The 281626-nt window shown below is 46.2% G+C and overlaps 26 protein-coding genes and 1 non-coding gene across 33 annotated transcripts; 13 read left to right on the top strand and 14 right to left on the bottom strand.

The window, feature by feature from the left end:
* Positions 1-54295: 54295 nt before the first annotated feature.
* LOC128310314 (bumetanide-sensitive sodium-(potassium)-chloride cotransporter) lies at positions 54296-77370 on the bottom strand. 2 transcript variants are annotated; one of them, XM_053046921.1, is made up of 9 exons: positions 77271-77370; positions 60581-61129; positions 59891-60005; positions 57108-58424; positions 56221-57022; positions 55790-55834; positions 55518-55594; positions 55014-55443; positions 54296-54623 (listed from the first exon to the last, which is right to left on the bottom strand). In XM_053046921.1, the coding sequence occupies exons 2-9, from the start codon at positions 60943-60945 to the stop codon at positions 54370-54372; spliced, it is 3405 nt and encodes a 1134-aa protein (XP_052902881.1). In that variant the 5' UTR covers positions 60946-61129; positions 77271-77370; the 3' UTR covers positions 54296-54369. The 2 variants fall into 2 exon arrangements, with proteins under 2 accessions (XP_052902881.1, XP_052902882.1); XM_053046922.1 differs by lacking the exon at positions 55790-55834.
* An 8305-nt stretch (positions 77371-85675) lies between these two features.
* Positions 85676-94533, bottom strand: LOC128299320 (RNA polymerase II-associated protein 1). Its single transcript, XM_053035242.1, has 7 exons — positions 92617-94533; positions 92460-92542; positions 87682-87919; positions 87423-87574; positions 86685-87330; positions 86037-86597; positions 85676-85945 (listed from the first exon to the last, which is right to left on the bottom strand). Exons 1-7 carry the CDS (start codon positions 94480-94482, stop codon positions 85739-85741), a joined length of 3753 nt encoding a protein of 1250 aa, XP_052891202.1. The 5' UTR covers positions 94483-94533; the 3' UTR covers positions 85676-85738.
* Positions 89817-91762, top strand: LOC128299321 (general odorant-binding protein 69a). The gene is made up of 3 exons (XM_053035243.1): positions 89817-89885; positions 91316-91592; positions 91662-91762. Exons 1-3 carry the CDS (start codon positions 89817-89819, stop codon positions 91760-91762), a joined length of 447 nt encoding a protein of 148 aa, XP_052891203.1.
* Positions 94534-94913: 380 nt separating the features above from the next.
* On the top strand, positions 94914-97737 carry LOC128309598 (zinc finger protein 418-like). Its single transcript, XM_053046032.1, has 4 exons — positions 94914-95376; positions 95441-96017; positions 96077-97017; positions 97084-97737. Exons 1-4 carry the CDS (start codon positions 95211-95213, stop codon positions 97317-97319), a joined length of 1920 nt encoding a protein of 639 aa, XP_052901992.1. The 5' UTR covers positions 94914-95210; the 3' UTR covers positions 97320-97737.
* Positions 97738-102844: 5107 nt separating this feature from the next.
* LOC128297852 (uncharacterized) lies at positions 102845-114551 on the bottom strand. Its single transcript, XM_053033562.1, has 3 exons — positions 114140-114551; positions 107600-107728; positions 102845-104175 (listed from the first exon to the last, which is right to left on the bottom strand). Exons 1-3 carry the CDS (start codon positions 114513-114515, stop codon positions 104063-104065), a joined length of 618 nt encoding a protein of 205 aa, XP_052889522.1. The 5' UTR covers positions 114516-114551; the 3' UTR covers positions 102845-104062.
* Positions 114552-116255: 1704 nt separating this feature from the next.
* LOC128298532 (angiopoietin-2-like) lies at positions 116256-119051 on the top strand. Its single transcript, XM_053034285.1, has 5 exons — positions 116256-116267; positions 116938-117266; positions 117334-118434; positions 118496-118759; positions 118824-119051. Exons 1-5 carry the CDS (start codon positions 116256-116258, stop codon positions 119011-119013), a joined length of 1896 nt encoding a protein of 631 aa, XP_052890245.1. The 3' UTR covers positions 119014-119051.
* A 737-nt stretch (positions 119052-119788) lies between these two features.
* Positions 119789-136133, top strand: LOC128299167 (G-patch domain and KOW motifs-containing protein). Its single transcript, XM_053035040.1, has 4 exons — positions 119789-120062; positions 120126-120699; positions 135368-135500; positions 135572-136133. The coding sequence occupies exons 1-4, from the start codon at positions 119908-119910 to the stop codon at positions 135958-135960; spliced, it is 1251 nt and encodes a 416-aa protein (XP_052891000.1). The 5' UTR covers positions 119789-119907; the 3' UTR covers positions 135961-136133.
* Positions 120734-122453, bottom strand: LOC128299168 (uncharacterized). The gene has a single exon (XM_053035041.1). The coding sequence runs from the start codon at positions 121974-121976 to the stop codon at positions 120750-120752; it is 1227 nt and encodes a 408-aa protein (XP_052891001.1). The 5' UTR covers positions 121977-122453; the 3' UTR covers positions 120734-120749.
* Positions 122854-124389, bottom strand: LOC128299164 (uncharacterized). The gene is made up of 2 exons (XM_053035037.1): positions 123574-124389; positions 122854-123502 (listed from the first exon to the last, which is right to left on the bottom strand). The coding sequence occupies exons 1-2, from the start codon at positions 124387-124389 to the stop codon at positions 123041-123043; spliced, it is 1278 nt and encodes a 425-aa protein (XP_052890997.1). The 3' UTR covers positions 122854-123040.
* Positions 125080-126429, bottom strand: LOC128299165 (uncharacterized oxidoreductase dhs-27-like). Its single transcript, XM_053035038.1, has 2 exons — positions 125614-126429; positions 125080-125541 (listed from the first exon to the last, which is right to left on the bottom strand). The coding sequence occupies exons 1-2, from the start codon at positions 126427-126429 to the stop codon at positions 125080-125082; spliced, it is 1278 nt and encodes a 425-aa protein (XP_052890998.1).
* LOC128299163 (uncharacterized) lies at positions 127186-128762 on the bottom strand. 2 transcript variants are annotated; one of them, XM_053035033.1, is made up of 2 exons: positions 127797-128762; positions 127186-127707 (listed from the first exon to the last, which is right to left on the bottom strand). In XM_053035033.1, the coding sequence occupies exons 1-2, from the start codon at positions 128671-128673 to the stop codon at positions 127262-127264; spliced, it is 1323 nt and encodes a 440-aa protein (XP_052890993.1). In that variant the 5' UTR covers positions 128674-128762; the 3' UTR covers positions 127186-127261. The 2 variants fall into 2 exon arrangements, with proteins under 2 accessions (XP_052890993.1, XP_052890996.1); XM_053035036.1 differs by having other exon boundaries at positions 127186-127711; positions 127801-128762.
* Positions 133857-135182, top strand: LOC128299166 (uncharacterized). Its single transcript, XM_053035039.1, has 2 exons — positions 133857-134669; positions 134742-135182. Exons 1-2 carry the CDS (start codon positions 133857-133859, stop codon positions 135180-135182), a joined length of 1254 nt encoding a protein of 417 aa, XP_052890999.1.
* A 209-nt stretch (positions 136134-136342) lies between the features above and the next one.
* On the bottom strand, positions 136343-140412 carry LOC128309991 (sodium-coupled monocarboxylate transporter 1). Its single transcript, XM_053046517.1, has 10 exons — positions 139989-140412; positions 139762-139921; positions 138371-138436; positions 138253-138304; positions 138071-138138; positions 137837-137991; positions 137513-137762; positions 137069-137449; positions 136819-137000; positions 136343-136744 (listed from the first exon to the last, which is right to left on the bottom strand). Exons 1-10 carry the CDS (start codon positions 140192-140194, stop codon positions 136495-136497), a joined length of 1770 nt encoding a protein of 589 aa, XP_052902477.1. The 5' UTR covers positions 140195-140412; the 3' UTR covers positions 136343-136494.
* Positions 140413-141877: 1465 nt separating this feature from the next.
* LOC128298764 (exonuclease 3'-5' domain-containing protein 2) lies at positions 141878-145008 on the bottom strand. Its single transcript, XM_053034546.1, has 6 exons — positions 144518-145008; positions 143954-144430; positions 143747-143884; positions 143351-143673; positions 142730-143279; positions 141878-142666 (listed from the first exon to the last, which is right to left on the bottom strand). Exons 1-6 carry the CDS (start codon positions 144721-144723, stop codon positions 141964-141966), a joined length of 2397 nt encoding a protein of 798 aa, XP_052890506.1. The 5' UTR covers positions 144724-145008; the 3' UTR covers positions 141878-141963.
* A 331-nt stretch (positions 145009-145339) lies between these two features.
* Positions 145340-146007, top strand: LOC128298766 (40S ribosomal protein S23). Its single transcript, XM_053034548.1, has one exon. The coding sequence runs from the start codon at positions 145398-145400 to the stop codon at positions 145827-145829; it is 432 nt and encodes a 143-aa protein (XP_052890508.1). The 5' UTR covers positions 145340-145397; the 3' UTR covers positions 145830-146007.
* Positions 146008-147079: 1072 nt separating this feature from the next.
* LOC128298768 (stress-associated endoplasmic reticulum protein 2) lies at positions 147080-149186 on the top strand. 2 transcript variants are annotated; one of them, XM_053034549.1, is made up of 3 exons: positions 147080-147240; positions 147697-147764; positions 147837-149186. In XM_053034549.1, the coding sequence occupies exon 3, from the start codon at positions 147876-147878 to the stop codon at positions 148068-148070; it is 195 nt and encodes a 64-aa protein (XP_052890509.1). In that variant the 5' UTR covers positions 147080-147240; positions 147697-147764; positions 147837-147875; the 3' UTR covers positions 148071-149186. The 2 variants fall into 2 exon arrangements, with proteins under 2 accessions (XP_052890509.1, XP_052890510.1); XM_053034550.1 differs by lacking the exon at positions 147080-147240 and adding an exon at positions 147265-147566.
* A 660-nt stretch (positions 149187-149846) lies between these two features.
* On the top strand, positions 149847-149918 carry Trnad-guc (transfer RNA aspartic acid (anticodon GUC)). Its single transcript has one exon. It is a non-coding gene; the product is annotated as a tRNA-Asp (tRNA).
* An 80-nt stretch (positions 149919-149998) lies between these two features.
* LOC128298765 (neither inactivation nor afterpotential protein G) lies at positions 149999-152196 on the bottom strand. Its single transcript, XM_053034547.1, has 5 exons — positions 152037-152196; positions 151774-151976; positions 151469-151711; positions 150212-151410; positions 149999-150139 (listed from the first exon to the last, which is right to left on the bottom strand). Exons 1-5 carry the CDS (start codon positions 152194-152196, stop codon positions 150007-150009), a joined length of 1938 nt encoding a protein of 645 aa, XP_052890507.1. The 3' UTR covers positions 149999-150006.
* Positions 152197-152346: 150 nt separating this feature from the next.
* LOC128310741 (probable ribosome biogenesis protein RLP24) lies at positions 152347-153259 on the bottom strand. The gene is made up of 2 exons (XM_053047456.1): positions 153082-153259; positions 152347-153001 (listed from the first exon to the last, which is right to left on the bottom strand). Exons 1-2 carry the CDS (start codon positions 153160-153162, stop codon positions 152498-152500), a joined length of 585 nt encoding a protein of 194 aa, XP_052903416.1. The 5' UTR covers positions 153163-153259; the 3' UTR covers positions 152347-152497.
* Positions 153260-155542: 2283 nt separating this feature from the next.
* Positions 155543-157660, top strand: LOC128297137 (E3 ubiquitin-protein ligase TRIM37-like). Of its 2 annotated transcripts, none has more exons than XM_053032708.1 (4): positions 155543-155660; positions 155741-156817; positions 156883-157071; positions 157140-157660. In XM_053032708.1, the coding sequence occupies exons 2-4, from the start codon at positions 155760-155762 to the stop codon at positions 157387-157389; spliced, it is 1497 nt and encodes a 498-aa protein (XP_052888668.1). In that variant the 5' UTR covers positions 155543-155660; positions 155741-155759; the 3' UTR covers positions 157390-157660. The 2 variants fall into 2 exon arrangements, with proteins under 2 accessions (XP_052888668.1, XP_052888667.1); XM_053032707.1 differs by having other exon boundaries at positions 155547-155665.
* Positions 157661-166996: 9336 nt separating this feature from the next.
* Positions 166997-167775, top strand: LOC128310595 (uncharacterized). Its single transcript, XM_053047276.1, has 2 exons — positions 166997-167166; positions 167372-167775. Exons 1-2 carry the CDS (start codon positions 167043-167045, stop codon positions 167773-167775), a joined length of 528 nt encoding a protein of 175 aa, XP_052903236.1. The 5' UTR covers positions 166997-167042.
* A 2522-nt stretch (positions 167776-170297) lies between these two features.
* On the bottom strand, positions 170298-171713 carry LOC128310594 (LIM domain-containing protein A-like). The gene has a single exon (XM_053047275.1). The coding sequence runs from the start codon at positions 171711-171713 to the stop codon at positions 170298-170300; it is 1416 nt and encodes a 471-aa protein (XP_052903235.1).
* An 11540-nt stretch (positions 171714-183253) lies between these two features.
* LOC128310791 (uncharacterized) lies at positions 183254-194108 on the top strand. The gene is made up of 9 exons (XM_053047508.1): positions 183254-184845; positions 184919-185104; positions 185180-185434; positions 190935-191120; positions 191191-191454; positions 191531-191800; positions 191865-192128; positions 192206-192412; positions 192635-194108. The coding sequence occupies exons 1-9, from the start codon at positions 183254-183256 to the stop codon at positions 192894-192896; spliced, it is 3486 nt and encodes a 1161-aa protein (XP_052903468.1). The 3' UTR covers positions 192897-194108.
* A 973-nt stretch (positions 194109-195081) lies between these two features.
* LOC128301114 (histone acetyltransferase Tip60) lies at positions 195082-197676 on the top strand. The gene is made up of 5 exons (XM_053037444.1): positions 195082-195203; positions 195505-195634; positions 195712-196533; positions 196609-196771; positions 196838-197676. The coding sequence occupies exons 1-5, from the start codon at positions 195162-195164 to the stop codon at positions 197052-197054; spliced, it is 1374 nt and encodes a 457-aa protein (XP_052893404.1). The 5' UTR covers positions 195082-195161; the 3' UTR covers positions 197055-197676.
* On the bottom strand, positions 197408-198993 carry LOC128301123 (splicing factor 3B subunit 4). Its single transcript, XM_053037456.1, has 2 exons — positions 198946-198993; positions 197408-198753 (listed from the first exon to the last, which is right to left on the bottom strand). Exons 1-2 carry the CDS (start codon positions 198977-198979, stop codon positions 197546-197548), a joined length of 1242 nt encoding a protein of 413 aa, XP_052893416.1. The 5' UTR covers positions 198980-198993; the 3' UTR covers positions 197408-197545.
* A 356-nt stretch (positions 198994-199349) lies between these two features.
* Positions 199350-280438, top strand: LOC128299676 (ATP-dependent DNA helicase DDX11). Of its 2 annotated transcripts, XM_053035700.1 has the most exons (5): positions 199350-201221; positions 201287-201484; positions 201559-202207; positions 241577-241798; positions 280303-280438. In XM_053035700.1, exons 1-4 carry the CDS (start codon positions 199350-199352, stop codon positions 241585-241587), a joined length of 2730 nt encoding a protein of 909 aa, XP_052891660.1. In that variant the 3' UTR covers positions 241588-241798; positions 280303-280438. The 2 variants fall into 2 exon arrangements, with proteins under 2 accessions (XP_052891660.1, XP_052891659.1); XM_053035699.1 differs by lacking the exons at positions 241577-241798; positions 280303-280438 and adding an exon at positions 206233-206321.
* Positions 203935-260035, bottom strand: LOC128299677 (activating transcription factor 3). 2 transcript variants are annotated; one of them, XM_053035701.1, is made up of 6 exons: positions 259808-260035; positions 258318-258402; positions 220899-221402; positions 212678-212803; positions 209469-209672; positions 203935-209364 (listed from the first exon to the last, which is right to left on the bottom strand). In XM_053035701.1, exons 3-6 carry the CDS (start codon positions 221037-221039, stop codon positions 207640-207642), a joined length of 2196 nt encoding a protein of 731 aa, XP_052891661.1. In that variant the 5' UTR covers positions 221040-221402; positions 258318-258402; positions 259808-260035; the 3' UTR covers positions 203935-207639. The 2 variants fall into 2 exon arrangements, 1 of the variants encoding a protein (XP_052891661.1); XR_008287308.1 differs by lacking the exons at positions 203935-209364; positions 209469-209672; positions 212678-212803; positions 220899-221402 and adding an exon at positions 221853-222345 and having other exon boundaries at positions 257912-258402.
* Positions 280439-281626: the final 1188 nt, after the last annotated feature.

Genomic DNA, 281626 nt, shown 5'->3' with positions numbered 1-281626 from the left:
CTAATTGGACTTCATTCTCAGTTGAATCCAGCGTAAAATGAACATTTCCAAATCAATTGTTAGCCCACACATTTCAACGCATTCCAACCATCCGAGAAATGAATTTCCATCGTTGGTGCAAAGATTTCCCAGCTCCCTTCGGACAGCTTCGGATTCAAATAGCGCATCCGATGGAACGCAAATTTGACAATTTAGAGCAAGCAAAACAACAGGACGGCGGTGAAAAATGCTAAACATTCCAACAGCACGCGGGTGATACTGTGAGGATTCTCCAAAGAAATAAATTGTTACTGCTACCAGACATAACTTGACCCCAGGGTGTTATTCCGGCGCAGTTTCAACCGTTCGGTATTTTATCCGGTACCGTAAATACCAGAACCACAGCATCGAATAAATGAGAATGAAAAGTAAATTACAAGTATGTGACTGCGGACCGATGGAATTGGCTACATTTCATAATACAAAGCTTTGAAAATTATGTTACGATGGCACATAATGTCCCACAGTCATCAAGGATTTTGTTTTTGCACATGGTCAGCTCAAAAAACAAAACTTCCGGTACTTTTGTGTTGGTATTTGTTTAACATTCGAGCTTAGTAATAAAAAAACAACATCTTCAGCGTTGTCCGGGGAAGAAAATCGGGATTTTTCATGAGTCTCCAGGGAGATGTTAAAACTCGAGTTGGGATTTGAAAAATACCAGCATCAAATCTTCCACAGCGGGGTTGGACTGCACAGACACACACGAGCCAATCTCGATCATCCAACATGCTCTCGACATGATCACCGACCACCGACGTCCAACTTTAAGTCAAAACATACATTTTTCATTTTATGTTGCAACGTGCCCGTTGTAGATCGACTCGACGCTGTTACTGTCGCTGTATTCTTGCGATGTGTAGCCGACTATAGCACACAAGCCGTTCGAAGTGGTCAACGTGCCACGGTAAACACCATAAAGATCCATAATGCTCTCGCGGTGATAAACAACGTGCTTCTTCAATAAATTAGTACACCCTGTGGAACGTTTATCATGTTGGCGCTTTTTGCGGTCGACTGTGTGGCCTTGTGTGGCGTTAGAGAATGGTGCGATCTTGCGGGATGGCAGACGAGTGGGAAATGCATGGAAAAGTCAGGAAAACCTTTTTTCCCGCTGGTTCGCATCGAACAATCCAAGGGTTGGGCTTGTGTGGTCCGATGTTAGAACTTACGACTCCATCCATCCACCATAATGTGTGCCCCACCTCCGTGGGTGTTTGCGGGGTGAAAAGTTTTTCTCTGATACAGAAAGTTTTTCCGATTTCGAATCTAGCATAACTAATTTTGACAGTTCACCGCCAATGTTTAGTTTGGGTGGTGAAACTTTCCTCATCGGGATATGTTTGTCTTTCGCGAGTGTGGAAGCATAAAACATAATGTGATAATTTTTCTGCATTACGGGCGACATACTTCCTAAAGCACAGCGCAGCGCAGTTATCCGGTCGACACGCCCGTGAGAGAGCACTTTTTTCCAAGAATCCAACATATTCTCTGCCGTACGTGATTACTCCCAATGGCACGCAAAGTTATTTGTAGCAACCATTTTTCCAACACATCACGCACACTAACAGTGGGCAGTGTGAAGGTACACTTTGTTGCGCCAAAGTTCCCGAGGTCTCGCGGTGCCCGGCGTGTTGAAACATGAAACGAATCAGTCGATGCTGACCTACCGTTTACTGCCGACCCGAAGTACAACAATTTTTCTCCTCGATGGACGGTAGTACGGATCACTGGACGCTGGAAATGAAATAAGCATTTCGGTGTAATTCAATTACACCTGCTCGGACCTGACGGTTGGCCTTGTGGACGATGAGTTCGTGGTGACTTACGAGTTCATTGGATTAGATCCGTAAACGATGAAAGGCGCTGTCCGGTGTCGGCTAGCTTGTCTGGACGCAATGTCTCTGCAGAACAATACACATGGGACATCCGACATACGACACCGAGCAGCCACAGCCTGAAGAGCATTGTGTCTATCTTCAAGACAGCGTTCATAACTGGATAATGTTGCGCTGGACCTCGCTCAAATTCGTCTCCTTTAGATATTTCTTTATGAATCAAACATTGGGGCAAGTGTCAGATTTTGGTGGAAAAGTAATCTTCACGCCGATGATTGGAAAAGCCTTAGACGAAAGGAAATAGACAAATAAACTGATGAGATTGATCGAATTATTCAAATTCTTCCAAATCTTGTTACGAACTCCAATAGAGAAAAATGTCACAAAAACATTGTTATCGCAACAAAAACGAACACTGTTCTCACCAGAACAAGGCAAAATCTTGATACCGTCAGAAAAACCCTTCGCCCATAATCATGAAAACCTTTTCATGCCCAAACTTTCTGCCCGGCTCGTAGGCTCGTAGACCCGTGGAGTTTATCGCAAATCTTAATCAAAAAACCTGTCATAGCCTCATTTTGGGCTAAGGCTCCAACAATATACTACGGATAGCGGACCAGCGACCATGAAATGCCTTCGGGGCGAAACCCTGGTGGTACAGCATTGTCATGTCACAGCGATTAATTGATTCTCCGAACACTCCACTTTGTCCACAAATAATGCGCATGACTTCAGGGAAGCCTGCTGGAATAAGCACCGTTACTGGGAGCAGTTACATATGTAGGTAACGATCGCTTTTCTTCATTTGCTAACAAAACAGAACAACGCGCATCACAAGTAATACTCGGGGGACCTGGGGGACTTGTTTATGCTCTGTGCCAGAGACCTACCAAACACGACGCTTCAGCTCAAATGCCACTGCCACGTTGCGATGTGAAGCATAAATGGTAAGAGGAGAATGGTTAGCCACGTAGCTGCGGTGCAGCTTTAATGGTCCATTTGAATGTCGTGCCATGGGGTCTTTTGTGTTTGTGTTTCGCAATGGAAAAAGATAAGAGTAGCCAAGTTTTAGTACTGTTCATTACACTACACACCGCGATTGCAGTACTGGCGGTTTAGTTAAAAGCATTGCTTGAGGAGAGACTTCTTCAGGTGTGTATAATTTGCTTAATGTGCTCTTCCAAACGACATCATTGCCGAAAATAGTTTTGCATGAAGAAGACGCAAGAAAAAGTCACAAGAAACCTTAGCCGTGATTTAATTTCAACCATATTCCCACCGGGAAATGCGGCAAAGGGAACGAATTCTTTGCCGTATTTTCTAACGTTCCATTTGAGGTCAATGTTTTGATTCTAGCCTTCTAACCGTTGAAGCGTGTAAAGCGTACAACGGAAGACAGGTTGTTAAAGGTTGTTTTTTTTTCTGGTCGTACAAATGGACAAAAAAATTGCTAAAAAAAGACTGAAAAATCAAACGCATTTACTGGGATGAAAAGAGAAAAGTGAAGCAAACAGCCAAAACAAAAAGGGCAATTAACGAAATCTCTTCATCTTGCAGACACCCGTCCAGGCCGGTACGATGGGAAGCCATTAGCAGGTTGTGGGTTTTGTGTATGAAAATAGTGGATGTAAACAGGTCAGATAAAAAGCTCAGGTCCAGTCGCGTAGGTTGCTACTTTATAATTTAATAATGACCGCATAGATGGTGTCCGCCGTGTTGATGCTTCGAGAACATTAGCGCGAACGAAGTGCTTCCTCCCTCCCCCCGAACGCGGTTCATTACGCTTGACAGTTCCATTTACTGCAAATGAACGTTCGCTTAAGTTCATAGACTTCGCACAAGTAAAACAAAAAACAGTGTAAATTTGGGAAAATCCCTACAGAGCTTGGTGGCAATATCAGAACAATTTCAAACAACAACCCCGCACCGAAGGTTCTAAAAGGTCGACTTCAACTACGTATCTGTATGTTCACTACAAAACTAACCCTTAAAAAAGGGATGCCAATAACATTCCACTCACATGGATGCACCGATTCACACCGATGAAAAGCTGCCTTTCAATAGAAAAGCCATTTTCCCAACTTGGAAAAGGGACACATGCGAAGCCATCCCTTGCACGCACGGGTAATCTTTGGCCCATACCTGATTAGCATTTCAATTAACAGAACGAACTCGCACGCTTTTCCGTAAAAGTGACCCAGCAATCATATTGTGTTCCTCAGTTTACGCGTACATCCTTGTGGGTTTTTTTTATTTCTTCGTGTAATTTCAGCCCTTAATTACATTCACATCGACGACCGAAATCATCGGAATGGAAGTTTTTGTCACACATCCTCACTGGCGTCTACTCACCGAAAGCATCTACAGAAACACATAAAAACCAGCAATAACCTCAAGGAACGATTTGGGTGCGTCTTGTTCTGCTGTGTTTATTTGATAATGTTTCCAGTGAATTGCCTTGCTAAAGGTAGAAAAAAGAAGATCCTGAATATTTTAGAATTTCGGTGTGGATGATTGAGTTCGTTTTATTAGATTTTATTACATTTCCCTGACATTGCGTTCGGTATCTCTCGGAGGAAACACTCTCAACGTCGGTTACGAGATTTGATTCCACCAAACTCTTCATGATTTGGATGTTGGAATGTTCGCTACTCAACGCGAGATACCTGATAGAAATCTTCGTTGATCGTGGATTGCCAAAACGAATGTAAATTTATTTCCCTGCGCAAATTATTCTTCGCGTTCACAGGCTTTTAAAATCACCAGGAAATCGAGAACTGTTGGTGGTGGTTTTATTTTTACAATTACTACCTCTACGCCCATCCGAATTCGATCGCATCTTTTGTGAGCACTGCTACTGCTTCTCTCTGCCAAACGTTACGTATATGCGTGTACCTTATCTACCAGCCGCCACGCATGACTGCTGCGACTTTAGCCGATTCCGAATGCAACAGCTCCAAACCACAAAAAGAGAATCAGAAAATCCTCCTTCCCCAACAACACGCTGATGCGGGTGGGTGGTTAAATTCAATATTTTCGATAGCTTCGTTTGGCAATTTAGCCTCTAGTACAACGCCTGTCACGATCGATTGCGCTTCAGCAGGGTCATGTTGATGTGCCGGGGTGGAATGTACACGCATTTATTCGTACTAGAACACAATTGGGCCACTTCTCGCCCCACCGTGCCGACCCATCTCGCACGGGAAGAGTTCGATTGCTTGCAGCTATGGACAATCTTCCGTACCTGTTTCCGCACGTGCACGTGGTGTGGGCTTTGCGTATTGTCTGGTTAAATTGAGCATACAAACAAACTCGAGCATACGAGGCCCGTGCCGTTGGTACTGATCGTTCCGTATCGCCCACGTAAACCGCACGCACGCACCCTGGTTGTTATCAATATTTGCTCACACAAGCTGGCAAAACGTGCAAACTGGTTCGAGCAATGGGCTTGCATGGTGCCGGGCGCTCAATCAAGGCCTATCGGTTTTGTGATGAGTGGCATTGATGATAGATGATCTGTCACATGTGTGTCAGATTTGGGGGGTATAGCGGTTTCGGTATAGCGAAGCACTCGGATCTGTTAGGGCACGTCCGAAGTGGCGGTGGAAAGCTAGACTTTTTGTTATCCCCAACTGTGATGGCTTTTTGTGGTTCCTGGCACGTCGGCAATTTTCTGTCCGGCACCGTCTGCAGCGGAATAGCGTCTCGCATCTAAGATTTTGTCGGATCATGCTAGTGCAGCGCAATGTTGAACAGTGAAAGTGAAATGGCCGTGCAGATGGCCCAGGCGAGACAATCTGTTCCGGGTAAGCTTGAAAACGGTTATGTTGAAAGCTTTTTTTTTCAATCGGCTACAAATTGATATTCTTATAATGAAAGCTTTGTAATAGAAAACTCGCACATTTCTGCCCCCACGTGACCCCCACTGCTGGGGTGGAGTGGAAAATAAAGTAATACCATAAATAACGCCTATTCAAACCGTGCGTAATTCGAGGGCATGTGCAGAAAAACCCGGCACATTTCTGTCAATAAATCATGCCCATAACTGTCAAACGTTGCTCGCCCGACGCAAGCAGGCAACATTGTTTCAGACGTAAGGAATTGAAAAACTGTATCGAAAGCTGCGTTGATAAATTATAGCGAAAAAATGTCTGCAAAATGAAACGGAAAACTGACGTCAGCGAACTTACGCAGAAATGGTGGCTGGGGAGCCATGTCTGGAACGTCAAAAAAGCTCATTTAAATGATTTTCTCAGATAGCTCCAGCTCCAAAGAATGGAAATAATACACTTATATGGGATCCATACTGTTTCGTTTGATAAGGGCCATTAAAAGTCCAAAGAAGACAGTGAGGAACATTAGTAATGATAATTATCCCTTTGTCATTTATAGTACATCCTTAAGCTTAAACTACATTCATTTTAGGTGTAAACCTTCAGTTTAGACAGTTGAAAGATCGAAGGTACCAAATAAAAAATCGAGTGAAACTACAACTTCATGGCATGCTTGTGGGCCGGAATCACAATAACAGTAATGCGGCTTTTACACGAGCTAAATTTAGACAATGAAAACCCACAAACATGATGGAGATTTTATGCAAAACCCTATCGTCTATTTTCTGCGAACCGCATTCTGACCTCCATACCGAACGGAACGAGAGGTACACGCAGACAACTTCTCAACATGCAGAATTGGCCATGCCAAACGGGCCAATTGATACTGTTGAATATTTACACGTATTACGAATCGGTAGACAGTAAACAAGGCAGAACCTGACCACCACCAGACAGAACCTGGAGTTCCTGGGTGACATAAAGGATGGGCCGCTTTTTACTGTTAGCGACGGTTTTTCTTGGTTCTTTTGTGCCCATCATCAACGAACAACATCGTAATAGTGAGGAGGTTCTGTGATTTCAAGAGTTGACGCGAGTCCAGCATTAAGAAAAGCTAAAGTTGAATGATTCAACACCGTGCTGGAAATGCCTAAAGGAACTCCAACTTTTCGCTATCCACCAGTACACGAGGCACGGCATGTAAAACGAAGCTTGTCGAATCAACAATTATAATCGGCTGTGTGTGTGAGCGTTGTGTTTTTTTTTGTATCCCAATCCCCGAACATCACATTATGGATTCAGTGTCCTGTCTTCGCGGACGTGCCATGTAACGGTACATGGGATGGAAAAACTCGCCGGGAAAGCAAACAACACCCACCGCGGGTTAATTCCGCGTTCAACGGACAAGCAGAACAATGAACGTGCCAAAGCATGGGCTTTGGGTGGATTAAATAACGTTTAAAATTTTTGTTCGATTTTCGAACGGGATAATGCAGCCGGCAGCAAACATAATCGTCAATCAGACCGTGGCTGTCGTGAACACTGCGCCTGATGATGATGATGATGACGGACGACACGGATAGGCGTGACCGTTGAAGAGCGACCGAAGCGGAATTTTAAATATCCGCGCACAGAGCTCCGCTAGTCAGCACGGCACGGAGGCGATGAATTAGGAACGTATTTGTATAGAACACAGCGGTGGATTTGCCGGCTTCATACCAAATGGCTCAGTAGAACTAGAGCATCCTGATGAACGATGTGTCAAGTGGCAATTTCGAAGGAGCAGTGTTGACGAGCAGCATTACACTCATCACGGACAGAAATGCTATTTGTTTTCCGTTTTCTGCTCAATTTAAGCTAATCCCTTAGAAGGTTTACGCTTAATGCATTCTTAATTTGTGAAATGTTGTTTACTTCTGATCGTTGGATTATCCTTATCCCGAGATCCAAAGCACCGAACGCCGGGAAACGCTCCAGATGTGGTAAACGCGAAATAGATCGACGGCAATGAAAGTAATGTCCAACTGTCAGTTGGTACTGGAGTACTTTAGTACACATTTACTACCGGCAGAGGGGAATGTGAATAATCGGATCTCATATCGAAAAACGTGCCATGCGAATGGATTTCCTTATCACCGAGCCAGACATCGCAAACATCGTCGAATAATATTCATCACCCAAGCAAATGGGATTTCGGTTCTTTTGCTTTTTTTGGTGTTTGTTCTCCCGACTTTAGTTAAACAGCCAACCGAAGGAACAATTTATGGATGTACGTACATTGGATTCATGCTTTAAATTATCATCTTATTGGTTATTGATGATGATGATCGCAGCGGCATACCGAAGCAGCTCTACTATCTTTGCGACTATTGTAACCGGCGTGTACAAATCGACATCAGAAGTTGGCCTTTTCTCCCTCCCCAATAATTCACTCTCTCTCTCTCTCTCTCTCTCTCTCTCTCTCTCTCTCTCTCTGAGCTTACCATTTCTGAAGAGGATTGTGTGAGGACACGTGTTTGCTTTCCAAAACTCAATGTAATAATGCTGTCAAACGGGGAGTAGAACGAAGCAACCCGTGACAAATCTGGCAGCACCATGGTACTGTTTGCGGAACGGTATGTAGTGTTTGGCGATGAGCTTTCGAGAATTCGAGAGCAGAATTCAAACATTGCAGGTGACATCACGTTCCGAAGATCGTGTCACTAGCACTAGATTGACAGTCGAATTATTTGGTCTAGCCTGGTTCGAATTGCACGTCTTGGGTAGTTGTACGGCGTTTGATATGTGGCTTGAGATTGTAAGATTTAAAATACATCACTACTCAATTTGGACATCTTCCTCAATGTCCTGTCGAAGAACAAGAGTCCTCCCCAATGGTATTATGTCTTGTGTTACAAGCTTTCGAAATCATGTTTGCTTGAAAATTTGAAGTAATCTTTGTGCGAAGCTAACCACCAGTTTTAAAGCTCAACATAACCTGTGAAAAAACGAAGTGAACAAGCAGAACGTAACATCAGAGAAGCAGTGCAAATTATTCGCTCGTTGCTTTCGAGGTAATTTTATCTTCGCTTTTCTTTTTTTTGGCCATAATTCTTCGCTTCATTGGATTAGATGATCTGGGATTATTACTCAGAGCGAAGTTATTAATTTCTGATGCACATCATTGGATATTTTTCAACCTTCTCTTCTATTGGGTATGCGAGAAGCAGCGCCAAGCGATCAATCCATATACGGGAGTCTCAGATGCTCAAAAAAGATGATTAGATAATTCTTTGTTAATTCGAGACGAAAGTGTGAATGAACAGCAAGGTGAATGAAATGTAGCTTATTTGACCTCACCGTCAACTACAGCTGTTGGTAGCTCGTCGGACAAGGAGTAATAAGGGAGTTGGATTGGAGTTTGGAGTCTTTCCGTGTACATTTGCGAATCAACTTCTACGAAGTACGTATCAAACAACGAGTGTCAAAATACATTTACTCATTGTGCCACATCCCAGGTACCAGGTTGGATCAATTTCCAGGCACAAAAATAAAAACAACACAACTGATGGGATTAGCCCGTTAACGATAAACATTGAAAATCATTTCCATGCATGATTGAATTCTCGCGCGGGAATCGTTGGAGCTACGGGAATTGTGGAACAATAATGAAAGGCTGGCCAGTGGGCCATTTACCCGCACGTGGAAATGCTATGTGCTATGTGAAGGATGGACATTTTTGTCACGTAACGAGACTATCCGGGGAAAAAACTGGGACGCGCTACGTAATTGGTGCTAATTTTCCATCCTGCTTGTTACTGGCTATGAGCGTGAGGGCTACTACATTTCGACCTGCTAGACAGGAAGCTGAGGATGAAAAGGACAACCGGAATGAGATACTGTCATGCAGGGACAGATGGCTGTAGGAAGCATGTAGGAAGATGAAAACAACCTGTTGATAATGTACGGTGTTCCAGCGTATCGTTTACATCGGGACCGGCGTGCCTACTGGATGGATGGAGGCCTTCTCAGAGGCGAAACGAGCTACCTTATTTACGCTATCTAGCCAAGATAATTAGCATTACAATAAACTTGTTTTCAACCGTACTTTATGGGAGTTTGTTTGTTTTTGTTTTGCACGAATAAACTTTGTTCGCAACCTGAGCATGAACGGCAGAAGTGTGAAATTAATTGCCCGTTTTGGAAAATACAAACACCGTCCGGGACACACGAATTTTATAACAGTATCGCTAGGTCCTTTAGACATTTTCCAAGAACCCGGACCACTCAGCGCCAAGAAATGGTCATTTTCCCGGTTTTCATGGCGAGCGTTTCCTTGCCGTTTTCAACGTTATGCTGCTAGTTTTAATTGGGAATCCAATATCTTGAACCTATTTGTGCATCATGAGTTTCTTCGAAGATGCCCGTTATCTTTCGATAGCGAACTGAACAGTACTGGCGTATCCTTTTCCAAGCGCACCCACCGAAAGAATTGGGACATCAAGAGTGATTTTCCTGGAAGGCTAGCCGTGTAGGTATGCCAAACGATTGTTTACACAGTGAAGCAGGTGTCGTTGCGAATAGTGAACCGTGTCCGATTCATGGGCGAGATGCTTGCGATAGGATTTGATAAGGAAAACAATTTCCCCAGAACGATACCGAATCGTTTCCACCGAGCTGTTGAACTGTCTCGCAAGGTCAACAAAGCCGCCCTTCAACTCGAAAGGGGTGTGGACTGCCCGTGGGGGCTTGCGTTCCCAACGTACAATGCAACTCTCGTCAGGGCAATTGCACTGTCCCAAGTGCATACCGTGCCTTGCATTATTTGTCGAGGGGTTTAGACTGCATACTATTGGCAGGTCGCAAGGGTTAATTATTCATCATAATTACAGGTCGGTCAGCTTTGAATCGGGTTTGGTGTGATAATTTTCCCTTTTAGCTCACCCCATTTCGTTCGAATAGACCCTTCGCCGATAAGCTCGGAGCAGTATCGGGCCGGTGCGCGGTGGGAACATGCTGTTAGTGAAAACAAAACAAACACGGCACAATGGAACGGTCGTAGCAATAGAAGCAAATCGCGGTAGTAGCTGCACCCAGAGTCATTAGCATGGACCGCACGGCATTTAGTACACTTCGCATGAACTTATTTGCTCGTCCAAATGCTTGGTCAATTGTTTGTATTTTCGAATGGTGAATTGTTTGTATATTTTCGTGTGTACTTTTTATTCATAAAAAAAGATTTGGTGTGCGGTGTTAACGCGGAGACAAAACCGATACCGAAGGAAATTGTTTAGTGAATAAATACTTGACACTTAGTTTCGCACTTCATAGTAACGTGGTTTTATGAGGTGATATTAATTGGATGGGCTTTTTAATCATATTTATGATGTAAACGGTACAATTCAAATCGGTTTCATTGTTCGTCTCTATGTCGTGTGAAAAGGTTAAGAGAGTGAATTTGAAAGATGACAATCTGATCGTGAAGGCACTTTATTCTCATCTGATAAACGAGGAACGATGCACTTCGTGGGATAACTATTGTGGCGATCGCAGCTACAACTATTGATAACTGCTTTGTATAGTTGTCTTTCAATGCAACCGTAATGTGACATAGTGTAATAGTAACTAAATTAGATTCATTTAATGTTTGATTAGCAGCCTAAGCATCTAAAACAAGACAATTCAATATTAGATTACAAACAATGCAACGATATTACGTTTACATACTACCATTTCCATATTTTCCATTTGAGAGCCTTTCTCCGGTATTATTCTCATGACATGCCTAGAACACCGGGGTCTAATGCTCTTGATTCAACCCAATCTTCAAACTCATCAGGTATGATATTAAGTGATGCGTTTAATAACTGTATCAGCAGTCCAGTCTCATAACGGTTACATTTCGCCTTTTCATGCACTTCTGAAGGACTTAATTACTCCTTCTTCCCCAAGAAGCCTTTCCAAACATCGAGACAACCATATTCACTGCCGCATCATCATTAATTATCTGAAATCTGGGGTAGGCGTCCTTTCATCAGAAGCGACCGCTGTCAACACTGTCGATTGAACTGTGAAGGGGGAATCTCTCGTAACGCTGAACACTGGAGGCGCTTGTGATAATTATACAGTTTCCCTTCACGCATCACATCACACACACACACGATGGTAACGAAAATCATCGCATTCATCATTTTTGCGCCATAGATAATAATGGGACGATCAGTTTGTGTCGTTGTTTACGTATTATTTCCTTTATTCTTTTAGCTGCTTCCCCCGAATGTATCTGGTTGCTCAAGAATGTATAAGGGAACAAAAAATAAATAAAAAAACAAGAAACACGTGTCCCAATTCATGTCGGCTTCTTTGAATGTTAATACTCTTTTAACAAGCTACCCACTAATGCCCATCAACGTAGCCCCCATCATCAAATCTGTCCACACTTCGGGGGGTCTCACAAACAGTTCGAGAATTCAAAGGGAAACTGTTGCAATTGACTTGTTGCTCGCATTTGCAAAGTGTTTTATACCATTAAGATTTATGCGCTTTTTTTCTTCTCTTCGTTTTTTCTTATGGCTTCTAAAGAAGTTCATTATTAAACATGAACTTTGTTCTCGGGATTTTCCGACTGCACTGTGGGTGGTTTTAAAACATGATAGTTTGGTTTATATCATCCATCTACATAAATGCGCTATTAAGAATTCAACTGGATCTTTTTCTGTGCTTGCTTTTGTCAGGCGATGATAAAAAATTTAAAGCACTGATGTCACGATTATGGAGAGAACTTATTTTTACCGAAAAAGTCGAAGTTCTTCTATTTTGAAGCAAGTTCCAAAAATACTTTCCACCGAAATTTTCCAACACGCACGTAACAGCCCCACCCTTCAACACTTACCGGTTAACCAACAATCCTTCGGACGAACTGTTTGTGTTTCTTTCTCTTGTTTGCGTATCTTGGCAGCACAATGTTCGAAGCGGGTGAACGAATAGCGCCTCAAGACTACTTCCACGATGCTGTGTCGCTTCCGCTGGACAAACTTCCGCAATTACTAACCAAACAATCGAAAGTGAAGCACATCACGCACTGGTCAATAAATACGATACCGGTTGATTCGATGCTATCGCACGGAATCGAGCAATTTTGTTTAACTAATTTTCCACTACACAAACTCGCATACGCACACACATACACACACACACACTCAGCCCATCGGTTGTAAGGTAGTAACTAAGTGTTTAGAGAGCCGGGCGCGATCATCGTTCGGCCCCAAAACGGCATCGCCCGGCGTGAGTGTAATTTATGCTTTTGCGACCAACATTTCGCCACCCGGGTTTTCTTCGGCTCCTCAACGCTCTTCCCTTTTTTAGCCACCACACTGGCTCGCTCTCACTATCACTTGCGAGCAGTTGCGGAATATCTTGGCCCTGGAAGCGCGACCCGAATTACCATAATTCCCCCTTACCCACCTCTCCGCAACGCACAAGCACACACACGATACACTTGGCCACCCAAGAAATGCACACACCTTCACGTGCGCAAAGAAGAAACAACGAACTGACCAACCATCGCCACTCGACACCGGGAGACGACTATCAATTTGGGAAATATCCGGGACGCACAAGACACGACCGCACTAAGAATTGCCCTTAATCAAAGCGGCTGTCAGCTAAACGTACCCAGGTGCACTGATTTACAGCAGCAATGATGCTTGCTACGATTTTTCGTTTCACTGACTGAAGTACCGCCGTGTCGCTCACGACGCGTTAAAAATATTTCTGGCCACAAATAGTAACACTCCAGAAACGCTTTTATTTCAGACCACCCTCCAATCAATGCCCTTTACTCCTTGATTAGGAACTAAATCTGCTCCGGAAAAATGGCGTGTGACAGCATCCGAAGACAGGTTACAAGCTTAACGGCACCACTCTCGCACCAACTTCTTCCGATTGGTTTAACACACCGTAACGATGCTAATCCGAGGCCACTCTTAACACTGCACAATCCGTCGACAAAATGATCCCGTGTCGGTGAATCATTTGGGATTAGTATTACTCTTCTTTGCTCTTACTTTGCTGTTCCTGGGCAATCCTTCTGCAGTCTTTCCTTCTCGCTTGGGATGCAATTTAAATTTTGATTTCGAAGTAGGCAGGACGATTCATTTCCCACCGGCGACTGCTGCGTACACCGGAACGATGCACGGAACGAAACCGTGAAGCATGCTTCTTTCCGTCACGGTACACGATGCGAAGGTGCCGTAGTTTAAATGTTTACTAACGTACGGCTCGCACATCTCGCGGTCTGCAACGTCCAACGGGCGTCAAACGTGCGACGAGCAGCGAAATCGCGCCAACTTGTAACCACTATGGGATTGTCGTGAGGAATTTATGGACAAACTGGTCTTGTTTGTTTGTACAAGAGAACGTTCAGTGTGCAGTAAGTTACGAATAAATTATTTTAAAAATCAATAAACAACAGATAACATAATTATTTCTCTAGCAGAAAAATATGCTTTATTTATCTGAACTGCTATTAAAGTGATAAACAGGTGTTTATAAAAACAATTGCATTTGTCGCAGCTTTCCAATCATCTTAGTGACATTTTTCTAATTTTATGTCGTTTTTGGAAATCCTGGAAGTTATTAGTAAAATGTTTATGTTAAACATTCTCGCATAATACACTCACTGTGTCGGTTCGCGCTCGGTGTTCGGTTCGTGCAAAGCTCGTGGCAAAAGCTTTCGCCTTCGGATGGCGTACCGATGTTACACGAATGTCGACGAAGAATTGGCCACTTTTTTGTAAATCCATAACCGCTCGGTTGGTTTTTGATTTCCGTCGAACCGGATTTGGGAGATTTTTACCGTGCGGAAGTGCGGCTGAATAAATGCAACACTTTAAGCTGAAGGTTAGAAAGGGAAATTTTGCGCAAAATTTGATGTTCGTTCCGATACAAATCAGTGAAACAGCATTTGCATGCATGATCAATATTTATGCAAGTTTTGGTGTTTACCGCACGGAGAAAGCTGCGGTATGATATACTTACGCCGTTTCGGTATTCGTTTTGGCCATGAAAGTAAGGAATAGATACAAATACAGATACAGATAATACAAATTGCGGATTTATTCATTTCGCTAGTCATGGCTAATAACTTTTCTGATAAGGGAAAGGACTAGACATTTAAATTTATTTCCATGTGCCTTTTCCCTAATTTAATCTCTACAAAGTACGGTTCGCAAACATGATAACCAAACTTCGGCAAACGGCATGACGAATATCGTGGAAGAAAATAAAAATCCTTATTATCCAACTAATTACTTTCGAAATGTAGCTGATCGGAAATAGCTGCGGCTGTAAGGAATCGCTTTCACTCTGCTCCAATGCACCAACACTCGTATCCCGTACAGTATTAATCCGATTTACGTTGCACGGTTGAAGGAACTTTTCAAATACTTGCCATGCAAAACTTTTAGTTTTTTCATTGCTAGTCCATGATCAATGTTCCGCAGTAACGAACTGAACGCGAAGAACAAAGAAAAACATGCTTCTCTTTTGAACCATGTTGGACGAAATTTGCTTCGTTTAAGGCAGAAAAAAATTGAAAGCAGCTTATTGCGGGTGTTATCACAATGTCCCACCAATGTGCCGTGTGATGCAGTGGAAAGTTGCTAGATACTGTTGAACCTGATTCGCCGTCTAGTTTAATCATATGCGATACGCTTTACGCCGCGGAAGCACATGCTTAGAAAGCCGTTTTTGAAGCAAGAGATTTGAATTTGAACAGCATATCAAATGGTAAGAGACAGACATCTCCAACTGGTTCCATCTTGTCCTAACTAGATCAATTGTACTCCCACTTAATTTTATAGAATAAACACAATAATACTGTTTAATTTTATGACACGACTGTGAAACACATTACACGTGATTGATTTCATAATGCAACTCTAACTAGTTCCACCCAACTCCTCCCATCAATGTCCGGGTATAAGGATCGTCCTGTAATGCACATGACGGTAATTACAGGTTCCTATCTTCCCGGTGTACCCTCACCTCTCAGGAGAAACCTTCATCATGACGCAAAAGGTCAGCCACTCGGTGAACAATGTGGTTCCAAAGTAAATGATGAACTTTACTAAATCAATCAAAGCAAACGAGGTAGAAGCTCCTGCAAATATACCGGAAGGACCAACGGTGTAAGTGTTCGAAGAAAAGGTACCGGCTGCATGCGGGCTGGTCCATTCGGTAAGGGTGTACGGTTAAGAAGCAAGGTTTTTGTGCAACAATGGAAACGGTTATGCTTCCTGCTATATCTTCGTGACATGAAACCGATAGTATGATTTATGATTATAAGGGCACTGCCTTCACGCTACCAACCAAACGCATGGAACAGCGGCTGATCAAACGGTAGGCGTAGTAGGCGGTTTTTGCCCCGAAAGTTGACAAAATGCTGACAAATTCGTCAAGTGACAAAATCAGCTGGTCAACTGCAAAAACCACTATACCGTAGCTGCAATTATTTCAGATGCAGCACACAATTGTTTTCAGATTTCCATGGAATAAATATGCCCGTCACTATTGCATTGCATTCCATCAAACCCGTGAGAGCATCCTTCATCTCGCTCAAACTTTCCGTCGGCTGGTACGAAATTCCATACAAACCAGCTGTATTCAAATTGGCGATACCAGGAGAGCATCCACGGAAGAGGTAGCACCTAGTACAGCAATTTTGTTCGAAAACCGCCGAATCGAAACACGAATTTTCCCGTTGGTCGAGAAAAATTTCTTCGAAAACTACCAGTTTCCGAATGTATAGTACCAGAAGAGCATCCACGGAACACAGCATCCGTCTACCGTTTGATCCGCCGCTGGGCCGTCCCTAACCATGTTCTTCAATGGCCAGGGCCATCACCATCTTCGAATACAATAACGGAACCGGTTATATCACCACCAACATCAGTTACCACTGTATCTGTACTCTTCTAAATGGAGCTACAATCATACGTGCGCCAATTTCGAGAAACAGCACGTGGTGGAATTTACAACTACAGCATCTAAGGAGCACTTTGCCATCGAATTGGAGCCGAATGCAGAGGAAAATTCATCCAATCAAACTACTCCACGTAAATATGCAGCGTATATATTGCATATCCTGGCGGGAGATCGCTCATTCTCTGATGCATTGTGAGGGGTAGTCACCTGTCATACATTTTGCATTACAGAATGAGTGAGTTACTAAGTTGTGACCTTCGATTTTTTTGTTTATTTATTATTTAGTGGAATGTTTAACATTGGGTATCCCATTAAACAAACAACGAAAATTTTATATAATAATAATAATTTGTGTTATGCACAGTCGGTTAGATTTGCATAGCTTTTAGCAGTTGAAAACTAAAATGCTAGGTCAAGTTTTTGTGTTGAAAGACTACCTCCATGATCATTCGCTCACGTCGATGTTTTAGGCGATGAACAAAAATTAACGGTTGATTTCTGCGGTGAGCTTCTACTTACTGAACTACTTCAACAATTAATTATGTTTTATAGCATCAAAGAGATCCATTAGGTGCAGGGCCACGAGAGTTGACAAAATGCTGACAAATTTGTCCAATGACTAAATCAGCTGGTCAACTGCAAAAACCACTATACCATAGCCGAGCACACAATTGTTTTCAGATTTCCGGTACCAGGAGAGCATGTTTCTCAAGTGGTGACATCTGCAGCTTGGGACAAATTTGCCCATCACTATTGCTATTAACACGTGAGATCGCCAATGCAAATGATATGGATGAAATGGGAAGTATCTCTCATCTCTTTCGCTCAAACTTTCCATCGACTGGTACGAAATTCCATACAAACCCAGCTGTTTTCAGATTTCCGATACCAGGAGAGCATTTTTTCAAGAGGTGACATCTTCTTTCCCTCTCTCCCTCCTTTTCCCTTCATCGCTCACTTCCCAGCGCTTCCCGATAGTTGCAAAATCCAAGTGCCAGTGAGATGGATGAAATGGCAAGTATCCCACATCTCTCTCGCTCAAACTTTCCATCGACTGGTACGAAATTCCATACAAACCCAGCTGTTTTCGGATTTCCGATGCCAGAAGAGCATGTTTTTCAAAAGGTGACATCTTCGTTACCCCTCTCCCCCCCTTCCCCCGTCATCGCTCACCACTCACCTCCCACCAGTCACCACCCACCTCTCACGGGTAACCACCCACCTCCCATGGGTCACCACCCACCTCCCACGGGTTACCACCCACCTCTCACGGGTCACCACCCACCTCCCACCAGTCACCTCCCACCTCCCACCTCCCACGGGTCACCTCCCACCTCCCACGGGTCACCACTCACCACCCAACAGTCACCACCCATCTCCCACGGGTCACCACCCACCTCCCACGGGTCACCACCCACCTCCCACGGGTCACCACTCACCTCACACGGGTCACCACTCACCTCCCATGGGTCAACATCCACCTCCCACGGGTCACCAAACACCTTCCGCCCACCTTTTCCGCCATCTTGTCCGCCATCTTGTCCGCCATCTTGTGTCCGCCATCTTGTCCGCCATCTTGTCCGCCATCTTGTCCACCATGTTGGCCGCTATCTTGGCCACCATCTTGGCCGCCATCTTGTCCGCCATCTTGTCCGCCATCTTGTCCGCTATCTTGTCCGCCATCTTGTTCGCCATCTTGTCCGCCATCTTGTCCGCCATCCTGTGTCCGCCATCTTGTCCGCCATCTTATCCGCCATCTTGGCCACCATCTTGTCCGCCATCTTGGCCGCCATCTTGTCCGCCATCTTGTCCGCCATCTTGGCCGCCATCTTGTGTCCGCCATCTTGGCCGTCATCTTGCCCGCCATCTTGTCCGCCATTTTGTCCGCCATCTTGTCCGCCATCTTGTCCGCCATCTTGTGTCCGCCATCTTGGCCGCCTTTTTGTGTCCGCCATCTTGTGTCCGCCATCTTGTCCGCCATCTTGTCCGCCATCTTGGCCGCCATCTTGGCCGCCATCTTGTCTGCCATCTTGTCCGCCATCTTGTCCGCCATCTTGTCCGCCATCTTGTCCGCCATCTTGGCCGCCATCTTGTCCGCCATCTTGTCCGCCATCTTGTCCGCCATCTTGGCCGCCATCTTGGCCGCCATCTTGTCCGCCATCTTGTGTCGGCCATGTTGGCCGCCATCTTGTCCGCCATCTTGTGTCCGCCATCTTGGCCGCCATCTTGTTCGCCATCTTGGCCGCCATCTTGTCCGCCATCTTGTCCGCCATCTTGGCCGCCATCTTGTTCGCCATCTTAGCCGCCATCTTGTCCGCCATCTTGTCCGCCATCTTGTCCGCCATCTTGTCCGCCATCTTGTCCGCCATCTTGTCCGCCATCTTGTCCGCCATCTTGTCCGCCATCTTGGCCGCCATCTTGTGTCCGCCATCTTGTGTCAGCCATCTTGGCCGCCATCTTGGCCGCCATCTTGTCCGCCATCTTGTCCGCCATCTTGTGTCCGCCATCTTAGCCGCCATCTTGTCCGCCATCTTGTCCGCCATCTTGTCCGCCATCTTGTCCGCCATCTTGTCCGCCATCTTGTCCGACATCTTGTCCGACATCTTGTCCACAATCTTGTGTCCGCCATCTTGGCCGCCATCTTGTGTCCGCCATCTTGTGTCCGCCATCTTGTCCGCCATCTTGTGTCCGCCATCTTGTCCGCCATCTTGTCCGCCATCTTGTGTCGGCCATGTTGGCCGCCATCTTGTCCGCCATCTTGTGTCCACCATCTTGTCCGCCATCTTGTCCGCCATCTTGTCCGCCATCTTGTCCGCCATCTTGTGTTCGCCATCTTGTCCGCCATCTTGTCCGCCATCTTGTCCGCCATCTTGGCCGCCATCTTGTCCGCCATCTTGTCCGCAAACTTGTGTCCGCCATCTTGTCCGCCATCTTGTCCGCCATCTTGTCCGCCATCTTGTCCGCCATCTTGTGTCCGCCATCTTGTCCGCCATCTTGTTCGCCATCTTGTCCGCCATCTTGTGTCCGCCATCTTGTGTCCGCCATCTTGTGTCCGCCATCTTGTCCGCCATCTTGTCCGCCATCTTGTCCGCCATATTGTGTCCGCCATCTTGTCCGCCATGTTGTCCGCCATGTTGTCCGCCATCTTGTCCGCCATCTTGTCCGCCATCTTGTCCGCCATCTTGTGTCCGCCATCTTGTCCGCCATCTTGGCCGCCATCTTGTCCGCCTACTTGTCCGCCATCTTGGCCGCCATCTTGTCCGCCATTTTGTGTCCGCCATCTTGTCCGCCATCTTGTCCGCCATCTTGTGTCCGCCATCTTGGCCGCCATCTTGTCCGCCATCTTGTCCGCCATCTTGTCCGCCATCTTGTGTCCGCCATCTTGTCCGCCATCTCGTCCGCCATCTTGTCCGCCATCTTGTGTCCGCCATCTTGTCCGCCAACTTGGCCGCCATTTTGCACCACATCTTGTCCGCCATCTTGGCCACCATCTTGTCCGCCATCTTGTGTCCGCCATCTTGTCCGCCATCTTGGCCGCCATCTTGGCCGCCATCTTGTCCGCCATCTTGTCCGCCATCTTGGCCGCCATCTTGTCCGCCATCTTGTGTCCACCATCTTGTCCGCCATCTTGTCCGCCATCTTGTCCGCCATCTTGTCCGCCATCTTGTGTTCGCCATCTTGTCCGCCATCTTGTCCGCCATCTTGTCCGCCATCTTGTCCGCCATCTTGGCCGCCATCTTGTTCGCCATCTTGTCCGCCATCTTGTCCGCCAACTTGGTCGCCATCTTGGCCGCCATCTTGTGTCCGCCATCTTGTGTCCGCCATCTTGTCCGCCATCTTTTCCACCATCTTGTGTTCGCCATCTTGTCCGCCATCTTGTCCGCCATCTTGTCCGCCATCTTGTGTCCACCATCTTGGCCGCCATCTTGTCCGCCATCTTGTCCGCCATCTTGGCCGCCATTTTGTGTCCGCCATCTTGTGGCCGCCATCTTGTGGCCGCCATCTTGTGTCCGCCATCTTGTGTCCGCCATCTTGTGTCCGCCATCTTGTCCGCCATCTTGTCCGCCATCTTGTCCGCCATCTTGTGTACGCCATCTTGTCCGCCATCTTGTCCGCCATCTTGTCCGCCATCTTGTGTCCGCCATCTTGTCCGCCATCTTGTGTCCGCCATCTTGTCCGCCATCTTGGGCCATCTTGTCCGCCTACTTGTCCGCCATCTTGGCCGCCATCTTGTCCGCCATTTTGTGTCCGCCATCTTGTCCGCCATCTTGTCCGCCATCTTGTGTCCGCCATCTTGTCCGCCATCTCGTCCGCCATCTTGTCCGCCATCTTGTGTCCGCCATCTTGTCCGCCAACTTGGCCGCCATTTTGTACGCCATCTTGTCCGCCATCTTGTCCGCCATCTTGGCCGCCATCTTGGCCGCCATCTTGTCCGCCATCTTGTCCGCCATCTTGGCCGCCATCTTGTCCGCCATCTTGTCCGCCATCTTGTGTCCGCCATCTTGTCCGCCATCTTGTTCGCCATCTTGTCCGCCATCTTGTGTTCGCCATCTTGTCCGCCATCTTGTCCGCCATCTTGTCCGCCATCTTGTCCGCCATCTTGGCCGCCATCTTGTCCGCCATCTTGTCCGCCATCTTGTCCGCCATCTTGTCCGCCAACTTGGCCGCCATCTTGGCCGCCATCTTGTGTCCGCCATCTTGTGTCCGCCATCTTGTCCGCCATCTTGTCCACCATCTTGTGTTCGCCATCTTGTCCGCCATCTTGTCCGCCATCTTGTCCGCCATCTTGTCCGCCATCTTGTCCGCCATCTTGTGTCCACCATCTTGGCCGCCATCTTGTCCGCCATCTTGTCCGCCATCTTGGCCGCCATTTTGTGTCCGCCATCTTGTCCGCCATCTTGTCCGCCATCTTGTCCGCAAACTTGTGTCCGCCATCTTGGCCGCCATCTTGTATCCGCCATCTTGGCCGTCATCTTGGCCACCATCTTGTCTGCCATCTTGTCCGCCATCTTGTCCGCCATCTTGTGTCCGCCATCTTGTCCGCCATCTTGTCCGCCATCTTGTCCGCCATCTTGTCCGCCATCTTGTGTCCGCCATCTTGTCCGCCATCTTGGCCGCCTTTTTGTGTCCGCCATCTTGTCCGCCATCTTGTCCGCCATCTTGTGTCCGCCATCTTGGCCGCCATCTTGTCCGCCATCTTGGCCGCCATCTTGGCCGCCATCTTGTCCGCCATCTTGTCCGCCATCTTGTCCGCCATCTTGGCCGCCATTTTGTGTCCGTCATCTTGTCTGCCATTTTGTCCGCCATCTTGTCCGCCATCTTGTCCGCCATCTTGTCCGCCATCTTGTCCGCCATCTTGTGTCCACCATCTTGGCCGCCATCTTGTCCGCCATCTTGTCCGCCATGTTGTCCGCCATGTTGTCCGCCATCTTGGCCGTCATCTTGTTCGCCATCTTAGCCGCCATCTTGTCCGCCATCTTGTCCGCCATCTTGTCCGCCATCTTGTCCGCCATCTTGTGTCCGCCATCTTGTCCGCCATCTTGTCCGCCATCTTGTCCGCCATCTTGTCCGCCATCTTGTCCGCCATCTAGGCCGCCATCTTGTCCGCCATCTTTTCCGCCATCTTGTGTCCGCCATCTTGTCCGCCATCTTGTCCGCCATCTCGTCCGCCATCTTGTGTCCGCCATCTTGTCCGCCATCTTGTCCGGCATCTTGTGTCCGCCATCTTGTCCGCCATCTTGGCCGCCATCTTGTCCGCCTACTTGTCCGCCATCTTGGCCGCCATCTTGGCCGCCATCTTGTCCGCCATTTTGTGTCCGCCATCTTGTCCGCCATCTTGTCCGGCATCTTGTGTCCGCCATCTTGTCCGCCATCTTGGCCGCCTTTTTGTGTCCGCCATCTTGTCCGCCATCTTGTCCGCCATCTTGTGTCCGCCATCTTGGCCGCCATCTTGTCCGCCATCTTGTCCGCCATCTTGGCCGCCATCTTGGCCGCCATCTTGTCCGCCATCTTGTCCGCCATCTTGTCCGCCATCTTGGCCGCCATTTTGTGTCCGCCATCTTGTCTGCCATTTTGTCCGCCATCTTGTCCGCCATCTTGTCCGACATCTTGTCCGCCATCTTGTCCGCCATCTTGTCCGCCATCTTGTCCGCCATCTTGTCCGCCATCTTGTGTCCACCATCTTGGCCGCCATCTTGTCCGCCATCTTGTCCGCCATCTTGTCCGCCATCTTGTCCGCCATCTTGGCCGCCATCTTGTTCGCTATCTTAGCCGCCATCTTGTCCGCCATCTTGTCCGCCATCTTGTCCGCCATGTTGTCCGCCATCTTGTCCGCCATCTTCTCCGCCATCTTGGCCGCCATCTTGTGTCCGCCATCTTGGCCGTCATCTTGTCCGCCATCTTGTCCGCCATCTTGTCCGCCATCTTGTGTCCGCCATCTTGTCCGCCATCTTGTCCGCCATCTTGTCCGCCATCTTGTGTCCGCCATCTTGTGTCCGCCATCTTGTGTCCGCCATCTTGTCCGCCATCTTTTCCGCCATCTTGTGTCCGCCATCTTGTCCGCCATCTTGTCCGCCATCTCGTCCGCCATCTTGTGTCCGCCATCTTGTCCGCCATCTTGTCCGGCATCTTGTGTCCGCCATCTTGTCCGCCATCTTGGCCGCCATCTTGTCCGCCTACTTGTCCGCCATCTTGGCCGCCATCTTGTCCGCCATTTTGTGTCCGCCATCTTGTCCGCCATTTTGTGTCCGCCATCTTGTCCGCCATCTTGTCCGCCATCTTGGCCGCCATCTTGTCCGCCATCTTGTCCGCCATCTTGTGTCCGCCATCTTGTCCGCCATCTTGTCCGCCATCTTGTCCGCCATCTTGTCCGCCATCTTGTCCGCCATCTTGTCCGCCATCTTGTGTCCACCATCTTGTCCGCCATCTTGGCCGCCATCTTGTGTTCGCCATCTTGTCCACCATCTTGGCCGCCATTTTGTCCGCCATCTTGTCCGCCATCTTGGCCGCCATCTTGTCCGCCATCTTGTCCGCCATCTTGTGTCCGCCATCTTGTCCGCCATCTTGTCCGCCATCTTGTCCACCATCTTGTCCGCCATCTTGTCCGCCATCTTGGCCGCCATCTTGTCCGCCATCTTGTCCGCCATCTTGTCCGCCATCTTGGCCGCCTTCTTGGCCGCCATCTTGTCCGCCATCTTGTCCGCCATCTTGTGTCCACCATCTTGGCCGCCATCTTGTCCGCCATCTTGTCCGCAAACTTGTGTCCGCCATCTTGTCCGCCATCTTGTCCGCCATCTTGTCCGCCATCTTGTCCGCCATCTTGTCCGCCATCTTGGTCCGCCATCTTGTCCGCCATCTTGTTCGCCATCTTGTCCGCCATCTTGTGTCTGCCATCTTGTGTCCGCCATCTTGTGTCCGCCATCTTGTCCGCCATCTTGTCCGCCATCTTGTCCGCCATCTTGTGTCCGCCATCTTGTCCGCCATGTTGTCCGCCATGTTGTCCGCCATCTTGTCCGCCATCTTGTCCGCCATCTTGTCCGCCATCTTGTGTCCGCCATCTTGTCCGCCATCTTGGCCGCCATCTTGTCCGCCTACTTGTCCGCCATCTTGGCCGCCATCTTGTCCGCCATTTTGTGTCCGCCATCTTGTCCGCCATCTTGGCCGCCATCTTGTCCGCCATCTTGTCCGCCATCTTGTCCGCCATCTTGGCCGCCATCTTGGCCGCCATCTTGTGTCCGCCATCTTGTCCGCCATCTTGTCCGCCATCTTGTCCGCCATCTTGTCCACCATTTTGTCCGCCATCTTGTCTGCCATCTTGTCCGCCATCTTGTGTCCGCCATCTTGTCCGCCATCTTGTCCGCCATCTTGTCCGCCATCTTGTCCGCCATCTTGTCCGCCATCTTGTCCGCCATCTTGTCCGCCATCTTGTCCGCCATCTTGTCCGCCATCTTGTCCGCCATCTTGTCCGCCATCTTGGCCGCCATCTTGTCCGCCATCTTGTCCGCCATCTTGTCCGCCATCTCGTCCGCCATCTTGTCCGCCATCTTGGCCGCCATCTTGTCCGCCATCTTGTCCGCCATCTTGTGTCCGCCATCTTGGCCGCCATCTTGGCCGCCATCTTGTCCGCCATCTTGTCCGCCATCTTGTCCGCCATCTTGTCCGCCATCTTGTCCGCCATGTTGTCCGCCATCTTGTGTTCGCCATCTTGTCCGCCATGTTGTCCGCCATGTTGTCCGCCATCTTTTCCGCCATCTTGGCCGCCATCTTGTCCGCCATCTTGTCCGCCATCTTGTCCGCCATCTTGTCCGCCATCTCGTCCGCCATCTTGTCCGCCATCTTGGCCGCCATCTTGTTCGCCATCTTGGCCGCCATCTTGTGTCCGCCATCTTGTCCGCCATCTTGTCCGCCATCTTGGCCGCCATCTTGTCCGCCATCTTGTCCGCAAACTTGTGTCCGCCATCTTGTCCGCCATCTTGTCCGCCATCTTGTCCGCCATCTTGTCCGCCATCTTGTCCGCCATCTTGTGTCCGCCATCTTGTCCGCCATCTTGTTCGCCATCTTGTCCGCCATCTTGTGTCCGCCATCTTGTGTCCGCCATCTTGTCCGCCATCTTGTCCGCCATCTTGTCCGCCATCTTGTGTCCGCCATGTTGTCCGCCATGTTGTCCGCCATGTTGTCCGCCATCTTGTCCGCCATCTTGTCCGCCATCTTGTCCGCCATCTTGTGTCCGCCATCTTGTCCGCCATCTTGGCCGCCATCTTGTCCGCCATCTTGTCCGCCATCTTGGCCGCCATCTTGTCCGCCATTTTGTGTCCGCCATCTTGTCCGCCATCTTGTTCGCCATCTTGTGTCCGCCATCTTGGCCGCCATCTTGTCCGACATCTTGTCCGCCATCTTGTCCGCCATCTTGTGTCCGCCATCTTGTCCGCCATCTCGTCCGCCATCTTGTCCGCCATCTTGTGTCCGCCATCTTGTCTGCCAACTTGGCCGCCATTTTGCACCACATCTTGTCCGCCATCTTGGCCACCATCTTGTCCGCCATCTTGTGTCCGCCATCTTGTCCGCCATCTTGGCCGCCATCTTGGCCGCCATCTTGTCCGCCATCTTGTCCGCCATCTTGTCCGCCATCTTGTCCGCCATCTTGTGTCCACCATCTTGTCCGCCATCTTGTCCGCCATCTTGTCCGCCATCTTGTCCGCCATCTTGTGTTCGCCATCTTGTCCGCCATCTTGTCCGCCATCTTGTCCGCCATCTTGTCCGCCATCTTGTCCGCCATCTTGGCCGCCATCTTGTTCGCCATCTTGTCCGCCATCTTGTCCGCCAACTTGGCCGCCATCTTGGCCGCCATCTTGTGTCCGCCATCTTGTGTCCGCCATCTTGTCCGCCATCTTTTCCACCATCTTGTGTTCGCCATCTTGTCCGCCATCTTGTCCGCCATCTTGTCCGCCATGTTGTCCGCCATCTTGTGTCCACCATCTTGGCCGCCATCTTGTCCGCCATCTTGTCCGCCATCTTGGCCGCCATTTTGTGTCCGCCATCTTGTCCGCCATCTTGTCCGCCATCTTGTCCGCCATCTTGTGTCCGCCATCTTGTGTCCGCCATCTTGTCCGCCATCTTTTCCGCCATCTTGTGTCCGCCATCTTGTCCGCCATCTTGTCCGCCATCTCGTCCGCCATCTTGTGTCCGCCATCTTGTCCGCCATCTTGTCCGGCATCTTGTGTCCGCCATCTTGTCCGCCATCTTGGCCGCCATCTTGTCCGCCTACTTGTCCGCCATCTTGGCCGCCATCTTGTCCGCCATTTTGTGTCCGCCATCTTGTCCGCCATTTTGTGTCCGCCATCTTGTCCGCCATCTTGTCCGCCATCTTGGCCGCCATCTTGTCCGCCATCTTGTCCGCCATCTTGTGTCCGCCATCTTGTCCGCCATCTTGTCCGCCATCTTGTCCGCCATCTTGTCCGCCATCTTGTCCGCCATCTTGTCCGCCATCTTGTGTCCACCATCTTGTCCGCCATCTTGGCCGCCATCTTGTGTTCGCCATCTTGTCCACCATCTTGGCCGCCATTTTGTCCGCCATCTTGTCCGCCATCTTGGCCGCCATCTTGTCCGCCATCTTGTCCGCCATCTTGTGTCCGCCATCTTGTCCGCCATCTTGTCCGCCATCTTGTCCACCATCTTGTCCGCCATCTTGTCCGCCATCTTGGCCGCCATCTTGTCCGCCATCTTGTCCGCCATCTTGTCCGCCATCTTGGCCGCCATCTTGGCCGCCATCTTGTCCGCCATCTTGTCCGCCATCTTGTGTCCACCATCTTGGCCGCCATCTTGTCCGCCATCTTGTCCGCAAACTTGTGTCCGCCATCTTGTCCGCCATCTTGTCCGCCATCTTGTCCGCCATCTTGTCCGCCATCTTGTCCGCCATCTTGGTCCGCCATCTTGTCCGCCATCTTGTTCGCCATCTTGTCCGCCATCTTGTGTCTGCCATCTTGTGTCCGCCATCTTGTGTCCGCCATCTTGTCCGCCATCTTGTCCGCCATCTTGTCCGCCATCTTGTGTCCGCCATCTTGTCCGCCATGTTGTCCGCCATGTTGTCCGCCATCTTGTCCGCCATCTTGTCCGCCATCTTGTCCGCCATCTTGTGTTTGCCATCTTGTCCGCCATCTTGGCCGCCATCTTGTCCGCCTACTTGTCCGCCATCTTGGCCGCCATCTTGTCCGCCATTTTGTGTCCGCCATCTTGTCCGCCATCTTGTCCGCCATCTTGTCCGCCATCTTGTCCGCCATCTTGTCCGCCATCTTGGCCGCCATCTTGGCCGCCATCTTGTGTCCGCCATCTTGTCCGCCATCTTGTCCGCCATCTTGTCCGCCATCTTGTCCACCATTTTGTCCGCCATCTTGTCTGCCATCTTGTCCGCCATCTTGTGTCCGCCATCTTGTCCGCCATCTTGTCCGCCATCTTGTCCGCCATCTTGTCCGCCATCTTGTCCGCCATCTTGTCCGCCATCTTGTCCGCCATCTTGTCCGCCATCTTGTCCGCCATCTTGTCCGCCATCTTGGCCGCCATCTTGTCCGCCATCTTGTCCGCCATCTTGTCCGCCATCTCGTCCGCCATCTTGTCCGCCATCTTGGCCGCCATCTTGTCCGCCATCTTGTCCGCCATCTTGTGTCCGCCATCTTGGCCGCCATCTTGGCCGCCATCTTGTCCGCCATCTTGTCCGCCATCTTGTCCGCCATCTTGTCCGCCATCTTGTCCGCCATGTTGTCCGCCATCTTGTGTTCGCCATCTTGTCCGCCATGTTGTCCGCCATGTTGTCCGCCATCTTTTCCGCCATCTTGGCCGCCATCTTGTCCGCCATCTTGTCTGCCATCTTGTCCGCCATCTTGTCCGCCATCTCGTCCGCCATCTTGTCCGCCATCTTGGCCGCCATCTTGTTCGCCATCTTGGCCGCCATCTTGTGTCCGCCATCTTGTCCGCCATCTTGTCCGCCATCTTGGCCGCCATCTTGTCCGCCATCTTGTCCGCAAACTTGTGTCCGCCATCTTGTCCGCCATCTTGTCCGCCATCTTGTCCGCCATCTTGTCCGCCATCTTGTCCGCCATCTTGTGTCCGCCATCTTGTCCGCCATCTTGTTCGCCATCTTGTCCGCCATCTTGTGTCCGCCATCTTGTGTCCGCCATCTTGTCCGCCATCTTGTCCGCCATCTTGTCCGCCATCTTGTGTCCGCCATCTTGTCCGCCATGTTGTCCGCCATGTTGTCCGCCATCTTGTCCGCCATCTTGTCCGCCATCTTGTCCGCCATCTTGTGTCCGCCATCTTGTCCGCCATCTTGGCCGCCATCTTGTCCGCCATCTTGTCCGCCATCTTGGCCGCCATCTTGTCCGCCATTTTGTGTCCGCCATCTTGTCCGCCATCTTGTTCGCCATCTTGTGTCCGCCATCTTGGCCGCCATCTTGTCCGCCATCTTGTCCGCCATCTTGTCCGCCATCTTGTGTCCGCCATCTTGTCCGCCATCTCGTCCGCCATCTTGTCCGCCATCTTGTGTCCGCCATCTTGTCTGCCAACTTCGCCGCCATTTTGCACCACATCTTGTCCGCCATCTTGGCCACCATCTTGTCCGCCATCTTGTGTCCGCCATCTTGTCCGCCATCTTGGCCGCCATCTTGTCCGCCATCTTGTCCGCCATCTTGTCCGCCATCTTGTCCGCCATCTTGTCCGCCATCTTGTGTCCACCATCTTGTCCGCCATCTTGTCCGCCATCTTGTCCGCCATCTTGTCCGCCATCTTGTGTTCGCCATCTTGTCCGCCATCTTGTCCGCCATCTTGTCCGCCATCTTGTCCGCCATCTTGTCCGCCATCTTGGCCGCCATCTTGTTCGCCATCTTGTCCGCCATCTTGTCCGCCAACTTGGCCGCCATCTTGTGTCCGCCATCTTGTGTCCGCCATCTTGTCCGCCATCTTTTCCACCATCTTGTGTCCGCCATCTTGTCCGCCATCTTGTCCGCCATCTTGTCCGCCATGTTGTCCGCCATCTTGTGTCCACCATCTTGGCCGCCATCTTGTCCGCCATCTTGTCCGCCATCTTGGCCGCCATTTTGTGTCCGCCATCTTGTGGCCGCCATCTTGTGGCCGCCATCTTGTGTCCGCCATCTTGTGTCCGCCATCTTTTGTCCGCCATCTTGTCCGCCATCTTGTCCGCCATCTTGTCCGCCATCTTGTGTACGCCATCTTGTCCGCCATCTTGTCCGCCATCTTGTCCGCCATCTTGTGTCCGCCATCTTGTCCGCCATCTTGTGTCCGCCATCTTGTCCGCCATCTTGGGCCATCTTGTCCGCCTACTTGTCCGCCATCTTGGCCGCCATCTTGTCCGCCATTTTGTGTCCGCCATCTTGTCCGCCATCTTGTCCGCCATCTTGTGTCCGCCATCTTGGCCGCCATCTTGTCCGCCATCTTGTCCGCCATCTTGTGTCCGCCATCTTGTCCGCCATCTCGTCCGCCATCTTGTCCGCCATCTTGTGTCCGCCATCTTGTCCGCCAACTTGGCCGCCATTTTGTACGCCATCTTGTCCGCCATCTTGTCCGCCATTTTGTCCGCCATCTTGGCCGCCATCTTGTCCGCCATCTTGTCCGCCATCTTGGCCGCCATCTTGTCCGCCATCTTGTCCGCCATCTTGTGTCCGCCATCTTGTCCGCCATCTTGTCCGCCATCTTGTCCGCCATCTTGTGTTCGCCATCTTGTCCGCCATCTTGTCCGCCATCTTGTCCGCCATCTTGTCCGCCATCTTGTCCGCCATCTTGGCCGCCATCTTGTCCGCCATCTTGTCCGCCATCTTGTCCGCCAACTTGGCCGCCATCTTGGCCGCCATCTTGTGTCCGCCATCTTGTGTCCGCCATCTTGTCCGCCATCTTGTCCACCATCTTGTGTTCGCCATCTTGTCCGCCATCTTGTCCGCCATCTTGTCCGCCATCTTGTCCGCCATCTTGTCCGCCATCTTGTGTCCACCATCGTGGCCGCCATCTTGTCCGCCATCTTGGCCGCCATTTTGTGTCCGCCATCTTGTCCGCCATCTTGTGGCCGCCATCTTGTCCGCCATCTTGTCCGCCATCTTGTCCGCCATCTTGTCCGCCATCTTGTCCGCCATCTTGTCCGCCATCTTGGCCGCCATCTTGTATCCGCCATCTTGGCCGTCATCTTGGCCACCATCTTGTCTGCCATCTTGTCCGCCATCTTGTCCGCCATCTTGTGTCCGCCATCTTGTCCGCCATCTTGTCCGCCATCTTGTCCGCCATCTTGTCCGCCATCTTGTGTCCGCCATCTTGTCCGCCATCTTGGCCGCCTTTTTGTGTCCGCCATCTTGTCCGCCATCTTGTCCGCCATCTTGTGTCCGCCATCTTGGCCGCCATCTTGTCCGCCATCTTGTCCGCCATCTTGTCCGCCATCTTGTCCGCCATCTTGGCCGCCATTTTGTGTCCGTCATCTTGTCTGCCATTTTGTCCGCCATCTTGTCCGCCATCTTGTCCGCCATCTTGTCCGCCATCTTGTCCGCCATCTTGTCCGCCATCTTGTGTCCGCCATCTTGTCCGCCATCTTGTCCGCCATCTTGTCCGCCATCTTGTGTCCACCATCTTGGCCGCCATCTTGTCCGCCATCTTGTCCGCCATGTTGTCCGCCATGTTGTCCGCCATCTTGGCCGTCATCTTGTTCGCCATCTTAGCCGCCATCTTGTCCGCCATCTTGTCCGCCATCTTGTCCGCCATCTTGTCCGCCATCTTGTCCGCCATCTTGTGTCCGCCATCTTGTCCGCCATCTTGTCCGCCATCTTGTCCGCCATCTTGTGTCCGCCATCTTGTGTCCGCCATCTTGTGTCCGCCATCTTGTCCGCCATCTTTTCCGCCATCTTGTGTCCGCCTACTTGTCCGCCATCTTGTCCGCCATCTCGTCCGCCATCTTGTGTCCGCCATCTTGTCCGCCATCTTGTCCGGCATCTTGTGTCCGCCATCTTGTCCGCCATCTTGGCCGCCATCCTTTCCGCCTACTTGTCCGCCATCTTGGCCGCCATCTTGTCCGCCATTTTGTGTCCGCCATCTTGTCCGCCATCTTGTCCGGCATCTTGTGTCCGCCATCTTGTCCGCCATCTTGGCCGCCTTTTTGTGTCCGCCATCTTGTCCGCCATCTTGTCCGCCATCTTGTGTCCGCCATCTTGGCCGCCATCTTGTCCGCCATCTTGTCCGCCATCTTGGCCGCCATCTTGGCCGCCATCTTGTCCGCCATCTTGTCCGCCATCTTGTCCGCCATCTTGGCCGCCATTTTGTGTCCGCCATCTTGTCTGCCATTTTGTCCGCCATCTTGTCCGCCATCTTGTCCGCCATCTTGTCCGCCATCTTGTCCGCCATCTTGTCCGCCATCTTGTCCGCCATCTTGTCCGCCATCTTGTGTCCACCATCTTGGCCGCCATCTTGTCCGCCATCTTGTCCGCCATCTTGTCCGCCATCTTGTCCGCCATCTTGTCCGCCATCTTGGCCGCCATCTTGTTCGCTATCTTAGCCGCCATCTTGTCCGCCATCTTGTCCGAAATCTTGTCCGCCATGTTGTCCGCCATCTTGTCCGCCATCTTGTCCGCCATCTTGTCCGCCATCTTGTCCGCCATGTTGTCCGCCATCTTGTCCGCCATCTTGTCCGCCATCTTGGCCGCCATCTTGTGTCCGCCATCTTGGCCGTCATCTTGTCCGCCATCTTGTCCGCCATCTTGTCCGCCATCTTGTCCGTCATCTTGTCCGCCATCTTGTGTCCGCCATCTTGTCCGCCATCTTGTCCGCCATCTTGTCCGCCATCTTGTCCGCCATCTTGTGTCCACCATCTTGTCCGCCATCTTGTCCGCCATCTTGTCCGCCATCTTGTCCGCCATCTTGGCCGCCATTTTGTGTCCGCCATCTTGTCTGCCATTTTGTCCGCCATCTTGTCCGCCATCTTGTCCGTCATCTTGGCCGCCATCTTGTCCGCCATCTTGTCCGTCATCTTGGCCGCCATCTTGTCCGCCATCTTGGCCGCCATCTTGTCCGCCATTTTGTGTCCGCCATCTTGTCCGCCATCTTGTCCGCCACCTTGGCCGCCATCTTGTCCGCCATCTTGTCCGCCATCTTGTGTCCGCCATCTTGTCCGCCATCTTGTCCGCCATCTTGTCCGCCATCTTGTCCGCCATCTTGTCCGCCATCTTGTGTCCACCATCTTGTCCGCCATCTTGGCCGCCATCTTGTGTTCGCCATCTTGTCCACCATCTTGGCCGCAATTTTGTCCGCCATCTTGTCCGCCATCTTGGCCGCCATCTTGTCCGCCATCTTGTCCGCCATCTTGTGTCCGCCATCTTGTCCGCCATCTTGTCCGCCATCTTGTCCACCATCTTGTCCGCCATCTTGGCCGCCATCTTGGCCGCCATCTTGTCCGCCATCTTGTCCACCATCTTGTCCGCCATCTTGGCCGCCATCTTGGCCGCCATCTTGTCCGCCATCTTGTCCACCATCTTGTGTCCACCATCTTGGCCGCCATCTTGTCCGCCATCTTGTCCGCAAACTTGTGTCCGCCATCTTGTCCGCCATCTTGTCCGCCATCTTGTCCGCCATCTTGTCCGCCATCTTGTCCGCCATCTTGTGTCCGCCATCTTGTGTCCGCCATCTTGTGTCCGCCATCTTGTCCGCCATCTTGTCCGCCATCTTGTCCGCCATCTTGTGTCCGCCATCTTGTCCGCCATGTTGTCCGCCATGTTGTCCGCCATCTTGTCCGCCATCTTGTCCGCCATCTTGTCCGCCATCTTGTGTCCGCCATCTTGTCCGCCATCTTGGCCGCCATCTTGTCCGCCTACTTGTCCGCCATCTTGTCCGCCATTTTGTGTCCGCCATCTTGTCCGCCATCTTGGCCGCCATCTTGTCCGCCATCTTGTCCGCCATCTTGGCCGCCATCTTGTTCGCCATCTTGGCCGCCATCTTGTGTCCGCCATCTTGTCCGCCATCTTGTCCGCCATCTTGTCCGCCATCTTGTCCACCATTTTGTCCGCCATCTTGTCTGCCATCTTGGCCGCCATCTTGTCCGCCATCTTGTGTCCGCCATCTTGTCCGCCATCTTGTCCGCCATCTTGTCCGCCATCTTGTCCGCCATCTTGTCCGCCATCTTGTCCGCCATCTTGTCCGCCATCTTGTCCGCCATCTTGTCCGCCATCTTGTCCGCCATCTTGTCCGCCATCTTGGCCGCCATCTTGTCCGCCATCTTGTCCGCCATCTTGTCCGCCATCTCGTCCGCCATCTTGTCCGCCATCTTGGCCGCCATCTTGTCCGCCATCTTGTCCGCCATCTTGTATCCGCCATCTTGGCCGCCATCTTGTCCGCCATCTTGTCCGCCATCTTGTCCGCCATCTTGTCCGCCATCTTGTCCGCCATCTTGTCCGCCATCTTGTCCGGCATCTTGTGTCCGCCATCTTGTCCGCCATGTTGTCCGCCATGTTGTCCGCCATCTTTTCCGCCATCTTGGCCGCCATCTTGTCCGCCATCTTGTCCGCCATCTTGTCCGCCATCTTGGCCGCCATCTTGTCCGCCATCTTGTCCGCCATCTTGTCCGCCATCTTGGCCGCCATCTTGGCCGCCATCTTGTGTCCGCCTTCTTGTGTCCGCCATCTTGTCCGCCATCTTGTCCGCCATCTTGTCCGCCATCTTGTCCGCCATCTTGTCCGCCATCTTGTCCGCTATCTTGTCCGTCATCTTGTCCGCCATCTTGTCCGCCATCTTGGCCGCCATTTTGTGTTCGCCATCTTGTCCGACATCTTGTCCGCCATCTTGTCCGCCATCTTGTGTCCACCATCTTGTCCGCCATCTTGGCCGCCATCTTGTCCGCCATCTTGTCCGCCATCTTGGCCGCCATCTTGTCCGCCATCTTGTCCGCCATCTTGTGTCCGCCATCTTGTCCGCCATCTTGTCCGCCATCTTGTCCACCATCTTGTCCGCCATCTTGGCCGCCATCTTGGCCGCCATCTTGTCCGCCATCTTGTCCACCATCTTGTCCGCCATCTTGGCCGCCATCTTGGCCGCCATCTTGTCCGCCATCTTGTCCACCATCTTGTGTCCACCATCTTGGCCGCCATCTTGTCCGCCATCTTGTCCGCAAACTTGTGTCCGCCATCTTGTCCGCCATCTTGTCCGCCATCTTGTCCGCCATCTTGTCCGCCATCTTGTCCGCCATCTTGTCCGCCATCTTGTCCGCCATCTTGTGTCCACCATCTTGTCCGCCATCTTGTCCGCCATCTTGTCCGCCATCTTGTCCGCCATCTTGGCCGCCATTTTGTGTCCGCCATCTTGTCTGCCATTTTGTCCGCCATCTTGTCCGCCATCTTGTCCGTCATCTTGGCCGCCATCTTGTCCGCCATCTTGTCCGTCATCTTGGCCGCCATCTTGTCCGCCATCTTGGCCGCCATCTTGTCCGCCATTTTGTCCGCCATCTTGTCCGCCATCTTGTCCGCCACCTTGGCCGCCATCTTGTCCGCCATCTTGTCCGCCATCTTGTGTCCGCCATCTTGTCCGCCATCTTGTCCGCCATCTTGTCCGCCATCTTGTCCGCCATCTTGTGTCCACCATCTTGTCCGCCATCTTGGCCGCCATCTTGTGTTCGCCATCTTGTCCACCATCTTGGCCGCAATTTTGTCCGCCATCTTGTCCGCCATCTTGGCCGCCATCTTGTCCGCCATCTTGTCCGCCATCTTGTGTCCGCCATCTTGTCCGCCATCTTGTCCGCCATCTTGTCCACCATCTTGTCCGCCATCTTGGCCGCCATCTTGGCCGCCATCTTGTCCGCCATCTTGTCCACCATCTTGTCCGCCATCTTGGCCGCCATCTTGGCCGCCATCTTGTCCGCCATCTTGTCCACCATCTTGTGTCCACCATCTTGGCCGCCATCTTGTCCGCCATCTTGTCCGCAAACTTGTGTCCGCCATCTTGTCCGCCATCTTGTCCGCCATCTTGTCCGCCATCTTGTCCGCCATCTTGTCCGCCATCTTGTGTCCGCCATCTTGTGTCCGCCATCTTGTGTCCGCCATCTTGTCCGCCATCTTGTCCGCCATCTTGTCCGCCATCTTGTGTCCGCCATCTTGTCCGCCATGTTGTCCGCCATGTTGTCCGCCATCTTGTCCGCCATCTTGTCCGCCATCTTGTCCGCCATCTTGTGTCCGCCATCTTGTCCGCCATCTTGGCCGCCATCTTGTCCGCCATCTTGTCCGCCATCTTGGCCGCCATCTTGTTCGCCATCTTGGCCGCCATCTTGTGTCCGCCATCTTGTCCGCCATCTTGTCCGCCATCTTGTCCGCCATCTTGTCCACCATTTTGTCCGCCATCTTGTCTGCCATCTTGGCCGCCATCTTGTCCGCCATCTTGTGTCCGCCATCTTGTCCGCCATCTTGTCCGCCATCTTGTCCGCCATCTTGTCCGCCATCTTGTCCGCCATCTTGTCCGCCATGTTGTCCGCCATCTTGTCCGCCATCTTGTCCGCCATCTTGTCCGCCATCTTGTCCGCCATCTTGGCCGCCATCTTGTCCGCCATCTTGTCCGCCATCTTGTCCGCCATCTCGTCCGCCATCTTGTCCGCCATCTTGGCCGCCATCTTGTCCGCCATCTTGTCCGCCATCTTGTATCCGCCATCTTGGCCGCCATCTTGTCCGCCATCTTGTCCGCCATCTTGTCCGCCATCTTGTCCGCCATCTTGTCCGCCATCTTGTCCGCCATCTTGTCCGGCATCTTGTGTCCGCCATCTTGTCCGCCATGTTGTCCGCCATGTTGTCCGCCATCTTTTCCGCCATCTTGGCCGCCATCTTGTCCGCCATCTTGTCCGCCATCTTGTCCGCCATCTTGGCCGCCATCTTGTCCGCCATCTTGTCCGCCATCTTGTCCGCCATCTTGGCCGCCATCTTGGCCGCCATCTTGTGTCCGCCTTCTTGTGTCCGCCATCTTGTCCGCCATCTTGTCCGCCATCTTGTCCGCCATCTTGTCCGCTATCTTGTCCGTCATCTTGTCCGCCATCTTGTCCGCCATCTTGTGTCCACCATCTTGGCCGCCATCTTGTCCGCCATCTTGTCCGCCATCTTGGCCGCCATTTTGTGTCCGCCATCTTGTCCGCCATCTTGTCCGCCATCTTGTGTCCGCCATCTTGCCCGCCATCTTGTCCGCCATCTTGTCCGCCATCTTGGCCGCCATCTTGGCCGCAATCTTGTCCGCCATCTTGTCCGCCATCTTGTCCGCCATCTTGTCCGCCATCTTGTCCGCCATCTTGTCCGCCATCTTGTCCGCCATCTTGTGTCCGCCATCTTGTCCGCCATCTTGGCCGCCTTTTTGTGTCCGCCATCTTGTCCGCCATCTTGTCCGCCATCTTGTCCGCCATCTTGTCCGCCATCTTGTCCGCCATCTTGTCCGCCATCTTGTCCGCCATCTTGTCCGCCATCTTGTCCGCCATCTTGTCTGCCATTTTGTCCGCCATCTTGTCCGCCATCTTGTCCGCCATCTTGTCCGCCATCTTGTCCGCCATCTTGTCCGCCATCTTGTCCGCCATCTTGTCCGCCATCTTGTCCGCCATCTTGGCCGCCATTTTGTGTCCGCCATCTTGTCCGACATCTTGTCCGCCATCTTGTCCGCCATCTTGTGTCCACCATCTTGTCCGCCATCTTGGCCGCCATCTTGTGTTCGCCATCTTGTCCGCCATCTTGTCCGCCATCTTGTCCGCCATCTTGGCCGCCATCTTGTGTCCGCCATCTTGGCCGTCATCTTGCCCGCCATCTTGTCCGCCATCTTGTGTCCGCCATCTTGGCCGCCATCTTGTCCGCCATCTTGTCCACCATCTTGTCCGCCATCTTGTCCGCCATCTTGTCCGCCATCTTGTCCGCCATCTTGTCCGCCATCTTGTCCGCCATCTTGTCCGCCATCTTGGCCGCCATCTTGTCCGCCATCTTGTCCACCATCTTGTCCGCCATCTTGTCCGCCATCTTGTCCGCCATCTTGTCCGCCATCTTGTCCACCATCTTGTCCGCTATCTTGTCCGCCATCTTGTCCGCCATCTTGTCCGCCATCTTGTCCGCCATCTTGTCCGCCATCTTGTGTCCACCATCTTGTCCGCCATCTTGGCCGCCATCTTGTGTCCGCCATCTTGTCCGCCATCTTGTCCGCCATCTTGTCCGCCATCTTGTCCACCATCTTGTCCGCCATCTTGGCCGCCATCTTGTCCGCCATCTTGTCCGCCATCTTGTCCGCCATCTTGTCCGCCATCTTGGCCGCCATTTTGTGTCCGCGATCTTGTCCGACATCTTGTCCGCCATCTTGTGTCCGCCATCTTGTCCGCCATCTTGTCCGCCATGTTGTCCGCCATCTTGTCCGCCATCTTGTCCGCCATCTTGTCCGCCATCTTGGCCGCCATCTTGTGTCCGCCATCTTGGCCGTCATCTTGCCCGCCATCTTGTCCGCCATCTTGTGTCCGCCATCTTGGCCGCCATCTTGGCCGCCATCTTGTCCGCCATCTTGTCCGCCATCTTGTCCGCCATCTTGTCCGCCATCTTGTCCGCCATCTTGTCCGCCATCTTGGCCGCCATCTTGTCTGCCATCTTGTCCGCCATCTTGTCCACCATCTTGTCCGCCATCTTGGCCGCCATTTTGTGTCCGCCATCTTGTCCGCCATCTTGTCCGCCATCTTGTCCGCCATCTTGTCCACCATCTTGTCCGCCATCTTGTCCGCCATCTTGTCCGCCATCTTGTCCGCCATCTTGTCCGCCATCTTGTCCGCCATCTTGTGTCCACCATCTTGTCCGCCATCTTGGCCGCCATCTTGTGTTCGCCATCTTGTCCGCCATCTCGACCGCCATTTTGTCCGCCATCTTGTTCGCCATCTTGGCCGCCATCTTGTGTCCGCCATCTTGTCCGCCATCTTGTCCGCCATCTTGTCCGCCATCTTGTCCACCATCTTGTCCGCCATCTTGTCCGCCATCTTTTCCGCCATCTTGTCCGCCATCTTGTGTCCGCCATCTTGTCCGCCATCTTGTGTCCGCCATCTTGTCCGCCATCTTGTCCGCCATCTTGTCCGCCATCTTGTCCGCCATCTTGGCCGCCATCTTGTGTCCGCCATCTTGTCCGCCATCTTGTCCGCCATCTTGTCCGCCATGTTGTCCGCCATCTTGTCCGCCATCTTGTCCGCCATCTTGGCCGCCATCTTGTGTCCGCCATGTTGTCCGTCATCTTGTCCGCCATCTTGGCCACCATCTTGTCCGCCATCTTGTCCGCCATCTTGTCCGCCATCTTGTCCACCATCTTGTGTTCGCCATCTTGTCCGCCATCTTGTCCGCCATCTTGTGTCCGCCATGTTGTCCGCCATGTTGTCCGCCATGTTGTCCGCCATCTTGTCCGCCATCTTGTCCGCCATCTTGTCCGCCATCTTGGCCGCCATCTTGTCCGCCATCTTGGCCACCATCTTGTCCGCCATCTTGTCCGCCATCTTGGCCGCCATTTTAAGTACGCCATCTTGTCCGCCATCTTGTCCGCCATCTTGTCCGCCATCTTGTCCGCCATGTTGTCCGCCATTTTGTGTTCGCCATCTTGTCCGCCATGTTGTCCGCCATGTTGTCCGCCATCTTTTCCGCCATCTTGGCCGCCATCTTGTCCGCCATCTTGTCCGCCATCTTGTCCGCCATCTTGGCCGCCATCTTGTCCGCCATCTTGTCCGCCATCTTGTCCGCCATCTTGGCCGCCATCTTGGCCGCCATCTTGTGTCCGCCTTCTTGTGTCCGCCATCTTGTCCGCCATCTTGTGTCCGCCATCTTGTCCGCCATCTTGTCCGCCATCTTGTCCGCCATCTTGTCCGCCATCTTGTCCGCCATGTTGTCCGCCATCTTGTCCGCCATCTTGTCCGCCATCTTGGCCGCCATCTTGTCCGCCATCTTGTCCGCCATCTTGGCCGCCATTTTGTGTCCGCCATCTTGTCCGCCATCTTGTCCGCCATCTTGTGTCCGCCATCTTGTCCGCCATCTTGTCCGCCATCTTGTCCGCCATCTTGGCCGCCATCTTGGCCGCCATCTTGTGTCCGCCATCTTGTCCGCCATCTTGTCCGCCATCTTGTCCGCCATCTTGGCCGTCATCTTGGCCGCCATCTTGTCCGCCATCTTGTCCGCCATCTTGTGTCCGCCATCTTGTCCGCCATCTTGGCCGCCTTTTTGTGTCCGCCATCTTGTCCGCCATCTTGTCCGCCATCTTGTCCGCCATCTTGGCCGCCATCTTGTCCGCCATCTTGTCCGCCATCTTGTCCGCCATCTTGTCCGCCATCTTGTCTGCCATTTTGTCCGCCATCTTGTTCGCCATCTTGTCCGCCATCTTGTCCGCCATCTTGTCCGCCATCTTGTCCGCCATCTTGGCCGCCATTTTGTGTCCGCCATCTTGTCCGACATCTTGTCCGCCATCTTGTGTCCGCCATCTTGTCCGCCATCTTGTCCGCCATCTTGTCCGCCATGTTGTCCGCCATCTTGTCCGCCATCTTGTCCGCCATCTTGGCCGCCATCTTGTGTCCGCCATCTTGGCCGTCATCTTGCCCGCCATCTTGTCCGCCATCTTGTGTCCGCCATCTTGGCCGCCATCTTGTCCGCCATCTTGTCCACCATCTTGTCCGCCATCTTGTCCGCCATCTTGTCCGCCATCTTGTCCGCCATCTTGGCCGCCATCTTGTCCGCCATCTTGTCCACCATCTTGTCCGCCATCTTGGCCGCCATTTTGTGTCCGCCATCTTGTCCGCCATCTTGTCCACCATCTTGTCCGCCATCTTGTCCGCCATCTTGTCCGCCATCTTGTCCGCCATCTTGTCCGCCATCTTGTCCGCCATCTTGTGTCCACCATCTTGTCCGCCATCTTGGCCGCCATCTTGTGTCCGCCATCTTGTCCGCCATCTTGTCCGCCATCTTGTCCGCCATCTTGTCCACCATCTTGTCCGCCATCTTGTCCGCCATCTTGTCCGCCATCTTGTCCGCCATCTTGTCCGCCATCTTGTCCGCCATGTTGGCCGCCATTTTGTGTCCGCGATCTTGTCCGACATCTTGTCCGCCATCTTGTGTCCGCCATCTTGTCCGCCATCTTGTCCGCCATGTTGTCCGCCATCTTGTCCGCCATCTTGTCCGCCATCTTGTCCGCCATCTTGGCCGCCATCTTGTGTCCGCCATCTTGGCCGTCATCTTGCCCGCCATCTTGTCCGCCATCTTGTGTCCGCCATCTTGGCCGCCATCTTGGCCGCCATCTTGTCCGCCATCTTGTCCGCCATCTTGTCCGCCATCTTGTCCGCCATCTTGTCCGCCATCTTGTCCGCCATCTTGGCCGCCATCTTGTCTGCCATCTTGTCCGCCATCTTGTCCACCATCTTGTCCGCCATCTTGTCCGCCATCTTGGCCGTCATTTTGTGTCCGCCATCTTGTCCGCCATCTTGTCCGCCATCTTGTGTCCGCCATGTTGTCCGCCATGTTGTCCGCCATCTTGTCCGCCATCTTGTCCGCCATCTTGTCCGCCATCTTGGCCGCCATCTTGTCCGCCATCTTGGCCTTCATCTTGTCCGCCATCTTGTCCGCCATCTTGGCCGCCATTTTAAGTACGCCATCTTGTCCGCCATCTTGTCCGCCATCTTGTGTCCGCCATCTTGTCCGCCATCTTGTGTCCGCCATCTTGTCCGCCATCTTGTCCGCCATCTTGTCCGCCATCTTTTCCGCCATCTTGTCCGCCATCTTGTGTCCGCCATCTTGTCCGCCATCTTGTCCGCCATCTTGTCCGCCATCTCGTCCGCCATCTTGTGTCCGCCATCTTGTCCGCCATCTTGTCCGGCATCTTGTGTCCGCCATCTTGTCCGCCATCTTGGCCGCCATCTTGTCCGCCTACTTGTCCGCCATCTTGTCCGCCATCTTGTCCGCCATCTTGTCTGCCATTTTGTCCGCCATCTTGTCCGCCATCTTGTCCGCCATCTTGTCCGCCATCTTGTCCGCCATCTTGTCCGCCATCTTGTCCGCCATCTTGTCCGCCATCTTGGCCGCCATCTTGTCCGCCATCTTGTCCGCCATCTTGTCCGCCATCTTGTCCGCCATCTTGTCCGCCATCTTGTCTGCCATTTTGTCCGCCATCTTGTCCGCCATCTTGTCCGCCATCTTGTCCGCCATCTTGTCCGCCATCTTGTCCGCCATCTTGGCCGCCATTTTGTGTCCGCCATCTTGTCCGACATCTTGTCCGCCATCTTGTGTCCGCCATCTTGTCCGCCATCTTGTCCGCCATCTTGTCCGCCATGTTGTCCGCCATCTTGTCCGCCATCTTGTCCGCCATCTTGTCCGCCATCTTGGCCGCCATCTTGTGTCCGCCATCTTGGCCGTCATCTTGCCCGCCATCTTGTCCGCCATCTTGTGTCCGCCATCTTGGCCGCCATCTTGTCCGCCATCTTGTCCACCATCTTGTCCGCCATCTTGTCCGCCATCTTGTCCGCCATCTTGTCCGCCATCTTGGCCGCCATCTTGTCCGCCATCTTGTCCACCATCTTGTCCGCCATCTTGGCCGCCATTTTGTGTCCGCCATCTTGTCCGCCATCTTGTCCACCATCTTGTCCGCCATTTTGTCCGCCATCTTGTCCGCCATCTTGTCCGCCATCTTGTCCGCCATCTTGGCCGCCATTTTGTCCGCCATGTTGTCCGCCATCTTGTCCGCCATCTTGTCCGCCATCTTGTCCGCCATCTTGGCCGCCATCTTGTGTCCGCCATCTTGGCCGTCATCTTGCCCGCCATCTTGTCCGCCATCTTGTGTCCGCCATCTTGGCCGCCATCTTGTCCGCCATCTTGTCCGCCATCTTGTCCGCCATCTTGTCCGCCATCTTGTCCGCCATCTTGTCCGCCATCTTGGCCGCCATCTTGTCTGCCATCTTGTCCGCCATCTTGTCCACCATCTTGTCCGCCATCTTGTCCGCCATCTTGGCCGTCATTTTGTGTCCGCCATCTTGTCCGCCATCTTGTCCGCCATCTTGTGTCCGCCATGTTGTCCGCCATGTTGTCCGCCATCTTGTCCGCCATCTTGTCCGCCATCTTGTCCGCCATCTTGGCCGCCATCTTGTCCGCCATCTTGGCCACCATCTTGTCCGCCATCTTGTCCGCCATCTTGGCCGCCATTTTAAGTACGCCATCTTGTCCGCCATCTTGTCCGCCATCTTGTGTCCGCCATCTTGTCCGCCATCTTGTGTCCGCCATCTTGTCCGCCATCTTGTCCGCCATCTTGTCCGCCATCTTTTCCGCCATCTTGTCCGCCATCTTGTGTCCGCCATCTTGTCCGCCATCTTGTCCGCCATCTTGTCCGCCATCTCGTCCGCCATCTTGTGTCCGCCATCTTGTCCGCCATCTTGTCCGGCATCTTGTGTCCGCCATCTTGTCCGCCATCTTGGCCGCCATCTTGTCCGCCTACTTGTCCGCCATCTTGGCCGCCATCTTGTCCGCCATTTTGTGTCCGCCATCTTGTCCGCCATCTTGTCCGGCATCTTGTGTCCGCCATCTTGTCCGCCATCTTGGCCGCCTTTTTGTGTCCGCCATCTTGTCCGCCATCTTGTCCGCCATCTTGTCCGCCATCTTGTGTCCGCCATCTTGGCCGCCATCTTGTCCGCCATCTTGTCCGCCATCTTGGCCGCCATCTTGGCCGCCATCTTGTCCGCCATCTTGTCCGCCATCTTGGCCGCCATTTTGTGTCCGCCATCTTGTCTGCCATTTTGTCCGCCATCTTGTCCGCCATCTTGTCCGCCATCTTGTCCGCCATCTTGTGTCCGCCTTCTTGTGTCCGCCATCTTGTCCGCCATCTTGTCCGCCATCTTGTCCGCCATCTTGTCCGCCATCTTGTCCGCCATCTTGTCCGCCATCTTGTCCGCCATCTTGTGTCCACCATCTTGGCCGCCATCTTGTCCGCCATCTTGTCCGCCATCTTGGCCGCCATTTTGTGTCCGCCATCTTGTCCGCCATCTTGTCCGCCATCTTGTGTCCGCCATCTTGTCCGCCATCTTGGCCGCCATCTTGTCCGCCATCTTGGCCGCCATCTTGGCCGCCATCTTGTGTCCGCCATCTTGTCCGCCATCTTGTCCGCCATCTTGTCCGCCATCTTGGCCGTCATCTTGCCCGCCATCTTGTCCGCCATCTTGTCCGCCATCTTGTGTCCGCCATCTTGTCCGCCATCTTGGCCGCCTTTTTGTGTCCGCCATCTTGTCCGCCATCTTGTCCGCCATCTTGTCCGCCATCTTGGCCGCCATCTTGTCCGCCATCTTGTCCGCCATCTTGTCCGCCATCTTGTCCGCCATCTTGTCTGCCATTTTGTCCGCCATCTTGTCCGCCATCTTGTCCGCCATCTTGTCCGCCATCTTGTCCGCCATCTTGTCCGCCATCTTGGCCGCCATTTTGTGTCCGACATCTTGTCCGCCATCTTGTGTCCGCCATCTTGTCCGCCATCTTGTCCGCCATCTTGTCCGCCATCTTGTCCGCCATGTTGTCCGCCATCTTGTCCGCCATCTTGTCCGCCATCTTGGCCGCCATCTTGTGTCCGCCATCTTGGCCGTCATCTTGCCCGCCATCTTGTCCGCCATCTTGGCCGCCATCTTGTGTCCGCCATCTTGTCCGCCATCTTGTCCGCCATCTTGTCCGCCATCTTGTCCACCATTTTGTCCGCCATCTTGTCCGCCATCTTGTCCGCCATCTTGTGTCCACCATCTTGTCCGCCATCTTGTCCGCCATCTTGTCCGCCATCTCGTCCGCCATCTTGTGTCCGCCTTCTTGTGTCCGCCATCTTGTGTCCGCCATCTTGTCCGCCATCTTGGCCGCCATCTTGTTCGCCATCTTGGCCGCCATCTTGTGTCCGCCATCTTGTCCGCCATCTTGTCCGCCATCTTGTGTCCGCCATCTTGTCCGCCATCTTGGCCGCCATCTTGTTCGCCATCTTGGCCGCCATCTTGTGTCCGCCATCTTGTCCGCCATCTTGTCCGCCATCTTGTCCGCCATCTTGTCCACCATTTTGTCCGCCATCTTGTCTGCCATCTTGGCCGCCATCTTGTCCGCCATCTTGTGTCCGCCATCTTGTCCGCCATCTTGTCCGCCATCTTGTCCGCCATCTTGTGTCCGCCATGTTGTCCGCCATGTTGTCCGCCATCTTGTGTCCGCCTTCTTGTGTCCGCCATCTTGTCCGCCATCTTGTCCGCCATCTTGTGTCCGCCATCTTGTCCGCCATCTTGGCCGCCATCTTGTTCGCCATCTTGGCCGCCATCTTGTGTCCGCCATCTTGTCCACCATCTTGTCCGCCATCTAGTCCGCCATCTTGTCCACCATTTTGTCCGCCATCTTGTCCGCCATCTTGTCCGCCATCTTGTCCGCCATCTTGTCCGCCATCTTGTCCACCATCTTGTCCGCCATCTTGTCCGCCATCTTGTGTCCGCCATCTTGGCCGCCATCTTGTCCGCCATCTTGTCCGCCATCTTGTGTCCGCCATCTTGTCCGCCATCTTGTCCGCCATCTTGTCCGCCATCTTGTCCGCCATCTTGGCCGCCATCTTGTGTCCGCCTTCTTGTGTCCGCCATCTTGTCCGCCATCTTGTCCGCCATCTTGTGTCCGCCATCTTGTCCGCCATCTTGTCCGCCATCTTGTCCGCCATCTTGTCCGCCATCTTGTCCGCCATCTTGTCCGCCATCTTGTCCGCCATCTTGTCCGCCATCTTGTGTCCGCCATCTTGGCCGCCATCTTGGCCGCCATCTTGTTCGCCATCTTGTCCGCCATCTTGTGTCCGCCATCTTGTCCGCCATCTTGGCCGCCATCTTGTTCGCCATCTTGGCCGCCATCTTGTCCGCCATCTTGTCCGCCATCTTGTCCGCCATCTTGTCCGCCATCTTGTCCGCCATCTCGTCCGCCATCTTGTGTCCGCCTTCTTGTGTCCGCCATCTTGTGTCCGCCATCTTGTCCGCCATCTTGGCCGCCATCTTGGCCGCCATCTTGTGTCCGCCATCTTGTCCGCCATCTTGTCCGCCATCTTGTGTCCGCCATCTTGTCCGCCATCTTGGCCGCCATCTTGTCCGCCATCTTGTGTCCGCCTTCTTGTGTCCGCCATCTTGTCCGCCATCTTGTCCGCCATCTTGTGTCCGCCATCTTGTCCGCCATCTTGTCCGCCATCTTGTCCGCCATCTTGTCCGCCATGTTGTCCGCCATCTTGTCCGCCATCTTGTCCGCCATCTTGTCCGCCATCTCGTCCGCCATCTTGTGTCCGCCTTCTTGTGTCCGCCATCTTGTCCGCCATCTTGTCCGCCATCTTGTGTCCGCCATCTTGTCCGCCATCTTGGCCGCCATCTTGTTCGCCATCTTGTCCGCCATCTTGTGTCCGCCATCTTGTCCGCCATCTTGGCCGCCATCTTGTTCGCCATCTTGGCCGCCATCTTGTCCGCCATCTTGTCCGCCATCTTGTCCGCCATCTTGTGTCCGCCTTCTTGTGTCCGCCATCTTGGCCGCCATCTTGTGTCCGCCATCTTGTCCGCCATCTTGTCCGCCATCTTGTGTCCGCCATCTTGTCCGCCATCTTGGCCGCCATCTTGTCCGCCATCTTGTGTCCGCCTTCTTGTGTCCGCCATCTTGTCCGCCATCTTGTCCGCCATCTTGTCCGCCATCTTGTCCGCCATCTTGTCCGCCATCTTGTCCGCCATCTTGTGTCCACCATCTTGGCCGCCATCTTGTCCGCCATCTTGTCCGCCATCTTGGCCGCCATTTTGTGTCCGCCATCTTGTCCGCCATCTTGTCCGCCATCTTGTGTCCGCCATCTTGTCCGCCATCTTGTCCGCCATCTTGTCCGCCATCTTGGCCGCCATCTTGGCCGCCATCTTGTGTCCGCCATCTTGTCCGCCATCTTGTCCGCCATCTTGTCCGCCATCTTGGCCGTCATCTTGCCCGCCATCTTGTCCGCCATCTTGTCCGCCATCTTGTGTCCGCCATCTTGTCCGCCATCTTGGCCGCCTTTTTGTGTCCGCCATCTTGTCCGCCATCTTGTCCGCCATCTTGTCCGCCATCTTGGCCGCCATCTTGTCCGCCATCTTGTCCGCCATCTTGTCCGCCATCTTGTCCGCCATCTTGTCTGCCATTTTGTCCGCCATCTTGTCCGCCATCTTGTCCGCCATCTTGTCCGCCATCTTGTCCGCCATCTTGTCCGCCATCTTGTCCGCCATCTTGGCCGCCATTTTGTGTCCGACATCTTGTCCGCCATCTTGTGTCCGCCATCTTGTCCGCCATCTTGTCCGCCATCTTGTCCGCCATCTTGTCCGCCATGTTGTCCGCCATCTTGTCCGCCATCTTGTCCGCCATCTTGGCCGCCATCTTGTGTCCGCCATCTTGGCCGTCATCTTGCCCGCCATCTTGTCCGCCATCTTGGCCGCCATCTTGTGTCCGCCATCTTGTCCGCCATCTTGTCCGCCATCTTGTCCGCCATCTTGTCCACCATCTTGTCCGCCATCTTGTCCGCCATCTTGTCCGCCATCTTGTCCGCCATCTTGTCCGCCATCTTGTCCGCCATCTTGTCCGCCATCTTGGCCGCCATTTTGTGTCCGCGATCTTGTCCGACATCTTGTCCGCCATCTTGTGTCCGCCATCTTGTCCGCCATCTTGTCCGCCATGTTGTCCGCCATCTTGTCCGCCATCTTGTCCGCCATCTTGTCCGCCATCTTGGCCGCCATCTTGTGTCCGCCATCTTGGCCGTCATCTTGCCCGCCATCTTGTCCGCCATCTTGTGTCCGCCATCTTGGCCGCCATCTTGGCCGCCATCTTGTCCGCCATCTTGTCCGCCATCTTGTCCGCCATCTTGTCCGCCATCTTGTCCGCCATCTTGGCCGCCATCTTGTCTGCCATCTTGTCCGCCATCTTGTCCACCATCTTGTCCGCCATCTAGTCCGCCATCTTGGCCATCATTTTGTGTCCGCCATCTTGTCCGCCATCTTGTCCGCCATCTTGTGTCCGCCATGTTGTCCGCCATGTTGTCCGCCATCTTGTCCGCCATCTTGTTCGCCATCTTGTCCGCCATCTTGTCCGCCATCTTGGCCGCCATCTTGTCCGCCATCTTGGCCACCATCTTGTCCGCCATCTTGTCCGCCATCTTGGCCGCCATTTTAAGTACGCCATCTTGTCCGCCATCTTGTCCGCCATCTTGTGTCCGCCATCTTGTCCGCCATCTTGTCCGCCATCTTGTCCGCCATCTTTTCCGCCATCTTGTCCGCTATCTTGTGTCCGCCATCTTGTCCGCCATCTTGTCCGCCATCTTGTCCGCCATCTTGTCCGCCATCTTGTCCGCCATCTTGTCCGCCATCTTGTCCGCCATCTTGGCCACCATCTTGTCCGCCATCTTGTCCGCCATCTTGGCCGCCATTTTAAGTACGCCATCTTGTCCGCCATCTTGTGTCCGCCATCTTGTCTGCCATCTTGTCCGCCATCTTGTCCGCCATCTTGTCCGCCATCTTGGCCGCCATCTTGTCCGCCATCTTGTCCGCCATCTTGTCCGCCATCTTGTCCGCCATCTTGTGTCGGCCATGTTGGCCGCCATCTTGTCCGCCATCTTGTCCGCCATCTTGTGTCGGCCATGTTGGCCGCCATCTTGTCCGCCATCTTGTCCGCCATCTTGGCCGCCATCTTGTCCGCCATCTTGGTCGACCTTTTTGAGGGGAAGGGGGAGGGGGATGGAAGATGTTACCTCTTGAACAACATGCTCTCCTGGTATCGGAAATCTGAAAACAGCTGGTTTGTATGAAAAGTTAGTGTATAAACATTGCATACCTTCCGGCGGAAATTTTTTTGCAAAGCTAGTCCGCCATCTTGTCCGCCATCTTGTCCGCCATCTTGTCCGCCATCTTGTCCGCCATCTTGTGTCCACCATCTTGGCCGCCATCTTGTCCGCCATCTTGTCCGCCATCTTGGCCGTCATTTTGTGTCCGCCATCTTGTCCGCCATCTTGTCCGCCATCTTGTGTCCGCCATGTTGTCCGCCATGTTGTCCGCCATCTTGTGTCCGCCATCTTGGCCGCCATCTTGGCCGCCATCTTGTCCGCCATCTTGTCCGCCATCTTGTCCGCCATCTTGTCCGCCATCTTGTCCGCCATCTTGGCCGCCATCTTGTCTGCCATCTTGTCCGCCATCTTGTCCACCATCTTGTCCGCCATCTAGTCCGCCATCTTGGCCATCATTTTGTGTCCGCCATCTTGTCCGCCATCTTGTCCGCCATCTTGTGTCCGCCATGTTGTCCGCCATGTTGTCCGCCATCTTGTCCGCCATCTTGTTCGCCATCTTGTCCGCCATCTTGTCCGCCATCTTGGCCGCCATCTTGTCCGCCATCTTGGCCACCATCTTGTCCGCCATCTTGTCCGCCATCTTGGCCGCCATTTTAAGTACGCCATCTTGTCCGCCATCTTGTCCGCCATCTTGTGTCCGCCATCTTGTCCGCCATCTTGTCCGCCATCTTGTCCGCCATCTTTTCCGCCATCTTGTCCGCTATCTTGTGTCCGCCATCTTGTCCGCCATCTTGTCCGCCATCTTGTCCGCCATCTTGTCCGCCATCTTGTCCGCCATCTTGTCCGCCATCTTGTCCGCCATCTTGGCCACCATCTTGTCCGCCATCTTGTCCGCCATCTTGGCCGCCATTTTAAGTACGCCATCTTGTCCGCCATCTTGTGTCCGCCATCTTGTCTGCCATCTTGTCCGCCATCTTGTCCGCCATCTTGTCCGCCATCTTGGCCGCCATCTTGTCCGCCATCTTGTCCGCCATCTTGTCCGCCATCTTGTCCGCCATCTTGTCCGCCATCTTGTCCGCCATCTTGGCCGCCATCTTGTCCGCCATCTTGTCCGCCATCTTGGCCGCCATCTTGGCCGCCATCTTGTCCGCCATCTTGTCCGCCATCTTGTCCGCCATCTTGTCCGCCATCTTGTCCGCCATCTTGTCCGCCATCTTGTCCGCCATCTTGTGTCGGCCATGTTGGCCGCCATCTTGTCCGCCATTTTGTCCGCCATCTTGGCCGCCATCTTGTCCGCCATCTTGGCCGCCATCTTGTCCGCCATCTTGGCCGCCATCTTGTCCGCCATCTTGTCCGCCATCTTGTCCGCCATCTTGGCCGCCATCTTGTCCGCCATCTTGTCCGCCATCTTGTCCGCCATCTTGTGTCGGCCATGTTGGCCGCCATCTTGTCCGCCATTTTGTCCGCCATCTTGGCCGCCATCTTGTCCGCCATCTTGTGTCCGCCATCTTGTCCGCCATCTTGGCCGCCATCTTGGTCGCCATCTTGGCCGCCATCTTGGCCGCCATCTTTCAGGGGAAGGGGGGAGGGGGATGGAAGATGTTACCTCTTGTACAACATGCTCTCCTGGTATCGGAAATTTGAAAACAGCTGGTTTGTAGAAAAGTTAGTGTATAAACATTGCATACCTTCCGGCGGAAAATTGGTTGCAAAGCTAGTGTATAAACATTGCATACCATACGGCGGAAAATCGGTTGCAAAGATAGTGTATAAACATTGCATACCTTACGGCGCAGTACCAGGAGCTACCTCTTCCGTGGATGCTCTCCTGGTACTATACATTCAAAAACTGGTACTTTTCGAAGAAATTTTTCAGGACAAACGGTAAAGTTAGTGTTTAAACATTGCATAACTTTCGGCGGTTTTTGAGTAAAATTGCTGCAAAATTTTACTCGACCCCCGGGAAAGTTAGTGTTTTAATATTGCATACCTTTCGGCGGTTTTCGACCAAAATTGCTGTACAAGGTGCTACCTCTTCTTTGGATGCTTTCCTGGTATCGGAAATCGGAAAACAGCTGGTTTAGAATGGAATTTCGTACCAACCGACGGAAAGTTTGAGCGAGATGAAGGATGCTTTCCGTTTTATTGATCTTCCTTAAATTAGCGATCGTTCTCACGTGTTTGATAGTATGCAATAGCAATTGTGATGGGCAAATTTGTCCCAAGCTGCAGATGTCACCTCTGGAAAAACATGCTCTCCTGGTATCGGAAATCTGAAAACAATTGTGTGCGCGGCAACGCTATAGTGGTTTTCACAGTTCACCAGTTGATTTGGTCATTGGACAAATTTGTCAACTCTCGTGGCCCTGTACATATTAATGTGAATTCCGATCGTTCGATTAAATTTCGCGTATTAACTTTGATGCTCCAATTTTAGGTCGGTTGTCCGTGCGTCAAGAAATCCAAGAGTTTCTGGGCTGATCCCTTCGGTCATTGTGAAGACACTTGCGATCATTTTGTCACATTTACACTTGCACATTTACATCAATATGAAACACACTGTGTGCTCCTCAGGCTCAATTTGATAGTCAGTAGCAAATATAGGGATTAGGGATTATAGATTATAGGGATAGAACACCACGCAATTATAGGGATAGAACACCACGAAGCACTCACTAATTTTCTCAAACAAACTGAGTTTTTAATGCAAAAAAACGAGACCGCTTTCAGCACGCATTACAATGTTTGAGCAAGACTACTATGATAGGTTCTTTACTGAATATGTCGTTTTTATATCAATACCTGATTTCTTCAAGTATCTTTTTTCGTGTTCTTTTTTTAATATAGATCAACGATTTCGCGATGATCTAAAAGCGTATGGATTTAGAATTGGAAATTTTAGAACAATTTTCGTCTAACAACGATGCAAATGTTACCGAGATTACAACAATGTAGTTTGAACAGTATTCTACAAGGGGATATGATGAAGTGTTTGGACAGTTTGGAATGGGTGGACATAAGCTGGACCTACAATCCAGCTTCGATTAAGTAATAATCAAGAAAGCCAGAAATGGTATTCCAAGAACCATGAGATATGAAATGGCGAATATTACGCAAGTGAAAACAAGCATGGTTTCTATTCTAGCAACTAACGGTAGGATCATTTACGAACAGATGAAAAAATCCCGTTCAAGAAATAGAATACATGAATAGGTTGAAGTAAAAGGGCATATAAGGGTTCACGGGGCGGCCAGATGGTGTATTGTTAGCGCAGTTGGTCTGTACAAGACAGGACCACGGAAAAATTTCATTTGGACCACCAAACCTCCGTACGCAGCTCTGACTATCCTACGGGTAAATATAGTAAAAATAAAAATAGAAATGGTAGGCTTAAACATCCTGAAGATGACGTGCCGATAAAGAAGAAGGAGTTTGAATACACTGCATACTTCTCTTGCGTAGCAGTGTAACCGGGCCGATATAGCAAATCAAATAAAAAAAAAATTATCTAAAAAAGGATATATAAAATCTAAGGAAATATTCGATCAATTTTCTACCTTTTTAATAAGATTTTGTGCAATAAATTAACTCTGCTGCTAAATTTCCAAAAATCGCACAATCGGCACAAGTTGTTTGGGGCCCCCAACACGGCGAGACCCTAGGCGACCGCCTACTCCGCCTACCGTTTGATCCGCCGCTGTTCCTTACACTAGCGATCGCCATACCATGCTTGTATGTAGTGTCATTTAACACGATTATTGAAACTTTGATTGCATCGGTGCAATCGTTGGTTTATGCTTCACAATTCCATCAACTCCCAAACATTGTCATATAGATAATTGGTTCGGTTCGGTTTTGTGGTTGCACGATTCACCCGGTGTTACACTCGTTCCCAAGTTCACTCATGCAACAGAAACATAACGTATTGAAGTGAAAAGGTGGAAAAGTTGAAAATTTGCAAAACCAATTTCCACCCAAGAAATTCCGTCCGAGCGCAAAACAAAAACCTCCAACCGCCAAGGCTGTACTCCTGAAGTTCAATTTTGCGTTAGGATGAGTGGTTTCTGAAACCTCGTGAAAAATCACCTATAGTTGCTCTTAAGAAAAGTTCACCACATAGAAAAGCTCTACAAACGGCCGACGCGCAATAGTTAGTTGTGCTTGTATCTTTTACTCTTAGTTTCGCATTGGCCGCATTCTCACAACTTTAAAAAGTATTATGTACGACAATGACAAGAGGAATGGAATATATTTTTTCAAGCGTTTATAATAAGCTATCACCTTCGGACAATGTGTTTGTGGTGTCCCTGGACCGGTAGAGTGATATTTTCTCTATTTCGTTGGGTGAGTTCAATTCCATCTGCGCTGATTGTTCGCGGAAGCGGTATTGCGGATATGATTTTCATCGTAGTTCGCGTATCGAAGGTTTCCGCGAAATACATGAAATTAGAATAATTTAATGTGCAATATTTTGGAAAAACTCAATAAGGTATAAGCGGTACAGTGAACTAATTACAACAGGGCACCGGAGGAAATTCATAAATAGGTGTAAATATACATTTACTAGAATCAGTTTTATTGTAACAAAGTTGTCCGGAGCTTAAATATATTTTTCGGGGCACAATGTGCATTTAATTTTCATACAATACCCCACTCTCTTGCCGTGGTTCTTATTTCCATGTACAACTATTATGCACTCCGTTCGCTGCAACTTTTACCCAAATACACTCTACTGTTTTGCACGAGTTTGCGTCGAAACAAAAACAAAAGGCACTCCTATTAGTTAATCCTACCTTAAGCCGGTTGTCACCCGCCATTCCGTCTAACTTTTCGCCGACCATCGTCTACCCTAATGCCCTGAAGTTGCATTACAAACTCCATGCTGCCTAATCCTATCGTCAATGAAATAATACTATAAATAACAAAACATCCCGGCACAGCGCGAGCACGTCGTTAAAAAGGGGTTTCCCGTGTCAGATTTCTGGCATGCAGCGGTACACACATCACCGCCTTCAGAAGACGCATACGGATGGAGAAAATTAATACTTATATATCGCACCCAGTTCCGTGCTGCGAACTGTCCAACGAACATGACAGTAGCGACGGGATCCTGAGGAGTGTTTGTCGGTATGGAATGTGTGCAGAAGTGGTAGCGGTGGTAGTGGTGTGTTCTGGTGGTCCTAAGCTTTGCACAGACACTTTAGTCCGTTATAGGTCAAGTATAAACAATTGGGAAATGGGACTGGGAATGCCGAGTGTTGAGGATTGGGTTTTGTGCATGACTACTTCGCTACAATTCGTCCCTCCAATTCCACCCCAAGGCGTGCGGATCCAGAACCAGTACGGTATCCTGTTTGCGATGCCATGCAATGTAATAAAAGATGCATTTTTCACTTCTCAACATTCTACTGCTGCTGCTCTGCCACACAAACAGTGTCAGTTGAAGCAACAGCAACAGGAATTCTGTATAGTGCAATGCATGGAAAAGAGCAACAAAAAAACGCAAATGGCAACTGAAACTGCAAGCATACTCACATACACACGGTCGTACAATTAAATTAGAACGACAGTATAGTAGAAACGATAGAGAGCAGCCGACGACGATAAAACATGAAAATACAATCTCACAATCAAAACATCCAAACCCGCAAACCGAACAGCTGCCCGATGACCCTTTCGCGGCATCGAACGGCGTTGGGATATCGGTGGCATTCTTGCTTTTTGCTGTCCTTTCCCCACGAGTGCATTGTCACCGGGACATCCCAATGGAAACCAGATATCATTCTCGTCCTTTTCTTTTTGAGGTTGAGGTTTTGGTATCAGATATTCGTTCCGGTTTTTTTTCTTCTCTCCAGCTACAGTAAAAAAGCAACTGCCCAGTGACCATCATGCTCTACCAGAAGCAGCCAGAAGATATAGAAATGTAATAAAATTTATGAAACTGGAAACTCAAAACCTTGAGCGATAACGTTCAAAACTGCTGACTTAACACGACCAAAGCTCACAATTCTGACCCATTAGTAAGGATTCTTTCAAAGTCCGAAGACTAGCATTCGTTGGGTAAAAGTTTTCACCGCACTGCTCCTTTCGTGGTGAGAGTTACTAAAATAGATTTTGCTAATGCGTTTTCCTCTTGGTTTGGTCGCTGTAGAGCTGGTGGACCTGTTTGACTGGAGAGCTCGGGAGGTTAAAGACGCCCTGCGTCGGGAAGCAATAAATTAATGCGAAAACTATAAGCAAGCTTTAGGATACCGATCTACGAGCGAACAAAGGGCTAATAATAAGGTTCATCCGTTCACACAAAAGCATACAGTGAAAGAAAACGAAAAAAAAAACATAACAACGGTCGTTAGCCAAATGCAGAGCACAAATGCATAAAATGAATGAGTTGGTTTTGTTGTAGCAGGTCCGCGTGTGCATTGGGGTTAAGAGTAGAACGTCAGCACAGACGTTTGATTGCCTCGGACAAACAGGAAAGGTGGAAGATCACGGCTCAACGCTTCCAGCCACGCCATATAGAGTGGGGCCGAGACGACACCCTTCCGCGGCATCGGTAATGTCATGACGACGAGGTCGGATTTCCTGGAATTTTGTAGCAGATATTCGCGCAGGTTCAGATGCCGGTTCGTTTTGTCCTGTACGGCTAATAGTTCCGCCTTCGAGATGTGTGAAGCTCCAACTGGGAAGGAAAGAAAATGGGGACAGGATATTAGATTCAGAGTTTGGGGCCACACACACGAGTGGGTTGCGTTTGGAATGGAAGTCATAATAAGTGTCTTTAGTCGCTATTCTACGCGACACAACTTCATTTTGGTTTTTTTGCTTCCAAGCTGGATGTGAAAAATATTCGTTCAAGATTGACTACATTCGGTTAGGGTAATGACGGTAAATTAAAAAGTTTTAATTGCCAGCACTTATTCAAAGAAAGCACAGACCAAATAGTTGGCCTTCTACAGTAGTTGGCAAAATTCTACATTCACAGAGCGTGTGTTTGCAGGGGTTGATCCGAATGCAAGCTATTCAAATGCAAATGACCACAAAACAAAAAAACAAGCCTCCTCCCGCTCACCTGTGCTGGCATCCGAGTTTTCATCCTTCACGGTGAACTCCTTAATTAGCGCTTTGAAGAAGTCGGCCATCTCCTGGTTCGGTTTCTTCGTGACGTCCGGCAACAGCTGCAGATCGGAATAGTCGATGCGGAACTTCGCCAACAGGCTAGCCATATTGCGCTGTTCAAACTCCAGCTCCGTTTTGCGGTTGGCCAACGCGAACACGCGCAACTTGCACGAGCTCCAGTTCCGCCGCGTGCTGATGATGTACGGCAACAGCAACGTCAGGCCACCGTCATCGTACAGCCAGTAAACGTCAATGATACCCGTCTTCTTCTTCGAGGTGAACTGTGTCAGCTCGTCGAGCACCTCCTTCGGCAGCTCGGATCCACCCGGTCCGCGATACAGGAGCGATGGATCGCCACGCTTCAGCGAACGTTGGCCCGTTTCCTGGAATACAAAATGGTCGTTTCAGAGCGGTGGTATGAGGACAAAGCAACAGGTCCCTCCGGAAAAAGCCTTACTGTTATGAGTTTTGCACTGATGTCAATCGGATCTGGAGCCACTGAAATGGTTTTACTTAAATCACTGGTACTGCTTGCTACAAAGATAAAAACACAAACGAATTACCAACCATTCACGAGTAATGTCGAGAGGTATTTCAATAACAATTTCAATATAAAGCTCGTATTTAGAATGAAATTTAGCCTTCCAGCATGCTACATTGCATCTCTATCTACATAGCTAAGCTAACTCATCTCATTTTATTGTATGCATTTTCATTCGACATACTTACTCTTCAGGTTTTTCGAGTTCTTCTCGTTAACGTCAATCGTTTGGTCTAGCGATGGTCCGAAGATTCATCCGTGCGTGCGCGTTCCAAGTGCATTGCGTTTACATTCCACATTCCATTACAGTCATTCCATTACAGTCATCATCATCATCATCATTCGGTACCGGCATCAGCAAATTGTGCACATCGGCATCGCCATGTCGTTCGTACGGGCAAGTGCGGTGTGTGGGAAGGCAACGTTCACGGGAGGTGCACATTGTTATTAAATCAGGCAAGATGGTATAAGAGGTTGGGTGTGTTTTGATTTGGTTGGTTGAGTATTTGGTGCGTGGCATGCAAAAAGGCGCAGGATAGGAAATAATTTAAAATAGAAATATCAACGGTAAGCTCAACGGTTTCGGGAACTGAATCGTCACACGACGATCGTAACTTACCTTGCGAGACGTTGCGACTGAGCGAATCACAGCTGCCGTGCAGAGAGCTAACCTTGTTATGGCCGAGCAAATCGTTGGTGCTATCGTTTGCGACCAGTGTACGGGGGTACTCCGAAATAAACTTCACCGTATCCTCACCGAGCACCTGCGAGTAATCGAAACCCTTACCAACGCGCAGTATAGCCACGGATAAGTACATGTCGAGCGCTTTATGAACCACGTCGAAGTACTGCTCCAGCTCGACCGATTCACACCGATCCCAGTCACTCTTGAAGCCCATCAGCAGCACGTTCGGGCGCAGTTTACCGATACCAGATGCCTGCATGATTGCCCGCGATCCTGTTTCGAAATCGTTGTCATCAATAAGCGAGTAGAAGCCCTTAACCTTGTGGCGCCTGAACCATTCGGCTGCCTTCTTCTGCAGATGGTTGCGATACTTTTGCGAAACGTGTGTCTTGGTTACGTGACCACAGACAAGCAGCGACAGCTTCTTCGTGAGGAGATAGGCGAAGTTCACCAGGAGCGGTCGCGAACTGGGATGTCCGCAGAGGACCAATATTTGAGGCCGGTAATTCTTGACGTGTTCCTCAACATTGTTCAGCTGCTGCACCGAAAGCAGTGCGTTCTTGTACGTTTGGGCCTGCGTGGTTGAGCCCCAGTTAACGTCCGGCTTGCGATACGACACGATCAAATACAGTGACAGCACGGCCGCAAATGTTATCAGTGCCGTTGGCCAAGATATCAGGAACATAACCGCTATGCAGAAAATAGCACCAAGCAGACTGAGCCACATATTGTAATACTGTAGGATGGAGAAAAAAAAACAGTGTTAACAGAGAATGGTGCGTTAAATTATTGTAGCTCAAATTGAGTGATTTACACCTTACCTTGAAGGTTGGCCGCCAACCGACTGGCTTTGCCAAGCTGGCATGGAATGTACTGAAGTTTACCAAACAGTATGCCGCCAGGAAGAAATTGGAAATTAATGGTGCAATCATGTTTAGATCACCTACCAGAATGACTGCCACGGAGATGACGAATGTCAGAATGTACCCACGCACTGGTTCATTGTTTTTACCGAAACCTTTACCGAACCAGCTTATTTTTGGGTAGAGTTTGTCCTTGCACAACGCTTGGAATACTTTCGGGGCCGATACAAGGCTGGCCAGTGCGGATGATAGCGTAGCGGCGAAACAACCCGCGTAGATCAACGGTCCAAACAGTGACACCAACTCCATTACCTGGAAGGAGTTGTGCAGACCGTAACTGCAACTTTGCACCAGACAATCGGAGAAGTCCCAGGTTCCGTTGCCGACGTCCGTGACATTACCGGTAGCATCACGCAGCACCGTTGCACCAGCAATGATCGCCATACCGATGTAAGACGCGGAAGTAAGCACAATGGCCAGTATTGTGCCCTTTGGGATGGAAGACGATGGATCCTTCAGATCACCGCTGATGTTTGCCCCGGCCAGAATACCCGTAGCAGCGGGAAAGAAGATCGAAAACACCGAGAAGAAATCGTGCTGCGTTCCCTTCGCCATGCGGTAGGAAGAATGCATGTTTTCAACCATCACCGTCGCATTGAAGCCAACGAATCCACGTGCTACATCCAGATCTGACTTTGGGCCCCACACAGAACCAACGCAAAAGTCCACAATCGCCACCAGCAGGATGATGAGGAGCACGATCTGAGCTTTCGCTTCCCATTCCATGCCGACGACTACGATGCATAGTAGAAGAATGATTGTAATGCAGCCGATAATACGCACATCGTTTACGGCACCATCCACGATCGAAACACCGAACGAGGCTAGCAGATCTATCATGGACTCGCAGAAGCCAACCACGTACATGGCACACGCGACTGCATTCGCCAACGAGAAGATCAACCCGATCGACCCGCCAAACTCGGGCCCTAACGAGCGCGATATCATGTAATATGTCCCGCCACCCTTTATCACGCCATTCGTACTAATGGCGGACATCGATAGAGCCGTGATTGTAGTCACCACGGTGGTCATTACGATCAGTATGACACCTTGCACGATACCAGCCTGTCCAACGACCCAGCTCAGTCGCAGGAACAACATAACGCCCCAGATGTTTAGTAGGCAACGCATCAGCACGCCCTTTATCCAGCCGAACTTTATAGCGCCATCCATCTCGGCCGGCTCGTGCACGGTTCCACGGCGCATCGTTTCCTGTGTGAGATGGATAAAAGGGGAAACATTAGAACAAAATTTAACAAGAATACTTGTTGCAAGAAGCGTGCAGCCAAGCTCTTGAGCAGCTTCGGGTGCCATCTTGAAGTTTAATTTAAACGAGATAGCTCAAGTGTCAAGTGTGCTCATTCGTTTCCACTAAAATCACCAGTTCACCTCGCGCAGTTGAAGTGACACGGTATCCACAAATGTCCAATTTGAAGAGCAGATAGATGCTGGGAAACATCACTAACCCAAACTCAATAAGGACTATTGATCTGGTCCAGTAATTGACCGTTCTATAACTACAACCGGGTACGGGTTCTAGCATTTCGAGAGCTATCCGATACCGTATACAGTCGATTCAATTTTACGATGAAGGGAAATTGAAAAGGAAAGCTTATCCAAGCAATAGCAAGACGATATCGGAACTAAACCGGAACTCGAAGACGAAAGAAAGCATCCCTTCGTTACTGTACCGGTGTAAAGCGCTGACGTACACGTTTGCCGTAAAAGTGTAAATGCTGCAGGTTATACCACCCTTACCGTTCAAGAGAACCCACCCCCGACGAGGTGGTTCAAAAAGTTCAATTAAAAACGATACTGGCAATGTGCGAAATTAAATTCCGCGCGCGGATTGCATACCTTGCAGGCGTCAGAAGCATAGCTGGTGCATTTTTTCGCATCAGTCCTGATAGTTTCCCATATCGTTTTATCTCAACGCGAGCTCTGGGGCAAAATTAACGTTTGCAATCGATTAAAAATTTTGTCTTTGTGCCATGGCATCAAATTTATTACTCTTCTAGTTGTTCATTACATACATCACCATTAAATACTTTAGCTGTGACATAAGCCAGCTTTCGACGTCTCGTCGAAAGTTTCTCTTTTTCTCGAAAGTGTAGGAGTGTGTATTATTCATTGGTGTGCCAAAATGAACATTTCATTGCAAACCAGCACACGACATCGCTATTCCCAATCAAATACTTCCATTTGATTGGTATTAATTGGAAACCTCGCCCATATCCACAGGAACTGGCGCGCGCGTCGTCGTGCGGACATGTAATGCTTGCGTAAAAATGTGCAGTAGAGTCTGTATTAATTAACCTTCAGCATCCACTCTTCTAGTTGTCCACCGATGCACGAAAAGGCGTACTAAAATACCATTTCATCCTATTTTTTCCCAACAACTGCATCGCGGGATGCGGAAATGGGACATAGGCAGGCTGTTGGGCCACGGAAGAGACGGAATAATGGCACTAAACGAATCCATTTGATCAATTAACCAGAGAGTTTGACCCTTGGGTTGGGCAGATTAAATAAATTAATCAACTCTATTACACTTGCTTGGGTGCGCTCAATTTCTGCTAGGAAACGATGTTGGATGTTTCCAGTTGCTAACGCACCACACAATACTACTGTTTTCGATAAAAATAACGTTATCTGGATTGTTAAAAAAATTGAATTACCTTATTTGTGATGGACGCATCATGTAGCTCATCTAGCGTGGGTCTCTGGTTTCCTTGAAACGATAGAATGTTCCGATAATTGTCCATCCGCGGCAGGGCTTCTCGTGTGAAGTGCCTGGAAAATGTAAACACACAACAAGTTAGATACCAGCCTTTATTACAAAACTCGTAATTTGTTCAACGTAAATGTAAACAACACAGATGTCTGCCATGAAAAGCACCTTCCTTTAGTTGCTTCTACTTCTACGAACGCAACCCGTACTGAAATATGCGTACACAAACTGTATAACTTCAATTTCGTCTATATCACGAATATGGCCGATGAAACCGTACGTCTATTTTTCTTGGAATATAATCAATCTTCTCAAACTTCTCTCCTGCCCTTTCCGTCCACGAACAGCTTTCAACGTACATAACACTGGCAAATGCTTAACCTACGTTACACGGGGTTCAAATTGCTTTATCCTTAGGTGCGTTAGTCCGTATTGCATTACAAAATACGTGGAATGATTTCACACCGTACAGGATTGAAGGATGGATGGCCTTGATCCTTGAAAATGTAGTAGAACCTTTAACGCTTCAGTTTTGAGGATGATTAAAGCGCTTTATATGTTTACAGCCATATGTTTCTCCTTAGAGTCGAACCAGGGAGTACGATGCTATGAGAATACACCCCAAAAGCAAACTTACCGGAAGCTTCGGGCGTATCGATTCTCGTCTATCAAATTGTCTTCCTCGTCGTCGTTCGAGTCCGATTCTTCACCTTCGACGTTGAAGCGCGTCGAGGGCTTCCGCTGCCGTGGCTGTTCCGGATCCCGGTCGCGGTCTGTGCGGAAGCTGCTGCGAAGCGACTGCAGACGGGAGGTGCGTCGTTTGACCATCTCCTCCGGGAAGACGTCGTCCTCGGTGACCGGTTCCGTAGCCGTACCGTTGCCGTTTCCATGGGTGGCCGGGTCGTCATGATTGACAAGGTTAACCTGGAACCGGTTCGCTGACTGATTGCGCGGTAGGGCATTCATTTCCACGTCGTTTGCACCACCCTTCGGATCTGTCATTTTTTATGTGAGGGTATCTCTGTGTTGGGCTGGACGTTGGGCACGGTTACCGCAAAGCAGACTGCGGCCAGTCGAAGGTTGTCGATGATGCGATGGTTCCTCTTGTTGTTACGCACTGGAGGCGTGTTCCTTGTGTCCAGGATTATTTATCACTGGCTGTCTGAAGAGCTCCGGACCCACCGCACTAAACAAGGGCGAGAATCGACAAAAGGTAAAGGAATTGTAGGTGTCTTCAATTTCTGCAACTCATTGAAAAAGTGGGTAGAATTCGCGTCTTCCAGCTGTGAAATAATTCCAACCAGAAATAAACCAACTGTTCTAGAATATACTCACCCACCCATGTAAAATCCAATCAGTCACCTTTTCCTCTAGGAATCTCCCAAATCAAACAAACAACAATAGCTTCTCAGAACTCAGGGATAACATTATTATGTAAACGGGGACAATTCTAGGATTTCTAATGAACGATGTCACGTTAACGAAGAAGTTTATTTTTATCGTGTATGATTTGTTTCAAAGAATAGCAACGAAAAACATTTACTGTCATTCATGACACTTAGCGTGTGTGCTATTTCCGTTCTAATTCCCCACGCATCGTTTGTCCGGGTTGCGTGCCTAAAAGTAGATCGACTGCCGCATATCGATATTGATCCACCCTACATTGAAGTACGTCTATTTGCGTTCGCTGCGGTCTGGTCATTATCAATCAATCAAGTCACAAGGACCTTTACCTTCACAGGGACCGAAACAAATCTACCGTCTGGTTGACCACGAAACCGAGTGTCCTCGATGAACCTGAAAGGCGATTAAGATACCGCGGATTTGTGCTAGAAATCACATGTGTTGCGGTCCTTTTTGACTGTTCCGATGGTCCGTATCGTTTGTGGATACGCTCACCCTACCACCGGGTAGAATTGGCAAGGGTATGTGGCTATCCGTGTAAATATTGGCAAGGGTATGTTTGTACACACAGCTTAGCATGGAATTTCGATTGGTCATCGAAAACACATGGAGCACCTTTACGCTGCCATAGACTGAACGTGTCCTCGAGCTCCCAACGCACAATGTATCGGTTCAGGTTGGATGCGTTTGGAGTGCTGTTGCAAAAATGATTGATAGCGAACCTCGGTTTTCCACTGTTGACAGCAAACTGTCCACACGCTACCTATCGGGACGCACCGGCTAGAAACATCGCTTCCAGCGCAAACATAACGAGTCGAACCCGGCATCTGACGCCATATTTCAACGTTTCATTTATCTATTTTTCATCCGAAGAACCGAGACAGAATTAGAATCCCAATAAAGGCAAGCGATAGAATCATCCAGAACTTTCCTTGCTCAGGTAGTCAGCAACAGGAACCAGAAACTTCCCTCATTAACGGAACCACAAATTGCGGATCTAATATGCGGATCCGACGTGGGCCGACTAAAGTGGTTAGGTTTTTCCATTAATTTAAATGACCCTTTCCCGAAGAAGCAGGGAATTAATTTTGGTGCAATACAGTGCTAATGCTCCACAGACCAAATCGATATCGGTTTTATGTACCGTGGCAGGATCTTCCTCGCTCTTTCCGTGGCTTGGATTCACCACTAAACGGTGCTCAATGTGCTCCTGGATAGGATTTTCATGCAACGGTTCTGTATTGCGTGTTCCACTTACGGAGGTAGGAACAATTCCAAATGCTTCCACCGAAATCCACCCCCACATCCGCGCAACGTCCACAGTGCATGGTGAATTGATGTTTGACTACGGTGTAATGGATCCGATTCAGTTTGTGCGTTGAAAGCAGCCCAGAAAGGATGACCGCCCCCGTATAATCCATGATGGTGCTCGACTACAGTCGCCAAAACAAAGGATACTAGTCTGGACGATTTTCGGGGGTTTGTTTGCTTCAGCTTTCCACTAGCGGAATGGGTGGTTTTAATTTACGAATATATCGCTTCGCTAATCGAATACGTTCTTCAAGCGATTCATTATGCTTGGCTGATTTACACAACTGTATTGAATAGAATTGGAACTATAGAGCTCCCGAGCTAATAAATTCTGATCCAGATCCAGTAACAGCTTGTTTAAAAATTAACATTTTATACACATTTATTTCTTCGATTAATTCGATTCGATTCCAATGATTTCATGGAAGAACTGCTTTCACTTGAATTGAGCATCATTTTTGTCATTCAATGCTAGCACTAAAAAATTGAATTGAACGATACAATCAAGATCGCACCCGTTTTTTGGCTGCGTGTAAATTATCTAGTTTGGCAATTGTTCAGCCATATGATAGATGATGTGAGGGCATGACGTCACTAGAGGGAAATAAATGACCAGCCCACTTACCGAGCCCCGTTTGCATAAAACAGCATAGCCAATCAATCACCACAGGCGCATGCTGCATCGAACTGGTGCCGGCCGGTCTGAGCATTGCAGAATCGAGTTACTTATCAGTCCGCGCCACAGTTTCGGACACCTCCGGTCGTACGACGAAGCAACAGATGATATAGAAACGGCCAACATAAAGTGGACGCATTTTGCACTTCTTGCCAGTGAAGAGAATGAAATGCATTTTCTCTGCAATATTATTTGTCTAACTTATATTTAAATTTAATTTCCTGTCTATCGGTTCGTTGTATTATGAAGGGGATTTAATATATCGTCTGAACGTAGGTGGGTGATTAACATTCTATTTCATAGGGTATATACTTTGTTTATACACATCATGTGTTCCCAAACACTCCGTTTTGAATTTCATCGTAATATTACTCTCTCTCTCTCTCTCTCTCTCTCTCTCTCTCTCTCTCTCTCTCTTTCTCTCTCTCTCCCTCTCTCTATCGCTGCAACAAGTTTGCATGAAATCGAAATGCGATTGATTAAGCAATTGTGCGTGATGGTACCCAACCTTTGATCGCACACGTGCACCCACACGCACCAACCATCGAATCAATGAATTCCGAAGCCAATAATCCTCCGTCCTTTTGGTCTCTGCCTTTCGGGCGTTGGATTTTACGGCGTATGGCGCAAAACGTTTCTGTGTGGTACGAACTTTTGTTACGCTCGTTCTCGCATATTTTACCATTTCGCCCGGACTGACCGAACGTCACGCATTCGGTACGAGGCATTGATTAAATTTTAAATTGAATCGAAAAATGTGTAACAATATTTCGGTTTCGGTTTGCACGGCCGTGCGATCGTGTGTCGCGCACAACCATTTGCCAACGGAACGCTCGCAGTAATATTGTGTGGTACTTTCATGATTTCCCTCCTGTGAACCACGGTGGACGGTGTCCTTTGCTTTTGAACAGTATACAAAGCGATCTTAAAGCTACCGGGCATCATTTGTAGTGAATTAACATGCAGGACGCTTACTGTACCCGCGGGAAGTATGCGCGACTCCCCAAGACAGTGTTTTTTATTTGCATGCGAAAGATTTTGGTACGGCCATCTCGGAAGTTTCCAGCACCGATTGCCCGCCGGTGCGCTTTTTTAATTCACCTTGCGAGATGGGCCCATCATGAAACAGGGTCGACGAAGCTTAACAAATCCCAACTCAGCAATGAAAGTGAATTCGTGCCGATACGAAGGCGTCACTCGACGAAACGGCGATGACAGGTCCCATGTCACGGCCATCATCCAGAACGTGACGTGCCCGGAAAGTTTACGATGCTTAATGACACCCGAAAGGATCTCTGATTAGGGCAACGCTCGGGTGCGAAATGTTGCTAATTTCTAATCCGAACGCATACCATCGTCATTCCGGTTCTTGGGTTGTCCTTTTCACTGGACGGGAAATAACGATGGGGCGCAGGCACTAAATGGTATATTTATGCATTTTCTCCCCCCTAGAAGGACATATTCGTGTTTTAAAATGGGGCGGCTCGTGTAATGATTGGCGATCTCCTCTCTTAAATCAATATTCACAATCGATCGATTCGATTCAATCGTGATGGTGAAGCATAAATCGAATTTATTTCAATTTCTGTTACATTTGTCTGCCGTGCAACAACTTTCACCACACATTACGCCGGCGGGAACGAGAGTGCGTTGCAAGTTGATGTGCCCTTTTTTGCCCCGCTTTGCTGTTTGCATAACGCTTATTTATGTTATGCTGGTAACAAAAACGAAATCGTCATACAGTAAAGCAATAAAACATTTGCAAACAAACAAACAACCGCGGCGTATGCGTCGGGTCGGTCACTGTCTGCTTCTAAACGACACGCATTGAATATGCATTTTGCACCAATTCGTACGTCTGCGGCACCCCCACCCACCCCCGGGGGGACGATAATTAACGCAGCGCAAATATTGACCGAACAGATAAAGCCTCCCATCCCATCCCGTCCCGTCCGCGTTAATGAGCCGGGAATGGAGTTCGTGTAAATGAGTTAAATAAAGAAAAAAGGTGATTGTGATAACAAGCTCATTTCAAACAAGAACGGTTCCGTTCCGTTCTGAATGTTTTTTTGCCACCCAAAACCAAAAACCATGGGAAATGAAACAATTTCCAGTTATCGGGTAAAGTATGGAAATAAACGAACAATGTTACAAACGGAAATAATTTACACGCATCGCGACAACTGTCATTATGAATGCATCACGAAATGATAATGAATTATTTAGTCATTTCGAAACTATGCAGGCACCAGGATCTCACTAACGAGCTGGCACAAAAAGACTGTAAAAACTGCAAAATGAACAATCAAATCGTTAAGAAAATTGTTCTCAAAAATGCGGTAAATGGCTTAAATGAATTTTGGTTACCGTAAATGCACCGACGACATGGTTTATACATAAATCGGTCTGAATTCTCAAGTCGATTGCGGGAGATCTTCAAAGTAATCATATCAGCGTAATTATTGTTTTAATCAGACGGAGATCAGAGAATTGAACGGCATACAGGCACCTCTACAAAGCCACGTCCAACTCGGAAGTGAATAGCTCTGCTTGCATACAACAAACGTGCACACACTCAAGAGCTAAATGAGAAATTGTGCGATATAATTTCAAAGTAAATTTGTTCAAAAATGTACTTCCCCTTCCACTCCAGGCTTCACATTTGCTGACCGGCCAAATAAAGCACGATGCAAAAATCGCCAAGCACAGAGAATTAAATGGAAAACTTATGTATTCCCTGCTCGGACAAACCGACAAGTCCCGGGTTCGGTGCAAATGATGCTTTCCGACCGAAGTGCATCTACAACTAGCTTTTTGCAAGAGCACCGACACAACCTTCTGACCTTTCGCTGGTGCAAGTGTTGCCTTTTGCCATGATTATTTACGCACGCCGTGTTTGCGAACGGGGGCCCACTCGAATGCGCACCCTAAGAGGCACTCCGAGATGTCGAGCACTCTTGGTTAGTGCGCTGGGACAAGGTTACCCCCAAGGCAGGCGGTGGCTGCCAAGCTTGACCTTCCCTTTCCCTTCGCTCTCCTCGCCAGTGCTCGCTTCCTCACGCAGCAGCTCAAGTGCTATCATGTGCAGTTTGTGACTATATCGAGCAGAACTAGTTCCGATTCCCTTGACGGCGTGTGATTGAGTCAACAAAATCTGTATCGATTGGCGAGTGGTCGAGTTATCAGCTTTGGATGGTCGATAATTATGCAAGCGCGCGAGTTGACTTTGGGCCCGAAATCCCTGTACAACCGGTTCACCTGCGTTGCGGATCACCTTTTACCACCCTGTTTACCCTATTTGTCGTGCCTCGTGCGTCCTGCATCTTGCTTTTGAGCGGTTCGACCACCGGTGCCGGAGCTGCTCTAATTAATGCACCGCGATGGAACGCGTCGCGATGGAACGGCACCGAAAGGGACGGTGTAATTGCCTTCAGTCAGGGTGTTTACTGCAACAACACCACTCTACTCGCTTCATCCGCAACCCACAGATCGCACGACGAAGCAAAGAGTTAAACGCCACCATGCGGCAAAAGCTCGAATGTTCACACGTCGCTAAGGGGCTAAAGCACAATATGCTGGGCCGGATTAGGTACGTTAACAAGTTAATCAAATGTTTGCACAAAGTTGTTGCGCCGAACAAGACGACAATTGATCGTCGCGCACTTATCCTTAGCGAGCGAACGGCAAAGGGAAGGGCAGTGCTTATTGATTAGGTTGAGCTATAAAAGCAGATAAATGAGTGTACGCAGCCACTTAAACGTTCATGAGTGGCTCTCGTTAAGCGCGTTGCAGTGATTGACAATATGCTAATAATGGCTCAATCACAAACAATAAAACTAGAACAATATAAAAAGGAGTTAACGCTGAAACAAATGATTAACAGATCTTCAGCATCTTTAGTGGACAAAGAGCTTTTATTAAAATAGCATCAGATTCAGGTGAAAGTATTGGCGGGAGTTCCATATCCAAACAGACTTTTGAACCCACACACGCGCTCGTGTCAATCGATCCAAGCCCTGTTCACACCTCTCTAAAGCCAATTCTATTTTGGTATAATAAAAAAACTCATTACAATCACATTACCGTAACTTTAGACAGCGCCTCGGTCAGTGCGGGTTCGAGCGTCAAAGACATGACCATATCTGACAGTGCTGGACCGAAACCGAACTCCGGCCTTTTCAGTGACCCGTGGAACCGACCTTCACCATCCGGACCAGTGCGTTAACCCTGGATAGCCGCTCCTACCACGCAACGGTTTGCCGCATGCAAATTCACCCCCCTGTGCTTCCTTCTAGACAACCACAACGAGGGACCGATTAAAATGACTAACGGCTTGACCTGATTTACGATCGACTCCCACCGAAAGTACCTCCACTCGCTCCAAGTTGTGGAAGTTGTCGATGGAGCAGACACACAGGACTATACGGCCAACGCTCTCCGGCGCGTGTGTACTCTGTCCCCGGCCTTGCTGATGATGCTGAAAACTATGATTTATGACAGTGCATTTAATCAACCTGGCGAAAGGTACTTCAGGTGCAGTGATTGGTTGTGTTCCGTGGTCGGTCTAGAGCTTGCCGACAACGACACGTGCTGCTCGACAGCAACAACAGCCATACCGAATCACCTGCTACCGACAGGAGCGCCCATTTGACTTTCGGAGCAGCAATTCGCTTACTGCAGCAAAACATATCCTCCGAGAAAAAAACATCTGCTTACGATAAACGGATCAACATAAGCACGCAGACTGTTAGTGGAACTTTGCTGGCAATGCTGTTTCCATGATATCGGGTTCCATCATTCGCAGAAAATTTTATATCTCCTACCGTCCTGGGCAAGGATAAAAGCAACTACATACAAACAATCAACGAACTGTTTTTTAAAACGCATTTTTTTAAGGATTCCTTGTGGAAATGGAGAGAAATTGTGTTGTGGCACCTTATGTAATTAAAGCAAAATCGGGTCAAACTGTTTATCGACAAAAAGGCGGAGGAGTAATTGGTAATTGTATACGGTAATTGGTTTGCTGTATCCGAGTAACTCTACGAAAGTTCAGATATAACTTCCCTTTAGTGGAGCTATATCGAAACGTTAACCTTAACAATCCCGACTGTGGCGTGTTCGTAACGAGCTTTCCATTTTCTGTGAACAATTTGCAGTTCATCAATGCGAAGGATGGCGTTCGTATTCAATTAATTAAGCTCGCAATTAATTAATAGTGAGATTTGACGGTGTGGTTTGGCTGTGAAGAAGCTTTTCCCCGGGTTGACCGTTCCAAGGAGCTAGCTGGAGAAGACCACGATTAACCTTCTTGGGGGCTAATTTTCCTACATGGTAACGATGTACCTAGCATGATCCTTTCGCCCATCTCGTTGCCACCTACCTACGCTCATTAGCCTTCCCGTCTTAAACAATCAGGCAATAGGGAAAAATAGGACACTAGGAAAACTAACTCCATCGAAACTTTGGTACCTTAACGTAACCGCTTCATTAGGTAGCTCACCTGTTGCTTCCAGAGGAACTTACTGCTTACAAATTGCATAAACGACATGGAAACCGTCCCTTTCACTAACTATTACACCTTAATCCACTCAACGGATCGAATGCCTTTTCCGCCGGAGCAAAACAGAACCGTGCAGAGGAGAAGAGAATTGTAATTAATATTTTATCCTGACCTCGGACATCGCCGCCACCACCTGACCCCGGATCGGGGACAAGTGATTCTTCCAATTTCGCCCACGGAACAGGTTCTGGGAAGAAGCTAACAGAAAAAAACGAAACACGCCATCCTTCCATCCTCTGCTCGTTAACAATCAATATGCAATTTATGCTACGGTGGTGCTGTGACCTAACCATCCAACGTTTGCCACTGCCGTGCAAGGCAAATCACCATGTCATACCGTTTTATTCCCTGGATGTCCCGCACACAAGGCCAACCACCAGCAAGCATTAAATCGGCTCAGATTAAGATGCAGATTGGCGAAATGAATGCAGGAAAACAATGTGGAAAAATACGGTCCGATCACCAGAAACTACGAGCGACACTTTTGTTTAAAGATAAAGTGTAACCAAGCATTTTCCCATCACACAGGTACAGCTAACAAGTTATAAATGTTCCTTGTAAATCCTTAAAAAAATCGACTTTCTTGAGCGATTGTGAGATCATGGAATAATAATAAATTGTTATCTCCGAGCATAAGACAGAAACTCGAATCATATTAAACTCGGCGATTAAGCCGTCTTATGCAGCTTTGAAATATTAACGTCCTTAATTCAATTTGTTGAAACTTCCAACAGCTCATCAAAAAGCTTCGTTTTGAAGATGACGCACCTGAAGATGGGGAGTACTTGGAATATTTTCTATTACAAAACAAAGACCATCTCATCGTTGGTGATTTGAAGGTCGTAGAACATTCAAAAATCCTTTAAAATAGCCCAACCGTTGTATAAACATTTCTGGACATGATCTTGACTTTGAACTTGACTTTAATCGATCTACAGCCCTTGGGAGCAGAACGCTCTTACTAACGTCAAATGAATTCAGAAAGGAAATCTCTAGTGTTTTTAAAGTATTGTTAGTGATTTTGATCGTTACTTCACACTTTGTATCGTATCGTCACGGTGGACGTACAACACACGTATTTTTCACATTACAACAGCCATTGTTGTATCTGCCCTACCCCTCGTTTGTCACGTGCTGGAAACGAAAATATGCATTGATTGAAAAAGATACGGCAGCCAATGAAAATTAATGAACCCTATCATGGGTTGTGGTTTAAGTTCGAGCGTGGAATGTTGGCGGTACTAACAATTAATTGCGTACGATCATGTGCTGCGTGTTTTGTGGAAATTCACATGTCAAGGATTCCTAAAATCCCATTTGAAAAAGTACTCTTTCACTCGACGGAATTTAGTAACAAAAATTGTCGCCAAAGCTTTTACGATAAAAAAGGGAAACCTATTATGATTTTTTTTTTGCGAAAACATAACATAACAGTGACACATAAATCAAAACAAAAAAAAATAACATCTCACATTACTGAACAAATTTGCTCTACTAACTAAAGATATGCGTTGAACAAAAAATTATATTCGTTCCTGTAATTGGATGCTGAATCATTAAAACCCTACTTTTGTTTCGCTGGTTAAATGGAACTACCAAACAATGTGCCAACCGCTGCACACACTCGATGTAGAACAGCGTAACACGAGCGACATACGACAACACGCAGCGGTTCACCTTTAATTGGCTATCGGCTTGAACGCTGGGAGATGGTTCGTTTTTATGTTGCTTTTCGGTCCGTTTGACTCGTCAACCCCGGCTCGAGTCTATTGACATCAATGGACCTTTTGGGGATGCTCCAATGCCGTGGACCGTATGCTGCATTCGACGACGTACTCGGCGCGTGTGTATTGCGGGCGCGGGCACTCATTTCAAACGGAATTCGCGACTGAATTTGAGTTTGATCTTCACGCCACAGCGAAGCGTTTCCGTTTCCGACCTGCTACCTCTCCTAAATCTTCCACGCTCGGGTGCGTTTCAAACCATTTTCTGCGAATTGCTTTTACGCAACCCATACTGAACAGGAAGTATGCCATTCGGTAGCCCAGTCTCGAGAATGCAGATTTTAAAAAACCCATAAATGGCGGAGCAAATGCTTTCCATTCAAAGGGGAACTAGAGCGTTCCCAAAACATTTCATTTTATTGAACAATTTTTTGAAATATTCGTTCCACGTAGCAATGCAAATTAAAATCGTATAAACCAAAATATGTTGTCTGTTCAAATTAACAACAACAAATAGACAACATAGAAATGTTGATACACCCGTGCAAAGAGTGGTAAACAAATTCGTCGAATAAGATCTAACGATAAAACAATACAGAAACTTACATCAACAATTCGCCATTGAACGCAAATAAACATTACCAAGGCCAACCTCCGGGCAGAACTTGGCCATATAAATGCACCGTTGTAGATTGACCGCATCATGCCGGAGAACCGATGCAGAAGAAGTTGATTGTAAACGAGCTGATAGCGTTCAACCAGGAGTAGCTTCCAATTCACTCGCTGCTGGCACTGCTAGTGGCCACTATCTGTGCGATAATGTTTACCGTCGTCTGTCGTTATCATCTCCGCGAAACTATCAATCGTCCCGGGACCCGCAAGGAGGAGTCCGCAGTGTCGCAGTGTCACCTCCCGTCGGTCGTCCTAGGTTGATAGTTTTTCTTTTGCTATTTCTTTTTGCACACCGATTAAATTCAAACAAACTACACTCATACATTATGGATGTGTAGTTGCTGCTGCTGCTGCTGCAAACAACCAGACGCGGATAGAGTATCGGTCAACATAATGCTTCCCTCGGTTCCGGAGCGTGTCCCGCCTTGCTGCAGCAATAACATGTTGATTAAATACTGTCGTACGAAACACGGGTGACCGATGGTGGATCGCCGTTGGCCTTTATTTATTTGCATCCACACACAGCCAAGTGGGCAGTGGAGCTCAGGTATCATCCTCACCCTGACGACGCTAGAGAATCTTCCAACCTGTCCCACGCCACTTCCAACGAACACTGCCGGGCACTACTTGCAGGTTGACCCTTCTTTACTAACTCGATCGCTCGTACGCTTAATCGAAACGAACCGTAAACCGTCACAACCGATTGCCGTTAGGGAGATGGGGGTTGCGATATAAAATACCTGTTGCAGTGGGTACCAAGGTGACTCGATAAGATCCTTGCGAAATTCAATAAATGGTAAATCAATAACGTGGAGAGGAATTGTTGGTGTTAAGGATGTATTCTACCATCCCACCCGAGATGGTTAGGGGTACGACACATCACAGTATACGTCACTGCATCTTAAAGGTATCAAGAAATCGTCAAATACAGTCGAAAAGCTGCTGTTGCATTAAAAGTTAAACTGAAGTAAATTGAACAGTTATCAAAAATGGATTATTTTACATAATGTTACTTATCAATCAATTGTTACGATTTTCGCATACCAACTCTGTGCGTCCACTGCCTACACGCCCATTTACCCGGCCCTTCTTCTGTTTGTGTCAATCTCCACGACAAACCGTCGTCGTCGCCGTCGTTTGGAGGTGACACACGAAACTCTGTATCGTTCCAGCAATCTAGCAGTACAATTTTTCAAGCTTCATCATCCACTTTCCAACGATGTCGTACGTGTTGACGCAGTTGACCATTTATATCCATGGTCTACGGAAAGGTAGCAAAAAGCACAATTTAGACAGACGCAAAAAAGAGAAATACCCAATCAAGCAGAAGCTCGCTCCGGCAGTGGAGAACGAACATCCAGCGAACGCAAACACCGCGAGGAACAAACATGAATGTTTTCTGCAATATTTACCCTGCGGCAACGATAAAAAAGCTCTCGTTGGACGCATGGTGTGTGGACAGCGTTTGGTTGTTAGAATAGAGATTGGCTACACCTGCCAAAAAGTCGTATTTGGGATAACGGATACAAGCAACTTTCCCACGGCTATGGACATGCAATTACTAGAGCTACAGCAAACAGGTGCTGCTGCAAACGGCTAAAGTGGAAGAATTGGTATTTCGTCCGATGCTGTTATTTGCGGGATATTTTGAACTCCACGTGGAAGAAAGCATTTATTTCAGTTCGCCATTGTTGCTTTTGTCTTTCAGTTTGGTTTGAAAAATTACTGAATCATTGTTAAAGTCAGCTCTTAACTGAGAGTGACTAGTCCATTCCACGCCAGATCCGATTCACGACCTTCGCAGTATTAGACCAAGCGCCGAGACGTCTGCTGAACCACTGCTTTGCTAATGATACACATTCACTGTGGCATACAGCAATATGTCATAAACGCCATTTCAATGCCCTGCGTTTAGTTGTCGACGGTTGAATACACAGTTCAATCGTAGGCAAATTCACCTTCTAGAACCGTCAACATCGTTAGTCGTGTTCTTGGTTCTCTTGGATTCCATAAAAGGCAAATTCTCACCCCACAGCCTCGCGGAGCCTCGTATCGTGCGTTAGAGATCGCCGGAGATCAGGTCAGACCCCGGGAGCCGTTTTCAAAAGGTTACGATTTATCGACAAACGGCAATACAGCAATCAGCTAAACGCCGTTGGTTAAACAGTTCTAGTCTGGTGGCGGATGATAAACTTTGGTGACGTCCTTCGTCGAGCGGGCTAGTTGCGCAATTGCAATTGCACGAATTGGGCCCAAGGAAACGAACAATGCTAATGACAACGGCCATCCAAACGGACCCCTTAAGGGCATCTGATTATCGGTTTTGTACAACAATCTATTGTTTTGCACTGCTTGTTAAGTTATTATAGCTTGTTATGCTGCTATTGATTGGGTATTAATTGAAAAACTATATCTTTGCTAGTCGCGTACTGGAAGATTGTGAAGATCCGATTTATGATAAGCGCATATTTATCAGGCCAACGACGGGATAAGCCCATAAAACCCGGAATTGATGGGTCCACGCCCAACAGCTAAATCGCTGACGAACGCGACCGTCTACGAAACACCGAATTCCGACAACACTAATTTGCCCCTAATCGCATCGCTTTAGCACCCGCACGTCTAAGGTGTTGATGCAGCATTCCAAGAAGAGTTTAATGCTCCAATCTCGCACAAGGTCACGGAACGGAAGCATAGCCCGCCCGGAAGGGTACCTCCGGGACGATATCTCTCTAACAATAAGCGGATTTTATGTTATAATCATAAATCCGAACTGCAAATCACCCTGCAGGGCCCTTTACCAAGTTCGCCACCAAAAAGTGAAGGCTGAATAGCCGAGGCGCTCCGGGTTCTCTCTTTACCGCCACGTTTATCTTGCTCGTTCGCAGAGAGCTAACGACCGTCACGCTTACGTAGACCGTTCATTAAGTTGGTTAGACGAAAATTTAAATTTCAAATTCCCTCCCATCCGCCATCATCCGGCGGTGTTGTAGATGTACACGCTGGTAGCTTGTGGTCTAGTCGACTCTGCTCGAGATTGAATGCAAAAGAATTTAACCTCCCAGTCCTCGCGCTAGGTGCACTCCCTTCGTTGGGTAATTGTTCCGAATCGGAAACGAATCAGTAATCAGCGACGATCAACGCTATTCCGAACAACCATACACAACCAGTGCGGTTATTGGATACGAACAGAAGCAGCCCAGATGACCCGGTGACATTGTTTTCTTATGTTTCGTAACACACCTTGAAAGATATGTTTCACTTTCGTCTGGTTATGTTAACAGCTCCCAGTTTTATCTCCAGCACCGGAACAGCTGGATAAGAACCGTTTCGTTTCGACCTACATCCCGAGACCCATCGACAACCGCCTTCTTGAATGGTGATGATGCTCCCTCCATCCAGCGTTATCAACCGACACAAGGGTAAACTACCCCCATTACATTCTCACTCTAAGACACAAGATCTGACCGGGCTCTGCTGGTCAATCGTAATGCAAAGACAGCCCCCGTTCGGCGAGGACACGTTTGTGGACCCGGGGAGATCATCGGGGACGCTGCAACCAGCTCGCAAGTCGCACCCCGAGAAGGTACGGCAGGTTTATTTACGTTTATTGATAATTTCCTTTCTCGAGTCGAATGCCCCCGCGACCAAGGATCCGCTTCCAGAGCGCGATTTCCAGTGCCGGCCTAGGCCACAACAAACCGACCGTCATCGTCACCCCGGGTCGAATTAAGAGGTTCACGAATGAAACGTGCCGTTTTGTCTTTGGTCCACCGGGTATTGTTGGACGCGCGTGTCTCGTACCCGATTAGTGCTCATCGCTGTATGGACGCACACGAGCGCACGCCAGCGATGACATTCATGCCGCTTCTTATTGCATGACTTCTGAACTTCTGAGCTTTCTAGTGGGGTGGGCCACCAGTGGGGTGGCATCAAGATTCCCGTGGAACAGAGTATGCGTGACGCGTGCTGTTATCTCCTGGGAAGCAAATATGCAACATACCACCCTGAGCTGATGAGTTAATCGACTATCCGACACGAACAAATGAATATCTAAGCTGATTAAACTAATTTATTAAACAATTAAATATATTGCCCGAAGGGGAAAAAATTACTTTGGCTATTTGCCAACTTGTATTTACCGTTTATATCCCGTTAAAATACGCCATTTTGAGTTTGAGGAGTAGTTCCCAAATTTCCATGACATACAAACACAGTTCATACTGTGTTCCACGACACACAACGGCAGGTGAACGCAATAACGCTAATTAGCGGCAAATCTTCAAAAGCAAACATAAATGCGGTCGACCATTTTATGCGGTTTCTGTTTAATGTTAAAGAGATTGCAGTTAAAGGTTGACCTTTTTCCTTAGTTTTACATTCACCCAATGGAGCACCTTTGCACAAAGTTTTAACGAAACACACAGCTTAAAAGTATTTAAATGTTACATTAAGGTTTGTTGTTTAAGTAAAAGATGCAAACAGTTATAATGCCACGTGCAACGATGCATTTTATCACATCCTAAAAGGTTAATGTGCAATATTTCATTTCGCCCATTTGGTGTTATTACCGCCGTCAGCTGATAGTGGCCAGTAACATTAGTAACTCATTATTTGCGATTAATACTACCGCTTGCCCTTTCTAGCGTTGCTCATGTTGACGCACCCGCGCTACATTATTTAAGGTTTGGCTGGGAGCATCGCTTGAACAATTATTGCATTACCGTGGTGGCATGTGTAAATCGATGATCGGTTTCATTATCGGGTGAGGAGAGAGAACGGATGTTGCTGTCCGTTGGCCCAGAGGTTTCCATTGTACCATGAGGAGTTCATAAAATGGTACTAACAATCGCGTCACACCGTCGGATGACAATCGTACGGCCACGGAACTGACGTAAGCCGCTTGTAAAGTCGAATGGCAGCTGGTATTGCAAAAGGTATGCATTGTGCAAGCGCCGTTCTAAGCACGTTGACACAAACCACATGCCAGGTCGTGATGGAACGGTGTATGTGGCCATTCCCATACATTGTATTCATTATATTTCTTCCATCAATGCATGCGCATGCAGAAATGATCGTAGCCAGCCGAAAGTGGCATGTCATGAAAAATATTAACAATTTTAATTCAAAATATATATACATATATACACAAGTAGATGATATAGCCCCGTGTTTTGTTGGGAAAATAGAACAATCGATTGTGATTATTTTTTCAGCTAGTACATTTAATTTTTTGTTATATTGTGATTGGTTCAATTTTATGTGATTTGTTCTTCTGGGTGTAACGACCTACTAGGTCATGCCTGCCGTTTCTAGACATTTTGCAACTCATAGCCGGATAGAGAAAGTCCTTGCTACGGAGGACTGGTCCGGAAGGGATTTCGGGTGAAGAGCTACGCGGCTACCAATACCCCACCGGGTCACTCTACCCGATACAGGCGAATAGTGTACAGCACGGAGTCCGTCAATAGCCAAATTTAAGCAGATGGACGAAATCCTCTACAAAAGAGGATGCTTTATCAAGAAGAATTAATGTAAGGAAAGTAACTTTTCCCCCGAAGATATTGTGATGGATGACGACACAAACAGGGCATTTTTTGCAAAATTCTTTCAGAACACAGAAATCTTTCCCAAACAAGGCTTGCACAAAATGAAATGAAACAAATTTTTGGGATCGATTTCATTTCCATTCATTCCGTTCAACTTTTCCTCCCACATGGAAATTAGGTTCCAAAACTCGACCCGAGATGGAATATATTCAACCCATTGCTGACGTCATCATAACGTGACACGGAGACGCTATTTATTATGCTTACCCAAACCAACAGCGCTGGACAAACATAACCTCTACGGTGGTTTTGTTTGAATAAATGAGAATAAATGAGATGCTTTGAAAAGCAAAATCCTGGATCATTATGATTCGGTAAAAGTAGCCTCAAATGCATTGATAAAAAAGATTAATACCAAATGTTAAACTTACATGGAGGTCGTTTTTGTGATGATTTGTTTTTCCTCTTCTGTTTCTTCAGAATAGACGAAGAAAATTACACGTGCATGATGATGTGCTCATGAGAATAATCCAAACTGTGTCAATATTATCATACAGCATACATTCACCGCTGTGTGCCGATACTCGATCGCCGGATTGAAAATGGGTGCGCACTGAACGGGAAAGGAAACAGCAGAGAAAGATGCAATGTTAAACAAACACTTGTTATATCCGCGAAGTAATGAGCTTTTTTTTGTAAACAAAACATAAAGAGTACACCTTTAAACCGTAGAATGAATCGCGGAAAATAGAAACAAATGTAGAATTGAAAAGGAACTAATCGTGCTCAAGCTATAGAAGAACAGAACAAAAAAAGGAAGACAAATTCCTATCAGTTAACATCAAGCTAAAAAGGGTCAACAAAAGGGTCCCCAATGGAGCATGAAAAAAGTAACGTGTAAAATGATGTCTACCAGTAGAAGCACACACAAAACGCACACGCGACCTTGCCAAATACTCGAAGAATGCCCTCGAGGAGTATTCGAGGGAAACAAAACCAATGCCCAACACATCATCTCCCCGATTGCTATGCTTTTTTATGTTCCACTTCCAAGAAGTCACTGACATACGTACGCACGTAACGCACAGCACAAATGTTCACCAAGCAGGGCATTTGTTTCGCTCTTTTCGTTTCGTCAATTTCGTTTAAAACATCGCGGCAAGAGTGTTCTGGGTTAAACCGCACCAACATCTTCTGTGATGGCGCCAAGCACTTGGCGTCATTATTCGCCAGAATTCGTAACGTCCGCGTGTGTGGAAGTGGAACTTCACGCACACGTTGATTGCACACCGTTGATGGAGTTCGATCAACACAATTCTTCGCAATCGTTTTCGTTTCACTGTGATGCTTCTTGCGTTTTTGGACGAGTTTGTTCCAATTTTAGGTCTCCTTCTCAACGTGACTCACCATGCATGTTTTATGGATTCACTGAACGGATATGTTTTCTCGCACTTGTCTCCTTTTCACGAAACGTAGAACAACCGGAATGGATTTCAATGTTAATCAGAAGCCAACCCTTCGGCCTACTGCGACGGCATTTGATACTTCACAATCACTCCAAAAGGGGTTACTCAAGAAGGGGAAAAATCGGCCAAAACAAGGCTACATTTCACCGCTCACCGTGCGTAACTTGCGTTCTAGCCATCTGGAGAAGTTTTGTGGAGCAACATCAAAGGAAACCATGGGAGCTGTCAGAAGGCAAACAAGCGGACGTTAAACAAAAACAGGATACCATTTGGGCTGTGGAAACAGCAAAAGAAGATAGGAAACAAAACAAATCCCGGAAGACACACCGGATCTCCTGGACAGGGAAGTGAAGCCCTGTTTTCGCAGTTGAGAAATAAATTAAACCCCGGAAGCCGAAAACCCACTGCTAAAGGGTAGTTTGTTTGTATATTTTTTTTTTGCACTTTCCACTATTAACTTGCAGATTCTGATAACCAAGCGGAAAAGGTGAGACATACTAGGGAAAAGTACAGGTAAAAATCGGGCTTCTGCTCACGGTGATCTTTTTGTGGGTCGTTCATATTGGCGAAAATTGGAATCTTCAAACCGGTGGGGTTAACTTTCACCATTAAAAAAAAACAACCTTCCACAGTGACTTTCATCCGCTGATTTCCGTCCGATACGACGTGTTCCCGTACCGGTTCGATGAGTTTGATCAAAATACACTAGACTCCAATTCCACGGGAGCATCGGGTTTATTGTTCTGCCGCTGAACCGTAGCAGAAACCCGTTCCTTCGCATGGAACATCATTCATAATTGCCTGTTCCGTGATTCCGTTTGCTTGCGCGGGTTTAAGCGGGAAGGCAAAAAAAAACATCACACGCACACACGATTATCACCAACGATGAACATTGCAGAGATTTCTTAAGCAACCGTAACTTTTTTTCCTGCCTCAGCCGGGACACTCCGGCTTATCAGATCACTCCGGCATAGCCGCACTTGTAGTCACTGGCACTTGGACGACATGCGGCACGAGTCTCAAGTACATTTCGCCATAACGACTCGGACATTTACAAAACGTCGAACGATGATTAAGGCTTTGAATCGCCACACACTGATAGTGTTGAAGTTTGATCACACTTTGCCGGCTCCCTTTGGCGGGATTCACACGCGTAAGCTCGGTCAGGCTCAATTACCGCGAAAACTAACCTCGATCGGAGTGCGTTCCTGCTTAACCACACCTCGCCACGATCGTTCAGCGCCGGCTGGTCTTCCGTGCGGAGTTGGATTGTTTCAGCAAGACGCGGGAATGCAAAAGGGACACAACACCGCTGTTGGCGAACGACACGCTCAAACAAAAGCCGCCGATTTCGCGGAACCGCCGTTTTATACACTCAAAGTCGACCGCGCACACGCATTGCTCTCGCCGCAACTGCTCAATTGTCTCTCTGCTCTCAGCTCGTTCTCCTATTGCGTACCGATCGGCCTCTCGAGCGAAGTTTTGTTTACAACGTGTGCGCAATGCATGCAGATATTCCGGCGCTACGCATTTTAACCCTTCCGTTTGCGTTTCGTTGCGTATATGTGTGTGTGGTTTTGCATTTCCTTTCTCAAACTGCAGAACTCGTTTTGCTGGGTTTTCTAAGGGGTGTACTGTTTTATAAATTAAACAAGGGAGCCGGTCGAAGAAAACGCACTACTGTCGGACGACGGTTCGCATGGCAACCGTCCAGATGGTAACGAAGAGTACACAAACACAACCGTAGAGGGGAGGAAAGGATATTCGCATAGGCAACAGAAACACGTTTTTACACGCACAAAAGAGACTCCACTCCACTGGTGTTAACAACAATCGTATTGATTTTATGTTAAATTAAGCTTCTCTAGAAGGTCTGAAAATTCGGGAATTTCAACACAGCAAACTAACCCTCTTTTCAGCTACTCTTCCGTTTACGCACTGAAGCTGTTGCTGTTGAAGTTCATCTTCTGCTTCCGGTTCCTGGCGTCTGCCGGTCGCTTAACTTCGCCGTTTCACCACTAACCCCATCGATTGCCGCATGAATCACATTCCACCGGCACATGCAGCCCCCGGACCCGTACCGTGCACGTGCGAAGCGATCATGTCATGTGATAAATAATCCATATTGACGGATGAGTTTTCCGCGCTCGAAATGCTTCATTGAGTGTCGGAGCCGCAACGCTGATTTGTTTCTGCATAATGTCTACAGTGCTGAACCGGCGTTGAAGCGATGCTCAGAGGGCAAAGAATTGTATGTAAATTGATTCAACACCTAATCGCCAATCAGCATTCATGCAGTGGTGGTAGGATGTTTTGGGCGATCGAACGGAATAAGCCGTACCAGCAGGTGGCAATAATTAATAGTGAGATGTCGTACTACCATTCCACCCCCGGGTTCGTCGGCGAATGGGCGAATGGAATACATTACATTTTAAAGCATGATAAAGTAAACATACCGACATTGAAGTTGTGTCTCTGGTTATGTAATTGAATGAACCGTGATCACCCAAACGAATCACCATTTGGTACCGTTGGGGCGGTTGGCGAATAATAACTAGCTTTAATATATTCATTTCAGCAAACTTAACATTCATTCTACATATAATCATACCCCTTATCTTTCGAACTTCTTATACTGGAGCATAATAAATGTGCAACGCTTATGGGAAAGAGCTTTACGACCACTTCCTGCGATACCTTGAATGAATTTTGATGTGAGTAAAGCTACAGTTATCTCCATCCCTCAATTACGACATCATTAGTCAGCACTGGACAAACGATCGTACCATTGTCATGGGCAAACATTGAAGATAAGCTTCTGTAATCTCAGCCAGCTGGGAATTTAATTTAGAATAGGAGGAATTACGCTAACACTAATGACGCCTGTCAGCCAAGCTGACGATCATTATCACTATTATAAAATACAATTAATTTAACGGAAATAGCATAAATTTGTTAACACGTGCTTTATGGTATTATTTCCTGGCTAAATAAAAAACTTATGAATGATATGCTTTTTGCATACTTTAGGCATGAACGCTCCATAAACTTTTCTACTGATAAATTACTACTTCTGCCACATTTTCAATAATGTACGTTTAACATTCCCTAGTGAAAAACCATTTTCATCGCTTTGCGTTTCCAATTTTCCAAGCAAACTAAAGCTATATTTTCTGTCCGCGGAAGATTGTTTTCCATCTACATCCTGCACAGAAAGGATTGTCAACGCAACCCTGCTGTGTGGGCATGTTTACAAATTTTCCATAGACATAGCGTTCGAATCGTGAAAATAATGTTTGCCTGTCTATCTTCTACCATACCTTAAGGCATCTGGCCCGTCCGTATGATACCTTTAAACGAGCTCTTGAATCAAATCCAGCCCAGACGTTCCATCGTCCTCCACTGCCGTCTCTGTCTAACCGCAAATAAACATCAATCAACTGGAGGAAGATTTGTTTTTTTTTCTTTACTTTCATCTTATCATCAGCTGCTCCCAGTTCGAGTATCACGGTCAATGGTAGCTATTAAAAGTGCACTCAGCGTGAAAAATGCATCACAGTATTTTCACGCTTCAGCTCCTTCGTTGTGCATCGGATGCAAGTTCGCGCCCGTTCGCTGCAGCTACGAGTGCGAGACGTACAGCAGCGTGTACTGTTACATCATTCTCGGTTCTCGGTTGCAGAAAGAACCCCAGACGGACGATGCCAGCTGGCCGATGGTTTAAAGCCAACGTGAGACGACCTCGAATATGTATCCAACGAGCTGCCTCGTTGATGTTCAAGCACGACAACCCGACCAGAGCACGTGACTTCGTTGACTCACCGCCTAGTGGGTTTCGTTGGCAGAAAATCGATTCGTAACCGGGGCCGGCTGGTTGGGTCATCATCTGCCGGTGATGCCGCTCCTGATCCTGATGATGATGATGCGGTGTAGCTTTGTGGCGAACATCCCAAATCCTGTGGCTCCTCAAGGGCTTGCGCCAGGAATCGTCATCGTTCTACTATCCTTCCCACTGCTTGATGATGATTAATTAGCAGCATTTTTCTGCCGTTATGGAGCTGATCTCTGACGTATTCTTACTGGTGATGAAGTACAGCACAGGACCCTTGGTCAGAGCGGAATGTAATAAATTCATCAGATTCGGAGAGTGTGCGGGAATCCTTGGCAGGGATGTAATCCGACACACACTCTTCCTTTCGACAACGGCACGTGTACGCGTGAAGTCAATTGGTTACATATGTCTAGCAACTGACGTCAGGCAGGGTTCGCTGCCCATTTCTGAAGTACTTTTGCGCCATCGGTTCGACGGAGGTTAGTGTATTGTTCAGACACAGTTACCGAATCTGTTTGCGATCATCAGCCTTGCTCGGAAGAGGTTTAAGTTGGTCTTGTATAATATCGTCCAGTGGTTTTATATAGCAGAAGTTCCCAGCTCAATGGTCGACATGTAAATATGCCTCGTATTGATTAATATGATACGAAAACCCCATTTCAGGAATCAAAATGATACTTTTCAGAAAAAAATATAAAGCTCTGGTTCCCGTTACCGTTGCTATTCTGAGAATAGAGATGGATTACAAAAGTGGATTACGAGAAATATTAAAAAGGAATCATGAACAGCCTTACCAGGTATAGGCGGGAAAAAAACGATGTTTAAAATTAAAATCCGAACGCCATGAAATTCAATTCAATCTTCCTTTGATGTGCTGGATGAACTTGGTGCCGAAACATAAATCCAATAAACAGAAGCCATTTACCCGTGCCGACCTGTTTAAGAGTACACAAAAGGCGGGCAAACAAGTCGCTGATTTGGAAAATGTTGAAGAAGCAATTTATAACGTGGCATGTGTTTACTCCACACCTTTGTGTTGACACAAATGTTTCTGCATTCGCTAATTCCCACAACATCTTCATCGTATGACGACTGCAAAGCGAACTCTGGCTCATTCATGACAGATCCACCACTAGCGGTTTGACGCGGCAAGAACACAGGGAACATCTGCAGCACTAGAGCGGTCAACACATTGGAAGCAAAACAGCAACGAAGCGTGCAGTAGCACTTGGAATCCTAAACATCTCCACTCCTCGATGCCGAAGACCCTGCCACGAGTGGTGTCAATTCCGTACCGACCGTGGTTCGAGTCTATCACATTAAACACTTAACCTAAGCGCCACCTGACCCATTCACGACGACATTTGAGTCATCGTTCATTGATGGTTTCGATCGTTCCGGAACGCAGAAGGAGTTTCGGTTTTCTGTGACATACATTAACGCCCCGCGCGCTGTGTCTCGAGTCCGATGTTCCCGTACCGGTTTTGTGCCATTCATCGTTTGAAGCAGCACACTCATGCACAAAAGCCATACATGCACGTTAGCGCCAATTGATGATAATTAATTGTTCGAATGTTAAATGCCATCACTTGCACCCCTTTCGGCCGATTGGATCGGGGGATGCTGTCAGCTTGCGGCACGAAACAAATATTGTCTCTCGATGTATTCTCATTAGGTGGAATAATTATCCATTATGATGCATGATTAAATGATCGATTATTGGCGTCACAACAGCAGCTTGTATTATACTTTTTTTATAATTCCATCCACGTGCGCCACGTGGTGAGAAACCTTTAAAAGGACAAAGGGGTCTTTCTGTGTGGATTTTCCCGCCACATTATGTGTAACGTTTATTCGCTTCATTTCACCTTCTCTCGGTAAGCTTCTCAAAAGATCAGCGGATTGTCTTTCAATCGCGACACGACACTCCATCCTATGCGGTGCAGCACATTGGGTAGCGAGACATTTAATCTTTAAATTAAATTATCTTACCGCCAGGCAACCACGGTATAAAGCACGCTTGAACAACTCGCGCTTGAGCATTTTCTTATTCACAGCGCGTTACACGCTTTCTTTTCAATTCATCTCCTTCATTTCTTATCCTTGCGAATTGGAACAAATCGCTATGAAGAAGGGAATCCCCGTTGGACGACCTTGTGTTCTGTTTGTAGCCTAGCTCCCAGACCAGCTCCATTCTCCATTCGCTCCCACTCGCATCGCTCACATAACTTTATTTTCGTATCCGTATTATCCCGTGCCGTTGCCATTCCATTTGTTGCTACTATTCCCTCTTCAAACGTGTTGGACTGAAAACAATATTTGAGAGAAAAATCTCCCTCCGAGGTGCAAAATACGAATGGGATAAGGAACGCTGGCGTTCACACACATCCCACCCCTGACGGAATCGGATGTTTTCCGTTCACCATGGAAGCGTGAAAGCGTGTTCCAGCATCACCGAAAGCACGCTAAAGTCACTCAACCGATAGCGTAGGCGACGGGATTTGGTACGTTGGATAACACAACGGCGGCATTGCGAAATTTTATCCTTCGGAATGCCACGAGCTGCACGCCTCGCTGAGTTCGTACGCGTGCTTTTCATTGTACGCGCGTGTTCCACCACCTCCCGCGACCGAGCCGTAAAAGCTCACGTATGGCGCTGCTTTGCCCTAGAACGACCCTTGTGCGGGGTTGCTAGAGGTTTAAACGAGGTGTGCTGTCGGTATTGCATCTATTCAAGAGACTGTAACCATTATCGGGACAGGCATACCGCGAAACAAATCCTATGCTCAGTCATTGAGCGCTGCACATTAACTTGATGGGACCTTGGGTTACCAAGCAAAGATTAAGCTGTTTAAATCTCTTTCTTGGTGTATACAAAGGACCAAATGCTTAACCTCATCCAGGTCTAGGTCCAGAATAGTACTTGTCGTCTCGTTGTTTATGAAAATTGTCCAAGGCTTTTAAAGTAATCCCAATTCCCAGTCAATCTTTGATATCCTTACATTACTTGCACTGCTGTTCCGCATGACCAACTGTGTCTTCGAACGAAATAATGATATCTGATATTCTCTGTGTCTTGTTGAGGCGGTCGTTTTCCGCGCAGTGTCTGGCTCAACAACCTCGTCTTAATAATTGGATTCGGTAACGTTTTTCAGTGTTTATCCGATTACAGCAAGCCATTGTAGCATATACCAACTTTAGTCCCACCAGTTCATTGTCTTCGGACGACTTCCTACACGATATTAATTTAACGGGTTTGATCGAGTATTACGAGTCTAACGAACGGTCATGATGTTTCACACTTTACCCATACTAAACTGGCCAAACGACTAGGCTAGCAGTCACTTCCTAATGAAGGACCACCTTTCCACTTTGTTTCTTCCATTCAAGCTTATCTGTCACCTTCAAACGTCACAGCAGCACTGGTGGTAAGAAAAGGCCACAAGAATTGTGATAAATTCACTACACCGTCCACCCCAGTCCATTCACCCTTTTCGCTGGTTCGAAAGGGCCATACATACTAGCCCACAATTTACGCTTTATTTATCACACCCACTCCACCCCACCGTTTCCTTTCATTAGTGCAGCTTCCTCCTTTTGCTTACCTTGTATGTCCTTCTTGTCCCACGCCGACCGATTCCGGCATCACTTTCACCTTCGAACGATACGCCTGCAGGTGGTGATGAGCGACCCGATGCGGTATCGATCCGGGTCGCAGCAGGTTCGAGTTGAGCGCCTGTCCATAAGAACGTAGCAGCACGATGTCACTTTCTGCCGGCTCCAGGTACTGCACCATCTCGCCAAACAGCTAACGCCGGGAAAGGAAATAAAGCGAAGCAATCCAGTGAAGCGATCTAATCAAATCGATACTTTTCCCAAGACACGGTGGTCACGCTTACCTCGTGTTCGTCGCAGGTGATAAATCGTAGCACGGCAACATATTCCGACCACACCATATTGCGCCAGCGGACATCGTACTTTTGTGCTAACGGTGCCATCAAAAGACACCCGAACCCACTGTGACCGTAGCTGGAGCTTTGGAACGTATCCAGCGCCAATTGGTACAGCCCGTAGTAGCTTTTACGATCTTCAATTTTTGCCCTTTCGAAATCAAACGCATTGTCGCCTTTGGCCGCCGTACGGAGGGCTGCGAGCCGTCGTTCAATCAGCTCCGATAAATCCGGTTCGAGAAACTTTGAGTCCGGCCCAAGGAAGGCAACCATCAGGTACATCAACCGTTCGGTCGGGCTGGTAATCGAAATGCCGACCGCTTCAACGAGCTCCGAAAACCGCAACCCTGTACCGATGATGGCTGTCTCGGTAAGTAGTTCCAGCTTTGCGGTACCTTTCTCCAGCTTGTCCACCATCAGATAAAGCGGACTGTATGGCCAACTGCGCCGCAATAGCGGACTTTTCCATTCAGTCGCCGTAAATCCGTCCCGATCCTGGACGTGATTGACCTGTTGAGTAAACATGCCGAAACCATCCGGTTGGGAGAGAAATTTTTGATTGAAACCGGGGCCCCCACCCATGTCCAATAACCTTACCTCATTCTGTATCGTTTTTTGGGCTAGTAGTTTGTAGTTAAGCTTCCACCGTTGCATGTCAGCTCCGGTTACACCTAACTCCGACCCGATCGTTCCGTAGTAAGCGGGAACAAAAATTATATCATCAAACAACTTCACGAGCGCGGGATAGAACGCTTCGCTAAGCGAAAACGTAAGGAAGAAGGCTAGTTGAAGAGCAATCGTCCTAACCACTACCACTTCACTACCGATATCCGCTTCTAACTCAGTGCCCCTTTTTTCGCGCCCGTTTCCAATCTCAACCAGCACCAGCTGCAACACGTCGAGCAGATAACGCTGTTCGATCGTTTGGACAAACCAATTTCCAATCAAACTGCTAACGGCGCTGCTCTGCTGGCCAGTGCCGAGGTTGCGAGTCCGTGCACACAGTGTCTGCAAGTAATGGCGATGAGAAGTGCAACCGAAAATGTCTTCCTTTAACGACGTATTTCGCTCGCCCAGCGTCAGATGTAGCAGCGCATGGAGCAGGAACACGGGATAACTTCTCGTCACAATTAGCGTCGGGACGGTTTGGTACCGACGCACCTGTATAGCGCCCAACGATGGTAGGGAACCGATCCCATACTCGGACCGGTCTTCGAAGTGCGTCAGCAATAGTGACGATGAGCTGGTAGTAAATTGTGGGAAAATATATTGGAAAACCTTGTCAGTGTTTGTGATGTTTTGTTTGTTGATGCCAGCCAAACCAAACCGATCTACCTTAACGTCTGGATGATTTCAGTGAACCGAGTGCTGCGAACAAATGGGGCCACATATTTCGCCAGGAACGTTTCGTACGCTTGTGCTCCAACCACGTGTTGAGCACGGCCCACCGTCCAGAGACACCCCGCCAGCAGCATCTTTTGGGAGAACTGAAACAAACGTAAGAAAGAAACGAAACAAATGAAAATAGAAGAAAATCGCAATGACTTTACACGCGTCACTCCCGTTTGTTAACCCAATGCTCATAATTAATTACCTCGTTAGCACCGCTACGTTCGGCCACCGTGAACCATTTCGAGGAGCAGGCGAACAACTTTTCGCAAAGCGCACTTGCTGCACCACAGGAAGCTGCATCTGCATCCTGCTGCAGGCCGGGTCCAATTAAGGCTAACAAGGCGACAGCATGCTGGCGGATGATAAATGGGCCATCCACGGCGAAAATGAGATGCTGATAGTGCCACTCGAGCAGGTAGCACAGGGCTGGTCGCAGATCGCTGAAGGGAAGAAAAACGATTGGTGGGTTGAAATCTCAAGGTGGGTAGGTGAACCTAATGGGGGTAACCAGCCACATAATGGTTACTCGTCAAACCGTAACCGTAATATTAAGTGGCCACTAGGTACAACCATTAAAATAACAAATATTATCATCAGAAACGGAATCTCCTGGAATTCCGTTTAGCCACAATTCGATGGGTCGCATCTGAGGGTCTTTGAGAAGATTTGGTGATATTCGGTGGAACGATTATTGTTAACCAGTCCATCCCTTCCAGTCCATCCCTTGATTAAGGAGCTTGACCAGGCCAGCCCTGAGTAAAATAAAATAAGTACATGCTCTGTTTGAAGTTTGACCATAAAATATTTAATTGCGTGCATCTGAAGGGTTCGTTCATGGGTTCGTTGACAGCCTTCGGTAGAACGGTTGTCTTTAACAAGCCCTTAATTCCTCTCTTCCTTTCTTGGTATAATGGACGAGACCAGCTTAATCTAAAAAATGAAGAATTCTCCGAAGACTGAAAAATTCTCTCTGATACTACCTGATGAAAGCAACAACTTCCGGAAAGCAGCATTGCCGCAAGTCCTCAAAAGAAAGAACATTGTGTGTGGAAGTCTTCAGTGTTGCTTTGCCACAAAATTATTCGCGACTCGACGTGAGTTGTTGCCATCTGTTACAATTTATTTAAAAACGTTATTAAATTACCCTATCAGTTTATAGAAGGATGGCAACAAACAGTACTTCATTAACCACTACGAGCCAGGGAACTCTTGAGAAAAATAACTAGAATCAGTCCTTTTTTTGTTACGTATACCCTAATAAGTTTCTTACCTTTCACTTCATAATTCTATTTATCGTCGTTCGAACTTTTCTTCACAATGCCACAACATTCCGTACCATTACCCAACGCAATCACGTAACACTCTCAACGAACGCTCGGGAACTGATCGGCCAATTTTACTATTCCGCACCCGAATGCTATCGCGTAATGATTTGTCGTCACTCGTCACCTTCGTTGCATCGTGATTTATCGAAAACGATGTCCTCCGCACCGTACCACGGGTAGCAGCTTCATGCAAATTACAATTCACATTGCTGTGCCATCGAAACAAAAAAAAACAAACACCCCTATTATTACGCACGGTATAGAAACGAAGTCATCTCACCCTCTCGATGAAACCGCAACTCTCTAATCAATATTCAATTGAACGATGTAATCGTTCCCTGCTTGGATGGGATCTTTTGAACCAACCACGTTGAATGGTCCTTGACCCTTCTGGTGGGAGGTGGAGCTGGATGGGTGGTAAACGAGCAACAGGTGCATTGCAGTAATGGTTATTAATTGTTGCGTCATCAAAGAGTGGCGAAAACATTGACATTGGGAAATCGATCCTTTGGCTCGAACTGTTTCTGCTTCTGTAATTGTGAATTGTTTGCTTGAACAAAACCCCAAAGCAACCAGCAACAAGTTGTGAAGCACATCAATGGTACACCACGAAAGCGCCTGTTGATAGGCAAGTAATGCGATTCGAGGTACGAAATTTAAATCCCACCCTTTAAAACTCCACTTGACAACGGTTGTTGGGTCTGTGATTCTGTGAGCTATGAGTTTTAGTTGCACTCTCACGAAGATGATATGCAGATTCGTCGTTCCTCGTGACAATGCTTTCGTGCGTATCATGCCGGAAATACTCACTCGCCTGGCCATATAAAACCGAACATCAAGCAAACGTAGTGACAACATTTGTTAAAAGCGTGGTAAAGCCCACCCGGCGTAAACACACGCTGCCATCGTCGAATTGGATCATGCCGATGGCAAACGGAACCAGCGAACGGAAGTGTACACAGTGAGTGTGAATTCGATAGCAGAAAAAAGAACACTCGACGCTGACGAAAGGATGAACATACTGGTCGTCACCTTCACCGTTGTCGTAACCGTCCTGCCGCTTTACATTGTGCTGTCGGCCGTAAGTTTGATAAGCACGCATAGTGTACGCTGTTTGCATACGATTAGTGTTACATTTCTCCTGCCTCTTTCGGCCCCATTCTCGCCGCTAGTGGAAGGGACAGATTTCTCAAAAAAGTTTTCCCTATCCTTGCCGAATCTTTCGAAGTTAAAGCATGACACGATTACGTAGCAAAAGAATGAATCTCTTCATTCACGCGTATGCAAATCTTACAACAACAGCTCTCAAGATACATCCCCGCACGGAAACTGGGATGCTCGCATAATCAGGCCATATTAGCAGTGGCATAAAAACTGTGTATAAAGTTCAACGAAAAAGACGCAAAACAGCATGATTGTTGGGTAGCACACGTTCAAAAATAAAACCTCAAGCATTCGAGGAAAACTCTCGCTCCATGGAAGGCGTTATTCATCATTCCTGATTGGGCGGTTTGGTGGGCAACAACATGTTAATCAAACTTTTGGCAGGAGTTTTGCTTCGTTTCAGGAAATAGACGCAACCCGGGCTAGATCCGGGATCGAATTGCATATCGGATATAATTGGTAGGAGTATATCGTTCTTGAAGATGAATTTCTCAAGAACTGTAGCTCCCAGTTAGGCTCAAGAAGTGTACCCACCTTCATGGAACCAATCGGTGGTGTCGAGCTGCATTAATGAGCTACATTCGACCGTTATTTATCCACTTCGAAAGCGTTGTGAGTGAAGAGCCCAAGCAAACACTGGGGAACAATGTTTCCCAAAAACTTGCTTGTGTGATGATCGTCCCTAAAATGTCTAATTCCTCTAAAGCTAACCTCTCGTTGTTTACTAACCGAGAGCAAAAGTTTATTGGCTCCTCCTACATGCCACATATCAACCCATGTCCTGTGCGTCGTAATACCATTTTTGCATCAGCTTTTCACAATACCTTGCACAGTGTTCGATCTTTCGATCGATTGAGCTGGAAATTCTTTGCTTTTGAAGAGAAAGTGTTAACCGGCTTGTATGTTGATGCGAGCAAACTGTAAACTGCAACATGTTGGTGCAAAGTTTCTAACATGGTTCTAGAAAAGAACCGTATCCGAATGTTTAATACGCCGGTCTTGGCTGAGAGTGCTGACTCAACCAGGTTTTGCACCATTGCCATAGCGTGAACGGAAAGCATTTCACACACAATGTTACAACTTTTTGCACTCAATTTAAAGCCGATTTCATCCTCCAAATTCGCATCCGGAAACAACTTTCAAGGATGTTGTTTAGTTTACTGCATCATGCGATGCTGTCTAATTTTATTTTTTGTTTGCGCAACGCTTTCAGCAACATCTGGACATTCTCATTCTCTTTAACTCTCTGTGTTCAGTTCGCCACAATCCGTAGTTGTGCAACGAACAAACTTTTGGTCCAAAAACCGCAAATGTCAGTAACTATTTTTTTGTCGTGGACACCAACAGGCATTCGAAATACCGGATCGCTACAAAAAGCCGGCCAAAATGTTGCACGATATTTGTGTGGCGGAATCGGGCGCATCGGAGGAGTTGTTGCGCCAGTGTTTGGATGGAACGGTCCATGATGATCCGGCAGTGAAGTGTTACATACACTGTCTTTTCGACAAGATTGATGTTATCGAGGAAGACACGGGACGCATCTTGTTGGATCGTTTGCTGTACATCCTCCCGGACGATGTGAAGGAAGCGGTGAATCATTTAACACGCGAATGTAGTCACATCGGTAAGTGCACACACCGGTGGGCAACCAATTCCACGTTATCAAGGTAAACCATTTCCATTTTGTTTGCAGTTACTCCGGATAAATGTGACACCGCCTACGAGACGGTCAAATGTTACTTCAATGCGCACGATGACGTGATCAAGTTTTGTCACCTTTTGGTACTGGAATGAAGGCGATCGGGTTGTCGGCCGTATAATTTACTACATATACTACATACAGCATATAATAAAGTACAGTTTCAGTATGCGGATGAAGCTTGGCGGTAATATTCACTTTAACACTACCAATGAAGGACAGCCAGCGTGTGTACAGGACCCATGTTACTATTTAAGTTAACTCAATTTCGAAATACAGTGCAAAGCATATGAGAACATTTGTCGAATTCTTAGGAAATGTTATATCATTAGGTGTCCAACCAATAATAATGACAAAACAACGTTGAATTAAAGCCAATTATTTGGAATTGGTCCAAAATTTAATTGAAAACAGCTACTCATAAATCTATCCCACCAAATGTAACTAAATGAGCTTCAAGAATGCATTCAAGAGAAATTACATTGCATTGGGCCCATAGCACTATCAGACTATTAGCTACTATGGCTTTACTCTCTTCTTCGGTCGTTCCGTGAAGATCGGACCATCACCGGCCCACACTAACTGCTTCAATGCTTTGAAATAAATATTAGTTAGACTTTGAATTTTCCTGTAGAGCAAGTGACAAATGTTCCTTTTTCTATGAACAAATTGATATTGGACTTGTCTGCCATACACCATAAGGTTATAGCCATTGCGTACGATTACTGATCGAAATCGCTGGCCTAAAACGGAAAATACCTTTGTAAAGATAAACAATTTAAGCACACTTACTTGTACAATCCATCAGCAGGCTTGTATTGCAACAGCAGACGAAAGAACCGGAACGCTTCGATTTGTATTTGAATCATGTTTATCTGAAAATGGAAAATATAATCTTGCTCCTACAAAGTTCTATCTTTGCATCATGTGTCACTCCGTAGCTACTTACATCGATATCCTTTCTACTAAAGATGTATCGCTTCACGAGGCTCGTCACGTGGTAACGATTTAGATGCTGGTCGTAGAAATTGCAACTATAGCCGCACAGGATGCGCACCAGCTTCAACACCACGTGCTGTGGTTGATGCTCCAGATCACTACTCTCGATCGAGGTGAGATAGTTTTTCACCAATCCCCCGATTAGCGCTTCGTTGGTTGCGATCTTTATCGCCATCTGCTCGCTGGTACGTGCCAATCGAATCAATATTTTGGTGCAATTAATGACGGTTGCGCCTTCCGGTTTCATCGCGAACAAAATATACCGGATGCGCTCGAGAATGTTCGTTCGCGCCAAACACTCGACAAGATCCGTCTCCGCCAGATGGAAATCATTCATCGTTTCGCGATTGTGCACATCATCCGGATCGTTCGGGTCGGGCAGGTTAGCTTTAAAGTGTGCTTTCCGTGGTTGACGGGAACCTCTACCAGTTAGGTTCATGGCTCCGAGGCCTGTTTCCAGATGCTGCTGCTGCTGTCGACGTTGTTCTTCGTGGCTGTGAGTGATGTTTAGAGCAAGTTCCGGTTGCAACATACCGTACTCCGAATCGAACACGGTATCAAGCAAAATTTCATCGGTATCATTGTAGAATAGACTAGCCAGCGCACGCGAGGCAACTTCTACCACGGATGGTGTGTTTTCATCGAGCGCAAATCGGAGAAAGAAAAACACCTTCGAAAAGGGTAGTTCCAGTACACCATCGTAGAAGCCTTGATTCATTATGTTCAGCATTCCAGCAATGGCTCCAAGAGCGGAAATACGCTGCTGTAATACGTTGGAACGGGCCAAACGGAACAGTTCCTGTAGGGTGTACCCAGGACGCTGAGCATCCTCACCGTGCAGATATAGCTCCCGGTCGTCCGCCTGATGATGACTAGGTTCTGCGGCATAGGGCTGCAAAACACCTTTCCAATCGAAACGGGCTTCATACGATTCCCCAGGTTTAAGTTCCTTCACGCTGCGCTCGATATCTTTCGTCCACTCGAGCTTTTCTGGTTCCAAAACGTCGAAATTTATCCACTGCTCGGATCCCTTTTCCTTCAGCACTTCCATACCGACTGGAGAAATATCGGGATTGTAAAATCGTTTATTCGGTATGTTCCCGGACGGAGAAGGATCCTTCGCAGAAGTTTCGGGCTTTTTGCGCGCTTTGAGGAACTCAACCAACTTTGGATCAAGTGTGCTCAACAGGTGGTTCCTTTCCTTGTGGATTTCCTCTATCGACATTTGATTCAATTTACGCATGTTTTCATTATGAATTTCCGACGCATCCCATCCTTCCAGCAGTGCGCTTCCAGTAGCTTCTTCAAACTCGATCTTGCTCTGACTTTCTGTCGATTTATTCGGTTGCGAAGTCACTTTGTCCTTCGTAACCATTTGTGCAAAAATACTCTTCTTGGGCACGTTCGCCTTTGGTTTTGCAGGGTATGTCGTAATGTGTAGCGTCTTGGGAAAAGAACCCTCGATCGTTGCAACACCATCGTGGAATATCTTTTCCGGTTTACGTTCTACGACCTCTCCCATAACCAACGATTCCAAGGACGCTTCTTCGGGTGGCTCTTCTGTAGGTTCGTCGTCTGTGCACATGTTTTCCACTGGCTCGGATACGACCGGGGCTTGAAGACGTTGTGCCCGCCGTTTGGCAAATTCCGATTGTCGCACAGTGCCGGTGCTAACCGGTTTTTCTCCATCCCGCTGCATACGTACCACTTTGGCAGCAGGCTGAAAACTGGCGTCTCGGTTTTGCTCAGCATAAAACTCTTGTTGCATACGAAGGATCTCATTTTCACTATCCTTTTTCGAGGGTCTTTTAATCATGTTATTGAGATAATAGATTCTTTAGCGTAAAGTCTTATATGCTGTATGTAAAGTATGTGCTGCGGACGAATGTTTACAAGTTGTGCGCGATCTAAACACAAACACGCATTGACATTTCAGTCTTCGTTCAAATGTGGAAGGCTGGATTCTTCGTTGAAATTATTCGATGTTTTATTTATTTCTTTTTTTAAATGATGATTTCATAGACTCCAATTCTTTTGAAGAATTGAGAATTGAATTGTTTTTTTACGAATTCTTTTTAACATCACTTAGATGTAGTCCAATTTGAGGAAATCGAGTTTCGTAAAGTGTTGTCCCATTGTCCATAGCTGCGCGTGTGAAGAAGAAGAAGAAGAAGAAGAAGAAGAAGAAGAAGAGGAAATGTCAAGCAGAAGGTAGAAGAGGAAACGGGAAAAGAAAGATGGCGACCATCGGTGATTGTTTGTTTTGGTGTAGCGCTTAAAATAATGCATTTAATCGGTGTTTTGTCCAAGCATTCAGCTAAATATTATCGAACTATTGTAGAACAAGTTACCCATCCCCTGAGAAATATATCGATCAGTGGCTACCGCAAAGTGGAACCCGTTTTAAACGGGGCTTAAGTTTTTCCGCTCGAAGAATACCTAACCTCACTTTCTGTTTCGTACGAAGGCCGAATGTTTTGATTGCGTTTTGGACGTCCGGCAATCTCCCGGTTTGTTTGTTTTGATTTGGGAGAAACAAATCCTATGCATCTATTGCGTGAACACATGATGGACAATGAAGCTAGTATGAAGTGCTTACCGGTAATAATCGATTCGCCATCCGATGTCGCGATGAAGCGTTGTTCGGCAGATGAAAAATCCGGAAAAGCGTCCTTCAATGGCAGCAGTAAGCCAAAGGACCAAAATAGTGGTACGTATTGATACACCATCGTATGTTGCTGGTTTCATTGAGAGTGATTCTATACATCTTTTAGGTAACGAGTTGAAGTTGGTAATGGAACCTCAAAATCCTTCACCCACGAAGTATTTCGACATCAACGGTGTACCACTGCGCAAGGGATTGGAAAATGGTAGCCTTGAACAAAACTCCGACACGGACCATCAAGAAAAACGAGGAAGTAAAGTGAGCATAACGTGTTGCAACTGTGAGAAAACATTTACTTCCAGAGCGGCATATGAGCTGCATTACCGCAAAACCTATGAGCAGGATCCGGTTTATGTGTGTACAGTGTGTGGCAAGCGCATCAAACAGTATAGGGCGTATCAGCTACACAGTTACCGGCACAGCGCAAACCAACGATTTAGCTGTCCAGATTGCTCTAAAACGTTCCACCAAAAGTCGGATCTCACTCGTCACCAAAACATCCATCAACCCAACAACGGATCTGGATCCTCGAAGGATCGCAGTTCGAAAAATGAGGAAGTAAAGCTGCAAGCAATACCCTGCCCAAGGTGTGATGCGATCTTTGCAACACAAGCTGAATTTAAGGAACACTCCAGAAAGCTTCATAGAACCCCAAAACAGTTGGTAGACTGTCCGGACTGTGGAAAGTACGTAGAGTAAACAATATGTTCCCCAGTTTTGCGTGCATTAATGCGTCTTTTTTCAGATCTCTTTCTACCGGAAGCCTCTACTCTCATCGCAAGATACACTCCGAAAGTCCAAAGTTTTCCTGCCCTGAATGTGGACGTACGTTTGTGCAGAAAATTAACCTCATTCAGCACCACAAAACGCACCTGGGCGACCGTCCCTTCCAGTGTGGCCAGTGTGATAAAGCATTCTGTGAAAAGGCGCACCTTCAACGTCACCTTAACTATCATTCGGAAGAGCGACCGTACCGCTGTGAGCTGTGTGGCAAATGTTACAAAACGGAACGCTGCCTAAAGGTGCACTCGGCCGTCCACAATAACGAGCGTCCGTTCGTTTGTCCCGAGTGTAACAAAGGGTTTCTCAGCAGCTCTAAGCTGCGCCAGCACAGCAACATCCATTCCGGGTTGCGACCGTTCAAGTGCAAGTATTGCACGCGGGATTTCACCAACTTTCCCAACTGGCTCAAGCACATCCGGCGCCGGCACAAGGTAGACCATCGTACCGGCGAAAAGTTGGACAGTGTGCCAAAGTTTATGACAAAGAAAAAGGGCGGCGAAGGCGTGCGCAAAAAGGAACCTTCTGAACCCCGAACGTCTGGGTTGGACAGGTCGAAAAAGCGCACGGTTAAAATGCCGATCATAGCTCTGCCGGATGTGCTGAAGGATGAGTCGCTACCATACTTTAGTGAAAGCTCCAACATCGATCTCAACTTAGTATGTAAGGATGATCTTCTGCAGCCGCTTGCGGACGAAATTGAGGACATATTTCAGTGTTTACCGTCTGACGAGTCGAAGCTAAGCATTCCGGAACCGTTGGAGCAGCTATGCAACTCGAGCGTTTCAGACGAACAACAGAAGCGTTTGGGAAGTAGCAGCTTGCTGTCGCCGGAAGAGGATTGTGATTTTATTATTAGAAGCCCAATCGAGCATCCAGACGTGTCTACAGATCTCATTAAGCATGGTAAGTGTACTAGCGGCTAGTAATCGTCCGGAGTCGCCTATAAGTATTTCCTTTTTTTTTTTGTAGAACTTCCCAGCAACGTATTGTCCAGTTGCGAGAAAGAAACATTCACCGGGCCTTTGCTGTACGATACTCATCTGTCTATTCTGCCAACAATGGCAGCTTTCTGCAACAGCGAAGAACAGCAGTTCCGGCTTATAAATCCTCATTTCATACACCTAACTAGTAGTACAACATTTCTTGGTGGAAGTTCCAGGATGTCACCGGACAACAGCTCTGTGCCGGTTTCCATCGGTGAATGATAGCTTCCACTCTCCGGCCCGGCATCGGTTTCGGTTATTGGGCTGTTAGTAGCGAGAGGTTTATATGTTTTTTTTTGTTCTTTCCCCAGTGGTCATAGTTTGAGATACATTGGGACTTACTCTACATTTATTTTGTATCCAATCGCCACGGGATGTTTATTCACTTTTTTCTTATCTCTAACCTGAGTTCTATAGTTCAGCGTGCTTTACAAAGATTCAACATAAACAGCCCATTGCGAATTAAGATAATAGGCTAGTGATTAGATAGCGTAAAAAAGCCCTCGAGAGGCAATATCGATTCAATCCAGTGTGTGAGTGAGTGTGTGTACACGCAAAGCAGATAAAGATCGATGATAATTCCTTTTTTTACTAAAATCCACAACGCTCCAAAATGCTGATTGACTGAACTGAAAAATGGACACATTTGCTAATTATAAATTTACCAGACAAAACATTGTATTTTTTTTTCTTTATTAAAACCAGAAAGCACATATATTCTTCTAATTTATATTACACAAGTTTGCCAAGACCCAACTGGAACTGGAGTTAGCATTTTTAGAACAAACCATACAAGACAAAGATGGAGAAAAAACATACAAGAAAAAGCGAATTTCTGACTGTTTTAGTGATAAACGCATTCGAACACAATATGATTACATTTCTAATTGTCTGAAAGCTTCACAACTGGATCCTGCCCAGTCTGTCCATGCATCTTGGATTCTGAGAAAAATAGCATTAATCACTAAAGTACATTAATTTATAAATACGCAAGTCAGCATTATACTGTCTTAGATCTCTTTGGGTGCCCACTAACAATCACATCGCTTTTCTTTCTTTGTCTGGTTTTGTAGCGACCAATTCTTCCACATTTTCTGTAGCAGTCGTTGATTCGGCAGGTTTCGTCGGGGATGCGCTGGGAGCTTGCTCGATCGCCCCGGTTGCTTCTTCCGGCACTATCTCTATACGTTGATTTTCTTGCTGCAATATTTCGTTGAGCGGAATGATTTTTGCGATGCCATCTCCTATGTGAAAATTCAAGTTAACCGAAGGCAGTTGTTGTTGCTGTTGCTGTCCGTTATTGGCCGCCCGATCACCTATCGATGGCGTGTTACTGGACGATTGCATTCCAACGGTGACCAAGTTACCGAACATTTCGAATCCACTGCGAACACCGACCGTTAGAAGCGATGTAATGACCACGTACGCAAACCCAAGCAATAACATTCCAATGATGATCGTCTGGAATATTCCGGCATCGGCGGTACTTTCATTGAATGCGCTGATCAGCTCTTTAAAAATGCTTCTAAAGTACACCGCTTGGATCTGAACCGTCGACTCCACAAGCACGTGCAACGGGTCGCAAATGGGAAGTGAATTGTCGGGCTTCGTGAAAAACATGGTACCCCAGATTGCACCCCAGAATGAGGGTGTGGTTTCCATATCTCGTAACGATTTAATTGCCAGTTTCTCGTTGCACTCTTTCCACGTGTTGCACACTGTGATGCTCAAAATCAACAGTAGGAACACTAGGAACGAATGTATTCGTGTGAGGCGGGAAATTAAGCGCACCGTACAGCATATAGCGATCAGCAATATTATTGGCAGCAGATTGTGCAGGATTTTCGATTCCAAGCATTGCATCAGAAAGTTGTACAGACGTTCGCATTGATTTTCGCGGAAAATCGTATTCCGTCGAGTATTGGTGGACTGTTCCAATATTGCCGACACGATCAGGTTGATCTCTCGTGCGGAACACGAGTCGTCCAGTAGTTTATCCAGCTGTCGAGAGGATAACTGTAGTGATAAATCCACATTGTGGTTATCCTGTGCATCTGGATCGGTACGGAGAGTTTCACGTGCGAACAGTGTCTTTATCAGCTTCCGATAGAAAATCAGCGCCAAACGTTGATCATCGATGATATCTGCGCTGCAGGGCGCGGGTGGTGTTGGTTCCGGTGGAGGCGGACAATCACATTGTAGCGGTTCCGCTTGGGCTTCACGCGATCCATCGTTAGGTTTCCCGTGAAGTCTCTGTTGCTGGCCCCATCGATCCAATGCACCGGGTTTAATCCATCTGGAATCTTGGCCGTGCCTGTTTGCGAGAATAGACGGCAACAGGACTCCAAACAGCACACAATAAACAGCAATAACACGTACGAAAACCCGAACCATTTTAACTGGACCGCCGTTAAGGACACTCACATTCTTCTTCCAACACAATTCCACAAATGACGCAATACGATTGTAAACAAATGCGACGATGTCAAACTGTTTGGCCGCCAATTTTTGACATGAACATTACAATAGAAAACATAGAAACTCAATTAAAAAATGCATTGCATTCTTGTCATTCCCAAAGGGTCGCGCGACCCAAAACTTGGAACTAATCGCGACCGTTTTTAGACGTCGCGTTTCGGTCTTGATTATGTTCCAAAGGAAGCAGGTTTGACCTCAACTCGGTCGCGTTTTGAGGTGTGTGGCTTGGCTAAAGCGCTTTTTTTTAGCTTTTGCAAAATTTAACGAACGGAAATTTAGCGAAAGGCAAAAAAATAAAATAAGGTGGTGGAGGTGGTACACGTGTCTATCAGTACTATTTGTCCTTTTTCCACTACTCTTCGCCCTAGTATTTATTCTTTGGCTTGGAATGTGCTGTTCTATCGTCCTGTTACTGCTACCACATATCAGCTGTGTGTGTGGGGAAAGTGAAGGGAAGACATTATTGTGATATTTGCCAACCTGCTCAGGTCTGTATTTCTGTAAGGAAACTTCTGAAGAGAAAGCGGAATTGAACGGATTCTTACCATGAGTGTTGCGGCGCTCGTCTGAAGATGATGCTACGGCGATAGCGTGTCAGAGAGTTACTAACTAGTGCGTTTTATTCTACGCGCAGCGCGTGAAACTTAAATCTTAATCTGCTGCGTTGAAGTCATGGTTTTGGTTCGAGGATGCATCAAAATGTTGCGTCACCCATATGGTGTGATTGGTGTGATTTTTTAGTGTATTCCTTGTGTTTTGAGTTGTTTGTGTTCTGTTGTGAAATTGTCGAAATGGAAATCAAAACTGTTTTTGTCAACGGCGTTCCGTGGATTATTGTGGAAGATGGATCGTTTCTAGAAGAACCATATTAAAAGAGACGCTGCTAGGCAAAGACAGGCGACTGAGGAATTTGCAGCAGCAACCCGGCCAGATGAAGGGCTTCTCCCTCGTTCGGATTTTGAATTAGCACCGCTTGAAACGAAGGAACAGCTAGAGGATTTAGATCAGGGCCTACCGGTAGATCCGGAGTACAAGCCACAAGTAGAGAAGTTTTTGCGCCTTGGAAGGTGTAATACGAAGCGCAAGGCTAGTTAACGACATCCGTGGCACGACATTCTACCGGTTTGCATCTGGCGATCGATTTGTTGTTCACCAAACCCATTTTCAGCAAACAACACATAACTGAACTCAGTAATTTATTTAATATACTCCAGTTATGGGCACTTGAACAAAAAACAATTGCATTTTGTAGTTGTTGTGGTTTAAGATATAACAATCTCCGAAATAGTTTTATTATGTTCTACATATCACAATGTAGCGACAGATGAATGATGCGCTCAAGAAATTAGTGCTGCGCTCTGCAGGTAATGTAAATGTGTACATATTTGTGCGCAAAGTAACATGACATGTTTGGCCAGAAAATACATAAGATGTTAATGTCGTTTCCGCCACTGCAGTTGACCGCCAACTACCAGACTTAGGACGTCGCTCCAGTCGTACCAAAAGGTGTGTAGCAGTGACTCAAAAATCAACTGGTCAAACACAGAAGATCAGCACCATTCGACAGGTCACGGGTGTATCCTTTGCTCGATATACAATAGTTGTGTTAAGAGGACATAATTTGTTGAGACAAATACGGAAAATAATTTGTCTGTCCATAAAGCTTAACATGACGAATCTTATATTCTAATCTTAAATCTAATAACACGTCAGAGGAGGAGGAGGAAACAAACTAAACATAGAGGATTATAAGGAGCCATTAATTAGTCGGACTCGAAAAGCAGATATCGAGATGTTATAATCGAAATGATAAAAAAGCAGTTAAATGATTTCATAGCTCGCAGAAAAGGATCATTTTGGCCGTAAGAGGTAAGGTCCGCCGGAATGAATATAGATAGTAAGGATGGGGCACAAATATTGTTGAGGAGAATCTTAGCAATGAAAATAGCTTGCGTATGTGAGAGGAGTAATTTTAGATCTACAACTCCCAGCATACTGCAACGAATGGAGTAGGGAGGCATCGGATACGTACGGATATGTACGGGGCATATTGCTCGAGTCATATACCATCCGTGCCATCCGAGACAGACTGCAGTTAGTCGATAGTGCCGTCCGTGGTCAGAAACCGTGGGCTCCCCCGTCCGTGAACCGTGGACAGGTTAACACTTTGGAGATGAATATTTTCTCCTGGGAGGGATAGGTTATGGTCTGCTAAGGTGGCTTTGGCATGCAGAAGTATTAAACGCAGAAGCAGTATGCAGAAGTTCAACGTGCACATGCATCAAATTGTGGTGCGTTTCGTTGTTAGATAGTGCTCAGTAACGGATGCCTTCGCCGATCGACATGGACCTAAATCCACCAATCCAGGCAATTCCACAACCGCTTCGATGGGAGCTGAAAAAGCGAAGCACTTATTTTACACGACACATTACCACCCAACAGTAGAGCTTGCCATTCCGGCTAGAGCCCACCTGCTGGTCAGCTTCTTCGGCCGCGTCCACCTTTATGAATTTAGCCACCTGTTTGTAAAAAGCACCGGTACGGCGTTCGCGGTTCAAATCACTCATGTTGATAAAATAAAAACGTTTGAACACTTGCGATGTAATCACTGGAGTTGGTTGCTTGTGTAGTGTCTTGTTTTTTCGGATGATGCAAAATACAGATCCTTCAATTTAAAGCAACCGATCAAAAGTGTGATATACATGGCGGTACCGTTCGTTACCATAATGACCTCTTTGTAATAAGGGCACCGTTTAGTGTTACAAGCATAAATGTTTGGAATAGTAAAAATTATACATTAAACCTTCTTCTACATATCGTGCCATATAACTTATGACAGGATTTTCATCCGAAACATCAGCGCGCTTGCAAAATCATCCAGTTCCTTATATCAAAAACCGGTGCAAAAATGTACTCTTTCACACGGCGAATTTGACGAAGAAAATGCACATGTGTGTGCGCAATATCCAATAATGAGCACGAGCGAGAGCGCATGACGCCGAAGAAGCGAACAGCATGAGAATATCGTTCAGTCATCGAGCGAGCTTTCGATTCGGCGAGAGAGCAAGCAGGAGAGCAACAGCGGTTAGAAAGAGCACTCTTTAATTTTGGCCGTTGAAAGTCTAATTGTTCTCTTTGGGCAGGCTTTCCACCACGTGTTTATCTGCATCTGAAGAGTGCATCTGTTTTGCAACATTTTACTAGAAAGTTTATAATTGTCGTTTATTCTGTATCCAAAATACATGCTGTTTTTTGTGTTTCATTATTTATTGATCGCCCCTTTGGTATGTACCTTAGCTGTCACTTCACAAACCATTCATTTTGTTAGCATTAATTAAAACTAATAACTGTGCATAGCGTTTATGTTCCTAATGTGTTTATGTGTTTCACATTTGTTCCGAAAATTAAAAAAACCATACTTTGTTAATTAGTTTGTGTTTTGCATTTATATTAACTTCCTATTACCATGTTTTTCCTTTAAAATGGTAGCTGGGGACAATATCGATGATAGTAATATGTCTCCGAATTAAATTCATCTTCATCGCGATTTCATAGTTTTGCTATGATTCTTACATATGCACTAGCCAACAAACAAATATATCCACATCATTCATAACCGTGTCTGGTGTTCAACACCAACGCTATCCACAGTGCGATACGAATTATAGATACAATTTTTTTCCATAATGAAACCGGAAAGGAATGCAAACGTTACATTCTGAATGATGAACATCTATTCTTTTTCGATAAAATATTGTTCCTATTGAATTATCCCTTGGCATACCCCCTTATTACGAATCTGTAATGGATAACCCGACCCTGCCTTGGCAGGTTTGATTGTTAGTTAGGCAGAGCGAGAATGTGTGTTGACTTTTCCGTTTGAATTATCCGTACGAGGTTCGTAACAAGGGGTCCAGAATAATAGTCCAGAGTTAGTATAGGATACAGATCATTACATAGCTCAGATCTAGTAAGCCATTTCGAACTTGCATGCCAACACCTTTGTATGGTTCGACAAGCCGTGTTTTTATAATCGTTACAGATATAATGGTAGTAGGTCGTAGTGAAGATCCAGTATCCAGAATCCAGTAGTTCTACATGCATCATCCTGTATGTTATATACCCTTTAATATATACCGGTATGCGAAATCTCTTGCTCATAACCCAAATGGAAAAAACAACATGCTTTCTCGCTTTGGCAGGTTTGATTGTTGGTTAGGCAGAGCGAGATAGCTTAATGAATTTTCCTTTTGGGTTATCCTCCAGTCATTCAGAACCAAATGGGTGTACTCGTCACTGCTAAATGTTGCCTCGAAGTCATGAATATTTGTCTCTACGTGATGAATTTTTGTTTTACCCGCTATACAAAATTGATTTCGTACAGACAAAATTGAAAATTTCGAGGAGTGATTTTGAGGCCAAATTTAGCGCCAACGAATGTAAGGTCACTTAAGTACGAGGTTTCTGTTGACTTGGTGACTGCCTGCCTAATTGTACAGATGCAGTAGAGCGCAACAGGTGAAGGCACAGGCTAGTACAAGAAGCAACAGCAAAATCCTGGTTGGTCCAATACTGGACCCGGCTGAGAGTTTCTTTTTATCTGTGAATAAAAGAATAAAGAAATGGGAATATGAAAATTGCTTCCAATTGCACTTTTGAAACGTGGTTAAAGCCATGTTATTAATGCATGACATTTTAGCGGAGTGCACGAAAGGGCGGAGAGAAATTTAACCTCTAGACAGATTGCCCGCTTTCGCCATTCGAGGATATTCTAAAAATTGTGTATACTGCCCCAAGGAATCTGTACAACAGCAACATGGAGAGCAGTCTAGAACGACTTAGAAATTCTATCCACACTGATACGAACCATTTGTTGGAGATATTTAAAAACATAACCCCCTAAACCGCAGTCGTTAGCCCTTGAGGAACACATTAGGTGACGAAATGACGCTGACACTTCTAATGGATTATCGCTGATCGAAGGAAACCATGCGCCAGGGTTAACGAAGAATGTAGATCACAGCAATCATTGCTTGCGGTCAGTGCGCGCGAATGTCAACGCGAAACAACAATATTATCACTGCCAATACTAACGCCTGTGGCTTGCTAGCTCACTGCAAATGGAAGGCTAAAAAACGCCAAAGTTGTTCTGCTTACTTTGACGCCGTATTTCGTCGGCAATTGTAAACCATTTTAATGATATTCAGATATGAAGCGAGAATGTGTGATAAGACTGTTTTACAATCCTATTCGCATCATAACGTCATGAGCAATGAGTGTAAATTGCACCAACAAACATCTTGCCCCGGCTGAAGCAGATCCGCATGCGAGCAACATTGACAACATGTTGTTCGTTGGGGTAGATATTTAGTAACCCCTCTTTGGTCTGTAGTCATAACATGCAGATGTTGTTCTCCCATAGTAAAGTGTTAGTCATAGTTGAGCCAATGCTTTCCCTCTGCGCTGTTGAAACTCTTTTTTGTATAAATTTGTAGTTGCTATTAATTTGATAAGAGATAGCTCGTATTCCTAAAGCAATAATCAACCACCAGAGGCTCAACACCAGTCTTCCTCTTTTTAGTTCATTTGGACCAATCCATCTACTATCGTCATTTATGTCATATTACGGTGTACTACACCTGCTAGATCTCCTAGACACATCTGTAGAATAGAATAGTCTTGTTACGAGGAAGGCAAACCTTGTGAGATTCACGATCTTCTCTGATCTCTCAGAGATCTCGGAGAATACTCACCTTATCCTAACTACAAGATTACTAATTTATACTACGCAAATACTACTGAGGTTATTACTAAACTATCTATTAATAACACAACCTATTTCCCACCCATTACAAACAGGAGTTGTTCTATTTCCACTCCCAGATCTGGAATGACTACCTATGCTTATCTACGTCGAAGGTCAACAGTGAAATGTTGCGATCTGTACCGACAAGCACATCAACACCACTTCAATCAGCAGCACAATGTTTTCCGGCGCATGCAGGGAGTTGGTAGCAAGGTAGCAATATTTACCAGACCAAGTGACAAACGGTCTGCACTTGCGTGTCTAACACTCCACCGTAGCGCAGTTGTCCTCATCCTCGTCTGATCCGTTTGAAGATCGTCGTCGTCGTCACATGATCTATTTCCAGTATTAGCGCCCGTTCCGTGCGTGTGTGTGGTTATGGTGTTTGTTTATCGGTAGGTAGCGCCCGACAGATTCATTCCGTGGTGCACACAGTCAGTCAATCGAACCGCATTCGGTGGGTTCCAGGTCCTCCAATAAACATGAAGGTGTTAAACGCCACTGATGTTAGGCGTGCTGGATGCAAACAGGGAAAAAGATGAACTAAAGCCTTCCATCCAACCAGTCCGTCGGCAGTTCACAAATCTACTCTGATCTGGTGTGAGTTCTCTCTTCTCTTCCCCCTCCCTTCAGGAGGGATTACATTTTTCAGATGGAAAATAATGATTAACGTCTTGTTGGAAGTGTGTTCGCGATGGGTAACATTTTTCAGCTCCTCACTTTTCGATAGCTGACGAAAGATGGGAAACGGCGATTTAAATATTTTCCTCCGCGCCTGTCTCGTGGCAGCAAAGCTGCGCGATCAAGTGAGGCGTGGAGCGATTTACACCTCTTCACGATCCGACCTAATTTCATTCCGATCATGCTCGTGTCTTTACAGGTTGCAAGGTTGCGTAGAATATTTTCGACGAAATTCTACAGACAACGATCATCTCTGCCTCGATCATGAGTTTCTCCTACGTACAAGTTCCGGCATTGTTCTGTTTTATCACAATACGCGTGTTCACGTGTCACGGCAGCATTGTTGAAGCATCCCAAAATATGTGTTCAAAAATCAATCATAAATTAAACGAGCAACCGGCTAAAAACAGCGCATCGTAGCGCTTCAAGTTCCCTGCCTAACATGCATATTTTGCCAACTGTTGCTTCCACACGCGCATGTTTGTCTGTCGTGTGTATGTTGTGTGTTTTTTTGTGGCGTCGTAAAAATGGAACTATTTCCTTTCCAAACGATCGTTGGGGAGAGTAAGAATACAGGACAGAAGGAACGCAAAATATCCGTCAGATTCCAATACGCGTGGCCCGGCGTGTGCCTTCCCCTTCCGAGATTCGGCACACATCCTAGAGCCGTCATGTGTCGGGATGCGGTATTGTGCGGTATTGCGCGGTAAACAATAAGCATCGTTTTCGGGTTGTAAAATCCTCATCCCCAATCACACGCATAAAACCGATCGCATCACCTAGAGGAAATGTGGATACTGTCCAACGCTAAGCGGAGCTACACGTCAGCGGATTTGCATTTTCGGAAGCAGAATATTAGCAAGAATGCCGAGGCTAATCCTACCCAACTAGCCTCCCTGCGTTGCAGGAGAGTTTTTATGTGCGTAAATATTTACACCACATCTTCCCATCATCGTTCGCGTAGCAAAGCATGATCAGTTTTTATTGCTGTGCCCGCAATAATGCGAATAATCATCATCTCACCCCGAATTAGTTGGTCCGGTCTGTCTTTCTTGCAGTTGGAAGCACCCGCAATAATGCAACCCGCACCCGAATGACCTACTGTTCGCCCGAAACATATTGAGGTTTGTGGGTGCAATGCCGGAACTATTAAAGCATCCAACAGTGGCAGCAGCAGCAGCAGCAGCAGATCCTCTTGATTATAGGCGAATGATTATGAGCGTCTATTAAGTGTCGTGTGTGTGGTGTGATTCGAGTGCCTCACAGCGGGGTGTGCTGTGCTTTTAAGGGCTAAAGAGGGACAGCTTCTGGTTTGTGTTAGTGGTCGGTCGATAAGCGAAGAGCCGAAGATCGTCCAGCACAGTTAATCTGGGTGAAGTTCATATTCGAGAAAAGAACCCCGTACCCTCGTGTTATGGCGCGTGGTGTTGATCGTTATCGATCTGCCTATAAGGTTAAATAAACATCCCTTCCGTGCTGCTAGGAACAAGAGAGGTATTGGAGATATGGACACAAGGCACAAAACTAACGCACTTACACTCCTGCTTCGTTGCCCGATCGCAGCAGCACTCTTTGATCACGCGATACTTTCCGCATGATCCGGCGTTCACCTCGCAATCCCCTTGCAACTGGCGATGGCAGGTGTGGGGAATCTGTGGCAGTTTCTCTGGAAGGAAAGATAATACCATGTAGTGTGGTTAGTACAGCAGCGATCACAGCGACTAGGTAGATGCTAACATGAGTCACACGTTCCCCCTCTTCTACACTGTGTAGGTGTGAAATGCGCCAAGAACAGAACCACACGCGATGAGCTTGAGGGGTTTTCTCATTCACAACGCACCGAAAAAATAGTGTACATATTTACATATGCCTGTATCGATTAGAGAGGTGGATGTTTTCTTTAGCGAAATGCTTTAATTTACAATTGGCATCGAATCTTGTTTCAGCGCCAGATCGTTTGCTTTGGTGGCGGAATTAAAATATGAACTTTGGGATGCGCACACTGCTGTTCGTTGGCGATTGGCAACATTAAGTCCGAATTGCGAGTTTCTCCACGAACTGTATGCGATATTTAAATGTTGTGTATAACCTCTCCACCCATTTACCAACGAGTACTTGAATTATGGAAACCTTCAGGAACCGCTATTGATTCCAGATTCTATGAAAGTTCTATAAAATTTGATAACATTGAACTATTTGAAGTAGAGTCACTGAGGTTGTCCTGAGGTTCTCACTTTGCGGCAGATCTTGGAAAAGTAGGCGGAACAGCAACTCCACTCTTTTCATGTCTTCATCGACTTCAAGGGTGCATACGATAGCATAGCCAGGGTAACATTGTACCACACAAATACCGATCAAACATACCAGACTAGTAAGAATGAGAATGACCAACGTCACATGCCAGGTGCATGATGGATGGTAAACTCTCAGGGCCCTTTGCTGGCCACCAAGAGTTTGCCCTCAGCAGATAGGCTAGCCTATCTACTCTTCAACCTAGCTCTAGATAGGGTCATCCGCGACCCGGATGTGGATACTTGTAGGACAGTCTCTCAGACAGTCCGAAGCAATTTTTCTACTCAAAACACCTGTCACGACGAAAGAAGGACGTGACTTTGTATAACTTATATAGTTTCAGTACTCATATACGCCTCTAGAATACTCTGACTTTGTTCGAAACTGACGAAATCGTCCTAGCCGCGTTCGAGAGAAAGATGCTCAGAATGGAGGAGCCGCCACAATGACAAGCTCCATGAGGCGTACGGCGAACTTACTATCACACAGCGGATTAAACCCGGTAGGCTCCGGTGGGCCGAACACGTCAGGAGAATGACTCCAGCCCGTACAGGCAAATTAATGCCAAATTGCGATGGAGTGATGGCGTTGATGCGTTCGCCAGAAAGGCTGGATAATGTTATGAATGGGCTGACGACAGCGCTCAACGGTTTAGGGGATTCCTGTAGCAGGCCATACGTCACATAAACGCCAGTAAGCAAAAGGTTCTCCTAACGCCCTACGTCCTGAAGTATTTAACAATTTGTCGATGGATCGATAGTTCGATAGTGTCGATAGTTCGACATGGCAACGTCGAATGAATTCGATTACCAAATTATATGAATCAAAGTTCGAAACTACAAAACATTCGATGGAATGCCGCATCGTAAATTGTGCCGCTGTAAATTGTATTAAAAATCAACAATATTGAACATACCGATAGAAAGCCGGCGTGCGCGCCGTTTACACATTTTTCCAATAACTATCGAATTTCCGCTAAACGCCACACCGTCGCTACTGGCGCTACTTTCGCTCAACCCGAGCGCCTTAACCTAAGCCAACTTCTAAACCGATCGTATCCGATTTCGGTGCCGCATTTATTCATCGTTGCGTTGTTCCCGCGAAGAAACGACCCCGGAATGTCTAATGAGGGTGGAGGAAAAGTGGCCACAATCTTGGTGGAGGCCAGATCGTTGTATTCTTTCTCTCTCTCTATCGTTCCCTATCGTTATTATTATTAGCTCTCATTAATTGTGCTGCGCGTCCGCATTTGTAATGCGCGTAAACTCATCGGATTAACCGACGTTCGGTACTGACGCTTTACGAGTCTGTGTCTTGCGGTCTGGGGAAATTGGTTCTCCACCGTTGGTAGAATTAGATAATACCCGATAGAATCGGTATCAGATTACTCTGGTCAACCTTGCTAACGCGTACGAAGGGCATCTGGTACCCCCGTTTGGTAAAGCATCCAGTTACTTCGGATTCGTATTTCTGACTCACGGCTTTCGGACACTGGGTTACGCGTGTCAGGGGTTGTTGTTGTTGTTGTTTTGGAACACGTACCACTCTCCCGTTCCTTATTGACGTTGGTCCGACCAAAACAGCACAGACACACTCGCGAATGCAATCGCAAATCGATGGCACGGTGCGTGTTCTGCATACCAATCACTCCCCCTTCTCGGGCAGTGCAGTCCACCAGCGGGCACACTGTTCCGGGGCGGCGCAATTTGGCGTAACTAATGGTGTAAAAGCTCCAGAAAATGGTAGTTGCACCCGCGACAACACCGATCGGTTACCGGTGGGACGTGATCAACTGATCGTGAAATTTTGAAAGAATCAAACGACGGCCATCTGAAGGGCACAGCACGATAATAAATTGTGCGGGTGCGCGCATGAACCTCGCAAGAATAAGGGCACGCGCGCTCGTACTTGTCATCAAGATGATGTGGGGTCGCAGAGCACCGGAACGGAAGATGTGCGCGATTGTCGTCGCGTCATCGGTACCGTGACAGCTTGATCAACTGTTAACGGTCTTACCTTTGGCGCTGTAACAACGCACCACTGTTACCTTCCTTCGAGAATGTCGTGCATTGTTCGAACCGATTCTAAACTGTCATAATCAATCTGCGCCGAGCGTTAGATTAAAGCACAATTCATTCCGATGGGCCTTGCCCGTCGTTGCTGTCACTATACGTCGGCATCAGACGTGTGTGTGCATGTTCATTGTGCATTGGACCAAACGAACCTGCGTTATTCCTTGGACACAAACCAGCAAGACACACTAATTCAATGAACCAGCTAATCGAACGATTCTACTGGAACCTTAATTAAAGTGACATCCAACACATTGCACTGTCGTGTGCAACGCAAGGTTGAGTTTTCTACAGATAGATCCGACTGAACCACCGCAGCGAACGATCGAGAGTCCTGGACCGTTGTATTTCCCCAAGGACGCATGAATTTGCCGCCACAGAAGCACACCAACACTGTGAAGTTGTAACGATTCAACCAACCAAGTCCCCAATTCTAGGTTTCGTAACCCGACGGTACACGTCCGAAACGGCCATCCTTAGTTTCCCGTTCCTTCAGACATTGTATTACGACGCACAAAGAACCGCGCACCAAAACGCACACCCAATCGTGGATCCCTCATTCAAACATCTGTGTCTTTCTGTACCCTCCGTTCGGATCCCGATCGAGACCTACATTTCTCCCCTGGTCTCATTAGCAGGCGGTGTTCAGCGCGGACCCTGGACAACGCTCCGTTCACTGCTGCAGCAGTTCAACAACCTTCTTGCGTGACTGTAGGCGAGACACACGTGCCGTCGGCTTTTTTTTTTTGGGTGATGGCGCATAAATTATGCGAGCGGAATGTAGGATTGCTTTGTGTCCTTGCACCAAACAACAGGCACAGCGACGTAGCAGCACTGGACGCTGGCGTTAGGTAGTGTGCGTTCGATTGCAATGTTTAATCGGCAAACGTTATTTTGATAAAGCCGGCGTGCTTATTGAGGATATGAATGTGCTTCCGGCTACGGGAAACAGAGCAGTGGGTTTTTTTTTGCTTGCCTATATTGACATTTTGATAAGATTCGCCAGCTTGGAGTATGGACAAGATTTATGAATCAGGCCCAGCCCATGGTCACGTACGTAGATAGTAGAAGGATGTTACGATTGCTGTCTATCTCGTCGATGATACATTGGAAGCATATTGGCTGGGGTATGATTTTTGAAATAACATGGAAAGAAGAGTGTGAGATCGAATTGTATATTTTAGCAACTTTGTACTTTGTACAATACTTGAACGCAAATGAATGAGTGGTTGATTCCCTCATTGATGATTCTACGATACTTTGGTATTTAATATTTATTTCCGATTCCTCGCGGGATAAGGTGCAACCTTAGGATTAGGAAAGGAAATTTCCCTCGTCTTCCTAGTTGATTTGCTTAAAATTGTTGGATAATAAGAATTAGGAAATCAAAATCATCTTCATCATCCGCAAACTATAAGCACCAGCGTCGGTTGCCATAAGCAACAAGCGCAAAAACAAAAAAAAACACCAGCATGGAGAAAATCCACACGAAAGAAACAGTACACATGATCGTCAAACCTCCGACATCGTGCTGTGATTGAAAAATATTAGCAGGCATCGCGCTAAAAGTTCTAATGCATTCGAAGAAAGAGAATTTCTGGATTAGGGAAACAAGAAATTCCGTGAGAGGTTCTACCCTTGACCTTCGTAAACATACAGCACGGAGTGGTACAGTAACGTGTGGTACATCACAAACAACCCTCGACGTTCCCGTTTGGACTTTAGAGTCTATCTGGGTGCAATTGGCAAAACACAAACAGCGAATTACAAAAATCAAGGCGAAGAAAATCAAGCGATTCATACATGTTAGCTGCTTCATTTAGTCACTCAAATGTATAAATCTAATAAAACACATTGCTCGCTTAAAACTGGTGACCCTGTTTGGACCAATCTAAGAAGATCTTTCTACTGTCGCTTGTCTAGAAAATGACGCACAAAATGTAACCAACCGTACAACGAGCAGCGCGCGCCAGGTTTTGGTCCAGCATTGTTATTCAAATCGTTTTTTTCTTTGCTTCCCGTCCGGGAAATGTTTTCTGCTAAACTCCCTTGTTGACTTCAAGATTGAACGTTCGAAGTGTGCGCAAAGCACAGGCAACCATGCGGAACTGTGGAAATGATTGACCAATGGGACACATCGAAAGAAAGCCCCCGAAAGGTGGGTGCATCTCAGAACTGGCAATGCAACATCACGCTGTAAAGCTCACTTTAAGTGACGCGAGCGAGATGCGGACCGTACCATTCAGGCATGACGTGGCTACCACCATCCCTCCGCAGCAGAACCCAACGCGGGAAAGAAGAGAATAAAACAACTAATCAGCTTATGCAATGTTAAATGCAATTTAGTGCGTTGGTGTCTCGTTATCATTATCGTGTGTGGAGGAGGAGGAGCAGGAGAAACCAAAAGGGGGAAACCGACGCACGGGAATGATCCCAACCGAGAGCACGAGAGACATCTCCCCTTTTGCCGGACCTCGCGAACGAACAATTTGTCGCAGTACGTGTGCCGAACCTTTTGTTTCCCGTGCAATTTTAGAATTACCGACCATTTGCTGCATCATTTTCCAGCTGCAGTTGGAAAAACGGTGCAATTGGTGGGTCGGGGTACGTTTTCCAGCGGCAAGGTTATGTTGGTAACACACACGCAGCATGTCACGAGATGACGAAGTAGGTTTACGCCAAAGGCGATCGTTTTAGAAGCGTTTAAATCGCGCCCATGACATGCGGCACTGTGCTGTGTGATCTATCCCGTAGCAGGAAAAGATGATACAAGACTGCTTTTCTCACAAAACATACGGTCATACGGTGCACGTAGGTGTAGTGTTGTTTTAATCGGAAGCATTGCGCCTGCACCGGATGCACCGGCAAATGCAAGTGGGCGCCAGCACAAGTGGACGTCAACTCAAGGTCATGCTGCGGAATTCACACTGGAGCTACCGAAGTGTACTTTCGATGCAGATTCTTACACCAAAGCTGGATAAATTACCACAACGCGAATCGAAGCGAAGGCGGACACGATTCTTCCTGTAGATTCTTCGATTGTAGAGCTGATAAGATCCTGGTCACGGCACCAAATGTTAAATCCTTTGCTCCTGTTTTATTTCGATGAGTGGCATTAGGTATTTTAAGCAGTTCGTACTATACAAAACACCTATAAAACGTCCAAAAAATCATTGTCATCAGGAACACCCTTGTACGAATATTACCATACGTAATGCTGCTGCTTTAATGGAACAAAACTAAATTTCCTGTTATCGCTTCCCCGTAAGTTCTCACTCTTGTGTGAGGTGAAAATGTTTCATAACAAAACAAGATTTAATCTGATTACTGATTACGCTACAATCATGAATGAATTAAGCTGTCATTCTAAAGGATCTCCTTTGCTAGAAAACGGACCTGCCTCTGCCGGCCCCATGACATCATCCATTGCAAACATGCAATCATATAGCGTGACCTCTTTTTCCGTTTTTTCGACACCACCTGAACATGTTGTGCAGAACTGGGACAGCTTTGCGCTTTGCGAACAACAGAGCGCGGCTCATTTAGCAATTAAATCCTAACCGTTCACTCTTCACCTTTCACGCCACTGAAAAAGGGACGCGTGTCCTACCTAGGGACCACTTGTGCGAACGCAACCTGACGTCATTCATCGTCCTAGCGAAGGTTTCCATTTTTTCCCACGCGTTGAAGATGATTCACGCTTCTCCACTTACCTCCGTCGTGCGAATATTCACAGCAACAGTGATCGTTTATGAATCGAGACGTGCGGCAATAATGCATCATGGTGGCATTGCACTCCTTGCACCAGCTCGGGACAAGCATATCGGCATCGGTCATGTTGGCCACAAACTCGCGTGCGTCCTTTTCCGTTTGCTGGTGTTCCAGCTGAAAGGGTGGGCTAGTTGTGACCGACTCCAGATACGATGCCTTCATGTGCGGTTGTCCATCTTTCTGGTACGAATGATGGCGACGGGTGTTCTGTTCCTCCGGAAGATGCACATCGTTCGTTACCAAGGCGGCCGAAACCGCAGTCAACACTCCAGCCCCGAAAACTACCGTCAACATTGGCAGCAGTTGGAATCGCGCCATGGCAACAGGAGGCCAATGTTGTGTGCTTGGCGTTTATTTCTTTCTCTTCTTAAGGATTGGTTGCGACTGCGTTCTTTCCTTCTTTTTATCACGCGTGCACTTGGCGTTTGCCGGAAAGGGATTTCGTTTGAACGTAGCAGTACACCCACTCACTTTACCTTTCGATGATGATGAAGCAATCGAGCGGCATTTTATTGAGTTTTTGTCGGTGGTGTTTCTATTTTACGCGAAACTGTATCACATAAAACAGAAACAGGTGGAACAAATCTCACTTATTTACATTATCGCGTTTATCGCAACCGTTCACTGTACAATATGATTTCTGTTCTTCACTCACATCCCTTCACGAAACGAATCATTTTATGCTACGCGGAATTGCAGAAAGGATAACATTTACAGTAGGGACACTTGCTTGCAACACGCCACACCGGAGCCAGCGCGGTTAGAAAACACACAACTACACGCACGCATCGCACGTACGCAGGAACTGGTAATGCAAAAGGGAGCGCACGTGTACGAAGCGCCGGCCCATCGAGACACACGGGGCAGCGCAACTTTGCGTGAAGGCAGCTTGAGCGTGAATGAATGTTTGCCGCTTTTCGGTTAACTGCAACCCCGTCTGGTCGGCAACCAACCCCGCAAGTTATCCGTTATGTAAGGAACCATTTATGTATTTCTAATCATTAGAATTCAGAAATATCAACTTTAATAATGCTACGAAATGATTCATTTGTTTATTAACTAATAATGTTAATATTAAAAATCGAAACCAGCCTTTTTTTCTCATATGGAATTGTTCGACATGTTCTACGTGTTCGTTCGGTGTCACTACTGCTAGAGTGCTGTGTAAGTTTCTTATGTTGAACTGCATCACATTCGGCAGCTTTCGCCTAACTTTGTACACAATACGAATGTAATAACTTTAAGTAATTGTAATTAACAACAATCATAAAGTAAAGCGGTTGTAAAACCGCGTCCGAATATTAAAAACCCGTACGCATAAATAATTACGCAATCCTGCAACGGAAATACAAAACAACACGTCGCGGTTCGAGTTATACTGCATGGTTGATTACTCTGAAAACGAAGCATGACTGAAAACATCGCATTCAAAAAGTTCGTTGAGCTGAATCAATAGTAAGAAATATCTTCTAGCATACATTTTCCGTATTCTTTAGACACCTTTCTAGTGGAATACTCCACAATGGAGGCTGAAAAATAATCCAGAAATACTTTCATTTGATGATTAACAGATTTGGTCATACTTGCAGCATTTCTTATTAGTTTGTTTCTTAATATTACAAAATTATTCTCTTTTAGAAGATGAAGCGGCGATTGGGAAAGAGACAGGTCAAAACTAAGAACAGTTCTAGAACCAAATTAGAAAGATACCAGTAACTCCTTACTTCACTTAAAGAATCTCTCCAAAGCACCAACAACCTTTTCTTATTTAGAAAGTTGCTACATTATTTTGCAACTGTTTATTTCAAAAAATAAACCAAACAAGAAAATCATTTTCAAGTAATTGTAGAAAAAGTAAAGAAGTTTGTTAAACTAAAACCCGATACAGCCACAGCACACACACACTGTTGTTTCTGCGCGGTTCAAGTTCAAAATCACTCTTCAGCAAATGGTTGTGGATGGAGCATCAAAATAAACTCGGTTTATCTGCTTCGCTCGGCGATTGCTAGAGGTTTAGTGCATTTTCGGCAGCAGAAGACGCCGGTCGACTGTTTGAAGATGAAGCTAACGGTACGGGTTTGCGTAGAGCGTATGGCGTAGAACAAAACATACAGCCTTTCGCCAAACAGAGGGAATTTGTGTGGCAGTTTTCTGTTTGGAACGATCCGATAAGAACAGCCTGAACGATCTCCGTGTGCCAATTTTAGACACACACGCATCACGACGCACGTCGAACTTCTTCGCGAGTTTCAAGTGGAGCAAAGCGCTGTACCGAAAGTGGATCTCAATCAGCGCAGCAAGGGGATATGGATCGAAGTGAGATTTCGTGTCCAAGCGTACGATCGTAAATCAACGTAATTGCCGATTGACGGCGCTATTTTTAAATCATTATGATCTTACATGGTCCTTTTGCGGATTAGCCCTGGATTGTTCGTGCGATGCGTGAGTGCACGTGTGTGTAGATGAGTGTTGTGCTGATGCTAACCTCTTCCACCGTCGGTCGAGTCGAACCGTAGCATAAGAACGTAGTAGCGTGTCGAAGTGTGTGGGCGGCAGCTTGTAAACAAAGCGATCATATAACGCGGAAACCACGTGCCATGCTAGACAGAAAGATGGTTTTCGAATCTCCCAGTGCGCGGAATGATGAATTGGCTCGACGATTAGAGAACTATTATCGTATTTTTATGTTCGTATTATAGCGCCACGTGATCATCCCTCGGCATCTTTTCCTCCATTGCAGATCATGCGGAGGAAGCCCCTTATGCTGGTGGCGATGTTCCTACTGACCGCCATTGCCGGATCTGATCCCGTGCCCGGCGAGGTATCCACAAACGCGGACATACGCATGCTGTTGGACGATGTGAAATCGCATTTGAACCGCTTCAATGCACATTACCTTATCAATCTTGAGCAACGTATCGTGTCGCTTCTTACCACGATGACGAGTTTGGACGCAAACGTGAAAACGTTGCAAGAGAAGTCGCAAATTTGGGATGTGTTCCAGCATCACATCGGTGCCTGGAGCGAACATATCAAATCCGTCGACAGCAAGCTGGACATTTTGCGCAAGTAAATAACACGTGGCGTTGAAGTGTGGATTTTTCAAACAGATTCTTCTTTTGTCCGCCTTCCTCAGAGCACACGACACACCTTCGCCTACGCTCGAGACGCGCCTCTCCAGTCTCGACTTTAAGGTGCAGCATATCTTCGAAAAGGTCGATGTGATCAACGAGAAGCTGCACGATATCACGAAAACTGTCTATGCCCTGTCGAGCAGCAGTGCCAACAATCGTGGCCGGCGTAACGATCGTTTAGAATCGGCCGCAGAACAAGCGGCAATACTGACCAAGATTGGCCTTCTGCAAAAGCAAATTAATCGAATCGAAAGCAACGGCAGCGGCTGCCAGAACAAAAACAATGGCCAAGCAAACCGTGCCAGTGTATCTGCTAAACTGCGAAAGGACGTGTCGGACTCCGACGAAGAGATGGACGATTTTCTGGACAAGCTGACGGCGAAGAAATTGCGCGAAATGGTTTCCAACCGCAAGCAATGCCGATCGCTGGACGCACTGACGGGTATGGCGCGTTCGATCGAGGAGCGCACAGTACGCATCTACGATTTGGAGGCGAACCAGTTCGAGCAAATTCTGTCTTGCTGCCAGCGAACGAATCACGAGGTGGCCACGTTCACAAACAGTGCGGATATACTTCTAAAGCGCATCGAGCACCTAGTGCTGGACGTAGACAGGAAGGTGGAAAAGCGGAACAATCTACACTGCACACGGGACGTGGCAGGTGTCGATCAAGCTGTGGACTCTCCCAGTATGTCTGGAAGCAATGCACAAGTGGACGAAAGTTTAGATGCCTCCACCCATGTCGATATTGGAAGCGGCAGTGAAGAACCAAGTACAGACGCGGACGCTACTATCGTAAGCTCGGGAACGATTGAACAACACGAAGAAATAAGTTTCCATCATCCGGATAAGGATGGGTGTCATCAGCTACTGAAACGTGTCAGTGGTGTGTACACCTTTGCCGAGGTCGAGCTTAACGAGGCTAGGCGAGATTACAACCGACGGTACTGTGAGTTCGCAACGGATGGCACCGCGTGGACAGTGATCCAGCGCCGGAATTTATACGATCTGCAGGAAAATTTTAACCGCTCGTGGAATGAATACAAGTACGGCTTTGGAGATCTAGGCTATGAGTTCTGGTTGGGAAATGACTTCATACACAGGTGAGAAAGTGATGGTGACACTCCAAGCCTCCAATATCTTGAGGATATGTATCATTTGCAGATTAAGTTACGATGACAACGTTGAGCTGCGAGTCGAACTAGAAGATTTCGATGGCAACAAAGCATACGCGTCATATGGCACGTTCCGGATCGAGTCGGAAAAGTTTAACTACAATCTTATGGTGGCGGACTACCATGGTAACGCTTCGGATGGTCTAGCTTATCACAACGATCACGATTTTAGCACCTACGACCGTACAACTTATAAAGCGATTGACGGTTATCCGTGCGCCCTTACTTTCGGAAGTGGTTGGTGGTTTAACAGGTAGACGGTGTGTTGAAAATGAGCCATGTACACGTGTTTCACCCAATGTCCACTATCCCCACAGATGCGCCGCTTCAAACTTGAATGGGAAGTATTATCTGGGGAACCCTCGGAGTCACAAATCCACCGGCATTCTATGGGAACCGTGGCTGGTAGATTATTCGCTCAAAGCAGCAGAGATGATGATACGTCCGAAGGACGCATGGAACAAGGACGAGGACGCGACGGATAATGATGCTCCGGTGGATCCGTAAAGTGTGTCAACAATTATTTGAAGCAGTTATTGCATTATTTCATGACAAATTTGTCTAGTAGTCTATGTATACCAAATATACTCTGTACGATAAATGCAACCAACAAGCTCCTTTCGAATTGTAATTAAATTCTTTACAGATAGCATATATAAGAGAATATTATTCAAAATCATATACTCACATTGTACTTCAATATTCGTACCAATCGCAATTGCAAACCTTTTGGAATTAAGATTCTTATCGTCCAAGAAGATGCAGGAATCTTCTGCAGGATGGAATTATTTTATTACGGAGCTTCGAAATATAAACATTGGCACTCATCTCCACACTGCTTGCTTGGCATGAGCATGGCTGCACAAAGTGGCTCTGAAATTCCGAGTAGTGCAGCGAACGACATTTTTAACATTCAACAATAAAAAGGCAGTTTATATTTTAAAATTTCAGATTTAATATTAGTAATTATTAAACGTACAAATCATGCTGAACGTAAAAATTCAAATTGAACTAAGCTGTTGGAATTTTGGTACAAATATGTCAAAGATTTGATCACCTTTCCTTAGCAACCTTGATCTGCAGATACAGCAATTGTGCGTGTGAATTCCATTTTGTTTTCTGGAAAAATGCATTTTACCACATATTATTTTTCTTTTAAAATGATTTTTCCGTCTTACACGAGCTCCAAAATTACCCCGTAGATAATTTTTGTACTGTGTCGCGTCGCTTGAAGTTGTCCGCTGGGAAATGCCATTGTGTCAAAATCGCGGCAGTACAGCAGCTTGTTTACATTGTGAACAGAAACGAAAAATGCGCTCTACTTAACAGCGATTTCCGGATTATTTACTCAACTAATTGTTAAACATTCATCGTAAGCTGTCATACAGCTAGTGCGTCTACATGATGGGAAGTAACGAACCGAAAATCTCCTTCGGAGTTAAAGCTAAACCGAAAACTCTGCTTGGGATCAGCCCGGCATCTAGCGTCACGCTGAAAGCAAAGGAAGCAAAAGAACGGATCGAGTTTTTGGAAGGAAATCTAATTAAAACTTCTGGGTGAGTTAGGAACCTGTAATGCATAATATCAAATATGAACTAATCAATTGCCGATTGTTGCAGCAAACAAGAAGAACAACGCTCGACATTGTTGGTCATACCGCCTCTCAAAAACGAAAGATCAACAGAGCGAACGGCGAAAATATCGATCATTCAGCAGCTCAAACAGCAACGACTGGAAGATAGTGCTACATTACGTAGTACTAACAGTGCGCTAAATGATGGGATTGAAACTCTCGACCAAAGAGCCGCACGAGAGATTGTAGAACAGACAGCAGAAGCTATAACTAAGAAAGAGGATTCAACCGGCATGGTAGTACCGCTAAGACCAGAAGAACTGCCATTAGATGGTGCGCGCGAAAGCACTTTGGACGATTATGAATCTGTGCCGATCGAACAGTTCGGTCAAGGGATGCTGCGTGGCATGGGATGGAAGGGTGAAGTGAAAAAAGACAGTGAAAAGATAACGTTGGGCCCAGAGCCGCGGCCCAAAGGACTCGGTCTCGGAGCAGACAGATCCATCAAGAGAGGTAACGGCCCCGGTACGGTACCATTGGCTCAGGGCGAAGGTCTAGTGATGAAATGTGGAGCACCGGCGAAAATAATTGCCGGCAAACATAAAGGAAAATACGCAACGGTAAGTCACTACCTCGTTTACACCCGAGCTGATGTATACGAGTTTCTATTTCATTTTATTTTGTCAAACTGATCACTATCTTTCACCAGTTCGCGCATTAAAGTGGAGTAGTATTGTAATCTTTTATCTGTCTGATGCTTTCCTGGGTTTTCACAAATTTCCGTCGTTAGTTGGGCTAAATTAGGCAATGCATACGTTCCCATCGAGAGGGCTAGTGCTCCAAATTGTATGAATTGCTTTTGCAACTCGTCTCGAGGCAAATCTTTTTCTGGGTAACCTCCTAGCTGCAGTAAGCTGGCAGAGAAGGAGCTATAGAACTCATCTATCAAGCTGTTGAACATGTCTCTACGTAAATCGCGCTCTCCGCAGAGAAAAATGAACAGCGTGTAATCGAGTACAGGCGATCCGTATCGAGCCATCTGCCAATCGAACAGACAAACATCGTTCACACGGCCATTAGCATCGTAACCAAACATTACGTTATTAGTCCAACAATCGCCGTGGTTAAGGGCTGCGAAGGGTTCTGCTCGAACACCTCGAATGTGCGCTCCCGTTCTAGGCCACATAGACCGGCTCAGATCCAGCATTGCCCGATGATAGTCTGCTTCCTGTTGTGGATCGAAAGCCGATGCCGCTAGATGGCAATTACGATCCGTTAATGGTCGCGTTTGCTCCGTATCAAGCACGATTGAGAGCAGATCATTCAGCTGTCGAATGTGTTCGAATAGTTGTGGCCGGTGGCGCTTTAATGCAAAAGAGCAGGCATTGAATCTTCCCAATGCCTTCATCAGGACGCGCACATGCTCATAATCGACTGGAACGTATTGGTCTAGTAGCTTCATAGGCGGACGTTGAGGGTCCATTAAATCCTCCAAAATAATCACGGCTTCTCCACGTTCCACATCACAGAACGCGTGATAACATTTCGGATAGTTGCCAAAGTAATTTGCTTCCTGATGCTTAACGCCATGTTGTAGCTGAATTTCATCGAATGCTGGCAATATGCGCTGATAGATGAAGGCTTCCCGCTCGAAGAGTAACATTGCGTTGAAACGTTTTCGTTGATGTGGATCCTCGGGTGGAAATTTGCAAATTAGCGTTAATTCTCTACGTGACGGGTTTACAATTCGAGCCCGTGCGATAAGTCCGATGTAGCCATCACCCGATTTGGATCCTTGTTCGTATTCGATAGTAAAATGATTACGGACGAAGCCTTCCTTTTCCGCTACGATCAGCAACCTTTCTTGCACGTACGCCGGAACACTCACTGTGGACATCTTCCTTGATACACGTTTCGTTTACCACTCGGTTACAAGGGTTATGGTTGCCCGTGCTTCTATAACGATTTATCTGTAACACGACGCCAAAGAAGGGGTAACAATTCTTTTTGACAAGAGATAAGCAGAAATCACCATCTCAGTGCGACCATTGCGAGCATTGCACAAATTTTGTTTATAGTATTTACCTAGCGGCACTGTCACTAAAACGTTTCGCCACTTGATAGTTGGAGAAGGTTTGTCAACGTTATACTGTACTCATTAAACAATTCCTTTGCTCTGATCTTGTTTAACAAAATAGGTCGATCTCTTTGTAGCGTACTGTAAGTTATGCGGTTGCTGAACGTTCGACTTATCCTAGAAAATCTCACGAGAAACCTACACGAAGCGATAATTTTTTTTTACAATCACTTTCTACTTTCCCTTGAGACCTTGCGTCAGTGTTCAAAGCAATCCTCAACGATTTAGTTTGTTTGCTTGCGACTGATAGAGCTTAGATTTCGTTTAGCTTCGTGCAGACCTCTTGTGACGTTGCATTTTGCGTTACTTTCGTAATGTAATCGTTCGGCCGAATGTAATCGTTCATTGGACGTGTCAGATGTGATTGATAGCTGTTGAGAAAATGTTTACATGATGTCATGCTACTTGCCATATTGACTAGTCTAGCATGTGCTTACTACCAAAAGGCAGTTGAAGCCATCCAGTGATGGAATATTAAAATAAATATTAGTTTTCTTTCTTAATACTTCACCTATTTGTTTTTATTAACAAAACTTCTCTGGCGCAATGCATAGTTTAGTCTTTTTATCGCAAATGATTTTATTACAAATCATTCTACATTATCTTTTCTATTGAAGACTATTTTAGTAGCAGTTAGAAGTGTTGTGTAAGAACGGATGCTGATCCGAAAAGCTTTAAATGTGATCGAATGAATCATTTTTATAATACAGACACTTTTTATTCTTGTAAATTCGAATTTCTTTTATACATTGTTAAAACTCCTAACCGGTAACGATCTAACTGGAATAACATTAATCGCATCAAACATAAACTCTTGTGACAATTCATACATATCCCAATCGTATAGCATCGCGAATACAGCCGGACATTCGCTTTTTGTAGCGAATGACGGCTTTTTCGGTAGTTCCGTACGCCAGCTCGACATCATTATTTCCATTGCTCATTTCTTTAAAGAATCCTTCCATTGCCGTATCCGTATCGGGCAGCTCGTCATTAGGAGTACAAATCATTGGCAGAGCTATCATAGACATCAGTAGTCCGTACCGACCGAACTGTTTTAGCTGAGCACGGAAAGCACTGCGTGGGAACTGGCGCTCGACATTTCCTCCCAGGTTTTGTAAATGTTCACTCAAGCTGTCGTAGTAGATATTTAATAGCTGTTGGTAGCTGTGAGAACGCAGTTCTTCGTCGGTGCAGTTGAATATGAAGTAGACCAAGTCAAGCACAGGTGAGCCGTACCTTGACAGTTGCCAGTCGATCAATTTGATGGTTTTCGGAGTTTTATTCTAGAATTAGATTAGAATTTCATTAGAAAACATATTTCTGTAAGCAAGCTGTTCTTTACCTCGCTGCTTACATCTTCTTGGTATTGAAACATCATGTTGTTGGACCAACAGTCGCCATGGCCTATAATAGCGTAAGGCTCGGCAGCTTTTCCATCAACACATGCTGTAATTTCCTGCGCGATTCGTTCTAGTATTTGTTCGAGTTTTTCTCTCCGAAAAGTATCGTGCTTTTCGAGTGTATCGATTGCTCTACGGCACATGCCAGCCATCATCTTTTCAAACCCTTTGGTAGCATCTAAGTTCAACATTTTCTCCATTGGATCAGTAAACTCACGGCAATGCGCGAACTCTTCCGGTTGTTGATCTTTCATGGCAAATGAGAGTGCATGAAGGCGTCCCAGAGTGATCATAAGTAGTCGCGCATGTTCGAAATCCACCGGGTTCGCCTTGTCCCACATACGAAAAGCTTGCAATCGCAGATCCTCCATAATGATCACTGACTCCATCTTGTCAACTGTAGTCTTCGCGTAGTAACATCGCGGCACATTGTTAAAGCGGGGCAGTCCCTCAGGGAGAGCCTTTTCACTTTGGAACTTAAGCAACAATGGCAGTATTTGCATGTACGCTTCTGATTCTCTATCAAACAACGGAACGCCTTGTTGTTTTCGCATTTCGTTTTCGGGCAATAGCTTACACAATACTACCAGCTCGCGGTTTGCCTCTCGAATAAACACTTTCAGTATCTGTCCAACAAAACCATCGCCCATGTTTGATCCGGATTCACTTTCAAAGCGGTATAATCCATCGGAAAATCCTTGTTCACGAGCGATCTTTTCAAGTCCAACTAATATGTAACCCGGAAAGGATGTATCGAGTATAGCCGGCATTTTCACGCTTTTTAGTTCCTGGTTTAACTTTCACAGTGGTTTCACAACAGATGTTAATGTCGTTCGATGTTGCTTGAACGTTAGCTGTTTGACAAATGATGCTAAAAAGTGAAGAGGCTATCAGCTTTTAAACAAATAGTCCGATTCTGAACGATATATACAGATAGCGACACTAGCAGGTATTGTTTTGCTCTTTAGTAAATGCGTAGTCAATGTTGATAAGACTCATGAAATATTGATAATTTACCAACGTTCGCACGCCAGTACAGACGCGTGACTGGCATCATTCCTTAAAACTCCTTTAATGGAAAGATAGTCGTGACTTTTGATGTGGTTTTCTTCTTCTCATTATTAATCTTTGAACTTTCATATAAAGGGGAAAAAAGTGGCTTATCTTAAACTTGGACTCGTGCCACAATAATAATGTTATCATTTTAGTTCAAGATAAGCTCCCAAACTTCGAACGGGCTGATGTGTTCACATTCACATTTTATATCATTTTTTCAATCAATGGAGAATTAGAAACAGATACACCTAAAACAGGTGTTCGATAAACAAGCCTACAACAAGATCGAGTCATTAATTGCAACATAACTTTTATTCTTTAAAATTCCAATTCTTATAGTTAGTCGATATTTTTAAGCCTACTATGTAATAGTAATCTGTTGTGATGATCCTACATCACTCATTTTAAATATATCCGAGTCGTATGACGTCGCGAATACATCCGGACATTCGCTTTTTGTAGCGAATTGCGGCCTTTTCTGTCGTTCCGTACGTCAGCTCGACATTGTCATTCCCATTAGTCATATCGTTCATGAATCCTTCCATTGCTGCATCCGTATCGGGTAGCTCATCGTTGGGAGTACAAATGATCGGCAACACCATCATAGACATCAGTAGTCCGTACCGACCAAATTGTTTCAGTTGATCACGGAAAGCACTGCGTGGGAACTGGCGCTCGATATTACCTCCTAGATTATGTAGATGTTCGCTAAGACTGTTGTAGTAGATGCTCAGCAGTCGTTGGTAGCTATGAGAACGCAGTTCTTCGTCGGTGCAGTTGAATATGAAGTAGACCAAGTCAAGCACAGGTGAGCCGTACCTTGACAGTTGCCAGTCGATCAGTTTGATGGTCTTTGGAGTTTGATTCTAGAATTAGATTAGAATTTCATTAGAAAACATAATTTTTTAAGCTAGCTGTTATTTTACCCCGCTGCTTACATCTTCTTGGTATTGAAACATCATATTGTTGGACCAACAATCGCCATGGCCTATAATAGCGTAAGGCTCGGCAGCTTTTCCATCAACACATGCTGTAATTTCCTCCATAACACGATTTTGTATTTGTTCGATTTTTTCTCTTCGGAAGTTATCGTGCTTTTCGAGTGTATCGATTGCTCTACGACTCAGGCCAGCCATCATCTTTTCAAACCCTTTGGTAGCATCTAAGTTTAACATTTTCTCCATTGGATCAGTAAACTCACGGCAATGTGCGAACTCTTCCGGTTGTTGATCTTTCATGGCAAACGAGAGTGCATGAAGGCGTCCCAGAGTGATCATAAGTAGTCGCGCATGTTCGAAATCCACCGGATTCGCCTTGTCCCACATACGAAAAGCTTGCAATCGCAGATCCTCCATAATGATCACTGACTCCATCTTGTCAACTGTAGTCTTCGCGTAGTAACATCGCGGCACATTGTTAAAGCGGGGCAGTCCCTCAGGGAGAGCCTTTTCACTTTGGAACTTAAGCAACAATGGCAGTATTTGCATGTACGCTTCTGATTCTCTATCAAACAACGGAACGCCTTGTTGTTTTCGCATTTCGTTTTCGGGCAATAGCTTACACAATACAACCAGCTCACGGTTTGCCTCTCGAATAAACACTTTCAGTATCTGTCCAACAAAACCATCGCCCATGTTTGATCCGGATTCACTTTCAAAGCGGTATAATCCATCGGAAAACCCTTGTTCACGAGCGATCTCCTCAAGTCCAACTAATATGTAATCCGGAAAGGATGTATCGAGTATAGCCGGCATCTTCACGCTTTTTAGTTCCTGGTTTAACTTTCACAGTGGTTTCACAACAGATGTTAATGTCGTTCGACGTTGCTTGAACGTTAGCTATTCGACAAATGATGCTGAAAAGTAGCGAGTAGATCAGCTTTTAAACAAATAGTCCGCTTCTGACCGATACGAATAGATATCGCCATCAGCAGATATTGTGCCGCTTTCTGCTAAATGCGTAGTCAATGTTGATAAGACTTACGGAACACTGTTAATCTTCCACCGTTCGCGCGCCGGCACAGACGCGTGACTGGCATCATTCCTAAAAATTCCTTTAATGGAAAGATAGTCGTGACTTTTGATGTGGTGTACCCCTTTCATATAAACAATTGTTTTTGCAATATAACGACGCGTGGCGATTTTGTGTGACAAGTGACTTGCCGTTATTAACGAAAAATTAGGCTCGTGGCACACGGTCGTACTGTTATCATCATACCGGTTCGAGATAAGCAGACGGTGGAGTATTGACATCAAGTCACACAATTTTTCTGTGCTTAATGTCTTACTACAAAGATATTCGTGACACAGCAATATATTGCTGCATGCGTGTGGTTTGGCGCACATGATCTACGATTTAGGATCAAGATAGTCTATGTATAGAAGGAGAAGAAATGTATATTACGATCCCTCCGATCGTTGCTCGTCTGATGTACGTCGATGTACGATGAAGGTATAAAACTACCCGATGAAGGTATCAACTTGTGAACAATTGCATAAGTTTACTTCGTTTAATCCAATAAAAGTTCAATATTTTTATTCTGAAGTTCAAATATAAGACGATTACAGTAAACTTCTATCGGTGCATTTAGAAATATCCATACCGTATGCAATCTTTCACGACGGCCCTAATTCGTTTGGCGTACGTTTCCTGGTTGGATTCAGTAGTTTTGAAGAAACTTTCATTCAACTGTTGCGACTCAGCCATCTTATGGGCCAGTGCCTCAATATCGGGTAGTTCCTCGTTACGGGTACACATCATCGGCACCAAGAACATGCCCATCAGTATGCCATAGCGTCCAAAGACTCGTAGCTGCTCATCAAATGCGGATCGAGGGAAAAGCTCCTTGACATCATGCTGCAACTTTGCCAACATTGTCGAAAGCGAACGATAGTAAATATCAAGCATCTCCTCGTAATACTCTCGGCGAAACTCTTCGTCCGTACAGCAGAAGATGAAGTACACGATATCTTGTACAGGTGTGACGTATCGCATCACTTGCCAATCGAAAAGGATGATTTCTTGAGGTTTTCCTTCCTGAAAAGGAATGAGAGATATCGAAATATTGCTTTATGTACGTGTAACATTGGTTCTTGTGTAATTTTAGACACACATGTATCACTTGCCTCATAGCGGAACATCATATTGTTGGTCCAGCAATCACCATGTCCGACAACCGTGTATGGTTCGGCTAGCTGCGCTGTGCCACAACGAAGCAGCTCATCGAACACCTCCTCTTTCAGCTGTTCCATCTTTGCCCGTTCGATCGTATCCTGTTCGTTCAGTGCATCGATAACCATTTGCAGCTGGGAGAGGATCATGTTTTTGAAGGGACCATCTGCTTTAAGCATCGGATCGAACGGGTTCGGTAGCTTGAACTGCTCGAAACGCTCCGGCTGATCGCGCTTCATTGCCAGCGAAATGGCATGCAGACGGCCTAGATGTGTCATGAACAGTGTGGCATGATCGTAATCGATTATCTTATGCTTGTTCCACAACCGAAACTCGCGTTCTCGAAGATCTTCCATAATGATGACCGACTCCTGGGCCACTTCATCGCAATGCGCGTAGTAGCATCGTGGCGTATGGAAGAATCCACCGTCCTCCGGACTCAGAATACCCCTTTCACGCTGGTACTCGTAGATGGTTGGCAGAAAGCGATCGTACACCAGCACCTCCCGAGCAAATGCTGTCATCGAACCAAACTGCTCACGTCTATCATCGTCCAGTGGCGGAATTTTGCACAAGTACACTTCGTTCCTATCTCGCTCACTGATGGTGGCCTTGAACATTTGCCCTACGAACCCATCGCCCTTGCTGGATCCAAAATCAAACGCGATCGAAAAGTTGCCCTCGGTAAACCCTTCCTTGGGGGCCAGTTGTTTAAGCGCCGCGTACAGATATTGTGGTAGCTCCGGAACTTGGTCGTCCACACTGCTTGCAGATTCACCATGTCCATTAGTTTCCGCGCTAGGCGTTGAATTTGAATGATCTGCCATTACGTGCTGGTTCTATTCTCGCGAAACGTGAACGATGGTCTTCAATGGGTTCGATCGCAACTGTACACCCCAATCGTGCGCACCCTGTATGATCGTTGCCGTCTGTAACTGGGCGCAACTAAATCTCTACTAAACAAAAAACGTGCACTTGACCGTGAGCATCCAGCACTGGGTTTCGCCTCCAGTGTATATTTGCGACACAAATGGAAGTAATCGTATACATGGCTGTTGGACAAGATACAAACACACTCGTTCGTCGGCATTGTCGGGCACCAACGGGCATGATATACATCTTTTGCCACTCGCGGGCGTGCGTTAGTGAATAACTGCTTTGGTATCATAATGGAACAATATGATGCTGTGGCATCTAAGCGCAATACATTCCATAACTGCGAATACCCCAGTAATGTTGTCAATGTAGTAGTTCCGAAACGCAAGGGCAGGCATATTGATGAGTTGTTCAGCGATGAGATTGGTTTCACTTCCCGCGCTGGTGCGGCTATTAATTCTGGCTTCGTTTCAGTGCTGTATTCTAATGTTGTGTGCATAAGCGTCTATGAAAATTGACGCGGAACTTTGCACGCTTCCCCGCCACTGTCGCATGGTGTGGTATTGCAAACATTGCGATCTTTTCTGTGTTTGTGATGTTTGCTTTTATGATTGTTGATTTTGGTCAATGGAAAAAATCCCCATTTTCTGTGGGATCGCAATTCACACGAAGCTTGGCATTCGTTTTCGTTTTGGTGCTACACAGGCACAACGCCGCCGAGCACAAGATAAGATTGCTGGTGCAAGCTCGGGACACGGGGTAGGCCTTGCGGACCCGAAACATATCTCATCCCCATCAAGCTTTGCCCCACCACGCTGTTCTGAACGCGGCCGTTGGCAATGACTGAGCAGTTCTATTAATTTACTGTTGTTGTCGGGTGCTGCTGGTGGTCAGCAAGTTTCGTACAGGCCGACTTGCCAATTGATACTCATTCTTTTGCAAGTCACGATACAATATCAATATCTCGGTGATTTTCAATCTTAGTGTCTTAGAAAAGATAGGAATTGTCTGTGTGTATGTTTCATTTTTGTCCCATGGAATACTTTAAAACTGTTATATCACTGTTGAACAGATGAAAGTGTACTGACTGGTGTGATCTGATCTAGAGAAAGTGACCTGATTCGAGCATGGTTGCAGACGAGTTTCATAAACAATTTGCAGCAGTAAATCCTTCAATGAAGAAGGTTTCATTTTTAAAATCCATCCACCTGATAAGATAAACCGTACTTCTGTCCAAGATCACCGACGTGGAAAGTAGAATTTATTTATCTTGTTCCCACTGGAGCTTGGGTAAATTTCCGACCTTTGCCAGTGCAGCAACATATAACAGAACGGATAATCGTCTTGGACAGTGCAGTGTATCGTTTCCGACTGACGAGTTCCTAAAGGCAGTGTGACGAACACAATGAAAATGGTGCTAGAATCTAAATGTGATCCATCCGATTAACAAGTGAGCGGTAGCGAATTCAGTTCCAAGTGAAGTTCCACAATTCTTCTACACAGCCAGCGAAGGTAGCCTAAGATAAAGGATTCAATGATACCGGCAATTCACCGTTGCAGTCAAGGATGGTTCCAGCAAAGATGATGGATACATTGGTGAACGGATTAAGATGCAAAAGCAATCAAAACAATCACTCGGTATCAATTTCAAAAAGGAGCACCGTAGCAAGTCATTCTACTCGACTGACAAACGGCACGCTACTCCTCTTCTATCCTCGCCTTGGCGCACTTCATTCAATACCGTACGGATGAGGAATTTCGACGGTGGCACTACGTCGAGATGATGAGCTAGCACTACTACAACTCGCTAGCAGAACTGCTCGAAAAGCATGGTCATAGTCCACAGCATATCTTTCCGCGAAATGTTTTTCTGCATCAGCTGCGACAGTATGGATTAATGTTTGTCACATTTCTCCTGCAATGAAGAGATATCGATACGGGACATATTTGAATCGCCCAGATGTAATCGGTTTGGAGTTCCTTAGAAAACTGTACGTAAAATAGTGATTCGTCGCATGTTTAGAAATGATTTGGCATGTAAAATAAATGCTCAATGTCTTTTTTAAATTTTAAGAAGTTTTAGTAACAAAATATTCCTAGAATCATGTTGAATAACGTGTGTTACCATTATTATGAACGGTTGGCTTCAGTTCCGTTGAACAAATCTACAGCCGTGTGGTAGAAAATTTCCAAACAACAGTAACGTACGTCCAAGATAAGATAATGATTTCGACGTGCGACAGTCTCGTGGCCCAACATTATATTCGCTCTTCCATATAAGGGGGCGCTGGGTCGCACGATAACGCTTCGCTATGGATTGAACGAATCATTCAGTCGTCATTGTTATGTTTAGTTTTGTATGGCCGTTCGATTCAATTCGGTTTCATCAAGTTTTGCTGTTGTTGCAGATCATGACGTAGCAAGCTGCACATCTTACTGACGATAAACCAATTACATCGATGGCACACTTATGTGACTAATCTTCCGGTGGTGATAAGAACATAAAGCGGTATGAACTCCGGCGTAATCTAGGAATTTGGATTTATTTCATTGCGATTGCGTTAAGGCGGTACGGTCGTACAGGGCGGTATTTTATCGGCGGTTTAATCTGGTCCATATGTGTGTCTTTAGAAAACCTTGTTTGGGTATGACAAAGTGAGTCTATGCGGTAGCTACGACCACACTAGAACGCTTGGGACGTGATAAGCTGTCGACGTTAAAGACGCTAGGTGGCGTCTACAGGAATACGTCCGTCCGTCGTGGTGATTAGATAAATCATATTCAGCGCAGGGAAGTGATTCAAAGTACGGTATTTCATCGCTTCATCGGTTCCTTTTCTCAGTCCGTACGTGTCACATCGCTTCATCTGGTTGATCAAAATAAAACAGTCTGTAGATTGCTCGTTGCAATTCAGTTGATCAGGCTCGTTGCTGACTTACTGGACGTAACGTACCCACGCAGTTACACAGTGTCTACAACCAACAGGTGGTGTTGGCGTGAAAGTGACTGAAAATGAGCGGTGTAGCAGCTATGGAGGAAGCACAATTAGAAGAGTTCCAAGTGGAACAACAAACCGTATCGGATTCGAAATCCAGCTTTTTGGAAAAGGACATGCCGACGGCGGATGCAGCGGCCATTACAGCGGTCGAGGAAAGTTCTTCTCCTAGCCCACAGACTACCGAAGAGAGTACAGAGATTCCCGCGTATCTGTACAAAGCGATAGAGCAAGTAGCCAGTGAGCAAGGTTTTACAGCAGGAGAATACAAGCTCGAATTTGACATTGGATCAAACAAGGGTGACGGTTTCGTGGGCCAAATATTCAAAGCTTTACTTACGGAAGGTCCTCGTAAGCAGGTGTTCTTGTGTAAAATTCCTCCCTTAAACGAGGCACGTCGCCGTCAGTTCAACACGATGAGCAGTTTCAATCGCGAAACACTCGCATATAAAACACTCCTACCGACGGTGTTCGCTTATCAGGAGGAAAAGGGCGTTGCCCGGGAGGATGGATTCTTCAACGTGCCGAAATGCTACTACGCGGAATGTGATGAAGTCACAGAAGAATCGGTCATCATCATGGACGACTTGCGTACGATGAATTACAAAATGTGGAATAAAATGGAACCTGTGAACTACGAACACGCTCGATTAACCATGCAGCATTTGGGTCGTTTGCATGCCGTTTCGCTAGCGCTGAAACGAGATCGGCCAGACGTATTCGAACAGTTTAAAGTGCCCGATTCGTTGGTGCTGTTGATGGTCGATGGAAGTCCCTTGACATTGATGATGGTACAGATGATAAATGATGCAAAGGATACGCTTGAACCGCATGAAACGAAGGAACGGGCCAAGATGGAGGAGCTGGCTAAGAATGTGCAACAGGAAATGCATTCGTGCGCAGATGGTTCTGCGGCAGAACCGTACACCGTGCTTGGACATGGAGACTGTTGGGTCAATAATTTCATATTCAGATATAAGGTGCGTATTTAAGTGTACTTCTTTGGTTGTTCTTACTTAACCATGTTGTTGTTCGCTTCTTGTTTTATTAGAACAAAGCTCCGGATAATATCATCCTGCTTGACTGGCAGATTACCCGTTACGTGTCGCCCGTGCTCGATATCGCTTACTTCCTGTTTTGCTGCACGGACGAGGAGTTCCGACGGCGGCACTACGATGAGATGATACACATTTACCATAACTCGTTATCAACGTTGCTCGAAAAGCTTGGCCACGATCCGCAGGAAGTCTTCCCACGCACTGCGCTAATCCGACAGTTACGACGCTACGGCAGGTTCGGAATCTTGATGGCCGTTTTTCTGGTGCCGATGATGTGCACGCGCAACGAAGACCTGCACGATATGGACGAGGCGGCCGAAAAGTATCGCGATTCGAATGAATTGGATGTGAACGCCATCGTTACGAACACTAACAAGAGCGCGTACAGTAAACGCATAAGTGCCGTAATACGAGATATTGTGCGTTATGGATATCTGTGAAGAGTGTACGCAATCACTTCACTTCAAAAATGAGAACGAGTTCGTTGCGGAATGCGATACAGTATCAGGGAATTCCATGGATGATCCTAGAGAGCTAGACACTAATGTACTTTAAGCCTCGAGTGTTCCACAGAAATAAACAACCAGAAACGAATGGAGTCTCGTAGCTCATCAAGGATTCAAGAAGGAGGTGTGGGCAAATACACACAATAGGTTCATTAAAGGGGGTTTCCTTTCATTCCTCCTAATACATGCCCCGAGGATTAGCTTTTCCATTCATATGTTCTATGGTGTAGGCATGCTCTTGCAAGTTCAAAGGATTTGATTACAAAACATTTAAACCGGTAAACGTTAATCGGTTAGTATTACAAATGGAGTAGTTAATAAAACGATAAAATCTTATTTGCGATGCGCGCCATCTATTGCAAAACGACGCGAACTAAACGCGAAGGCCTTATAAAGGCGATAATTTCCCCCCGAATCGAATATCACTGCGACGCACAGCGCGATAAGCCACATCTTATCGTGTGTCGATTTATCTTATCTTAAGTCGTTTTAAATAAACTTGTCTCTTGTACTGTACTGCAAGTTTAACGTGCCGTTCAGTACACTGCGATACACATTAGCCAGTAACACCAGGAATGATAACTCCTTTAACCGTTCCCGAATACGTGCGAGAAGCGCTAAACAGCGTGGCACAAACGTTGGGCTTTACCGGCAACCAACATTCGGTGGATTATGATTTTCGTACCAGCGAAAACAATCGTTCGGTGGTGTCCATTTTCTACCGGGTGACATTTCGTGAAGAACCACGTGAAGTTACCGTGCTGTGTAAAGTGCCGCCAACCGATGCTGACGACACCATGTTGGCAATGTTTGAGCGTGAAGTGTTCGTTTATGGGAAGCTTTTGCCCGCTTTTGCACAGTTTCAGCGTTCCAAACGGGAAGGAACGCCCGATGCATCGGTTGTCGAGGAGGAGTTGGTATCCTTTGGACCGCTGTGCTATCATGCACATTGTGACGCTAAAAAGGGTGAAGGAATTATCATACTAGAAGACGTCCAAAGGCGTGGATTTACCAACCGGCACAAATTTGAACCCATGGACTATGATCATGCCCGTCTGGCGATGATGCAGTTGGGGCGATTCCATGCACTTTCTCTAGCGCTGAAGAAGCAACAGCCGGAACTGTTTGAACAGTATCGCTACATGGGTGACGTTACCGGCGAGCGTGTGCTAGCGATGGAAGGGTTCGAGCAAGCAATGGAACAAGCATTCGAGAGTGCTGCCGCCACGCTGAATCCGGGTGATGTGGGAAGACGCGAAAAATTGGCACGTCTTCGTGGGTCGTTCGCCGAGGAACTGCAGAGCATCAATGACACCGCTCTGTCGGAACCGTTCTGCGTTGTTTGTCACGGAGATTTTGCGGGCGATAATATGATGTTTTCCTACAATGTAAGAATTCCCCCTGTGGTATAGCTTTTGAAGCTCTTTTCATTTGAATACAAGATTGATTTCATCCTTTAGGGTGGATTTCCTAACCGAATGGTGCTGCTCGATTGGCAGCTGGCCAAGTATGGATCTCCGGCACTGGATTTTGTTCACACCGTCTTTCTGTCGACGGATGAATCGTTTCGTCGCAATCACTACGACAACATGCTGCAGACTTACCATAATGCGTTAATGAGTCATCTTGAACGACTGGGTGATGATAGTGCAACGGAATGGTTTCCACTGACAGTGGTAATGCGACTGGTCAAACTTCAAGCCCGACAAGCTTTGGTGCTCGGTATGCTTCACATCCCACTAACAGTTGCCAGCGAGGAAGCTACGGTTATAGCAGAAGATAAAACCGACGAAACTCGCGAAGATTCCAGCTCGGTGCAGATTAGTGATACGAGTGACGCAAAGTATCAGACACGCATGGCCGGTCTGTTGAAGGATGTGTTCCGATTGGGTTTTCTTTGAAGATCATGTAGATGACAGCATTCGCAAGTACTGATCGATAGTTAATTTGACGAAAGCTTTAATAATAAAACAATAAATCAAACAATCTAATTTTTCTCACTTACTTATCTCACGCAACCCGAAGGCGAAATAAGCAAAATGAATAAAATTCATTATGATTATGTTATCTCTTCTCTGTCTTGCAGGTGAAAAGTATCGACGAAGACACTGGTCGTGTGATTGTGGAATTATCTATCGGAAAACAGCTGGAATCATTGAACGAGTGCTTCGTGCAGCTAGTAACGGTCGGAGAGTATAGCAAAAATTCTAACGTTATAAGTAGGTAAGCACTCTTCTCGAGTTGCAGACGGACTATATTCAATTTTCCATTATTTTTGCAACCCTTTCAGATACGGCTAAATACGAAGAATTCAAGGAACGTGAATTGAACAGCGCTCCGGCAGGCTCGTCCAAGGACACACGGGTGGAGAAACCCTATGCCAAACACAGTTCCTATCGCGAAAGCGACAACACGAATAGTAGTGAAGACGAGCGAGAACGCCACCGGCGAAAGCACAAGAAATCATCCTCACCTTACATTCGAACATCATCGGGCACGAAGAAAAAATCCCACAAGTACAAACAACGCCGAGAGTATCGGGACGAACGACGAGGTTCTTCGCGGGATCGGCGACACCGTAGCCCCCGTGCATCGGACTCCGAATCAGACGATAAGTTTCACAAGAAGAAGACAAAGAAAAAGAAGAGACCAAGGAGTCGGTCGCGCAGTCGACAATAACCAATTTTCGTAAGTACAAGAAATTAGGAGTGCGCTCCCGTGACAGATCAATTGACCTTTTGGGGGCGCTACGAAAAGGTTAAATGTTACTGTCCCTGAGATGCTACTCCTCTTTCTATTTGACTGGGCTTAATCATTGATGAGGTTCGATGCAATTAAATAAAACGGAATATGTCGCATAAGGAAATGAACATTGATCTCTAGCTTAAGTAGGTGAAATGTGCATGAAGATGACAGAAATTAAATCTTTAGTATCAAACGAACTATCTATTATAACCAATGTAATGAAAGAACCTAACAACAGTGAAGAGGAACGGCTTTGGAAGTAGTGTTTGTAGAATCACAGCAGTAGGGACTCATTTTTACAATTTCGGTACAAGATTTTATTCCGTATTCAATACATTAATCTAGTTTGGTTTGCATCGCAGCATCGCCAAACACTTTATCTTACAGCAAATACTTACTAACAATTTCGCTAAAGCACAACTTACCAGATGATTTCCGACGCTCTCTTCCAGCCTTGTGTAAATCGGTTTACAATGCAGATTCGTGTAACGTTTTGCCATTTTTGCCACATGTGTTTGATGCACCTCGATCGGTCTGCGTAGCATCCGGTCCATGGATGTAGCGACGCACAAACCCAGCCATCAGGTCGGGCGAAACCGTTTTCGGATCGTTACGTCCAAAGATCAAAACAGAGCAAAGCAACGAAACCAGAATGGTAACAGCCGCCCCGAGGAATGTATACCACATGTACGACACGCGAAACAGTGGGAAAATATCGCTGAAAAAGATGCATTTCGAATCGTTTAATATTGTCTCCACCCCTAACGGATTCGGATTCGAAAGATCACTCACTCAGTTGTGTACACGCTCGTGCTAGTGGCGTTTATCATGGAACGGTCGAACTCGTACGTGCAACCATCGACCGACATCGGTTTGTGTGGGAACACTATCGTACCGGTCGCCACCCAATACTGTGCCTTCAAGCTCAACCAGGACATAAATATTACCCCGAAAATGCCACCGGTAAGAGCGCTCTGAAATAGTGTGCTTCAAGCTGTTAAGAATGTGCCATTTATGTTTCCCATAAAATCCCCCCACCTACCCTGGATTCGACCCACGGGATAAGAATACCGATGGTAAACGTTCCCAGCAGTGGCCCATTGGTGATCGCTTCCAAGCTCATCGTCAGCTGCAGTACCGTACCCATCTTTTCGACGACAAACACGAGCGCGGCACAGAGTGCACCAACGCCCACGACAACCGAACGCATGATCCAGTTGATCGTACGCTGGGACAGTGGTTTGTGTACGAACGGTTTGACAAAGTCTTCCAAAATCACGGCCGACATTGAGTTGAGACAGGTGGAAAGAGAACTGAGCGCTGCACTGAACACTCCGGCAACAAACAAACCCGACAGACCGGGAAGATCCCTGAGAATGTCCATCACAAACAGGGGCAACAGTTGATCCTTGGCCCGAGCGAGCTGCAAACAAACCACCGACGTTTATCGTACGATTGACAGAAAGTTGTTACTGATATTACTTACCTTAGTAGTAAGAGGATCACAGTTTTGATATGTGGCGTAAATCAATAGTCCACAGTAACTGCACAGTGACATAAGCAGGCAGACGCCGAATACGAAGATCCATAGCGCCCGTCGTCCAGCGGCAACCGACGGAAGAGATAAGTATCGTTGGATCATATTCTGACTGACGGCATTCGTTTGCAGCCAGTACACGAATCCACCGATCAGCTGTGACCAGAACGTGTGTCGTGTGGTTGGATTTATATCAAAGCTACCGATAATGAGAAATTGGACAAAGCACACTTAACAAAATGTTAAACTATCATTTTACATTCAATTACTTACTTGGGCCTTTCCAATCGTCCCGTATTCCACGCGCTTCGAAACACAACATCTGATCCTCCCAGATCGATCGTACCCTTTATCGCTACCAGAACCAATGCGCCGAACATGGAGAACGTTTGCACCACATCGGTCCACACGACGGCTTTAAGGCCTCCCTGAGGAAGGGTAATAAGAAACAGCTAATTAGACATTGTCCAGAAGCGTTTGGGCACAGTAAATCGACAGTAAACCTACCACGCAGGTGTAAAACACGCAGACAATACAGACGATAGGTGTTATGACGTGAATATTTACTCCAGTTACTGCAAGGAACACGCGCAGAGTACGATACACAGGGACATGAAATGTAAGTTTGTGAAGAAAGTAAAGTGAAATGTTTTACAAGAATCACATACGATATAAGAGAAAAAAAATACCTTGATTAAAAGCTAACGCCGGCACATAAATGACGATAGGAAGATAGCCAATCTGAAAAGAACATGTAAATTCCATTAATTGTGCATAGTATGCGCTTTTATTGTCCATTTTACTTACATTCATGATGGTAAACATAACCGAACCGAACATTCGTAGTCGACGGTCAAACCGTGTCTCTAGATACTGAAAGAGACAATAAGTTTTGTGGTAAAAAATAACAGCGGATTGGGCAGTGTGTCACATTAAGTTCTATACAAATGATGTTCCAACCACGATCTCAGCGTTCTACCGGCTGTTATAGCTGGCCATGGGAAGAAATTACAAGTCACAATTACGCCGATCTATATCAATGGAATAGTAGGCAAACAGATCAAACACAAACAGGTCTCAAATATTAAGAAGGAGATATACTAGAGTGCAGCCTAAGATCTTTTCTACGCTTATTCAATCCCATGAGACGATGAATTTTGAGCGGTATGGTTCTATGTTATGTGCCTTCCTCAGTAATAGCCAAGAATCAAATCATATTTTACACTTTCCGGAAGACCTGTCTTCTTTATGGCCACAAAAATAATCATCCCGTCACTGCTGTAATGAACAATTTATTCGTCCAACTGCGGCAAATTGGGGTCCTTTCCTAATTTGAAACAGTGCAGCGTCGTAAACCGCTATCCATCATTAAATTAGACAGCAGATAAACGACCGGTAAATTCACGGTACAAACCTCCCCTACCGAGGACTCCGAAACATGGTTTTAAAACAATCAATCTAATTGAGTGCCAACTAACCACGCGCTTCTAGTACTCAGCTCCCAGTGCCGTCATCGTGCCGGCACGGGACGCATTTAGTAGCTCCCATTCCGAAGCACATGGTGGATATTTTGAATGAAACTGGCAGCGGGCAGACACACGACCCGATCACCGATCGATCCCGAATTCGGATAGTTCTATATGAAGATCGCTTTGAAAATAAACCGGGCACACTTTCACTATTTCCGGCTTGGCACACGATCGTGCACCGATTTGCAACCTCTCATCGGTAGTTGTACTATCGTTACTGTATTCCTGTCCAACGAACAATTGTGTCCGTTTCGCCTGTAAATCTTACATCGTCATACGCTTTGGGGTGAAATTCAATTGCTGTCTAACAAAGTAAAATGTAAAACAATCCATGCGCATATTAGATCATAACCCTGATTGAAACAGTTGGGGATGACTGTTCTCTCTCGTGTGTCAACCAAAAAAGGGGAACTCAACCTGCCCATGGGTGAAATGTGCGCGCAATCCGTGAAACGAAAAGGGTATAAATTTAAATTTGATTCAATTAGGTAATCGTTTCGTACCCCATTTGGTCAGATTGATGCTAGAGGTTACGAAGAGGGAGTCGCTACATTAGGAGGATAAGGCTGATTCATCATGTGAATTCGTAAACATAGTGGATAAAGCTGAGCTGTGAATTTAAGATATGTGTTCAAAGACGATCTGCAAGTAATTGCCAGAAGCCCTTACCTCGTAGGTTGAAGTGATGTTAAGCTTGTGAAATACGGGCAGGTAGATGAAACCCATCACAAACCCCATCAGGGTCACTCCAAGCGCCACATACACGTACTGAATGCCGAAGGAATACACTTCCGTCGGTAGACCGAGCAAGGTAATGCCGGAGATGAAGCTGGAATACGATTCGTCTGTCAGTGAGTAGTCACAGACTCACGATGGAATGCCTTTCCACAACTCACCTAGCGATAAGGGACAGAGCAATCGGAAACACCATCATCGTCCGACCGCCCATAAGATATTCGGACTCCGTGTTCGGTTTCCGTTGTACAAAGCCGAAATACACTCCTATCAGTATGCACAACAGGAGCATAGACACGAACACCAGGTAGTCCGGCCAGGCGAACCGCCTCATATGCTCGACAATATCCTCCAGCTCCGTTGCCATCGTCCTTGTGTTCGTAGTGAGGAGGAACAAGCAACGGACACCAACACCTCACCAGCTGGGCACTCTACTCATGCACACACTCGTCAACAAAATACACACACACACACACACACCGAAAAGGATCGCACCAAAACCGGAAGCTCTGGGCGCACATCGATACTGGTTCGGTGCGCAAGCGATATAAAAGGTGTGCTCGCGAACCGTCTTGGCGCGCAGTGTTTAATCCTCACCCGCGAACAGCTGGCAACTGCGAGCTGCCCTCGGAGGTGACCACGTTTGAACGCTCGCATCACACATCGGAACCATTAGACAAACGACCGTTATTCGGTGTGCTTACCCTCTCACAACTACGTACGTATCCACCAGGGCAGGGATTAGTGTACGATCAGACGGGCACGGCCAATATAATCTGGCAGACTGTGCACAAACGTGCAGGGGGACGTACCAGCGTGTCCCCATCGCAATCTCGACTGAAGATAGCAGGGCAGACCACGGCGAATGCATGTGGGCAGACAAGGCAGGCGGAGCTGAAGATTGTCCCAATAAACTGTCTTTACTCTGGTTTGTCCAGCGCGCACGTGTTAGCTCGGATGCTAAAATTGGTTCGATTGAAGTAAACGGCTTATCCATCATCCTGTTTTCTTGAGGACTGAGGATCAATTCTTGAGGATCGCTATGCAAGCTTTCAGAAGCGTGGGGCGGTGAGATGCGCCCTCCGGACTTAGACGCTTGCTCCGGACCCAGACATGCAGTTAAGTACATAAACGGATTTAGCTTAACTTGCTTGAATGAATTACGACCAATTGTGTATCCAACCTGCCATGCCCTCTCTCTCTCTCTCTCTTCAATCATAACCAATGCACCCTTCAGACTTTATTCGTGTGCCATATGTGTTGGTGTAATCTCGGCAAAATGCATGTCGAAACGGTTACCCTCCCAGCCGCACATTCGATGAGTATCCCCCTATTGCCCAAAAATTGTTGCCATTCTACAATGTTTAGACATAACCGGAGAGTTGCCAGAACATGTGCACACTTATTACCCTCCATTTTGAAGGTCAAGGTTGTGGAATGTGCGATGGCGGGCTCGCACAGGTGGGTAGATAGATAGATCGATCGGTAGTACATTGGATAAATTTGCCATTAATGATGCAATTGATAAATAAAATGCTCAAATACCCGCGCTACGTTTCGTGAATGAAATTAAATCTGTGCACCAGCAGTGTTAGGAAGGGCCATTGCACATGCAATCGCATTCTGTCGTCTGTCGGGCTGCACCTGGGCAGAGGTTGTATGAAATTCTCATTCAAATGTGAACACTATTTCATTTGCTGTCGTTGATGTTGTTCCACTGCAGTAAAACGAATGCCAAGCCGAATATTTGGCAGCACACCAGAATGTTGGTGTAATTTGTGTGAAGAAATTCACTTTCGGTCTCATCTGTGACTACTTCCCCGCTTTGACCAAGTGCGCCGCCGAGTGCGAAAGGAAGGTACGGAAAGACACAATCAGTAGTTGTGGTTTACAACCAACGCTGATTATAATTTATATGTTTGCGTTATTTGTTACATTTGTGTGAAAACGGTCGCATTGTTAAGATGCTTGTACCTAGCCGGTGTTACGATAGTGGGTTTATTTTTTTTATTTTTATTTATTTAAATTCCATTATGACGGCAATGCCGTATTTTCGATAGTGGGTTTTGCTTCGGTTCAAAAATATATTGCCTCTATTGGAGTGGGTTGTCCCCATTGCTCACACCTGCTCATCTATCAATCCATCTGGTTTCTGCGGATTGGCCAGGCCGTATTGGACGAGGAAGAACTATCGGTAACCAGACTGTCAACCGCATTCAAACTACGCTCATCAACTTCTTCGTCCTCTTGGCCACCGTTGTTCAAGCCATCCTCCACATCCTCGTCATCCTCGTCCGGGAACACACCGTTGGAGTTGAGCAGCGTAGACGACGGTTGCGAAAGGGTCGAGTTAGAATCGTCACTATCGTAAGTGAGTTGAAGCGATGCAAAATCACGCTCCGTTGCCGGTTCGCTGTCTACCGGTCCCAATGCGCCTTGATCGTTATAGTGCGGAAGCGTTGATTGGTTGTGGATCGTTTTAAACTGTGTCGGATCGCCGGTCGTTGTGTCATCGGTTCCCATTGCCCATCGTGCATCGGGACGTGGCTGAACAATCGATTTGTACTGTGTTGTATAGGGTGAACCGCCCGTTATAGTGCCGGTGTCTCCGTTAGTGCTTTGCGATTGTTCATTCGAGTAAAATCGTGTCGATGTTGCAGGATTATCTGTGGTACCGATGCCACTGTTCGTACGGCTCCCGTTGGTGTGTGAGTTGTTCGTGAAGCTGTACGATCGGCTCGAATACGTCGACGAGGTCGAAGGTGACGAGTTGAGGCTGATGCCCGCAATCGCGAGATCCTCAACATTGATTCTCCCTGTGACAGCACGGATTTCAAGTCTATCAATAAAGAGAATAGATAATTAGTTTGGGCCGATGCTATGAGAAAAGTCGAATGCTTACCGTTTGTAGTTGTGATCCACCGACCAAAGCTGTGGCAAATGCTTTGGATGCATTGTGTCGAGGAAATTTTCCCGCCATCTGCGCTCCAGTTGTATCAATCCTCCCGGAGTCTTCTTGAAGTGCTCAACCACACGCTCGCCGTGCGCACAATAAAGCTCGTTGCGAACCGATACATCAATGTTACTGTACTCTTCCAGCAAGGTATGTGTGAGCTCCGTGATTTGTGGTCCGGTCAGCGTGTTGGACGGACCCGTTTCTGCCGTAGCCTCAGATCCCAAACTGTTCAGCAACGATAGTAGTCGCTGCTCGAGCACCTGTTTCCGTTCTGGAGGAATTTTTGCGGCACTGTTCAACAGAGCACGTGCTGCCTTCCGAATCTCCGCCATTGACTCAATGCGAATCTCTTTAGAACCATTCTTTTGACCCGCCAAAGGTGCATTGCACAGCTCGGCTAACTCCTGGCGCAGTCTTTCGTCGTAAAGGCTGCTTCGCTGGTGACAGTCCGCACACAAGAGCAGCACATCGTGTGAAACGTGCTCTTTCATTACAACTAAATTGATTCAACACGATCGAAAAAAATTTAAAACTTTGATTCTTGAAGTATGGTAAGGATATACGTACCTGGAAAATGTTTACGATAGTCTCGCGGTACAATGTTCTTGCGATTGAAGCTTGATTTTGCCCCACACACCACACATATGTTTTCTTTCGCTTGCAGATAGTATTTCCCGGCCTCATCCGCTGCCCGACCAGCCGGCTCAAATCGCAACCGCACCGTGTACGGATTTTCGCTCATAAGATCGCCCAGCTCGCGTTGGACGTACCACTCCGCCTTTCGTCGATCACACGTGCACAGAAGCTCACCGTCAGGAGCCTGCATCAAGCAGTTGTGGTACAGTGGCTTCGAGCGCGTTGAGTGGTATCGTTTGTTCGTTTTCTGATTACTATAAACAGAGAAAAAAAAACGATTGCCATTTGGCGGTTCGGTTCCGCATCGACGGAGAGACTTTCACTTACTTTTGGGCTTGAAGTAACTTCTTCGCTTTGGAGCTTCCGCCCGGCTTTGATCTGCGATTGTTGTGCGGTTGGTCCATGAAGCAATTCATTTCCTCCAGTACCTGTTCCAGCACTACCTTTCGGCTTGTCCATGGATAGCTAGGATTTAGAGAAGCAAAAATTAGACTCAAATAATAATCACTAAAGATAAATGGTTTTTCGACTTACTGTGGGACTAGTTTGTACGATAGTTTTTTGAACATCTCCACCGCCACATGGGCATCGCTGGCAGCGTACTTAACTTGCCTTTCGGACAGCTCCGGTGTCTCCCAATCGGAGCACCGGATTTTCCAGTGTTTGTCCAGTGTTATTCCTAGCACCTCGTTAGCCAGTCGCGCTATTCCTAGTGGCTCCAGCCCGGTCCGTTCTGCCAAGTATCGCAAATCGAGCGTACTTTCCACCTTCAGCCGGTAGTCTTCCCGCAGTACGCGCGCATCTTCGTACGGAGACACCCCTACCTTGATAATATTGTCGTCATTTAGAAGATCGTATAACTCCTGCGGTATCCTGTTGATCATGGACAGCCGTATCAGGGCGCAGAGGCCACGATGCGAGGCAAGCTGTAGCAGCGCTACCGGTCGTCTCTTTCCCTGATAGCTGACCCATTCGCAATCGAATCCTAGCACATTGTACTCCTTGCAGTGCCTATGGGATTTGATGTTTGCGTGATTAATTCAATACCGTGTGAATGTGTGTGTGAAGGTATGCAAAATACCTTCGATCGATCCTTACCTTTGTAGCTTCTCCACAATCAGGCGACAGTCATCGGTCGTGTTGATGATGTGCACCTGCTGTCCACGGAGCGGATCCCGTTGGTTCAGTGCCCTCAGCCGACTCATAATGCCACGGCGGTAGCGTGATAGTACGAACAGTACACCGACACCTACGGCTGCTATGACGGCAGTAGAAACAACGGTTTTCTCTCGCTGGGTCAACATTTATAACACCCCCAGTCGGTCAGCGGACCGCCAACGTTCCCAACATGAATGCAAGTTTTCTCCGCGTTAATTTGCTGTGTGGTTCAATCTTTTCACGTTTACAGACCGTAGGATTTGCACGAATTGGTCTTTTTTGCACATCAAAAAGAACAAAACGTGCATCCGAACTGTTTTAGGGGAAAAGAAATTAATCACACTAAGAAGAGAAGCACGATAGAATCACCCTCTGTCTGGCAGGACCTTTCTCCAAACTCATCAGTGCGTAAAAAATGCAAAACTTATGCGCAGCCCGTGCGTATCCGTATGATGTGAGTTGTTATGACAGCAGAAACCTCAAACCCGCTCCGTCGTTGGTGAACCATCAGGACGAGGATGAATTTTTAAAATCACAATCAATGGTTCTTCCCATTGGGAAACAATTGCTCGTGAAGCAACCACATTTTATTTTCGTGGAAATAAACCACATATCTTGAAATTGCGTGTACCCCATCTCGGGAAAAATGTTTTTACATTTCCCGATATAAACCATCTCCAATGACCCCTAGCTACCTTGGGCGACATCCGTCAAGCTGTCATCATTTCGATAAACGTAAAGCGGGTTCCCTTTGGCTGCTGTCAACGCATTGCGAGCTCTTTTCGTCGCAAGTTTTCGTTCGGTTCAGACGCCATTTAATATGGGTAAACCACGTGGAATTCGTACCGCCCGCAAACACATCCGACACCGGCGCGATCAGCGCTGGGCGGATAAGGACTACAAGAAGGCCCATTTGGGTACCCGTTGGAAGTCCAACCCGTTCGCCGGAGCCTCTCACGCCAAGGGAATCGTGCTGGAAAAGGTCGGCGTCGAAGCTAAGCAGCCCAACTCCGCCATCCGCAAGTGCGTCCGTGTGCAGCTCATCAAGAACGGCAAGAAGATCACCGCATTCGTGCCCCGGGACGGTTGTCTGAACTACATCGAGGAGAACGACGAGGTGCTAGTTGCCGGTTTCGGTCGTAAGGGTCACGCCGTCGGTGATATTCCCGGAGTCCGTTTCAAGGTAGTGAAGGTGGCCAACGTTTCGCTGTTGGCTCTGTACAAGGAGAAGAAGGAGCGTCCGCGTTCGTAAGCTGAAATGAAGGAAGGTTGCGATGGATCTGGTCCAGAGCGGGTCGATGGCTATGGATGGTCATTAATTTTCCACCGGTGTGACGGACCAGTTGCCAGGACAAGGATTCGATTAATGTAAGCCAAGTGCGAAAAAGGAAGAAATACAAGCTGCCTGGAAGGATCTTGTACCTCGTAAATGAAGTGTATATCCATCACTGTGTTATTGGCCGTTGTGATATTGAGAAATTTGTTGACTTGTAGATTTAACTTATGGAACGATTTGATCATTTTTTCAGGATACTCTTCGTGCACAAGGTTTTGTCGAATCGAATGTAAACAAAGTAAAACAAATACTCAAGGGGTGGTTAACAAGTAGATGGAGTCGTACATTAACCTAACTAAGGTGATATGCCAGACGGAAACAAAACAGTAACATCAAGCGATAGTAATCACATCAGTAACCGACAGCAACACTTCGAGGGTTTCCCGGGTATTGTTTATGAACCAATTTGTAGACTAAAATTGAACATTATCATTTCATTCAATCTGGATTTATTTCGATCTTGGAGCGGTTGTGAAGGTACGAGGAGGTTTTAGCCGGTAAGAACCCAGCAGTACCTATGTTTAACAACGTTTTACTGGTTCCCTGTAAAAGTTCACCACCACGGGGCGCTAAACAATCATAGATGTGTTGCATAGTTTACTTTTTCTATTTAATAACTATCCGCTGGTGTATCAAATATAACTTCTTTTCAAGGTAGCTTCCTCAATTAAAAACAACCAAGCATGAAACATTGCCACCCCGTGTTCTATTTTCAGAGTTAGATAAACCAGTTAGTTTCCATCGGTGCTCTTTGTGAGCAGAATATGTATTGAATTTAATGAATCCAATTGATTATCATGCATTGTTTTGCTTGCAGCAAAATAACAAAATGATTGTGGGGCCTGAATTTCCAAAGAAAATGAGGAAAAAGAACTCCACTGTACCGTGTTGTCTTGAATGAGAAACAAACTGGCATTTTTGCTTGAATGCCAATTGGTATGAAGAGGTTGTTCGAGGTGTATAGAGCGGATGTGTTTTGGGATGGAGTTATTATAATATTCATTGGAAAATACTGAAAACTAAAATGATCATCAATTTTCTTTGATATTTTACTACTTTGCATCGTATATGCAGTAACACTCGTTAAGCATTGCAACCACAATGCATTTTTCACACTACAGCTTTAATTCGTAACTGTCACGCGCATCAGACCGCTAGATACATCGCAGTGCACATAGAGCTACGTGTCATGGTGTGTGTATTTTCTTCGTCGCCACGTCGCATTTGCTTGTTTCATTTTCGGCATTTTCACAACGAAACAAGAGCCTAGACCAAAAAATTGCGACCTCTATTTGCTTGGAAGTGTCCCGGCGTCAAGTCAGTTTCAGTAAGTGATCCCACTCGGTGAGCTACCGAAATCAAACACTTCAGTCGAACTTTCGCGAGTGTTCTCAATCTTTTGTGTGTAAGCAAAGGAACCGTTTCCGTCCTCCCCAACCCAACTGGTAGCCCACTTTCGCTCGATCGGCTGGATTGCCATTCTCCAAAAACATTTAATTACTTCCTACGCAGAACGTAATCAAACAACCGTCGTTTAAAGTATTTTTGTGAAAAACCTTTCATTGAAAACGAGTCTACACGTGCGCCACGTCGAATCAGTTTTTTCTTCATAACAAGAAAGTCAATAAGCGACAGGCGCGGGTGTACTACGTGGTATGCGAATGGAAAGTGCGAATGGTGGAAAGAATCATTTAGTTGCAGTTTAGTTAATAGTGACCATTTTTGTATGCTTAACGAATCTACAAAGCATATTCTTTTACACTTTCTTCACGCTTTCCAACAGATACAAACCATAGCCTACTGCTGTTAGCAAAAGCGCCTCAGCAACGCATACAACATTTCCGGATTTAGGTATGTTATCATCGTAAACACACATCTTAGCAATGGTGCATTTCCTGACACATGTTCTCTCTTCTCTCGTAGTGTTCACAGCCGATAACACCTCACCAGCAAAACAGAACGATGGCCCCACAGCAGCGGATCCGCATTGCCAACGAGAAGGCAAGCAAGAACATCACGATGCGTGGCAACGTGCCCAAATCGTCGAAGAACACCGAGGAAAAGTATCCGGTTGGACCGTGGCTGCTGGCGCTGTTCATCTTTGTCGTGTGCGGTTCGGCGATATTCCAGATCATTCAGTCGATTCGTATAGCATAAGCGGGGCGATCGATCTCGCAACCGATCGATTTGCCAGCCAAATTGCGATGAAACCGTTTGTTCTCTTGTCGCATTTCCTCTATTTTTTATGAGGAAACGCGATTTTTCGCTTTTTTTTCTATACGCTCGATTTGATTTCCATTCCCACATTTATGAGCTCGCCGAATGGGGCCGGATCGGCCGCGAAGAGTGTTAAGGTATTGTTTTAGTTTACGTGTTTCCAAAGCGTTTGCGCTGCTTCGGATACCGCGTTTCCCCCCAAGATTGGTTGGTGTAACCTTTTTGTTGTAAATTATGTCTGTCTCTGTTTGTAAAATATTGTGATGTGACTCTATGTTGGAAGGTTCTTCCATGCACTGACTGATACGAATTTTGTTTGTTTGTTTGGATAGCTTTGACCTTGTGAAGGCTATGCGCTCGAGTATGATGTAAACAACGTCTTTGCCGTTAGATTAATTCAAAGTTTTCCTTATATGCTTTTCCAACTCTGCCTATTCAAGAACGGAAGCAGGAATGCATTGCTTATTGGAGGAAAAAGGCGTTTGGTCGAGAGAAAAAGTGAACAGATCTTTCAAAAACACATTTCGCACAATTCCACGCCCTGGATGTCAGGTGCAGATAGATTAAACGAATGATGCAGTTTATTAACTCCAGAACCTTCTGCGTGTACGCAGATGGTAGGTGTGGGAAATATGTAAACAGAGAAACAAAACGACGCAAAAGCCTTGCCTGCCACATCACATGCGCGATCTAAGCCTTAAAGGATCGAGCCCCCGAGTGAAACCTGTCATTGCATCGAAGCAGAAGCAGATAATTCCCGAATCTAAAAAGACCAACAACGTTGCTTTTTCTAGACCAAGGTCGGACGTATCGCGTGCGATGAAGTAAATGCAGCACTGTGGATAAGCATAACCCAAAACAATACGAATCGCGTAAAAATAAATATCCCCCTTCACACGATTACACTGAGACAACTCCTTTTTCGTATACTTTCGATGCGAAACCGCGATCGCAGGAACATTGAAGTAATGGTATACATTAAGCAGTGAAGCACTCAAAAACTGACAAAACTAATTTGGTGAAAATTATATATTATCAATGTGAAAACTACTGCTACTCTACTGTCTTTTTTTTATTCTGAAATAATCTCCGAAACCAAGAATTTACGCCTCAGGTTACACCGCGAGATCAGGTTTTTGTTACACCTGCATCAACAAGACGTGTATTACACCACATTCCAGGGAGTTCAATTGGAGCCTATTTTAGCAAACGATGGCGCAGTTCACAAACATAGCCAGCCACCTTATCTCCTTCGAGTGTCGTTGACATTGAAAAACATTCGAGCCAATTCCCGTACATCTACGCAGCAACAGGATGAAGTGGGTTTTATTGACTGCGTAACGATGATAGCATATTGAACTTCTGCTCTCATACGTCTGCCACCATATCTACAGCACAGCATGGATCGTTATTGGGGAATGAGTGATAATTTGGGTTTTTGTAGTTTCGTTTAAATCATTTTATGATGTAAAGCGGTGCATTGCTATTTGATAATTGATTTTATTATAAAAAGATTACTCTCAACATGTAGAAGCAAAGCTGTAAAATGTAGTTAATTTCCTTTCATTGATTTTAATTAGAAGATTTGGTTCAATGATCTTTTTTCGTTGTAAGAAGTGATAGAAGGTGTTTGCGAGTCGATAACGCATCCATCGCAAACCGTGCTAGTCACGCACAGTGTTAATGTTAGGAGCTTTGAACACGGCTCCTGACATGTCCTCGATAGTATAGTGGTCAGTATCCCCGCCTGTCACGCGGGAGACCGGGGTTCGATTCCCCGTCGGGGAGAGAGAAAAACTTTTTTTTCGCATTTTTTCTTTTATTAATCAAAAGTACATCTTATTCAATACATATATGCATTTTAAAAAGCCTTCTATTAACTACCATTTTGCACTATTAATTCGCTTCCCTTCTCAGCGACTGCAATCACCACCGAGTTCGGTGTTCCGGATACAGGTGCTGGAAACACGCTTGCATCAACGACACGCAATCCATGCACTCCGTAAACTCTGTTTAAAATACCATAAAAGCAGTGTTCATTGTTTGGAATAGCAAGTCCATGTAATATTGTCGATACTGACCTTAACTGATTGTCAATTACAGCTTCGCCGTGTCGTCCTATAGCGGCCGTTCCACCAGGATGATGCCCGGTCAGTGCCGTAGTTCGCAGAAGACACTCCAGAAACCGATCCGACGGTTCCTCCGAACTGTTTACCGGTGGTCCAAAGTTCGAGCAGCGTTTTATAGCCGGCCAGTGTAGATGTGCACCGATCCGGCGGAATGCATCCGTTCGAACCGTACGCGCCGCCAGTCGGATCGCTTTGATCATGCACTCAATATCGGCCCGATCTTTGAGGTAGTTGGGATTGTAAAACGGTACACTGTCGATGTGACGATCGCGAAGAAAGATTGCACCACGGCTGGACGGTTGATGGCAAGTGCTTAGAAATAAGAACCCTTCCTGGCTGGTATTTTGGAAGGAAGGGAAAAACGCACGAAACGTGTCCTGCTTCATGTTAGACACGTGGCGTAACGCTTGTTCATCGACACTGCCCATCCCGAAAAGAATGATCCCATACTGCCCATGGTGCGGACCTCCAATACCAGCGATGGCCGTTGTAGCCAAAACGCCTTGACCGTGCTTAAGATACTGTACGATCGTCTCGCGCGATAAAACTTTATCCATCGTTACACTTGCCGTGGCGTTGATGCTCACAAACAGCGGCAGATTGAGATGGTCGAAATAATTCTGACCTACGGCAGGCGAATCGTGTATCAGATGGATGCCGTGTCGTTGTAGTTCGAGTTTCGGCCCAATGCCGGACAGTTTCAGAAGCTGTGGTGTGTGTAACGCACCAGCACTAAGGATCACTTCACGACCGACAGTGATATTAACCGTTTGTTGACCTGTGCCGAGCACCATTACACCCTTGGCTCGATTGGTGTCATCGAAAAGGACCTTTGCGACAGAGGATGATGTGAGAATGGACAAATTAGGACGACCGAAAGCTGGTCGTAGATAAGCGTGGTAGCTACTCCAACGGATGCCATTTCGAATAGTGTACCGGGCGGGTCGGAAGTGATACTTTTGGCCAAGTTCTTGCGGTGCCTCTGTAAACACTTTTGCCAAGAGAGAGTCTCGAGTGTTAACCTCCGTTATGTGTAAACCGTTATTCTCGGTGGAAAAGTGTCCTTTTCGCGAAGAAACCTTCGGGGCGCAAAAGTTAATGTTTGTGTGTTTATCATTGTCCGACAAAATCGATGTGTAGTGGTTGTTTGCCTAAAATTAGAAGAAAGGTTATTTTTTGTACGTTAATCCTATTATTGTGCTCTCTTACCTCATACAACTCCTCGCCAGTAAGCTCCTGTTTGCAGTCCTGAATGTCGTCATCATCATGCTGATCGGTTATCACACCCGGATGGTTCAGTTTATCCAGGTAAGGTTTCATCGCGTGCCAGTTCCAATCACGTGCACCTAACTGTTCCCAACGCTCAAAATCCTCCGGAATGCCCGTAAAATGTAGCATGTAGTTGATTTGTCCCGATCCACCTAATCCTTTGCCACGTGGTAAGAGTTGTTGCTGTAAGTGTTCCGCCATTGTTCATTTTCGGTTTGATAACGATAACGAGCACCGTAACTTACATTGTTACCTAAACCGTGCGAAGAATATTTCTGAGGTGTCGTCCGGAGTGCCCAATCGTACTTGGTGCCCTGCATTGCGGTACTTATCAGTGGGATAATTGAAGCTGCGCCGAATGTATCGCCAGCTTCTATTAGCAAGACGGTAACGTTCGGATTTTCGGAAAGTCGATTAGCCAACACACATCCTGCCGTTCCAGCACCCACTAGAAAAGGCGTCATTATTGTTTCAGTTGATAGAAGTTCCTCTAAATGATATACTTTACCGATAATGTAGTCGAAGGATCGCTCGCGAAGGATGTGTGGATCGCGAATTTGATTGGGAATCGTTTCCATCCCAAGCCATATCCACAGCAAAAGTAAGGCACTACAAAACAGTACGGCGGTCACGAGCGAAACAAGCACCAATTTCTTAAAACAGCCCATCCTGCCCAGTTGTCCACTTGATACTGACCTAATGGTAATGTGTTTTTCGGTTTGCGACGGCGACGACCAAGTCTGGTCGATAACTTTAATCCTATTACGCGCGTAAAACATGCCGACTAGAGCTATTTTTACTACATTAGTTTTGTTGGTTTGTTGTTTTACAGTCTGTGGAAACAGCTTTATTGCCTTCAATCTTTCCACACATTTGCGCAGGAGCTTTGTTTCTTTTTTACAACGTGTTTTATATCTTCCTTACATTCTAATCCTTAACGAACGAAGCGGCACACATACACACATCCTATTACGCACGAAGCATTTCCTCATCATCCTCGAAAGCGGCCGACTCTTCGAGCTGCTTTTCGAGCTTGCGGGCGTCGACGTACTGGATTTCCTCTTCCTCCTCTGCTTCTACGTCCATCAGCAGGGCCGACTCTTGCGCCTCCTCCTTCGCACGACGCTCCTTCAGTCCGATGGCCGGTGACCGGATCAGGGAAATGTTCTTCTGCACGTCCACGATGTCGCGGTGAATCTCGTACTCGCGCGCCTTTCGCAGACGCTCCATAACGAAGTGACACTCGCGCCGATGTTTGATTTCTGTGATCTTTTTCACCGCCTCGATCGTTTTGTTCCACAGCTCGCGATCGTATTTCACCGGTACGTTGCGACGCTTTTCGAACTCGAAGCTCGGATCGACGGTCAACTCCTTTGCGTTCGTTTTGCGGTACGCTTTGGTCCAGCGGATCTTGCGCGGGTTCTTCTTTTTGTTGAACGCACGACGGCATTTGGAGCGACAGAAGCGAAATACCTACGGATGTGGCGCAGCAAATAAAAGCAACACGGATTAGAGCGGATATGGTTTTAGGGTAAACAAACGACTTCACTCACCTTACAGTCGTTGCGAACGAAAACCATCCCGTGCCCGGGATAGATTTTGTTCGAGCAGAAGAAACACGTCTCAATACGCATTGTTACGGCGTATTTAGAACGTTGTTAACAGAAATATTGACTAATTTTTGTTAAAACTTCTGCTTCAACATTCACGCCGACTGAAAACGCGTGTTGTTGCTGTCAAAAAGGACTGTGCGAAAGACCAGGCTGGTGTACGACGGATTGCGCACGCCATGTTGAATCGTATTTTGACGATACCAGTGTCAGTTGATCCAAAATAAAAGGAATTAAATTGAAATTTTGAGCGTAAAAATGATTACAAACGTACATTACATGCCTTGCACTGGTTTAAACAATATTTTAACTCAATGAAATGTATTTATATTGGATTTTGTTCATCTAATTTATTACTCTGTATTAGCAGCGCCATCTATTGTTGGGTACACTAATGACAGTCAGTGATTCAAATTTATCGCATCATGCTTTTTGGAGGTTTATTTAATTTGTTGTAATTCCTAATCTTTGATTCCAGAAAAAGATACATTAAATAGAAATCTAAAGAAACCTTTCGAACGTTGTATCGCAACCTTTGTGGCGCTTCTCGATGCTAATGTAACGGCTGTATGCAGCTGTACACAGAATATCCCATTGCCAATCGCCTTCCCGTACAACAAAGAAGTCTATATTAAAGTCGTGCGTGAATATACGCTGAGTTATCGTGCTAAAAGAGCTAAAAAAGAACACAACTGAGACGTGCCAAGATACCATCATGGTATGGGTAGAAGATGTTCAACGCACGACCGTCGTGTTTTAGTGACGATTGTTAGGGAATCAAATTGGATTGATTCTGTTATTCGCACCGCGGGAGCACTAACGAGAGTGGCGATTAGAAGCAGTGTATAGATTCAAGAATCGCGTGCTAGTTTTCAAATAAATATAATTGTACTATTAGGTAAGCTCAAATACTAGTGAATGATCTTCAGTCGTCTGTATATTCCAACTCCAGAAATACCGATCTAACAGAACACTGGTGAATACCTGAGAGATTGTTGCACTTGGGCCATGAACTTGTGGTTAGGAAAAACAGTCTGAATCCGTTTAATGGTACATGTGTATTGGTGTGAAAATTCAATCACAAAAGGGTAGCTCGTACACGTGTGTAAGCATGCAGCAGCATAAACATTCGGTTGAACACATTGCGACCACATGAGCCAGTTGAACAGTTGATAAAATTAGCCAATCCATGTATATTCGCCGTGTGGTTCGTTGTGGATGTGGGATATTATGTGCAACTATTTGCTAAACCAATGTTTGTGTGTTGCAGCATAAAGTGATCGGGGAATGTGCCGGAAAATCCCGGAAATGAACCGTGAGTGTAACTGGTTCTATGCCAACGTAACGTGTCTAACAACAACGAATATTGATCGTGGTAACAGTTTTAGAAGAAACATTAAAATGCATTATAATTGCTACGGGAAACAGCATTTTTCTCTTTCGTCTGTATTTAGTGAGAAAATGCTAATAAACCGACAAACCGGGTGGTACAGTGCACAGTTTATCTCACTCGTTGACAGCGAAAGTGGGAAGTGGGAAGGTTTCGTGACGCGAAGCCGTAATGATCCGCGCATCTCTTTGTTTCTTGCTGTGAGTTTTTTGCAACACGTTGCTCACTGTAAATACGGACGTTGCCAGACAGAAGTATTGCACGAATTTACGGGGGAGTTTCACTTAATTAATCCACCAACGGTTTGAGTTTCCATTCAATGAATATTTCGTGTAAAGGTTAAAATGGAAAATGGTTGATTAAAAACCAACCGTTTGGAATTATTATTATTAAAAAACATATAGTACTGACATGTGGTCTAACAAGAAAAGAGCAGAACACACCTAAGGTTAGTTCAATGCGGGCTCTGGGTGCTATTAAAGTTGCAAGCATGCGGCATTGACATCAACTTTACCTTCAAAGGGATGTTTCGCTGCAAATTGCCAAATGGGATTGTTTCTCAACATAATTGCTTGTGCGAGCTTAAGAGACACATTTAGCAGCGTTCATGCACTGATTGTTTAACTACAGTACTTGTATACACCTAGCTTACTGTATTCGGTACAATTTGCATGACAATGTACTTCACCAGGCAATGAAATTGTCTTTCGGTGGAGATGTCTTGTTAAAATGAATAGCTCGTCAAGACCTTGATCTGTATCATAGCACATCTGGGTGAGTCTCATTAGTGACATTTTGTGGTTCAAACAGAAGGCATAAAGAAGCAACATTATTTTATTTGTGTGCTGCCCTGCTCGAGCTAATTTCGTAAAAGTCGAATTAACTAAGTTATCGCTTACCTCGCATATCTAAATCTGAGCTTTTATAGCACAATACTTGCCAGTTCGATAACGATACGTAATGAGATGAAGGTTCGATGACCATTTGCGTGAGATAAGCGCATCATTATCAGTTGCCATTTTAGTTGTCTGCGGTGGTCTCCATACTATGGACGCTTGTTGTGTGTGCTAATGTTTGTTAAATAGTGAAGAAACGGTTTACGACTTTTAAATAACCAATGCATCGTTCATTTGTTGAGTATGATGAGCTTCGCATACACCAAACTACACCAAAGCAAGATTAATATTCGGACGCTTTTTGGTTTATTTGCAGTGATTTTTCTCTGATTAGTATGGCCAGCTCGGGCAATAGAAGTGACGAGTCCCGCCGGCACGGGACTTCATCGCATTCATCGTCCATTCCATGCTCCTCATCCTCCTCTTCCACGTCGTTTGCCGTCGGCACGAACTGTTCAACCGTGTCTAACATTCCGACAACGTCCAGCACTTCCGTTCCCTCGTCGGCACTGCAACTCCCCACATGCTCCACCTCGCGGCATCATGTTCTCTCCCATATCAATGACATCTTCAAGTGTACGATCTGCTTTGGCAGGCTGGACGATCCTCACCTGTGCCCTCAGTGTTCGAAGCTGTACTGTTACGATTGTATCGGGGAGTGGCTCGATTCGGGCATTAGCCAAAGCTGTCCGAACTGTAAGATTGTGCTCCAGCTAGATCAGCTAGTGAAGGTGCGTTGGTTCGATGATATTCAGAAGCTGCAGCAGAAGCTGCGCACGTTAAGCGCTTCCGATGCCGAAGACATGCAGCTGGTGAAACAGGCAGGCAATACGGAGCCTGGAACGACGGCTAACGAGCTCTGTTCGATGCACGGTAAAATAGTAAACTTCTACTGTTCCACGTGTAAGCAGTGCATCTGTGAGGTATGCGCTACGGATGTCACGGAGGGACGACACCGGGACCATACGTTCAAGGCACTGCACGTGACCTACGAGCAGCACGTGGATGTGCTGAACAACGAGCTGGAAAAGGTAGTGCACTATCGGGACAAGCTAGAGGTACTGATCAGCAAGATCGATCGCAACGTAGCGCTGATCGGGCGGGTAAAGCATGTAAAGCACAAGGAGCTGGAAGCGATCATGGTGACCGCACTGAAGAGTCTCGATCGGCAGGAAGAGGAGAAGCTGACGAAGCTGCGTGCCCATCAGGACAGTCTGCTGAACGAAATGGAAGATATCGACCTCAAGGTCCAAACCATGCGTTGCGAAATGACGCTCTGCAGCAAGCCGGAGCTCATACAGATGAAGTCGAACATTCTCAGCGTTTGCAATGCGATCCGCATGAATCCGATAAAGGATTTTAAGCAGCTTCGTGTGCCGGCCAACTTAAAAATGTGAGTTTTTGGTCCGTCATTTTGGTCATTTATGAAACACTCACCCGACACCTTTCGTTTTGCAGTGAAATTCCGCACCTCTTTGAGACCGGTATCTTCGTAGTGCATAACTTTTCCACGTTCGACGACAACAAGGTGTATTCGAATGAGTTTTCGGACTGTTTGGGGCGCACGTGGCGCATCATGGCGTGGTGTGTGATCTCGGAGGATCACTTCGGGATCTATTTGGAGTTGGTAAATGGAAGTCCTTGCTGGTATGTACCAGTGTTCCTTGCACCCTTTGAAGAAATGGATTAACTTTGTGTGAACTTCCCAACTTTAGGATGGAATGTACGTTCCAGCTGATACATCTCGATCCGGAGCTGACCATCAGTAAGACCATTCGCCAGTACTTTGACAGAACACCGCAGAAGGGCTGGGGTTTGCGCGATTTCGTGACGCTCACCACGATACTGGAGAAAAACTATGTGCGCGATAACGATTCGCTGGAGTTGCTGTACAACATACGGCCATGTTCGCCCACTGACGCACAGCTCGATCTAGATGCTGATGAGTCTTTGAGTGAACAATGAGTGGGAAAGCGAACAAGGATAATCTCGTAGAATTTACTGCCATTAGGTTTAAAATCCTTTAGCGCGTTCTAGTGTGATGATTGTGTGATAATGTTGTGAAGCTTGTCAAACTTAGTTCGAACATTTTACAAATAGTTTACAAAGAGAGTGGAACTTGTCATTGTTTTATGAAACATTTTACCAATTGTGTTAGAAACTCCAGAAAGACTGATGGTGAAATAAGCAAATATGTCTATGCGTCATTGTTTTAAGACTCAAATAAAAGGTCCATAAACAGTGCATAACTCTCCCAGTGTGGTTCTCTAGCAGGTGCGCCTTACGAAAAGCGCAAGGGAAACAAGGGGTATAAAAACATATTTATTGTTATGATGTTACGCTGTTCTCCACGCAAACCAGTACGACACAACAACATCGATCCAATCCAATGTTTCGCCGACGGTAAGAAAAAGTAAAAGTAATCACTCGGTGATGGGGTCGTTGCCAAAGTGTCTTTGATTTGCGGCTTGACCACCGGCCTGCCATCCCGTCGACGCGTGTGTGGTTTTTGGGTACCGTTTCTTGCCACGGATTTCCCACTCCCAGCTAGCATGCGACACCACAAGTGCTACCACTAACGTAGCACGTTGGTAATTTCGCGAGTACTCTTCCTCGGTGCGATCATTGCAATCAGTCGGGCTTGTCTTGGAAGCTGGACATGTTCCCCCATTTACAGAGACGGGATCTTGTGGGGCGGAGCGGGGAGGGCTCTAGGGAGGAAGGAAAAACCTTTGGCGAGATCATCACATACGCAACCGGGCCAACCTGTTCTGTTCGAGTGCCGGTGAAGGTTGCGCTGAAGATGGTTCGATTATCATAATCGTCGTTCGTGAAAGGAGCCGGATTCGCGTTATTTGGTGTGTGTTGGTCGCTGTTTGGCAAGTAATTTCATTGTGATCATGATCATCGATGGGGTGGGATGATGGAATCTACTGAGCAATTGGTTGGTGTGTGTGGGCGAAATGGGAATTGAAGATGAAGAACGCGGAAGTGGACCAAAGCAGTAGCTTCTTTCGATTCAGTGCACTCTGGAGAGGGGAGTTGATGCGGAAGAGGATGAGAAAAACATGATCAAAAATGGAATGTCTGACGAAGGTGACACAGGATGCGTATGGCAGATGCGCAAAAAGATGACCCTTATGATGTTGACACTGCAGGAGGTTTATTAACAGATAAGACGATAAAACAAACCTTTCACCCTTGTACAAGAAGCATTAAACTCTTTACAAAACTTGTACGCCTAGGCGCGCTGTTATTATGTCAATTTAAATAAAATATGTTTAGTAGTGCTAAAAAGTAATTTCACCATCGCAGTTACAATTGCAACTTCAATTAGAAGTAATTTCTATCATTTAACGTCGCAGTTCCATTTCGAGCCCGGATTCAATGCGCGGTCGAAAGTGCCGGTGTGACATAATTATGCTTCGTACCATTACCACCTGCGGAGAATGGCCTGGGCTTTTAAAACAGTCCCCCTTGGGAATATGGCCGAATGGCCGTTTGAAAGTGAGCGAGAGTTTAAAAACCGTTCCGTTAGTTAGACAGACTTAACTGAGGCTGATTGATAGAAAAGCTCGCGCTGCTTTTATCTACACCACCAAGACGAGGTATACTGACCTATCCGCAAGTTTAGCGGACAGGGGATGCGTAATAAAATTAACGATCCTACATGAAGCAGACGATACTAGGCTATCGTTTTAAAGGTTTTTGTTTTATTCTGGTTGTCTTCTTCCACCATTTGCCATTCACTCTGCCAGGAATGGAATAAAACTGTCTTCACTCGCGATCACCCATGATCGGAGTGTTACCTTCGCATATTTTTTTTGCTTGCCCCGGCGAGGGAAAATTAAGCGAAAAAAGGGAATTTCAAACGCAAAAAAGCAGAAACGGAACCTTGTTCGCTTCAGGTTGGAAGATGTTGGTTGGTAATTAACGGAATACGATGAGTGGCATCGATAGCCTTATCACACAAGGTGCATAAATTCGCATGTTGGTAGTACCTTTGCACAACGTTCAACTAGCCTGAGTTTACAGTGAGTCACACTGTTAGTGAATAGCGAAAAGTCAATAGATTTGTTAGTTTGGGATGTTCAAGGATTATTTCTATCATTGAAAATAGGTTAGAGACATGGGCTTTGCGTCACGTCACTCAAAGCGACGAACCTCTGCTTCCAACGCATTGATGTCTTTTGTTTTAGGCTTCTTCAGTTTCGTTCGCTGCACGCTGCCAATCAAACCATTTTTCGACCAACCAATGGCGAATGATGTTTGAAATGTGTCTGTGCGGAAGGTGCGAAAAAAAGGAATCGCAATATTCCATAAAACCATTAAACCGTTCAGGCTTTTAAAAGCAACCAAACGGTACGGAGATTTTAATCCCACAGCCTTGAACGGCGGTGAACGAACCGATTCTTTGAAGGATGCAAAGTGCGTTCGTTTCATTTAAAGCACTTTTCCTGTTTCTCGCACGCCGGACACGGTCCGATTCCCAAAAAATGTTGGTACACCGAAATCAATGGACGAAATTAATTGGGAAGATCTTTTTCACACAACCGATTACGGTGCTGCTACTGTGCGCTGGGCGGGAGGATAAAAGGGTGACGGGTTTCGATTAAAGATTGCCACCGGTTGCCTAATAGCGCGCCAGGTAGGTCCGCTAATACGCATTCACAGCCGTAAACTGCACAATTGTGCATCGTTAGAGGGCTTTGTGACTATCACTTTCTGCCCAACGGGATGCCCCATTCGCCTGCTGCCCTACAGACCCAGTGTTGATTGCATTCAGCTCGTGTGTGCGAGTGTTTGTGGTTGAGGTTCAATGTGTTCCGTTGCGAATGGTACTGGGAAAACCCTTGCATGCTCATACTTGAAGTATTAAAATTTTTGGTCATTGTTTCGTATCCCTTTTTTAATATTCATCGTTGATCGTTAGTGTGATCTCTGGTCCTTGATTATTTTTGACATTGAAATAAACAAGAATGCTGCCTGCCAAATGTTGCTGAGTAGTTTAAATTACAGGAAGTAGGCGAAATTTCAAAGGTGAAGATACAACAGTTGTCCTTTATCAAATTCTCTCCAATGCAGACTTAAGGATTTGTGGAATCGTTACTCTTCACTGTAGAGAGACTGTCAAACACATGCACTTGAAGGGTTAAATAAGAAATACCATGTTCCATCAGTACTTGAAGGTGTATTGTTTTTACCTTTCGTCAATTGGAATTGTTTCGCTCTTGTTGTCTGGTGTTTTCAATGTTTACTTTAATTTTCTAACGTCGTCGAAGGAAAGGAACTTTCGCCTGTGAGCTTCAGTGGTTTAGTGGTTTAGTAATGGATTTGTTTGATGTTCGTTTTATGTACAAAATAGGGTTGAAAAGGTGCTATTTTTAACAGACCCAATTGTGAAGAAAAGTGTATTATTTCATGAAATTTGTGCTGTTCTAGTACGTACATTTATTGTTTATTACTTCAATAGAACATCACGTTCCTTCTTTGAGCTACAAGCTTTTCCAGCTTTAATCACCCACCGTGAACATATTTTCCACCTTTCATTTTCTTTCTGACTCGAAAAAAAACGCCTCCACAATAAAGCAAACAAAAAAACCAGTTCGAAATAATTATGGTTTTGCTAAAGCCCAGCGATGGGGCGCGAACGTACACGAACGGATCGAGCACACGCTTTACCACCGTTGCGGAATGGAATAAAAGCGATTTGTCTTACCGAACGGTGGTGGCACGATCTCGATGATTGTATTTCTGAGCCGTGCATTCTTCTGTGGGGTTGGAAGATCTAGTTTTTTTTGTTCATTCCTTTCGCTCTTAGCTTTATTATTGTTCCATTTCCCGCCAGCGGCAGAGGATCGCGAGAGGATGTGCATAAGCACCCATACCGTACGCGGTGAAACTCGTGAAGCATGGAAAACGTAAAATGACACCACAATTCTTGCAGTTTACTATCGGCCCGTAGATGAAATGGAAAGAAACAATTCCGCCGACAGTCCGCGTTTGGCGGAGGAAGACATGATCGGGAAGAGAACGACTTTGTCGATGAAAGAAATAGTGGACTTAGAGATAGCTTAAGCTGACGTAATGTCTAATGTTAATGAATGATAGTGTGATATAATTTTCTCTATCCCGAAGCAGTGCGATCTCTCCACTTTGAAGCAGTGCAACCCGAACCCGGTGAAATTGCGGGTGGCCTTACTGGTATTGTTGGTTGGTTGGTTCGGGTGGAGGTTTGCCGTTTGCCAAAAGCCTTGCGCGATCATTAAGATCTGTTGGCGGTGGTGATTGGCCCACCAGAGGAAGTGGTGCGACCGCGTCCGATAGGAGATAGTATCGTTATTATGCATTATTCATGCTTAAATTATACACCATTTGAATCGGCGGTACAGAAGCAAAGCCATAACCCAAACAGTACAAGGAATTCGTGATTGCATTAGTAAAAATGTACTTTAAAACTGAGCTCGATAATTGCGTGAGATATCTCCTGCCTATGTTTCTTTTACCGAACTGGCTGTCATTTGATTTATTCTTTAATGACTTGTTCGTGAAATTATAAGCCACCGTTGAGCAACAGCGGAATGTCGCGGAGATGGAGGAGATGTAATTAGACGAGGCATGAAAAGACTTTCGGATAAGATCGCCAGTTTCGTTTAGGTGTACAAGATGGGATGGATAAGCTTGTGGGTTGTTTTATGGCTGGATGGCTTCGGTCAAATTGGAGCTCTGCTAAAGGGTGGTCTAGATTTGTGGTAATTAAAATAGATGTCAATCACTGCAATACGACCAACTTACGATCTGCAGTCGTATTTGATAGTTGGGTAAGAGATTTGAAGTGCATCTCTAGATGAGTAACTACGGTGTGTACTTGCACAACTCAATAACTTGTACGGTGAGGTCACATCCATCCAATTATGGTCCTATTTTCCCTAGAAAGTGTCTTAATATTTGGCTGAACATAGAATTAGCCGCTTGTCCAAGGTGATCCTCACATAGTCATTATTAAAGAATACCCCCTCAATAGCTCGGGACGAAAGCTCTCTTCCGACGCTTCTCCTCGTACGGTCGTTAATCCGTGCGAACTATCAAGTGTGCCCTCTTCGCGGTTGGTTGGCTGAAATGTGATTTAATTGATTGGCGAGATTGAACGTAACACACCGGCGGACTTCCGAAACCGACGACAAGAGCCATTTCTTCCCAGGTGTTGGGCCCTCCAAGCCGGGGCGCTAGGTGCCATGATACGCTCAATCGAACCGCACACTAGAAGTGTCGAGTGAGAAGCGGAATTCGGACAACTTCATCGGCTTGGTTGGCTCATTAGTAAGCCTCATTCAGCGGTTCGCTCAATTGAAGTCGCCGTAATTATGCAATGCGACGTACAGGGTGCCTCGCGAATGGGTAGTACACTGCGACTCGGAACACTTGCCAATGCAAACCCAAATTCCACTTCCTGCACGATTGATCGAAACCGTGAGAGGTCGTTTGATTGGCTCGAAGAAGAAGAAAAAAAACCCGGTGGTCGATTGTTGTTGTTGAACTCGGAACCTCGGAGCGTTTCATCGGTGACTACCGTGTGCCCGATGTCCGTCCTTTTGCGCACCGGCCTTGACGCTCTTGCACTATTGCCGTACGCTTGCGGGCTTTGGGGTGACTCGAGCAATAAGTTGAATTTAATTTGGGTACACTTTTTCTCCAATCTCTTCATGCTCGCCTCTTTCTCTGTGCGTATGTCTCCTTCCCGCTGTATCGCTCTTTCTTCATCGTAACCGCGGACATGCACTTGACTCGGACACGAGATGAAGCCGACACCAACTGTACCGTCAAGGTCTGACAAATGGCACGTTTGGATTAATGTGGCTGCGAAGCTCCCTCGGGCCAAATTTCCCTTTCGAACCGACCGAGAACCGTGGCTCGATTGTACGAGATGACATCTTTCACCTGCTCTCGGCGCGTGTTAATCGTGGCACTCCTCTTTCGATCCCGGTGGGGCCAAGGTAGTCTTCATCTGATGATGGTGGACAACGATGTCTGGGGTCAGATTTAGATGTAGAGCCACTTAACGTAACACCGATAGATCGAACGATAGATCTATTTATGCCACCGCAAGTGGTCAAAATCAGGTGCTACCAGGCTTTAGGTTGGGAAACCCTGCGCGACACCCTGCTTTGAAGTGGTTCGCCATCGGACATCAAGAAATACTTGAACAAAATCTTAACGCCTTTCCGTGTGTTGGAGTATATATTGGACAAAACTCACTAATGGATCGGAATTCTTCACGTACAAGTGGCAATGTCTGGTACGATGTGAGATACCAAGTGGCACGTGACACTGATCCAAGAGATGTTGTCTGTTTGCCGAGGACTTCTTCTGTATGTAGCCGATCCTCTTTGATTCAGTTCTAAAATCCTGCCTTCAGGTAGCCGCGGGACTCCAAGTGAAGGGAATCCATCCATCGTAGGAAGCAAAAACGGCAAACGGCAAACGGCAGCTACCACACCACTGGGCACTAGGCACGAACGTAACCACCACAAGTCTACGGAGGCAGTGCGTAGTGCCGTGTGCGGTGTATGTAATTATGCAAGGTCAAGCGGTTAAGACTCTCGCTTTCAAACGGCAACTCCGGCAGCTACGTACGAATTTGTGTTTGACCTGTTGGCGTTCATTCGTTGCCTCCGCGTTAGCTTGCTCCAATAGCCCATTGCCGGTGCTCCGGGCCGGTCTAAGGTTCGAGGCTTAAGATTGATGGAACAAAGTGATGATTTGCGTAGCGGATCAGGTCCGCCAAATTCGGTCGACGAGGGTCGAAACGGCTCGTTCACCGTGCGTTGTTTGGCTGTCGGCGGGTGAAAATTGGTGTGCATTCGCTTTCAACCGGAGCCATACGGTTAACCCGGTTGTTTTCGGTTGTGCCCTACACTCGTAACCCCTTAAATCAGTTCAGTGGGCGAACTGGGGAACTCAACAACCGCGTCGGCCAGACACACTTCAGGCAGACGACCTAGCGTTTCTTCTCGAACCACACGGGAAACGTCATGGCGGTTGGAGTTATGTAAATTCTCTTCTCCGCAGCTTCACGTTTCATTCGCCAGATTTAGACCGAACCGAATGCGACCCGATGCCAGGGCGAAAAGGAAGACACGGAAGCCCCTCTGCAACCCATCATCCGTAGGACGGCATAAAATCGATTTATTCTGCTTCTTGTCAGGGGTTGCAGCTTGCATGCAACGCCATGACGTCTCACACACGGAACGGACGAACGGTGTAGGAATCGGACATAGTCTGATATCTTCTGCCAATTTGGTACCTTTGTTTCGTACCAAGAGATCTCGCCGTTTCGGAATCGTAGAAGATTTGATTGAATTGTTGGATGCCGGCGCGCAAACAGTCTCGGTGCGAAACCTTTACCGACCGTCGCAAGACTGACAGTTGGCACGGCGTTATTCAATCCGAACGATTACATCCGCGGTCTGACGCCTGACGGTTTCGGTTCAGGAAGGTAGAGGATCTTTCTCTCTCTCACTTTTATCCCGTGAGGTCGCACCATACTGCAACAGATTCGATCTCGCATAAATGGCATCAGAACCAAAGTCAAACAGTGTGGACCGCCATTAAGGGTTGCTCTTACTCGCAGACCATTCATATAAATCTAATTCAACTACGGGGAAATGCGACGTAATGCGCTTCCATGAAAGTCCACCGAAGAAGATTGCAACAGCGTAGATCGTTTTTCCCCGGCGCTTGCAAGACGATAAGTGCTATTGAAGGGCGACCTTTAGCAATGCTGCATATCCATGCGCTCGCCGACGATGGGCTCTTGTTTGCATAATAGAGGAAGTCGTGTCCAGGACCATCGAAATCTCGACGAGGGAAATGCAATACTGCCATGCAAATGCTTGAATGGGAGCAAACTCAGGCTGGTTGGAACAGTCCAGAAATTGGATGCTGAAGGTAGAAGATCGGTTCTGCGACATATAAGCAGAAGAAAGATCGATTCTTCTTTTAAAAAGGTCAAAATAAATTAATTGATGTAGCAATTACTCAAAAAAGCCATTCATCAAAAATACTTTACTCATGTTTCTCTTACGAAGTGTATGACATTCGTGATTTCTGTGAAAGTAAATATAAGAAATATGTCACAAATTGGAAGGTGTCTGACCCTGATGGAGTGTATGGTACACACTCAATTTGGAAATGAATACCCACCGTAATGCAGTATGAATTGTAGTAAAAGAGCAATCGCATGAAGAATGTATGCGATGGCATTGGAATGTAATCAATCAAGCACCATCGCGTAACGTCAACTTGATTAGCCAAACCGGTCGTATAAACGGGCGAGTATTTAGTACGCAGCGCGTTCGCTAGTCTGCTTAGTGGCTTATCTCATATATGAGAAAAAAAGGAATAAAACACCTAAGCACACATTAGTGTAGCCGTTATTTCATAACACATTAATGGTAGTTTTTTTTTGTGCCGTTTGCCTACCTCCCAACTATGCTAAATCGTTGGTCTGATGGGACGGGATAGTCTTCATAACGCACATTCCTCGGTGTAGTATCGCATCCGCACGAGGCACCACCAAGCTTCTCTCCACCATTGGTGTACTGCTGGCGGAAGAGACTGGTTACCTTTCACCAAACAGTGTGACACAAACACAGACATTTAAGCACCGCCAAGACGGTGGCGCTATCTGGCCAGTGTCTTCCCCGTAATTTGTCGAAGAATCGCCGAGAACCAATGACCGGCGGTACATGACGGTGGTGCGAAAGGGAAACGGAGCTTTCCGTTCGATGAATCGTTGCGGTTAGGTTTGGGAAATTTTTTCCCACCTTCACCTACCCAAAGAGTCTCCGGCGTGCCCTTGACGCATTGCATTATCGCATTTGTCACTGGCGATTAGCAAAGCTATCCTGTTTTAATCTGACCATTTGTTTATCGGACATACGGGTTATCTTCGAATCGCCGTCGGCGTCTGTGCATACAGGACATCTTACTATCTCACTGCACGTGACAGCAATGATTGGTCTTTTCCAACAGTGCCTTCCTTAAGCGCGCGAAATTAAATCCACTCCGCTGGATGTGGGGTGGTGGATCTCCGCTATGATTTTGGGCATTGCGGTTTCTGAGCGGTGCGAATGTTCCGACAAAAAAATAAGGCAAACACCGTAAAGCGAAGGAAGGTTCCCAATGGGTCGGTTTTCCATTCGTTCGTGTGCCGGAGAAGGGCTACGCTTCGGTGGTGTGCGCCATTTGGCGGATGCGCAACGATGAATGGCGTCCGAACTCATCTTCCCCGACCGATGTCCGCGGGCTGGGGCGCTTGCGTTTGCCGATCGTGGTGTGCGTGCTTGGTTGGTACTCGGGTGTGGGGGGATGCTACCACTCTCATCGCAGCAGGCTCATCGTGGTGGCTTCGGATGCTGAAGAGCCCCAACGTTGCTGTCGGATGCGCTAGTATAAATAATCATTGCACTTCAAGACACAGCAACAGTTTCAAATTGTGCATTGTTCCAGCAGCATCAGAGCCAGCCTAGCATAAGCGCCGTCTATTACACGCCTGGTAGAATCGTGTGCAGTGTTCTATTTGTGTGGTTTCGCAAAACTCGAAAACGATACGCACGATGAAGGTGTTCATAGTGTTAAGTGTTGTACTGGCGTACGCCGCCGCTCGTCCGGAAGCCGGATTCTCGTCCTACTCGGCTCCATCGTTTACGTCGGTTGGAGATTTTGGTGGTCCGTACTCAGGTCCGTAATTGTGAAAATGGGTGTCAATTGTTCAATTTGTTTAGTGAGAAAGTTTCAAGCGTCAACACGATATCCTGCGGACATAAAAAATAACCGCGATTAGTTGCTCGTTTGAAGAACAGTGTGCTTAGGGCTATTTGCTTCATCGGTTCCACACAGAACTAAGTACTAAAGAAAGCTCTTCATTTCGTTTTCCACCAAATAGGTAGTAGCTCAAGCTCCAGCTCCGGATACAACTACAACCCTGCCCCGCAAATCGTCCAAAAGCACATCTACGTGCATGTGCCACCGCCAGAGAAGGAAGAGGTCCACTACCCACGTGTTAGCCCGGTAGCACCGGCCCAAAAGCACTACAAGATTATCTTCATTAAGGCCCCGAGCCCACCAGCCCCTAAGGCACCGATCATCCCGGTGCAGCCTCAGAACGAAGAGAAGACTCTGGTCTACGTCCTCCACAAGAAGCCCGAGGAGCCGCAGGACATCGTCATCCCGACCCCACCACCGACCAAGCCAAGCAAGCCGGAGGTCTACTTCATCAAGTACAAGACCCAGAAGGAGAAGCAGCCAACGCAAGAATACGGACCCCCTGGTCAGTCCGGTCCGTACTAAAGCATGCAGCAGGATTTGTGGCATCACCCCATGGTGGACCTGCCAATATTCCCGCTCTGGGCCAGTACATTCTACACCGCACATTCATACACAACGACACCACATCATCCAGGAGATCATGCATTTTTGCCGTACGACGAGGGACTCACGAGATTAGACGATCGAGGCGATCACTCGATCGGAAGCGGACCGCTACCTTCCTGACGCTGTTACTTCCAGCGCCATCGACAGGAACGGCCAGCGGTCGGTGCCTGTATATAGATCGCGTAATGCTTTGTTTTTTCACATGTATTGTTTTCTTTGATTCACTATTTCTTTCCCATCTGCTATACTTTAGAAAAGCGAAAAAATAGAAAGATAACAAAACGATAGCGAAGGGATTGTTGTAGCCCAACGGTAGCAGTTGCAGTTGGAAACGGTTTCGAGCTGGCAGATTAGACAGGATAACAGAGAGAGATGTAACGTGAAAGGGTAAAAAAATGGACGAGAACAAGAAAGAGAGAGAAAGCCATAGTCGTTACCATTTGTTATTTATTACTATAAGGATATTGCATACACTGAGCGTGCGATCCCATCGCTTCGTTTGGGCAACCGCAGACAAAGTCGCCCGGACGAAGTGAGTGGCGCATCTCAAGTAGAATAAAAAAGTAACGGTGACAAATTTTTATTTAAACAAAAACAAAATTGTGTTTTTCTCGTGTACATTTTATGGCTAAAAGGTGGGTTTGGGGTGTTTTTGAATAAATCTAGTGCACCCGCTGCAACCGAGTTGAGTTTGCAGTGCGGAAGCGTAAGAGGTCAAAAGGCACCATACGGTACACGACGTCAATCTGCACGAGACCTTCAGCAGACCAGTGGCTGAGTGCTTCGAGATGCTTCGCAATGTAGCGCGCCTTGGAATGTGGTTTGGTTTTGATTCGCTTGCGGGACTTAACAGCATTAGGAAGACGCACGATCGAGTGGAACAAAAAGCAACAAGATGAACCGTAACGTGACGACATGGCATGTCAAGGAAAAGTGTAATTTCTATTACTCAAAACAGTTTGCGATCGTAGTCGATTGAAATGTAACGAATTCAAGAGTGGGCACGAGAATTGGTGGAAGCGATATTCTATTTTGCAGATCTCGCACCACTTTTCGGGCCACCACTGCGTGCGTGTTGTGCCGTGCTGATGGATGTTCAAGGATAGATGGAGATTGGATTGGAAATTTGGAAAACCCCAGAACTTTGGATGCAAATCGTGCGAATGGTTGAACTTTGTGCCCTCACACTTGCAAGATCTTGATGTCTTTGTCGCCGAAACAATGTAAAGGAACTTACTTAGTAACTCAATTAACAAAGAGATTACAACAACAATGAATAAGTTTAAGATAGTTTTTAACTGAGTCAGAGATCGTTTAGTTGTTGACTAATTACTGCTCGGCAATTGCCAACCTTGAGAGTTAAACAATGTGGTTAATTTTCAAGTAATGGCATTAATTTTCAACTTGTTTACCTCCAGCTCGAACGCTTTAGCGAATTGATTATCAAACTTATTTACTTCCAATTAAGTACAGGTCATCATGCAAGAGCAATCGAGAAGTGGACAGTGTTACCAGTTACATATATATTTTATTACTTCCCAAAGAGATAAAAAGAAAGGCCAACAAAATTGATGAAAATGGCAAGAAACGGCACAAAAAAAACCTACGCGTTCGTTCGATGTTTCGATTGATCGAATTCGAATGTATTCGGTTATCTGGCACCTGTTGCGCCCAACTACTCCGCGTACACGTGGCTTTGAATGGGCAATTTGCGCTTGCACCATAGCAGAAGAGCGGCGATAAAACATTAGGATGATGGACGCGCATTTCAGTCCTGAGGCGTAGAGCGAGACGGCTGAGATTGGCGAAGTAAATTGGCATCGCAAAGAGAGGTAGCGCCGAGTGACGCGCAACAAAAAGATCGCAAGCAAAACAACCAAAAACCAACAACCGGGGAGCCTCTTTCGGTCCGCGATGATTGTCCGAACTCCACTTCATCACCAACACCGACCGTCAGGCGACAAATCGTGGCCAATTCGCACCACTAATTACATACCACAAGACCAAGCGAGGAAAGAAGGAGTCCGTGCGAGGAACCGGAGAACATCAACATTATCAACGTCTGAAGGAAACTCCTGGTAAGGACAGGCGACTGGGAAGGCTATCGGAGTGCCTTCCCGTACATTCTCTTTCGCCGGATCGGATCATCGTTATCGATCATTCGGCCCTTTCACAACGGTCCCGTTCCTTGGCGGCACGCAACTACGACCACTAACAATGAACGTGAGTGCGACTGCGCATGTTGGTTGCATAATGCCGTGCCAGTAGATGGAGATGTAATTGAGGTTGAGAAATTTGTTACATTAGCTAGGATTTTTTATTAACATCCAGTAGACAGATCTGGAACTTGAATACCTCCTTTCGGGAGGTCCTGGAACGAGCTAAAGAATCTAAGGTATCTAAGACTAAACAAAAAAAGCTTCCTTTTCTACTACATCCTAGAACACATTGGATACGAATGCATCCAGAGTACCTCCAACGGATACAGGAGCGCTGTTGGTCTTGGTGCACTTTCCGCAGGACTTTTTAGAACCTCGCTGGCGGCTGCTAGTATTGGAGCCGGAGCTGGAACTTGACACTACACTACCCGATCCACCGGTAGAATATCCAGACAGACCAATGTTGGTGACTTTGATGCTTTGGCCCTTATGACCATGATGGCTGCTGGCCGTGCTGCTAACGTAGGACGACGAGGGAGCAACCGAAGATGAGGAGGACACGGAATGAACGGTGGTCACTTTTACCGGAGCTGGTGTTGTGCTGTGGTACGATCCTTCCGTAACGACTATCGGAGCGAAGCTGTTTCCGAACGAACCTCCAAATCCGGAAAGATCGGCCACCTCGTAGCCACCACTGGTGCCGCTTGTACTGCTTCCGCCGAGTGAGCTGGACGAGTGCTGTTCCTCGTGATGGTACGAGTGTTGGTGTTCCTGCTTCTTGGTTTTGTACTTGATGAAGTACACTTCTGGTTTGCTGGGCTTGGAGGTCGCTGGCGCTGGTACAACAATTTCCTGTTCTAGTTCGGGTTTCTTGTGGAGCACATAGACCAGTGTTTTCTCCTCGTTGACGGGTTGCTGAGGTAGAACCACCTTGCTGGTGGTCGGTGGAGGCGGAGCCTTGATGAAGATGATTTTGTAGTGCTTCTGTTTGGTGTAGGTTGGAAGAATCACTTTTTGGTGAATTTCTTCCTTCTCTTCCGGAGCAACGTGTACGTAGACATGCTTGTGGACTTCCTCCTTCACCACGGGCTGCTGTACGTAATGTACGGATGCTTCGTGGTGGGTGTGGTGCTGCTGTTGGTGAGAATGCTGATTTTGATGGTTATGTACATTGGTGAAGTACTCGATCTGAGGTTCTACGTGATGGTGCACTTGATGTTGGACCGTCTGATGGTGTTGCTGTTGCTGCTCCTGATGTTGGTAGTGGTAGTGGCTGGAATCGGAAGCTCCACCAGACACAGATGCATGCGAGAGTACTGGAAGCGACGATTGGTGCTCATGATGTCCAGAAGACGCGCTCAGATAGGACGAAGATTCTGGAAGCGACGATTGGTGCTCATGATGTCCAGAAGATGCGCTCAGGTATGAGGAAGATTCGGAATGAGCAGATGCTTGTGGGGCGAAGAAGTGCACTTGGCTGTGCTGGAACGGAGTGAGCTGCTCGTGCGCTGGCTCTTCACAATCATCTACAGCACTAGTACCGGACGCACCCGCACCAGATGTAAACTGAAGACTAGCACTCGAAGTAGCGGAATGACCGGAACTAGAAACATGCGGAGTGTAGTAACTATAACCTTCTGGTCTTGCACTAGCCAGAGCTAACACTAAGGCACTCAACACTAGAAAATGCTTCATTGTGGGATGGCACGTTATTGGCACTCGTAAACGAAAAAACAATTCAATTCTCCGATGACTTTTTCACTGTTTGTCGCACACGTCTAGATCACCGCGCACAGATATACTATTGATTCGGTCCACGATGCCGCCAACGTACGCCAGCGGACACTCCCTGTGTACTGTCCAAAAAAAGGCACGACTGCTCCAGTTTTATATGGCGTACCGAATTCGCGTCCTCCATATCCTCCGGCCCTCGGCAACATCGAAACAGATTATCACCCGCTCGGAGCAGGTTCGGAATTTCTTTGCCCCTTTTCTTCGATCTCGGAAGGACATCATGGTCAACTTCGGCATGGGCGCACTGTTCAAACATTGCATAATCACCGACCAAGCGGTTGTCCGATCTTGCCCCCGAAAAACGAAAACTAAAGCGAAATATGCGAGCAAACGAAACGCAGTATCAGTTTGGTTTCGGGTGTACGCGCCCGATGCAGGCCTTCCTGCTTGCTCCTCGCGAGCCCTCGGGGAGGCTTGACCAAATTAACCGAACGCCAACAATTCAAGTTGCTTCGCGCCCACGGACAACGCATTCCTGCCGAGCGTTCCCAGGAGAGGCAGGACTGATTGGTTTCCCGCTTCTTTTTCGATCGAAATCGAAAGCAGAATGAGCGAACCGAAGCGAGGAAAGTAAGTGCATTGGAAAGACAAATGTCCGACCGGCTGGTGGACACCGGCGAAGTGTACAGCGAGTTGGCACTAATTTACCTTTTGTTTTCCCTTTTGTGCGATCTTCTCAAGAAGGGTTTCGTTTTCCGTCTCCCAAGGAGATCGGCCGCTTGTGTGGGGCCAATCCTGTGGCGTGTGGCTGTGGATTATCGGTTGGAGGTCAGCTCGGAAACTGCTCCGGTCGTCTGGTGTGATGACATCGGAGGTTAGTCGCAAGGTTCTTCAGTGGTAACGGACAACAATCAGGTTGGGTGTATGGCAGCTTTATCAAATAAATTAATTGAATGTAGCCCTTTTCGCTGCAACGAGTCAATCATCAGATTACGCTTAACGTGTCCCATTGTGACACGCATTAGTCTGTGTCAAACGGAGCCGTCGATGGAGTGCATACGTTTGATCGTGTTTGATTTATGGCGCAAACTCGGTTAGCCGGTCAAATCTTACGAGGTCACCTCTCACCTGTCGCCGGTATCTCCGGCTCTTTCTTCGCTTGCACAGTGGTGATCGTACCCCAGTAGCCCCGCTTGTCCGTAAATGACGCGGTACAACCGCGGAATTGTGGGTAAAATTCGAAAGGGAATACTTTCTTCGGCTCGGGCATGAATTTGGCAAACGTGACGTAAGATCCCACCGGTTCTTATTATTTCCCGTTCCCTTTTCGCGCGCGCGCGACGATCTTAAGAACGATCTTGCATAACACGCTCTGTGTGTATAAGGCGATCCTTTCGGACAACGGGGTAGACCAGGGAAGATTGAAAGTTTGTGGGTCCTCTCACTTGCTGTGTTGTTGTCGGTTGTCTTTTACCGGTGGTCCAGATGGAGATAGCGTTTGGCCTTGGTAAATCGTGTTTTCTCATTCAACATCGCTCACAATTGGTAAAAGTGGTCTGTCCTCGAACGGGTGGCGTGTAGAGCCAGAAGTTCCCATATTGAATGGATTTACGGTGGTGATAATATCCGATGGTTATGGTGAGATGTTGAGTGGGATGCATCAAGCGTTTGGTGTGATTAAGAAAAAACAGCAGGTGAATGTATCGTGTGGTGGAATTCTGTGAACATATTTATCGGTTTTACGTGTCTGATCACTCTGGTTTGGAAAGGTAAAGAAAGCGCAACACGCGCTACGACCTTCCCGCGAGGCTTATTATAGGTCGACCGGTTTCAGAGACAAAAAAGGAAGAAATCGAACGAAACTATCTGTTCTTGCGCTGCACTTCCGATAGGGTGGAGCGATACATAACTGACGAGAAGCGGTAAAGGAGACCGATCGATTAATTACAGTTTCTCGACATCTTTGCTTACACATTTGCTATCCGGTGGCCCTGAAATTACATATGCCGGCATCACTTCAATGAGGTGAAAAGTGGAAAATTGTGGCCTTCGATTGTGGCGGCTCAATCTTGACCACCCGCACTATCTCGCTTGACGGTAATTTGATTCGATGCCGCAAGGTCGTTCTGGTCGCTTTCCGAACTCCCCGACCGATACGCCCGGTCTGCCCGGATTGGTATCGCTGCGGGCAGGCGAGCGTGTAAAAGGGTATCGAATAGAGCAGCGTACGGTGGCGATGTTCTGCTCCAAGAATAGCTAACCTCGTTTTGGTGGTTGTGTTCCGTTGCGTAGCGCTGCGTTCCGGTGTCATCTGGTGGGTGCGCTTGGTCGATGATGCGTCGAACCGCTCCTGACGTTCGGAAAACCACGATTGTCTCCGATGGCGGAGCAACGGCGACAAGCAACAGGTATACACACACACACATTTGTCCCAGTTTCTTCTCCGGGTGCGGTTCCCCATTCCGGCATTCTTGGCGTTTGCACTTGTAACGAACAACGAATGGCGCCATCCATATCCGCAACACAGCAGTTCGAACCGCGGCACACGGGTGATCTTGCGAAACGGTGGGGCACATTGTGCTGGGTGATGATTGGAATAGACTGAGCTCGTAAAAATTTGTCTTGTTCCAATGGGAAGCCAATAAAATAGATGCTTCACAGCTTTTCGCAAACAGAACATGATGTGTATGCGTGTGCGTGTGTAGTTGTGTGGGAGCTAGGACCAAACAGTGTATGGGACCTAATAATATCCCGAGACACCGATCCGAATCCAGTGCTAAGTGCAGGGAATGGGTTAACTATTCGTCATTTGTTGCAAATTTACCTCAACGCATTCGCGTCCATCATGCGCTCTGATCATCACTTGATCGATGTTTCGCATCACGAGCGAGACAAAACGGGTGAAGATCCCGTCAATCGAGTCCCCGCGGCTGTGGGAAAAAATGCAGCCCGGCGTGAAATGAAAATATCGTCAAATATCTAGGTTATGGTTTCCCGTGTGATGCACCCAAGGGGCTGAAGATGAACAGTCGCCGGGAACAGGGCGCAGTAGGGACACGGCCGGTAGGATATCGTCATAAAATTTTGACCGAACCGTGCATTTTCCGCACCCAATTTACATTGCTCGCACGGTGGTAGACTTGACATTTCGGACCGGCCGGATCGTGTCACGCCATGCCACCGCAAGACGGTGAAGACGCCGGGTGCAGATCGGTCGCTGCAAATTGAGCGGAAATAAAAGATTGTCATCAACCGTACACCAGATTCGGGTTGCGACCAGAATCTATGTGCGCGCTGTCCTTGCGTAGCGATGAAAGTCCACGGTAAGGCTTGTCTTGCATGATGGAGGGACCATCCGGGACGAGGTAGTTGGAATTTGGGCGCGAAAATAAACACCCAGGAAATCCTGAGCACCGCCGAGCGGCTCTGTTTCGAAAGTGCCAAGACTCGCGGTCACCCCAGCCTGATTGGCGCAGGGCAGTTCACTTCAAACGTCACCAGTGTCGGTGGTTACGGTGCGACAGCTGAATGCATCAGTGAAAGGTACGAAGATACAGAACAGTTGGTTTACGGCTGCAGCTGACAGGTTGGTCGATGTAGCCAAAACCTGTCAACGGTAAGCGTACCGGTGGCAGAAGCCCTTTTTGGCAGCCCCCGGGGAAGAAAAAGGAACCCGAGTTGCGTAATGCGGAGCGCACCCAGATACGTGCGTGCGTGGCGCTTTGGCTCAGCTGTCCGAAATCGAAAGTACCAAAAGTCCCGAAAGTACATTACGACGACACGGCTCAGTAATTCCATTCCATCCTTCCCGTCGTGATGCTTACCGGTGGTTCTTTATTCGGCTTATCACACTCCGTTACCGTCGGATTTAAGCGACGGTTATGGACTGGAGCGGCAGATCGCAGCCAATTGCTGCAGAAATCATATCAGATGAGATTATTACAACGACCTGATGATCGTTTCACCATTTCGCACAAAAAATCCGCAAGGGGCCCATTCATCTTGGCCGGGCCTCATGTACGCCAACAGCGCGTTGGAATCGATTCAACAAGTTGTCAGCAAAAATAATGTTATTGTTATTTATGAGACAGTTTAATTTGAAAGCCAAATTTAACTCGTTAACTCCCGCTCGGGTACCATTGCTCTGGTTGGTTTATGCGAACATAAATTGTACAGCTGATTGTATGCATAAAAGCCGTAATGGAGTGCATCTGTTTTGAATCATTCAGGTGCAGGCTGTGAGACTTGATTACACTCGTGGTGAGGTTTTTTGTTGTTGCGTGTAAATTACCTTTAACACGTTTATAGCTCAAGATGTGCTAGTTGAAAGCAAAGCCGGTAGCATCAGGGTCATCTGATATGGTGCATAAGTTATTCGTTGTCGATCGACGATTAAAGTTTATCATCCGGACATGATTTTGAAGATGATAGCGATTTAATGAGTTTTACTCAGTAATTGACCTGGGACCCTGGAAAGCCACAGTTTTAGTAGAATGTTTATTTGGAGTTCCTTAAATTCTACCGTTTGTCAGTAATAGTAATAATATTCTTATGCCAACATAGAACGGATCTGCAAACTCGATCAAGTGTCCTGCTAAGAAAACATTCAATAGGTCACAGAGAAGGCACGCTACAGAAGAAGAAGTGCATTAGAACATTGGCCTTTCAGTGAGCGGTACGTTCTTTACAAACCTTGAAAGTGCACAAATTTCTCATGGCTGTCTAGCTCATCGTCGACCAGTTCTTGGGTCACTAGCTGCTACTAGGTCACGCATTCGAACGGTACCATCATACGGTCTGCCTGCTTATGTATTCTCTCTCTCCAGCGGTTGGATTCAATGTTAAAATGCGGCACGTTTGCCACTGCACTCTAAAGTGCATTCTGTCATAAGTCGTGCAACTTCTGACTCAATGTCATCATCCATCCTACCGTCCATGCAAGCGTGGTGCCTGCTACGAAAGAAGCACACACAATTTACTGCAAGGTGCATCCATCGTGCAAGATTAATAGGCCGGAGAAATAATTAAAGCAAATGGTGACATTGTTGCAACAGCGCGTTTTCCATAAAGGATGAAAAGCTAATTTGCTGCACCGATACCCGGAGAGAGGTGGTCATTATTTTCGTGACCATTTTTACCACTCTTTCGTCCGCGCCCGGGCAAGGTTGCATAAATAATCCCGCAAGCAAAGGGTGGCCGGTGAAATCTGCAATGTTTTAATTTTCGTTTCATCTGTTGCGCACTTAACTGACTAGCCGCGGTCAAAGGCGAGCGCCGTTTGGGATGATCGACCGCGGGAGAGTTTTAACGTCCGACGGTGAAACGCGACGATTTTATTTGGGCAAGAAGTTAAGTAAACGAAACCATTTCACCTGAACCGCGATGCCGCGAGCGTTTGCGTGATCTGTTAATGCGAACCTCGTTGATCAAGAGTGTCGCGTAGCGGAGCTGTTGAAATTGGACAAAAGCTTTGTGTCACGACTACCGGAACGCCGTGCACGCTCCCGTTCCCGCCGGGAGGGGATTATGGCAGGTTCGACTACACAGGGAGTTACAAATACATTGTTTGCTAAACAGCACACCGATCGTATCGGGTAAAGGGGTAACTGGCAATAAAACAAATGACCGAAACGTACCCCTAAATGGAGTCGATGGAAGCTGGCACACCGTGTAATCTGAAATCAAATCAATTCGTTTTAAATCAATGGCTCGGAGGCTGGATGAAGTAAAGGTAGGGTTACCGACAAAGTAACCGGAAGGTGAGAGTGTTTGAGATATTAATTTAATTGGAAATAAGGAAGGGGACGCTGTCGTAGTTGGTCTGGAGACTCCACCCAACGTATTGAGATCACTTTTGAAGTTGCGCGCTGTAGTAGCTGAGTGATGCTCAGTAGTTCAATAAGAGTTAACTGGGTTAATTTAACTGGTTGTTTCACAAACACGAAAATGAATACGAAAAGATATGATAGTGTAATTTGAGACTTTGAGTATACCGAGGATCTTCATCACCGTGTTTCAATTATACATTTAAATTGCTCTCCTCAGGGTTCATAATAATTGAAATGTTTTCCGTCTCTTTCGGTTGCTTCGAAAGTGTCCATAAAATACAAATCAAGCTGCCCAATCCTCGGTGCTAAGCTGCACGCGCTTAAGTAGCTGACGGTGACGAATGACTAATGATCGGTAGCGGCGCCCATGTGGAGCTGCACGTGCAGTGTGTGGAGTAATCCCAGGAGGCGGCTCTAGACCGCTTCAGCAAACCGTTCCGTAGTGACTGTTGTTACAATGCCAGTAAAGCTGGCCGGGGGGGATGTCTTCGGAACCTTTTGGGCGGGATGTCTTCGGAGGAGTCGGTGGCCCGCGTTTGAAACATGGGAAGACGCTAGTAAACTGACGTGCCAGCAGCACCTGAACGATTGGGAAAGAGAAATGGGCAAGGGAGAAATTTCGTGCCAGCGGGCCATGGGGCAGAGTGAGATGGTCGATCGAACAAATGAGCACGCTGCGCTGGCGAACCGCAGTAATCGACATATTTATAGAATCTCCAAAACTTATGCAATCGGAAATGTATACCCGTGGCGGGATATTTTTAGCGTCCAAAAAGGCTGGGTCCCGACACGGGGCGGGATGGTGTGTCGGGATGGTATCCAACTAGATAGGGCGAGGGAACGAAGGGTTTGATGTTAATCGTGACGTAGACGATAGATCTTAACGGTCGTATATGTTTCCTATAAGAGGTCACTGAAACAATGGGTAATGTTTATCTGCTCTCATCAAACCTTAAATAGATCACAGAGAAATAGCTATTAGCGTTGATAGCATGTTATTAACTTACTATTACAGCTGATACACTACGACCCGGCAGTTTTGGTGAATGTTTGATTCGATAATTCATTAGCCAGCAGACTCAGACCCAGCAAGAAATTGCTATGTTAGGGTAATGAAATCAGCAAACCCCCGTGTTTCGGAACCCTTGTGTAATCGAATACCGGTCTCAGGTAGGCGACTGGTTGTAAATACCTTACTCAAGCCAATCAAACTTGCCTGTCAGATCAATCAACGAGTTTGGTCGGCATCCACAGCTCACGGTTACCACGAGGACTCACTCGATCAGAAGTAGTGGAAGAATGTCCGAATTTGCGAGAGGTTAACGAAGCAGTTTAGCGCATTGCGAACGTGACTAATGACCCCAGCTGGAACGTAAAATAGTGGTCTAAAATAGCACGAATGGCATACCGTGTGGTGAAAGCGATCTTACGTAAAGATAGCCTGTTACTGATTAAGGAGTAGATGCTGATTGCCATTCTTTTCAAACATTCCAGTTTTGTATTCCAGTTATTCGAACTGCAATTCTCACTAAGGATCGAACGCTCAAAAATCAAAAATCATCGGTCAACGCTAAAAAATGTGGAATATTATCATTTCAACTCCATCATGGCTACCTCAGGAGCTATGCAAGTATTGATCGGTTAGGTTGGCGCTCACGCAGTCACGGCTGGCTTGTGCTGGATGAGCCATACGGTTTTGGGAAAACAACATCAAGATCGCGACATTCGGAAACGCACCAAACTGTCACGCAGTGCCAGCAAGAAACACAATCTGACGTTTCGTGTGTGCTAAAAATAAAACTTTATTAAGTGTATATTATCGGTTGCGTGGGGCTGACCAACCAGACCAGGCCAGAAGGGACCGGAGCATCCCGTGGGAGTCCTCAGAGACACATAATCCTAAGCTCGTTGGGATCGCCGACCCCGCAGAACTGCTGTCCCGAGGATCGCGTACGTTAACGGATGGCGGGTGCCCGAGAGTATTGATTACTCAGCCGGTTTAGCGGCGACCCTTCGCAGATCGCGATCGATTGTTACGTGCACGGCCCATGCACATCCTATTCGTCTACGCACAAGCAAAAAGAGAGCTCCCATTAGAGTTTTCCACCGTGTGTCTGTATGTTTATCTAGCGTGAGTAAACGATCGGATCGCATCCACACTCTCTGCACCTACTCAGTGAATCTATTTTCTCCGTTCGTTTGCGTCAAAGTTTGTTAGAATCCTGGGTTTGAGCGTGTGCCGATGGGCGTGCGAGTGAGGATTAGCGCAAATAATTGTCTCACAGCTTTCCACCGCGGAATCTTCTCAGTTCTCGGTGGTCGTTCTACGGTTTCGGTTCTTGTCGTGTTGCTGTTCGATCGACTTTTCCAACGGCACCGGGGGGGCATCTGCTACGCTACGTTTAGTTTCGTTATTTTTTTTTTGATTTCCAATTTATTATAGTTTTGCCTTACCTTCGATTCCGGCTTCTGTGCTGCCTTGGTGTGTGCAAATGTCCGACGGCATTAATCCGTGCAGCATGCGCTAGAAGGATCGATACCCGTCGCGGAAAACCCCCCGTTCGGCTGCGATCATGCAAAGTGTTAGTTAATTTAGTATTATTTGACACCCGATCTGGTGTTTACTGGTGGTTGAATGCGGAAAAAAGTGTTCCTCTGTCCCGACTCTGCTATTAGCGTGGTACAACAGTGTGGATATTTGTTGCATGGAGAAAATGATCTTTCGATGAAAATTAGCTCAGAATAACCGAGTTACACACGTCTTTGCGTTTCGTTGTGTGCGAGCCGAGCCGGAATGCATGGGTGTGCGAGTGTGTTTGGATGCGTGCCGCCGTGTGTGTGTGTGTGCGTGGCCCAATTTATAAAGGGTGATCTGTGGTGAATTGTACGGCTTTCTTCACCCCTTTCTCCTAATCCTTCGGTGGGTGTGTGGAAATGCGGAAAATCTCTCGCCCGTATGCTGTGCGTACCGTGCGTGCGTGTTTGCGTCGATCGGTGTATGCGTGCATGTGAAGGGGATGGCATGAGTGAAGATGTCACCGAACGTGAAAAATGGTGACATTGCGTGAAAATGTGTGAAATCCATTAGCCCGCTAGAGTGTCGGTATTCAAAATCATTTTCCTTTGGTTTGTCCACTTGGGAATTGGGTGATCCCATCCAGTCGGAAGTGTTACCGTCCAATTATCATGCGTTTAGTTTAACTTTTAAAACACGATAACCATTATCCGCACATCTCACCTGCCCTCCCAGAGGTGAATGTCTAAGGATCGAGGTAAACGTGACACAGTTTGCCTACCTCTGCACGGCTGTGAAGGAAACCCGCGCGAAGGGATGCGAAAGTCGGAGGTTAGGTTGTGCGGTGTACAACGCACCGACGAAAATCAGCGGCGACAGTGGGTTAAAAATATTTTTTTTCTTTCACCTCCATCGGGCACGGTGGTGGCCGCGGTAGTGATCCCGACCGATCACGATCACGCACACAACGTGACACCTGGGTTTGTGCGCTCGCGAGATTTTCACGCACGAGGCGTGAGGTGTCGGGTTCGCTACAGCAGCGCCATCTTTGTGTAGCAGGAATCAACCGATGGCAGAATGTTGTGAGAGAGTTGCTCTTTGGTGTGCGCCAGTGTGTGTGAGTGTGGAAAAGTGAGCGAATGCAGAGCGAGTTGGTGTTGCGAGGAAAATGAGAGCTAGAGTTTTCCTCTCATTTTCATGTTCCATTAGAGAGCGAGATGTGTAAAGGAGAGAATTAGAACGATTCCGAACTCCCATGCCGTTCGAACATTGTAAAGAAAGAAACTCGCAGAGTGATTGTTGATAAGGAAAACGAACACTCTTGAAATGAGTAAATAGTTGAACATCTTCACAGTTCGTTTACATGCATCATTATGAAATAATTTGAAGAATTTTGTTATTAAATACATTGCTGCTTCTGTACATTGTATAAGATCCCAATCAATCCCAACCAGAACAATGCTGGCACATTGTCGCTACTGCAGGTGTGCGCGTGTGGCGACAAAGATTCTAACCGTGCCAGCCATCAGGTCTAAAGGAAGTGAAACATCTTAATTAATCAGGCGGAAAGATGCAAACTCGCGGCAGAACTCTGCGATTGCATCAACTGCAATTGCGCATGATCCCTGCAACTGCCTGTCCTCAGGAACATCCCGCACTATCTCCGCTTGCGACGACAGTTGTCCCGTCTCGCGCGTCCCTTCCCCAGCAACCCCAGCTGGGCAGATTGCGCTATAACATGCAACAACTATTTGTGTCGAGAAGTCATTAGTCTCGTCTCAAATTTCTGCCACCTTTGCTCGCGAATGAAACAAGAGGCATAGTAGCACACGCATCCTTCACCCCTTTTAGCCACCTTTGGGGCGGTCGCTGTGCCTCCGTACGTTTCGGGGCACGAGATTGGATTTAATGCTGCTGTCCTGTGATGTGCCAACAGACTGCCCCTCCTAATCACCACCGGGGTGCCGAGGTGGAGTTTGCCTGGTGTTGAAATTGTGTACCGGGCAAAACGCACTTGGCAGTGTCCGGGATCTGACGGAAAGGGTGGGGGGGCTGACGGTGGACAAATCGAGTTAAAATACCGAATTTAAGGTGCATTAAAAAGATGACATCCGCACAACTTGACCTCCACTGATACTTTTTTTTTCCTCTGGTGGTTGTTCCTAGTGGCGAATGCCTAGCCGTTGGACGTTTGCGGAAGATCGCAGAGGGAGTGCAATTTATTAAACTAAACCGTTTCCAATTTGTCCAAATGTACACATGAGTGAGAATGACATGTTTTGCGAATCATTGCCAGCATTTTGGGTAATCTGCGCCCCTCGAATGCTTGAAACAGATCCGAACTGCTAGCGTGTGTGTGCGTGCATGTGGGTGAGGATCGGATAATCTTCAACATGGATCTGTTTAACGTTCATTTAGCGGATGATGAAGGAGACATGTTGTGTAACAAGGATGTGGTTCAGAAATACCTTTGTTTTGTGTTGAAGAAATGGGAAGATTCTTGGACGAGTGGATCCACACAAAAGCGTCTGTTGTAAATCTCCCGCACCGAGCAGGATGTTTGGACATCCATTTGAAACAGCATTTTGATCCGCGAACCATCAAGTAAAGCCCGTGACAATTCGCGTCAACCGTGTGTTTACCGTCGGGCTGTTTGAATTTACGACAAGTTGCATCGTGTTGCCCTCGCCGATTAAACCGCGCGCGCACTGCAGCATGATTATGGTTTGGTGAATTTCTTTTCTCGGGTGTCTCTGTACGAATGCGGCGTAAAACTGACAGACCGTTCCGGATGGTTTTGTGCACCGGATGTGTGGTCACGAAAGCGTTTGGAGCGTTTCAAGAAGCGCTAAATTGTGCAACGCGCGTGAAGTGATGAACGGTTGAGGATTATTGAGGATGCCGCAAACGGTTAATGAGATTTTCGCAAATGAGTCGAGTGAGTCGGTAGTGAGTGGTAATTTGCTTCTCTTTAGTCCTTTCCCGGTAGTGGAGCGGATCCGAGCAGCAGCAGCAGCAGCAGTGGCGGTACAGTGCAGTCGGGTTAGTTGTGTGCAGTGCTCGGAATGTGTGCGGCTGCTGTGCGACTGCTTGATGTGCGCGAATCGATAAACATTAACCCTAGTGCTCGAGCTGTGCAGTAGTTATCTAACTCGATAATGGGAGATTGCGTTGGACGTACGGGGAACCACAACAACACCAGTAGCAACAGCGCATCGCCTTTGATCGTACTGCCGAACGGTGTGATTCTAAACCGTCGTCCCAAGTCGGATGCATCGGCCGCACTGAACGAGTGTCTGCTGTGTTGGAACCAGCCGCAAGATCCGAGCCGCTGTCCCAACTGCGCCCGCCAGTACTGTCTGCAGTGCATCACCAAGTGGTTCGGGACGAAGCGGGCCCAAACGCCCGGCGCTATCGAGTGTCCCAACTGCCACTCCAAGCTGCCACTCGAGAACCTTGTTCAGTGTGCGGCTGAGGTGAATGAGACGCTGGCAACTGCATGCGAACCGGTGCACCTTACCAACTGTGCCGGAGACGTCTGCAATGGGTCTCTTAAGCTGAGCAACGGTACGGCCCCACCGTGCGTCGAGAAGGGCACTATTCGCGTCGTGGTGAAGGTGTTGGAGAGCGATGCCAATGCGTCACCGAAAGACGGACACCCATCGCCTCCGCCGCGGAACCGCGCGGACACACCGAACGGCTCCCAGACCGCCCTTACGAACGGTTCCAGCTCGGAGAAGATGCATCCGCCGGTGACGAATGGTAAGCAGCAGCATGGCAAACGAAAAGATAACACGCCGTTAAAGTCGCAAGCGGATCCGTCACTCGCGAACGGTGCCGGTACGGAATTGGACGCGGTCGAGAAGAAAGCAAATTCAGCGCCATTGGAAAACGGGCGAAATAAACCGAAATCGCCACCGATCATCTGCAACGGTGTGCATCCCGAATCGCCGTCAAAGAATGCCGATCGAAAGAACGGCCACAGCAACGGCAGACCCACGGTAACATTCGAGGAACCGAAAACGACACGTAGGAACGGTTATCGCCACAAACAAGCGACGGATGGAGAAAAAGTCCTCACCGTTGAAAAGCAACCGTCGCCTCCCGATGTGGACATCTCATCCCGGGAGTCAAGTAACGTGCCGGTCGAATCAACTCAGCCCAATGTTCCGGAAAGGGTTCCATTCGACGATGACATCAGGCAGAACGGCGAAAACCTCTGCCCCACGCACACTCTACCAATGCTCTTTTTCTGTCTGTCATGCAATGGGTGTATCTGTGAGACGTGTGCCCTGCACGATGATACACACGCCGAGCACACGTTCAAGAAGATCACCACCATGTACGACAGCAAGGTGGAGAAGATCCGGCACGAGTTTGGAGGCATCAAGGCGTATCTGGCAGATGTGGGCACGGTGCTGAAAGCCATCGAGCAGAACATAGACTGGGTCCGGGCGTCCAAGGCGCGGAAGCTCCAGGAACTCAGCCAACTGCTCCACACGGAAGCCGAAAACATTGAACGGCAGATCCAGGCGAAGCTAACACTGCTCCAGCGTCAGAAGGACTCGGTGAGCGCGGAAATTGCTCGCGTTACCGGTGCCTATCGACGGATGGAGAGCGAACTCAAAGTCTGCCCAAAGCCGGAGCTGCTGTTCAAAGACGATGACTTCCTACAGCGTTGCAGTCGGTTGGTCGAGTCGCCAGCATCCAAAGCCTTCCGCCATGAGCACGTCCCGGTGGATCTGGATTGGTAAGCCAAAGGGAGCGAGGACATCCGCTGGTCTAGTGTCACGCTAATGAGCGCGCTTGCTTTTACATTGCAGTGAGTTTGTGCCGGAGTTCCGGTCGGAAGTGTTCGTCATCAAGAACTATCACGCCATCGAACCGATGGAGGAGTGCCGAACGTCGGACGTGTTGCGAGATGTGGTTGGTTTCGGGTGGCGTCTACACATCTGGAAGAGTGATCATCTCTCGGTGACGCTGATCATGACGGACGGTGTTATTGGAAGGTAGGAGTGCGAAGAACAGGGGTGCTACTGGAAGACTTGAGAGCATTGAGACGAGTTTGATCTTACTCATGACAGATACGAATACTGTATCGAGCTGATGCACGAGGATCCAGCCAAAGCGATTCGATTGACACAGATCGATCATTTCGAGCTACACCAGACAGGACCGGTGCACGATCTGATCGAGAACGAGCAGCTCGAGGTGGAAGGCTTCCTCCATCCGGAAGATGACTCACTGCAGATAAAGTTCTCCGTCCGTCCGCCTACGATCGTCATGGTTAGCCGGTACCAGCAGGAGTTTATCGATCGTTTCATGAAGGATAACATCAAGTAAGTAGCTGCAGTGTCAAACATACCTTGTGCCTAACGTATACAGCACTCTGAAATGATCCAGGCTTCCGCCGGATGCCTGAAACTAATCATCCAATTAGATTGTACCCGTGTAACATTCCGCACAACAGTAACCAGACGCCGGTAAACTATTCGTAGTACAGGATAAACTATTTGCCGCCGCCCGATCAGTAGGAGCATTTCGAGCACGCTTGTTAGCGCGATGTACGTCCGGCACATTGCGCACACCTCGATCCGACGTCCAGATTTGGGGTTGGAATTAAATGATCTCCAAGAAATTTCGAAACGAAACGGTTCGTTTGCTTCGTACGAGCCGAGCAAGATCGCCGGTTGCTGAGCGTTTAGCGGGGGCATTGGTAGCAAATGCGCGAAAGTGCACCCGGGATCAATCACGAGAAATTTTAATTGGTCACCCAGAGGGGAGTTGCCGCCGCGCATTAACGTGTTTAAACCTGCCGTACTTGGTGGACTTGCATTGGACGCTGGCTGCCGTACGTATACCCGATGCGTTGGGAACGGGTGAAACGAAACGTTTGCGGGAGTCCAATCGTGTAGTGTAAAAATAGTTTAAACCCCCGTTTCCTTCCCGATCCGCTGTTCCACACAAACCCCACCGACAGCGCACTGTGGGAGAGTTCGGACATCATCGGTGAGGTATTCCAACCACGTGAGCAGCGCACCTTGCACTCACCAATTGTAGTGCGAGGGGTTGGTCATGATTCATCTCTCACTTTGCGCCGTTCTGATGGTGGCTCACGTGATCTTCAACATCTGCACCGGGCAGGGGTTCACAGGTGCAACCTGACTGCCTGTGTGAATAATTGAAGTCACCCATGAGACATATTAATTTAATGTAACGCTAATTATCATGCGTCCGTCGGGAGCGGTGTCGTAAACAAAACCGGCCAAGAACAATGGTGAAAGATGAAAGTACCGTTCCGATCATTAGATACGAACCCCTCCTGGGTTTCCTCAAGGATCTTGGCGATAGTTGGGTAATCCCGTTGTGGGATTGACCAGCTTCAGCGCACAGCACAGCACTGCGATATCGTCGCTCACGTTGTGACGTTCGTTTGATTTTGCGAGGACTCGCACGTTGTCGGATGCTGACGTGCGTTGTTGGCGTGAAGTCAATTAGCGCATACTGGGCCACCCGCGAACAGTGGCGCGCAAAGGTTTTCGGCCGGGGCCAGAACCTTAATGCCGGCGCATGCACGCGTCGCGCCACTCCCCGTCAATAGTGTTTCGTTCGTTCGCTTGGGGCGTTGCTCTAGCAACCGTTTGCCAAGAAGGGATGAGGGAGGGGGAAAGATCGCTCAAGCTATGTGAAAAGGCAAAGGCAAACAATGTGAAACAGGCTTCGGAGATGCTGAACAAACGCGACGTGACAGTTTTGATGCAGGGCGAGGGATTTAGAGTGAAAGTCGCCCGAGCTAGTGACGTCTTGTTCATCGAACTGTTTCGTTCGTTCGTTTCGTTTCCCTTAATATTCTGTACCTGCAGCAACGTTAGTTATTAAAAACGAGTTTTTTTTCTACGGAGGTGTGAAGGGATTCCGCATTAAGCGAGGCGATCTAGGATCGAAACGGGAGAGGAAAAAAAGATAGCAGGAATAAAAATAATCATAATTAAGGAAAGCAAATGTTGGGAAATGTTTGAACATCTCAAGAACACCGGTGCGGGGTGGAGGAATTAATTAAAATTCGCCAGTGTACGCTTTGCGTATTATGTGTTTCATCTCTGCGGTCAAGCTTTCCCTTTCATGCCCGGTACTCCAAATGTGAAGCGATGCCCTGGCTCTATTATGATGTGCAGCTGTAAATCATTTTTTACATCACCAAAGCAAAGTGCAATTTATGGCCCAGTTCACACACACCCACCTACCGATCCCAATATGCTCCCCTTCTTTTTTTTTTTTCTCTCTCACTCTCTCGTAGTGTCTCGCTCTCCGACTGAGATGGTACGGATTTGTGGTCGATTTTTGTAATATTAAATTTCTCCCATCCACCATTTGCGCGACTAGCAAACCCTGCCTGTTTCCGATCCGCCGCATGACAATGAGAAGCAGCGTGGACGTGGCTGGGAGTGTCTTTATCGTCCTGCTTTTTTGCGGTCTGCAGCAGGAACACACCAGCAGCTGCCAGCGGTGGGTGCATTTAAATGGTGTGTTAATTATGTTTTATTTACACTGTAGTGCGTTCGAGGTTTTCTCGTCCGATGACGACGACGGGACGCGCGACGTGCTGCGAACGGTGTTGATATTTTAGTGGGCCTTTCCGTTGAGACAAGCCGCTTCGTTCGTTGATGAATGTTTATTTTATTTATTTTTAATGCATTCATCTGCCCGCGTATTATGCTACACGTTACACCGTACGGATTGGGGAGCGGGACTAGTGCTTGACTTTGTACTAAGTGCGTAATGATTTATGTAAATCGCTTGTTGCACAGAGTTGGTGTAAAAATGGCTGTCTAAAATTACATCCAGTTACACCAGTTCGATTAACACCATGTTAACGTATAATAGTTCGGCTTTTTTGTAAGACACAAACGGCTCTTCATTCCGAGCTGATCGTGTGATGCGTAGTTCACATGTTCCAATTGAACTGTTGCATTTTTGCGATCAATGCAAGTTCACTTCAGGGGGGTGCCTACCCCCGAAAATGTGTCTGATCGCGATCGTAATCAGTTTTACAATTAGCATGTTAACGACAACATCTTAATGCGCCTAGGGCTGTTTACTAGCAAACCGATTGACATGGTTTCATTTTTTATTTCGACGACGGCAACGTGACGCCATGACAATCAATTTAGGGGTTGTTTATTAGTGTTTCCCTTGTTGTTTAATTTAAAATTTCCTTTTGTACAGTTGCTACAGTTGCTAGAGAGCTCTTACAGTAAAGACGAAAAGAACCTTATGTATCATCCGTATTAAAGCAACACTCAAAATGAAGATCTGCGGAATATTCCAATAGCCGAGGGGCGATTTATTAAGGTTAAAGAAGATTTGGGTCTCGGATTATAATTCAACCAAAAGGACCTTGAGTCTTATGATCACTGTACCCAAAACCCCTCACGATCGTGTACGAGAGCGACAACCCTCGAACGATCAGCACAAGAAGGATGATGAATGAAAGTGAGAGCTGATTTACGGTGTTTAGGCACAGCGAATAAGACAAAAAAACCTCAGAAGAAGGAAGAATGTCGTCCCTTCTTCGATATGCGCAAACCGCGCGGCCCACTGCAAGCCACTGTGCGCATGATAGTTGGTGCTATAATTTGCACCATTTTTAGTGCCGTTTAACACCATTTTGGGATGGTTGATGGTCAAACTGTTGCCTGTGGGGTGCCCGGATTGCGAGCTGGGACCGGAATCCGCAAAAGCCAAACCAATCACGCAAGTGAAGGTCCTTCGCTGTGTGCGTATTCGTTAATTAGTATTTCAATCGTGCCGGGGTGATCGGGTGGTTGTTGAACAGACAATTAAGGTTTTAATGGCAATATGTTTTATTGGGCTGAGTAATCGATTCTTTTGCCATCAGCATGAATCAATTTAGCTAGACATTATGATTTATGGTTTCGGTGGAGTCTTGACTGGCAAATTTTAAATCACATTCTTTCGGTGGTTGAGGTAAGGATCGCCGCGAAACGTAAATAACAATCAAATTAAATGTTCGACACGAATCTATTGGGGCGAGAATATTTATTGCATAATAATGAAACAGTGGAGTGCTTCAGCTCTCCAAATTCCTTATTTGCCTAATTCAATAGATAATGGTAATTGAATACCGTACGGCATGACGACATCTTTAAGCTAATCAATTTGAAATGCTCTTTTTAAGGCGTTCATGACGTTTGTTACGGCATGTTCGGTTCGGACAGCATGATAACAAAATACAGTCAACAAAAGGCCCTTTAAGGTATTAATTGCTGCGGTTGATGTGTGCAAGCGAGTGGAGAGAATTTATTGGGCAGTGGGGCGCACAGTCATGTCATACAATATCGTTTGTGGTTATGTCTCACAATGCTGGTCAAAGTACTTGACCCACTTGTCTGCAGGATTGGAGCTTAATAGGTGAAAAAATCCCTCAAAATGCAAAGCGTCATTGGACATTGATTCGGTCACCCGATTGTTCACACTTTAAAGCGCACATTCTTGCACTGGCTTGGACGATATGTAGGGAATTGGGAGAATGGGACTTAGTAGGTGCTTTAAACATGCATGCATCCGTAACCTTGCGTTAATTGAATGCTCCAAATTGGGTAGGCATTGGATATGCTTACACCCGTCGGTGCTACCTTTCGAAGCGCGATGATGATCCACGGCTACAAATGCATGCTATGGCCGCGGTCTAGGTGCATCATCAACCACCGAACAAACAGCCCCAAGGAGGGATGTATCGACGCGGCGAAACAAGCTGCGATGTATAAAGGCGAACACCAAACACAGCCGCGGTGTACACAAAACGATTAGGGCCCAAAACATTAAACTATTGTGCAGTCTCGAGGAAGATTAACTGCTGCCAATCATCGTCCATCGTCTGAAACCATCAATTTTCTGCTGAAGAAACAATGACGAAGCCACCGGAGATCAAATACACACAGCCACGCACCGGCAAAACCGCACAAGCAGACGACCCAGGGCGACCCAGGCACCGATCGCACGTTGCCATTTTCCACCGTTTGCATCATAATTACATTCGGAGGTGGCTTTGACGGGGCCCAACGAGTACGAGTCAATTGGAAGTTGTGGTGTCGCGCTTTCTTCCACACACGAGCGCCGTGTATGGTTCCTCCAAAAATGGTGTCTTTCATGCTCCATTAAATCCTTAAACTACGCCATGACACGGTGTCCCATTTTCCGCCACGGAGTCCATGACCGCGTGTGGGGTGGTGTACTGTTTCAGCGTGTGCGTTCCGTCGTTCCGACCATTAGACAGTGATCCGGGACTGACAGATTGAGTCGATGACTAGGCGATCGAGTTCGGATCGAGTGGCCGTTTTTAGGCGGCCTATTAGATCTTTAGGGTGACCTTGCGCGGGGTTGATAGTTAGTGACGAGGCGAGAAGGCAGAGACACGTGGTGGATTTTAGTAATTATGCATAGCATCGTTCTGCGCATGTGACAGCTGTTGCGGCAGAACGGTTGGGCGATTGGTCGAATTGTGGTTAGCGCTCCTAATTATGATGGTGATAATTTGTGTGCGTGCATGAGCGAAGGCTATCTTAAACGATCAATTTGTAGCCGTGTTTGGGCAGTAGGTTGCAGCCGCTAATGGCCGCTAATAACGATAGTTAGTCAGTCTTCAAAGAGAGTTTTTAAACAGCTGAAAAACATCAAGATCTCACTACAGATAAGCGAACAGAGATTTTGCCTTGTGCGGCTAATGACGGTTGTTGATTTGTCGTTAATAAAAGTAAAACTCATATTTTGCTAACCGTTTCGGTTTTGTTTGTACACTCGGGGCTCAACGTTTTGCAGCGAATACGACAGCAATGTGATCACGATCTGCAACATTCGCGATCCCACTACATCGATCGTACTGTCGAAACAGTACACCGATACGGTTGGATCCCGGTGGCGGCTAAACGTGTATCCGAAGGGAAACAACACCAATCAACGATATCTGAGTACGTACGTAGAGCTGTGTGATGGTATCGCTGGAAGGTAAGTGTAGAACAGCGTACAACAAACAGGCGGGTTTAATTATAAACTCATCTCACCTTCACCATGTCAGATACCAGTACACAGTGGAGCTGCTGCATGACGATGTGACGCGTCAGGTGAAGTTCCAATCGGAGGATCACTTCAAGGTGGGCGAAATACGCGGTTATCAGAAGTTTATCCGCGTCCGAAGACTGCTGGAGGAGGGTTATCTGAACGAGGAAGGATCCATTCTAATTCGTCTCTCGATTCGTCCGGCCAACCTCGCACTGCGTTGCCAGTACCAGGAAGAATACCAGACGCTTAAAGAGGATAGAATCCGCACCCAGTTCAATACGTACGTGTACCGAGGTTACATGGTATATTTGGGAAGTTACGCCATGCGCCATCTCACCTCTTAATGCTCTTTGCAGTCAGCTGAACCAGAACTTGATGAGGATAAATAGTCTACGCGATGACAATGCATCACTGCAGGCCCTAGTGTATCCCGAGTATGCTTCCAACATTTTTGTGGTACGCAACTTCTCGGCATTGCGAGAAGCGCAGGAGGACATCTGTTCCGACAATGCGTACGACGATCTTGGATGTTGCTGGCGGTTGATTGTGTACGCCAACGGTGATAAGGAGGGTCGTGATGAATGGCTGAGCGTGTACCTGAGGCTGCTAGAAGGCATTCCAGGAAGGTGAGTACCGGTGATCATCTTATCGTATTGCACCACCAGATAAACGATTCACCATTTTGTCCAGCTACGAGTACTGCGTGGAACTGCTGCACAACGATGCGGCGAAAACGGTCAAAATGGAAGGAACGCAATCGTTTGACATACAGGAACGATTTGGCTGGACACGCTTCGCCCGACTGGACTGGATCTGTGCGAATGGGTTCGTTAGCGAGGAGCAGAATGCACTGTACTTTCGATTTTCACTACGACCACCCAACTATAAGGCAAAGTGTGAGTACCAACATCTGCTGCGACTGGAAGCGAAGCGCGAGTGTGAGCTACTAAAACGGTAAGTGTATAAACGGAAGCGTTTCTTTCTGTGTCTCCATCCACGAATGTCAATATCTGTTGTGGTTTTTTCTACAGTGAACTAATACCGGCATACAGTACGATGACTTACACGTTACGCAACTTTTCCGAGATGCAGCGGAAGGATAGCTTCGTTTACTCAGATCCGTTAGTAGACGATTTGGGATTTTCCTGGAGATTATTGATCTACGCAAATGGACACAACGAAGCGCGCGGGAACCATCTTAGCATGTATCTGATTCTGTTCGAAGGTGTATCGGCCAGGTAGGTAAACGTTGCTTAAGATGTTGGAAATATTTCATTGAAGAAGCGCATATAAGTGATTGAATATTCAGTACAGAAAAGTTATTTTAATCCCTCACTAATGGAGAGTTTCTCCATTCTTTGAGATTTTGCATGACAAGATGCCACAGTAGTCTGTCGATCGTTTACGAGCTGCTTGTTTCTGACGCTTTCCTTGTCTTTTGTTTTCAACTTTTCGTGCAGCAGGTTCGAGTATCGGGTGGAATTGCTACATCCTCTAAATCCAACGGCAAACATCAAGATGGAGGGCGTCAACGTGTTCAAGCTAAAGAAAATCTGGGGCTGGCCACAGTTTATGGATCACGAGCGGCTACAGGAGGAAGGCTATCTGGACCAAGCGACCGACACGCTCGAGTTCCGCCTGTCGATGTGTCCACCGGACATTAAGCTGAAGTGCGAATATCAGCAGGAGTTTATACGCAAGCTGAAAGAGAATCAGAAATAGTGGATTACCACGTCTAGCCTCACAATACTGCCAAACGTAACCGTAGGAGGAGACTTTCGGAAAATGTGTCATGTGTCCGGCCGTTGGAACATGTACGCCGAAACGAAAACAAGCCCGTAACATGGCGACGGAAGTTTCATCTTGTCCGCGGCTTTGGACGCCACGAGTGTGCAAAGCGTGCAAAAAGAAACAAACCCGTGGGGTCTTATCGTGTACCAGAGTTTACGCAATCGCGCGAATAGTATGGTGCGAATGAAGGATACAACACGTTCCTGGTGTCGTTGCATCGGTCGGCCCATCGTTGGAGACTGTGCGGATTTTTAATATAATTTTTCTTCCGACAACGCTTCGCCGCTTCGGTCCGAGCGTTGATATAAATCAAAGCTAATGTTTGAAGCAATCCCGAACGAGTAGGGGCAAGAGTGAGAGTGTGCGATTGAGGCAAGATGGTCTCGCACGAGGGGAGGGGAATGGTAGCCGTTTCTATATTTTTAGCATAAAAGTGTAAGGAATTCGATACGCGACACCGATGATGATGACGATGATCATGCTGCTATGCGCGGTGATCACGCGGCGAAATGGGTGAACAATTTGAAATCAGCAACGGGTCACACAGACACGTGGTTGGAAGAAGTTCTAGTGAGCCATCTTGAAACCGCCGACCAAAGATAAACCGGAAGAAGAAGCAAGCTTCGAACGGTTCGAACGAGACGAGGAAAATGTCATTAAAAAGGGGAAAAAATTAAAACAACGGACCGTACCGCAAAGGATGTTAAGTGGCTTGGCGGTGCTTTATGTTCCGTTTTTTTTATGGTAGCGTCCGTCACGCAGTGAATAAAGGAGGGAAGTTGTGTAGATTGTATATTATATTTATTTGCTCGGTTTTAGTTTTCGTGCCACACCGTTTCACCGTCCTGCTGTACGGTAGCGCGTGTAGTCTTTAGGGAAGATATGAAATTTAGGTTAAGTGTACGCGAAACGGTATCAGTGGACACGGAATGCTTTTTGTATATTATGGTTTAGATTTTTTTGTTGCCGATCTTTGACTGGTAGATTCGTAATGTTCGCTAGCTCATTTGACTTTTTCGTTTTGGGTCGATAGGAAGTAGTCGAAGAATATGACTTTTTTTCTTTTCGTTTTTGCTGTTTATAGAACGATCAAGACCAGGAAAGAAGGTGGTTGTAAAGTTATGGTTATTATTTTGCGTTCTATCCACGATTATGTGTTCTTGCGCGGCTATTCGTTCGAGCCGCGTCCAGGGTGGGGTATATGGGTTAGATTTTCTTTTCTATTACAATTGTGCACCATGAAGATCGACATGAATTTCTCAGTGAACGAGAGCAAAACTACAATAAAAGAATATTTTGCAAAACTTGCTTTTGTTTATTTGGAGTTACTTATTTATAGCAAGAGAAATGTGGGTCCAATTTCATCGTAAAAAGAATTCCAAACAGTTTTAAAATTCAAATTTTAGTACATTTCTCAACGGTTTATTTTCGAAAGTGGGTCTAAAATATACGAACTGAGCAGACAATTTCAATCAAAGTGAAAGTACGTAAGCTCATGCAATACTGTTGAGTATCTCAGAAGTATTTTGTGATGAACGAGCAAATTTGTATCATAAAAATATGAAATAAAAGATTCGGCGGTTGCGCGAGTTCGAATTTGTTTCGGTGATTTTTTCGTGACTTTATTTAAATATGCAGTAATCTTTTATACTGGGGTATGTTCATAATAAACTCATCAAATAATCAAAAATATGTTACAACAATGTTTTTTATTCATTAAGGTAGTTATTTAAAAATTTTAAACATTTTTATGATAATATTCATCAATGATATTAGGATAAGCATCTGAGATATCATTGATATTTTATATCAATATTATATTTTCATAATATATCCTTAATTTATCATAATTTACATTATCAGCGTTGTTTTTAACTATTAGAGCAACGGAAATAATAATTTAAATGAACCCGTTTAAATTTGAAGTTTTCAAGGCGATGATTAGCCCATAGTGCAACGTTGACAAAAGAGCAGGAAGGCAGTGGAAGGCAATGTGCGACAGAGATGAAATGATACCTGGTTGAGAGTCGTTGAGTTTGTTTGTTATGTCAGAATGAAACGCAGTGAAACTGGGAGTTCTCTTTCCAACGCCTCGTCTATCTCGCTCGTGCGCTGTCAAACGGCAGGAAACAAAAATAAAAAAAGTAAACTGCGGGCTGGTTCGGGTTTATTTTTCGGTACAAATTTCACAGAAAAATGGATTCTGAAGACGCAGCACAAACAATTTTCGATTCGGCGGTAAGGCATCCTTGTATTGTAGACATTAAAATGGTTCCCCTTCATTCCGTAGCCCTCAGTTGAGCGATTCCGTTTGCGGTTTGCACGATGTAAACATTGGTAGCATCCCGTATGTGGAGGAGCCCTAGCGCCTACAGAGTATTGCCGTTTTTAGCTATTTATCGGTCCGCTTCTTGGTGGAAAATGTTCCGCGAGATGCAGACCATGAACGTACATCGGAACAACCCAAATGGCGGATGCAAATACTCCCCGATACGCAGGGACGAGTGATTACAACTGTTTGTTTACGTTTTGTTTACAGTCCTCGCTGGTGGAAGGCTGCCGGTTACCGGTCAAAATGAGCGGGACGAACGATTGGCCACTAGCGGAAATCATCAGCATTAGGGAGGGTTCGGACCGAAAATGCTATTACTACGTACATTATGTAGATTGTGAGTAGTGGAGAAGCATCCGCAATGTGGTACGGTGAAGGTACGATTTTTCACCCTGTTTCTAATTCCCGTTTCAGTTAACAAACGACTAGACGAATGGGTAACGGAAGAGTATCTGGATATGCGCAAGGTACAGTTCCCCCGCAAAGACGGGCTGACGACGGGACAGAATACCGGTGTAACGACACCGAAACGATTACCGCCCGCTCTCACCTGCTCCCGACCTGCCAGTCCTGTCCAAACGCCCGAAATTACGGTGAACGGAGGTGCCGTACTGGAGGCGGCATTGCAGAAAAAAATCAGCCGCAAACGCAAAGCGACATCTACCGAAAACGAAGATTCCGAGGATGTCCCGTTGACGCCTACTCCGCGCCAATCTGGCAGCATGGTGGCGCACCACGATGATGTGGTGACGCGCATGAAGAACGTACAGCTGATCGAGCTCGGCCGGCATCGAATCAAACCCTGGTACTTTGCACCTTACCCGCAAGAGATGTGCACCATGTCGTGTATCTACATCTGCGAGTTCTGTCTCAAGTACCGCAAGAGTCGCAAATGTCTCGAGCGTCATACGAAAAAGTGTAACCTACGGCACCCACCCGGCAACGAGATCTATCGCAAAAGCACGATTAGCTTTTTTGAGATCGATGGGAGGAAAAACAAAAGCTACGCTCAAAACCTATGCCTGCTCGCGAAGCTGTTTCTCGACCATAAAACGCTCTACTACGACACGGATCCGTTTCTGTTCTACGTAATGACCGAGTACGACACGCGCGGGTTCCACATCGTCGGGTACTTCTCGAAGGAGAAGGAAAGTACGGAAGATTACAACGTGGCGTGCATATTAACTATTCCACCGTACCAACGGAAAGGTTACGGAAAGTTACTAATAGAATTTAGTAAGTTACTTGTTCGTCGGTCTTGTTTGCTTTGTTGTGAATTCTAATTATGACCTCCTCTCTGCCATGTTTTAGGTTATGAATTATCCAAATTCGAAGGGAAAACGGGTTCACCGGAGAAGCCATTGTCCGATTTAGGTTTACTGTCGTACCGCAGCTATTGGGCGCAAACGATACTAGAAATATTAATCCTCCAAAAGCCAACCGGTGACAACGAAAAACCACAAATAACGATAAAGTAAGTTTATGGCCTGTGGTGTACTGCTAACTTCCCCATTTCTAAACGCAAATTGTGTCTTTTTAGCGAAATATGTGAACTAACCAGTATAAAGAAGGAGGACGTCATTTCGACGCTGCAGATACTGAATCTAATCAACTACTATAAGGGCCAGTATATCATCTGCATCAATAAGGAAACGATTGAGCAGCACAAAAAGGCGATGGAGAAGCGAAAGATTCGCATCGACTCGAAATGTCTCCACTGGACGCCCAAGGATTGGACGAAGCGATCGAAATGGTAGAGCTCGCATTAGTATTTACCAACCAATCAAAGGAGCCACAGACTGTTTAGCGGCGTCAAGATGTTCTCTGTACGCTCGGAAGGGATTCTTTCTTCTGATGATCTCCTTTCTTGCATATATATTATATGTATGTTTGTATGTGTGTGTACGCGTGCGTAAATCTAGATGAATAAGCTTTTGCGGTTAGAAAATGTCGAGCGCAAGCGCAGGATGAAAAGGAAGTTACGCACGCATCTTTTTCTCGGTCGTGAACAAAACGGGGAGAATGAGAAGCGCCATAGAGTTTGGGTTCGGGGAAGAGGGTGACAAAGAGAAGCGTGAAAAAATGGTACAAGAAAACTCCGATGCTGAAGGAAAAATGGTATTTGATAATTCCATTTTTTGTTTTATTTAATTTCATTTTGTACCAAACGAGCGAAACGAATACAAAGCGAGTGTCGCATGGAGTCAGCAGGAAAAAATGAGCTTGTTTGTTTTTAGAGTTGAGATGTTTAGTAAGCTCCATAACCATCCGTACTGTAGGTAGCGGAAGGTGGCGGGGGAGGCAATCTCGGCTGTGGAGGGAATCCACCCCCTGGAGGAGGTCTTGGAGGGAATCCCGGCATCTGTGGCGGTGGTGGTTGCGGAGGTCTTACCGCACCGGGTGGTGGAGGCCGTGGTGTGTTGGGAGCCGGAGGTGGTGGTGGAAATTGTCCCCCCGTGTTACTGCCAGCTGGTGGAAATGATGGCGGCGGCGGTGGGAACGGCGCCGAAGGAGCAGGAGGTGGTGCCGGAGCTCCGACAGGTGCCGGTGGCGCTGGAGCCCCCGGTTGTTGCCACGGTGGAGGAGGAATCATGCGTGGTGGCGGTGGAATGCCCATCGGTGCAGCTGGCAGTGGAGGCTGTGGTTGAACACCGAGTGGTGGCGGCAGTGGAGGCGGAGGAATCGCTCCCGGACCACCGTAACCACTGGGGGCTTGTGGTGGCGGCATTATTGGGGGCTGCGGTATAACAGCAGCCGGATTGGAGGGTGGTGGAGGTGGCGCCAATAGTGGCGGTGGCATCATCGGATGACCACCCATCATACCCGGATGCATTGACGGGGGCACGGGTGCATCGGCGAACAGTTGATGGGGTCGATCCGCATGTGACAGGGGGTTCTGTGCAGCCAACAGTCGTTCAGCAGCCGAACCGTGTCGCTCACCCTTGGAATCCTTCTTGAACGCGTAAGAAACCGATATAGGGCGATTACACAGATACTGTCCGTTCATCGCGTCCATGGCCGCATCCGATGCTTCGAAGCTGGCGAAGTTAATGAAGGCGAAACCCTTCGAATTGCCCGTCTCGGGATCTCGCATTATCTTTGGTGTCTGCAATATCACACCGAAAGCGGAGAACGTATCGTACAGCAGCTTCTCATCCACCTCCAGATCCAGGTTGCCGATGAAAATGTTTGCTCCCACGTCCAGACTCTTTTGGTGAGCGGATGCCTTGTTCACGCGAATAGGCTTACCGTACAGTTTGATCATGTTCATAATTTTAATCGCATAATCCGCATCTTCCTCGCCGAGAAACTCGACGAACCCGTAACCTTGGTGCATCTGTGTGACGCGATCTTTCGGCATGTGCACATTGACGACGGGGCCGCTCTGAACAAACAGTTCCCAAAGCAGGGTCTCGGTAACCTTATCATCCAGTCCTCCAACGTAAATCGTTGCATCTAGAACGAGGAAAGTATACGGTAAACATTTCTAGTCAACATACAACATACAAGGCATCTGAAAAGTGCGAAATACTTCAAAATTCAATGCACAGTTGATGACACCGATGCTTCAGGGCGGTATTGTACTAATGATAGTCACATTTTGGAAATAATAGCTCCAATTGCAACACATTTTCACCGATAAATTACCTTGATTTCGTTCTGCTATTGGACCGGCCGCCATGGTGTGTTCTTTTCTTTCTCGTAAACGACGCACAAACAAACGTCAGCCAAATGTCACAACGGTAGCTCCGCTTTGTACCGACAGTTTGACAGTTCGTTAGCACCGCAAGCTAGTTGGCGAAAGAAAAGCTACAAAAGCTGGTGTGTTTCTGGTTTTATTTGTGATTGTATTTCAACCGCGAGTTTATAAAACAACTTGGAATATTTTTAAGTGGATAGTCGAAAAGAATGTGGCTAGAAAAGCGTTCCATATTGTGATATAAAATTTTGAGTGTATGACAGCAAAAAAGGCGCCAATCGGTGGAGCTACCTAAATCAACCGTAAACACAAACAACGTTCAATAGTGGTGCAAGTGAAGTGGCTGCTAGTAATGGCCTTTTTTAAGCCGAAAAAACAACTCTATCCTCCAGATGATGGATCGGGATTTGCGTTCCCTTTTTTGCCGTATGATATTCAGTTGGATTTCATGCAAACGCTCTTTACAGTACTGCACGCTGGAGGCATTGGCATCTTCGAAAGTCCTACCGGCACAGGTAAATCTTTGAGTTTAACCTGTGGCACATTAACATGGTTAAAGGATTATGAACGACTGGTTGGGGAAGAGCTTCGCGAAACGATTGAAAGGCTGCGCAACGAAATCACCCAACTGGAAAAAGAAAACGAGAGCTCTAGTGATTGGATCTCGGGACAGTACAATGCGATGGGCCAACGTAAACAAATGGACGCGTTGAATCTGTTTAAGCAATCCATCGCAGAATATGACAAACGTCTGGTACAGATGAAGGATAAAGGTGTTTTACACAAGATGCGATGGGAGAAGCTTCGAGCAAAGGATGGCACACTGAAGGAAGAGTCCCTGCAGCAGGACGTTACAATCGATGAGGATGAGTTTCTGATTCCGGACGAAAGTGACGATGATAGTGACGAAGATCGTGATGCCAGTCGGCAGAAGGAAGATGAAGAGGAGAACCGATACCGTCCAGTGCAGGTGATATTTTGCAGTCGTACACATTCCCAGTTGTCTCAAGTAGTTAACGAAGTGAAAGAAACGGAACACGCAAAGAATCTTCGTCTCATATCACTTGCATCGCGTCAAAATCTTTGCATCAATGCGGAGGTACGAAAACTTAAAACCAGTACGCTTATGAACGAACGATGCTTGGAGTTGCTGAAAACAGGAGGAAGGAACAAAACGAACTCCAGCGACGATGATGGACATGGCGTGAAGAAGCGGAGGAAACTCGCGCAATCATGCCCTTACTACAACCAGCGTGCAATAGAAGGATTGAAAAATGGCATCCTACACGAAGTGCCGGATATCGAAGATCTTGTGAAGGAGGGAAAACGGGAAAATGCCTGTCCTTATTATGCCTCTCGTGCAGCTATTCCCGACTCACAAATGCTGATGGTTCCATACCAGCTGATCCTACACCGACGCACACGACAACAATCCGGTATAGATATGCGTAATTCAATCCTCATCATTGACGAAGCACACAATCTGCTGGACACGATTGCAGCCATACACAGTCAGGAACTGAAACAGGAACAATTGCGCCAGGCGAAGATGTATCTATCCGCTTATAAGGCACGCTATTTTTCTCGATTTTCGACCAAAAACCTGTTGCGGATTAATCAGCTCATCTTCATCGCTACCCGTTTGGATAAAGTGATATCCCCTGTTGGTAAAATCAGCACCGCCCGACCGTCACGAATGATCGATGCTCAAGAGTTGTTACTTGAGGCGGACATATTTAATTTGAATCTCACCGATATACTTTCATTCTGCGAACGTTCACGCATTGCGCAGAAGGTGCACGGATTTGCTCAGAGTTCACCACGTGAATTATTGGAACAGGATGTATCGCCCTTCCGAGGGAAGGTTGGCAGCACTTCGCAAGGGTCGACGAGTGCATTAAAATCGTTGATAAAGAATCTAGAAGAGGACAACAAAAGCAATGCGCATACGAAGAAGGCTGGCCGATCAGCAACGAAGCAGTCAAAAGCGGAGCCGGTTGCCGTGGTTGACCAAGAAAATGATCACCAAATACAAACGAAACCGTTGATAACAAATGCAATCCGACCGCTGATTAACTTTCTCCATTGTATGATGGAGGATGGAAGCGGTGATAGTCGAGTGTTGTTATCGTACGACGACAAGGACCCATCACAGGCAGCTATGAAGTATTTGCTGCTTAATCCGGGTGCACGATTTGACGAAATCGTCCAAAGTTGTCGTTCGGTAAGGAGTACACTAAAGACACACATCGGGAAAGGCATATTTAAAATTTTCACTGTATTGTACAGGTCGTCCTTGCTGGAGGTACGATGCAACCCACGGATGAACTAACGGAACAGGTATTCCGTCATTGCCGGGAACGAGTCACCATCAAAAGCTATCCCCACGTGGTCCCAAAGGATGCGGTCCTTCCAATCGCCATTAGCCATGGACCGACTGGGAAAGAGTTTATGTTTAATTTCGCCAACAAACAAAACATAGAAATGGTATGTCCTGCTCCATGGTCCATTTTTCTATCGGTTTTCTGCAAGTTAACGTAATGTTGTTTCTTTCTTAACAGCTAGACGAACTTCAGTCGACGCTACTGAACGTCTGCCAAGTGGTTCCGAATGGTGTAGTGGTATTTTTTAGCTCCTACGACTTCCTTGATCTGTTCTACCGAAAGCTGGAAGAGTCCGGTAACCGTACACGATTAGAGGAGCGTAAGAAAGTATTCCGTGAACCTAAAACGTCCGGTCAAGTAGAACGAATCTTGGCCGATTATGGACGCGCCGCCCGATCAGCCACCGGGGCCATATTATTCAGCGTTGTCGGTGGTAAACTAAGCGAAGGATTAAACTTCTCCGACGAACTCGGTCGGTGTGTAGTGGTGGTTGGTTTACCGTACCCGAATCGTACCAGCCCGGAGTTGATCGAACGGATGCGATACCTCGATCGAAGCTTGCCATCATCCGGTGGGGTCGGATCGTCGGCTGGTAATGAATATTACGAAAATCTTTGCATGAAAGCTGTTAACCAGTGCATAGGAAGAGCCGCCCGGCACATACGGGACTATGCGGCCGTGATTCTGCTCGACACGCGATACTGCATGGGTGACCGCATACGTCGGAAGTTGCCGGGGTGGATTGTGGAGCGAATGAATTGTGCCGACCGGTACGGTCAGGCGCATGGGAAGTTGGTGAAATTTTTCCGTCAACACAAAGCAAAACGTGAGTAAACCGGGTAAATGTAATGTGTGGTTGTGGTTGTGTGTGTGTGATTTTTGCGGATGAAAAGGAAACGAACAATCAAACGGCGGGAATCGCTGTTATATTGGGCTATTTAAGTCCGTGGTTGTTTATATTTTTATCCATCATGGTTTCGCTTCCCGACACAACAGTAGCGTGGTTGTCTCACTGTAATTCCGTATTGCCGTAAAGTTTGGATGCGTTTGAAACACTTGTTTGCCGTTTAGCATACGAAATAATACGCGTGTCTGTTCCTTTATCTTCCTTTGCTTTATATGCGCGTTTTGTTTACCTTTCACATTACTACAGCTTTTGATACTGATTCATCACTGGTCCGTCGAACATTTGTTGGTCGTTCTACCTTCGCTAGATTGTAAATAATTCCTTCCATTTTCTGAGTCGATCGGGGTTTCAATTATTGTTTTGATAGTTCTTACCTTTCTAACATGGCGGATGTATGATTCAGCATGTTTTTGAACGCTTTTCTTACATTTTCCAATTCCTTTGCTCTAGTCAGCTATGCTGTTTTACTCGTAATTACATTTTCTTATTGATGCGCAACACATTAGGCAACACTTATGCGAACATTCAATATGTTTTATCTCAAGCTTCTGTTTCAATTGCAGAAACGGAATCGCGGGATCTTTTGAGGATTCCTTAGTTTGTCTGGTTTGTGCGTACACGGAAGCTGCGACGAATAGATGCTCAGTAAAGTAGGTTTATAACAAACAGACATGTCTTGTTTCGATTGTTAAGATGACTTCTCGTGTCCGTTTCTATACTATAGCTGAGTAATGTAGTTTTGTATTATGGAGGCACAAAACCGTTTTGCAGCCCCGGATCCATAATGGTGCAAATGTTTAGTACCGATATTGTTCTTTTATTTGACGTACTTCTTGGTGTAACTTGCAAACTTTATAGCACCGATTACAATCGAATGGAAGGCATGGAGGGCTGTACAATCTTGTTGTCTGTCTTTTAGATTCCAATGTGCCCATTCTGCTGGTTGTCTGATTTATTTTTTGCGCTAGCAATAATCTAGAGTAAGGAGATTAAAGTTGAGTCCTTTTCGTTTTAGTCGCTTGTTTTTGCGTTCATGAACGCCATGAACGTGGCCAACGGTAGCCAGGTACAAAGTAGAATAATAAATTTCGATTCGATAGGCTTTCCTCTTCCTGCTTTTGTGCATACGTAAATGGGGCTCGACTGGTACTGGACTTGGGTTCGGTTGTCGTTTTTTTTTGTTTAAACGCTTTGTTATCTGTTTTTGGGTCCCGCAGAAAGTGAAAATTACATGAGCTGGTATCGATTTTAGGGTAGCGTTGGGAAATAGGGATCGGATGTTGGGGATATTGTATTTGATTTTGCAAATTGAATTATTCACAGGTGTACGTTATTTGATTATATTATCGATCTGTCTCCCAGTGTTTGTTCAATATCTATAGTTTTGGTTTCCTGTTGTATCCCATACGACCCTGCTCCATTTTGTTATCACACGTTTCTATTAAAACAAGTTGCAATGCACTTTCTTATCCATTTTTCACAACTCGATCAATGCCCCGAGTACAATTAGAGTAAGAAAGGGAAAAAGCGTTTGGAGTCTTGGCCCACTAATGCACAATAGAATACAAAATAATAAGAAACATACATATAGCAGCACGTCCAGTGTACATATCTAAGGCTAGCAATGTATGCAATAATGTTGAATGTTAATATTTTTTGTCTATTTTTCTCTCGTTTGTTTTCCGTTTGTGTCGGCATTGTTTTTTTTTTTTGTATTTTCTTCATGACTCTTTGTCGTTCGGTTTTGTTTGTTGGTTAAAAAAAAAACTAGCAACATGCATTATAACCTATTCATGGAAATAGGAAGGCATTTTATCTAGTTTTGGGTAGTGAATTTGCTTCAATATTAAATATCGATTTTCAGTAGCACTTCGGCTCCTTTATTATACGTAAGGCATGCGATTGTGGTGGCTTAAGCGGCACCTTGAACGGATTCGATGTTAGCTTCACAGGTTTTGCATTTATCCTGTTACTATTCGAACCGGTCGGACGGCATGGGATAATAAAAATCCGCACCGAAACCCGTGGAAGGCGTTGTAAAAGGCATTAGAACAAAACCAGTGAAGCTAAACTGGTCCAAATAAACACAAACCACCTGAGTAAAAACGAAGACACAAACGCACAGCAATCTGTTTTGCGGCGCTAAGGCTCTGGGTCGTTCCAGGCGGAACGAACGGCTTAAAATGGTATACGATGAACATGGTTGGCCTTATCCGCGTTGATTAGTAACCCGCCTATAAACTCAGCTACTGACAAGACTTTCCCGTACTTAAAGGCTCGCAACAGTGTTAGTTGATAAATATATATAATATATACTCGTGTCGTAGTGCCCTGCACGACGACCATTGCACGATCGGCGATTGTGTTTTCGCTGCAGTTTGTTTAAAGGCCATAGTAGTACTATATATATATATATCATACTCATTGTCCTATATACTAGTTTTTCACAGTAAGCTTTCGGTTGGTTGTTATGCTTAACAATAGTACATTTACAACTATCCAAATCTAGCTAATATTAAATTGGTCTTGTTTTGCTGTGGTGCCTTAGTGATTTCGTTTCGTAAAATGGGGACTGGGAGAGAGATCTCGATGGTGGAGCACTCGAGCATGTTGGCGGATTGTGTGATGCGTCTGACGGGCTGTTTGTCGAATGTCTATGCGACGAAGCACGAGGAACAGATAGTGTATGGCCAAAGTGGTCAAAGTAAGGTTGGTGTTAATTATTTAAACAAGAAACTTAATCCGTTAACAAATGCGTTTTTTGAGGCCATTCGCATTTGATTGGCAAATGACACATTCATAGTAACAACTAAAGTGTGGTGAAACGTCTAACAGGAAGACTATAAGTATTAACCATTTGACGTTACCAGAGATTGGTTTTTTGCCACTAATCGCTAAGTGAGATTAATAGTAGATAGAATGAAATAAGAAACGAGTCATGAATGAGGAAACGATTAATAGTAGTTGCATGTAGTATATCCTCTCGTTAGCTGGTAGTAGCTCACACACGTACACTAATAGTATGGCACCCGTAAATTAAAGATCGCCGTCGGGCAATACACGTAAACGCACTCTCCTCGCATTTAAAGGTTCATGGTTTTAAATCCATCCGGTTGGATTAGGCAACGAAAACGTAAGCTTGTGGCTTTTTTGAATCGATTGGTAACTTTCCGTTTGGCATGCTCAGGACCAGAGTGCGAGCGAGAGTGTAATCGCAAGTAGAACAATGGTAACTTTCCGTTGGTTGTTTCGATATCATCTGAATCAGTCCGAGGTGGAAGGAAACTTTCCTTCGTACAGTACACGATACAACAAGTGTGAAAACATTGTTAGTTAGTATTAGCATTAAGTTAACTAGCTTTGCTTTTAGACCCTCATACATCTGTTCCTCGGTACTTAGCATTAGACTCTGTGCTCGGTGCATTGGACGTTTTTGAAAATGAATTTGCCGGATTAAGCCATGACGCACTGAACAAAATGTCGTATCTTTTCGCGCTGGAATGTTGAGGTTTGGGCCGATTTCCAAGTAAAACAAAACGGAAGCTGGATGTTTTGAAGATTTCTGGCTCGCTGTATATCAATCAGAATTACTCGCATATAATCCCAATAATGGACACTCAAAATTCCTCAAATCCTGTTTGAGGCGTTGCCTTGTGCGGCTGTTTTGTCTGCCTTAGTTTGCCAGCCTTCTCGAGTATTCTTTGTCTGTTTAAAATTTCTTCCTCCTTTTAGCTCACTGTGCAAATGGTAATTTAATTAATGAATTTACTTTGCACGGTGAGACGTAGATGAATGAGTGAGCAAGTACAAACAGTAAGGTGTGGAGAAACATAGGAAGATGCCAGTATAAAGTACATGAAACCTCTTTGAGTGTGTGTGTTGCCTTTTGAACGATAAAGTATGGCCAGGAACGCACCTCTCACGCGAGGTTGCGTTACCTACAGCTCCCATGTGGTACGTTTAACATCCATTTTGTTCCTTCGTTTTAGCACCCACCTAATGCGCACCATGCGGTTTTTGACTGTACACATGCAAGCTGAATGTTACGCCGTCAAAAATTACAAAAAGAAAAAAATACATACGGCTCCACAGTATTCAAATGTTGTATAGAGAGATAGAGCAGGGAAGGGTGTGGAAGGAAACAATCGGGGAACCATTCTGCTGGTTGACAAAAATTAGCTTGCTGGTGTGAAGAAGCACAAGACATGAACACAACACTTGCCAAAAGAGCAGTGTATATGCAAAACTGATTCTCTGTCCGGCTGAAAGTCGACAATAAACTAAAACCGAAAAGGTATGAACGGAAAAGAAGAGTATGAACAAGTAAATGGAGGATGGAAACAGGCCAAAAGCTACACAAAAACATACAACAATTGGAAACAAGTGCCAAATGGGCCAGAGCAGAATGAAATGTTAAAGCAACGGTAAAAGATAGCCACAGCAATAATAATAATAATAATAATAGTCGATAGTAGGAATAAGAATAATAATATTAATAACATTCAGTATAGTGTACCATAATAGTAATAAAATGAGATACGATTATTGAACCTTACGCACGAAAAAGGAATGCATTTCCGATCTTTTCATTTTCGCCATCTCGCTGCGCCCCGTCTGTTTCCCATTGTTGCTGTTTTGTTAGCCGCCATTTACTTGTTGTAGTCTTTTTTGTTCGTTTGTTCCGTTGTAGATGCGTATTTGCAAGCATCAAAGCGAATCAATTTTCAACAAGCGCGAGTGGACAAATATGGCGATTTTGGAAAGAAATCTTCTGGACAGCTTTGAAAGATACGAAAAAGGCTCACAGTGATCAACAATGCTTGGAATATCCGTACGAAAGTATAGTTGAGACAAAGAGTAGCTTCTTTCCTTTCTCCTAATCCTGGACACTTGGAAAGTGGGCATTTCTTGAGAGATGTTTTTTTGGTGCACAAAGAACACGTTTCTGTGTGGGAACTTTTGTGAATTGGTGCAATAATATTATCGCCTAACCTCAATTCAGAACGCTGGAGAAATATCCTATCGCATATCGCCATCTTTGATGTAGTTCGGGTTCAAAACGGAAGGTGTCTCTATTAAGTAAGAATCACCATGAATTGATGGACGAAATTGCACAAACAGTAGCAAAAAGAGCACAAGCATTCCCGGAACGGAAGAATCCTATTCTATCCGACATGTTGGAAGACAGGAAGGAACATAAGAAGAGTGGAATAAGGTTCAGGATGTGAGTACACGGATGATCTCTGATGTTGTTGGGTAATAGCAGTAGTACTAGTAGTAGCTCGGTCACGGTCAGATGGGTTCACTGTCTTTGTGGAAGGTTTGTTTGTTTACAGATCGAAAGCTGCAGGTCACGCTAGACATCCGTTGATGCTGCTGTACGCGGTTATACCACTGTCCAGGTCGGTGAAATCCGTCGGATCATCGTCAGTCATTAGGAGAAAGTCATTTGCGACCGGTCCCAGCAGATCTAGGGCATTGTGGACGAGTTGTTGCTGTTGGTGCTGTTGTTGCTGTTGTAGCTGCTGCTGCTGCAGGTGATGTTGTTGTAGTTGGTGCTGAAGTTGATGGTGTTGCTGTAGCTGGGTGTGTTGATGTTGCTGCTGGTGCTGCTGTTGCTGTTGTTGATGTTGGTGATGGTGCTGGTGGTGATTCTGTTGCTGTTGCTGGTGATGATGGAGCAGATGGCCGAGGGTTGGATCAACGATAACCAACAAACTGTCCATCTGCTGCTGCTGTTGATGATGCAACCCGTTGGAGTGTTGCTGCGGTTGCTGTTGCTGCTGTGGTTGCTGTTGATGCTGCGTATAGTCTACTGTGGCGGGCTTTAGCGTTTCGAAGCTCGAGCCAAACTCGAGCAGCGTATTGGAGGTGTTGTCTTTAATGGCGTTCAGGTGATTAAGCTTGTCATTTTCGTTTACCATGGTTGGATTGTTGTTGTTGAGAGTTGCACCGTGCTGTTGTTGCTGTGGCTGCTGCAGATGATGATTGTGTTGCGATTGCTGTTGAAGTTGCTGCTGCTGTTGCTGATGCGATTGGGCGCAGTTGAGCCCGGCAGTAAGAGGACTGTGGGCGTTGTTGTTGTACAGATCGAGCGTGGCATCGAACAGAAACCGATCCGCACTCTGCACCGTCGTGTAAGGGCTGTGCGTGTCGATGAGTTCATTTTTCAGTATGAAATCGTCATCGTCTGCGGTGACAAGTGTTCCGATCGGGTTGATAACGTTCACTGTCGACACCGAGTTGCCCACGGTTAGTGGAGAAGGTACAGATGAGGGAGAGGAGGAAGGTGTCGTCGTCATGAGAGTTGCTGCAATCAGGGGATTCCCTTTGCTACCGAAGGTGGTGGTTGTGGCGTTGTTTAGGGAAGGAAGATTCGTGGCTGTGGATGTGGCTACCGCTGCCGGAGTCGTTTTGTTCTGCGCTCTAGATTGTCGTGGTTTGGGTCCAGGCTTAGATCGTCCATTCTTCGTGGTGTGTTGGGCGGTGGAGTTCGGTCGTGACGAAGCGGTCGATACTGCAGGTCCGGGAATGTAGTCCGATTTGGATATTTGCTCTCCAGTACCGGGCAATTCTGAGGGTGATTCGAGCAGGAAGCTGGTTGTTTCCGTGGGCGAAAGCTTACAATAACCGGGAGGAAGAAGGTTGCCGGAGTCTTGCTTGGAGAAGCTATCCATTGGTGAGCCGGAACTGGAGGAAACCGATTTCAAACACTCGGAGTACTTAATTTCTCCCTGACCCGTTTGCTCCTGTTCCAGATAGTTCAGATCGTTAAGATATTTGCCAGTGCCGGCGCTACCACCACTTCCGGTAATGGTCGACAGTGAGGGAAGCGGTTGATAGCCCTTCTGGTGGACGCAGGTGGGACCGTGCGCCTGCAATACCTCCACCAGCTTCCGGTACTCCGTTTCCAGCTTGCTGACCTGCGACTTTAACTCCTTGTTCTGGGCGTCGAGTGTTTCCGATTCGTTGATAAGATTAACCGTACGTTCGCGCTTTTTCATGCGACACTTGGTAGCGGCGATTTTGTTCCGTTCGCGGCGTCGCCGCCGCCGATCCTCGTCTTCTGGTGTTAGCTGTTAGTGGGGAGAAAGGGCGTGAAGAGGATATTATATTTTGACTTCCAGTAATACTTCGAATGTGGCCATTTCTGCTCAAAACCGCTCCCGACAATACTTACTGCAACAGTCGAGCGAGGACTCGCCTTCGATTCCATGTCATCTTCACTCGTCTCCCGGTCTTCGGTCATGGAGGGATCACGTCGACGTGCTACCTTTGCCTTCGGCGTGCTGGATTCATTTCCATCGCTCGAGTCTCCACCGCTGTGCTTGCGCTTACTCTGAATCAGCAGTTTCACACCTTCCTTGATCAGTTGAGAGCATGTCTGTAGGGCGAAAGCAGAAGAGAACACAAAAACATCAGTAAAGATCAGCAGGTGAGACTTACACACCACCGGCTCCTAATGACTATCATGTGCGCGACATGCTGATTCTATTTATCGCTCTTGCGTTTCGAGTACAATTTTGTTAGCAAAGATTCGTTTGTGAACAGATCCATACAAACAAATTAAGACATACGAGATCGTGCTAGTCGTTTCCGTCTTATTCTGTTACTAGTGGTATTTTGAAAATGATCTCCTTGGTGAGATCTGCGTACTATTCTGATGCAAACATAAAGAGAGGAATGGCCAAGGAAAATCAACTGTCAACTGCTTTGGTCACTAAAATGTGAAGAATTCAAATCAAGTCCGTGTCGCTTCTGGCTCATAAAATTGAAATCGTGAGACGGTAAAGTCCGCCATTCATTCTGTTCTTGAGAGACGATCGAGTACGGAGATTGCGTTACTTGTTTGAATGTGTAGAACAGTGAAGCGTTTGGAAGTAATAATAGGAAATAATTAAAGGCGCCATATTTCGCATAACCAACGCACCTACCGATCCAATGCCCGTTAAAAATTAATTTGACAAACAGAAGCAGAAGCAGTAAAACATTTTGCTGCTGCTGAAGAAGCACACGCACTGCCATGCTCCACAACAACTGCAGGCAAAAACTAGTTTTGAGAATAATGCGGTAAAGCTGCCATAATCATAATTCAACGCCGAAACGTGGTCCAAAAGTCGTGAAACATAATTGAACCAGCAGGGACGCGTAAATGCTCTCAGGGTTGGGTGACTTATTTGCGGCATTATTTATTTCGAAGCGAACATCCTTTCCGTCCCTCATTCTTTGCCTTTTGCTTTCCCCGGCCCGGTGAAGCATGAAAAATGCTTTCGCCATTTCGGGACGAATCTCATGTCGTTATCTTCACGCTATCTTGGATTGGTGTGTGCTTCTCTGCTTATTGGAGTTTGTGTGCAATTCGAAAGTTTTTTCTTTCTTCTTCGCGTTTATAACAAACCGTAAACTTTGAGGGTGTAAAGTACTCCGCCAGAAAGGAGTAATGGAAAACCTCCTCCTGCTGCCTTATGCGGTGCGAAGATCAAGATCGAAGATCGCATTTTCCAGCACGTTGATACTGCCCACAGCCCCGAAACGTAATGCCAAACCACGAAGCGCACGAAATGCTTTCAAAATCACGCTCGCATGTGGCATTTGTCGTCTCGCGCAGTGTGTGAGATCGTTCGCCTTTTGAATGGGGGAGAATGCCGGAGATTGGGAATGAAATTGGGCCCCGAGAAGGTGGGATCGTTTCGCGTGCTGCTTGTGCGCGGAATCGAATTGTTCTTTTCTTCTTTACTTGATATTTTTGTATGCAAATGTGTGTGCGGGCCAGGGTGAGTGCGAACGTGCCTGGGGTTGACGATTGGTTCGGTGTGCCACGCAATGGGGGATGCGATGGGCCGAGTGTGGGGTGCGTAGGGTCCGAAATGTTGGCTCTCGTACGTATTGTCGCACTGTGGGCGTCGAATTTGGTTTGGGTCGAGATGTTTGCGGTCGTCTCATCAATCAGCATTTCGTAGCGCAAAGTGCGACCGAAGGGTTGACATGGGAAAGGGAAGAGGGGTTGGTATGGCTTGAAGAGAAGTTGATCGAGAAGTTGAAATGCAAACAGCTCGCGGATGATTGACCTCGGTGAGGGATTGTTTCCGAATAGTGCGATCTTGCACTGTGGCCGGAAGCACGAGATTAAGATGCAAGAAAGAGGCCTCGAAGCATTGACTTTTTGGTATGTAATGAATCATGCAAAATTCCCATTTACAAATTTCTCCCTAAAACAATACAAAACAAATGGTATTGTGTGCGTAAAAAAACCATACACACGAATCTTCGTCAGGATAACAAATGGATTTCAAAATGCCAACACGAGGATTCCCCTTCGGCGCGAAGGTTAATGCTATTTGAATACCAAAATATGCTAAAATGCTTAACGGGCGCTTGATTAATCGAAGCCCCGTTGGGGTCGTCACTGCCAATATTCGTAATTATCGTCATTAGTGATTGAATGGAGAACAAATTGATCGCTTCCTACCGGGTGTCAGCTCTTGATTGCAGGCTATTCAGGGGGAGTTCGCGAAAAAAAGGAATACAAGGAAGTAAGACTAACGAGACACAGGGTATCGGAATTTGAGGTTAGAACGAGGTAGTTCCATTCAATGGGACAGCAATTAGAGAAATAAATCTTTCTATAATTGCTTTTAAAATGATCTGAATGATTCCAATAAAGACATTTTACGTATCTACGGGTGGTGTATTTGGTAGCGACGCAGGTTCCACACGACAGGACCGCTTCCAAATCCCATCCGGGTCGCTTCCCCATAGCAAGGGGAATGACTATCCGGCTACGTGGTACAATAAGTCTAGAAAGCCAGAAACAAGGAGAAGACACATCCACAGGTGGGCTTGAAATATTTGATCTTCAATAGAGTGATGCCAACTAGGAGATCTCATAGATCCGAACGTAAGCACATAGTTGATCACTCCACAGGTTTCGAGATCTTCGAGATTAGTAACTTCGAATAGTGCCAAAATATACATATTCAATAACATCTCCATGAAACGTTGTGTGTTACAAACAGCAAAAGAATATTACCATCTACAACGAGCGATGGAGCGAGGAACCTCGATTTCTATATTTGCTGTAAAAGTAATCGGCAAACAGTCCCACTCTCTTCCAAACACTCTCTCGCAAACAAATGTATTTTTGTGGGTCGTTACTGTGGCATTGTTTGCACTATTGTGGTTGGACTCGCCAAAAGAGGAAAGCTTCGTTCGGATGGTTGGTGTGTCCCAAAACTGATGGTCGCCGCGTTGTGGATGTTGTTGGTGTGTGAGTTTTTTTTATTATTAGCACTTCGCAAAAAATCCTTCCACCTTCCTTTAGCACTAGGGAGAGAGGTGTGAAAGAAGAAGGGCAGATGGAGGGTTTGTTTTGTTTCGCAGTTCATTTACCTGTTGTACGCTCGGCGTCTTGCCGGTGTGAAGGTGAAGTTGTTGCTGCTGGGGTTGATGTTGTTGGCTGGCTGGCGAGTCCAGTGGAGAGTCGGAGCTGTTGGAATGGCTGTCGTTCAGTGATGTCTGCGGGGAAGGGGTAAGAGAAGAGGAAAGGGTACATTAATAAAATTTTAGAAAATATCTTTGAATTATGGGTTATTGTATTAACCAGCTACAGGATAGCGATGATCGCAGGATGTTTGCAATAAAATTTCATGAAATATTTCACGAAATAATTCAATTCGAGGTTCGACACCCTTGCATGTTTGGTTGTTTGAATGGACGGTGGGTTCTTTTGTAAAACAACTCTATTTTGCGGTGTTTATCACATTAAAATTGTGTTTTAGTGTGTAGAAAAATGTTATATGGCATGGTTCTTTCGCGATCAGCCTCACTGGTAGAATAAAGAAGCCTCACATCACTTCACCACACGTTTCTAGCCCCATAATTGTAACCCACTCCCAACTGGGAAAACACAATACGCCAATACATTTCACGACATATTCTATGGAAATGAGGGTTACGCTGCCGGTGTGCGTGCAAGAAATAATTAATCAACGGTCATTTTCAATGTGCTTTTGTTTTACGCGCCGTGTATATGTTGCCTTTGCCTCGCGCTAGCGGACTGTCATTCGAATTGAGTGGTTTTGAGGAGAGGTGCAGCTTATCTAAAGTAACGCATCTTTAATTTTAGCAAACAAAAACGGTAAATAAATAAAACGAAGCACAGCAAATCATACAATTCCGGGGGTTGGGACTGGAACGGAAGCCTGCTTTTTTTTGTAGGTCGATGTATTGAAGCTGCCATTGATACGGTGATAAATAGGTGAGGTGGATTTCCACCGGTGGTGGAAGGTGCCCGGCTAAAGGAATTCCCTTTCGGTTCGTTGACACTGCGGCTCCACTGAAGTCGCGGTCCGAAAAGTGATGGGTGTGCCCCGGGTCGTTATCAGTTCGTACGAATCGGGCTTGTTTAACTGCGACCAACTGAGCCAATCGGCTCTTCCGGGCCGGATATGCTCGCCGGAACGGAAATGGGCCGCCTTTTTGGGAAATCTATCATCCGAGCCGTGGATCGATGGCCGATCGGCTTCGGGACGGGTCGGCAAGTTGTGGTACATAAATTAATGCTACATTCAACCTTGTCGGGCTGTCAAACACGCTTTCCACCTTTGGGCTGGCCGTTGACGATGTTAATGATATGCTCTCTCGTGTTTTCTCTACAGCAACATTAGTTTCCAAGTAACATTACTGTGCGAAGAGCTTGTAGAAATTAAAAAATGGAAGCAAACCTTACGTTAGGAATCAGAGGAATGTGGCGCATAGTTCACCGTCTGGTAACTTTGGTAGTGTTTGAAAGATTTCTTTGCTATCTCTCCATCATATCCGTCTTTAATTTTTCCAGCAGAAATCCGGCGATTAAGAGGAAAGATGTTCCGCAACAGGAAGGAAGCTTCATTGTTGTAAGCTATTTACGTACAACAATATATGGTGGTGTGTTGCAAAGGTATAATGCACGCGTGTTTGATAGCACCCACAAGCGTGTGTGGAGGGAAGCTACTCAGGCCGGGAGCTCACGCTCATTAGGAACTTCACGTACAGAACGATGCAACCGCGATGGAACCGCGGAGGAATGGTGCTGTCGGCGTAATATCATTGCGAGCTAGCGAAAAATTGCCGTCAGACACGCGGGGCATGACACAGAGGTGTGAAAAAATCCAACCTAACCCAATCCCTCCCCACAAAACACACACGACACTAGCTGTTCGTGTTCCCCCAATCAACGCAAAAAAGTAAGGTTAGGAAGGTAATAAAATCTAATACAACATTGTTTCAAACAAGTCCCCTGCACGGAAGCGTGTCCCATGGGGCAAACGAGAGGAGGGTTTATTTCGTTTGATGGCGGCGCCATGACTGGAACCAAGCGCGTTTTTGTTCGTCCATTTTCATTCCAAACGGCAACCGGACCTTAAGTTCGCGCTGTCGGCGACGGAAGTTATCGAAGGGCATGGTATGGGTGGTTCCGCCTGCAGTTGCCGACCCGTACGGTGCTTTCCCGCGTAGGTAGGTTCTAGCGAAAGAATGCCGATAACGATAGGGCAGTAGGGTTGGGCCCCGCGTGTAATTGGAATTACACTGTGGAGTAGTAGCACCTGCACCGGTGTAAGGTGTAAGACGTACTTGGGTATGTACTTCAAACGGTTGGAGGTCGCACCATTGAAAGGGTCAGGGTTGCTTCTATGATTATTTTGTCCGTTTTGTTATTGCATTATTCTCTTTCTCTCTTTCCTTGCTCTTGTTGCCGAAAAAAAGTCCAAACACGCATTCACATTAGAAAGGGTTCGTGTGTTCCGTAAGAACACTATGGCGCTTACTACCCACGAGAAATGGCAGGTGGCAACTGTAGAACCTCACGTCTATTAGGAGATCTACAGTGTGGTAGGAACTGTTGCATGTACCACGCGATTACGCGCGTGTAGGAAGATTTATGGACTCCACAACACATTCCCCACCGCAGTTACTGCGCCCATCTCACGATCGAACGAAGTTCCCACTCGCAACCTGAGTGGGTGTTTGGTTTTTAAGGTTCAAAGTCGTCGGAAGTAGGTCCATCGTGTGGAGCCGCACGTATAATGGAGACGCTGATGGGCTATAACCATCATGGTCGCGGCAATTTCCTTTGAGCTTCATCAAGATCTAAACCCCAAAGTGACCCGCTCAATAGAACTCTAATGCCTTTATACAGCGAAGCAAGCGTTCTAAGACCTTAAAATGTTGTGTGATTAGTATACCCAGCATGTGTCTCTCTATATGGGAGAAAAGATAGCAGCAGTCTGGACAGTGATTGTGATTTATTTGGGCTCGTCTTGCTAGGCCATTCCACGTGTATGGATGTATGTCGTGATCTGTTTCCATTCATAATTCTAAAAACCTCACTGAATGTCTCTTCTGCCTATTGTCGAATTCATAGTAGCATTGGGTCTGCAGCGCCTTTGGGTAGACTTTGAACGAAATTCCAACCTTTACCCACAGACTTTAAAATGCTCTGGATTTAATCAGCTGTGGCATGATTGTCGCGGTACATACATGGTCAGCGGCGGATCAAAGGGTAGGCGGAGTAGGCGGTCGCCTGGGACCTCGTCGTGTTGGGGGCCCCAAACAACTTGTGCAGATAGTGTGATTTTTGGAAATTTAACAGCAGAGTTAATTTATAGCACAAAATCTAATTAAAAAGGTAGAAAATTGATCGAAAATATCCTTCGTATCTTTGAATTTTATATATCCTTGGTTATATAAAACATTTGTTTCTATTTGATTAGGTATATCGGCCTGGTTACACGGCTACGCAAGAGAAGTATGCAGTTTATTCAAACTCCTTCTTCTTTATCGGCACGACATCTTCAGGATGCTTAAGCCTACCATTATTTGTGTTTTTTTTTACTTTATTTACCCGTAGGATAGTCAGTGCTGCGTACGGAGGTTTGGTGGGTCAAATGAAATTTTTCCGTGGTCCTGTCTTGTGCAGATCGACTGCGCTACCAATACACCATCTGGCCGCCCCGTGAACCCTTATATGCCCTTTTACTTCAACCTATTCATGTATTCTATTTCTTGAACTTTCCGTTTGATATTACAACCTCATGGTTCTTGGAATACTATTTCTGTTTTTCTTGAATATTACTTATTCGAAGCTGGATTGTAGGTACAGCTTATGTCCACCTATCCCACACTGTCCAAATACTTCATCATATCTCCGTGTAGAATACTGTTCAAACTACATTGTTGTAATCTCATTATCATTTGCATCGTTGTTAGACTGAAATTGTTCAAAAATTTCCAATTCTAAATCCTTACGGTTGGAGATCAACACTGCGAAATCGTTGATCTAAATTAAAAAAAGAACACGAAAGAAGATACTTGAAGAAATCAAGTATGCATTGATATAAAAACGATTTATTCAGTGAAGAACCTATCATAGTAGTCTTGCTAAAACATTGTCGGGCGTGCTGAAAGCGGTCTCGTTTTTTTGCATTAAAAACTCAGTTTGTTTGAGAAAAATTAGTGAGTGCTTCGTGGTGTTGTATCCCTATAATTGGCTACTGACTATCAAATTGTGCCTGAGGAGCACATAGTGTGTTTCATACTGATGTAAATGTGTAAGTGTAAATGTGACGAAATGATCGCAAGTGTCTTCACAATGAGCGAAGAGATCGGCCCAGAAATTCTTGGATTTCTTGACGCACGGACAACCGACCTAAAATTGGAGCATCAAATTTAATACGCGAAATTTAATCGAACGATCGGAATTCACATTAATATGTACAGGGCCACGAGAGTTGACAAATTTGTCCAATGACCAAATAAACTGGGCAACTGTGAAAACCACTATGCCGTAGCCGCGCACACAATTGTTTTCAGATTTCCGATACCAGGAGAGCATGTTTTTCCAGTGGTAACATCTGCAGCTTGGGACAAATTTGCCCATCACAATTGCTATTGCATACTATCAAACACGTGAGAACGATCGCTAATAAGTAATATCAATAAAACTGAAAGCATCCTTCACCTCGCTCAAATTTTCCGTCGGTTGGTACGAAATTCCATACAAAACCAGCTGTTTTCCGATTTCCGATACCAGGAAAGCATCCACGGAAGAGGTAGCACCTTGTACAGCAATTTTGGTCGAAAACCGCCGAAAGGTATGCAATATTTAAACACTAACTTTCCCGTTGGTCGTGAAAAATTTCTTCGAAAACCGCCGAAAGGTATGCAATATTTAAATACTATTTTTCCCGTTGGTCGTGAAAAATTTCTTCGAAAACCGCCGAAAGGTATGCGATTTTTAAACACTAACTTTCCCGTTGGTCGTGAAACATTTCTTCGAAAACTACCAGTTTTCGAATGTATAGTACCAGGAGAGCATGCATGGAAGAGGTAGCACCTGGTAATTTTGCCCGCCTAAAGGTATGCAATGTTTAAACACTAACTTTCCATACAAACCAGCTGTTTTCAGATTTCCGATACCAGGAGAGCATGATTTTCAAGAGGTACCACCTGGTACCAGCAGAGCAAGATGGCGCCCAACAATTCATGAATAGGTTCATGAAATTATTTCATGAAATATTTCATGAAAAATTTCATGAAAATTTCATGAAAAATTTCATGAAAATTTCATGAAACATTTCATGAAATATTTCATGAAAAATTTCATGAATGAAATATTTCAAGACTGAAATTTTCATGAATGAAATTTTCATGAATGAAAATTTCATTCATAAAAATTTCATTCAAAAAATTTTAATTCATGAAAATTTCATTCATAAAAATTTCATTCATAAAAATTTTATTCAAAAAAAATTTCATTCATAAAAATTTCATTCATAAAATTTTCATTCATAAAAATATCATTCATGAAAACTTCATTCATAAAATTTTCATTAATGAAAATTTCATTCATGAAAATTTCATTCATAAAATTTTCATTCATGAAAATTTCATTCATAAAATTTTCATTCATTAAAATTTCATTCATAAATTTTCATTCATAAAAGTTTCATTAAAAAAAAATCATTCATCAAATTTTTATTCATGAAAATTTCATTCATAAAATTTCATTCATTAAATTTTCATTCAATAAATTTTCATTCATGAAAATTTCATTCATAAAATTTTCATTCATGAAAATTTCATTCATAAAATTTTCATTCATGAAAATTTCATTCGTTAAAATTTCATTCATAAAAATTTCATTCAAAAAAATTTCATTCATAAAATTTTCATTCATAAAAATTCCATTCATGAAAATTTCATTCATGAAATATTTCATTCATGAAATTTTTGTTTCATGAAATATTTCATGAAATAAATTCATGAAACTTTTCATGAATTGTTGGGCGCCATCTTGCTCTGCTGGCACCAGGTGTTACCTCTTGAAAAACATGCTCTCCTGGTATCGGAAATCTGAAAACAGCTGGTTTGTATGGAAAGTTAGTGTTTAAACATTGCATACCTTTAGGCGGGCAAAATTACCAGGTGCTACCTCTTCCGTGCAAGCTCTCCTGGTACTATACATTCAAAAACTGGTAGTTTTCGAAGAAATTTTTCACGACCAACGGGAAAAATAGTGTTTAAATATTGCATACCTTTCGGCGGTTTTCGAAGAAATTTTTCACGACCAACGGGAAAGTTAGTGTTTAAACATTGCATACCTTTAGGCGGTTTTCGAGCAAAATTACTGTACAAGGTGCTACCTCTTCCGTTGAAGCTTTCCTGGTATCGGGAATCTGAAAACAGCGGGTTTTGTATGGAATTTCGTACCAGCCCATGGAAAGTTTGAGCGAAATGAAGGATGCTCTCCGTTTCATCCATTTTTCTTAAACTAGTGAACACTCTCACGGGTTTGATAGTACGCAATGCAATATTGATGAGCAAATTAATTCCACGCTGCAGGTTATTTCACCTGCAGCGCAAATTTATTCCTCCTCTTGAAAAACATGCTCTCCTGGTATCGAAAATCTGAAAACAATTGTGTGCGCGGCAACGGTATAGTGGTTTTCACAATTGACCAGCTGATTTGGTCATTGGTCAAATTAGTCAGCATTTTGTCAACTCTCGTGGCCCTGCACCTAATGGATCAAAGAATGCTATAAAACATGATCAGTTGTTGAAAAAGTTCAGTAAGTAGAAGCTCACCACAGGAATCAACCGTTAATTTTTATTCATCGCCTAAAACATCGACGTGAGCGAATGATCATGGAGGTAGTCTTTCAACACAAAAACTTGACCTAGCATGTATGACAGGTGATTACCCCTCACAATGCGTCAGAGAATGAGCGATCTCCCGCCAGGATATGCAATATGCGGCATATTCACGTGGAGTATTTCGATTGAATGATTTTTTCTCTGCATTCCGCTCCATCTGGGGATCCTCCTCATTGATGACGGCACCACTATCTGTGTTTGTCCCCGTGCTCCATGGTCTCGGCTGTCTTCCTCGACGACGTATCTTAAACATACCATGAGTACAACCGGCTTCACCCCGTGGAAACAGGATCGAGTACTGTAGTGGACGCATGATCTGGTTAGTCTCATACACCGGCCTTAAGGATCCTGTAGCACGATGTTGCAGCACAATCTCCCGTGTATATTCCGTGCTACCGGCGATGTCGTCACAAACACACATGACCCATCTTACCTGCAGTCGGTGTGTTGTTCCGGAACTGGTCAATATCTGGTATACGTGAAAGGAGGCAAAGGCGCAGTTCATCGCGAACAGACATGAGTTCATACGTATGACTGATTAGGGGCAGCCCAGCGGCGGATCAAACGGCAATAGGCCCCGTCTTACTGCGCTTTTCGCCTTGTCTCATTTCAAGCCCCCGCAATGTCCCCCTTCCCTCCTGCATCGTTTTAAAAATTAGAGGCCCCAACTAGATTTCCGCCCTGGGCCTCCAAGGGGATTGATCCTCCACTGTACATGGTGACATACCGCACAATGGTAGCTGCTGTCTGAAGGAGACCAGTGTACTGTCACTACAGTGCTGACTGCACCGTGATGTAGTAAATTAGATTTTATTCGTTGAGTGATTTTTATCGGTATTTGATTGAATTACCAGGGGACCGCACCGAAGCCGACAAGAATAACAAAGATTGTAGTAAGCTAGCGTACCGTCTAGGCGGACGCACACACACAAACACAATGGGAGTTCTCCTTGGGTCACGAATGCACTACATTGTATTGTGGTGGCGTCGGGATAGGAGAAATGAACGTTAGTTAATCGTGTAGATGGAATTCATTGCGGAGGTGTATTTAAGATGTTATCACTGACATTTCCTGCGTTGTGTAGCATGGGTATGCAAATGAGTTTCTTCGTGGCGTATAATACCATAGTCTCATTTACTCGTAGCGTACATAACCAAATACACTGTATGATGGGAAAACACTCTACATGGAGGTGTGAGGAGTTAGCAAAACCGTACGAGAGAATAATTATTTTTAAACTGTTACTTTATTTAGTAGTGAAGTAGCAAACTCTCGTACTCTAGATTAATGGTGTACGAGACTATGTGGACTTAGACTTAATTGAATATCAAATGTTAGAGATAGAAATTCTGGGTAATTCACGAGGTATCAAATTGTTAGAGTAATGGGAAAGGAGTGTGAAACTATTGAGCTCACCTGTGAGTTGTTCACTGGGTACGAGTACTCGAGCGGATTTGTCATGGCCATAAGCGAGTTCAGGATCTCTGGCGTCCTGGGTGTGCCACCGTCCATGATAAGGAGCGATGGCACGGTGAGGCTGAGGTTTGTGTTGAACATGTTGTGTTTTGTTGCGTGTCGATGCTTAACAGCGCTGAGGCGCTGTAAGGTAGTGTTGCTTTTAGCAACTCCCGGCTAGCGTAGAGCCGTTGGATGACTAAATGACGGGCCGAATTTGATTCTCCCGGAAGTTTAAGTTGCTTTTTGTTTCGTTTGACGCAGTTCGTATATCGTTTGTATATTGTTGAGTGACTTTTCTCAATGCGTTGTTTCCGTAACGCTCTCTATATGAAGTCGTTTGTTCGTTCGTTCGTGTGTTATGTTTTACGTGGCACTTTTACTTCGTTGCAACCAACCAAATGATTCGTTACAGAACAAACACAAAACAGAAAATCATAAAATTGTAAGGCTCACGGACCGTCACTAAAATAAAGCAAACAAAGCACACAAAATTAACAGAATAAATTTAATCACAGATATTACGAATACACTTTGCACTCTGGTGTGTTTGCAGCAACGGACAGCTCTTTGCTCTTGGCGCTGTTTACTTTTGCACTATGAGGACGCTCCCACTTGCGCACAGCGTCAAATGGTTCGATTTTGGAACGAGGCACGTGTTTGTATGCGTTTGTAGTACACTGGTATCGTTTGTGTGTGTGTGTTTTTTCCCAATTGTTTGATTAGCTTTGTGCACCACAACTGCGCTTAAATGGTAATGTATCGGTGTGAAATGGTGCTGCCAGGAGCACAAAATATAAGTATCGTGTGTTGATGCTTCCGCTTAGTATACGGGGTTGTTTTAAATAGATTTGTATTGTATGTTTAAATATGATTGATTGTACATTTTGTATATGAAAGTATTGTTGCTGTACATTAACTTAAATCACAATATGCTTGCTGCTCAGCACCAGCCGTAACTGACTGAAAGACTGATTTGCTTTCACGATAGCTCTCGGAGCCCGGAAAACGATCAACGGTCGATAGAATACGATCAATCTTAACGATCGTATGAATTGTACGATGAAACGGCACTCTTGTGTGGTTTGTCACAGACTAGCGATTGGCACAGAATATTACACATCCCAGTCGATGCTCGTTGCTTGGCGGCACCACTGTTCTGATTTTGTGGGTCGAATGTTTTGCAAACAAATAGTTTTTGCCCGAACCAGAATGTTTCCTCCAGCGAATATGGAAAGGCACTAGTTAATCGTTCACAAAAAGTCTCAAGGCGATCCGTGGCTGCACTCCTGTGCACTTTCGTTTGCTGTGCCGTAGGATTGATTGATTGATTTATGCACTTGTTGTTTGGTCGCGGTTGCAGGAGTGTCCGTGAGTGTCCAGCCAGCCCACGAATCCGGAAGCTTATCTGCAAACGAAGCAAACGAAAAAACTCGGTTAATGATAATTACCAACCGGCATCGAAGCGGTATTATGGGTCTTGTGATGAACTGTGGTACGAGCGATAATTAATTTGACTTCAGCTGGCCAAAGTTGGGTTAAGCCAGAATAGAGAACGAAGAAAAAAAAATGCACACACACACACACAGAGCCGAAATAACAATATGCGTTCAAAGCCGCATCTCCATCGGACATTGAGGATGCGAACTCTCGAAGGCGTTGGGGCAGAACGCCCTCTCAGCGATTGTGAGACTGCAGGTTCAGGTTGGTTGGCGTGTCGTTGTTTGTTGGAGGTCATAAAATAGATTCTAGTAAAGCTTGGGACGAGCCTCACCCACTCACACTGGAACTGTGGCAGGCAACCGCACTGGGAGGATTGAAATGAGCTATGAGCTTTCAAAGTGGACTTCCCCCACACCCCGGTAATGGGCCAGTAGTGTCCGGAATGGATCTCGTTCTTCCATAAACGTAATGTCAAGTCATTATTCTCTATGTTCGCCTCACCCTAGACAGCGAGAACAAGATATAAGCTATCCGTTTTTTAATAGCCCAATTCATGCAGATTTAGCCATTCATTTCCTTCCCATTTGCCTGTTCGTTGGATTTCGCTTCCTTCAGGAACTGATTTGAGAACCGGGTAAGAAGACAGTGGGGGAAAAAATTGCACAAAAACATCGCACCCACCATGAGCTCAGGGAGCGTTCCGAACCGGTCTCGTGGTGGAAGCCTGAGTGCGCAACGCTACTGAAAACCGTTCGGTACGAGATTGAGGTTAACTCCCTGGGAGCCCCAATCCCAACGCCTCCATGTTCCGGACGTGCCATGTTTGGCACAAACAAAACAATCGGAACGGTCGGCGACTGTCAGAGCGGTGTACTACTTTGCACCACGAGTGGCGCCCTCTAGGCGGAGACAATCAGTAACCTCTCCCAGGTGGTGTGTAGATCCGGACTAGCGGCGAGCGTAGGTTCTCGTGCGTCTTGTGACAGATGGTCATAGCGTAATGTACCATACCGGGGTCAAATAAATCAAAGAGAGGGAAAGACAGAGACACGCAGCTGCTATATAAAGATGCAAGATGATTATTCCAAGCGTACTAACCGTGTAATTTCATTACAATTTTACAATTGTTTTGAGGGTTTAGAGCACCTCAATGCAAGCTGAGCAAGTGCAACTTTCGCTTCCATATGCTCAGGTAGAACTCGGACAACATTCCCCTCCACCAAACTCGATTTAACTGAGCTCCATTTCTTCGTTTGCATGTTGTTGGGAACGAAAAACAGCGATAATCGCCTGTTTATACGAGTCCCCGTGTTTGGATGATTAATTATACGTGTCGACTGCTTGACGTTGAGCTGATATTGAGCAGGTAACTGTTGTGGGGCAGAAACGATCTGGAGTTGATCTAGCTTGACGCTGAAAACGTGGCTTCGTGTAAACTTTCCAAGCAATTGTGAACGTGTTGTTATTGAACATTTGTTTCATACGAGAACTCACTCGTCTTAACTGCTCGTGACGTTTGACGGTAATAGGGGATACATTTTGCACCAAGAAGACTGGTCATTGCTAGCTAATGTATCACTGACATGGCTTGGCTAATTGAGTCAATATGATTATAATCGAAGCAAATAGAAGCGATCGGCTTATGTTATCATTGCACTCAATTTGTCTTCCAAAACACGCATTGTCTTTCCATAGCCACCATTTCAATCAATGCAAGTGCGGTGCCTATACCTTTGCTGTTCCACTTTCCATTCGCTGCATGCATTGCACTTGCGTTTCGTGTTTGCATCGGAAGCATCGACCAACAAAAAACGGCGGAAGAAAGAGCAGCGACCGAAATATCCGATAAGCGACCGAAAGTGTCCCCATCGTATGAATGGCCATTGTGTTGCACTTGTGTTGCTCCGTCCCAAAACGGGATAGAGTAAAGGGCCCCGCTGCTGTGTGGAAGGATCGCGGATTTAATTTATTGTCCCGTTGACTCCATACGCGTCGGATCAGGGACAGTGTGTGTAGGCGCGTGTGGCGAATTTGCGCAAAACGAACGCGGGATTGTAATTTACGCAACGCATTCTTACGGCGCTTCGGGGCGTGTGGCGTTTGATGCATCTCTTTCGACAGTGGAGCGAAGGGAGCGAAGCAAGCGTGGCAAGGTAAAAGATATTAACGGTGAGTTAGTATTTCGAGATACAATAAAGATTAAGGAAAAAAAAAACTACTAAAAATAAATACAATCACATTTACCACGTGTTGGTTTATTTATTTAACGTACAATGCATTGCGAAAAACGGCACTGGTAGATAATGCAGTAAATCATTTTTTTGAGTTTATAAAAATAGCGAATATTTAGATGTTGTTTAGCCGATGATGGAACAGTCTATTCCTCGCTCACACGCAGTCGAAAAAGTAACTCTAATGTGTACGTCAAGCGAAATGAAAGTGCACTCTCGCGAATGGAAGGTGGTTAGCCATATGAAATTTATAAATAAAATCCGCTACAGAGCTAAGCAGAAGATAGGCATGGGGTTAGGAATGGGAGGGAAAAGAGGAACCGAGTGGGAGGAGTGGTGCGTTGTAAAGTGCTTTTGGTGGTTTACGAAACCTTACAGACCGCTTGTCATATGACCCGCATCCGGGGCGCGTACAATGGCATACGCAAATGATGTCGAACAACAACAGCAGTGCTAGTAGCTGCGGCAAACATTCATTCACACTTCCGTTTTCTGTGCTTATATTTCTTTGTCACTGCTGTGTTTGTGTGCAGTGTCCGTTAAAACCTGCCACCTGTAGAATTCGTTCGTGTAAAATCTGAAGTTTCTGGTCTTCTGGACAAGATTGAGGTCTTTAGAATTGCTGAGCCACACCTGTGTTTTTACACAGCTTGGAGCACATTTTATTCGAAGCCGTAGCGAGCTTGAAGTGTTATTTTTTTGGAAGAGCTTCTTCTTCGCACAAGAGAGAAACCTTCATTTGCATCCATTCGCCGGTGGTCCCCACTTGTTCGAGGAATGGAGTACGTGAAGGCGTTATGCAAATTCCGATATAATGCAGTTTTTATTGCGACAGAAAATGTGTGCATGCACATTCGGATGGGAGCGTATCGCATCTCGTACCTACGTCTTGTACGAATATTTTGTCCGCACCCGGCCCCAAAGTAATGTGGTGGCGTCTTCAGGCTCTGGCTAGAAAACGCCAAGCTGGATATTGGCGAGGGAATGTTTATTTCCATGGCAACTCCAATAAAGACGGCACATTGACGACGACGCATTGTCGCGTGAGCTGGATGTTGATGGGTATCATAATTTAGATTGTAAAACGTGGCACACGTTCGGTACACGCTGTTCCCGACGCCGCATTTGTTTTTCCTTTGTTTGGATGGTTTTTCCCCAACGTGCTGGAGACAAGTGGAGACATTTTTCAACCATATTTTTTTAGTAGCGGAGATAGGGGTTTACGATTATGTCTTGGGGGTTTTATAGTTTCCTTCGCATATCGTTTCGAATGTGAAGTTTGATGGGGAGCACTCCCATTACGACGAATATCTTCCTGAAAACATGTCTTTGTTCGAAATCTTCGCTATTATTATGACATTTCCTCGGGAACTCCCCAATAGCGACCAAGACGCATAAGGAAAAAACAAATATTTCTTCACTGTATGCTTGTGCTTTCAATGACATGGCAACCTCTGGTTATTAGTTTTGTTTCCAAGCGTTACGGCATATTGATACTTCCACGCCAGAGTGACATCTTCAAATAGGTTCGCAATTTCCAAAGGCGCTTTTTTAGTGGTCTTCAAGAGGCATGACATTGAAAATTTGTCTAAAAACAAAACCTCTCTGTAACTGTGCCGTTTGCTCCACCAATTAGCAAGACAAAAAGCTGCTGCCAAATAAAGTAGCCAATCCCCGGTAAAGCCGGTAGATGAACTGACATAAGATATTCCACCGCAAGAGGGATGCCGTTGTGGTTGTGGAATGCTTGCTTGTTAACCAGCTAGAGCGAGCAGGTTAATTATTCTATGTGTCAACCGAAGGACAATTCAGATAATTCTGAGGTCCTGATGCACTTCTACCTCAATACGCTTATTTCAACACTTAAATTCTTGAGATAAATCAGCCATTAGCTCCAAAGACCATCATCGGAAGGTGTCGATGTGTCGTGTGCGGATGTGTCTCGATAACGTTTTTATGATGGCACGATAACTTGGCAGAAGTTCGGGCGATGTTAAGTAGCAGTTCGAGAGACCCTTGCGGTCACGAATACGCAAATGCAATTGTTTTTTTTTATTCTCATCCACCTCCCGGTTAGGGTTGGCCATCTTCCGTGATTGCCTTTTTAAGATTGCAATCGGTGACTCGTGCCAAGTTCGAATTTATGATCCGATCGATGAACAATGTCTAGCACAGTGGCAACCGGAATAGGCTGGCAGACAAACCCAGCTAGCTGCGGTACGGTCTTGATTGGATCCTTAAGACGTGTGACATGTTGACCATCCGAGGAAGCCACTTGTTAGCTACCGAAATTAACATGGCGACGACGGTTGTGGGAAACATTGCCGTCGAACATCGGTCGCTGATGTCAACAGTAGGAACGTGTTTACAGACCAACTTTTTGGCAAAGCCGAGCCGTTCAGGCGGCTTCTTTTGTACAGCAGTGGTCGATGCTTCTTCGGACACGGTTTTGTTTTTGGTATTGAATGGCAGGAAGACGTGCGAGTGTGATATGTGGAGGGTGGAGCTCTTCTGGCCGGTGGAGAACCATTGAAACCATCCACTTGGCTACCGTTCACCGTGGATAGCATCGACGAGGTACCAACGCGGTAGCAATAATGGTTTGTCCATTTTGGGGAGGGATGTATGCTCCCCGGTGGAAGATTTCAAGCCGCCAGCACGGTGGCGGAGCTTACCGTCCGACCAAAAAACGCGGGGCAATTTAAAAAGGCCAATATCTCATCTTTTTATGCGGTCGTAAACCGAACTATCAAGCTGAGCATCGAGTGGTAGTGTCTTTTTTATATATTCTTCTTCGTTTTGCCGTACTGCTGCAAGAGCAGCACCGGTGTGGCTTTTTCGAAGCTTGATCCGACGTTTTTTATGCGGCTTTATTGTGGTGGTGGTGGTGGTGGTGGCCACATTCGCTGCTCCTTTTGGACGGTAAGACGCAGTCGTAAGGTATGGGTCATAAAATCTTCCAGCCTGTCAAGGTGACTGGAGGACTTTTGACCTGTCCCTCCAATCTCGGTCTTTTCAACGCATTCCCCAAGAGACTCTTGTGTATGAGCGCGTGCTTTTGGGGGGAACAACTGAAAAAGGCACATGTTTATATTTAAAATTATCACCAATCTTGAAATCAGGTGTATGGTGCAGTTTTTGAAACTTTTAATTTTAAAGTATCGAATTTTTGGAAATGCCATAAGACACCGAACACCACGTACAAGAATACATGCCTTCTGCCACCCAAACCGATCTGGTCGCTCGTTTGCCAAATGATTTTCATTCCAAAACAACAACGACGCTTAATTATTGCTATTAATTTTAATCAATATCACCTCTCAAACCATCTTCAGCCCTTGTCATCTTCCGATGTGTGAGTTTGCTTTGCATGTTTGTTTTTTCTTCGGCGAGTGTTGTGCATTTCGGGTTAATGTATAACAGCACATCAACGACGATTGGAACGCAACGGTCAATGTTGTTGCTGACTGTTTACTTGATAGCGACTACTCCATTATGTTCTCGCATTCTGAGGCTTCTCCTGCACGGTTCACAAGACTGGCCTGTAATCAGTGAGTGAGGAGTTGGAAAAATGTCCAAAAATCTGCATCCACTGTCGATCGGTTGATCCATTGCAACAAACCCCCATCACAGCATGCAAATGGCGCCGATTAATCTTCAACCTCTTATGCTACCTTTTTCTTCTTCTTGACCCTGGGTGTGTGTTTTTTTGTCCAACCGATTATTGATTTCTTCGTTTCGATTCCAGTTTGCGTTTGATTCGTTAATGGATCCGCGGAGGAAACCCGGAATGGAGCTAGAGTGCATCGAAGTGGATTTTTATGATCATCGACAAAGCCCAAGGAGAGAATCATAATTTCAGATTGACCCTCGAGCTTAGATCGGTACCACGTTTCGGTGAGGTGTGGTTGAAAAACTGCATTCATCGGGACAAATTGTTGCTCGCGATCGATTGAACCGTTTAGGTTTAATCGTCGCTTTCCACGAATCCAGATTTTTATATCCGTCAACAGGGGTCTAATAGCGCTCAAAGGTGTTCCAATAATTTGTCGTTCAACGATATCAACTGCAAAGAAAAAGTTTGCCAAAGTAAACCTGGCGCCTTGGGCCTTGCTCGCCGTCTTCATTTATGGCACATGCCTTGGTTTCCATTTACATGAATTCAAATTTCACCCGCACCGATCGTGGATATTTCGAGACACGGGTCTTGATTGCTAACGATCGCGTGCAGACGCATTAAAATGCTGCCATGATTAATTCTCCGTTTGCTCCGTTCGTCACTTGATTTGCACTGGTTTGATCACGCTAAAATGCATTTATTTGCAAACACCATGAAGGATCCGAACAGGACAAAGTGGTCGTAGCGATGAGTTTTATTCACGACAGTTAACCGGCGATCGGACGGATTAATTCGAACAGATCGCGGTTGTATGCACCGGTTATGGCAATATTTAGAGGTGAGCTTTTACGGTTCGCTCGGCAGATAATCGTAAATAGCGACTAATGGTAGCTTTTATGGAGGATTATGGCGAAGAAATAAATATTTAAAAACAAATTTTATTACACCACGAATCGGTTGTCCCAAATCATAAAACGTTTCAAACCGGACCAGGCAAACTGCAGCAGATTTTCCTTGTGTGTCAAAACATTCGTCCAAAAATAAGCAACAATGCAGTAACGAAACCGTAACGTATCTTCTTCACGAAGCAAAACACTCATCTGCATGCTCAAAAAATCGAAAATCGATGATAAATGAACTAAAAGCCTGTCCTCGGTAACCGGCCCGCGTCTCAGATTCATGCTTCATCACAACAGCGCAAGAAAACATTGCTGGCCTCAGTCGCAACACAATCCAGACGAAATCCAAAACGCACATTCAGTTGATGGAACGACGCCACATCGCCATCCGGGTCTCCAAAAAATGATGGAACCAAAGGGAATGAGGGGAGGCCCGTACCGCTTGCAAGGAGGACACAAAAGAACGGCAAGACGACGACCACGAAAAAGCGTACACCCAAGAAGCTGCGCAAACAAGGAAAGTTAAATATCCAAAAATTCGTAAAGCAAAAGAGAGATCCATGAACAAAAAAAGAAACCCAAAAAGTATACGAAAAGCAAAACCATCTCCATCTCGCGGACACAGACACGGTTTATCTCAGTACGGTCGCGCGGTCGAGATTCAAGATGGAGGGACCTTCCCCCATATTCGTTCATTTCCGATGCTGGTGCGTTCTTTTCGTTTCGTTTCTTTTTTTCCATTTGGGAGGGGAGGAAGACATTTCGGTTTGACCTTGGAGTAGCGGACATCTGGCAGAAAAATGGTACTGCCAGAGGATGCCAGGGTGGGAAAATTCGAACATTGACCGTCATTGACAGAGTGCCGGGAAGATGTCGTAACGTGGATGTGTGGAGTACGTCGACGTTACCGCGTCGGTGTTTGAGTCTTCCTGCCGAAAGACCACGCTAGAACAAACAAACAAATGGAACCCCTTTTCCGCTTCGAGCGGCGACGATGGAGGATTTTTACATGTTTGAAGGATCTTGTGCAGTCCGGAAGGACGAGTTGGGTAACTCAGGCCAACTAGAAATGGATGGCGCACTGGTCGTAAAGTGGTTGGAAGCCAAAGGCAACCTAGGGAAAGAGTTTTATTACGATAGTTTGGAACGACATGAACACACTCTTCTAAGACTTGACACCCTCGATTAGAATCATTTATGATTGCCAGAGATGAGTCACCTTGGCATCTTGAAGGGATCTCCAACTCGGAGATCGAAGTTTTGTGTGGTTGTTTGGTTTTTGAGTATCGATTGTGTTTCCGCACAATTTGCAAACCAAATTTTTTAGTTCATTGACACACCGTCAATGGAGTCCCGCCACTTCCAACCGCAGGTTTTGTGGGGCTACATGCGGATATAAATGGCCGGAGCTGTGTGAGCTACTCCTTAAGGTTTTTCGGATGGAAGCTGAAACCTCTCCCCGGCCCGAGACACCATTTATGTCACTCTTAATAACTCGTGACGGGTCGGGCCGGTCAATTGTACGTACCGTCGGCTGGGCTGAGGAGTTCTCGCTCGCTGTAGCCGCTGTATCTGCGCTTGATCTGCATCTGAATGGTTTGCCGTCGGTGGCGCAGATTCTGGCCAGGAAAATATTTGACACTTAAAAATTGCTCTCGACTCGGCTGAACGTTAAACGGTGTGCAAAGTTTTCAAGTGCTCAGCCAGCTCAAACGTTCCCCGAAATGAGGTGACTCTAAAAGCGACACCAAGCGGACCGTGTACAAAACGCACCATTACCACTGTGTGTTGGAAGACACCACTTGAGGCACTGCAATGTGTGCGAGAAGCATCGGAAACACTGATTACGAAAAATATGCCAAACGGAATGGAGGCCTCAGGGCTGCCATGCAGATGCCATGGAGGGAGTGTAGTGGAGTGCATGGTAAATAAATCGAATTGACATCGTAATCTCTTGTGTGCGGGAAACAGGATTTTACCAAAAATGACAAGAAAATGCTTTAAAATAAAACATGGCAAGAATTACTTCTTTGGAAGGGTCTGCCAAGCCCCACCAGGGAGGCCGTAAAAACGTGTCGGAGTGCGAGTGAAGAAGGTGTAAGAATACGCTATGTTTCGGCTGTGTCCTCAATCGTGAATACTTAAGCACCGAGATAAGTGTATTTTCTCTGATTTCATTACGGAGCTTTTCGACCCTTTTTTTTGCTGTTAAAACAGCTTACCCACGGTGCCGTGGTATCTTATTATGCAAAGTGCGTTCTGTTTTGCAGATGTTTAACACCGGTGTGAAATTCAAAGCAATCAAGATAAAACTGAGTGGTCGTCAGGAGGTATCAAAATTCATTAAGAAACACCTCACGTAAATGAATCTTCTTGAAAGCGCTTGGGCAAAGCATAATGCACACGGAACCCATCGCGATCTTGGGAAGAACTCAAAACCCTCGGATAAGAAGATGTTACTTTAATTGCATTATCTTAACCGAGCATTAATCTCCCAAAAAATGCACCAAACTCTAGGCAGCAGATTAACACGTTCGCACCTCGAGGAAAATTTACAAGATTCACCACCATGTCCGATCGAACGCAGCACGGTTGAAGGGAGCCGGAGGTACTCGTTCCGGCGTGTGTGTCTCGTTGTGGAATGCAAGCGGCAGGCACGGACGCGTCGCGAGCTAATGAAACAGTAATGAAAGCCGCTAATTATGGCAACATGAGCATGCGATAGTGACGGCGGCACAGTTGACCCAAATACTCGCGCATAAAATTGACTCGCTGCACCCACACGTCCTCGGCGATCGATGCACCGATGAAAGGTTTGTGTCGCTTTACCGGGTGGCCAAGGAAGGTAACGGATGGGTTACACTTTTTTTCGTCTTCTCCCAACCTACCAATCGCTTGCACGTTTGCATATCTGCAACGATGGCGGGATAGGCGCGAACTGCAAGAAATTCTTGGAGTTCCACGGTGCATTTCAAGGTGTCGGTTGGAGGAACTCCATGGATAGTTTGAAGTTTGGTGGAATTTCTCGAGTGTATTTATAGGAGTAATGAAACAGATGTTAGAGAGTAAGTTTTACGAGTATGTCCTGTGTAAGAGCATCAACATTTACCAGAAATTCCATTGCATTTTTATTAAGATGGGCAGGCTCAGCTCTTGCTTCATGTCCATGCAACAAAGTTATTGAGTTTTTTTTAGTTTAGTAGTTTTTTAATACTATGTAAAAAAAGAACAAGACTTAAGAAATCCACTAAGAACCGAGCTAGAACGGAGAGATAAACACTGCCAGACGTTACGAGTCGAGGTCCTCCGCAGCGTTTGTACTTGTTCCCTAACGGCAGGGGGAAAAAAGCGAAGAACGTCAACAAAGCGGCCTACTCCAAACGGCATACATCAAAGCGATCGTTGCGATCGTCGTGCCGGCAGGCAGTACAGCGGCGTGCCTCCGTTCAGGGTCACCAACGTTTGCCGATGGGTCTGGTTGGTGATGGGAAAATAATCAGCACACAGTACACCCGCGAGCAGTGCGGCAAAGTGTCGTAAAACTCTGAGCCTTCGATGGCCGAAACCGACGGCGAAACCATTTCGTGAGTTCCGCCCGAGAGAGGAAGTCGTATCGCGCATTTGTTTGTTTGTTTAAGGGAACTAAGGTCCGGTGGGGGCTGCGATGTGAGCGGGGTATTCGTTGATTGTCTGCATACATAGGTCTGAGGAAGTACCCCACTGCCAGGGTAGGGTAGGGCACAACCAACCTGTATGATTTTTGGTAGACCTTCGTGTGGTATGGGAAGATTTTTTGGAAAGTCTAAAATGGAAGCTCACGATCGTACTCCAGTGCTTGCGAGTGAGACGAATGCAAGTGCAACTGCGACGAATCAATTGAGCTGCGACACCGCAACACGCAACCACGCGACTTGGTTGACTCGCGAGACACAACCAAGTTCGCGTGATCGTTTAGTTGCGCATTTCATTTGAAAAAAAAAAACCGTTGTGGTGGTGGAGTACGGTCGGTTGAGATTTATGTACCTTTTGCATCTCCAAAATCTACCGCCATCTCCGATTCGGGAGTTTGTTTGGATTGGAACCCATCGGGAATGTCTCGATAGGCCTTTGTGTGTGTTTATTCGCATGAACGGCTTGTGGAGCCTGTATGGTTTGGAAGTTTTCGTATGGGAAGCGGCTTATGAAGGTTAAGGTAAAGAAAAGCTTGAAGCTTTTGGTCAACACTCCACACATTGGCATTGTGTGCTCGCACCAGTGTCTTATCGTAGAAGAAACGATTCTTTTCATTCTGTTTGTTGACAAGCCACTAATTGCTCGTGTAAACGATGCTGTTGACATATTAATACAATACATTGAATGGGTTTGAAGAGAGCAATATGGATCCTGAAGGCTGATTACGGGTCGCCGCAACGACGCAGGTGACTTTGACATTTGACTTGCCACGGTACACGCTGCTCCCCTCTGTCAGCTGTCGTCCCTACTGTGTTTGACAGATGAATAGTAGCCGGCTGGCGGCACTTTATGCTTCACCACGCTTCTCCGTGGTCGGGCCCTTGATCGCGGGCGTTAGAAGGGTTTTTAAGCTAATTGTGTTACGTTGGCCGACACGGGGAGGGTGCGCGCACAGTTTTATGACTGTTTGATGTGGCGTATCGTGGTGTGCGAGTTGCAGAGAACAGGTTCGCCATAATCCTCGTTTCGATAAAAGCGTGGGCAATTAACCCATAAACCACAACGGATTAAACACATTAAAGAGGCATCGTTTGCGAGGAATTGCTATTTGATGAACCGTTCGTAAAGCTACAGGGTTTGATTAAAAATCAAATCGATAATCGGTACGTGTTGGTAGATGTCCTTTATTATTGCAGTAAATCTCCCCGCATTGGTGACGTCCAGCGATGCTATAATTAGACACCATTAAGCGTATTTGTTTTTGCTAACGCCGGAAGTGAAGATTCACAGGAAAGTCTTCACCCTGACGTTAAAGTTATGGATTTTACTGCTCACCTTTTAGGTTCAATTGTCTGCCTAAATGTGACTCGAAAAATATGCCTCTTTCGACTAGACATCTTGTCGGCGGTTTGCGTATATTTTGCTTGATAGTACGCAAACCACGTGGTGCGGGTGAACCACGTTTCAAACCCGATATGGAGGAAACTATTTTTAAAATGTTCCGAAGCGCTGTACGGGATTTTTTTTTCTCGCTCGCCTACTCGACAGTTCCATCTGTGCAGTCAGTAAACGGTTTGCTTTTTTACACATGACGGGCAGCTTCCGGGGATTAGAAATGGGGATGCGCGGTACCGTTGACGTTGTTGTTCAGCGTTTTTTATTGGTATTGATCGATCGTGAAAACCGATCTGCTATCCGGTTGGTGTAGGTTGAATCGAAAAGCAAACATTGTATGTATGGCCTTCAATGTTGGGTATTGGGAAATAAATTTCAAATGGATTTACCGAGTGTAGCTGTCGCGTGAAAGTTAATGAACGTTTTGAAGAAATGACTCGCATAAGCCACGAGCAGTTTTAATAGTTTTCGAATGAAAACGAATCCCTGCAAAGACACACACTGTCTCTCTGTGGCGAAGGTCACAAACGCACTTTAAAGATGTTGCTTTTGTTTATTCGGGGAAAAGTCAACAAAACGCAGCATGTGTTGATGTTTTGGGACGCATTGTGAAAGGGAACATTGCGTTTACCGGTGACCTTGGGAAGATAGATAGTGCTTTTGAAGCAAGAAAATATTTTAAGGTTTTTCATTGTGCAAGTTTGTAGTGAAAACATCTCATTGACGTTCTTAACATCCGATCCAGAAATGAGTTTTGATGCCATAAATTTAGCAATCAATCAAACCGGAAATATGGATTGTACAAGTGGTATGTTTGCGACCGTCATGAGAAAAGAGGGCTCGAACTTAATAGATTCAATAAAAAAGATTACATATTGATTAGAGAGTGATAAGATATTTATGGCTCTCTCGTACGTTCGTATCATTAATTCAATAAATAGTTTATCTATCTATACCTATGTATCGAAACTAGCGTGCTGGAGGATCGAAACTGGAACGTGTTAAATAAGGGTTCCCCTTCATCTCATTATTTTGCAATTGAAGTCATACATTGAAGATCGTAGTTTGGAATGTCATTTAAACAGCCTCTCCAAAAACTTGCAGAAATCTTGAACTCCGAGACTTTGAACGAAGATATCAGGTTCAAGTTATTTACTCAAATTAATGTCCCAAAATTTAACTCTCATCAGAAAGCATCATCATGGACAGTAAAGTAATTGATGTTGAAAACAAAATGACAAAAACACACACACAACGCACGAAGCCATTTCTTCCAGTGTGGCCCAACAGTGGAATATCTCCATTTGCAAGCTGTCAACGGTCGATCGAATTGGCTGGCCGGTGGAGGCGCGCCACATTGTCGCACTTGTCAACAACGCACCGCACGCACACCATCACAGATGATTGGCGAGCCACAGCTCGCAATGTGGAGCTGAAGCTGTGCCGGTCACATTTGGAGACCTCCCCATCCCCATCTGCCGTGTTGGTGCGGAGGTATTTGTGCTGAGACGCGCGCCCTTCGGATGTGGGAATTTTAATCGAATGTCACATGTTGCGCGTGTTTCTCTGGCCACCCGGCTACCATCACACCGTTTCGAACATGGGCACGCTCATCGTGGCATGGACGTTCCTTGCTTTTCTATGTGTGAGCTGCTTTTTTTGTTTGTTGCCTTCTTCGCTCTTTGCTGGTTACGCTACCAGAGCCGTTGTGCCCTCTGGCCCCCTTTTATCGATGGCGGTATCTTTCAAACGTCACGTGCTGCAACGGAGTGGCCCATGGCGACAGTGTGTGTGCACTCTTGGCGCTTTGCTCTCGTCTGAACCGAACCGATTGTCCGTCCCGTTTATGTACGCACACGTGTGAAGGGGTGGAAGTGTTGAAGCGAAGTTTAAACAGCAAGTGCGATTTCTGTTGAAGCTATTACTAAATGGATTGCTTTGTGGTGGCGAATGCATTCCGAAGCATCGCAACAGAGTTTGGCGGGGATGCGCCTAACCGCATGAGCTCTTAATCCTGGTGAATGAATGCTTTTCATACTTTTACCCCAGTATGTGTATATCTATTTTGTTTCAGCTTTAACATAGCAATTTTCTACTAAATGCTTTAAATATAATACACCATTGCATACTTTCACCACAAAAGAGCTCTCATGTGATGCAATAGATAGAAAGCAAAACAAAACAAATAATCACATATAAGGGAGACATTCTTTGGATTCATGTCAGGGGAAATGGCAATTGCAATTGAGATGCACACACGCACACAATCACCATTCGATGGAGCCGCCTGGTATTGGCAGCAGGGAAAAGAATTGGAGCTGGATAAAAACAAACTTCATCATCTCGGCCGTTGTTGGCCAGCGCACACCACGCACGCGAAGGGAGGGAGTTATAAATAATCAACAAGCTCGTCGAAAGCATTCCACGCTAAGTAGACGAACGGCACAAAAGGCATAACTGCATGAAATATATTGCAACCGAGCACGACGGAGCCCCGGCCTGCAGCTGTCATAATTTGCTTAACGTCAATGAGCTCGATTGATGGATCATCGCATGAAGGTGGTGCTGTGTGTCTAGCTTCAATCGGAGAAAAAGTTACGATCGTCTGGAGTGGCAGCGGGAAGCGCAAAGGGTGATAGATTAACCCAATAACGATCTGCAAGGGAGTGATTAGTGAAGGCCATCGGATAAGCAACACTAGCGACACACAGCGGGGAAAAAAATAGTATCTTAGTATTTTTTTTGTTGTTGCGTCGACTGTTTGGCGTCTTGTAGTGTTTTTAAACTGTTGTACTAGATACAATGTGCTTTTTTCTGCTTAAACTAAGCAATAAGATAAATGCGAATTAAATTGACACAAGATCAATCAATTACGCTTTCCCGTTCGTGCGTGGTGTTTACACGCGTAGGATCGCCAGATCGCGGGTACGATCGTACACAAATGCTCGTCTGGGGGATTGCAACTGTAGCGCCAGTCGGCCAGACCGTTGGATAATGTGTTCCGTTGCGTTGGCGCAGATTAAAATGCGCACAATTCATGCGGTTCAAGTTTACTCATGACTTATGCTACCGGCTGGACAGTACGCAACATGAAAAGCTAGCGCGTTTTATATATTGCATTTGCTTATCCCCACAACGTTTGCCACTGGGTGTAGCACACTGGGTGTAGGGTTGGGTTACATGAATCTAAAGTCACTGTAAACATTTAGCGGGCATATCAAGCGGGCATGCATAACGAACAAACTCCCCACAGGGCTGGGGAAAAATAAAATAAACAACCAACACAACAACCGAGCACCGAGGGAGACCATTAAATAAGTCATTTGCTATGGGTGTTACGTTGGTGATTAGAAAACAGGTGTCGGAAGGTTTCGGTGTGCACAGTAACGCACAACCACTATGGTGTGAGTGTGCAAAAGGTTTAGAACGTTCCATATCGTAGCGTTAGGCTACTGATGCGATAACACGTGTGTTTTGTTCCATTTTCGGGGGTAAATGAATTGGACCACAGTGCTGAGTAAATGGGAGTGGGTTCTAAATTAAAAACACCTATCGTAGGGTGTCCTTACTTGATGTACGATAAATTCCTTTTGCTTGCAATTGGCCAATCGGTCGTATTGAAGGGCTATGAATTGAGTTGATTGGGTACTCCATCCGATTCGGGTCAAGGGTTCTGAATGTTACCTGTAAAACCAAAACGAGAAGAGAAATTATTAATTTACAATCACATTACAAGTGAGTAAGTAGACAAAATGAGTGTTTTGTAGGCTTAACAGTTGAATAATATGCTTGTGAATGTTATTAATAGAAGCTGTGCCTGCGGCAAGTGCCGCATTAGTCGACCCAGTGGGTGTGTAAACGATAATACTAATCCCCAAAACCCATCAAGAAGAACCGTGCTGACAGGGAACGATCGAGCGAAAGCATTTGTCAACATTCCGCTGACAATTGCTGTCAAAGTGAATTACACAGCCGTTCGTTAGTGGTTGAAAATGCAACACGACAGTCCGAAAACGCAAATCGCTTGACCTTTTTGCCTCTTGCGTTGATGCACCTTTCGCCGGAATGCACATCGTTCGCTGTCTGGTGATGTTTCGCATTGCACAATTGCATCGTTTGTTGCTCAACTGTCAAAACAATCATTCGGAAAGGCGGCACACACATGAACTCAGATGTAAAAATACAAAATAAATAACAGGCAGCATTTACTCATGCGGGTTATTTGGTTGTTTGGTAGTTATTTGGTAGTAATATTGTACTTCAAAGACCTCTTACACCTTCAAAGATCAGAAACAGTTAATTTCGAGGCGTAAGAAGAAACTCTTAAATGTTTCTACTTCAAGCCGTAGTTGCAATGCTTTTCGTCGTTAGTTTTCGGTTAAAGTATTTTTCGTTGCTGTCTTTTTCAGTCGACACAACCATTTTCCCATCTCGTCGACATTTCGGTGAGTTTTCCTGTGCCATGCTCGATCGGTTTCGCTAACTTTCGGGCTGGCATGCTGACAAGAATGTTCAAAATTTACTGCAAACACATGTTTGGGATCGATTTTTTTTTTGTTTTGTTTTTGCTGCTTTCATCTGTGAAACGCTGAGGTTTGAAGTTTTCTTTTGTGTTGTACAAAGGGTGGAATGTGTCTGTGAAATATCCAATACACTTCATTCCCAATATGTGTTCCGATTGCAAAGTGTGCAACGGTTTAGAAAATTCTATCCAACAGCTGCAACGTCTACAGTGCTGTGTTACTTTTTTCGCTCCAACTGCATATGACATATCTCCATCGTAAAGCGTTTCATAAAATTGTGGAATGAAAAATTGAACCCCACCCCGACACACGGACGAAATCCTTGTACACCGTGAGCATCACGACTAAAACAAATTGTTGCTCAAAACAAAACATGTGCGTAAGAGCCGAGCTTTGAAAACCCTGTGACAGCGCGATAGCATCAGCGACATTGCGCACACCACCAACGCCCGCGGTCGTGCCCGTTTTGACAGTTATTAATTTCTAACCTCATTTTTGGGGAGGGTTTCACTCATCCTAGCGTTCGCACGTGAGTATGTACGTGTCGGTTTCGAAAGATCTCATCGGCTTAAATTTATTTGATATTCTCCCCATGTTGTGCATGTGGCCACGGGTGCATCCCCAAGCAGGAGCGACCGCAGTAGCAAACGAAAAGTTCGAAAATGTGTTAATCGACCCTGGCAGGCAGGCAAACAGTTTAAGGTTTTATTTCGCATCATCATCATCCACTTGCGCGCCAACTCGGTCGACGGTAAGGGCACCGGGAAAAGAACACCGAACACAGACGATTGCAGCTGTGTGCTAGAGAATTAAGTGCTACAACGTCTCAATAATCAATATACAACGTGGTACGATCGGCGGTAAGGGGGACGCATTTTCGGGGCGGCGTTCTCCGCTTTCTCGGCGTTGGTTCGAAAAGCTGTTTCATGTTTTGCAAAAGCAGCAATAAGGTCACATTAATGCTAGAGCAAGCGCAGAAACATATCGCTCGTCCGAAGGGAAGTGGAGCTAGTGCAGTGGACGTGATAGTTGTTGCTGCTCCAACAACGTTTGAATGTTTATTTTTTCACAATTTCGCATGAAGATGGTGGGTGCCAAGATCGGTGAAACACTTGAGTTTTTATTATGGTGGAAGCAACATCTTCGCTTTCGGGAAACGGTTTCCTTTTTCGCTTCGTGTCAGTTTGGAATGCTCTTTCCGCACACGGAAAAGTGCTTTGATCCATAGCTGTGTACTTTCATTTGCCCTAGATACTGTCCGATAGATCATTTCGGGTAGAACTATTTGTACGTGCCGTGGGTTCTTCGAAGGAATGCAACACAAATGCAACACGTAAATTTTAAGATGAGTAGCACATCAAACGCAATAGAAATAAGGGCACATTTATTGAAACAGTTTGAACAGATGAATGATCACGGTAGAAATGAGTTGTAGAATTAGTTTTAAGATCGTGGAGTTACCGTGCCTGATCATGGGATCAAAATCTTTGCTTGTGTTGCGAGAATACCACTAGGAAAACTGTTAAAAACTGTGTGAAATCGCGTGGAAAACTGGAGAAATCGTCGATAGAATCTGTAAAATTACTGAGTTGAGCCCTCATTAAAACGAAGCCAACTTTTCAGTAACCCAGATACTCTTTTTCTGAGTAATACGGAGTGGAATCCTGAGAAATCAGAAGTCGCTTTCTAAGTAATCCGTCTGTTCGGCTCCAGAGGTGGAGTTGCTTCTTTAATCCACTTTAGTTTCTCATTACTATACTAATGCCTTTGTTATCTATCTACTCAATCCAGAAATAAATCCTTTCTTAACTTCTAGTGTAATAATTCTCGCAACACCGGATACAATCGACACACAGCACTCGTAGTAGATGCGCATTAAGAACCTGTTATCGGACTCAAACTACTCGTCACATCCATCACATTACGCTGCTGACGAACAAACGCGATGGAAATCAATCATGCACAATGAAATAATTCGCACATGCGTTTACGTCTCGACATGTAACAAGTTTGTGTAGTATATGCTGTTGCGAATCGCACACTTATCTGCCTTATGTTTGGCCATTATCGGTCGGAACACGTTCTGAGATGAATCACACCCGGTTTCGGAGCGATATTTGGATTCGGTTGCCATTTTGTGGGGCACCGATAGCAAAGAAATGCACACCCTTATTTAGCACATGCACTTAGCGAACAATTCCAAACCATCTCCCCCTCGGTTGGAGGTGGGGATTGCATCCGGGCAGCTCCTGTTCCCATTGCACAAACATTACGCTAACGTTCGTTAGTGTAAGCGTTATCGTTTTCCGATCTTACAACATGCGCCTGTGTGCCCGGACAGGGTTTACTTTGTAATGCCGGTTTGAACCGTGTGGTTGGGATGTTATCAGTGATGGAAAACGCACCCTCTCACGACAAGGTGGTACATTGTTTATGGAGAGGGTGGAGTGTGCGAGGGAAACGTGTGGGAAATTACGGTAATGGTGCGTTTCCAAGAAAATGACCGACACCAAACAATTGTTGGATATCGGTTCGAGTGCACTATCGGTCCTAGTCGGGTGAGGAGAGAAGAAAATGCACTCAACCTCAATAGAATCGTAAAATGAATGAAATATTCTACGAAGCAGTAGTAAACACTGAACCGTAGCTCTGATTTAAACGGAAAACAAAACGATGTCATTGTTTATGGTCCGATGGGGTATAAACCCGCTCTGCCACTAATAAAACGAATTTATTTTATTTAGTACATATGAATTTCCTAATGCGCCAGTTTTGGTCCACCGAGTGTTGAATCAGTTTTGTATTTTATCTCTCAAAGAGTTATTTATAAACTTCCTTCCTTCGTTCCCTTTTTCAGTACTGGGATAGCATTCCCCCACACCCGTAGTTTGAATTCATTGGAATCGAAGCCGGGAAATCCAAAGTGCTGGAGGATAGGTTTCTGATGAAGGCAAGACACATACCAAAGTGTACAAATACCACGTTCCGAGTAAAATCGTAGACGTATTTGCGCTGGCGTCGACTGTGTTGTTCTTGGAGGCGCCTCGTCCATCATCGTATCTGTCGCGAAGTTACGAAGGTAAGTGCAGAGACGTGATGAAACTTGATTCCATTATACCGATCCTCTGATCGGTCTGCAAGCGTTCGTAGATGGAAGAGGTTAGATACTTGGGGCGTTAGATTGGTTTACATCGTCCTGATAATTGAAGCATTGTTTTCGAAGCTGTTTAAGATGAGGACGCAATTACTGAGCAATTTCTGATGGACGAAAAGTCACAAGTAACGTCGATAGGAAAGATCCATGCAAGATAAAAACACAGGGTGATTAACAGAGTATGTTACACAGAGAAAATGTTACATATACTATCCATGGTTTTCAGTTTCGCCATTCGGTTTTGTTCGATGGGCAAAAATGATTAAGTTTAGAAATCCAGATCTCATTCGGTAGCCGGAATTACCTTTTACTTAGATTAATCAAATTACGAACGAATGGAAGAAATCGAAAGATTATTTCCAAATAGCAAGTTGACTGTTTACTATCACTGGTACCAATTTGACAGTTTTGACAGTCGGAATGCTGTACCGCTTCATATTAGCCACCCTGTTGCTAATATTTGTGTTAGAATCTGAGCATGAAGGATGCAAATAGGAGTGCAAAATATTGATCCAATTTGAACACGTGACGAAAATGATCGTGCCTGTTGCATAAATAGGATAGATCGTGTAAATCTAAACACACTCCATTTTGGATTAAATAGAACGGTTTTATACTAAGCCTCGTTCGAAAGCCAGTATTCCGGTACTGAAGGTGTGCAATGTGGTTTCCTTCGTACGATGCAAACCATTTTAAAAACAAACATATTGGTCGGCTGTGTAAGCAACACGATCGTCTCACACCCGTGGCCAATTCATTGCTCACTGTGTGCAGCGATGCAACAGCGGGCGAACGGAAGTGCACACAAGTACTATTAGGCTGAAGCGTGTGGCGCTCCTCTAGAGTTCTGTCCTGTTGACAGTGCAAACAATTCACATACGCAAACTGTTTCGAAACGGGCGAAAGTTTTCTTCGTGTAACAGTTTAGCCCTCTTCTGGAAGACGTAGAGAAGGTGTGTGGGGTGTGGGTGGGTTGGTTGTAATTGGCGAACGTATTACGTGATTAAACATTTTTTTAATCTGGTGTGCAAGTGGATATTAAAGACCACTGGTAAGGTGTTACAATTAAAAACTGATTGTCTGAGATTAACAGAGTTATTGAAATGTTGTAAAATCATGGAAAAGTACTTTTTAATTCCAAATTTATTTTAAAAGTGAATTAAGACGCTGTATGTGAAAAATATTATTACTTATAGTTTCTTAGTTGTTACAAATATTACCCCACTTGCAAACCGATTTAGATAATCGCCATTTAGCAGTTGGTTCGGTTGTAATCACAGGCATTGGAGGGCGAATTGATTCTCCCCCCATGTTTGTATCGCATCCACGATCAACCTTCTCCAAACGAGCTCGAACGAGGAAACTCTGCAAATGCCTTTTCCATGTGGGGTCCGCACATTTGCAACAGCGACGCTTCCCATAGCATGGTACGGCGCTGGCGACGAGCCGATTCAATTAACTAAATTAAATTAAGCACCGCTTTTTTATTAGCCTCATCCTCCGGTACGCGTCCTTCCGTTTCGAACCAGGGTTTCCTAGTTTCGATCTTTTAGCCCGTTCATTTCCCGTGTGTCGTGTCGGAGATTAGTTGTTTGCTCTCTGAGTGCGCCAACTGCGTTGTTGCGCTTCTTCGTGCTTCGCCATTGTAAGCAAAGCACGAGCATAAACGACCATCCGGGTTTCCAGTTGAAACAGGAAGGCCATACAGGTGTTTCCTTCAGTCCGGACCCCTTCTCCTGTGCAACGTTCTGGGGGTACCATTAAAGAAAAAATACCCCCCATTACCCTCCCATGCTGCAGTTTGTTGAACGGCGTGCTAAATGGCGTGCCCCTGTGTCGCCGGATGGCGAGATATAGGTTGAAAAACGGGTCACCCGTCACACACTATCCCCAAATTCGAGCGAGGTCCGGCATGGAATGGTAGGGGGAATAGCGGAGCCTTGAAGACCTAATTTAGAAATAACAATAACGCCATAAAAGTCACACTGACTGAGCACACGCCACATCGAGCTGGCGCCAATGTTCTGAACTTTGTTCCGCTTTTCCGTTCTTCGTGCAGCTCCGAACTATACTTCAACTAACCCTAACGCTGATGGTGGCAAATGCGACGCACATGCAAGAGAAATGACGTGGAGTATCTTTGGGGTGTAAAGCAGGCATGGCCTCAGATAAAATTCTCCATTCATCAATGTTAATTGGGGGATTTTTTGGTGATTGGGTACTTAAAATAAGTAAAGCGCCATCTAGCGGATATTCTGGGAGGGCAAGGCATTGCATAACGCATGGCTAACGCGTTCGTTACGCCCCATCGGGCACAATAATCAAATCAAAATCAGATTGATCTATTGAACATTGGAATTGAGTTTGATGGGTCTAGCAGGAAGGCAGGGATGAAGTTTGTCAATTACGCCACGGCGGCATGATCGTTTGTGTTGCCGCTTACTTGCCACTGAGCTGGTAACCGATGCTACATCAATGGCGGCTTCATGTTCTACGCTTCACCTCCATTAAACGCATTAAACAGTTCCATCATCAGTTAAGAGTTAAACTATAAAGAAGGTAACGCCCCACAGTGATGGGAGTCGTAAAAAGGGGAGAAAAACAGATAACATTTCGGTGGTAGAAATAGAGTTGTTATGCTAAACGCGCAAAGCAAGGCACTATGTAGCGATGCTATCGCTTGTTGTCTTTTTTCTCCCCGTTTTGGAAGGCCTTTTTTGGTGAACCGCGTGGAAAAACAAACTAAATAAAACAACTTGATTGATGCTACTAGCACCGTGTGACCTTCAATCGATCAAAGTTTACATTTCACGGCTTTGCGCTTTGTAGCTCATCTTTATCTTTACGCCAATCGGGGTAGAATGCCTCCGCTGGGGTTTTTATCTGTTTCCTTTTAGCTATCGTCCAAACGAGCGCAGTGCGTTCATTCCGTTCGTAATTGGGACAGTAAGATGGCTCCCCTAAACGATCGTTAAACTTGAAGCGGCGTATCACTTTCGCCCACTGCGCACAGTGTAAATTTAATTTAAACACTTCTCGTTGGTGGGCTCGACCGTTCATTAGTGCACACTGTGGCCGGACGATGGAACTCGTCGACAGCATAATGCGATGCGTATGATGCAAGAAACCCGGTGTCGGCGATCAATCGTTTATGATAGCGCTCGGTGGAACAAGGCACCAAATAAAGCATCGCGAAATTGTAGTTTATTGATAGATTTGACATTTCGGTGGCAGAAGTAACGTTTGCCAGGATAAATAAGCGTGAAATGCGCCGGTTTGGTGATACTTTTAGCAATCGTTTGATATTAAGTTCAAGGTGTATGGCCGTTTTGAAGTTGTTTTATGTATTTGCTTCCAGATGGGCATAATATAGGCTCACAATCTGATCTTATAGATCCATAATGGGCTTTCGCGGGAGAATGGTAAATATTTGAATAATTTCCTTCCATGCTTGTGTATATGGATGATTTTTATCCGTTTTCAACTTAAGCTAGAAAAAATATCGCATCAAATAAGTCTCAATAAACAAGCCTCAATTTCGGAGAAGAGTTTGCAAACACAGGTGAATCAAAGTGTTTGCCCACGAATTGCGTATTTACGTACGGATTCGATCGATCGGTTAATCCCATTGCCTCATCATCCTTTGCGCTGTCATCCGTGGGCTTGAGCGATGGTCAGCGCGCGGTGGCTTGGCTACAATAAAGTTAAATAATTTATGTGCATGCGCGGCCACATACTGCATGCAAAAGGTACGCATACTATTGCCCACTTCCAACACACCCACACACGGTCGTCGAAGGTGCATTGCCAATAGAATATTACGCTCAAAGAGCGGAAGTGGCGCTTTGAAGTTGAGATGAAATCTTTCAAAACTAACCACCACCCCTAACCAGTTTCAGTACACCGTTGGCGGACTCACTCTCTCACTCTCAACAGGTAAATCTGCTGAGTTTATCTCAATGCTCCGCTTCCCTTCCATCTAACCCATATTGTGAACGCAGCACTTTTCTTTCCTTTCAACCAAACAAAAACCGTACACGGGTGGTTGCCGAGATTTTCAATGTCAAAGTTAATTACCTCTCGCGGGGGCTGTCAAACTCAAACACACGACGGTTGGAAGAGTGGCCGCGAAGCATGGGGGGAAAAAGGGCACCCGGCAAAAACGTGTGGGCACTCTCGTGGGTGGGTGGGTGCATCGTTCGTTTATTTTAGAGTTTTTTCAATGCGCTACCATCCCAGTGCCACAGATTGCCGATAATTATTTGTAAATTTTATATCGTGCCATTTGATGCTAATGATGACGCGCTGACAGTGAGCGATGGGCCAAGACGACAAAACGCTCACGTGCAAAACGTGCCCGTGTGAAACCGGATGTGCAGGTATGGAGGAAAGAAAAAAGTAAACAAAACACACACACACACGCACAAGCAGAAGGGGGGTTGGGGGAGCAACGGCGAAACGCGTGCGCAAAACGATAATGATCGTCGCTGCGCGATTGGAGAGGAGCGTTCGAGATTCAGAAACATTGCGATGGATTTGGACGTTCAACCTGTGTTGTATCGTTTTTGTGCATTAACAGTGTCATAAATTTAAGTGTAGTGTGTAATTTTCACCTTGTAATTTAACTACTCGACACTATTATAGCGCATTGTAGCTTCTTCGACTGGAACTCGTTTACAGGCAGGTTACGCCATGTTTGTAGAAGTGCGAAAATGTACATCACCAACTTCACACCTGGACCGACAATCCGCTGCCGCCAGTCACCAGCGTGTGATTTATTGCTGATCATTCTGAGCAACGGTGGTTCTCGTGGTTCTCGAGGTCTCGGTCGCCTCCAGATGTCAACAGAATTGTCTTCTTGCAGGAGATGCGAATAGATCGCGAGAAAATGGCACTATTGCTAACGATCCGCCAGTTATACAGATCACCAGTGCAGCTGCTTGCTCACTTCTGAGTTTTGAATCTGCAAGTTCACTGAGCACAATTGGCGGTATCCGTGCCCTGTGGCGATGACTTCGAACTGAGCGAGAACGAGAGGATGCAGAAACGCCCGTTTCCACTTTGGCACTATTTATGGATGAATTTGATTTATACTTCCCACCGATATTAGGGTCAATGTTGTACGATGGTGTAGCAGCAGTACGCTCACGACAACCACGCGCTCCGTGTGCAATATGGCTGGCGGGGATTTTCAGTGGCAGCTATATAATCCACAAAAATGTAGCACTGTCTTCTAACACCGGTGCTAAATCTTCCAACAAGCTCGCTGTTGCACACGGAATTGGCGTTGTTGGGGACACAAATTTTGGACACACGACAAAACACTCGACTACTCGAGAGACAACGAGAAATGCACCAGATGGCGCCACGAAACTGACGCATGCAACAGCATGTCTTTTGTCTTTTTTCCTGATTCATGGCCAACTTTAGTGATTGGATGTGTGTCTGTGTGTATTTTAGCCTTCCTCTGCTCGTGCCTTCTTCCTAACGTCTGAGCAGTGTTGCCAGCAAAAATTCGTCTCAAGCCTGCCACACTACATGCAGAAATGGTTGTGGCGATGCGGTTTTTGAGCAAATTTTGAAACTCCTTTTGCTTGCGGCCCGTCCCTCACCCCTGATTCCGCTTGCGTTTAGTGACGCAGCGTTTCAACTTCATCTCGCACAGACGAAGGATGTCCGTTGCAGCAACGGGAGCTTGTTTTTGTTAGTTTTGCAGGAATTTCGTGAGATTTTTGCTTGTTGCCATCTACCAGTTTCCTGATGTGACCCTTTTTTTCGGTGGCAAATTGTGTTCGTTACGCTGCCACAATTCCAATTATGCGGCACTTAATCTCGGTTTCGTAGGAATATATAGACATTGAGTGTATTTTTTCTTCTTGAGGATCCGTCTGAGGCTTGCTGAAGGTAACTATAGTTTTTTTTTGTTGTTGCACACGGCCAACAAAATTGCTTTGACCGAGATTTTACAATTCCAACTAGGCAAGTTCTTTTGTTCGACTCGCGAAAAAATCTCAATACAACTTTGTTTTCTAAACGTAGACCGTTTGGCGTCTGATAGATGACTAGGAATGAGGAAACTTTCGAAGTACGTTAGCAGAAGGTCGTTGGGCTGATGATGTATTGATTTGCGGATACACCTTTTATTTGCTTTTTACCTTATTTCATAAGCATTTATTGTAAACATTTTTGTTATAATAATATCGTCAGTTAGGTTTTCCATTTTTCTTGAAGTTTCTATAGTAACTTCTTCAGAAAAAAAGCTTCATCCCTAAGAAGGTTTTTACTTTCTATCTTGGTTGGTTTTAACGGCTTCAGGAAACTGATCACTAATAATTTTTGGATGATTTCAGCGATAGCTTTTGTTAAACTTTTCATATGGATTTTCAAGTAATAACTATTAAACTGTAAAAATTACTTTCAAGTAAACTTTTCAAAAGGCTTAAGGATTTCAAGTGATGCCTTAAGCTGATCTGGTAGATGCTTTGTAAAATTTTCCATTCATAACATTCTATTACTTCCCTTCTTCGAATGCAATAAATGACGACGCATAATTCGACACATTTTACTCTTAAACACACTTGACCCACCGTAATGACTAGCTGACGCCACAACAGGCGTCAATGATGAACGCCGTCGGTAGAACAGTATGTTCGGTACGATTGTTTTACAATTCGCTCGCCACAATGTGCTGCTCAATGTCAATCGTATACGGGAATGTGTGGTTGTGAGTACTTTTGCTCTGCTCGTTTGTGACAAATCAATTATCCGGATAGAGCACCGACCACTTTCTCCACAATGTGTCCACCATTGGATGCATTACATTGAGCCATACCAATCCAGTGTGCCATACCGGTCTACTCCACTCCGCGTAAGGGTACCTTACGGAACCCTCCTCTCGTCTCGTTCCTTTTAAGGAGCGTCTTGCAGGGCGCCACGAATCTGCGAGGGCGATAAAGTAACTCCATCTGTCAGCGGGCATGATACTGCACGATCTCACTCAACCGTTGGAGAACGTTGGACGTGCTGAGACGAGAAAATCATTATCACACATTGTTTCGTTTCGAAGCATTTCTTCCATTTGAGTGCGGGAGGCAATCGTAGAGGGGCCCGATACTCTTGGCTCCACCAAACATTGTATTCGTTACTGAGCACTAAGGCGAACATTTGAAAATGCGTCCAATAAGCGGAAACTTAACTATCTTACAGTGAAAAGTTTTATATTCCCACGTATTTCAAGCTATTAGCACGTTTAAAATTGTCTTTATGTGCGCAATATAAAGTTTAAATCATCACACACGTCTAGTCCACTCCACTGCTGGCCGGACATTCGTTAATTGTGATGTGCTTAACAAATGGGATCAATTTATTTGCTGCTCGGTTCGCTAAAATTAATTACGGTCATCATGCCCGTGTGTTCTGGAAGGGAAGCGAATAGCGAACGAAAAAAAAATTTAACCACAGACTTGGTGGTCGTTTTGTGAGCTAGTTTGCTCTTTCTCCCAATCGGTTGCTGTCCGCATTTAAACACAACCCGTGCAAATTATGCGTAACGTACGCTTGCAGAGGATGATAAAATCGTGGGCGAAACCTCGTTTCATTCCAACACACTTCATCCGTGAATGTTTTGACGTTTCAAATTAGCTTTTTTTTCGTGAGTGTGTGCTGTTTGAAATCCGGAACTGCAACCTAGTGGTCAGGAGGCAGAGTTCAAACAAAAACAATCCACCCAGGGACGGTGGGCACGTTACATGCGTTTCTGTGTGCAAACGGTCGAAGGTTATGTGGTCGTTATGTCGTTGAAGTTTTTGTTTTGTTTTATTGAGATGAGCTGAGATAGCGCAGTCCCACACCGTTATTAATGACTTCCTCTCGGCTCTTGAATGTGGTAGACTCTTCCACCCTCGGGGATGTCTACACCGTCTGCACATGGAAGATCGTGCCCGATCCGAGATACGGATCTTTCGAATGTTTTTCGATCCAAATTTGATGCAAATGCGTCCGGGGCCTGATGAAGATCAATCATTTGGCGCGTACTGTATCGAAAATCTGAGGATGGCTTTTGATGGGACATTTTCAATGCGGCGAAGGCTTCCCGCTCGTCGTTGGGAGTGATTTATGGGGTCGTCAATCGGTGTGTGGTGTGCCCATTATTGAAGAAAGAGCTTGATCGTATCATACTAAACGACTCAAAAAATATCTTTAAAATTGGAATTGAGAAAGAATGACCGATAAGCACCGAATCGGTTGACTCATCATTTTAGCATTTAGCGCATAAAAAAAATCGATTTCTAAAACAATAAAATCGATGAGGGAAGTATAATGCGCTTAAGATGTGGCATATTGTGATTGGTTGATGACATATTTGCATACATTAACTCTTTAGCACCTGGGTGGGCTGTTTCTACGGTGCGGAAAAATTACGAAATGAATGAAAGCAATAGAATACAAAGCAAATGCGTACAATGTGTTTTTTTTTTACTATAAGGGAATGTGCTACATGATAAATTATTATTTTCAATTACTACTTTTGTTTGTTTGACAAAGTCAATCAGCTTAGAGCATTCATTGTTGAACAACAATGAAATGTGTTTGTACAAAGCCGTACAAAAGCTTCATTTGGTGTTGCTTACCATTTTCTAGGCTAATCACCAATCCATCATGAGCTCCGGCAAATGGCAAACCGTCGTTTGAAATTAATCTAAACCATTTGTAGAAGTCAACACACCCCAAACGGAACGCGCACAGTCTCTCTTGAATGTGGATTCCATTATCGAAGCTCAACGTGCCCAACAACGGGAGAGAAAAAAAATAGAGCCATCAATTTGTTTTCCATTCCGAAAACTGAACGTTGGCCTACATTCTGTGTGACATTGTTGTGTCGAATTTCTTCGCAGGCCTTTCGCCGGTTTTGCATTCTTTTTTAATTCCCTATCCCCCCGATTAGCATATGACGGGGCGTGGTGGTGGCGTCTAAGAACGTTTCATCGTCAGCAGATCACAAACAACATATCGAACCAGCTTCCCATTTTACAGCAAACAAATTTACCAAGGATCGGCTTTCCGGTGAAGCAAATGGGGGAGTAGCGTAGCGCAAAACTCGAACGTCACACCAACAAGTGACAGTGGCGGTAACTGATAGCTATCGGCTTTCTTGTTTGAAAATTTCATTCTGACAGGAGCATAAACAGTGAGCACTTCTTTGGCGCGGTCCGTTGTCTTCCGAGCGTGGACCATAGCCGGAGGGTATGCAAAATTCCCGCTTTAATCAACTACCCAAGCATGTTTTGCAGCTACCCCTATGACTCTGTAACGATCAATTAAGTAGCTTTATACAAACAAAACGAGCGGTTTGGGCTGAAATTTGTCACACATTGTGTTGTTCGGAGGCAGACCAGACGCGTACGATAAGCAAAATGGCAAAGAAAGTCGCGCAATTTTTCGTACATTCTACGTTCTACGTGATGATAACCCCAAAGACGTACGGCGCCATGAGCGAAAGGACGTTGGTTCACCCCTTGGTTCACGCTTGGATATTAAATAACACACCCATTTTTATTCGCTGGCCCGGTCCCACGTTCCGCGGTTCGTTCGCATGTGTGCATGGTATTTTTTTGTTGTTGTTTTTGCTTCACGTCGGTGGCCCTCTCAAAACTCCCATGTGAAAACCTCCCTTTTTGGTGGAGCTATTTTTGAACGGGGCAAAACGAACGATCCGCAACTCATGCACGGACGCGAATCTCGCTCAGCGTGCCAGAGCGTCATAATGCCGCACCGAAACCTCCGGGACCGGAAAGAATAACAGTCGCCCGGTGTATGTTTATGATGAAAACAAGTAAAACCCAACCGTAAGGAAATGGTTCGAATGGAATTGAAAAATCAAAGCTTGGTACGGTTGGATTTCACTGGCACTCGCACTCATCATGGATTTTGTCCTGTTTTCGATCCGATTTTTCAAGTTGAGTTTTTTTTACTGGCTTAAGTCATTAAAAATAGCATTCACCTTCCATGCGGGAGAAAGAACGGGGTGAAATCGGCACCGCTATCGTGCGAGAGAAGAAGAAATGAATGTTTTGATCGATTCCAGTCAATGTTTTGAAAAAGGAATGGTTGTTTCTTGGGTGTTAGCCCCGGGTATGAGTTAATTTTGATCGCATCCAGCGGTGAATTGTTTATGAGTGTTTCTCATTCCGAAGAATAACAGTTGTGTAGAGCCAGATACGCAGAGTGATGAGTGAATAATTCTCGCTGAGTGAACAAAAAAAAACAACAACAACGAAATCCTTTGATTGTCTTATCGAAATTCTACGAAGTACCAGGTGACTCCATCGGAAAGCACCAGAGTGCCTCATGCACACGCCGGTTCTTTATCTGGTGACACTTTACCCCTCGCTTAAGTGACGGAAATGCATCACCTACGGTCAATCGCTTTAGACACTTGAAACGAACACCAGCCAATCGGTCATCGCAGTTGACGCCTCTCGCAGACGTGTAGGCGCAAGTGCGTATGATTATGCAATATTGGCCACCAACGTGCTTGCATATTGTGAAGATAGAGAGAGAGGCTTGTCACAACCGGACGGCTCCGTTGGCACACATTTTGCTGATGGAAATAAATATTGTTTTGCAGCGTAACCGAGCGACCGCTGTTACATCTCCGTTTGAAGTTCCGCTCCGGACAGGATGAAGTGTTTAAAAAGTGGGAAATGGGCGAAGAGTGCGCAGCAGTTGCAGATTACGGCAAAGTGCATGCAGGGAGAAGGGCATGGCTCTCGCTTAGCTAACGTGCATGTTACACGATTGCGAACATTCGCTTCGACGCCATTTTGTACGAAGAGCGTTATATTCGCTAATCGTACAGCAGGCAAGCCGTAATCGACAACATTATGACTAACTCCAGAATTTTACAACTGGCGTACGTGACAAATTGCACGTCTTGACACATGTTATGTTTAGTCTTCTCGAACAAGAAAACATAAGAAAATGTACCAGTAATGAAGCAATACAAAAACAAGAAATTAAACAATCCGCTATCACCTTTTCCCATAAGCGTATGCGCAAAATGTGACCTTGGTGGTAAGCAGAGATGCCAAACATCCCGATTGCTGGACCCGTGAGCCCGAAAATGTCCGGGTAACGATCGCTTAAGCAATTTCAAAATATCATTATTTATGTTCCAGCCAATCTTATCACTTTCCTTGCAAATCGGACATGAAAAGACCCCCGTATTGATGCTGCCGGTTATCACCTCAAGAGCGATGGAAACTAATGGGAAAACACAATGGGTGGTATAAATAATTGCAAACAGGTTCCTCCATTAGAATTGGAAGAGATGAATTCCAAAGAAAGCAGAAAGCCTGTTGCCACGATAAGAAATAAGTTGAATCTGGGAAACGGATGTGTTCTTCGAACATTTGTAAGTCTTCTGCAAGTAGCTGTAGTACGTTAGAGGCAAAGGTTGCTCTTACCTAGATCAGAATCGCGTCTTCTTGCGTGACAAGTGTTTAACCAATGAGGGCCCACTGGGTCGACTGGCCGATGCCAATCTCACTGTCTGGCTGGTTGGTGAAGATGACGGCGAAGATGTAGACGACCGGTTGTCTAGCGTGGGTTCTACTTAGTTGCAAATCTCTTTATGCTATCTGTCATCATTAACTAATGACTTTAAATAGCAGCTCTTTTGAGTGCAGTTGTATGCAAATATTGATTTGGAATAGTCATTTATGCTGTTTGTTAAAGGTGGATTTAGTCATCGTTTGTACAAAAAGGTATACACGATCTAGAATTTGATCTTGGGTTAGATTAAATCAAAAAGGTACGACACGTACATACACACTGGGACATTCTTTGTCGCCTACTGTGTACTGTTGGGCGCACAAAAACAATTTGTATCTCATTTCCTTTTTGTAGGTGCAGCCCGTTTCGTGTTGGATTTATAACAGCTTCAACCAACAGATAACTGAAACAGGAAATTTGAAAGGAACCAAGAAACAACTACCAATAGCAGCCAACGGCAATCAAATTCATTTTTGACAGCACCCCACAACGGCCATATGTCAAAATAAAGACAAAAATAGTGTCCATATGTCAAATCTCACGAACAAACAAGCTAACTGCAGCATACGAGCGAGAAAAAAAGTGTATGAACCATGTGGCCCTAAGCTGCGGGATATGCTTATCAGTATCTTACGATCGCGTAGTCATAAATTTCTTATTCATTGTCTTTTCGATAAGCCCTGAGATCTGGCGGGAATGCGACCACAGATGTTGATCGCCGAGGGGCTTGCAAGGGTTTGTAGTGCAAAAAATGAAAACTGCACGCCCATCATGCTGTACGTGTGTGGGTAAAGGTGTGGTTTGAATGAGCGAGTATTAAAAAACATACCCTGGCCCAAACACCGATAGCGCACGCAGGGCGTTGAGACGACCTCTTTCAGAAGCTCGAGTGCTAATCTTCGAGACACGATCTTGTCGATCGTGCAACTGCTGCAAGAAACCTTCGGGGGGTGGTGTGACGAGACAGGTTTGTGGGTGGTGAAAGACACAAACACACACAGCCACACGCGCGCATGTTTTATGTTCTTGAAGCTCGCCTGCGTTGTCGTCTCCACTGTGCTAATAGCCATCAACCTAATTTGATTTGATCGAGCAGTCGAGCTAGAAAAAGAAGACAAACAGACAAGGAAAAAGATTTGATGGAAAGAGGAAGGCGGAGGAGGAAGATCGGGATAGATCGGGTGGTTTATGTGTTGAGAATGCTAATAGAAAATGTTTCTCGTCTCATCGAAGTGGAGAAAATCACCTCGGGGCCATCAACGTAGCGTCGCGTAGGAGGCATTTGTGCGAAGGCGAAATGTGTTGGCCTCTGCATGTGCGATACGTGGCCTGAGCTTGTGTGTATATGAGTGATGTGTGTCTCGACACTGCTCTCCCAGCCTGATCGGTACCAACTACAGGGAAAATCCATTTTCAATCTGACAATTTGACTGTATTATCACCAATTCTCGAGCTTTCATCTGTTTGGAAGTCTTTTATGAGATCCAAACAAGAGTAACTGCTGGAATACATCATGTCCAGCCTGCCGTCTGCAGTATCAGGTGTCTTGATCTTTGCCCATCGGTTCACAACCAACACACCTCTCGATTGGCCACCAACTCAATCGACACAGCTGTCAAGGCGTTTCGAGCGTTGTTTTACTTGCCGGTGTCACCATCATGACACTTTGCGGGTAATTTGATTCTAATAGTGCTGTTGTTCAAGTGCAGCCCTCCATTCGAATGCAACGATCACATGCGCCGTTCTTGGCGTCTCTGTCCATGTATCTCGCATGATGATTGAAACAAATATGAAATAGATTGATTGAAGTTGAACTCCGGATCGTACAGTGCAGTTTCATTGAGGAATCTATTCTTGCGGCAACTTGAGGTGCTGTGCAACTTCCACAACATAACCTTTAAACGGCTGCTTGTTGAGGAATTCCAAGAACGAGATTGAATGTCCGATTGGTTGTTGAGGGAGTGAATGAATATTAATGCATCAGTGCGACACCTCGTTTTAGCGGTACCCGATGTTGAAGACGCCAAGGCTCATAAGTTTGCTCATTATAATTAGCGAACGATCATGTTTACTGCATAAATTAGCTGGAATTCAAATATTTTGTAATTCTTTTAGGGTATGCTTTCAATCATAAGTTGATATTCTATTGCAAGCCCTGCATTCTTGAGCATAATCTGGATAATAAAGAATGTCAGAATTCCCCAAACTGCCTTCCATGTCAAGACCCGGGAACATCCAAAACAGGCGTTCAGAACGCGAGTCAGTAAAGGAGCTGTCTTAATCAATTCTTCAAAGAGATAATCCAACGGATCAAAATTCTACCAACAGCAACGCGTAGACATCCTCAATCCCCGTTCGGACCAGTAAATGGCAAACATCTTCCATTCTGCTCGTTTCTGCCTTCCTAAATCGAGTGAATTTGCATCTTTTCAGCCACCAGGCCCGGAGCAGAACGCGTACCGTGCGCACAGAAGAAGCTCCTCCGTGTCCCATAAAGTGTGTTACTTTATGTGCCACTTTATGTAGCCGGAGGCGCAATCTTCTCGCACCATTATCATTTGCGGCTCGGTGTGCGACTTGGTAGACACAAGTGTCCGGGTGCATGACGGCGGACGCGAGTGTTTTAAACGATCCGATGCCCCACGACGCTGGCGTGGTACAGAAAGACCTGCAACGAGCTCTGGTGGAGAGACTTTGCATACGCGCACACACTTCCCTTTCGTAGCGGGAGTTCTGGAACTGCGTGGAGGAGTTACATCGGGGGTGTGTGCGTACAGGGATTCGGGATGCGTTTTATTAATATGATTTTAATTCCGAGCACTTCCAGCGCGAATTCATCCCTTGCATGCGCCGGATGCGGTCTGTAAGCTGACCCAGTGCCTCCGCCCGAAGATGCAAATTTATGCAATTCATTTACAGTGTGTGTGTGTATCGCATGTCTTCTCTCCCCCCCCCCCCCCCCCCCCCTATGCGCCTTTCGGGTGGCTTATGATGGTTCGGTGTGGTTTGCTTTACATTCATTTGCAGTGAATATTTGGTTTTGTGATTCCGCCCAACGGGGACAACGAGTGAGCGCGGGCAAGGTGAATTAAGCTAATGAATATGACCTAGGCGCTAAACTTTATGTGCCCCAGCGGGGATACCCGGTGCGTGAAGACTAACGAGAATAATTAGGAAGCGATGTGAAGGGAAACAGTCCGGGACAAGGTCCATCTGGGTCTTGCCAAAACGACAACAAATAGCTTACAGTGTAGCAACTTCGTGTGATTAGAACCCTGGGGAAGCGTTTTACTTGGAAAACACATGACGTTTTGGGGATGCTGTCGACAAACTCGTGCTCCGTAAAATGTCCACATTAGTCAAGTCATTTACGATTTAGCTGGTACACAACTACACCCACCGTAATCACCGGAAACGAAGGATTAACGATGCAATTTGCACTTTCGAAGTAAGCCTATGTGTGTGTGAGCGCGTGATTGGCAATTTGGTAACAGTAGCCATAAATTGTTCGCTAAAAGAACTCCGAAAACGAAGCGGATAAGCTCCACCTACACAGCGTTTTTTAGCGGCCAGTTTATGTTTCACCAGTTCGATGCTTAATCCTGTGCCGTAACCAAGTCAAACGCACCGAGATCGGTTCCCTCTCGCTATGATTTCGCGTCAGATTGTGTTTTACAAAGTAAAATTAATTATCCTTCCCGTGCGTTGAAGCCCTCGCACGGTGATCATAAATCTGGAACTCGAACGTCCACGAAAGGTGAACCTTCCGAGATTCTCGGCACCACCGAAAAAGACCAGTTTGGGGTTTTTTTCCATCTCTCTCTCTCTCGATCTCGTTCGGTTTCATTGGAATACTTTCTTGCGAATTCGGCTCTGTATTCGGTGTTGGTTTTTTAGTATGTCCAAATAAGAGATACAACAGCAAAAAAAAAGCCAGGCAACTTGTCAAGACCATTTGCAACGATCCATCCACACCTACACCTTCCGAACATTGCCTGTTTTTTTAATGTGAATATCGAGGATCGCTGCCAGCAGCAAGCAAGCAGTGTTGCCAACTGGCCGGTTTTTTGCCGCAGCAAGGCAGGAGTAAACTTTCCACAGCATATAATCACTGCACATGACCATTTTCCAACGGACCCGGGTTTACTCCCAGTTTTTGCCAGTGTTTTTGATGGTGTACCGACACGCAATTGGACCATTTCCAATGAGCTATAATGTTGTATTTGTTTCTCACACCGTACGCGGGTGGGTAAACCCGGGCTTGGAAAACTGTCCGGGCAGTGGGCCAAGTGGCCGAACCCCAGTGTCGTTTCCCCGCTTTGTCACGCCACATTGCCAAAAACATGCAACAAATGGCGGACAGTGGAGGTCCTTTTTCTTGAGTGGAAGATTGGCAAACGGGTTCGCATCATTTAGTACAAACGCTCTAATCGTGAATTATGAGCGCTCGGCGTAATAATAAGGAGCAGCAAATTGTATAACCACCTGTTGTCGTCGCCGTCGTTGCGTTTGCAGTGGTACGATCACTTCCGGCGTGTGTTCCTGCCACTAGTTCAGCGTATGTGTGTGTGTGCAATGGGCACTAGCGGAACGGAGGAATGACTGCCTGGAGACGACACTAACACGGCTCTCATGTTTTCCTTCAGGCGTAAATCCTAGTGCATTCGTGCCGCCGCCTGATTCGGTTCATTTGCCGGTCGGATTTTATCACTCACTATCAGCGTGTTATTTTCTGCACTTTGTTGTTTCGCTTATAACACTTTATTTTTTTCCTTTCACTCTTTTGCTTTTTCTTTTCTTGACACTGCCTCTTTTACACACACACTAGCAAAACCTACACCTTAGCACCTTTTCACATTTCGCACATACACAGCGTGACATTTGTATTCACCTTTTTCCCGATGCACTTGTCGCCGCTGCTGGTAACTCTGTTGTTGGGCGACAGTGACGTTTTGCACTGCGAGTGCTGCGAATCGCTGGAGAAAAGGATAGAAAAGTATAAGAAAAGCGAATGCACAGCGCGGTGAAAATCGCGACGGGACCAATTTTCCCACACTGCAGCGCACCGTCACCGAACACCGAGCGCACGAAGTTCCACGAAGCGCTTGAAACCATTTTTCCGAACCCGAAGTTTTCGAACCGGGATCGGAAAGGAGATTGGAAAAGCCCCCTTTTGGTTTGCGAGTGGGATGGGATGGAAGAAGGCGGAGGAGGGAGGGGTGCACGATTGTGTTTCCCGGTGGCGCCGGTCAGTCCAGAGCCGAACAAGCGCTGCCGGCGGTCAGTCGATTTTTCCACTGTTTTTCCACCGCTCCGCTCGTTGCTGTTTTTGTCGTGAGTTTGCCAGAATTAGCATGCCACTACGGTTTCGGTGTGTCGGGTTTTCCAGCTTTTCTTTTTTGTTTTCGGACACCGCACCACTCGAACAGTTGTTCTTATTCGCATATTACTTCAATGCTGCAACATCCGAGCAACGCGCTAACACTTTTCGTACGTGGAGTGGAAAACTCGACACTCGAAGACTTTTGTGTGTGTGTTTTTTTTGTCCGGCTGGCGGAACTCGATAGGCGTACTTTTTCGGAACAGTGTATATGTTGCACACTGGCACACGTTCACAACACACACACACATGCACACGCTATAAAAACGCCATGCTTGGCAACGTTCAGCGAAGCATTGTGATGCGGAAAATCCTTTTTCCGATCACTTTTTTAAAGGTGCACTATACGAATGTGGCTTTCAAATGTCCTTGGCGCTCCTTAAAAAAAGGCTCCCGAAGCAAAAATATATCGCAAACTCACTGATTGTACTGTAAATATCGAAAGAAAACATTGTTTCTCTGTTAGTGGCGACATTTCTTTATCAAATTTGGTCACTTTCTTTATCACTTTTGAACACGTTTTACGTATATCTTGTAAATGAATAAAATAGCTTTAAAAGCATAACCTAAACGATCAGAAACACAACAATACACAGCAGTTGTATTATCACATTTATCATAAGTCACCGTTGGGAACGATTCATATAATTCTGAATGATTTTTCAGCCAATTGATGAAGAAAACGATTGCCATTTAAATGGCTTTTTCTCGCAATGCATTTGTGATGCTGCTTCTTCTTAAGGCGGCTTTTTCAATTTTCGCAACCGTTTCGGCTTTTTCACTTGTCGTGAAGAAATTCGATGTTTCTAGGCTGTGATGCTTCAGCTTCACACCTTCTGTTACAAGCCGATTTATTTCCGTTGAATTGTTTGCGCAGAAATTGTTTGAATTTTCCCCGCGAGCGTCGAACGTCGGTTGTGTTTACCCGCCTTATGCATGTGTGTGTGTGTGTGTGTGGTTTTTCCTCGCCACAATTTTCACGGTTCACGCCAGGTTCCCACCTGAAGCGTCCGTATCCGCTGCCGGTTCGGTGTGGGTGCCGTAGTAAACGTGAATTTTCCGGCGCTTTTCCGTCGCGTTTCGCGTTTGGCGCATCGAGCTGAGAACAGGGACACGTTGTTGCGTACGGGGCTTGTGGTTTCGCGCGACAAAGCTCGCGATCCGGTCACTGCCGTCATGTGCGGTCCGTTTCGTGTGCGATTGTAAACTGGGCACGCCGCATACATTCGGTTTCGTTCGACGGTCGCCCGCAAACGACCAAACGAGAGACGACGACGTCGACCACGCTTGCTGCCGTGCCCCAATCGTGTTGTTGTACGCTCGCAACACGGGGTGAGCGTGAATGTGAGTCTCGCGTTTGAGTTTGCAATGCGTGTTGGCGGCCACTCACCACGCGTGTGCAGGGTTCGTCTGCAGCGTTTTTCTTGTGTCGTGGAAGTTGTGGTAACTCTAACCTGCTAGGGATGCAATATTTTCATGCCGCATCCATGAACTGACAACGCGTCAGAGTTTACTACTCACTGGTATCAGTAATGGCTATCTCTTGCATCTCAAAATTACCTCTTTCTCGTTTCGTTTAATGGCTCTTCATTTAGTTTTATCGAAAATTTCCAGACAGCTTTACCAATCCGGAATGAGAATGTGTCATGTTTAAACGATCCTTAAGGTCTCTTTAACTGATAATTATAAGTGACCGTTCACATTATCTTCTCCAGATCTGTAGTGCAGTTCCCTTGGCTATTGTGCAGGTTTTGAGTGGCGTGGCGTGGTGTTAAGAAGTGACCCTGCATCAATTAATGAATTCTAAGGTAATTTCATTTTTTGCTAAACAAACTTCGGGTTTCGAGATGGGACTTATCGTCAACAACATCTTCATCCAATGTAATACAACGCCATTTATCAGGACTCTATGTATGAGGTGTTCTACGAGTGTGACTAACTCAAAACGCACTCTGAGTTACGCCGTTACACACTGTACTCTCCAGTCTAGCGAACCCTGTAACGGGCACCCCACGTTGGCGGTGAGTCGCTCGTTGGATCCGCGAATGGAACCGGCTCGGGTGGCTAAAAATAGCATCCCCAACAGTTGGCATCATCGGAACCGCCGCATTGGTGCGCAATGCCGTCATATTCGACGCGGATTGGTCCATTGCCTTCTAGCCGGCATTTCGGTACCGCGTTGGCAGCGCTTTACCATTTCGTCCTCCCGCCCATTCTCCAACCATAGTGAATTCGCCAGCAGCTGTGGGGCAGCACGACCGCGAGAAACGTGGACCGCTGTTCCACCGCCTGCGAAGCCACCACGCCGTTTGATAGTGAAATCGCTCTGGCACCGGGAGCATTTCGCGGGCGATCGTGTCAACAATGGGGAGGAAAAAACATAAAAGCCGTCGTGAGCACGTGAGAGTGCATACGAGAGACCGACACAGTGGGGATCGATTTTTATCGCGATCTGTTTATCGGACGGTATCGGGAGCTATCAGTTTATCTAGCGACCGATCGCTGTACAACGATCGGAAATGGTGAGAACTTTTCCCACTTTCATTAGTGCACACACATCCTGCACGTTTGGGTCGTAATGATGTTGTTCTTTATCGAACATTAGTTGCATAATGATAATTGGACGTTGTTGCGCGCAGAAAACTCGCTCACTTGTATAGAAATGTAGGTCATTGCGGTTACACTGTTTAGAATTAAAATAAACATAGTGGAAATTCCTTTTTGAAACGCAAAAATATTCCCCTCCTGATAAAGCTGGATACTGACTGTATGTGTCGCCGCTGTTGAAGCTTCTCTTCTCTTATTCACGCGTACCAAGCAGCTGATTCTCGCGTACGCAAAGTAGTGAGCTCCCCACTTTTAGTACATGTGTGTATCGTTGGGGGGAGGTTCGCACCCCTATAAGTCGACCCACACAAACACACGCAAACGTACTCATAAAACCACTGGCTGCTAACTGACCAGCCGATCGAGCAAGATCCGGTCGGATTTGCACGCGTCTTTCCGATACAGAACCGCACACGCAGACCAGTGGCAATCTTGCCCACACCCACAATACCCATGGCAGTAGTGGTGAGTGGTTTTTAATGTTGTTATTTTTAATTCCGCTTTGCCGTGTCCGAGGGTTTTAACAATGCCGGTTCCGAAGCATACGCACACAGATCTCAGAAGTAGCCTGGTGGTTCTGTTCAGCGGCAGGCCAAAAAATCCGCGAAGTTGTCGATTACTCATAATTGCAACGAATGTAATTTTTAAGCACTTGTACGATAATTGATACCGGATGATAATATGCAAATTTCAACATTTTGAGTGACTTTTGCTAAGTGTCAGTGTGTATGTGTTCCCAATCATACGTTCATCCGTTTAATTTTGTTTTGTTTTGGAAGGGTTTGTCGAGAAGAGGTATTGGTTTCACGTGTTAAACACATTTTCCAAAACAAAACGATCGATAGTTGCGCCACGACACAAACGCGCGAAGTAATCTGAGAAGAATCGATTCTGCAGTCACGTACCGCTGAGTGCCTTCTGCTTAGCAACAGATGGTTTGAGGGGGGCTTGGTGTGGTTTGGCTTCTTTGTGGTTCTTGATAAAATCCCACAAAACAAATTTTATTTCATCAATTTTTCATACAAAAATTTCGTTTTCAACCCTTTGTTGACACCTTCCCGGAACCATTCTCTCCGGGGTGATTCGTTTGCAGGAGCAAATGGATTTTGGTGACCAGAAAAAAAAAAACAACTTCGAACATTGCTACACACTGTTCTCTATTTTTTCATTTACATATCAACTCCCGTCCGCTTATTCCCGCTCAATCTTTCACATCTTTTTGCCCACATATTGTTTGCTTCCTCTCGATTATTCGGTTCACGCTTTGGGGTTGCTTTGGGGTTGATGTGATTTTGTGTGTGTTTGGTTTATACTTTTTTCCGTTTATCGTTTTGTTGGCCATGTTTTTGATCTTCTGTGGGATGAGAAGTGAGACTTTTTGCTGGTCCCGCCACTCCACAGCTTCCACTCCTACCGCACAACGCGAACTTTTCGCCACATGATTGAATGTGAGTTTAAGACACATTTTAGGCGAGTTGGCATGGTTCTTTTTTTGTGGGCTGTGTATGCCCAGCTTTACAATTTTTTTCTTTCGTTAGTTTCTGAAAAGAGGTTAGTGTTAAACACACCCATCTCACAGCACATTCCATCCCCAAAGAGGGTAGGTTTGAGTGGGGAGGAGAGGTCACTTTCCTCCCCGTGGAGTGAAGCGATGAAGTTCGCCGGGGTGCTCTCGGGGCAGCTTCAACCTCAATTAATCGATTCGTTTGTTGTCCTCTCCTTGTCGTGTGTTTTTGCTTCATTACTTTGCGGCATTTCTTCTTGCTGCTGCTGCTGCTGTGTGCTGTCTGATAAGAGGGTGCTCGCTCATTTTTTTTTTTAAATTGCTGTTTGGTTCGCACAAATAGAAATAACATGCTGATAGAGAGCACGAGATAACCTCTGCGTTCCGTTTTGTGCCGGTTTTGCTTTTTTTCGGGTTGTCTTTCCTTTATTTCGGCTACTTGTCGCGATACGCGATTGCTTTTGGCAGCGATGCTCGCGCCAGCGTGTCTGCTTCGACCATCGTCATGCATTTAAGATGGTGTGCGTTTGTGGATAGAACCGGCCGCAGTGGGGTGTATCAGCGATCGAACGTAGCGCGGGGAAGACGGCATGAGGTGAAGAAATGACACGTGAGCGGATCTAGCGCGGTTCAGCGTCGGGTCGGAATTTTCATATTTCGTTGATTGCTATTTTGGCGTTATGGTGGATCGTGGCAATTTTTTTTTCGCTCACGGAACTCATATTCGCCGTTACTCACCGTTAAACCGCGCAACCGAATGCGCGGGACCGTGAGTGATCTTTTGGGGGATACGTTTTATTTTGCTGTTTTTTTTTTGTTCTTCACACACCCGTCTTATTTTGACAGGGATGGATCGTTTTTTATCTTTTCTCAACTTGTGATATTTCTGTGTGTGTTTTTTTCTCCTTTTTTTTGCTCACTTCTTGATCCTTCTCGTTGGGCATTCGTTCGTTTTGCGTTTTTTTTTCTGCTGCTTTTTCTAACGATCGTGTCATTCCTCGTCAATGGTGGTTGATGATCGTATTTGGATGTGTTTTTTTCTTTCTGGTTTTCTCATTCCTTGTAAACCTGTCTCACAAATCGTACAGGTTTGTTGTGTTTTTTTTGTGTGTGGCATATTCCATGTTTGCTATTGATTCCACGGTGTTCCTCATGACTTTTGTTTGCAGTTTGTTGTGAAGACTAATTGCTTTCAGCGATCTTTTGCCTTCGCTTTTAGCTAAAGTTGAATGAAATCGAGGAAACTGGCTTGTGTAGTTCAGGTTTTTTCTTCTTCGTATTGATATTCTAGTCGCTAGGGAAATAATTTGATATTAAAGTTAATTGAGTAAAGATAAATAAGGAGAAAATTTGGCTTTACCAACGAGTGGCAGGGGTATTAAAGTACATTTGAGAAAGTTGTGGCCATTTCTGGACTCTATTCTTGTTCAAGTGGAATACGTAGACCCTGTTGATTTCATGATTAATGATATGCGATAAAACTGTATTTCTCAATCAAATGTGCATTAGTGCATCTTAAAATTTGATTTCTGTTATTTATTTCCATATTATGTCACCTTCGGCAGACTGCCGACCATCCCTTTACTGGGACGCCCAAACACAGCAGGCAATCCCTTCAGTATGTTCGGGGTGGTCCGTTTTGAACGAGTGCTGCAGATTATGAAAATCAAAAATAACAACAACAAACTGTATGTTATCAACGTCCTCCCCGGGGGTATATCACCTCCCTTCACGGTGTCACAAATTTGAATATTAATGATTCCTTTGGAACGATCGACTCTTTCGGGTCGCCCTTCGCACCTCTCAGCAACGTTATGCTGCGGTAGTAGCTACCACGAAATTTTACGGCCCTGACATACCGTATGTGACCAGATGTGGAAGAAGCGATTAATTTTCGACGAGGCTGAAAATAGCTGGCCACTACAGGTAGGAAACATCCTTCAAACCATCGGAAGTGAAGGAATTATAAGTCTTCCACCACGTGCGGTTACCATCCATCTTCATCTTCGGTGACCACACCGTTTTGTGATGCGATAATTTCGGTTCTGCTCGTGGCTGTTTCGCTTTGTTTCGTTTTGCTCCCCTAATTTTCATTCATTTTGAACCCTTCGCTGGTGAGCGTCGCGATGTAGGCGAGAGCGTTATTCATTAGACACGGATGGGTCGAATAGGCGATTAGGCAGCAGGTCTCTGGGTTTTTTTTCTCACTGTCTGGAGAAGGTCTTTGTTTTCGGTCGGTGTCGGAAAGGCTTCCGCAAACGCTTCCTATGGAGCGCTGTGTGGCCTATTACGGTGGAAGACCACACCGAAGGGCTTCACCTATTTTTATGGTAATTATTTAGTGTGAACACAATCCTTCCACAAGGCAACGCTCACAATCAATCATCCGACTGCATCCCAAAGTTGGAGAAACCTTGGCACCGTTAGACACAGAAGTTTCCTTCTTTCCCGGCCGGATGAAAATCCGGAAAAGGGCAGCTACATTCGGATTGGAGCGAATAAAAAAAAAGTTACTCACACCAAACTTTGTCACGCACGGAAATTCCACAACTCCACAGTGGGAAAATATGGGACAAAACGAAGGAAAAAAACACCAAAAACCGATCCATTTTGGCAGTTGATGCTTGTAAGCGAAGACAAATGGCGCCCATTTGCAATCACCGCAGTTTGGGGCGGGCACCATCACACAAATGGCTAACGATAATGACAGGTTATAGGAGACTGAGACTGCGTACGCATCGGAAAGAACGAAATTGATTAATTTCTTGGCGCGTTGGCGCATTATCGGTTGATTGGATGGCATTTGAGGGAATCCCATTCTGCTTGGTAGTAACGGGGGCAGTAAAGGGAGAGTAGCGAGCGGTTTGAAGGGCTGTTAATCCGTTGTAAAATCAATGGCAAAGTGGTCTTAAATAAAGATAAGCTGAAGGGGCTTTCGGCCTTGTTGTTGGCTGTTGGAAGAGCTGGATGTTGATGGCTATTTCAGGTATGCTTAACGATTTATGATTGATTTTTCAATTTTACCCTTTATGTTGTTTTACTGCGTGGTGAATAATATTAAACTTAACATGATCAAGTGTTAAAATATTTGTGTTTTAATATGAAAGATTTACACTGGCTGTTGGAATAGAAGTTCAAATATGAATTGCTGCAATACGATTTTCTTTTTGGTGAAATATTGAAAACCACCCTTCCATGCAACTCCACAATAAAACGTTAAGCTATAAAAATAACGCGTAAAATTATGACATGCCCATTAGTCACGACACACTGATTTGAGCTTATCCTTCCCATAAATGCCATAACCCTCGAATAATATATAAATACCGATCGATTGATTCGAAAAGAGCACACATTGAAAAGCCGCCTCTTGGTCAAAGACAACGTTGGAGGAAAATTTGTCCCAATGCCATTACACTACTGCTGTTGCCTACCACGGCGTGAACTGTCGTCGACTGATGAGTGGCTTTTTGGAATATTTTAAAAGGCATAATCGTCCATTTATCTTTCCAAATTAGCCAGGCAAACATTTTAAACCCACCTCTGAACCGTCCGATTCCACTGTCGCTCTTTCGTCGCGTTTGAATTTTGTTGTCATGTTGGAGCGATGTTTTCTTTTTCTTGCCTCCCAACATCCTCTCCCCAGTGGCCGCCATCGTTGCGTACGAACTCCACCAAATAAACCACCCAAACGCGATTGATCGCGTGAAAAACGGCGTGAAGATCACGTCCGATGGGGACGCACTACGTTGAGTCGAATGGGCAATCGTGATCTCGTGGCGCGGTTTGCTTTGACGGATCGGCTGTCAAAGGTAAACAACGCCCCTAACCTCAATTAAGGGAACATCGGCCCAGCATCTCCGTGCGTCTCGGATAGTGTACCATTGACAAATCCGAAGCCATCAAAGATTCACGACCAACATTGTACTAAATCAATCTTGCGCGTTGCTTCGAAAAAAAAGCTGTCTTCGAATTCTCCGGAAGGGACGACTGTTGGAAGGAGCTCGAAACAATTTAATTTTCGGTATTAACCTGTGCCCAACGGAGACGTTACTCAAAACACCTGAAATTTATTTCAACCGTCCACTAGTGTGGATAGGAAGAAACGGTGTCAGAGTCCGCCAGCTGACAGTGTCGTTGACATTTGTCATTTGTCTTCTGTTTGCACTTGGCGTGACACTTTGGTCGCACGCATCTTGCCGCATGATGAAACACGCGATCGTTTCACACTTATTGTGATCTTTACATTGTGTTGTGTTGTGGTGGATATTTCTATCGCATATCTAAATGTACGTTTTTCACTGTTAATTTATAACCTTAAAAGAAATAACTCCAAAGCTGTAATAGAATTGTGAAATAGGAAATTCATCCGATCTCCACGATGATTCAATTCTATTGAAAACGAATCCGAGTCATCCTGTCTGAATGTAAATATATTCTGAGCCATCACTATTACATGCGTTATTTTCTATTGACAAATAATAGGTGACTAATTTTTAAATTTCAAATACGAACAGCCATGAAAATGCAACACGTGCTGTGAAGGAAAATTGATCGTTTCCACGAAACCGTATGAACCGCAGGATGGTTTTTCATCTTTTCGTGACGATATATATTTAAACAAAAATAAAAATAAAACATTCTTCCCAAATGATAAATAGGTGCTTGAATACGCGCCGAAATGTTGCGTCGTCTTTAAGTCTAGGCAGGTTTTGGATGTTGATTAAGTTGGCGTCAAAAAGGGATGGCCCGGGCGTAGGGAAAACCCAAAAGGGGAGCAGACGTAACAGAAAAATGGTTGATGACAAATGCGATGTTGTTGGCTAAGACTCGCTGGTGGTTTGCAGAGTAAACATAATCAGAATGTTCTTCTCTTTGGTTCACAAGACAAAAAAGAGCCCGTATAACAAGAATGTCGTAAATTGGGGGTTTGGATCGGGACATGACGAGGCATGACGTACAATTCGAGCGATGTTTTGTATGAAGTAAGGTGCATTTTTAAAACTAACCACCAGAAGGAGGTTCTTCCCTGCGTGTGTGTGTGTGTGTATGTTTTTTTTTCCAACCGGATGCTGGTTGGTACATGGTTTTAGTTTTACTGCCAACTTTTACCTCCCCACGACCCGGGCGGGGTTGTTCACTTTCACGCATCGTTACACATTGCGTTGGCCTTCGTTGGCAAACTAACAAGCACACCGAAACGAACAGGAGCATAACATTTGGTGCCAATGCATAACGAGGCCCATCACGCGGTTGAATGTTCAAAATTTGTCTCGCGTTGTGTTTCTGTTTGTTTGATAGCGCTTTTTTCTGTTTCGTTCGGGGAGGGTTTGTGTCTCCCTTTATCGTGTCGATTTATCTGCAGCTGCAACTGCATCCGTGTGGTGCATGGTGGAACCGTAGCGAGTGAAGATGTATTATGTTTCAGTTTCAGTTTTTGGGTAATTGCTGCAGGAACATAAATTAACATACGAATGGTGAGAAACAATTATTTTCTTGTGGGAGTTTACTCAGGCAAATTAAGAGGTTGTCATTTTATTGTATAACTGCTGCATAATTTTATTAAAAATATAATTAGTAATCTACAAATTTGGGGAGTAGCTCTTAATAGAGACTACTATTGGCCATCAAGTGGAAGCCTTTTCTTATTTACAGCAAAATGAGATTATTGCAAAATGACTGATCAATTCAATTCAGTTCAATTCTCGATCATTTATTTAGAATGTGAAAGTTAGATTGTAATTAACGAAATCTTCATAATCTCGCGTCATTCGAGAGTATGACTTTCCAAATACAAGCTGTTTATACTTTGTCAAATGATTCAGTTTTATAATAAAATAACGTGAATACCCGATGCACAAGTAAAATCATGCGTCTGTAGAAGCTAAATGCAAAAGTTACGCAACCAAGACACACATTCCAACAACCGTTACCAATTTAACATCGGGAAAAACACATGTTTCATCGAATTAGAAGCCATCTTTCTCAAGCAGTCCAGTACACGCCCAAGACGACCATCTTTCGCTACTCCAAAACCTCATTCAAATTGCGTGCATGTGCGTGTAAGAGGCACGTAGAGTGTGTCACATTCCCTGCAAAACACCAAGCAAGATTTCAACAGCGCGAAGGATTAATCATAAGTTTGTTAAACAATTTTCGGAACGGATGTGTATGTGGTCGGATGAAAAATATACAACACACATCTTCGGACATCTGATGGGGAGTTTGGGATACAATTTTTTTAACAGCTTGAAGAAAACAGAAATTCTAGAATGTCCTCTCTTATTGCATGGATGAATGGTTTTTAATGTTCTGAGGTAAAATTGATTTTGAAATGGATGTTAAGAAGCTTTAAGATATGTTAAATATGTGAAATATACGACTTGATCATCATTTACGTTAGCCATATCGCTTCCAGTGTATGATTCATCACGATTCATTTGCAATTTCTCCCAAAACCAATCATAAAGTTTTTGTGTCTATTTCCATAAAAGTATCAATATCTTTTCGATCATGCTTTAATTTATTGGTCATAAAAGATTTCTTTTTAATTTTCAACTCTTTTCAAGATTGACTCCGATCGCGGGCCGTTCGAGACTATCCCAAAGCCGTTTGCTTCGATCCTCAGTCCAGTGATATGATGAATCAGCCACGGAAAAGGATATCTTATTTAAGATAATTTCGCATCGAGGAAAGGGAGAGATATTATATGCATGAAATTGATATTTCCGTTTTTGAGCACACGCATGAGTATGTCGAACTCACAACAATAATCAACCTGTCAGCAGAACTGGAAATTGGACGGAGAAAGAACAAAAAATCAATCCAAATTTTAGAGCCGCCTACAAGCGTACTGTTTTTTGGTTGCCAATATTTCAGTATTCAAATCAAACACGAATATATTTACAAGCGACGGTACGCTCTGACACACAAATTACAGCATTTCATCTCAACGACACGTTCCGTAATTCCGGTAGTGATGCTATCGATTCGATCCGGTGGAATATGACCGCACAATTACTCGACCGTGTTTTGCTGCCACCGTGCTGTTTGTCCCTACCCTTCTTGCACAGTCAAGTGTGCAGCCCCAACATTAGTCATTTTGGGATGTGGCAGGCTGTGGAGAGCAAAAAAAAACCCCACAAAAAGGAGGGTGTAATCGACGATGCCGCGATCTGCCAACGAGGCACGTTCGGGCGTTCAATCATTTGGAGAGTCGTAGCAGCCGCGGTTCCTTACCAGTATTGCACACTGACACTAATAAGTGGGCAAAAATTGGGTACTGCAATAAGAATAGTTTGTTTTCGTGATCCTCCTGTCACTTGTCTTCTACCAAGAAGTTCTTGACAAATTGAAAATAACTTTGGAGTAAACGTTTTAGCTTCATTATTTTGTGCAACTTGGTGTGAAAGCTAATTTTGACATCACTGACAATAAATGCTGTCTCAGTGTGATCGGTAAATGGCAGCATATAGTCAGAGATCGTACGAGCATGATTCGAATATGCTTGGACCAAAGGCAACAGCACCATTCTCGATCCTCGGTTGTGCCAATTGAATTCGTTCTTGGTACAGCCCAGAAGCAGTCCTGTAGATATTACTGCATGCGGGGTTGCACCTTCATAACGGCATGACACACATCTTACTCGGACCGGGTCGGGCTGGATGACTTAAAGCTCGCTAAAAATAGACGATTATCCACAGTCCTTAGGAATGGATATCAGAATCCGTCAGCGCCCGTCGAGGCTGTGTCTAATCGGGGAGCGCGGCGAATTTGCTTAATTGTTTTACATCAAGCTACGTCCAGGGACGATGCATCGTGTCGAGTTTCTCGGAGAACTGCCTGGGGTGGAATTCATCTGGGAAGTATGAAACCGGACTGGCGGTTGTGGGGAGGTTAAAAAGTGAATAATATATTTCATATATGTGGGTTTAGGTGGAGAAGTCGAAGGGCATGGATGGAGCTGTTGAAGTATGCAATGTGAAAGAGATTCAATTAGAAGTGATTTACGATCATTACTTTCTCCACAAACACAGCAAGTTCCGTCACACTAAATTCCGTTCCGTTAAAGTCATTAAGACAGTCCATATTACTAAAGCTCCAAGAGGAATTTATTGTATATAGAAATACTTTAAAGTTTGGGTTTTCCTAAGATTCCTTCAAAATTCCAAATAGACCGCATGTGCCTGTACAAACTACAAAGACATAAAGGTTGTTCATCCTTGTCCTACAATCGTCCATCTACTCACGAACTCGTGATCGTCCGGTGATTCACTGTGCGCATTAAAATGTGTCTCACAGAAATCCCAACACAGCGGTGTCAAGCACACTCATCCGTATCGAAACTCCGCAATTGCCGTTCAAGAAGCCATGGTGCGTAACACGGTTGCATCGAACTCAAACCCATAATAAACACAGCAAAACGGCGATCGGCAAAGTGCATGTTCGACAAAACCCTCCCAACCCCGACCAAAACATGATACTGCCTTCTGCTGCCGACCCATTTGCGTAGCATGCACGTTTCTGCGCAGCTCCATTGGTCGGCAAACGAGCTTTTTGTCACGCCCGTGATTTTTTTTTTTTGCAAAGGAGGACGTCTGCTTGCTTAGATTCCCCCCGCTATGGCGCATTTGCGTACACCGGCGATCGGCTGAAAAAGGGGAGTTAAAACGTGGAATTCATTTACGCAAAAGCGTGCGATGATAAATGTTGTGTTGCCATTGACATATCCCGGGTGCGTTTCCCATTCCCTTCGGCTATGTTGCAGGGCTTTTGGATTTCATAGAACAAGACACTCAGCGCAGTGGCGCGTGTTGTTCTGCCAAAGATGGTGTTTGATGTATGCCTTACGCATGGCACTTGCCATGTTCGTTTTGGGTGTCATCGAGTCGAAGCGTATTGATTGCTGAAGTCATCGATTGCGGTGGAATCCTGATGGCATAATTTGGTACTGGTTTTGTAAATCCTTCCTTGGCAAGTCGCAATTCATTGGTACGGCGATGATCTACAACCGCGTTGAATAGCGTAAATGAAGTCAATTAACCTTTTCAACCTTAGTGCTTCGATCTCATGACAGTAATCATGACTCAGCTGTAGCACACGAACAACAAATAATCATGTTTCGGGTAGTCCGATGCTGTAATCTATGCAGAAACAAACCTTTTTCCCTATTACACGCACCATTACACGTATCGTGTCGGCTCTTGTTTGCCCACAAATAAGGCACGGATGAACGGAACTGTCCTATGTTTGCCCACAATCTGTCAAAGTAAACAAATGTAGTACGCGGGTGTCACTTGTGCCACAAATGAGGGTTCTGTAACTCGTTTATTAACCTATTCGAGTGATCAAGATGTCTCTAATCGATCGGTAGGAAGTGGGCTTGCCTACCTCACGACTTGCGACAACATCATGTTACATAGATATGACTTTCAAGGCAGCACAGACGAATGTTTTCTTGGGCAAACGATGACGTAAGGCTGGTTTTCGATCGATCCTGGGCAGGTTTCAATGTTGCTGTTGAAGTCGCATACATGTTTCTTTATAACCAGCAACTTACTTCCCAAGGATGGCAGTAAAAGAGTCACTACCTTCACAATTAGAAACGAAAAAAATAGCATACAAAACAAAGAAAAGTTACCGGTCGACGATGAAAAATGCAACAAAACCATTTTCTTTTTAATTATTGCAGTCAATCATAGAAAACAAAACGCAGCACAAAATACAATAAAACGTCTGGAAGTTAATTGCTACCTTGTTTAATGAGCGTTAATGAACTGTTAAAAAAAATCTGCATTATTAGCGAGAATATCGTGACGGATCATCGCCTTCGTGTGGTTGCGATGCGATAATCCTCCCTCGGCTTGCGTGCCTTTCTATGTGTCGTTTTTGCGTGTCGCGTCCTAACAGTCCTAACAAACTTGCAATCACGACAAAAAAGCGCCCTTGAATCCTGCGCTGCTGCTGCACCACACCGAGATGCAACGAGTTGTGGTGAAGAAGAGAATATTTATAAGATTTCTTATGGTGCTTAACAACCCCACGGTCGTTCTGTTTCTTCTCTCTCGCGTTGGTGGCGTTGATTTTCATTGCGAGTTGCTTTTTAGTCGGTCGAATTGTAGCATAAGCTCATGTTGTTATAGTGTCGCGTAAATTAGTAACGATCTTTTTTCCTTGCTACATAGTTACCATCCCCTCGACACCTGACAGATGCTAACAAGACAGCACGGGGTCAAACGTGAACCTTAACCTTCCGTCAACCTACTGCTAGTACAGCAATCACGTTCTGTGTTATCGCAAAATAAATCGTTTTGTGAAGGGTTAACCGCTCGTCACCATGAGGAAGCGAGAATTTTTCGGATGCAAATGTAGGCCCCGAAAGGAGCTGCAATATGCGACTTCCATAGAAAAGCTGTCAAAAATAGATAAACTTGGCATACTTTTCACAAATCTTCAGCTCTATTTTGATTGCAGTTCAAAGGTGTTTTACGTCGAACGTCGAAGTAAAATTGAACATTGAGCGTTGGCATTGGATCCAAACGTTCCTTTACTGATAGTCTCCAGTTTTCAATCGTTCAACCTTTGAAGGTCTTTTTGCTGTAACAATTTAAGTACATCTTGCATCGACCTCTTTACCACCGAGCGCGGGTTTACCTCAACCACCTTCTCTATAGCAACTTTTCGCACCCGAACGGATCAATAAGTTCAAAGCTATCAATTACGGCCCGGGAGATCCTGCCTAGTACTCCCGTCATCACTAGTGCCAAAGGCACAAGGTTCTCCCACCGAACGGGCCAGGTTGCAACCCATTTCAACCTTTTAGCGCATTCGATGCAAAAGATTAATCGCCATTAAACCGGCACCGACGCATTGAACCCACGGTACTCTCCTTGTTTGTCTATCGATGCCTTCCCCCTGCGCTCAAAATAAGCAAATAATAATAATAAAACTAAACAAAACCCTTTCGAGCGATGCCAGCGGGTGGAAGGTAGCAAGCTTTGCATTGCAGAGGGCGCTGGCAGTTGTGACCTCCGAACGGGAAGTTGCCTTCTCGGAACGAAAAGCGCGAAACGAATCAAAGTGTGCGATACGCGCCCTTACGGATTCTAGCGCTCCTCTAGCGATACAGAATACGGCGGAGTTTACATTGAAATGTTTGCCCCTGACCAAGTGGAGCGGATCAACCATCTTACCTGGCGGGTGGGGAATAGGAGATGGGGAACGCGCGACTTAAGACGATTGTTCATCAGGCAGGAGAAACAGGCTCCAGCAGTGCGAGCCGACGGAATTATAATCGCACAATCGGCAGAGCATAGAACTTGGCTGACGTCTAGAGGAATGTTTGCCGTTCAGGGTACGCAGCAACGACTGTAGCCAGTCTGTCTAACGAGAAATATTTCAAGGTTCCTCACGAGCCTCACGTCTCACGTTGGAAAGTATTGTACAGCCAAGATCCCAGCTAGGTGTTTTATTACACATTTATCATACCTTCGCAATGCTTGCTTATATTTGTTCAAGGCAGAAGCAGCACACCAGACGAGAAATACCGCGCTGTTTTTGTGTGTTGAATTAACAACAACAAAAACATGAAAGTAAGAGTGACTGTAGAGGAATTGAAAAGGAATCTAGGAAGTTCTAAAATGTTTCCACTAGCCTAGTAGCCCACTTGAGATAAGAAGTCGTGAAGTAATTTGAATAATCACCTGCATAACAAATCACTTTCTTTGATTCTCTTTGTTTACACGCCAAGGATAATGTTTCTCTAATAGGTAGAAAAACAAATCTACCTATACTGGAAGGTTGTTTTGGTTTAATTGCCCCAAAACAATGACCTTTGCCAGGAGCAATATCAAATGCTACAAACGATTCTGCTAGAAAGTAAGGTGAACCTTTCCCAGGAAGTAGGGACCCTTTCGTGATTTCCGGCAACTTTGTCCTTCGACATTTTCTCACGACTCACGATCACTATCTCAGCCGGGGCAGGATTGTTATCTCACTCCGCAGCACCGCAGAAACGGTGGACAGTGTTGACTTTGGTTCCGGCAACTGGTATTTAGCACGGCTCCAGCCTAGAAACTGTGGTGGAAATAGGCGCGTCACTTACAGTAGTGTACAAAGCGCCCTCAAGTGGAAAACGTGTTAAATCAACAAAGAGTGTCTGTTTCGTTTTGTGTTGTGTTAGAATCAGTGTTTTGCCATTCGTTTGTCGGTCTCTGTGAGTTCTACCGACGGAAGCACATTGAACTCGAACCTTTTTTTTGGTCGTTCCACTTATTTGCAACTACTAGGCACATTCTCCATCATTGTTGGGTCATGCATTCCGCACGCTCAAAGGACATTGTGTTTCGGTCGTGTGGCAGGATTAGGCTTGAACCACTATCCGCATGTGGAGTACACAGCATGATGACTGGGACAAAAACTGAGTAGCTATAGCAAACCCAATAAGCTCCAGTATTCGCCTAAAGTATCGTAATTGGACGACTCAAAAAAAGGAACATGATGGACTACTTCCAGGACTGCATGCAATAAGCACAAGCTTCCCGGAACGTATGATAAGGCTTTGGAAGGGAATCGTACGGTCGCGGTCCGCCACATAACTCACATTTCAAGGATACTCGGACCACGGGCCTCGTGCTTTAATTATAAATTATGTCGTTTCATTGTGTCGACCGGCTGCTGCTGGTGGCGATTGGTGACTTGGCATGGCTTCTGTTCCGGACCGTCCGTTTGTTGGGTTTTAATCGATTCACAGGGTCCGTGCACCATCCCTCGCCTCGGTGAAACGGACATGTCTGGATGGTCGTTTGTATGTCAGACGCCAGGGTGTCGCTCGTTGAGTATGTTTTAAAGCGAACATAAATAATTTCTTTACCGCAAGATGTTTCTCCCAGTTTCCGCTTTGGACTTCCCACTAATACCGACTATCCTGACAGCAAGAAGCTGGAACCCTTTCGTCGGGTTGAGTATTCGATCGAAAGGGACTCGAATGTGAAGATGACGATGATGACGCTGATGATGATGAGCTGCTTTGCGTTGGCGAATCGTTCCAACTTGGGATGGGAAGGGGTTTTGTATTAAAAAGGTTTCAAAAAGGAGTCACTCGTCTATCGTCTGGTCGGAATGGAGTTGTTAATTAATTATCGCATTCGACAGACGCCTGGCTTCTGGACATTAGGTATTTTATTTTCTGTGAGGACATGCCACAGAAACCCAACCCGTTCATTTGGAAGCATGTTTGGTGAAGCATATCACTAAGGGCACAGAAAAGTTTAGAACCGTTTTGAGATTAGAGAAAAGGAAACACTAGACGTAATTCCACGTTAATTCATACTCGTACTCCAACAACAACCTTCAAATGAGATGTCACTTCGGCTTCCCGAAGATAGCAACCTATTAATTCCTTAACTTCATTACAACGGTCCCCAAGTGCAGCTAATGGTAACTCCCTACGGAGAACCGATCGATAAAAATATAAGTGCATCGGGACACAATTTATCGCGTCCATGTTCGATATTCCATCGAACCAACATTACACGATCAGTACGATCGGGATTGCTATCGTTTGGTCCACCATATAGACCATAACATTTCATCCCATTCCCAAGAACCAATTCGACCTCAGGGCATCCCACTGATCGTATTGCATTTTATTGGCCGGGAACTAACCCATTGATCGCCGCATACAGACACCGCTCACACAACCTGTCAAGCCGGTGCGAGTGCGTAAACTCGTGTTCTTTATTTCCGGTCTTATCTTCGATGTCATATGCTGGCGGCATGTTAACGAAGCCGACGGTAGTGTTTGTCGCCTGTTGCGAGGTGTCACCGATCAAAAGAGATCCAGTTTCTTTACTGCGGTAATGGTGAACCCGTGTTAGGATCAACATGGCGTTCGAGGGGAACGTTGACATTTGTGCACAAGAGTTTTTATTTGCTGCATAACGGCGAATGGAGGAATTGAAAATGTAGCGATGAAAGTCTAACTTGGCACTAGACTCATCAATAATACAAGGAACTGAAAAAAAGTTATTTTAACACAGACACGAAGATTTTCGTATAAAAGGAATATTTCCTACTTCAGTATGTGTACCAAATTGGTGGTAAGAATTGTTAAAAGTATGGCTATTTTCTTTTTACGGAACCTCACAACTGTTGTCAAAAATCGTTAATAAAATTGAGAACTTTATTGGTGTCGAGACTAAATATTAAACATGGTCAAGAAGATCGAGATCCGGAAGGCCTTCCTTTAGGATAATGAAAACAAGTTATGCTCATAAAACTAACAGCAGGAGTTGACAATTTCAAGCGAATCTTCTGCTACTGTCATTCTCGTCTTATTCCTCAGCTTTAAAAGCGCTGGAAACTGGTAGCTGGAGTGGAATTCCTTCTCGAAGTGTAATGACACAATTCGTATTCTATCGCTTCGCCATTTCGTAATACTTCTTTTCCACGCTTACATACACGCACGCGCCCAGTTATCAGCGTAATTTCAAAGGAGGACATGCTGCGTCGGACCCAAACCGAATCGTTTGACAACGGTTCCCTGCCGACGTAATGATAAGACCTCATGGCCAATAAACTAGACAACAACAAAAAACTGGTAGGAATTCTCGAACTGTTATAAATATTAATTACGATCAAAAGCATAAATCGCAAACAAATGGCCGGTTCCTTATACACTGTCTACCCCATCTTTAGCCAATGTACACTTGGAGGTTAGAGAACCTTTCCATCATAGTTCTGGTTCTTTGAATTTCTTCGACCTATTCGAACGATCCTCTGTTAGAAACCGTTCTGCGCGGGGTCTAAACTGCAAAGGGTAATTAAAGGTGGTCCGATTAAAGGAATACGTCCGACAATCGGCAGCAACACAATCACAGGAAAGGTCCATAAATCTGTTCCGGCAATCGATCGTTCCGCCGTTGTCTGTTTATATTTTTAACATTATCATTAGCATGCAGCGGTTTGCAATTAGTCGAAGTTAGGGGAAGGAAGTAAAAACAAGTAGTTGATGTGCCGGCGCAGGCGTAGTTGCATATAATGATGATAGTGAGCAATGCAGCTCGAAACAAGACCGTGGTAAGATAAGCTAATGTAAACACTTGCGTAACGAACATTACTATGTTGGTTTATTATTGTCATTAGTAAGCACCCTTCAAGTACGTTAATATCGGTATTATTTGAAACTTTCTTGAGATATATTGAGATATTTGAGTACTCTGTCTAAGCATTTGTTATTGCAGTCATCATGTATTAAATTCCGCTAAATTAGCTCAAACGACCAACAAGAGAGTTGAATTAAAGTACTGCATGATAAGCCCGTGATTCCCACGAATATCTCGAACTGTTTACCAATGCCACCTATCTATCTACTGGCAATCCCATCAAATGGAACACTTGACCACCTAACCACGTAACCAGAGTTCGACCTTGACAAGAGGATGTAGCACACGTTTATATCAATCTTATCATACCTACACAAGCTTGCAATATATCACGGGCATCTTCGATCAGGAAGCTGATAAAAACAGCTGTCCGGGAGAAAGGAAGTTGATGACGCTAAATGAAATCTATTTACAACCAGCCCCTCTAAAGGACGTGAGTTCAATTGCACTCTTAGTGGTTGACAAATTTTCGTCACATATCGTCAGGTATTTGATAACGGCTACCTTAAAAAATGACAAACCAATTCCCTCAACCCAACCTGCAGCTTTCATGACGTTTGTTTTATTGCAGATAAAGTCCGAAGCCTAATCACGCTCAGCGGTCTTGAGCGGTTTTGTTTTAGTAATTTGTCTTCTAGCTCTCAGTATCAGTACATGGAAGGTTATTTTTTCTAACGAGACAGTGCGTGATTTTTGGACTCTACATTTTGTGGCGGGGAAGATAAGGAAGACCTTCCTATCGGGGTCTTGCATCGACCATCGTAGACTACAAATGGGGTAGAAAATGAAGGAATCAAGACGCACCTTATCGCGCTGGAAGTGATTTGAAAGTGGTCCGCATGACTGTGATGGAATGCATTCAGGATGACTTTTTGTTGCTGTTGCTGTTGTGTGTTAAGTATAGTCGCTATCAAATTATTTTTGGTTCCAAAACATTCCAGACTTTGCTATTGCAGAACGTAATGCTTGATAACGCTGTCTGTTCGCTTGTGGTCTTTTGTTCCGGTTACATGTCTATCACGTCATATGATTCACTAGCGGTAAGGTCAATCAATCTGATAATGTTTCGCATGCATAAAAAGAAGATATTACCCATTATTTGTGTCAAAACTCGTGTTAAAAGTTTGCAATAGGAAGGAAGTTACTAATGGATTGCAACCAATGCAACGTTTCAATCTCGTTGAACAGTAATCTCAGAACAGCTGCAGTAGCACCCCTATTGAAGATGCTGATGATAAGTTTCATCGGCACCGGAGAACACATACCCTCCGGCGCACTGTACATTGCCAACACGGCCGTGAGCTTCGATGTTGGAAAATTGTTCATGAATATTAATACCGTCCCGTAGCGATTCGATTGGATAAAGCCGACGTGTGGCGGTGTCGAACCGATCAAAGCAGAAGTCAGGGCCCACATGGGATGAAGGACGCAAAACGTGATTGCACCGTGGACAGAGAGGTGGAGGCCGCTTCGAACTCTGGTGCATTCGATGTTTTTTTTTTGTTTTGCTTTAAATCTCATATTCCCTCGGAAAGTTCTTCATTTCCAATCAACACAAGGCTCCTCCTCTCTCTCCACTACTCCTTGACGCCATGGTGCTGGGTTCGCTTCAAACCATGTCTATAAGAGCATGGTGGGGGGAAGTTAGTGCGTGCCTAATCAATTATTCAGCTTCTCCAAGTGAATATTTGCAAGAAACAACAAAAAAAGTAATCTGACGCTTCTCACCCGTCTCACTTATTCAACAGTGCACGCCTTCATAACCACTCGCTTTTACGTCTCCGGAGGTTGTGTGATAAATTGGAAAATGCTAATTTCCAACACTAATCCCCGGGTCCGATAGAAAATATTCGAGTGAATCATAGTTCCAGCAACACTTTTTGCTAGAGGTTCAGGTTTTAATGAAAGAAAAAAAGATCCTTGACAGATACTTGATCAACACAAATAGAAACTATTGATTAGAGTTTAAACTATGATTGACAAGCAGTTTCGATGAGAAACAAAATTTACTTGCTGTAGTACAATGTACGATGTAAAGAGCATGTACACGATAGGAACATTGTTTGAGTATACTAAATAAACATTTTGACATTAATAGTTCCGATTGGTAAACAAATTTATGGGTGTGTAAAAATGAAACCGAATTGGATGAAGTGAAGCAACAGAAATTATTCTTTGCCTATCCAATATATTTAATTTGCTACTTTTTTATTCATTTCAGAACAAGCTTAACTTCCCTACCTCATCGCCTACCGCAAAAAAACACTAAATCTACAGAATCGACGAGCAACACTCGAATGAGTAATAAATAAACGCTTGTGAAAACCCCCTTTAATGCAAATGAAGATCAGGTCAGGTATGTTTCATCCAAATCGACTATTTCCCCCCCCTCCGCTGTAGGTTCCAGCCAGCGGTTCCCCTAAACGTCCAAGTTCATTCAAAACCATCATTAGACTATCGTGCCCTTTATCAGATGAATGCAACTGAATGGTTTGCAATTGCAGGCCGGTACCTGCAAGTCAATTGACACGATCGTGTCGGTACGTGTGTTATTCGTTAATGGTCGTAGCTTCAGTGTTTTGCAATGAGGTTCACGCATTCAAATGAAGCCAGCGGTTCCTTTTTTGAGCTTCGAGGCCAACGTCCTAGGACACCAACCCAGTGGTGGATCAAACCCCTTGGAGGCCCAGGGCGGAATTATAGTTGGGGCCTCTAATTTTAAAAATGATGCAGGAGGGAAGAGGGACATTGAGGGACTTGAAATGAGACAAACAGCGGCGGATCAAGCGGTAGGCAGCTGCCTAGGACCTCGCCGTATTGGGGGCCCCAAACAATTTGTGCCGATTGATTTGTGCAGTATTCGTCAGCTATTGCCAATGCGATACTGGTGGTGTGGTATTGTTTTCTCTCACCGATTGAACCGTGAAAATGTCCTGCCTGCGTGTTTCTGAACAGTATTGTGGTGGAGTATTGTGTTTAGTATTTCGATTGTCACAATTTCTGCAAGTTTAAAAGCCGGTAATGATGTTATATCCGACACAATCTGTCAGTGTACTACGACATAGCTAGCATTGTCATAGGATATGAATAAAATCATATTGCAATCATTAGAACTCTCTTTTCCGTTTGATTATTCATACCTCATGGTTCTTGGAATACCATTTCTTTTTTTTTTACCCATCCCAAACTGTCCCACTTCATCATATCCCCGTGTAGAATACTGTTCAAACTACAATGTTGTAATCTCGGTAACATTTGCATCGTTGTTAGACTGGAATTGTTCTAAAATTTCCAATTCTAAATCCATATGGTTGAAGATCATCACCGCGAAATCGTTAATCTAAATAAAAAAAACACGAAAAAAGATACTTGAAGAAATCAAGTATGCATTGATATAAGAACAATGTATTCAGTGAAGAACCTATCATAGTAGTCTTGCTAAAACATTGTTGGCGATATCGTGCGTGCTGAAAGCGGTCTCGATTTTTTGCATTGAAAACTCAGATTGTTTGAGAAAAATTAGTGAGTGCTTTGTGGTGTTGTAA

Source organism: Anopheles moucheti, chromosome 2 (assembly GCF_943734755.1).
Source record: "Anopheles moucheti chromosome 2, idAnoMoucSN_F20_07, whole genome shotgun sequence".
NCBI lineage: Eukaryota > Metazoa > Arthropoda > Insecta > Diptera > Culicidae > Anopheles > Anopheles moucheti.
The sequence above is the reverse complement of the archived record's forward strand: the minus strand, read 5'-3'. Positions and strand labels throughout refer to the sequence as shown.

What these genes read in the sequence shown, in the direction of transcription:
- LOC128301114 (XM_053037444.1), top strand. Translation starts at nt 195,162, where the DNA reads ATGGATTCTGAAGACGCAGCACAAACAATTTTCGATTCGGCG. An exon ending in AAACAATTTTCGATTCGGCG is followed by an intron (nt 195,204 to 195,504) that starts GTAAGGCATCCT and finishes TTTTGTTTACAG; the next exon opens with TCCTCGCTGGTGGAAGGCTG. An exon ending in AAAGTTACTAATAGAATTTA is followed by an intron (nt 196,534 to 196,608) that starts GTAAGTTACTTG and finishes GCCATGTTTTAG; the next exon opens with GTTATGAATTATCCAAATTC.
- LOC128298768 (XM_053034549.1), top strand. Translation starts at nt 147,876, where the DNA reads ATGGCCCCACAGCAGCGGATCCGCATTGCCAACGAGAAGGCAAGCAAG.
- LOC128310314 (XM_053046921.1), bottom strand. Translation starts at nt 60,945, where the DNA reads ATGACAGATCCGAAGGGTGGTGCAAACGACGTGGAAATGAATGCCCTA. An exon ending in ATGCGTCCATCACAAATAAG is followed by an intron (nt 58,425 to 59,890) that starts GTAATTCAATTT and finishes CATCTCACACAG; the next exon opens with GAAACGATGCGCCGTGGAAC. An exon ending in TCAGTGCAAAACTCATAACA is followed by an intron (nt 55,444 to 55,517) that starts GTAAGGCTTTTT and finishes TTTGTATTCCAG; the next exon opens with GAAACGGGCCAACGTTCGCT.
- LOC128298532 (XM_053034285.1), top strand. An exon ending in AAGCTGGACATTTTGCGCAA is followed by an intron (nt 117,267 to 117,333) that starts GTAAATAACACG and finishes CGCCTTCCTCAG; the next exon opens with AGCACACGACACACCTTCGC. An exon ending in AGTGGTTGGTGGTTTAACAG is followed by an intron (nt 118,760 to 118,823) that starts GTAGACGGTGTG and finishes CTATCCCCACAG; the next exon opens with ATGCGCCGCTTCAAACTTGA.
- LOC128299677 (XM_053035701.1), bottom strand. Translation starts at nt 221,039, where the DNA reads ATGTTCAACACAAACCTCAGCCTCACCGTGCCATCGCTCCTTATCATG. An exon ending in ACCCAGTGAACAACTCACAG is followed by an intron (nt 212,804 to 220,898) that starts GTGAGCTCAATA and finishes CCTTCCCCGCAG; the next exon opens with ACATCACTGAACGACAGCCA. An exon ending in AGACGCCGAGCGTACAACAG is followed by an intron (nt 209,673 to 212,677) that starts GTAAATGAACTG and finishes TTCGCCCTACAG; the next exon opens with ACATGCTCTCAACTGATCAA.
- LOC128299321 (XM_053035243.1), top strand. Translation starts at nt 89,817, where the DNA reads ATGAACATACTGGTCGTCACCTTCACCGTTGTCGTAACCGTCCTGCCG. An exon ending in TTTACATTGTGCTGTCGGCC is followed by an intron (nt 89,886 to 91,315) that starts GTAAGTTTGATA and finishes GGACACCAACAG; the next exon opens with GCATTCGAAATACCGGATCG. An exon ending in ACGCGAATGTAGTCACATCG is followed by an intron (nt 91,593 to 91,661) that starts GTAAGTGCACAC and finishes TTTTGTTTGCAG; the next exon opens with TTACTCCGGATAAATGTGAC.
- LOC128299676 (XM_053035699.1), top strand. Translation starts at nt 199,350, where the DNA reads ATGGCCTTTTTTAAGCCGAAAAAACAACTCTATCCTCCAGATGATGGA. An exon ending in ACAAACAAAACATAGAAATG is followed by an intron (nt 201,485 to 201,558) that starts GTATGTCCTGCT and finishes CTTTCTTAACAG; the next exon opens with CTAGACGAACTTCAGTCGAC. An exon ending in CCGTCAACACAAAGCAAAAC is followed by an intron (nt 202,208 to 206,232) that starts GTGAGTAAACCG and finishes CGTTACCTACAG; the next exon opens with CTCCCATGTGGTACGTTTAA.
- LOC128297137 (XM_053032707.1), top strand. Translation starts at nt 155,646, where the DNA reads ATGCATCGTTCATTTGTTGA. An exon ending in ATGCATCGTTCATTTGTTGA is followed by an intron (nt 155,666 to 155,740) that starts GTATGATGAGCT and finishes GTTTATTTGCAG; the next exon opens with TGATTTTTCTCTGATTAGTA. An exon ending in GTGCCGGCCAACTTAAAAAT is followed by an intron (nt 156,818 to 156,882) that starts GTGAGTTTTTGG and finishes TTCGTTTTGCAG; the next exon opens with TGAAATTCCGCACCTCTTTG.
- LOC128309991 (XM_053046517.1), bottom strand. Translation starts at nt 140,194, where the DNA reads ATGGCAACGGAGCTGGAGGATATTGTCGAGCATATGAGGCGGTTCGCC. An exon ending in GGCGTTAGCTTTTAATCAAG is followed by an intron (nt 138,139 to 138,252) that starts GTATTTTTTTTC and finishes TGTTCCTTGCAG; the next exon opens with TAACTGGAGTAAATATTCAC. An exon ending in GCGTGTTTTACACCTGCGTG is followed by an intron (nt 137,992 to 138,070) that starts GTAGGTTTACTG and finishes ACCCTTCCTCAG; the next exon opens with GGAGGCCTTAAAGCCGTCGT.
- LOC128299320 (XM_053035242.1), bottom strand. Translation starts at nt 94,482, where the DNA reads ATGATTAAAAGACCCTCGAAAAAGGATAGTGAAAATGAGATCCTTCGT. An exon ending in CCTGCTGATGGATTGTACAA is followed by an intron (nt 87,920 to 92,459) that starts GTAAGTGTGCTT and finishes TCTTCCCTTCAG; the next exon opens with CGATCTGCGACCAGCCCTGT. An exon ending in TCACCTGCGACGAACACGAG is followed by an intron (nt 85,946 to 86,036) that starts GTAAGCGTGACC and finishes TCCCGGCGTTAG; the next exon opens with CTGTTTGGCGAGATGGTGCA.
- LOC128298766 (XM_053034548.1), top strand. Translation starts at nt 145,398, where the DNA reads ATGGGTAAACCACGTGGAATTCGTACCGCCCGCAAACACATCCGACAC.
- LOC128299165 (XM_053035038.1), bottom strand. Translation starts at nt 126,429, where the DNA reads ATGCCGGCTATACTCGATACATCCTTTCCGGATTACATATTAGTTGGA. An exon ending in TGTTTCAATACCAAGAAGAT is followed by an intron (nt 125,542 to 125,613) that starts GTAAGCAGCGGG and finishes ATCTAATTCTAG; the next exon opens with AATCAAACTCCAAAGACCAT.
- LOC128299166 (XM_053035039.1), top strand. Translation starts at nt 133,857, where the DNA reads ATGATAACTCCTTTAACCGTTCCCGAATACGTGCGAGAAGCGCTAAAC. An exon ending in ATATGATGTTTTCCTACAAT is followed by an intron (nt 134,670 to 134,741) that starts GTAAGAATTCCC and finishes TTCATCCTTTAG; the next exon opens with GGTGGATTTCCTAACCGAAT.
- LOC128310741 (XM_053047456.1), bottom strand. Translation starts at nt 153,162, where the DNA reads ATGCGTATTGAGACGTGTTTCTTCTGCTCGAACAAAATCTATCCCGGG. An exon ending in TCGTTCGCAACGACTGTAAG is followed by an intron (nt 153,002 to 153,081) that starts GTGAGTGAAGTC and finishes CCACATCCGTAG; the next exon opens with GTATTTCGCTTCTGTCGCTC.
- LOC128310594 (XM_053047275.1), bottom strand. Translation starts at nt 171,713, where the DNA reads ATGAAGCATTTTCTAGTGTTGAGTGCCTTAGTGTTAGCTCTGGCTAGT.
- LOC128309598 (XM_053046032.1), top strand. Translation starts at nt 95,211, where the DNA reads ATGCATCTATTGCGTGAACACATGATGGACAATGAAGCTAGTATGAAG. An exon ending in GACTGTCCGGACTGTGGAAA is followed by an intron (nt 96,018 to 96,076) that starts GTACGTAGAGTA and finishes GTCTTTTTTCAG; the next exon opens with ATCTCTTTCTACCGGAAGCC. An exon ending in TACAGATCTCATTAAGCATG is followed by an intron (nt 97,018 to 97,083) that starts GTAAGTGTACTA and finishes TTTTTTTTGTAG; the next exon opens with AACTTCCCAGCAACGTATTG.
- LOC128299164 (XM_053035037.1), bottom strand. Translation starts at nt 124,389, where the DNA reads ATGCCGGCTATACTCGATACATCCTTTCCGGGTTACATATTAGTTGGA. An exon ending in TGTTTCAATACCAAGAAGAT is followed by an intron (nt 123,503 to 123,573) that starts GTAAGCAGCGAG and finishes ATCTAATTCTAG; the next exon opens with AATAAAACTCCGAAAACCAT.
- LOC128298764 (XM_053034546.1), bottom strand. Translation starts at nt 144,723, where the DNA reads ATGTTGACCCAGCGAGAGAAAACCGTTGTTTCTACTGCCGTCATAGCA. An exon ending in ATTGTGGAGAAGCTACAAAG is followed by an intron (nt 144,431 to 144,517) that starts GTAAGGATCGAT and finishes CAAATCCCATAG; the next exon opens with GCACTGCAAGGAGTACAATG. An exon ending in CTATCGTAAACATTTTCCAG is followed by an intron (nt 143,280 to 143,350) that starts GTACGTATATCC and finishes GAATCAATTTAG; the next exon opens with TTGTAATGAAAGAGCACGTT.
- LOC128299167 (XM_053035040.1), top strand. Translation starts at nt 119,908, where the DNA reads ATGATGGGAAGTAACGAACCGAAAATCTCCTTCGGAGTTAAAGCTAAA. An exon ending in AATCTAATTAAAACTTCTGG is followed by an intron (nt 120,063 to 120,125) that starts GTGAGTTAGGAA and finishes CGATTGTTGCAG; the next exon opens with CAAACAAGAAGAACAACGCT. An exon ending in ATAAAGGAAAATACGCAACG is followed by an intron (nt 120,700 to 135,367) that starts GTAAGTCACTAC and finishes TCTGTCTTGCAG; the next exon opens with GTGAAAAGTATCGACGAAGA.
- LOC128310595 (XM_053047276.1), top strand. Translation starts at nt 167,043, where the DNA reads ATGAAGGTGTTCATAGTGTTAAGTGTTGTACTGGCGTACGCCGCCGCT. An exon ending in TTTTGGTGGTCCGTACTCAG is followed by an intron (nt 167,167 to 167,371) that starts GTCCGTAATTGT and finishes TCCACCAAATAG; the next exon opens with GTAGTAGCTCAAGCTCCAGC.
- LOC128301123 (XM_053037456.1), bottom strand. Translation starts at nt 198,979, where the DNA reads ATGGCGGCCGGTCCAATAGCAGAACGAAATCAAG. An exon ending in AATAGCAGAACGAAATCAAG is followed by an intron (nt 198,754 to 198,945) that starts GTAATTTATCGG and finishes TCCTCGTTCTAG; the next exon opens with ATGCAACGATTTACGTTGGA.
- LOC128310791 (XM_053047508.1), top strand. Translation starts at nt 183,254, where the DNA reads ATGGGAGATTGCGTTGGACGTACGGGGAACCACAACAACACCAGTAGC. An exon ending in TTCATGAAGGATAACATCAA is followed by an intron (nt 185,435 to 190,934) that starts GTAAGTAGCTGC and finishes AACGTTTTGCAG; the next exon opens with CGAATACGACAGCAATGTGA. An exon ending in ATCCGCACCCAGTTCAATAC is followed by an intron (nt 191,455 to 191,530) that starts GTACGTGTACCG and finishes TGCTCTTTGCAG; the next exon opens with TCAGCTGAACCAGAACTTGA.
- LOC128297852 (XM_053033562.1), bottom strand. Translation starts at nt 114,515, where the DNA reads ATGGCGCGATTCCAACTGCTGCCAATGTTGACGGTAGTTTTCGGGGCT. An exon ending in TGAATATTCGCACGACGGAG is followed by an intron (nt 107,729 to 114,139) that starts GTAAGTGGAGAA and finishes CTTTCCTTCCAG; the next exon opens with AGAAACTGCCACAGATTCCC. An exon ending in TCGGGCAACGAAGCAGGAGT is followed by an intron (nt 104,176 to 107,599) that starts GTAAGTGCGTTA and finishes TTTTATTCACAG; the next exon opens with ATAAAAAGAAACTCTCAGCC.
- LOC128299163 (XM_053035033.1), bottom strand. Translation starts at nt 128,673, where the DNA reads ATGGCAGATCATTCAAATTCAACGCCTAGCGCGGAAACTAATGGACAT. An exon ending in GATGTTCCGCTATGAGGCAA is followed by an intron (nt 127,708 to 127,796) that starts GTGATACATGTG and finishes CTTTTCAGGAAG; the next exon opens with GAAAACCTCAAGAAATCATC.
- LOC128299168 (XM_053035041.1), bottom strand. Translation starts at nt 121,976, where the DNA reads ATGTCCACAGTGAGTGTTCCGGCGTACGTGCAAGAAAGGTTGCTGATC.
- LOC128298765 (XM_053034547.1), bottom strand. Translation starts at nt 152,196, where the DNA reads ATGGGCTGTTTTAAGAAATTGGTGCTTGTTTCGCTCGTGACCGCCGTA. An exon ending in ATCCTTCGACTACATTATCG is followed by an intron (nt 151,977 to 152,036) that starts GTAAAGTATATC and finishes CGCCTTTTCTAG; the next exon opens with TGGGTGCTGGAACGGCAGGA. An exon ending in CTGGCGAGGAGTTGTATGAG is followed by an intron (nt 151,411 to 151,468) that starts GTAAGAGAGCAC and finishes TTCTAATTTTAG; the next exon opens with GCAAACAACCACTACACATC.